This window comes from Silene latifolia, chromosome 10 (assembly GCF_048544455.1).
Source record: "Silene latifolia isolate original U9 population chromosome 10, ASM4854445v1, whole genome shotgun sequence".
In the NCBI taxonomy this organism is placed as follows: domain Eukaryota; kingdom Viridiplantae; phylum Streptophyta; class Magnoliopsida; order Caryophyllales; family Caryophyllaceae; genus Silene; species Silene latifolia.
The window spans coordinates 87,218,137-87,506,494 of record NC_133535.1 but is presented as its reverse complement, the minus strand read 5'-3'; the positions used below and the strand labels follow the sequence as shown (position 1 = coordinate 87,506,494).

The following is a 288,358-nucleotide window of genomic DNA, read 5'->3' as shown; positions in this document are numbered from 1 at the left end:
CAATTGGCTAGCAAGAGTACCACTCGAGCCCCGGGACACTTACCGACTCAAACTGAACAGAAAGAGACCCTAAATGCCATTACTTTGAGGAGCGGGTCTACCCTGGAGGGGCCTGCTATGGTCGAGAATGCCCCTGCAAAAGATGAGGCAAAACCGAATCAGAATAAAGCTGTAACGAATAATACCAAGAAAAAGGCGTCTACCAGGTATATCAGTCGATCGACTGATGTACCCGGTCGATCGACTGAAGTGCGAGTTACAGGAGCTACTGGAACTGTAGACCTCATTCGATCGACTGAGCAAGGTGGTCGATCGACCGAGGGCGTTGCTGATATCGATAAATTTCGTCCTCCAATGCCCAATAATTTGAGAGACCACTTGTTTCGGGGTACGACAACTCCGAAAGTATTGGGGCAAGACCCGAGTGCTGATGGATCCGTCGCGGTTCTGAAGTACGACCCAATGTCGCTCAATGGCTCACATTTGAGACGGTCTGAAGAGGGGTCAAGCTTCAATAAGGAGAAGGTAGTGGACTTCCAGCCTAAGTCCACGGATGCCGGCATGCGAGACTTAGAGGAGAGGGCTAAGTTACTTCTTCCAGCCCCTTATCCAGAGAGACTAGTGCCGACAAAGGAACAGGTATCTTTTAATAAATTTGAAAATGTTGTTCGTAGTCTTAACGTACAAGTACCTTTCCTTGAATTAGTGAATCAAGTGTCCGCTTATATGAAGTTCATGAAGCAATTACTGTCTAAAAAGAGGTCACTTGAAACTGTGCATACTGTTGCACTGACTGAGGAAACTTGTTCTTATCTGTCTTACACTACACCCGATAAGCTAGAGGACCCGGGTAGCTTTTCCGTTCCTTGTAATATAGGTACCTTCTCTATCGAGAAGGCATTATGTGACCTAGGAGCTAGTATTAGCGTCATGCCCTTGAGTCTTGCTAGCAAGTTAAAATTGAATAGGTTTGCAGTTATGAACATGACCGTTCAGATGGCTGACCGATCTGCGGTCCAGCCTATAGGTGTCCTAGAGGACATCCCTGTGCAAATAGGGAAGTTTTTCTTCCATGTAGACTTTGTGGTCCTAGATATTCCTGAGGATGCCCACATACCTATCATTCTAGGTAGGCCATTTCTGCACACTGCTGGTGCAGTTATTGATGTTGGTTCTGGGACCCTGACCTTCAAAGTGGGGAAGCATTCTATTGTCTTCGCCCAAACAGCTAGGAAGAAGGACCCCATGTGGCCTGTCACCTGTAATACGGTTTCTGAAAAAAAATCGTACTTTGTGCTTCCTGACATGCCTGTCTCTACTCCTATTCCTGTTGTAACACCTCCGCCCCAGACTGGGAGCAAGAAGGAGGAAGATTCTGTTGTTTTAAGCATTGCAGGAGCTGGTTTGGGGAAGGAAGAGCCACAGGTTGCTCCAACTGTGAAGGAGCAAGTCGTTTCAAGAGGCGGTCTTGGATGCCTGAGCTATGGCACTGATGAGGAGCTTGAAGATGAGCCAGCCAGAGTGAGGAAGTCCGACTTGGACTTTGATGAGCCGGAAGAGGTTATTGATTGGGGAGATGACAAAGCTGTTGATCCGTCAAGCTCTACGGATGCTGAAGTTGAGAAGAGTGCCACTGAGAAGATGATCACTATTGAGGCTACCTCTTGTAGCCAGAAGCCGACGAAGTGGACCATACCGTGGCCGTTCTTGATCATCTACTAGTTGATCACGCGCTTTATCAAAAACTTTCATTTTATCGCTTTTAAACTCTTTTTATTGCTTTTGTGTGCGCGAGACTTCGCATTTAATTATTTTGCTTAGGATTTTTAAGCACTTTAGACTTTACTTTGGGTTTTGTGCAATTTTGGACGCGTATTATTGTGCACTTGCAGGTTTTTAGATCTCATTAGCTTAAGTTATTGAGCAAATACGAAGAAATCAGAAGTTACAGCAGTATTTTCAGTCGATCGACTGGCCCTTATGGTCGATCGACTAGCTGCACACTTCCAGGAGCTTCTGTTCCTGTTCACTCTAGTCGATCGACTGGGTGATGTGGTCGATCAACCACCATGCACTACTGTACCTGTTCACGACCTCTACCCTGCTGTGTTTGGTCGATTTGCGGACTAGAGGGAGTTTTCTACTCCACTTTATCTTCCGTCAAATTATTTATTTCTTCTATTTTTTTGACCTTGTGCATATAATTACCGCTTCATTATTGTCTTCTCGATATTATGCGTGGTTCTGTTTGTCTTTTCAGGTACTTATTGGTAGCACTACTGGCTACTGAAACCTCCTAGCTCACGCTGGTTTGGGGAGGTTTCCTTTTGCTGCGCTTAAAGTCTTGTGAGTTCCCGATTTTCATTTCATGTCTTATTTACTTAATTTTCTCGCAAATTCCCGTTTTCCATTTTTCTTCATTACATGATTTTGCACAATGGGGACATTGTGCGATTTGGTTTGGGGAAGGGTTTTGCGTCGCATTTCATTTGCTTGCATTCACGTTTACATTATTGCCTTGCATTGTTTATTTCATTTCATATATATACAAAAATTCCAAAAAATTGAAAATTTTCATAAATTTTCAAAAAATTGCACGTTTATTTTAGCATATAGGTCGAGTCGGAACGGTAGTATTTCAATGATGACATTGCATTTGCATCTGTTTTTGCCTAAGCCGTGCTAATTGACATGTTATTAGTAGAATCGTATAAGTGCATATCTACGAGTTTTCGTTAATTATTTGCTGAACTTGAGACTTGACTTAGAATTTTGACAAGCTACATCATATTTTCTAAGGTTTAGAGCTTATAACTGGTGACATCTATGACCAGTTTATCTAGGATGTGAGTAGTACTCCTTATGAGACATGTTACATAAATTTGCATAAATATGAACTTGATCTGCTTAATACCTGTATGCATTCGGTTTGTGGTTTGTTGACACATGTGGTAGAGGTTTCCCTTTATTCGTTTTGCCCATAAGCTTCACACTGCCAAAACAGCCTTTTTGTCCCATTACTACATCCTACATTTAGCCTGCCCTTGTCAAGCTAGTAGTCTATGTTCTTGGGATTGTTACTTAGTTTTTGGTAGCATTTGCTCTTATTGATATTTTGTTGGGAAGATGAAAGGAAGGAAAGAAAGAAGTTGAAAAGAAAGAAAAAAAATGAAATAATTCGAAAAAGAAAAAAAAGAGTTATGTACTGTTCAAAGCGGTCGATCGACTGCCATCATTGGTCGATCGACTAAGTTCCGAAGGAAATCAATTCGCATAATTCAAAATCCTTATTTTATGGCGATTTTTGCTCCCATGTTGCATTAGTATCTTATGGGGAGTTAGTTGATTACTTTTATACTGGAGATTGTGAGTTTTGTGCTTGCTATAGCACCGTTTCGATTGTTTATGAGCAAGAAGTTGGATGTTGCCATTTGGTTCCGTTTTGGTACTAGCTTGATCACCTGTACCTCCACTTTTACATAAATGTTTTGCCCCTTCTTACCCATACCTCACATATTCACATATATACCTCGACACGTGTCATGGTCTTTTGTTGGTTGGAATGCATATGTACGGTCATAGAGATTACTTTCATATTATATTGCAGGCATGTTCTTATAGGTCGTAGTTAGGTGAGAGTCTTTACAAAATGAATTCTTTCTATCCTCTTATATATTCACCTATGCTTATGTGTGATATGAGCGACCCGTGAGAGTCCAATTCGATAAGTCTCTATAGTTGACGGTTCAGCAGTTTTTTAACGACTTCATAACTCGGTTGCATGATTTATAGTTGCTAATTGATTGTTGGTTATTGCATTAAAATGGTTAGGCTTTACATGTTGCAATTCGCTCTGAGATTGAACTCGTTCCATTAGGTCATTAGATCGAGTTTAGTTCTTGCTTGGGGACAAGCAAGGGTTTGGTTTGGGGAAGTTTGATACGTGTCATTTATATGATGTTTTATACCTCATTTTACACGCATTTCAGAGCTCATTTGTGTAGTTTAAGCTACCATTTCCCCTATTTCCGTCTACTTTCGTGTTTTTGTACATTATTGCAGGAATGTGAAGAATTCAACGGAAATTGAGCTAAATCCGTCCCCGAGTATCCTGCATTGCATTTGACGTGAAGTATTCACTTAAGGAATGAGCTTGGTGCGCATTTCAAGGCCCAAAAGACAAATCCACGAGACTATAGAAGTCAAGTACCAGCTAAAGCAGTCGATCGACCAGTAACCTTAGTCGATCGACCAACCCTGGGATCGAAGCTATCGTCCATCGCATCCCGATCGATCGACCGGTCCCAGCAGTCGATCGACCAAGACGCTACTTCAGACGAGAATTAAGAGATTGGGAAACTTGAAGCCCATGGTATTTAGGTTTTGGAAATAAAAGTTACGTGAGTTTTGCTATATAACGTAACCTAGAACATCAGAATAGACATCGAATTATTATCTAAGTTTTACATTCAGTTTTATCAGTTTTAGAATATCAATAATTAGGGTTCGGAATATTTGTTTGCATCGGATTTTCGTTCGTAGTTCTAATCATTCCGTTACAATTCCTCTGCAATTTCGGTATTCCTTCTGTTCTAGTTCAGTTCATCTTTATTGCGTTGATAGTATAGAAATTGTTAGTTAGATTCCAAAGCCAATTTTATCGTTTTATGTTATTTATTTATCTTTCCGTATTAATCATAAATTCAGTAGATTTAATAGTCAATCTTATTGTTGTTATCATTCTTAGTATGAGTAGCTAATTTATTCGTGCTAGGATGCAGGGGAATTATAGTGTAGGCGGCAATAGAATTAACATGGCCTGAAATCGCGTGTCAGTCGATCGACTGCCATACCTGGTCGATCGACTGACCATGTGAGGTTTACCTTCGTTTTAATTGATTTAAATGTTGTATTTGACGAATCGAATGCATGCGACTAGTTGAATGCTTAATATATGACTGACCCATTAGATCGAAAGATAGGGAAAGTTGTTAGATCACCAATTATAATGACCAAACTATGCTGAGATCGAAAGATAGGTAAAGTTTAGATTATGAGTCACTTTTCAGGACGAAAGTCAATATTAGTGATATTAGGGACTTGTAGCGAGATCGAAAGATGCTATTTGTTAAGAGTGGACCGAGAGGACCTCTTGTTTTCCCGCCTCATGTGTTTGATTTAGACCGACTTAGTTTGCTGCCGCCGAAACTATAGTGAACCAACCATCCTAGTACCCTTCTTTTATCTATTTTATTCACGTATTTAGTTTATTGTCTTTTGTTACTCTTAGCTATAGACCAAAACAACTCAACCCCCACTTTCGTTACCTTAGACTAGAATTAGACAATTATTAATTACATTCGCCTCCTTGTGGTTCGACCCTGTTACCACTAGCCTAGGTTAGTTTTAATAGGAATTATAAATCTTATTTTTGGTACTCACAACGACGGGTATCAAAGGACCTCAAGTGCCACCACGGCACCACCCAACGGATATGAGGACCACCCTCCTCCGCCAATCTTGCGGCCCAATAGGCCTCGGTGGAAGAAAAACTATCCGGGTACAACTTCTTCCTCATAGTGAGGTGACGGAAGGAGTAAGAAGAAGGATTAACTGAAGGCTCTACATACCTTAGCCTCTCCAATAGCCACACTTGGAGGATCCTTGACGATCCAAAAGAGGGAGCTTCTCCACAAGAGCCTTCCTTGTCCAAAGCTTGGATAATCTCTCCAAGCACCAACCATGATGGATCTCTACCATGCTCCATTTGCTCAATCACATGGATAAGGGTCATGCTACCATGACATCTTGGCCCCTCTTTCTTCTAGACATCAACAAAGAGGTACACATGGACAAGGCAAAATGCAAGAGCCCTTCTCCTAGCAACCTCCGAGACATTAGCATCTAACCGATTCGAGAAGATGTTGATAAGAGCCAACATATCCACACCATGTGGAGCAAGAAGAAAGTTGACTTGGCTTGTTGACAAGCCCAGCATGGAACGGAATTTCTCCTTGTAGCACAACCGAGTCGGAGGAAGCACCGGAGCACAACCCGGCCACCCACCAATGACTCCAACTTCTTCGGCGAGAGGACAAATTTCACCTTTCGGGAAAACGAAAACATGATGTTTCGAATCCCAAAACCGAGAACATGCTTCAAGAAACGAAGGTTGCACCTTGACTTGACGAAGCACCAACAATTGACCAACTCCCATGCAATCGAGTTGATACTTCTCGGAAGGCGACAAATCCCGACCCCATTGTCGCAATGCATTCTCAAAAGCATCCATAAAATATTTTTGTGGAAGGAGAAGAGGTTTTGTGGAGATGTTTTTGTGTTTCGGATGATGAAACAATGAAGCGCAAACATCCCTATTTATACAAAATGATCAGCGCATTTTTCAGAAAAAGAGGAGAGCTGGCTTCCATCGCCAAGACGCTCGCGCCTCTTTGAGGCTCCCCCAGGATTCCCGCTGTTGACTTGTCTCTTTCAACATGTGTATTCTCCTGACACCTCAAACCTCTCGCCAGGAACCTCGCGCCTCTTCGGGATGATTCCGGGAAATTTTGTATTTCTTCACACTCACATTTCCTTGTTTTCGCGTTTTATGAAATCCGACACGGTTTCCATGACGCAGCTCTAAACATACGGATAATTTTTTCTTTCTTTTTTTAAGGGGGGAAGGGCTAGTCGCCCCGATCCGCGATGGATTGTTTCCATGTCAGTCGAAATTGCGAAATTTTTTCGCTTTTTCGCAATTCAAAAATCAAAACCGAAAATTGATAACACGGCATCAATTTTCCTCAAAAATTCAAGCACTCACAAATTCGAGTCTTGACCTCAAAAGCCAAATATACTCGTAAAAATCCTTTTCTAAAATTCTTTCCTGACGTTTTGAGTTTTATATTTTTTCGAGTCAATTTTCAAAATTTCGATGCAATTTAATTCACGACACGAGTTAATTGCTCAAATGTTCAAATCAATTCCTTTTGAATTCCAAACGCGACGACTTGTCACGGAATTTTCAAAATTCGTTTCAAAATTTCAAATTTTAACTTCAAGTCATCTTGGTTAATTTTTGTTTTTTTCAATCAAATGCTTTTACGTGTTTACGTTTTTGCGTATGTGCTATATGTTGCCTGTTTACTACAGCTAACGATGCAGGAACAGGTGCAAAGCAAAAGGAGAATCAACAGCCGACAGCGCTCCTCCGAAACACAACACAAAAAAGCCAACAATCACAAAACAAACTACAGTCCAAAAACACATATATACACCGCCTCACGCAAAATGTAAATATGTACAGACAAGAGTCCAAGACACGGACAAACTACAACGACTACTCGGCGTCTCCCGTCGGACCAGTCCTAGTCTCACTAGGAGTCGCCGCCAACGCTGACACCACCACCAGCTCAGACTCCCTCTCCGGGGAACTCTCCAGCGTCTCACGCTCCATCTCGACGTGAAGCTCCTTCGCTGCAGCCAACTGAGCCTTCAGAGAGTCAATCTCCGCGTCTCGGCTCCGCAGCTCGTCCTCGTGACGCCTCAAGTCCTGGTCCCGACAGATGATCCCCAGCTCCTGGCCCGCGATCGTCGACCTGGCTGCCTCCAACTCAGCACGGACCCAAGCAAGCTCCGCCGGATCCGCAGTGCCCTGCAAAACACAATAACAGATCCTCAAGATCTAAAAACGTGAAACACAACACCAAATACACGAAATACAACACACAAAACGTACCTGAGAAAGCCGAGACTCCCTCGTAGCCACGTCACTAGTAAGCGCGCTCCAGCGGTTGGCCCTCCGCCACAAGTCCTGGTGACTGACAGTCGTCACCTGCAAAACAAAAATGTCCTTCAAAACAATGTAAGGCAAGGCATAAATGGAGAGAATTTTCAAGTCAGGAACTCACCCTCAGAACAGTCAACCTCCACTCCATGCCAGCGTCAGCCACCTCGGCAACCGCGGGCTCCGGTAAGCGCAACTGAAGCTCCTCGCCACCCGGCCCCTGAAAAGTGGTCTCCGTCGAGAAAGCTGGGGGCTGAGTCCTCATCAGCGGGTCGACTCCCTGCCATTTGGATCCACATCAAAAATGACAAACCCTCCTATCAAGGGAGGCAATAAAAACAAAGAAAAGAGGAAAACATACCGGAAGGTGTCGTAGTCGGCGTCCAGCAGCAACAGCTCCTCACCTCCCCGACCGTGAAGGTGCTCCTCAACCTCATCAGGAGTCGACTCCTGGAACAACACCCCAGGAGGGTCAACCGGCACGACGAAAGTCTCGGTAAAGCACTGGCGAACTAGACGCTCGCCTAAGTACCAAACCGGCTCAATCGTCGTCTCCAAGTACAAGCGCAGGGAGCTGCGAGGTCGCAAACGCTCCGTGATGGCAGCCGGCACACCCGTGTAGTGCTCCCAGGGCCGCCCAACAAACTGCATTCGAAACAAAGCTACTCAGCTAACTGGGGGCTCTTTAAGCTACCTAATCGTCCTATCTCTATCTAAGGGAAAAAGGGGAAGAGAACAAGAACTTACATCACCAACCCGAAGTTTGTTCACGCGACGCCTGCAATCCTCGTAAGTCGACTTGGTCGACTTCTTCCGAGACACCGTCCAACCCTTCACAGCAGGGTAAGCCGAGGGAACACCGTCTGTAGTCCCCGGACGCAGAGGAGTGAAGTAAGCATACAACCAAGCCTGTAATCAAACACAGCAAACACAAATTAGCCAATTTCTCAGAAATTGCCAAAGTCAAAATCAAAATCAAACTAAAAAAAAACTACCACAAAAAAGCGCTCGTACCTCGAAAATGAGGCCGGGACCAACCAGAGCAGGAGCACTACCCGCTCCCACTGTCTCCGGACGCACCACCGCGTGCAAGTACCGGGTAAAACTCGCCAAAGCCGGCGTAACCCAGTCAAACCGACCCAAAGTGTCAAGGTCGGCAAGAAGATGAAGCACCTTGGTCGACAAGCGCTCGCCCTTGTCACCAAAGTACGTGGCACCCAAGAAGTACCATAACCACAGCCGCGCCTCCCTCGCGTCGGCCTCGACCTTTGCCTTCGGGCTCGCCAAGGGCGCCGGAACAACACCTGCCACCCTCTTAGTGAAGTGGTCCTTCACGTAAGAACTCGAAATCAGGTACGGAGTGACGTCGGAAGGCTCCGGCAAAGCAGTAACGATCAAAGCAGTGACCGCAGGAGAGGACACTCTCTCCGGAGTCGCGGTAAACTCAATGGGCAGCTCACCACAGGGAAGGCCGGATACCATGGCAAAGTCCTCTAGAGTCACGCCGACCTCCCCAAACTCCATGTGGAACGACGACGTCGTGTCCCAGTACCGATCCAACAGAGCGTGGATCAAACACAGGTTCGACCTAATCGAGGACCTGTGAATGTCCCGCCAAGCGGCCACCAACGGCCCAAAAGCCGACCTCTCTATCAACGCCCTCGACCCAGCTCGGAGAACGTCGTAGAGGCCCAAGCAGGTAGAAAAGCCCGAGAAAGTCCTCATGGTGCCGATCTCCTGAAATCAAAAACAGACAACGTCAGAATGCCTATTTAGGCTCGACATTTCAAAAATGACAAAATTCAACCGGGGAATGCGACTCACCATGCCCTCATGAGAACGGTAGGAAAGGTGCCGGTCCAGTCGAAACAACAACTGGCTACCGTCAAAACCCTCGTCCCACTCAGGCGCCGCCCGTAAAAGCAACCCCCGCGGGGCCGTAACTCATCTGGCTCTCCAGGTCGCGATGTCAGCATCGTCCTCAGCCGTCTCCGCTCTCCGCCTCTTGTGACCGCGAGACTCAACGTGGTCGACAGGGCCAAACTCAACAACCTTGTTGACGTCCCGCAACGTCCGCCTAGTCGCTCGAGGACGTCGCTCCCTCAAAGAAACTCTCCTCCCGGAGGTACTTGCCTCAGCCCCAGTTTGAGCTCTACCGGCGCTAACAGCCCCAACAACGGGCTCCTCACGCTCCTCGACGGCCCATGAGGCCCCGACAGTCTGCTCAGGAGACCTCTCCTCCTCAGTCACGTCCTCCACGACCACAGCGGGCGTGCTAACCGGAGTGTTAACCGGGCCCGACCCGAACAACTCCTCAAGAGTCGCAGCCATGAACTCGGCCTGCTCCGAACACTCTCCTACAACAAAAAACGTCAGCCGAAATTTCGGCATTACAACGGCGTGAAATGGATAAACCCAAAAAAAAGAAAACAAAAACAACCTGCAATACAAAAAACAAAGGGCAATCCCGCCCCAAACCATTCACAACAAACAAACAAAAACGACTCGCCCCTCTTTTCAAGCAAAAGACGAGTCAAAACCCCAAAAACGACATTTCAAGACCCACATAAGGTCTACCAACAACCCAAAATGCATTCCCGACACAATGGGGATTTTACATTCCCGACACAATGGGGATTTTTCTACGGCTCAAAAAGGCAATTCATACGCTAATTGAGCCCAAACCGGTCAAAATTCAAAAACGGCCGCAAAAAAGGCAAACGTGATTTTATCACGCCCCAAGGGGACCTAAAATACCAATAAGGTCCATTTCAAGGCAAACTGACTCAATTCAAGCCCAAACAGGCGCTTATTTTGTCAGACGTAAGACCGTCGCAAAAGGCAAAACCCAATTTTGCCCACAAGCATCTAACGAAGGTCCTTAGATGGCAAACACGGGTTTCCCAACTACAATGCAACCTAGTGGGACCCACTACCCGAGCAAATAAACTTGGCATTGTGAAATGAGACGGTTTCTCGCCTCACTGACGTTTTTCGAGCATAGGGAGCGGGAACGGGGACCAAAATGCAAACTAAAAGCACCCCTATACTCCTAAACAGGTTTCTAACCTAATGCAAACATCAATTTCACTCGAAATTGGCTCAATCAAAAACGCCCAATTCGATTTTTAGGGCAAAATTTCGCCCTAATTTAATCAAGCTAAAATCGACAAATTTGAAAGGATTCAAGAGGGAATACTTACCTTGAGATGACATTTGTTGACAATGGCACAAGGGAAAGCAAGCTAGAAGGTCCTTTAATGACGAGTTTGCGAGATTGTTGAGGTTGAAGATGAATGATCATCCGCAACTCAACCTCGCGTCTTTTTAACAGAAAATAGGGAAGCCGACTTCTATCGCCAGATGGCTCGCGCCTAAACCAGGCCTCCCCTTTGCTTTTTCAGCGATAATTGGGCTTTGGCCCAATTCCCCACAACAAATTCGAATTTTCGTTGACGATATTGAATGTCGTCATTTCCTCGAAAAACAAACAAAACCAAATAGTGAAAATTCAAATTCGCTATTTTCAAAAACTTCAAGCAAAACGGCGATCGAAACCGCCAACTTCAAAAATAATAGCGAAAATTCAAAATCGCTATTTTCCTCCAACTTCAAAAATAACAGCGAAAATTCAAAAACCGCTATTTTTCAAGCAACGGCGGCACATAAACCGTCACTTCAATCAATAGTGAAGATTCCAAATTCACTATTTCTTTCAAATGTCAACGGCGGCACATAAACCGTCACTTCAATAGTGAAGATTCCAAATTCACTATTTCTTTCAAATGTCAACGGCGGCACATAAACCGTCACCTCAATTAATGGTGAAGATTCCAAATTCACTATTTTCACCACATGTCAACGGCGGCACATAAACCGTCACTTCAAACGCTATAGCAAACTCAAATTCGCTATTTTCCTTCAAAATCAGAACAAACGGCGATCAAAACCGCCACTACAAATTCAATCATTAGTGAAGATTCCAATTTCACTATCCCTTCAAATACTAGCAGGGGGCTTCCTCGCGGAACCCACTCATTCTAAAAAATAGTGGTAATGAGAATCCATACCCACTATTTCCCCAGCGACATCAAGAGTTCGCTATTTTCAAAGCAAGCCCATTTGACGCGGCTACTCCCATGGTCCATCAACCGACCTTATCATTTGGCTGGCGAGCCTTTGTCTGCAACCTCTCAAGGACACATCCCGAAGATGCCTCGGGTACATTTCCTTGTCTCGGCTGGCGAGCCTTACAACGCATCGCGGCTGGCGAGCCCTCCTCACATACGCACCATGGCTGGCGAGCCTTTGTCCGCAACCTCTCAAGGACACATCCCGAAGATGCCTCGGGTACATTTCCTTGTCTCGGCTGGCGAGCCTTACAACGCGCCGCGGCTGGCGAGCCCTCCTCACATACGCACCGCAGCTGGCGAGCATTTATCCGAAACCATGCAAGGACATATCCGAAGATGCCTCAGGTATGACTCCTTCTTATGGCTGGCGAGCCTTTGCACGTAGTCTAATGGACTTTAAACGACCCGCACGGACAGTCGACAGACTTTAAAATGTTCCTGACGACAGGTCCTTTGACTCGTACCCTCGAGTCGCCTTGGCGTCGCCCTTCCCGACGGCAGGTCCTTAGCCCGAATCCTTTCGAGCCGCCTCGACGTCGCTTGGGTCTTCAGGTTGTAATCTTCGATTGACCTGGGGACTCTACTTTGACTTTCGCCCTGTCCAAGCCTCAGTCAAAGTGGGTGCTCTGTAGATACCCAGTATCTGCTGAGACTCCAACAAACACCCGATGATTATCGAACTACAACATGTTTTGGGATCGCAGCGTTTGATCGACAGTTTGTGTACAACTTTACGTCGGAAAACTTAAAACGATTTCGAAAACAAAATATTTCAAAAATACCTGGAGTGTTTAATGCACGGCGACGGGGTCACGATGACACTAACTAGAGTCAAAACCGGCACCGGACCAAAAATCGACTCGAAAATTCAAATCCCGACTCCAACAACGAGTCAAACACAAAAAAAAAAATATCTCAAAGCGTTCTTTTCTAAGTTTTCCCGGATTCATGTTGGTCAAGTACCAAACATGTGACTACAAAACCTAGGATAGAACAAATCATGATTGCGTTTGTTGTGAAAGCGACAACACAGCTCGAAGACCCGCAACGTGGCTCGTGCCTCTTTGAGCAGCCCAGGTGACCACGTCGCTCAAAACTCACACAACCACTCATTCTCCTATAAATACCCCTCAAATGCCACCCATTTGAGAGTTACGCAAGTGTCCGCCCCCTCTTTTCTCCCTTAAAATTTCGACTCGACTTCTAAAGTCACAATCCGACGCGTGTTTACGACCTACCGATCGTAAACACGAGCCTTACACATTGTTTGGTACCGTCATCGTGTATTAAACCACTTGACCTACCACTCCGACTACTACACCATCACTAAACTTTTAAAACACTCTTTTTTACTTACCAAAACGGTTTTAAACCGTGTTTTTTTCGATCAAACAAGTTGTTACACTTACGTCGGTCACTCGCCATAACCAAACATGTAAGTATGAGGGTGTAAAAATCCTCTTTTATTATGTTTTTATTTGTTTCATAACTCTAACATGCTAAAACATGCATAACATGAACCAAAACATGGAATAAACGAGCCAAAACTGATTTTTGGTCTGAGGCAGAAGCCCCTTAGGTCGCCAAATGGCTCGCGCCTAAATGGGGTACTCGGACCAGAGATCAACCGTGTTTGTTCTCGTCATTTCCCTCAATCCATTTTTCATATTTTTAATCGGTTTTTTTACCATTTCAAGTATTTTCGAAACCTTTTTGTTTCATTTCACATGTTTTAACCATAAAACATTTTTCACCCTTGGTTCTTCATACCATGACGGTTAAATCCGTGTTTCGGTGATAATATTTGGTAAATGACATTTAAAAGGTATTTTAAAGCCTTTTATTTCATTTCTTTACATTTTCAAACAAACATATTAGTCACCAACACGAAATCATCCTTGGTTCTACATGCCATGCCGGATTTTAACCCGGGTACGATGATGAGTATCGACTAATTACATTCAAAATGGACTTAAAACAATTAGTCCATGATCATTTTCAAAACTATTCATGTCAAGTTTGTCAAATCGAACCCGACACCGAATATCATCAAATAATGATGATTATTCGAGTCTAGTTCTTCAAATCAACAAATGCGGTCTAAACGACCCTTTCAAAATCAAACCGGGTTCAAAAACCCATTTTTAACACGTTTTATAACATTTTCTAAACAGTCAGAACACGGCATACAACCGTTGGCTAACCCGCGTCTCAAGCAGGCCTTTTCCTTCTCATTTTCAAAACCAGAGGGAGGCTCCTTACACCGCCGGTTGGCTCGCGCCTCTTATAGCCGTCTGGTACATAGCCTGTTCCCTTCCAGCATTAGTCCAGGACGATCCCGACTCCGGTTAACCCGGATATAGGACGGATCAGATGACTATTCGATTATTCAAACCACATTTGCAAAATGCCATACTAAGACAAATGGATCATGTTATGCACCCTAAACCTAATATGGTAAATGGATGTTTAATTTCCGTTTTGCATGCAAATCAATCATTAATCCAACTCAACATCTTATACTTGATACTTGGACTAAATCAACCGACTTAGAAAGCTCTCACATGTTAGGTTTAAATCATTGGATGCGCATTCATGCCTTTAAACCGTTTTATCAACTTTTGCATTCAACCAACCAAGATCGATCAGTAGAGGCCGCTAAACGCGGGCGGGATTGGGTGTCTGATTAAAGGGCTTCCCAATACGTACCTTCACCTCTTACTCAGAAACTTTGGATAGTGGACGACCTTATCCAGGGCGTACGAGAGTCATTCTAGAGATAGGATGCTAAAGAGGGATGATTTCCTTATCTTTAGTACCTATGTCAAACGCTGCTTTGTGCTTCGATTTGACCGAGGTATAAAGTGGATTTCGAACGGGTTCTAGGCATCCCACAAATGCTTGGTGGCGACTCCGAACATCTCTACTCGTCTCGAGACCCTTACCGAGACAAAACCGACCGATCTAAAACGATCCGGTCGAAAGCATTTTTACGCCGCCGAGCGTGGCTTTCAAAAAAGACCGCTGCCATTGTCCACAGATCGGCTGGGCATACGCAGGTGGGCCATGTCCACACAACCCGACCCCAAAATCCTGTAAACAAGTTCAAATTAAGCAAATCCGGTCTTATGGCCATCCGTACAAACCAAAATAAAAGTTTCAACTAAGAACGACTACCATCATCCAACATCATCCACTATAAACAAAAGACGGGAAAAGGAGTATCACTCTTGCTGTTGTTGTTGCTGCTCATCCATCATCTCATCTCCACCACCATCTCCTCCCGAGGAGCATGCTCTCGATGACCCAATACCCGCATCAACCCCTGCCTCAGCTCCAGGACTCACATACCATGGGGTCAAGCCACCAAAAACAAAGGACTGTGGTGTCCCCCAGGCTGACTGATCCACCCCGTAAGAGTGGAAAACCCCACTATAGTCCCCAACTTCGCTCCACCACACTGGATATGGTCCCCCGGTCCCAATCCCCTGAGCATACGCCATCTCATGCATGTTCCGGAGTGTCAAAGTGGATGACACTCTCTCTGCCAAGTAGCTCGAACGCGTCTCCGGGGTGTCGAGGTAGGGGTAACAAGGAAAAGGGTGTTGCTGCGGTGGTGCTGTCGGCCGTGGTCTAGTCTCCGCTGTCCTCTCCCTCACTCGACGAGGTCCTCTCCCCAACCTGGGTTTCTCCTCCACCACTGCCACATTTTCCCCCTTCTTCGGCTTGGGCATCACCTGAAGGATCGTTTTATCAATGAGGTATGTCTGCAACTGCCGAGGTACATCGTCATCCTCCTCCTCCTCATCGGAGTCAACAGCTACCACCACCGGGTCAAACGGATCTGTCGGTGGGAGGTGCTCAGGAGCCGAGATCCTCATCCAGCTCATACCCCACACTCTCCAAGCTAGGCTACCATCAGCTAAAGTTCTCAACCACTTCAGGTCGAGGTAGTAGTCTATTTCCATGGTAGGAACCGGTGTAGATAGAGGCACGTACTCAGAAGAAGCCTCAAAGGAGACTAGCTTTTCAGCTAGCCGAGTGGCGATAGCACCACAACTCAGGTACCGGGTGGTAGAAGTGGCCATCAAGGCCAGGCTTGCGCAGACCATGGCAGGAGCATTAAAGACCACCCTCTCGGTCCGCTCCGGGTTCAGATAAGACATCAAAAGCAATAGTTCATGTACTCATATCCGACCTCTCATAAAGAGAGTTTGACAAAGAATGAAGGAAGATCCTCAAAGTAACATGTTGAACATCATTAATCAACATGTTCCTGGAGGTGGGAGCTGGCTTTCCGGAAAGACAAGGCATAAGGCGGCAAACACCGCACTCGGAAGGAATTTCACTGATGGAATCCTTGGGAGGCTTGGCCAACTCAAGGTGAGAAGCAAAGAGGTCCATGGTCAACACAAAACTCGTGTTCATAAGACGGAACTCAACAGTTTGTGCAGCTGGCTCTTAATTAAACGAGCTCATAAACTCCAAAGTCAGAAAAGGGTAGGAATGCTTTCTCAACCGATACAACCCCATAAATCCAAAAGTCTCAAAGATGTAATGGACATCCGTCTCAATTCCCAAATCATCAAGAAGTGTGGTATCCACACAACGGGTGGGTCTCATCTTGCGTTTTTGCAACGCCACAAATCTCTCCCTCTGTTTAAAGTCAACAAACACCACCGAAGGGTATTCCGGTACCGTGGGTACCGCGGGTTCACTACCTTCCCTAACTTCGGGCTGTGAAGCCCTCCCCCTCTTACTCTGACGGGTCCCTATGTTGAGTCTCGGCATCTATTTCAACATACGGTTTAAACAAACTTGCATAGGCACTTAAAACATGTAATTTACACAATTTGAACATTAAATAACCATCTAGGTACACACTTTCACCAACAAATTCCCAATTTGATATATAAATTCAGTTTATATTAATTCAGACAATCTCTATAGCTGTGAAAAGTTTAACATGATAAACATAATCTACTCGACCAATTCAGATATCATTGCATGGCTCAAATTCTACCCCATATAATTTATTGATAACATGTGAAATATTCATATATGGTCATAGAAAGGCAACTTAAAACATGTCATCATCAACCTTCAACATTAGAAGCAAACAACTCAGTTAGACTAGTCAGACGGTCTCTACAGCTGTAACGATTTTGACACATTCCTCAAGAATTAACATCACCACTACTAAATTAAGAGTTTAACTCTTGCATATACATTCATATCCAACACAAAACCTTAGTCATAGAAAACAAATTTCAATTTGGAGCACTTTTAAGACGGAGTTTTAAGGCAAGTTTTAAGGTGAAAGTTACCAAAATCCAACTTCTAACATAACATATGTAACATATAGTACCCAATTTCATCATCCAACATATAGAAAACAACCAAAAATCAATTTTGATTTTGCAAACCCTAGAAAATTCGCCCCCAATTTTGCAATTTCTACTCTATTTTTAGCACAATTAACATCAATAATCATGAAAGGGAAGCATATGAATCACATTACAACAATTACAAGCAATTTTTGTCCATATGAAACGAAATTTTCGGACTCTTCTATCATTCTAATAGATTCAAGTAGTAAAAACATGTAAATAAGGAAGAGATTCATACCTTGATTAGATAGGAAAGTAAAAGAACGAAATTAAACAAGGTAAACAACCCAAATTAATCACCACCAACTCAAGAATAAGAGAGTTTTGAGAGATTTTAGAACTTAGGGATTCGAAATAAGGAAGATAGAATAAGAAGAATGAGAAGAAATAAGGGTTTTAAGAAACCCGTAAGAGCCTCTGTACTGTAGCCTACTCGATCGAGTGCCTAGAGTACTCGATCGAGTGCCCTCTACTCGATCGAGTAGGTGCTATTTCGTCGAGTATCTGCAGAAAATTCCCACATCCCAACGTCATAGCTTCCTAACTAGATTGAGTGAGGTCTACTCGGTTTAGTAAGCACTCGCACTCGGTCAAGTAAGGTTGAGTACGTGGTCAGAAATACGAAATAAATTGAAGGTTCCTGCAAAACAATATCACGTGTCGATTCGAAACCAAGTTCGGAATTCATCACTGGTTATCGTACTCACTTCTATATCACCATTATTATTCAAACATATCATACCGTCTCATCAGACAAGATTTATATCATGTTACGCTACAACAACAGCACACAACACGGTTTACCTGCTACTGAGTCATTCATATACACATTTACGTCACCATGTCATACCTAAACTCGTTTTACCACATTGCTAGCGAACTTATGCTCACGTCGATTTAGAACATATAATTAACGATAACTATTCTTCCATATGTCATTCAAATGTATTATTATCACGTTCCAATTCAACATAAACAAGCCATTCTACACAAATTAATCACCACGTAAGCGGAAGCTTTCAGCCATTAAACATCGCACAAACGCATCACTATTAGCTATTTCTTACAGCATAACTTAACATTTCTTTAACTATTATCATTATAGCTACAGTATGACTTATAAACTCATATAGGATCATCATTACTAACAACCTTAAGCAAACACCAACATGATCACTTTTCATATTACAACATACAATTCCACACTTTTCACGCATTTCTATTAAATAAAGCCTTTTACGTTTTTCATACTCATCGCATAAGCTCACTAATTCTACCAAAACTTCACCACACACAATCCAAACGCAACTATCATGCCCATACCAACTTTAACAAAGACTCAACCATGGATAGTTCCGACGCAATCAACATACACATTAAATACATACACACGGACTCCATATTCCCATACCCAGTGACTGGCTTAAGTACAATGGGGCCAAGATTTTGAAATGAGGGCGCCTACTCACCCAAAACCTAGCATCAGATGGGGCTCCCATTATACATACACCAGGTTCATTTTATTAGACTCACTACGTTCATTATGTTCATTGGTTACAGGTTCCAAAATCGTCGCTCTGATACCACTTTGTAACACCCCCATATTCTGAGGAGCCTTAACTAGGCCTTCCTTAGCATATACGGGCGTTACCATCCCGGTTGCCCGAGGTAAGTAATCATCAAAAGTCGATAGAAGAACAACTATAGTTATATTACAAGCATTACAACCAACTTAACAAAATAAAGGTACAACTCGTCAGCTACACACTATCCCTATCAAAACTCGTGAGGACTCATCCCCGCCAGGACTCCAGCTATCAACGACATCAACACCTGCTAAGACTGACTGCTCACCATAAGGGATCACGCCAGACACATAAACAAACAAGACAACCACACAAGGTCAGTAACCGAGGCAAGACTCAACATGGACTAACAACAATTATCAACACATTACAACACAACCAGTCACACACATTCACACCCACTCCAATTAATCTCCGTCACCGACTGTCCACTGGACCAGCCCTGCCAGTGGGGCACCGCATCCGTACCCACCAAATCCCCGCTCATCATACCGAGCGATAACCATGTCCCATTAATGTGCACATCCCCTCTCGTGGCGGCTTCCACGGAGGGCGAAACTAGGGCGTGAAGCCACTCCCGCAAGTGACTCCACTCAGCCGAGGACACACCTCGAGAACCGGAGACAAACAATCATAGACAGCTGCAATACAACAACAACCAACAAACTGTATACACCAACCAACTACCGCATATACGCTGCCACACAAACACAACTACAATACAACAACCACGGCACAATAATCGACACACTAGACCATCCACAGAAACTGAGTAGGCGAACCTACCTTTAAGCAACTGCAACCATTCCATGTCCACAAACGTAACATCCAGCAACCAAGCAACACCTATATATACAACACAACAATCTATCACTACCAAGCAAACCCTAACTGCAAAGATAAGGATACGGATGATGATGACGACATACCTACGAGAGGAAACCTGGCAAAAGACCGCTACCCGACCCAAGCTATGCTCTACTAAGGCACAAGAACCTTCAAAGGCGTCTATGGAGGTTATATGGTGAAGGGAAGGGAAGAAGGCGACCTAAGGATATGAAGGAATGAGGCGGAAATGATTTGCGGATTTAACAAAACACGATTATAAACCCTCGCTGAAAACCCGTTGCTCGATCGAGTGGCCCACCTACTCGATCGAGTTGCCCCTACTCGATCGAGTATCTAAGCTACTCGATCGAGTAGCCTCTACTCTATCGAGTACCACCCCTATCTCAAGGCACAGAATAACTTTGATACCCACTTCTAAGGACTATTACCGCTCCCAAGGTCAGTCACCGCTGGTCAACGGGTCTCTAAAAGGGCGGGTATTACATCACTAGTCTTGAGTTTGTTGCTAATTTTCTCCCACTCTATCTTTTGAAAAATACATCTATTTTTCTTGAAATATAGCTTTATAAGCAACAAACAATTTGATATTTAAACTTGTGAAGGAAGAAAATATCGCATATTATAACCTTAATAGATGACCCTCTTGTAAAGACATTGTAATCTAGTGGTAAGATAGACTAGCCTTTATAAGATAAAGGATTGGATTCATATCCATGTCTTATTCAATTTTAGGGTCTTAAGCCCTCCCATAGCTCGTATGGAGTCTTATAAGTGGTTACAAGTCTTAGTTATAAGTGGTGTTTTCAATTGGTTTATAAAATTACCTACCTTAAGTTCAAGTAGCTCTATTTGACTTTACAATCGTTCTTTCTTATGTCAAATAAGATGTGATATTTAGTCATAAAAGCATAAGTGGGAATCAAATTCATGGCTTATGAACTTATTACAATGATCCAATGTTGTAATTCTTTTATGATTAATTTAAGTCAAAACAATTTATGTTTTTGATGTAAAAAGTGTATAATGACAAGTTTTTAGAATAAAGGAAATTCTATAAACCGAATGACTTGGGTTGAAAGCCAAGTCATTAAAATTCATACAACCATTGTTTGCAAAATGGAAATAAAACAAACTTCCATGTCCAACACGGAAATCAGAAGGAGTTAACTAAAACAATAAGTCAAAATACAATAATACTATGAAGACAATACAAAATAAAAGCCAAGTTTCCATAGGTCTTCTACTATGGGCGGCTACCCTAGCATCCCTTGTTGAAGATCTTCCTTAAGCTTGCTTGTCTTTGGCTTTGTGTTTGCTCACATGCCCTAAATTACATTAAAAGGGGGTGAGAATCATAACTTGTATCTAAATACCAAAGTTGAGATTTATATCAATAACACAATAAATTAGAGAATTTATTACCTATTGGAGTCACACGTCCAGCTTTGACATCTCCTAGATACTTCGGACAATTACGTTTCCAATGGCCCGTACCACAACAATAGTGGCACTTATCCTCGGAACAAGCACCCTTTTTGGACTTGGATGAGCTATTACCAATAGCTTTCCCTTTGCCCTTGTTGGGAGTGGGCTTCTTACCCTTGCTAGCGCTTTTCTTGAATTTCCCTTTGCTCTTATTATTAATATTGAGCACATCCTTGGTCGTACTTACATTTAGACCCATGTCTCTCACGGCTTGCACAAGCAAGTTGTGCAATTCATGGAGAGAGGTTTTCATGTTTTGCATATTGTAGTTTACCCTAAACTGAACATATGTTTTGATGCGGTTCAAGGAATGGAGTACTCGGTCAATAACGAGTTGCTCGGGAATTTCAACCCCTTGCAATTTGAGGGTCTCAACATGCTCAATTAACTTGAGCACATGAGGGATAACCTTTTGACCCTCTTTGATGTTGAGCTCAAATAATACGGAGGCCGCCTCATATTGGATGATCCTTGGAGCTTGAGAAAACATGGTCAAAAGCTTGGTGTAGATCTCATAGGCGCTGCTTATCTTTATAACACTCCTTTGAAGATCGGCTTCCATATAGAAGATCAAGACGTTCTTGATCGCGGCCGATTCTTTTAGGTAAGCCTCATAGGCCTCCCTAACCGCGGCGGATGACCTAGTAGTAGGTGTAGCAGGAGCGGCATCGGTAAGGTAACGAAGCTTGTCGTCACCTTCCGCGGCCAAGCGGAGTTGCGCGTCCCAATCAGCAAAGTTATTCCCATTCTTTTCAAGTTTACATCGATCCATAAAGGATCGGAGCCAAGAAGCATTGGTGAGTGGTGGAGCGGTTCCACTAGTGGAAGCGGATGAAATCGGAGTTGTCATTGCAAATTAATCAAATTGACTACAAAAAGGAAATGAAGGAAATAATTAACATTTATCATTTTACTTGTAAACATTTTTAACAAGGTTTTAAAAATTACGCATTTATATAATGACCTCGCACCTAAATTACATAAATGATTCCGAGATCCATCTTTAGACAAACATGGGCACGGGAAACCGATATATCCCATACTTGCATAAATTTGGTGAATTAACTCTTTAATTGATTCTACTATAGAATTCTCGGTCGATGTATTTCATAAATTCCATCTCTAGCCCCCAGAACATAAGACTAGTCTTATATCCCATTGAGTCCAACCAAATTTCGCGTGTAATAACGTTTTATTACCCCACTTACCCAATGAAAATTGAAAGTACCCCTGGAAACCGAATCTACCCCAAATGTCAAAGGGATTCATGAGTCCTACTATTTGGTCAGGCTAATCTCAATTTTAAAAAGTGTGAGGTCTTTTCGATTTATTATCTATCATCTTTAAGTGAACTAAGTCGATGAATACTTGATAATTATAATTGACAATAGTCGATAAGACGATAAAATATGCATGTGAACTTATGGCGATTTGGTAATGCATGCAAACATATAAAGCAAGCAAAAAAGAAAAGTAAATTTCCTAGTATGGCCTATCCTAAAATAGAAAATCTTATATTCTATTACATATTCGGAAACCAACTCCTTTGGTCCCTTGAATCTTCATGTGACACGTCTCCCAAGGATAGACACCGTCTTGATCGGAACTCCTTTTCGAATGGCACCGTCTTAGGAAACTCCGGAATTACAAATAATTAAATAATAAAATGTACATAGCACTTCCTATTATACATTTGTAAAATAAAATCTAATAAAAATAAAAGTGATACGAGATCAGATTAAATTACAACGAATCTATATTCCCTTACATTACGGGCAATATCGATTAAAACTAAGGCCATACTAAGATAAAATTACATAATTCAAAATTATATAAATAAAATATGACATTCATCAATGAAATATGCAGCATTATAATATGTATCTAATATGCCAAGTTATGTGCCAAATCGCCCTATATAAACGTATATCGTAAATATAATCCGGTTTTATAGATATTCGCGATCTTTAACTTATTAAAATCGCAAAATAATACTAAAATCTAATTTTAGTCCAATTTAACTATCCTAACCTTTTAGGACTCAAAAATAAGTCATTCCTCATTTTTTGACAAAAATTCAACTTGGTTTAACATTTATGCTCATAATTGACCTTAAAATCATAACTTTTTATGAAATAAGTCCAAATTTAATTACAATAATTTCAAAATTTGAATTTTAATTTTTTGAACATTCTGGAATATTCCATGACACTCATAATGTCAAAAATCAAGTTTAAAATTTTCGAATTTATTTCGAGAAAAATATAGTTGCGATTTATCGGTTTTATCAAATAAAACATCTAAAGCATATGAAGATTAATCTAATCAATGTTCCAACTTTAGATCTGATATGTGAGATATAAATGCAATCTAAAATAATTTTCTCATGCCATGTAATTCAATTTAGCTATTTTTGCTAAAATAGTCACTATTTATGTCATTTTTACACTAAAAACTCATAAATCATGCAAAATGAATCGGGTTCATCTCAAATTTTACACACAATGAGTAAAATGTGCAGTGACAACATATTAAAATTTCATGGCCTGTTTCGAAGTTTAACTATTTTTAACCATTTCTTTTTTTTTTGGTGACGAGGGGTTGAATCCCCCCGGGCACATGCAATAACCTGCAAACCACGTGTGCCATGTAAGACATCCTTTAGGATGACAGGTAACTGCAACACTCCCGTGTAGGGAATCGAACGCGGGACCTCTCAATTCGTTGCCATTGCAACGCTTTGAGGGACTCCCGCACTCCACTACACTCAAGCCATTTTGGTTATTTTTAACCATTTTACCTCCATTTATTTCATTTTTATCATATAAAAATCATAAATCATGCAAAATAAATCAAATTTATACAAAATTTTACATACAATAAGTAAAATATGCATGTGAGGTCATATAAAAATTTCAAGTTCAGAAACTAAGTCTAACTATTTTTAGCATTTTAAATACCATTTTAGTCATAAAAATGTAATAAAATCACTAAAAATCATTAAAACGAGCCAAAAAATACCATAAATTATCAAAATGACCTAAATATATTTTAGGACCAGAATACAAAACATGCAAAAAATTTCGTGACTTTATAATATAAATCACAAAAAATCTAGTTTTATATGTTTTACATTTAACTCGGAAAAACTATAAACCGATTATGCATGCAACATCCTAAGCCCATGATACCACTTGAAAGGATTCAAAACCCTCTAATTAAACTCATTTTAATTATTGATCTAAATTACTCATAGATTTAGATAATGATTTAGTGCATGCATAACATAATATAAAGAGAAAATTAAGAACAATGTTCGTTACATTGTAGAAAACGGATTTAGGGCACAAGTGAGGACTCCTTCCTACACTTGTTCTTGAGCTACAAGTTTATGGATGATCTTCCAAAATCCCAAAGTAGAGATTCTCCTCTTAATTGCACCAAGACTACTCCTTAATTCTAATAATATATTAACTAGACATAATTATTAGAACCCTTAAAATTAATCTAATATTATTTCTTATTACTACTTTAGTAATCTAAATAAATTAGATTTTTGAACTATTATATATTCTAAAACTTATTTTAGAGATATGAGAGAATAAGAGAGAAGTTGTTGTAAAAACAAAATGTGAGAATGAAAAAATGTGAGAATAAGAACAATTCTTATTCTTGTAGTGGGGGAGGAAAACCGGTGGGAGGGAGCGGTCTAAGGACCCAATGCATGCCCTTCAACTTTTTAGAATTGTTCTTATCAAAATGAAATAGGGTGTAGTCTAGGCTATAATGGTAATCATTGCGTTTTCAACAATTAAAAAACAAATAACCATTTCACCCTAATTAACCATAAAAACCGGTCCCCTTTTGTAAATGGAATCCATTTTACTTTTGTCAATTGTCATTTTGTCATATAATGTGTAACATGTAACATGTAACATGTTATTAATAATATTAATGCATATTTAAAAATTAAATATCATTACATATATTAATTTAATTATATATAACAATTGATTAGTAATTCATAATCACAAGTATATAAAATGGGTCATGTTTATATAATCTACAACACATTGTAATTATAAATAACGATCATTCTTAATTTAATTCTTTTATAGACAAAGTCTTAGTAATATAACATTTTAATTACTAAAACGAATCTTATTTAATCGAATTACAATAAGATTGTTGGAGTAAGTGTCCTCAACAATAGTACGATCATATAATTAAATCTCAAAAATAAGAATACGTAAGGGATGATTCACTTATATAGTCAACTGATCAACATTTATCGGTAATGATTGGCTAACTAGAGTTTGACATGACTGTCGTTTCACGGTGGTGATCAGTTCATCCCTTAAGGTCACACCTAAAGGACGATTCCCAAACTGTAAAGTTAATTAATTGTATATCGATACAGATTAATTAATTCCTTAAATTGAACAAATTTTATTTATAAGAGAGAGTTTTATATCTTATTGTAATATGATTAAATAAGATTCAATTTAGTAATTAATATGTTATATTACTAAAATTGATTAATTTTTATGAAACATTTGAGATAAGAGTAATTGGTAATCATAATTGCAAAATATTGTAGATTATATTAACTGGACTTAATGTGATCCATTTGATATACATGTAATTTTGCTTTACTTGTTAATTTGTTAATTATAATTTATTTGATATATAATGATATTTAATTAGTTAAATATGCATTTATATTACTATTGACATGTTACATGTCACATGTCACAACATATTACAAATGATAAATGACAAAGATAATATGGATGTCCATTTTAAGTGGTAAAACCGGTTTAGGGGTTTTAGGGTGGTAATGTAGTTGTTGTTTTTATTTTAAAAGCACAATGATTACACTTACACACCTAAAAAGCTAACCTGTTGTTTTGATAAGACAAAAAGAAAAAGCAAACCACTCACCCTTGCCTTGGCTAGGAAACCGGTTCCCCCCTTTCTTATGAACATGTGATGTTCTATTTTCTCATTGATTCTCATCTTATGCTTATCTCTCTTATTCTCTTTCTCTCATAAAAATGGTTTTTATGCTAAAACTTGTTCAAAAATTCTAATAATGCATTCATATTACTAGAGTAGTAATAATAAAAATATTAGAATTAATATTTAAGGTTACTGATCCTATTATGTAGTTAATAATAGTATTGGTGTTTGGGTAAGAGTCTTGGGTGCAACTATGAGGAGACATTCTACTTTTAATGTTTGAAGATTTTGGAAGATCATTCAAAATGGTAATAACTCAAGATCTAGATTAGGAAGGAGTCCTAATCTAGTGCCCAAAAGTTTCGTCCATATTGTATGTAAGAAATATCATTTTTTCCTTATTTTTGCACATTTTGTTATGCATGCAACTAGATCCACTAGTATATAAATTATGGGTAATTTATAACATGATTAGATGAATCTAATATGGGTATATGTGTTAGAAATAATTAATCTAATTATTTAACATATTCATATATGTGATAATCTATTTAGTCATAAAATAAATTGTTGATCTTATGCATGCAAACATAATTAGAAAAGAGAAGAAATCGTCATTCTTACTATGAAAGTTTCGGATTTTGGGCACAAGTAAGATCTCCTTCTTACTTGTTCTTGAGCTTTCCTTATATGGAAGAACAAAGATTCAAGCTTAGAATCTCTCCCAAAGATGTATACCTAAGATAACCTCTTAAAAGACTAATATTATTATTACTAGAACAATATTAATCTTAATAAAAATTGACCCAAAATATTGTTTTTGTCTCTTGTAATTTCGGCCAAGAGAGGATGAATATTGAGAGATTTTATTTCTCTAGCTTTTCATAAGATGTAGAGAGTTTTGTATTTCTTACACTAGAAAAATATATTGTGTAGAAGTAAAAATGATAGGAAAAACTCTATGTTTTTCTCTATGGAAAAACCGGTGAGGAGGGGTGTGGTGAGCGAATGCATGGTGCTTAATTTTCTTCCCAAGAAAGTAGGCTTGCATGGCTATAAGCTAGGTGTGTAATCATTTTGTTTCCACTTAAATAATTAACACAAATTAAACATTACACTCCCTCCATTTTTTTCGGCACTTATATAAAATGGGAAGTCCATTTTATATTTTGTCATTTGTCAATTGTCACATGTCACAAGTCATGTAAAATTGTCATGCATTTTTAACATATTAAAAATCAACGTATTAATAAAAATACGTCATGTACAAAATCAACTTAGTAATTCATAATTACTTGTACCAAAACGGTTTACCAATTATAAATCACAACATCTTATATTTATAATAAATTATTCATTCAGTTTCAATTGTTTCCGTAAACAATAATTTCATCTAAGTAATAAAACAATTTGATTACTTAGACCGTATTTTATTATAATCAAATTACAATAAGACACGTAAATATTACTTCAAAAATCATCCGTCAATTTTAAGTAATTTAATTAACTCGTATCGACATACGATCAATTAAATATTCAATTAAGAGTGTTACCCTTTACAAAATCAACTTAGTAATTCATAATTAACTCGTATCCACATGTATTCTTAAAAATGAGATTTAAACATGTGATCATCATGATCGACAGTTGTGATCGTATTATTGTCGGAGGACACATATTCCAATAATATGAACCTAACAATTGGCATCAAGAGCTTTGGTGTTGCATGCATAATCAGTTTAGTTTTTCCGAGTTAAATGTAACTTAATTAAAACTAGATATTTTAGATTTATAATGATAAATCACAAAAAATTTTGGCATGTAATATATTCTGGTTCTAAAATGATTTTACGTCATTTTGATGATTTATGGATGATTATTGCTTATTTTAATGATTTTTAGTGAAATAATTATATTTTATTGAGTAAAATGAACTTTTATTTACTAAAAATAGTTAAACTTCACTACTAACCGTGATTTTTTTTGTATGACCTCACATGCATATTTTGCATATGTTATGTAAAATTTCGGATCATTGTGAATAGTTTTGCATGTTTTAGGATTTTTATGTCATAAAAATGGTATAAATGGAGGTTGAATGACTAAAAATAGTTAAACTTCGAAATAGGCCATGAAATTTTAATATAATGTCACATGCATATTTTACAGATTGTATGTAAAATTTGAGATTAATGTGATTTATTATGCATGATTTATAATTTTAATGGTTAAAATGATATAAATAGTGACTATTTTTAGCAAAAATAGCCAAAATAAATTTTATGGCATGAAATTTTTCCTTAATATTGTATATATGATATGAACATCAGATATAAAGTTTCATGATTAATTTTGATTGATTTGGTATGTTTATTGATTTTTATGTGATAAAATCGATAAAAGGGCAACTTTATTAGTCATAAAAATTAATTCAAAATTTTTGGTTGAAATTTTGCCATTTCCAGGTTCTGAAATTTTTTTAAGAATGGTAAAAGTTATGATTTATACGATTTATTAATGAAGTAAATTATAAATATTTTGTGGGCAAATTTTATTGAGTTTTTGGAATCTTGTTAATGTTCCAGTATTTACAAAAATGTGATTTCGAATTTTTCCAAATTTTTATGACTTATTGGGAGTTATTTCATAATTGTTATGATTAAAAGAAGTTTAATAAGCAATAATACAAAACCAAGTTGAATTATTGTCAAAAATTGAGTGAAGACTAATTTTTGAGTCCTAAGAGAGTTAGGGTAATTAACTTGAGCTTAAATTTGATTTCAGTATTGATTTGTGATTTTAATAAGTTATTATCACGCATTTCCATATAAACCGGATTATATACGATATAAGGTTTAAGTAGGGCGATTTGGCACATTAATTTGGCATGTTAATCACATATAATAATGCTGCATTTTTATTGATGAATGTCATATTTTATTTATGTAATTTTGAATTATGTAATTTATCTTAGTATGGCCTTAGTTTTTAATCGGTATTACCCGTAATGTAAGGGATTACCGATTTCGTTGTAATTTTTAATGTGATCTCGTATCACTTTTATTTTTATTAGTTTTTCATATTACAAATGTATAATAGGAATAGCTATGTATTTCATTATTATTTGTAATTCCGGAGTTCCTTCAAGATGGTGCCAATCAGAAAGGCGTTCCGATCAAGACGGAGTCCTTGGAAAGCGTGCCACTTGAAGTTCAAGGGACCAATGGAGTTGGTTTCCGAATTTGTAATAGATTTTTGATTTTCTATTTTAGGAAGGCCATACTAGGAAATTTATTTATTGCTTAAGCATTTTTCATTATATGTTGCATGCATTGTCAAATCGCCATAAACAACACATGCATATCATATCGAGTAATCGACCGTGCCAATTATAATTATCGTTAGTTCGAAAATTTAGTTCACTTAAATTTGATAGATAATAAATTGACTCGACCTCACACATTTTAAAAGATTGAGACTTAGCCTTACCAAATAGTAGGAACCCATGAATCTCAATTTCATAACGGTACAATACGATTTTTCGGGGTGCTCTCTATTGACGTTGGGTAAGTGGGGTAATAAAATGTTATTACATTTCGAATTTTGGTTGATCTCAACGAAAGTATTAGAGGGACCGTTGGCCCAATAGGTTCAGGCTAAAGATGAACTTAACGTAAATTCATCGACCGAGAGTTCTAATTGTAGAATCGGTTAAAAGGGTTAACCAACCAAGTTATATTAATATGAGGTGTAGAGGGCCCGTAGGCTCAAATCCAAAGTTAATATGAATTTTGGGTCTCGGAATCATTTATATAATTGGGTGGAGGTCATTATATAAATGCTAAAACTTGCTAAAAAGTTTTCATATATTACGATGAATGTTAAATTTTTACCACTATTTCGTTGTTTAATTTGTTCTATTTCTTTGCTCCTAGACATATACGATGTCATTTCGATTTTAACTTATGTCTCCATTAAACCACTATAGCTAACGACAAATAGAATCTCTTTCTAAATCCTCAAATGAACCGTTTAAATAAGGCATGGACTAACTCCATAGGAATCATTCTATTCCATAGAACGCGATAGGAATTGTCCTATGCAAATACAAGATTAACATCTTAAATTCCTTATATACCCATGTATATGAAATCTCTTATGAAGAAGAATAAATAGAAGTAGTGATTAGTCAAAAGATGTTTTGATAATATCTTCTATGCATCCACGGTCCAAAAGTCTTATTGTTCAACCTAAACACTTGTCATCAAGAACTTAAGTTGTTGAGATGACAATGTTAAAATTGGTAAATTAATTTGTTAGAAATTTTGATTAACCAAATACCACAATAGAGTTCATCCTTGTGAAGGATTAACTAGGAATTTATATGAAGATAAGTCTTCATCAAGTAGAAATTTTTAAAGTTAGTGGGAGCGATAAGAAGTAACTACCTATCTTAATTGTTAAGGATAGAACTAGGCTCGAAAGAGAAGGTGTTAGACAATAAAATAGATACAAACCCCAAATAAGTAAAGATCAAGGAAGTTGGTCGTGTGACTCCAACATATTCCTCCTTGAATATCTATGACATTGACATTGCATTTTTGCTAATTACCACATCATGAGTATTTGATACAAATTATCATGAGATGACTAGCAAGAATTAATTCAGAAATTTATATGAATGGAACTAGGGTAGTTGCCATTTCATCCATGAACATATAAGTGTTATAGTGTACTCATTTTAGTTTTGTATTTAGAAATGTACCTCAATAATTGTTATGATGTACACTAACTCTAAATAAGAATATAATTCAAGTTTTTGTAGAAAAACGCAAAAGGGTTTCTCTATTATGCAATTAAAACAAACGTTGTGCCCTAACATACCACGATTAAATTTATGGTGAGACCATACAAATTAAGGTAATTATATTCAAACTAGAAATAAAAATGTCATACATACAAGACTCAAGTTGGTGACCCCTATCATCTCTCAATTCTCGATTGAAAATCACTTTTAGAAACTAGTTTTGACTAGTCTCCCAAACCATTTGATTGGGAATCTTTTGGTGTGTGCGAATCTTGTATTCAAAGCAAGTTAATTCATGACTTTTTCTGGAAAGAATTATGAATAGAGCAATTTATTCGCCCTATTTACACTTTGAAGTGTATAGTCGAATACAATTTCAATCAGAGAAGGTTATTAATTTTTCATCTCTTTTACCAACGAATTAGGCAGATGCTTGATATCCACTTAATAAGGTAAGAAGAGAAATTCTTTGAATAAGTTCAATGAATGTTTAAAAGTAACAAAACCTAGAGATCGTAAAAACAAAGAATTAGTACTTTGTTAAGGTAGGGAACAATAAAGTAAAGACTTTTATTTGCACCAAAAGGAGTGTGATATGGTATCACAAGTTCACCTTTATAAGCACATAATATTAGATAAGGTGTGTTAGAAAGTGACAAATAATCCTATATGATATGATTGAATCTTTACATTGTAGTTGGAGGTAGTTTATGTTATAAAATTTGTCTGGCATTTAAATTTTCCACTAAAATAAAACATGGTTAAAGCAATCATCTACTTTTCACATGATATATGGTTAGGCACGGTACCTAAATTGTAGCTTGTTTCGATAGTAAACATGTGCTCTCTCTTCCTACATGATAACGAGAACAAAGGGTTTGTGGCTCGTGATGCTGTGTATTAAAGAAAAGAAGATTATTTCTTACAGACAGAGTGGGAGAAAATCTTCAAGAGCCACAAACTAAGAATAAGACGTAGGAATATATTCTTTCTTGGTCAAAATCAGTAATTATTGATTCGAAACCTAAGTGGACAGGAATCATGTTATTTTTAGAAGTAACAAACCTGTAACTTATTAAGATGCTTTATCTAGTCTCAACTCCACAAGAGTCCAAAATGAGCATAAACATGAAGATGTTTACTTAGCTTGGTTGATTGGTTGCAAAGGGTTTTGTACGCAACAACAACGCTTTATTGAATTCGGATATGATTTGACAGTTGGATTTCAAAAATCATCTTGCATGATTTTTGAAAATCGCAACTTTCCTAAGGCCAGGTAGGATGGAAACTTAAGAAGAAATCTTAAGTAGAAGTAAAGGAGTTGAATTGTATATTTTGATCATGTGATAAACGTTTCTCGAATTGTCAAGTAGTTCCGTTTATACATGGAGTTTAGTGGGAGTAATGTGGTGTTACTAGTCTTATATGTAAGGGACATATTGATCATTGTGAATGATGGAAGACTTAGAAGACGAATAATACATATCTAAGGTATCCAGACCAATAAAGATAGTTCTAAGAGGATATTAGCATTAAATGAATATTCTTATGTTAATAAAAATATTGACAAGTTCAAAAGCATTGAACATGTAGAAATTGAATCCACAAGCTTCCGCTGCGGGATTAATTTATTACGCTAAGATGTATCACCATTCTTAAACTTCGTATACTTAGAGTATGACGAGAAGTTACAAATCGAATCCTTAAGAGAAGTCTCTATATAGCCACATAGTTTATTAGTTAGTACTCAGGAAGTACTAACTAATAAAACTAAGCATTTAGAAATGAGATGGATTTATGTGCAAGGAGTTACACAAAAACCATATTCTAAACACGTACATAAGGATGGTTAGAGAACCATCTTGGCTATATTATTTAAGGAGGATAACTGCTAGAAACGTCCTAAGTAGTTGAACAATGAGATATACACAACGGAAATTGAGTACACTTGCAATAATGAGATATGCAAGAAGGAAGGGATGATATTAGGATTCGGTTTTATGAATTGGAGGAACTATGGTAGTTCGTTCCAATAACCGAAGGTCCTATCCCTACACACTGTGAGGACAGTGGAAGTTATTCAAATGCAAGAGAACCTATGTCCAGATTGTATCTAGACACGTACTCAAATAGTTCTTATAATACAAGATTATACACAAGAATGGGAAATAGTATATAGTAAGGTTAGGGAAAGTGCAAAGTGTTGCTAAAACTTGCTAACCAAGGCCTTTTCATAGGCTAAGCATGATAAGTCATGCCATTTCAATTGAGTTGAGATGTATAGTTATATACAATATTAAGTGTGGCTTATAGATTATGTAGTAATTGATATGGTATCAATTTTACATATGTGATAATGCATTCATCGTTTGAGTTTTATTAAAAACTCTTTTATTACTTTTTTTTTTGGTGAAATGTGAAAATTATATTAATAATTAGACAATGTAAGTACAAAATCACCAATACAAAGACTTAAGCACACAGTTTGGATATAACACTAGACCTAGCTACTCTAGCCAAGGCACCCAATGCATACAATGATATTTAGACGTCCATTTCCACTACATTCCTCTACTCTTGACCATCTCAATAACAGTTTTAACCGCATAAGTAGGATGAATCAACTTGTTTTCCACCCTACAAATGTTACGGGCAGTCCAGATCTAATAAACCATTGCCATGACTGCAGCAATAACAATCTGCTTCTTCATCAACGATCTAAATCTCCACAATCTACACCAATGCAATACCTCAGTAGAAGGTAAAGGGACATCCAACCAGGCAGCTAAAAGCTTCCAGCAGCATGTACTGAATCTGCAACCATATAACATATGACTATGATCCTGAAGATGAGCCAGGCACATATCACAAGACCCATCAGTTATGATACCAAATCTGAGTAGTCTATCCTTTGTCAACAGTCGACATTGAATTGCCAACCAGCCAATGATGGAATGTTTGGGTAAATTGAGTCTATTCCAAATGATAGGGTACCAAGGCACCTTAGGAATATTACCCTGCAACCAAGCATATCCAAAAGACACAGTATAGGTTCCTGCATTAGTACTCCATCTCCCATTATAATAGCCAGGTTTAAAGAGGTCCTTGACTTGGCAAATTTTCCTCCAAGTCCAACTGGAGCTGACTGAAGGAGAGTAATCCATCCAAGGCTGGCCTTTGATATACATGTGATTAACCCACCTTATCCATAGATGATCATATTTCTCAGCTAACCACCACACATATTTGCCCAACATAGCCAGGTTCCAATTTTTAACATTCACAATACCAAGCCCCCCACATTTCTTGGCAACACAAACCTTATCCCAAGCCACATGAGAGGTCTTATGGAACTCCTCAGAACCACTCCAAAGGTAGTTCCTACAAATTTGATCAATTCTGTCCATCACAGTGGCAGGAATTATGAAAATACGTGTCCAAAAACCGTGGAGTTGTGTTAAAACTGCCTGCACAAGTACTAGTCTGCCAGCATAACTTAGCTTCCTGGCCCCCCAACCACGAATTCTCTACAGTATTTTCTCAATAAGCCTGGTACAGTCACCCACTACCATTCTTTTGTATGAAATTGGAATGCCTAGATATCTAAAAGGGAAATGACCCTCTTTAAAACCAGATTCACCCAATACATACTGACTTTCTTCACTGCTCATACCATTGAAGTATATATCAGACTTTTCACAATTGATTTCCAGTCCATAAGTTTTAGAGAATGTGGCAAAAGCTCTAAGGATAATAAAGATTGATGCCCTATCACCTCTGCAGAACATTAGAAGATCATCTGCAAAGCATAGATGATTCAAACTAATTGCTCTACACAGAGGATGAAAATTAAATTCCATAGAACTAGTGACAGTAGCCAGCACTCTACTGAGGTACTCCATACAAATAGTGAACAATAATGGGGACATAGGGTCACCTTGTCTGATCCCCCTATTGCCTTGAAAATACCCAAAGTTAGAACCATTAAGAGATAGAGTATACCATGGTGTAGAGACACACTCCATTATCCATTGAATCATTTTGCCAGGGAAGTCAAGAGCATGCAACATCTGCCTAATAAAGTCCCACTCAATTGAGTCATAAGCCTTCTTCAGGTCCACCTTCATCAAACATTTAGGAGAACATGCCTTCCTTTTATATAGTCTCACCAAATCATGACATATCAAAATATTATCTACTATGTCCCCTTGCTTTAAGGAAAGCACTTTGATTTTCACTTATAATATCAGGTAACACAATAGCAAGTCTATTGCTCATCACTTTAGAAATTGTCTTATAGACCACATTGCAACAAGCAATTGGTCTAAAATCCGCCACTGTAATTGGCCTAGTCTTTTTTGGAATCAAAGTTAAAGTGGTAGAGTTGACTTGCTTAAGCATTTTCCCAGAGCAGAAGAACTCCTGCACTGCCCCTATAATATCAGTCCCAATAATATCAAAAGAATCCTTGAAAAATTGAGAAGAAAAGCCATCAGGCCCTGGAGCTTTATTAGTAGGTATGGAAAACAAAGCCTCCCTGATTTCCTTGTCTGTCAAAGCAGAAATAAGCATTGAGCCTTGTTCAGTGGTTACCACTTTTCCCTGTTGGACAATACCTCTGTGAACACTATGCACCCTTCTATTTGTCCCCAGTAATTGCTTATAGTACTTGATGAATGACTCCTCTATTGCAGCAGAAGAAGTATGATTGTTACCCTCCATATCATGAATACCCAAAATTCTGTTATGCATCCTTCTAGCCTTAATAACACTATGAAAATATTGATTGTTATCATCTCCATCTTTAATCCATTGGACTTTGGCTTTCTGGGCTAGGAAACTCCTCAGAGCAGTCTCCCTATTTTTCTATAACTCAGCAGCCTCTTTCACTGTTTGCTGCAGATCAAGATTAGTAGGGTCAGTATGAAGCTGGCCTTGCACATGATGAAGATGAGCCAGGGCCACCTTAGTATTGGTTTCAATACTAGCATAAGCTTCATTATTAAGCTCCTTCAAAGGCTTCTTTAGTAGTTTCAACTTCTTAACCACCTGAAACATTTTATACCCATAAATAGGATAACTCAAAACGTCTTTGACAATGTTGAGAAACCCAGGATCCTTGCCCCACATATTAAAATATTTGAAAGTATTCTTTTTACTACCAACATCAGGGTGCAATGTCATGGTGCAAGGACAATAGTCAAATAATCCTTCAGGGTGAAACATAGTAATGGTATTAGGAAAGTAGTGTAGCCAATCATCAGTCACCAAGGCTCTGTCAATCCTGCTAAATTTCAGATCCCCTACCTCATGTTTATTAGTCCAAGTGAAGAAGGCACTCTGGGCAGGGATGTCAGTCAAACCACAGACATCCACACAATCCTGAAAGTCCCTTACCTCAGCATTAGAACCCTCAGAGCCAATTCTCTCATTCATAGCCAAAACATTGTTAAAATCACCCATGACAACCCAAGAACCATTAATATAATATTTCATATTCTTGAGAGATTGCCATAAAGGTATACGATCAGCAAGTCTATTAAATCCATACACCATGGACATCCACCACACATCTCGAGTAGGTAAGTAAGTAACCTTAGTGTGGATCACCTGAGCCTCACTACCTAGGACTTCAACATTATAGTTACCAGCATCCCATACAATCCATATACGACCTCCTTCATAACTCTCATTATTATGCACCATGCTCCATTGAGAACCAATGCTCTGATGCACTTTATTGATGGCTAAAGTTCTAACCCTAGTTTCTAGAAAACCATAAACACCAACATTATTTGAATGCAAAAACCATATAATATCCTTATGTTTATGTACACTATTCATACCACGCACGTTCCAAAATCCTATGCTACCCATTCTCAGTTGAAAAGCTAGAACCAGCCACATTCTCCTGAATTACTTTCCTATACTGAACTGAATGTTCCAAAACTTCCATAAAGGTTCTTCTACCACTGCCAGCACTCATACCACCTTGCCTTGAGAATTTAGTTAGAATTCTTATAGGTGAGAAAAGAGTAAAAGTGGCTGGCATAGGAGTAACTAACCCTCTGGAAAGATCAGGCTTAGCTCGAGGTTGCACAACCAAGGTCTTGACAGGAGGAGGTGTAGGTGGGTTAGGCACAACATCAGGTTGCTGCTGGACCCTTCCTTTAGGCACCCACATTTTCCTCACTTGAGCCTGCCCAGGGTGTTGTTTCTTCTTGCAGTCTCTCGCCAGATAACCCACTCCTTTACAGTCAGTGCAAATCAATGGTTTCCACTCATAATGGACAATTTGCCTATGAATGACATCTAATTCATCAGTAAATTCTATAACATCAGGCAAGTCTGCACCCATTTTAACCTCACCATTACTCTAACATGACCAATAAAGGTTTTCAAGTGAGTATTACTATCACACCTCACTGGCTTTCCTGCCAAACCAGCAATCTTCATCAAAGCATTACCCCAAAACCTCAATGGGAGACCATAGAACCTAATCCAAATTGGCACCATGTCTACAGCCTCACGTACCAATTTAGCAGTGGGTGTCCATTCCTTGAACACTACAGGTTTGTTATCAAAGAACACAGGACCTGCTTGCAATACACGTAATTAGCTTCAGTTTTGAAACGAACCAGGAATATACCATTCGAGTGAAAGGATATTTGATCATATTCAGTATATCCCCAAACCCGTTTCACAAACCTGTCAATGATTTTGAACCGAGGGTTAGCACCTAGGACATAACAGTACACCGCCGTTGACCAATATTCTAACTCAGGATCAGTATCAGCACTAGTCAGTCGCAGATGACTTACCCTATCAGATGTAGCATACCCAGAGCGCGAAACTTCTGTCCGTACACTCCCATCATCAGACTCCTCCTCCGCAATTGAATCCATGCTAGCACTTAAATTGAACGGTCTGATTTCAACATCTGCATCCAGAACGTGATCATCAAGCTGGATATCAACCTAAGGATCGTCAATTTCAGGATTAAGATGTTGAAACCTAGAACCGGAATTATTACTATTTGGAATACTACTATCTCAAATGTTTCATAAACATTAATCAATTTTAGTAATATAACATATTAATTACTAAATTAGATCTTATTTAATCATATTACAATAAGATATAAAACTCTCTCTTATAAATAAAATTTGTTCAATTTAAGGAATTAATTAATCTGTATCGATATATAATTAATTAACTTTACAGTATGGGAATCGTCCTTTAGGTGTGACCTTAAGGGATCAACTGATTACTACCGTCAAACGACAGTAATGTCAAACTCTAGTCAGCCAATCATTACCGATTAATGTTGATTAGTTGACTTATATAAATGAATCATCCCTTTATGTATTCTTATCATAAGTTTCAATAATGTGATCGCACTATTGTTGAGGACACATACTCCAACACCTACAAGCAGCCATAACACTTGGTATCAAGAAATTGAGGGTCCACGGCGATTCCTCACTAATCATTAATCAGGTGTCCGGGTCTTTAAAAATCCGAAGCGACAGCTTAGCGCCCTACCAAGCAAAAAAAAATTAAGAGGCCGAATTCTTCGACCAAGTCGACTACTTCCACTTGCCACGAGAGGAAAATCAATTTGATGATGCCCTAGCAAAACTTGTTACGCTCGTCAACATACCTGACGACATGACATCGATGCCCCTATATGTCGAGAGAAGGAGCGAGCTAGCTCACATCTGCGTCATCAATAACTGTTGGAATATGTGTCCTCAACAATAGTGCGATCACATGATTTAAATATCATAATCAAATCTCATATTAAGAATATGAAAGGGATGATAAATTAAATAGTCAACTGATCAACATTAATCGGTAACGATTGGCTTACTAGAGTTTGACGTTACTGTCGTAGGACGGTGGTGGTCAGTTGATCCCTTAAGGTCACACCTAAAGGATGATGCCCTAATCAGTAAAGTTGATTAATTGTATGACGATACAAGTTAATCAGTTCCTTAAAATTGAACAATTCATTTGTGAGAGAGAAAATTCATATCTTATTGTAATGGGATTAAATAAGATTTATTTTAGTAATTGAAATACTTTATTACTAAAATTGATTATTGTTTGTGAAACAATAGAGATAAGAATGAATGGTTAATTATAATTACAAGATGTTGTGAATTATAATTATATGACCCATTTTATTTATGTGATCAAGTATCACTAGTCAATTTGTTATATGTAATTTAATTAATGTATAAAAATGATATTTATTTGATAAATATGCATTAAATTAATTAATAACATGTAACATCCTACATGTGACATATTGTGTGACAAATGACAAAATAAAATGGAGGTCCACATAAGGTATGAAAACCGGTTTTATGGTAGTTTTTTAGGGTTTTGAAGTTTATTGTTTTTAATTGATAAAAACATCATCATAACCTAAGAACCTATAATGCTAGTCTACATTTTGGGTAAGATAAAATATAAGAAAGGCAAATGCATGCATTAGCTTGGCTTATCCTTCACCCCACCGGTTTTCCCATTCTCTTTTGAAGAGAATTGTGTTCTTATTTTGCTTATTCATTCATATTCAAAATCTCTCTAATATATTCATCTCTCTTCCTCCAAAACATGACAAGTTTTGATTAAAATTGTTCAATGATATTACTAATATTATTAATGTAATATATGAGTATTAGTAATCAATTTTAAGGTAGACTACTAAACAAATATCTAGCAAATATTATTTAGTAGAGATAAGGGCTAATCTTGGGTGCAATCAAGAGGAGAATCTCTACATTGGAATTTTGGAGGATCATCCTAATACTCAGCATAGCTCAAGAACAAGTGAAGGTAGGAGACCTTACTTGTGCCCATAAAACCGAAAATAACAATGTAAGGGACATTGTTTTTCTTATTAATGTCTTATTTTGTTATGCATGCACTAGATCTAAAGAACATAAATTAAGAAGTTAATTAGGTCACTATTAGAAGAGTCTAATAATAGGTATATGAACCTAACAACAACGACGAGGAAAGCCATGTCGAACCTTGGTACCAAGCCATCCTCAACTACAAAACCAAAAACAAATTCCCTCCCAACTCTGATACAAGAGGACAAAGAGCCATCCGTTTACTTGTATCATAATTCGTGATAAACCAAGAACAACTATGCAAAAGAACACCACATGGGATTCTTCTCCTTTGCATCGATCACCGCAAAGCCAAAAAAGTCATGGGAGAGGTCCACGGCGGAGAATGCGGCCCTCACATGAGCGTAATGATGCTAACCCGAAAAATTATGCGGTTAGGCTACTACTGGACCACCATGGAAGGCGATTGCAGAAACTATGTCAAACATTGCTATAATTGCCAAATCTTCGCCAACATACATACAACACATACCACCATCCCTTTTATACACCATGACATCACCCTGGCCTTTCTCAACGTGGGGCATCGGCATCATCGAAAATGTCAACCCGATAGGCACCAAAGGGCATTGCTTTGTCCGCGTCGCAATCGACTACTTCACCAAAAGGATGGAAGCACAGTCCTGTGCAGTCTTGACCGCCAAACAAGTGGCCAAGTTCATCCAAGACGACATCATCTTCAGATATGGGGTACCCCATGAAATCAACAACGACCAAGGCTCCCACTTCCGGGCGGAAACCCAAGCCTTGCTGGACAAGTACAAAATCAAACGACATCGATCATCCCCCTATCGTCCCAAAACCAAGGAGCGGTAGAGGTGGCAAACAAAACTCTTGTCACCATCATCAAAAAGATGCAAGATAATTACCGCGATTGGCCGAGCAAACTCCCATTCGCACTTCGGGGATACTGAACCTCCATTCGAACACCAACAGGAGCAACACCCTTCTACCTAGCATACGGTATGGTGGCAGTTCAACCAGTTGAGTTGGAGGTTCCATCTCTACGCATTCTACTGGAAAGTCAAGTTCCTGAGGCGGAAAGGACCCGTCGAAGATTCGAAACACTCAGACTCCTTGACGAGCGGCGACTCAACGCCTTGCACAACGTCCAGCTATACCAATAACCTATACAACGGACATTTAACAAATAGTTCAAACCCAGAAACATCAAGGAAGGCGACTTGGTCCTCAAGTCGGTTCGAGCACCATTACCCCTCGATCCGAGGGGGAAATTTAAACCCAATTTGGCCGGGCCATACCTGGTTAAGAAAATACTTTCGGGGGCGCAGTGAGACTGAGTGACCTAGATGGGGATAATTTCACAAACCCGACCAACCTAGACCAACTCAAGAAGTACTACCCTTGAACCCTAGTAACCACAAACCTTACCCTAGTTTCACAACTAGTGACCACAATATCCCTTTCAAGTCAATTCCACAAAGCATTCTGATTTGAAATTGCATGTTTTTATCGAGTCTAAGTTATGGCACCGTGCCATGTTTCAAACAACCTTTGATCTGTCAAAGGCAACATCCATTTGCACTCAAAACAAAACACCTGAACTACGAACATGGTTTGATTTCACCTCTTTCGGTGGATACGTAGGCAGTCCTTTCTTACACAAGAAGGATACAACCACAACACCCAAACAAAACTAACAAAACATCCGACCTACGAGCATGGTTTGATTTCACCTCTTCAGGTGGATACATAGGCAGTCCTTTCTTACAAAAGAAGGATATAACCATCGCCACACACAAACAAAAAACCAATCACCCATACCAACTTCAAAACAAAATAGAAAAGGAAACATTCCCTTTTACAAAAAAATAAAAATAAAAAAGAAGTCTTTCTCCCTTCCCAAAAAAATCTCTTTCACAAGTGCAATGTGCTGGATAATTCAAACCGAATTGCCTTTACAAGATGGAAGAAACAAGCGTTCACAACTTCTTTTAACAGAAGCAATCCTCTTATTTAATTAATAATGAGAAGGATTACAAACTTGACAACAAATAAAGCTAAGCAAGTCTACAACTTGTCAAACCTAAAATGTCGACTTAGACATCTCACATAGTAAAACTAGCACAAAAATACACAATACATAGCTATTGCTGCATAATAAAAACACACAAACACTATTACAACATAATAGTAAAACGGGTAATGGAGGTCTTCCCTCTTCCATTTTAACCTTGCCTTTTCCCTCGGGATACATATTCCCCTTTCTCTTCCTGTTGGCCCACCTAGCATGGACTTCCTCTTCGGAATGAATATTCAACGGATCTACAACGACGACGGTCTCTGGTCTCTTTCATGATCCTATACTCGGTCCTAGCCGAGCCCATACACGGCCCACCACTTCTTCGGGACCCGCGCACCTCCTCTTTGGTGGCCTTACTACATCCGGGCTAACTTCCTCGGCAAAGTCGTCAAAGAAGGCACGGTTGGCCTTGCCAACTTCCCTATACTTCAAGTCAACGACCTCATCCTTACGGAACTTGGACCTTTCTTCCATGGTTTGAGCTCTTGACCATTTGACATAAGCGGGGGTCACCTATGTCGTGGCAACGGGGTTTGGTACCTCCCAAATCGGCCGAGTGGCCCACCACCTCTCGAAACTCTCCACAAGCTTGGAGTTTCAAAACACACTCTCTTGGACGAGAGTATCTTGAGCGGGCACCTTTTGTTGGCGGCCAATTTGCCTCATAAGCCTTTCGGGATAAATGAAGGAAGCAACCTTCAAGCCCACCACCATCAAGGAGCAAGAACTAGCGGCCGAAGTGGGCAACCCCGTGAAGGACTTCAAGTTCCACCACGACACCACCCAACGGATATGAGGACCACCCTCCTCCATCAATTTCGAGGTCCAATAGGCCTCGATGGACGCAAAGCTTTCCGAATACAACTTCTTCCTCATAGTAAGGTGACGGAAGGAGTAAGAAGAAGAATCAACCGGAGGCTCTACATGCCTTAGCCTCTCCATGAGCCATACTTGGAGGATCCTTGGAGATCCGAACGAGGGAGATTCTCCACAAAAGCCCCTTCTTGTCCAAAGCTTGGATGATCTCGCCAAGCACCAACCACGATGGATCCCAACCATGCTATAATATCTCAACTATATGCACAAGGGTCATACTACCATACCACCTTGACCCCTCCTTCTTCAAGGCATCGACAAGAAGGTATGCATGCACTAGGCAAAAGGCAAGAGCCCTTCTCCTAGCCACCTCCAAGACATTAACATCCAACCGGTTTGAGAAGATGTTGATGAGAGCCAACATATCCACACCATGGGGAGCAAGGGGAAAGTTTACTTGGCTGCTCGACAAGCCCAACATTGAACGAAACTTCTCTTTTTAACATAACCGAGTCGGAGAAAGCACTGGAGTACAACCCGGCCACCCTCCAATGGCGCCCACTTCTTCGGTAAGAGGGAAAATTTCACCTTTCGGGAAAACGAAAACATGATGTTTCGAATCCTAAAACCGAGAGCATGCTTCAAGGAACGAGGATTGCAACTTAACTTGATGAAACACCAACAACTGACCAACTCCCATTACAACGAGTTTATACTTCTCGGGAGGCGACAAATCCCGACACCAATGTCGCAACCTATTTTCAAATGTTTCCATAAATTATTTTGTGGAACAAGAAGAAAGGTTTTCGTAGATATTTTTTTCGTGTTTCGGATGATGAAACAATGAAGCGCCAACATCCCTATTTATACAAAATAATCAGCGCTTTTTCTCGAAAAAAGGGGAAGCTCCTTTGCATCGTCTAGGGGCTCGCGTCTCTTTGGGCTGATTCCCAAGATCTGCACCTTGATTTGTCCCTATCAAGTTGCATGTGTTTCTTCCTGACACATAGATTTTCTCGCCTTAGGGTTCGCGCCTCTTTAGGCCTATCCGGAAATTTTTGTGTTTTCTCACACTCACATTTCCTTGTTTCCGCGTTTTACGAAATCCGACACGGTTTTCATGACGCAGCTTTAAACATACGGGTTTTTCTCTTCTTTTTTAAGGGGGAAGGGCTAGTCGCCCCGATCCGCGACGGATCGTTTCCATGTCAATCGAAAATTCAGAAAAAATTTTGATTTTTTTCGTATTTTCCACAAAAATTGATAACACGACGTCAATTTTTCTTCAAAAATTTAAACTCTTGCAAATCCAAGTTTTGATCTCGCAAAAAATCAAAATCAACACACTCGCAAAATCTCTTTTAAAATTCATCCGTGACGGTTTGAATTTAGTTTCTCGAGTTACAAATCAATTTCGGCAAAATTCGATGCAATTCAATTCAAACACGAATTAATTTCTCGAAATTTCAAAACAATTTCATTTGAAAAATCCAAACGTGACGACTTGTCGCGGAATTTTCAAAGTTTCTTTTCAATTTCAATTTTAACTTCGAGCCATTGTGGTTATTTTTGTTTTCATCAAATGTTTTTCCGTGTTTACGTATATGTATATGTGTTGCCTGTTGCCTGTTTTCTACACTAACGATACAAGAAGAAATGCTGAAGCAAATGGGGAATCAGCCGTTGACCGTGATTCTCCGAAACACAACACAAAAAAGCCACACACAAATAAACTACAAACCAAAAAACACATGTATACAAACCGCCTCACGCGAAATACATCAATACACGTTTGATAAAAATGACTGCTCATACAAACAGGATCCGGTACAAGTATTTATCATACAGACACTGGCCTAAAAAAATGAACTGGGGCCTATCCGCCACCCACCGAACTAAGCACACATTATCCTTCTAATCAGAAAAGGAAGGGAACAACACGGAAAAGAAAGGAGTAACAGCGGAAGCAGAGGTGGTTACCATGGCGGTAATCTCTCTTACCTACTCCATGACAAAAAAGGAAAAGATGGCTGGCAGACTTCGGACGACTTGACAATTAGGAATTGTGACACAGTGCATTGCCCCGACGTTAACCCCCAATCGTCGGAATTCAGCGATAGGAAGGAGCCACGACATAGGGTGCCACCCCGATGTTGACCCCCAATCATCAGAATTCAACGACGATCAAAGGCTGGACAAAGGCCACCAGGGAGAAACACAAGTCGACAAGGACAAGATCAAAGTCGTCTCTCCTCCCCCTGGATCATCCTCCTCCTCTAAGGCCTCAGCTACGGACCGAGCGGGCCCAGAAGCTCAGGAACACTCACTTGCAATCAGGACAAAACAAAAACAACGTCAGCCGAAATTTCGGCATTACGACGCCACAAAATCCAAAAACAAAAACCACCTGCAATGCAAGACAAAAACAACGGCAAACCCGCCCAAACCCATCTAGCAAAACACTTCACAAAAAATTCACGAAAGACGACTCGCCCTTCTTTTCAAGCAAAAGTCGCGTCAAAACAACGACAAAAATTACAAAAAACCACCCAACACCCCAAGGCCCACACAAGGTCCGCAAAAATAAGCAATAAAAATTCCCGACACAACAGGCCAATTTTCACAGCTCGAAAGAGGCAACTTTACGCCAATTCGGGCGTATACAAGTCAAAACTTCAAATTACAACCACAACAAAACAACTTGATTAATAACGTCTCAAAGTGACCTAAACTACCGTTAAGGTCCATTTCAAAACAAAACGGCTCAGCTTGAGCCCAAACAGACGCTTATTTCGTCAGCATAAGATCGTCTCACAAAGGCAAAAATTCAAATTTTGCTCACGACACCCGACCAACGTCCAACATGGCAAAGACGGTCTTCCCCGACTACAATACAACCTAGTGGGGCACACAACTCAAGCAAACAAGCACAACATTGTAAAATGAGACGGTCTTTTGTCTCATTCACGTTTGGTTCTCCTAGAGAGCGGGAATGGGGACCAAAATGCAAACTAAAAGCACCCCTATACTCCTAAAGAGGTTTCCAACCTAATGCAAGCATCAATTTCACTCGAAAATGGGCCAAGCAAAAGCCCAAATCAATTTTCAAGGGGTTACAGTTTCGCTCTAATTCAATCAACAAAAAGGCAAACAAATTCAATTAGATTCAAGAGGATTTACATACCTTGAGATGACATAAGGACAATGGCACGAAAAAAAAAAAGCAAAGGACGAGGTCGAAAATGGCGAATTTGTTGGGTTTTTTTTTTGCGAGTTGTGTCGAGGAAGGCGAAGAAAATGAGGTGCACAGCCCCCTCGCGCCTTTTTACAGAAAAAAGGTGAGGCCCCTTGCATCGCAGGATGGCTCGCGCCTCTTTGGGGTGTACCCTGCTTGTTCAGCGAAATTTTGATTTTTGGCCCAATTTCTACACAAACTCACTATTTCACAAATTTCAAAGTTGGTACTAAAAACCGTCATTTTCAAAAAAAAAAAAAAAACAACAAAATAGTGAAATTCAAATTCGCTATTTTCACAAATTTCAACGACGGCACTAAAAACCATCATTTTCAAATAAAAAAAATAGTGAAATTCAAATTCGCTATTTTCACAAAATTACAATGACAACACTAAAAACCGTCATTTTCAAATCACAAAAACAAAATAGTAAAATCCAAACTAGCTATTTTCACAATTCAACCGACGGAATTAAAACCGTCACTTTCAAACAAAAAACAAAATAGTGAAATTTAAACTCGCTATTTTCACAAATTTCAACGACGGAATTAAAAACCATCATCAAAATACAAAATAGTGAACTTCAAATTCGCTATTTTCACAAATTTTCGATGACGGAATTAAAAACCGTCATTCTCAAATCAAAATAAAAAATAGTCAAATTCAAATTCGCTATTTTCACAAATTTTCGACGAGGGAATTAAAAACCGTCATACTCAAATCAAAATACAAAATAGTGACAAATTCGCTATTTTCACAAATATCAAGCGACGAAATTAAAAACCGTCACTCTTAAAAAAAACACAAACAAAAATAAACAGATTAGCAAAATTCAAAATTCGCTATTTTCCCACAATTTCGAACAACGTCATTAAAAACTGTCACTCCTTCAAACAGAATAGTGAAATTCAAATTCACTACTCCTCACAAATTTCAAATCACGAGAAGACGGAATTGAAACTGTTATCTCCCTAACAAACATCAATTGGCGGAATTCACATTCATTATTTCTACAAACTCCGAACAACGGCATTAAAAACCGTTACCTCTCTTCGAAATTCGAAATCACCGCCGACCGCAGGAGCCTGGCTCAAGCCTGTCTCTTTTCAGTGCCACAACATCCAATATAAACACCGAAATTCCCCAGCAGGATACCGAGAACCTCCCCATGGAGCTCATTAACTCAATAACCTCTCGAAATAAGCCCGTCCAACACGGCTATTTCCCGCAGTCGATCATTTCACCCTCAACATGGCTGGCGAGCCTCAAAACGCACCTTCAACATGGCTGGCGAGCCTCAAAACGCACCTTCATCGCGGCTGGCAAGCTCTATCATATCCGCAACACGGCTGGCGAGCCTTTGCGCGCAAACAAGAAACGATTCAAGGACATATCCAGAACATGCCTCAGGTATGACTCCTTCCTATGGCTGGCGAGCCTTTGCACGTAGTCTAACGGACTTAAAACGACCCACATGGACAGTCGACAGACTCTAAACTGTTCCCGACGGCAGGTCCTTGAATCGTATCCCCGAGTTGCCTTGGCGTTGCCTTTTCCGACGGCAGGTCCTTGGCCCGAAAGAATTCGGGCCGCCTCGACGTCGCTTCGGTCTCCGGGTTGTAATCTTCGATTGACGTGGGCGCTATACTTTTGAATTTCGCCCTATCCAAGCCTCAGTCAAAGTGGGGGCTCTGTAGATACCCAGTATCTGTTGATTCCCTAACAAACACCCGATGATTATCGGACTACAACATGCTTAGGAATTACTACGTTAAATCGACAGTTTTGTATAACTATACGTCGGAAAAGTCAAAACGATTTCGAGAACAAACCATTTTCAAAACTTTTTAAAAGTACCTGGAGTATTTTATGCACAACGACAAGGTCGCAATGACACTAACTAGAGTCAAAATCAAAAGCGGACAAAAAACGGACTCAAAATTCAAATCCCGACTCCAACGACGAGTCAAACCGAGTCAAGCACAAAAAACAAACATCACAAAGCTTCCATGTTAAGTATACCCGGTATACTTGAATGGTCAAGTACAACAATCATGCCATCCAAAACCTAGGATAGAACAAATCATGATTTCAATTGTGTGATAGTGACAAGCAAGCTCGAAGACCCGCGAAATGGCTCGCGCCTCTTCGAGTAGCCCATGCGGCCACGTCTCTCAAAACGCACACAACCACTTAATCCTCTATAAATACCCCTCAAATGCCATAATTTGAAGGTACGCGAGTGTCCCCCCCTCATTTTTCCCTTAACATTCTAGACTCGACTTCTCAAGTCACAAACCGACACGTATTTTCGACCTACCGATCAAAAATACAAGCCATACACATTGTTTGGTACCGTCATCATGCATTAAATCACTTGACCGACCGCTTTGACCAACTACACAATCACTAAACTAAACAAACACTCTTTACCTTGCTAAAACGGTTTTCAACCGAGTTTTCCGACCTAACAAGGTTTTACACTTCCGTCGATTTCTCGTCTACAACCTAGCATGTAAGTATGAGGGTGTAATAATCCTCTTCTTTCATGTCTTTTTATCTGTTTTTATAACCTTAACATGCTAAAACATGCATAACATGGTCCAAAATACGGATCGAATGAGCCAAAACCGAGTTTTGACCGGAAACATAAGCCCCTAGTCACAACTAGGTGGCTCGCGCCTCAATGGGGTGTCCGGGTTAGAATTCAAACGTGTTTGAGTTTGTTCTTTCCATTTTCATTTCATTTTACAACCTGTTTTTACCATTTCAAATCATTTTTATGATAAATATTTTTAACCAAAAGATGTATTCACCCTTGGCTCCTTATACTATGATAGTTTAATCCGTGTTTCGGTGATAATATTTGGTTAATCACATTTTAAAAGGTATTTTAAAGCCTTTTATTCATTTCTTTACATTTTAAAACAAACATATTAGTCATACATGCATAGTCATCCTTGGTTCCACATACCATGTCGGTTTAAATCCGAGTACGATGATGAACATTGACTAATTACAAACAATGAACTTAATACAATTAGTTCATAATCAACATTTTTCAAAACTATTCATGTCAAGCTTGAAAAACCGAACCCGACACCGAATATCGTCAATACAATGATGATTATTCAACTCTCGTTCTTCATATTAACACAAAAGCGGTCGAAACAACCTTTTCAAACAAAGACGGGTTCAAATACCCTCTTACAAACCGTTTTACAAACATTTTCAACAGTCAGGAGACGTCCCTTTGGATCGTCTGCTGCCTCGCACCTAAACAGGCTTACTGATTTCCAGTTTTCAAACCAGGACAGGTCCTCTTGCATCGCCTGAAGGCTCGTGCCTCAATAGGCTGCCTGATTCAGGTCCTGCTTCCTTTCCAGCACTTGTGTAGGACGATCCCGATATTGGTTAACCCGAATACAGGACGGATCAGATGGCAAGTCTGCCCTCTTACTTTATATTTGCAAAACGCCTTTCTAAGACAAATGGATCACGTTATGCACCATAAACCTAACTCGGTAAATGGATGTTTAATTTCCGTCATGCATGTAAATAAACTTTAAATCCAACTTGACATCAACTACTTGATATTTGGAAAAACAACCGACATAGAAAGCTCACATGTTAGGTTTAAACTTGTGGATGCGCGCATTCATGCATTTATCCGTTTTATCAACTTTTGCATTTAACCAACCAAGATCGATCAGTAGATGCCGCTACCGCGGGCGGGATTGGGTGTCCGATTAAAGGGTTTCCCAATACGTACCTTCACCTCTTACTCAGAAACTTTGGATAGTGGACGACCTTATCCAGGACGAACGAGAGTCATTCTAGAGATAAGATGCTAAAAAGGGACAACTCCTTATCTTTAGTATCTATGTCAAACACCGCTTTTTTCCATGGTTGACCTAGGTATAAGTAGATTCGAACGGGTTCCAAGCATCCCACAAATGCTTGGTGGCGACTCCAAACATCTCTTGTGTCATTTCGAGACCCTTGCCGAGACTAAATTGACCGATCAAAAGCTATCCGGTCGAAAGCATTTTTACGCCACCAAGCGTGGTTTTCAGACTGCCGCGTGTCCAAAGATCAGCTGGGCGTGCAGGTGGCCCATGTCCACAGCTGGCGGTAGGGTCTACCGTGGTCAGGGGAGGTCACTGTGGTGGTGAAGGTTGTGGCGTGATGGTGGCTTTAAAGGGAAGATGTTGGGCGTGTGTTTGGGTGTGTTGTTGCGGGTGTTTCTGTTGTTGGTGTCGGGTGTTGGTGGTTATGGGGTGCTGTTCGTGGACCACCATGGCCCGTGGTCGTGGCCCACGGTGGCAGCGGGCAGTGGTGGCTACTTTGGCAGTGGTTGGTAGGTATATGTCGGGTGTTAAGGTAGTGTATTAAGACGAGATTTATGTAGCTTAAGACGAGTTTTATTTATTTAATTAATTGATTTTGTATTTAATTTAATTAGATTAGTTAGTAATTAAATATATTTAATTATTATATTTAGGTGACGGTTTTTGTGGAAAATTATTATTAGCCGGACTCTCTACGGAGTATGCTAAAAGGTAGGTTTAACCTACTCAGTTTTAATATACGTTTGAATGGTCATATGAGTCGTATTTTAGTGGTCATTGCATTATAACATGATATTGGTTAAGTTGATTGGATGAGTCGATAATTGGCCTATTGTGTGGTATCTTGCATTGATTGTATTATCTTGTATGTCGGAGGACATGGTGGCTTACTTGTTGATATGGAGACGTAAGGCGTTTGGGAGACCGTTTTACGCTTGAGTAGCCTCTTGGAGCTTTCCACTCCAAGAGGGATGTGCACATTAATGGCTTGAGTTACAGAGGGACTCGTGTGGTTGAGACACGACGTCTGGCAGGGGATCCGGTTGGCTTCCAGACCCGGTACGTCTGGACGTGTCCTGGTACCTGTTTGTGGTTGTTGGTATGTGTGGGCGTGTTCCGGTACCACTGTGGTTATCGGTATGTCTGGGTGTGTCCCGGTACCGTGGTGGTGGTTGTTTGTAGCATGTCATCTATATTATAGTCATGTTGCATATTCACACACTCGTGTCATGTCACACTTTATTTATTTATTGAAACTGACGTTCGTGTGTCTGTGTAATTGTCACCTATTTTCGGGGTGGCCTTTGTCGATCCATATGATATTTCCGATCATATGGGGAGCAGGTTGAGTGCAGGTTTTGCTTGTTGACATGATCGGGATTTGGGCCGCGCCTTGGACTCGGAGTCGAGTAGTGTAGCATGGATGACATGGTCATAGACGAGTTATATTTCATGTATTCATTAGTTTATGTTTGTAATAATAACTAAACTTGTTATTTATATAAAGAACGAAGTTTCTTAATTTTAATTCCGATTTCAGTGCCTCGGGAAACCAAGACTGTAACACTCCCATAAGTTGGGACCCTTTCCTTTAGGCATCCCCAACACATGGAGGCATCATAACACTTGGTTTCCAAAATTTTGTAGTGAGAACAATCATGTAAAGAAGTTCCCAACTCAACATAAGGAAATAGATAAGTTACGATTAAGTGGTTACAAGTTGGGGGATGCAAATACCATCCCAAATGTTATACAACCCAATCGAAAGATAGGAGTTTAAATGTAAAAAAAACTAAGATATACCCAAGTGATGACAACAAGTGAAGACCGCTCCCAAGCCCTCGAATGAATCATACTAATCTGACAACACTGCTCCCCATATGGGTGGAAATCACCATATGGTTCACCACAGATCATTAAAACCTAAGTGTTAGCTTAATGATATAAATGTTCAATGCATGCGAAACTAAACTTACCTAACATATGACAATGCAAGATGAAACCAACAAGGTACAATGAGAGATAAGAAATCACCCTCCAAGACACATCCACACAACCGGTGACCGGACACGCCCATGACGTCACTAACACACACAAGGTACACGGAACACGTCTGTGATACCGGGCCCGAGTGCGACTCGAGTCCCCTGCCAGACGTCGTGCCTCACTACACGAGTCCCTCCGTAACCCAAGTACTAAATGTTCACATTCCCCTTGGAGTGGGAAGCTCCAAGAGTGACTTGAGCGGGAGACGGTTTCCCAACCGCCTTCCGTCTCCAAAATTGGAACCAAAGATCCTTCAACATCCTCCAATGTCCAACAAACCAAGAATAAGACAAGTCCAAACAACACAACTATGCAACCACATTATCAAAACAACTATAATCATGCTCAACTCTTCACTGATTCATTTCTTACCATTTAATTGCTCTTTAACATGTTATCATGCGATGTAATCATTTTTGTGATAATTTACCATATTCATCTTAACCTAAATATCATGAAATCATCTTATGTGATAAACCCTAATTACCAAAACATGTTATAATGCAACTATCATGAGACAAATGCAATTAGTGATAATAAACGCATAATTAAACACTAATATCACCATATCTAAGTAGGGAAAACCCTACCTCAAGCTTATCTTCACCAATCCACAAGCTAATCACTAGAAATGCTCCTCAATGAAGCTCCCTACACATATTAATTGCTACAATCAATACTACAATCTATTATAATAACCATACTAATTAAACCCCTATAAATATTCCCTTTAATTCATATAACCTAATTAAGTATAGAGTAATCTACAAGTAAATAAGATTGTTAAGACAAGATTAAAGGGAAGAAGGAGTGTAGATTAACATATAACCAATTGGAAGAACAAAGGAGGCAAGAATCTTCTCAAGGGAATTAGGGTTTTGAGAGGGTTTGTTGGTGAGGAATTTAGAGAGATATTGGAGGAGTTTAGAGAGTGGTGTGAATAGTGTTGGAGAAGGGTTTTGCGTGTGAAATCTGAAATTATAAGGTTCCGAAAGCGACATCTCACCAACAATATTCTCGTATAAGCCGCACTCGACCGACACTCGGTCGAGTGGCCGGTCCACTCTTTCGAGTGGTAGCTCCACTCGGTCGAGTGGATGGTCACTCAGTCGAGTGACCAACTTTACAGGCTTCCAGAATACTGTCCAGTGCCACTCGGTCCTTCACTCGGTCGAGTGGGGCTCCACTTAGCCGAGTGAATCGTCTTCTTAGTCAAGTCTAGTCTATGTAAATGAGGGGTATTACAATCTTCCCCCCTTAAAAAGAACTTCATCCCCGAAGTTCACACCCGACACACTAAAGGTCAAAAGTTCTATATCCCATCGAATTCTCAAAGGGAAAGGCGGTGAGTCGGGTATCAAAACTACTATGCTATGACCAACCAAAATTTATACGGCTAAGTAAAAGATTAATAATTTCGTGTTACTTGTACTTGCGTAATACGTCCTACCCCTCTAGAAACTTGGTTACGACCTTGTAACCGACTCATACTTGCTCGAAAAGGTGAGGGTATTGAACTGACTCTTAACTGCGCATATTTAGTCCCCTAATTGAACCTATTTTGCATAGTAATATAGCATTTCATGGCCATTTTATCCGTCAATTCCTTCCTATTTTGCTTTCCTAGTGCATTTTATATGTCTTATAGGAAAGGAGATAATGAGGCGGAATTCCCGTCTCTCGCGCATATTCGGAAGCTTGTTGACGATCTTGGATGGACTAGTATAAAGAGGAGGCAAGAACAATGACCAAAGAAGTAAGAATAAAGAGTATACATAGATCATAGGCCTTTAAGCGAGGATGAATCGTGTGCCAGGATCCGTGCGTCCTTTACACGGGACGAGCGGATTGCAGTGTCCTGATCCGAGCGGCTCCTGCACAGGATGAGTGGATCTCCATACAGACTAGACATGCTTCAAGCCAATACGAGCGAATTGTGGTGGGAGCAGCAGCTTGATCCGCGCATTTCCCTCGGGACTTGCAATTCTCTATTCATTGTTATTTACTTATCTATCCTTACTTAACCTAATGATGTATCACTATATATACTCCATTTGTCATAATCAAGGGATTTTAAGTTCCCTTAGGAGAGAAAAAGCCCTGTTATTGGAGGCAAACCTTCCTTAGATTAGATTAGCGGTAGATTAGAATAGATTAATCTCAATCATTCCACAAAATTACACATTAATCCTTCCTTAATTATTGTTCAAGTTTATTATTGGGTAATTTGAAGATTATTGGCTTATTGTTGGAGAATTGACAACTCTTCATCAATCATCCAAGTTTTCTTCTATTATTCTTTCCTTTCCAATTATTCATCTTAAGTTTGGTATAATCTCTTTACTGTTTATTGTTTATTTCCTCAATCTCTTATCATGTTTATACTTGTTGTGATGATTGACACCATTAATAACATGTCTCCCATGATAATGAGTGAGTAGTTGTTTAACAAGGATTAATTAGGGATTAGGGAGTTAATCATGGGATAAATCTATACTTAATGAGTTCATATGAATGCTTGCTTATTGTTCCTCAACTATTGCACATATTATGTTTGATGAAATGCTTGATTGACAATCTAGCATGCTTCTCTTATCTTTTTAATGAGGCTTGTAAGATATAAACCAACTCAAGCCTTATTAGACGACGCATGTTTTTGAGTAGGGAAAACCCAAATCGACTTGTAGGTGTTGTACAGTCGCAAATGACTCGACTCCGGGATGTAAGTTTCCCTAGGATTTGGTTTATCATGCATGTGGTTTAATAAGAAGAATTAAGTCGACTTGTAGGTGTTGTACAGTCACAAATGACTCGGCTCCAGGACCCAAATCTTCTTATGAACTATATGACATGAACTAACTTAAAATCCAACAATAATAAATTGCTTGCATATATATATATATATATAACTCATTTATGCTATCTTACCATGATTCCCCTATGATCCCATGATATCCTAGTATCCTTTACTATTTGTTTACATCTTTATTTGCTTTATTGCTTATTTTACTTTATTGCTTTCATTAGTTTAGATTCACCAACTCCAACCTAAATCAATTGTGACACTAGCATAAATTGAGATAGATAGACTTATAACCCAAAGCACACTGTCCCGTGGATCGACCTCGACTTAACCACTATCTAGTTGTTTGTTGAGAAATATAAATGTGTTTGATTGGGCGTGTGACGACCACGTGACCATCAAAATAGTGCCGTTGCCGGGGACGGTGTTTCGTGATTACGTTCTTGTATGTTTGTCTATTTTAATTTTGCTTAAACCTTGAGGAACTTGTTCCTCAAGGTCATTCTTACCATTTTTCTGTAGTTTCCTTGGTTGTAGTTGTTTCCTTGTCTTAGCTATAATGGCTCAAGACTTGACATATGGAGTATGTGGTGGATATTTTGAGTATGACTACAATGGGTATGGGGAGTTTAAGGAGCAAGTCAACATAAACCTACCTTACAATTCATACAATGAAAATCCTAACTACTACCCCAAATTTTCCCACCAAAATCCCCACATCCATTATCCACAACAACTACCCTTCCAATACCCACTTTACAACCAATTCCAAATGCCACAATACAACCATTTTCACACCCACCCACAACAAGAAGATGAGCCCATTCAAAATGTGATCCTCCAAATGATGGGAGATCAACAAAACTTCTTCAAACAAGTGCTTGAAGAGAGCCAAAATAGGGACAATGTTCTTCAAAGCATTGTTACTCATGGTGAGGAGTTGGCAATTCAAATTGCCCAAATGAAGGGAGCCTAAGTAACTACTCCCCACCAATCCTTCAACATTGTCCATGAATGCGAGTTCGAAGGAGTAACCTTTGATGAAGAAGATATGAAGTGGGAAGAGCCAATCTCCTTGAGCTCTTGTGAGTATGAAAGTGTGGTATTTGATTAAGAAGATATGAGGTTGAGTTAGCCAAATACTCTTAACCTTTGTGACTATGAGGGTGTGTCTTTTGATGTGAATATTGAGATGGTGGAGGAAGAGTTATTGAAGAAGAGTGAAGCCCCCATTTATGATTCATATGAAGATAGCCATGATGACAAGATCGTGAAAGAAGCTTATGAGGAACATGTGTCTTGCAAGGACCTTTGGAATAAAGGAGAGGAATGGACTTGTGAAATCACCTCACTCGAGGAGCCGATCCTTGAGAAATTTGAGATATGCTATCATGAAGAAAATGAATGTCTCTTTCCTATTGCCTATGAAGACCATTTCACACCCATCATGGAACCTATGATTGTTGGAGATGTTATGATGGACCTTCTCCAAAAAGTTAAATGGTCATACAATAGGTACTTGGTGGAAAAGCTAAAGAACAAACTTGCAAATGAGCTTACTTGTGGAGATTTAGTACCCACAATCTCAATACCTAAGGTATCCGGTCATCAATGTTATGAGAATTCTCCTTCTACTTTGGAAGGATTGACAAATCCAAGTGCTATCATCATCACCGAAACTAGAAAAGAAGTTGGTAATGAAGGAAAAGTAGATCTATATACTTACATATTCATATATGTTTTAATTTTAATTTGTCATAAAATTAATGATTGATCTTATACATGCAAACATTAAAACAAAATAAGGAAGAAGCATTGTTCTTACATTGTGATTTTCGGTCTAATGGGCACAAGAGAGATCACCTTTCTCTCTTGTTCTTGAGCTTTCCCTTTTGGATGAACTAAGACCCAAGTGTAGGATCTCTCCCAAGGATTTATACCCAAAGCTTTCTCTTAATTAAAATTAATATTATGAATACTAGATAATATTAATTTTGTAGAAAATTGACCCAAAAATATTATGGAACACTTAATATTTTCGGTTTTGGGAGGAGGAAGAATGGGAGTTTTTTTTTTATCTCTCTAAAACTCAAAGAATTAGAATGATAAAGAATGAATTTATCACACAAAAACATTTTGTGTATATTAGATAAAATAAGAGGAAAAACCAATTGGTTTTCCCTCTCTCAAAAACCGGGTGGTAGGGGGGCATTAAGGGAGCCAATGCATGCACTTGTTTATCTTCACAAGATAAACTAGGGTTGCATGGCTACTAAAGCAAACAATCATTATGTTTACCACTAGTTTAAACAAACACAATATTTGCTTAAACCACCCCTTAATTTCGGTACATTTGATAATATGGATTCCATATTATTTTTGTCAATTTGTCAATATGTCACATGTCATATGTTGCATAAATTTGTTGTGCATTTTTAACATATTAAAAATCAACGTATTATTAAAAATACGTAACATACAAAAATCGACTTTAGTAATTCATAATTACTTGTACCAAAATATTTCTCCAATTATAAATCACAATAAATTGTATTTATAATAATTCATTCAATTTAATTGTTTCCTTAAACAATAATTTCATCTGAGTAATGATACAATTCAAATACTCAGACCGTATCTCATTTTAATCAATTTCAATGTGATACGTAAATTTTACTTCCAAAATCGTCCGTCAATTTTCAAGTAATTTAATTAACTCGTAACGTTATATGATTAATTAAATGATCAATTAAGAGTGTTGCCCTATAGGTATGACCTAGGGGATCAACTGATCACCACCGTCGCACGCACGAGTAATGTCAAACTCTAGTCACCAATCATTACCGATATATGTTGATCAGTTGACAGTAAAAAAATTACTTCCCAATTGTATTCTTTATAATGAGATTTAAACATGTGATCATCATGATCAACAGTCGTGATCGCATTATTGTCGGAGGACACATATTCCAACAATCATATATGTTGATCAGTTGACAGTAAAAAAATTACTTCCCAATTGTATTCTTTATAATGAGATTTAAACATGTGATCATCATGATCAACAGTCGTGATCGCATTATTGTCGGAGGACACATATTCCAACATGTGATCATCATGATCAACAATCATTATGTTTACCACTAGTTTAAACAAACACAATATTTGCTTAAACCACCCCTTAATTTTGGTACATTTGATAATATGGATTCCATATTATTTTTGTCAATTTGTCAATATGTCACATGTCATATGTTACATAAATTTGTTGTGCATTTTTAACATATTAAAAATCAACGTATTATTAAAAATACGTCACATACAAAAATCGACTTTAGTAATTCATAATTACTTGTACCAAAATATTTCTCCAATTATAAATTACAATAAATTGTATTTATAATAATTCATTCAATTTAATTGTTTCCTTAAACAATAATTTCATCTGAGTAATGATATAATTCAAATACTCAGACCGTATCTCATTTTAATCAATTTCAATGTGATACATAAATTTTACTTCCAAAATCGTCCGTCAATTTTCAAGTAATTTAATTAACTCGTAACGTTATATGATTAATTAAATGATCAATTAAGAGTGTTGCCCTATAGGTATGACCTAGGGGATCAACTGATCACCACCGTCGCACGACAGTAATGTCAAACTCTAGTCAGCCAATCATTACCGATATATGTTGATCAGTTGACAGTAAAAAAATTACTTCCCAATTGTATTCTTTATAATGAGATTTAAACATGTGATCATCATGATCAACAGTCGTGATCGCATTATTGTCGGAGGACACATATTCCAACAATCATATATGTTGATCAGTTGACAGTAAAAAAATTACTTCCCAATTGTATTCTTTATAATGAGATTTAAACATGTGATCATCATGATCAACAGTCGTGATCGCATTATTGTCGGAGGACACATATTCCAACATGTGATCATCATGATCAACAATCATTATGTTTACCACTAGTTTAAACAAACACAATATTTGCTTAAACCACCCCTTAATTTTGGTACATTTGATAATATGGATTCCATATTATTTTTGTCAATTTGTCAATATGTCACATGTCATATGTTACATAAATTTGTTGTGCATTTTTAACATATTAAAAATCAACGTATTATTAAAAATACGTCACATACAAAAATCGACTTTAGTAATTCATAATTACTTGTACCAAAATATTTCTCCAATTATAAATCACAATAAATTGTATTTATAATAATTCATTCAATTTAATTGTTTCCTTAAACAATAATTTCATCTGAGTAATGATACAATTCAAATACTCAGACCGTATCTCATTTTAATCAATTTCAATGTGATACATAAATTTTACTTCCAAAATCGTCCGTCAATTTTCAAGTAATTTAATTAACTCGTAACGTTATATGATTAATTAAATGATCAATTAAGAGTGTTGCCCTATAGGTATGACCTAGGGGATCAATTGATCACCACCGTCCACGACAAGTAATGTCAAACTCTAGTCACCAATCATTACCGATATATGTTGATCAGTTGACAAGTAAAAAAATTACTTCCCAATTGTATTCTTTATAATGAGATTTAAACATGTGATCATCATGATCAACAGTCGTGATCGCATTATTGTCGGAGGACACATATTCCAACAATCATATATGTTGATCAGTTGACAGTAAAAAAATTACTTCCCAATTGTATTCTTTATAATGAGATTTAAACATGTGATCATCATGATCAACAGTCGTGATCGCATTATTGTCGGAGGACACATATTCCAACATGTGATCATCATGATCAACAATCATTATGTTTACCACTAGTTTAAACAAACACAATATTTGCTTAAACCACCCCTTAATTTTGGTACATTTGATAATATGGATTCCATATTATTTTTGTCAATTTGTCAATATGTCACATGTCATATGTTACATAAATTTGTTGTGCATTTTTAACATATTAAAAATCAACGTATTATTAAAAATACGTCACATACAAAAATCGACTTTAGTAATTCATAATTACTTGTACCAAAATATTTCTCCAATTATAAATCACAATAAATTGTATTTATAATAATTCATTCAATTTAATTGTTTCCTTAAACAATAATTTCATCTGAGTAATGATACAATTCAAATACTCAGACCGTATCTCATTTTAATCAATTTCAATGTGATACGTAAATTTTACTTCCAAAATCGTCCGTCAATTTTCAAGTAATTTAATTAACTCGTAACGTTATACGATTAATTAAATGATCAATTAAGAGTGTTGCCCTATAGGTATGACCTAGGGGATCAACTGATCACCACCGTCGCACGACAGTAATGTCAAACTCTAGTCAGCCAATCATTACCGATATATGTTGATCAGTTGACAGTAAAAAAATTACTTCCCAATTGTATTCTTTATAATGAGATTTAAACATGTGATCATCATGATCAACAGTCGTGATCGCATTATTGTCGGAGGACACATATTCCAACAATCTCCCACTTGTCCTCGACAAGTGTGCGTCACCAAATCTCTTGTCCTATTACTATCTCCCACTCAATGCAAGGTGTCTTTCAGGTCGTACTTGCAAGTGATCATATCGAGAGTGGTTTCCTCGATCTGGAGAATAACTGATTGACCGGATTTATCTATCATAGATACTTTCCTAGCGTGGCCACGCATTTCCAGTTCATTACTCCTCGAGTGGCCCTGAGATATTGTTATAACCCTGACTAGGGGTGGACAATTCCTATCGCACTCATTCCCTTCGACTAGCCACAGCCATCATAACCCAAAATATGCCCATTTGACCCCATTTACGAAGGTCGTAGTAACACAAATCAAAGTTAATCTGAAACTGTGCCATCTTAGGTGAACAGTCTTTAGTCAAAAGAATCGACTCATTCGAATACTATAGTAGCTCTCGCCACGACCAGGCTATATAAATTTGCCATAACTCTATAAGCGGTCATTAGGCCCGACAAAATGTTCCTAACAGTCAGCCTATGAGATCGACTAGTCATCTCACATGACTCTATGGCACTTTAACTTGCCATCAATCGCATCACACTCTAGTCACTTCGAGACGTCACCTCATACAAGTGACTATGGGCAAATACAATGTTAATCCGTGTTCACTTTAACGGGGTTCAATTGTCTCCACAACCCGTTTGGATGTAACAATGTACAAGGTGAGTTAATAATAACTCAAACGACAAATGTCGACATCACACTCGGGTAGTCAATATCATATTACAACCTTGTGATGTATATCGTAAGTGTAAACACTTATTGATTGGAATAGAAGTTTAACATGTCATGTGTCCATGTGTTCAAACTTCTTATAATCGCAATTTCCTTTACATTCATGTTCTCTCTCATAGCATGAATCTTACCAAGTACACATCAAGGTCCCCGACCTCGGTTTTGGTTCTTTATCTTGAAAGAACTTTCTTATCGATTATCACATAACGAACGAATTTGTGGTGAATGATATAACTCGTACTAATCAAGTACTCCATCCACATACAATGCACTAGGTACATGTTTTGTAGAGTCTTGCAACAATTTGCCAAGACGATTGGCCTAGCACTTCTCACAAGTCCTAGCATAGTTAGGAAAGATTAGTTTTGAGTAACTTCTTATTCAACTAACTATCTTTCCAAAATTTCTTATTTCTCTTTCTAGGCTTGAAAGATTTAGGATTCTCATAAATCCTTACATGTGCTCGGATTTTCATTAATATGCGCAACCTTTTGACACATATAAGAGCATTCTGACAAACACCGAAATCGCTCATCGGATTCTACTCGAGAATTCATGACGTTTCTATTGTGGCTTCCCAATGAATCATCATGCTCTTATGCATATGATTCATTATTTGGACATGTGCATGATTATTCTAATGGCGGAAACATTAGTAATTTTTAATCATGACATCAACTATATTTAGGTTCAAGGAACGACCATGACTGCTAATGGCAATTCCATTTCATTTAGATGAATAACCTATGTTTCTGTTGATTCGATGTGTATCTCCCAATACTTATCCAACATCTCTTGATGTAATTGGATTCATCATAGTCCATTTTCATCCAGAATTGAAAACTCAAATGCTTCCTCTATGAAGGAAGGTGTTAGCTCGTCATTCTTTAATGAGTAATGAGTTGTAAACATTCAAAGGATGATAGCTCCCACTAAATTCCATGTCTTCACATGATAATTTCCTAACTCCCACTCAATTCCACATATTTCGAAATTGACTTCTCAATCGAAACTTTTCAAGAATTGAAATATAAATTGCATTGCCAAGTTATTAAGACAAAACCATATATGTTCCAATCATATCCCTTCAAAATACCTATTTCGAAGAGGTCTCTTTTTTAACCTTACGGAAAGAGATTTTAAATCTCTAACACACTCATGTCATAATGATGTGTAGCAATGTCATTTTTCAAATATAAATAATATCTAGAACACGTCCTTTGAAATACCCTTTCGGAAGGAGGTTTAACCATTTCATAATGAGGTTAAGCAATGACATTTGCGTGGTTAAAACTTGGCCATTGAAGATATCGGTGTATCAATCTTTGCAACTCGATCATAACTAGTAAGTTACTACGATTCAATTAGGCTCTTAAGTAAATCTCAAGGTTGAAACTATTGGTCAAAACTTATCATATAGAACTTAGTCAAAAACTTGTTAAGACTTTACATTAGTCATTTTTCTTCCAAAACTTTCTTTTGGTCTCCTCGTGTAGTTATCTTGAGAATATACTCTTATGATTACTTCACTTGGTCTCCTTAGTCATATAGAACTAACTTGAGACCATAGATCTCATCTATTCGGTATACTATGTAAATAGATATACCTTCATTCAAATCATTCTCTCTTGCGTAGATCTTCATTTACACAAGTACACAATTTTTATCTTGTCTCGTGTGTTGTGTCCTCATTTTTCTCCCACTCTATCTTTAGAATAAATACACTATAGATTCAAAGATAGCATATGAGACACAAATAATGATTTGAAGTATAAGGAGAAATATCTCATAGATTGACTAATAGTTTTAGATTTCATATGTGTACTTGGTGATTGACATTCCTTTAAGAGAGTTCATAGACTCAAAATCGCTTTATAACTGATCATACACAAGCCTTAAGCATGTGGACATATAATGAAACCCGTCATTATATTTGTCTATTAGATCACTTTAAGTTATATGTTTCTAAGAACACGCATTTAAACATGGATTTTAGAACAAAAGGATAAAATGATAAAACGGGTGACTTGGGTTGCAAACCAAGTCACCATTATCCAAATACAACCCATTATCCAAAATACCTTTCCATGTCGAACATGGAAACTTAAGGTTCTAAAATCCAAAACATAATTTAAAATAAGACAATGAAAAGCAAAGCTCCATGAAAGCTATCCCTAGCTTCTTGATGGTTTCTCATGCTTGCTTTTCCTTTCCCTTGTCTTTGCTTGGTGGAGGCCCTATTTACAATAAAAAGGGAGATACATTATCACAACTTTGCATCATAATACCATAGTTGAATTAGAAACATAAAAGAAGGATAGTCATTTACCTACTGGAGTGATCTTTCCAGCCTTAATATCACCAAGGTATTTGGAACAATTTCTTTTCCAATGTCCCATACCATTACAATAATGGCATTTATCAAGAGGACCCTTCTTGATTTTTGAAGTGCTAGCTTCACAAGTCTTAGCTTTGGTGAATGTGGGAGTTTGCTTTTTACCCTTCCTCCCATTCTTCTTGAACTTCCCCTTACTCTTAGTGCTTATGTTAAGCACATCCTTGGGTGGGTTCACATTTAAATCCATGTCCCTTTCGGCTTGCACAAGTAACTTGTGCAATTTTTCAAGAGACACATCCTTGTCTTGCATGTTAAAATTCACCCGGAATTGAACATACGCTTTCACTTTGGACAAGGAGTATAGAATCCTATCTACAATGAGTTCTTTGGGAATTTCAACCTTTTGAATTTTCAAGGTCTCGACAAGCTCTATAAGTTTGAGCACATGAGGGCTAACCTTTTGGCCCTCTTTGAAGTCGAGATCAAAGAATGCCGCGGCCGCCTCATATTGGACGATCCGCGGAGTTTGTGAAAACATTGTCACAAGTTTTGAGTAAATCTCATTAGCATTGCCCATTTTAAAGGCTCTCCTTTGGAGGTCCGCCTGCATCGCAAATATCAAGACATTTTTCATTGCGGCGGACTCCTTTTGGTAAGCCTCATATGCTTCCCTAGTGGCGGTGGTCGACCTAGTGGTAGGTTCGGGTGGAGAGGCCTCGGTAAGGTAACGAAGCTTGTCGTCACCTTGGGCGGCCAATTTGAGTTGGGCATCCCAATCGGAGAAATTTGACCCATTCTTTTCAAGTTTACATCGATCCATGAAGGATCGGAGCCATGAACTATTAGCGAAAGGTGTGGCGTTTGGTGTTGGTGTTGTCATTTGTAATGAGAAAAAGAAGTGGTCTACAAAACAAAATATAAGGAGTAAAACAAATGTCGTTTTAATAATAATACTCGTAAAAATGTATGATTTAAACAAGTTTTATGCATTTTTCTAGTGACCTCTGCCCAACTAGATAAATGATTCCAAGACCCAAATTCATATTAACTTGGGCACGGTGTGGCCGATGAAACCCTTATCAATATAACTCGGTGGATTAACGTTTAATCGATTCTACTTTTAGAACTCTTGGTCGATAATATTACATTAACATATATCTTTAGCCCAAAACACATTCAACAAGGGGACGGTGTGGCCGATAAAACCCTCATCGAAAAACTTTTGTTGAGTTCAATCCAAATTTCGAATAAATGTGTCCATGATCCAAACCCATATTTAACTTGGGCACGGTGTGGCCGATGAAACCCTTATCAACATGAATTCGGTGGATAGACATTTATCATCCACTTCCCCTACGTAACAAGGTTTATACCCCGGTGTGGCCGAGTGCACTCCCTCACGAAATAGGTTTTCATGGTTTCTACTCTTTGGTAAGGCTATGTCTCAATTGATTGTTTTAGCGAGAGGTCATGTCAATTTATTATCTATCACGTTTTAAGTGAACTAAAGCGGTGAACTACGATAATTCTAATTGACACGGTCGATAAACTCGATAAAACAAGGATGCATGTTTTAGTTATGGCGATTTAGCGATGCATGTGACATAAAATAAAATTCAAGCATAAAATAAATAAATCCTAGTATGGCCTTTCCTAAAATAGAAAAACTATTTAACTATTACAAATTCGGAAACCAACTCCATTGGTCCCTTGAACTTCGGTTGTGGCACGCATCTCGAGGTAACACCGTCTTTATGTATCGCCATTCTTGAAGAAATCCGTCTTTGGGAACTCCGGAATGAATAAAATTACATAATAAATTACATAATTTCCTATTATACATTTGTAACTAAAATAAAATAAATCTATTAAATTACAAAACGGTGATACGAGATCACAATAAAATTACAACCGAATCGATATTCCCATACATTTCGGGAAATACCAATTAAAATCTAAGGCCATACTAAGTAAAATTACATAATTCAAAATTACATAAATTAAAATTATGACAATCATAAAGAAAAATGCAGCATTATAATATGTATGAACATGCCCAATTTTATGCTAAATCGCCTTTAATTTGCCAATATCGTATATTACTCGGTTTTTATGGATTTGCGTGATTTCAACATTTTATAATCACAAAAATTACATAAATTCATATTTATGCACAAGTTAATTACCCTAACCACTTAGGACTCAAAATTTAGTCTTCACTAATAATTTGACCATAATTAACTCATATTTCTAAAATTGTTCATTAATGGACTAAAAAATTACAAAAATAAGCTATAAACTTCAAATAAATCACAAAATTTCAAATAAATTTGAAATTTGAAATTTAAACTCATGAACATTCTGGAAAAATACCATGACACTCATATTGTTCAAAACCTTAGGTCAAAAAATTTCGAAAATTTTCCGGAAAAACAATGTTGCGGTTTATCGGTTTTTAATAAAATAATCATAAAAACATGAGAAAAATTTTATTCATCAACTTTTCAATTTTAGATCTGAAAAAGATAATAAAATGCAACATTGGACGTTTTTCCTTAGTCATAGATTATGTTTTATTAATTTTTCACTAATAATGTCACTATTTATGCTATTTTTCTTCAAAAATCCATAAATCATGCAAAAAGACTTCATTATAGCCCATTATTTTACACACATCTTATAAAATTGCATGTGACAACATACTAAATTTCTATGACCAGATTCGATATTTATCTCATATTAACCTATTTTTCACCTAAATCCGAATTTAATAATGAAAAATCCATTTTTCGAGCATAACAAGTCCAAAAATTATGAAAATTTACAGGTTATCGCAAAATAATATATGTGACAACATATCCAAAAATCACTGGAAAATTCGAAGTATAGCTAATTTTAGACCGAAAATGACATTTTTACTCATAAAATCACATTTAAATGCCATTATTGTATAATATGAACAATAAAAATCCGTAAATTTAACCAAAATATCCTAAAACATTTTAGGACCAGAAATTTTAACATGCATGAATTAATTTCGAGATATATCATAATGACACAAAATTTACAAGTTTTATATGTTAATCTTTATAACTCGGAAAAACTTTTAACCGATTTGCATGCAAACAACCATGGCTCTTGATACCGATTGAAGGAAAAGTAGATCTATATACTTACATATTCATATATGTTTTAATTTTAATTTGTCATAAAATTAATGATTGATCTTATGCATGCAAACATTAAAACAAAATAAGGAAGAAACATTGTTCTTACATTGTGATTTTCGGTCTAATGGGCACAAGAGAGATCACCTTTCTCTCTTGTTCTTGAGCTTTCCCTTTTGGATGAACTAAGACCCAAGTGTAGGATCTCTCCCAAGGATTTATACCCAAAGCTTTCTGTTAATTAAAATTAATATTATGAATACTAGATAATATTAATTTTGTAGAAAATTGACCCAAAAATATTATGGAACACTTAATATTTTGGGTTTTGGGAGGAGGAAGAATGAGAGTTTTTTTTATCTCTATAAAACTCAAAGAATTAGAATGATAAAGAATGAATTTATCACACAAAAACATTTTGTGTATATTAGATAAAATAAGAGGAAAAACCCATTGGTTTTCCCTCTCTCAAAAACCGGGTGGTAGGGTGGCATTAAGGGAGCCAATGCATGCACTTGTTTATCTTCACAAGATAAACTAGGGTTGCATGGCTACTAAAGCAAACAATCATTATGTTTACCACTAATTTAAACAAACACAATATTTGCTTAAACCACCCCTTAATTTCGGTACATTTGATAATATGGATTCCATATTATTTTTGTCAATTTGTCAATATGTCACATGTCATATGTTGCATAAATTTGTTGTGCATTTTTAACATATTAAAAATCAACGTATTATTAAAAATACGTCACATACAAAAATCGACTTTAGTAATTCATAATTACTTGTACCAAAATATTTCTCCAATTATAAATCACAATAAATTGTATTTATAATAATTCATTCAATTTAATTGTTTCCTTAAACAATAATTTTATCTGAGTAATGATACAATTCAAATACTCAGACCGTATCTCATTTTAATCAATTTCAATGTGATAAGTAAATTTTACTTCCAAAATCGTCCGTCAATTTTCAAGTAATTTAATTAACTCGTAACGTTATACGATTAATTAAATGATCAATTAAGAGTGTTGCCCTAGAGGTATGACCTAGGGGATCAACTGATCACCACCGTCGCACGACAGTAATGTCAAACTCTAGTCAGCCAATCATTACCGATATATGTTGATCAGTTGACAGTAAAAAAATTACTTCCCAATTGTATTCTTTATAATGAGATTTAAACATGTGATCATCATGATCAACAGTCGTGATCGCATTATTGTCGGAGGACACATATTCCAACAGGTAAGTGGAAGTCTCCGGACGAAAATGACCCATACTTCATTCCTGGGGTTGACAAGAATCATGGGCCTATTGGTTTTAAGCATTGCAAAGACCAAAGTGCTAAGGGCAAGGTGAAAGGGAAAATGAATGGCAAGCTTCCTTGGCAAAGCTTCATATTTAATTGGAACAAACCGTATTCATGCTTGTTTGAAGCTTGTTCACAAGCTTTTGACCTCCTTCTAAGAGCCTTGAGCTCAATGGATAAAGAATTTCGACAATTCGAACTAGTTTGGTGGAGTCCTATCTCAAACCACCATTTTTAATATATGCATTCCCACAATTTTTGCATTGTACAATATTGTATATACCTTTATATTACTTTCATTTTCTTACATGAGAGTAGTGAGAGAGGGTTGCTTACCCATTCTTTGAGTATATTTTCAGAAAACGATAAGAAGGAATCGTAAAAGGGTGAAAGGGAAAGAATTCAAATAAACAAATGAGAGATTGACGAGGAACAACACAGGACGCTCGTCCTAGCCATGAGCCGCTCGTCCTGGGTCTTGTTGCATACACAAATCAACACTGTCGAAGGATCTGCTTAGATTGCCAGAGGGACGTTCGTCCCAACGACGATCCGCTCGAGCCGACCCTGGGACGCTCATCCTGGACAACACCTTGAGGAGTATTCCACACTGGATGAGACTTCGCGCAGATTCTCGAGGAACTGCTCATCCCAGCAGAAGACGCTCGTCTCCACACTAAGCCGCTCGTCCCCACCTTACTTCAAGATACGAGGACACACTGTCTGAGGATCCGCGCGTCTCCTGAGCAGGACGCTCAGGCAGCAATTACAAGACGCTTGGATCGTCCTTGGGACGCTCGGATTGGCACAGTATTTGGCTGGGTTGTTAAATTTTTCGCCTGAGCCCAGCCCAGGTCCGCTCGTCTCCCACCTCTTCCTTGGTAAAAACGCCCCTCCCCCCCCCCCCCTCTCACCATCCCTCTTTTTCCTTATCTTATCTACTAAAAATCACATCTCATCACCCACAAACAATCCCCATAACAAAAACCAACCAAAACCCTAACATTCACATCAAGAAAATGATGAACCTAAGAAGCAAGAGGAAGAAATCCGCCGAGGACGCCCCTAAACGTCGCAAGGGTGATATTTCATCCACCTCAAGGGAGGCAAGAGGTCGAGCAAATGTAGTGATACACGGTGTTACACAGCTTGAATACTTCCCCGAGGTTCTCTTCACCGAAGATGACCACCGCCAAAGATTTGAACAATTGTTAGGTAAGGACTACGAGCCTACTCAATTTATTGATATTGATGCTTTAGTAGTACTTGGCATAAGGCATCAAACCGAGATGTTTTTCAATGGTTTGGCTCTTGGGAAGATTATGCTCATGAGGACACTTACTTGAGTCTCACCCTCGAGTTCTTGTGTAGTCTCCGTGGTGTCACTAATCAACGGAGAAATGTTGGTTTGGAGTTCCGTCTTTGCAATCGAGACCATAGGTTAACCCTAGACCAATTTGCAAACATTTTTGGTCTTGAAGTGCCGAGGGAAAATACCGATAAGCCCTCCGACTTCACCGTTAACCGCATATGGAGAGCCATTTATGGGAGAGAACTCCGTTCCTTTAAACAATGCTATATTTTTGCCATCCAACATCCGGTGATTCGGATAACCGAATGGTTTATAGCCGGAACCGTTAATGGAAGGCTAGAACAAGATAGGTGCACCCTTCTTGACTTGACCTTCCTAGAACCCTACTTGAATGTACAAGGGACAAGGCCCTACAACTTTAACACGTCCCTTGAGATGCTTACAAGGCTCAATGACTATGCTCAAGGGAATTATAATATCAAGACCTTTGTGATGGGAGGCCTAATCACAATTATGGCCAACGAAATTTGCCCCGGATTCAACGCTAACGGGAACTATGAAAAGCTTAAGGGGGGCACTTTGATTGATGAGGATGCTATCTTCAACCACCACCGATGCTGCACTTACAACCAAGCTGGAAGTGTAGAGTGGTTCACAAAGGGTTGCAGTTCACTTGTTCTCTTGGGGTGGAACATACCACCTACCGAGCCTCGCTTGAGCCGGTATTCGCCTAGACCGAACTACCTCCTCCCCATTGAGATCCACAACAACCCACCACCAAGAGAAGAAGCACCTTGTCAACCTCGTGAGTTGCCGGAATGGGGAGATGCACCACCATCCTATGTACCCATTCCACCCTACCCCACACCACATGTACCACTCACTCCCCAAGATCCAAGAGCTCCAAACATGAATGATTTAATGCAACTCATGCAAAATGTCGATCTTGGAGTGCACGAAGGAAGGGTTGACAACTACTTGGTTCAATACCCCTCCTACTACAACATGGATCAACAAGGGTATAAACCCTAGAGGCTCCCATCCAACTTGGGCTCAACCACACCTTTTATTCCCTAACTATGGGAACCAAGAAGGGAAATTTGGTGACCAAAGCAGAGGATTCTTTGGCCAAGGAGGAGGCTATGACCAAGGAGGATCTAGCGGACGCGGGTACCGCAATGATGATGATGATGACGAGTGTAATGGCAAGAGGTGTTTGACCACACCACCTCTATTTGTATGATACTCTTTTTCCCTATCTCTCATGTATAGTTGCATTGCATTTTAAATTATCTTGCATTTAATTTACACCTCACTCGCATTTATATTATATTTCACATTGCATATTAGTTAGTTCATATAGTATAATTTGCATTGTATATATCTCACATGTCTCATATAGTTAGTTGTATTCATACATAGTCACTAATGACCCAACCTCATTTCTCCTACAATAGAAATAGTGCTTAAATGGGTTTGGGGAGGTTTGATCATAGGTGACTTAAGCATTTAGCATGCATCATCTAGTATAATGTAGATTGTATTCGTTTGTTATATATGTCATATAGAATTGCATTTAGTTAGAGCATGCATTCATATCATTGCATTTGTACGTCTAACATGTCTATCGCGTACCTGTCAAAAATAACCAACTGGCTCTAACTAATATAGCTAGGGAAGTCGGGTCGAATCCACAGAGAGGTAGGAAATCGTCTGCTAAAACTAGGTTCGTCAAGGTAACCAATTTGGGGGTTTATAAAATGTGATTTCTAAACTAAGAGGATAAGGGAAAGAGAAATAAAAAAAAAGGAGATAACAGATAGAGAAAAATAGCTAAGACAACCGGTTCACCGTAATCATTCGGTCAAGCAATCTAGGTCTCGGGTCAATGCAAATACAGTCTAAGGGGTAGCGAACGTCACCTTTCGGTCCTTAATTCACCCTAAAGTGTAAACAGCTTAACTTTCGTCCTCACTGTAATACTCTATTGTTCGCTACTAGTCTACCTTTTCCAACCTTTCGGTCCAGGTCAAGGGTCACTAGGAATTATAGGTCTAATTGCGTCGACTCAATTAGAAAGATACAGTTAATTGTAGCATTTAACCAACTTAAAACAGTACTAGCATTGACCTAATGAATCGATTACTCTCCCTTCATATTACGGATCCCCTATAGTCTTAGCAAGGGAAATTAGTTACTCATTGCAATAGAATTAACAAAAATAATAAATAGACAATTGGAATTGAACATTATAACAACCAAATAAGATTGAATCAACAATAAAAGAAGAATTACAGCAGTGGATAGAATTAAGAATAGAATTAGAATGATGATACCAATCGCGAGATCCAAATCCGAGTAGCGAAGGTAAAAGAAGGGAAAAATCCAAAGAACAGTGACAAGGAATAGAACCAAAAACTAATGTCTAAGTTCCAGAGATGAGTAACGTAGTTACTCTTCTTCAGTCTTATACTAGAAAATCGTCTTAAACCTAATCTATGGACTAATTACAAAAGCCCATAAAAGATTAGGCGGAAATAAGCTAAAAGCACACGAAACCCCTCGATCGAGTAGAAAGATTACTCGATCGAACGCAAATCACTCGATCGAGCTAGAACAACCTCTCGATCGAGCACTGCTTGCAGAACTTCCTCGATCGACTCCTTAAACTGGTCGATCGACCAATCTTGAGTGTGTAGAGCATTCGATCGAGCAGTAGACCACTCGATCGAGCTATATATGCATGTTAGGACTTGAACTGCTTCTCGAACTCAGCTCACGCGTCTTCCGAATGTTAAATGTCCAAGCTCCGGCTCCTTATCTCCCATGATTGGGACAATTAAGGCTCGATTTGGCTCCTCTTTGGTCAATTCCTGCAAAATACAATAAACGGACCAAAGTAGAATATTCGGGGGTATTTGTAGCCAGATGCTACATAGAAAGCACAGAAATGCGTGTAAAAATGAGGTGAAAACCTTATATAAAAGACACGCATCAAATCTCCCCAAACCAAACCTTTGCTTGTCCCCGAGCAAATATGAATGCAACTAAGGGTGAACAATGGAACGGGACCAACGCATCAGCTACAAATCATCCACTAGAACCAGTTTAATGCAACAAAATGACAAAATGGCAACTGAAAAGTGCAAACGAGTTAAATTAATGTTTCAAGCTTACTGAACCGTCGACCTTGCAAGGCTCAAAGATGTCGGACTCTCACGGGTCGCTCGTCACTCAAAAACAGGCACAGGTGAGTATAAACGTGAAAGATAGGAAAGAATCAGACACTCACCTAACTCGACCTATAAGAACATGCATGCAGTTAACATGAATAAAGTCTCTACAACCGTACATATGCATTCCAACCATACTAATGATCAAGACACGTGCCGAGGGCTTACATTTGGGTTAGTGAGGTAATGGGTAAGAAGGGGCTAAAATGAATTTGGATGTGTGGGGTTAATAGCCAGGCTAGCAACAGCGGATCCAAATATAGACTGCATCCCAACTTCGTACTCATAACAGCAAGATGAAACGGTGCAAAATTATGCACTAAACTCACAAAACACCAAAAATCGTCAACTCCCCATAAAATATAAATAAGGCATGGGAGTGTGAAACATTGTACAATTCTCATTCCTTTTTTTTTCATTTGGAATTTTTTTTCTTCATTTTCCATTTTTTTTTTCTTCGCACTTTTTGTTCTCTTTTTTTTTCTTTTTTTTTTCAATTCAACATTTTTTTTCTTTTTCTTTCTTTCCCTTCAATCTTTCCACCATCTTCTGAAATCAGATAAAATAACCATATTGCAATAAAACATTCCAAGAACTACTCGTTACTAGCTCAGCTAGGGTAGGAAGTATTATAGAAAGTAGTTGATAGGACAAAAAGGCAATTTGGCTATGTGAGGCTCATGGGTAGAATGAAATAAGGGGGACTGCCTCTCCTAACACGTGTCACCATCCACAAACCGAATGCATACAGGTATTAAGAAGACTAGACTCATGCTTATGCAAATTGATGTTACATGTCTTAGAGAGAGTACTACTCACATCCTAAATGAAACCGGTCATGAATGTCACCAGTTTTTAAGATCTAGCCTCAGAATGTAATGTAGCTTGTCGACATAGTGAATCCAGTCTATTCGTTCAGGTAAGGAAGAAACAAAAACTCGTAGATTATGCACATAATCACGCCAACTAGATGTCAAGAATATGCAGGGCTCAAATAAGGATTCAATGTAGCGTCAATGTTCAAACGTTCCGACTCAAATTAAACATGAAATTTTGAAATTTTTTTGGATTTTATGAAACAAACAACGATGCATGCGAAAATAATAAATATGGAGGCAGAAATGCAATGAAACATGCAGACACAGATATGGATGCATACCTCCCCAAACCAAACCGTACAATGTCCTCATTGTACTAAAAATAGGGAAAGAAATGCAAACTGAAAGGAAAAAGAGAGGCGGAGTCGGAAAACTTACAAAACGTCTTAAGGAGGGACCTCCCCAAACCGACCATGAACATGGGAGGTCAAAGAAAGTCAATCAGTGGCTTCATAGACGTAAAAAAAGTGGAGGTCATAACTACTCGATCGAGCGCCTGGAACAGCTCGATCGAGTGAACCGGTTTATTGGAAGAGCTCGATCGAGTGAAGAATCACTCGATCGAGTAAGCACGGGTTTGGGTCTGGTCGATCGAGGAACATATCACTCGATCGAGTAACAGCTGCATCAGAAAGTGCTCGATCGAACACAAAATCATTCGATTGAGTACTTTACCCTGCGAAAGACGCATAAGAGCAAGGAAAGTACAAAAGAAGTTCATAAAAAACGTCTAAAGTTCAACGTAAAGCTAAAGAAAAACAAATAGTTCAACAAGAGTAAAAATAAAACAGTCCGGGCTGCCTCCCGGAGAGCGCTGGTTTAAGAGGTCCCGCACGACCTTTCTGGTATCAATTAATCGGCGCGTCGAGCTCGTCAAGCGCAAGACTTCAACGCGGTTGTCCGCTTCACTCGCCTCGTGGTAATGCTTCACATATTGGCCATTTACCTTGAATCTATGACCCTCGGAATCTTCAAGCTCTACGGATCCAAATTTGTAGCAATTTGTCACCGTATATGGACCACTCCATCTGGACTTCAGCTTGCCAGGAAATAGTCTCAGTCGGGCATTAAACAGCAGCACCTTCTGCCCCACATGAAACTCCCGAGGTAGGATTCTCTTGTCATGCCATCTCTTCGTCTTTTCCTTGTAAATGAGCGAGCTGTCATAGGCATTAAGCCTAAACTCCTCTAATTCATCTAGCTGCAAAAGACGATTCTGACCACACAATTTAGGATCATAATTAAGCTCACGAATTGCCCACCAGGCCTTATATTCCAGCTCAACAGGTAAGTGACACGATTTCCCATAAACTAACCTATAAGGTGATGCACCAATTGGTGTCTTAAAGGCAGTTCTATAAGCCCATAATGTGTCATCTAGCTTAAGACTCCAGTCTTTTCGTGATTTAGAAACTACCTTAGACAAGATCTCTTTCAGCTCACGATTAGAGACCTCTACCTGACCACTAGTTTGGGGATGATACCCCAAACCACGCCGGTGTTGGACACCAACTCTAGACAGTATGGAAGTGAGTTTCTTTTCCTTAAAATGCATCCCCCCATCACTAATGACGACCCTAGGGACACCAAAACGGGGGAATATGATCTTTTTGAACATCTTTATCACGGTCTTACCATCACAATGAGGTGAAGCAATTGCCTCAACCCATTTTGACACATAGTCTCTGACTACTAAGATGTACTGTTACCTTTTTCGGACGGAACGGTCCTTGGAAATCAATACCCCGGACATCGAAAACCTCAACCTCTAGGATGCCGTTTTGTGGCATCTCATGTCTCTTCGAAATGTTCCCTGATCGTTGGCAAGCATCACAAGCTGAAACAAAAGACTTGGCGTCAGCAAACAAAGAAGGCCAGTAAAAACCAGACTGAAGTACCTTAGCCACGGTGCGCGATGGACCGTGGTGACCACCATATGAAGAGGAGTGACATGACCTTCGGGACTATTTTGGTCTCCCACTGCGGAATACACCGTCTGTAGAGACCGTCCGCACATTCCTTAAACAAGTAAGGATCGTCCCGGAATATCGCTTAGCGTTATATAGGAAACGCTTCTTTTGTTTGATGAGAAGATTCGGCGGCAGCCGCCACCGACAACGAAGTTAGCTATATCTGCATACCAAGGTTCTTGGTTAACAATAGATGATACAACAGCAAATAAAGTATCGTCAGGAAAAGAATCATCAATGGGTAGAGAATCTTCCCCTTCTTGTCGCATCAGCCGCGACAAGTGATCAGCTACAACGTTCTCAGCTCCTTTCTTATCCTTAATCTGCAAATCAAACTCCTGAAGAAGGAGTATCCATCTCAGTAGCCGTGGTTTAGCCTCCTTCTTAGCAAGGAGATGCCTCAAAGCTGCATGGTCAGTAAAAACAGTGACTTCTGACCCAACTAAATAAGTACGAAACTTCTAATAGCATTCAAGGCTTTGTCTTTCCTCTGGCCAAGCACCGCTCCTAGTGCATAGTCACTCGCGTCACACATGATCTCAAGCGGCAAGTCCCAATTGGGAGGCTGTATGATCGGCGCGGAGACTAAGGCCCGCTTTAACCTGTTAAAAGCAGAAAGACAAGCGTCAGTAAACACAAAAGGGGCATCCTTAAGCAGCAATTGTGTGAGTGGTTTAGCAATTTTGGAGAAATCCTTGATAAACCGGCGGTAAAAACCGGCGTGACCAAGGAAGCTCCTCACCCCCTTAACATTAATAGGAGGTGGTAATTGCTTAATCACTTCCACCTTTGCTTTGTCAACTTCTATTCCCCTATCAGAAACCAAGTGCCCTAAGACAACTCCCTCGTTGACCATAAAGTGGCACTTCTCCCGATTCAAAGACAAGATTAACCTCAATACAAATAACTGCAACACTTTTTCAAGGTTATTCAGACACGTCGGAAAAATCACTTCCATAAACACTAAAGTCATCCATAAAAACTTCCATGATAGACTCAATGTACTCTGAAAATATCCCCATCATACACCTTTGGAAGGTGGTGGGGCGTGCACAAACCAAAAGGCATTCTCGCGATACGCAAAAACGCCCTTAGGACGGGTAAATGTAGTCTTGGCTCGATCGTCGGGTGGATAGGGATCGAAAGAACCACGAGTACCCGTCTAAATAGCGAGAAAAATTTATGAGAAGCTAACCTTTCTACCATTTGATCAATAAAAGGAAGAGGAAAGTGATCTTTCTTGGTGGCGGCATTTAGTCGTCATCGTAGTCTATGCACATCCGCCAACCGTTACTACTCGAGTAGGTATTAATTCATTCTTCTCATTCTTAACTACGGTTGTCCCTCCTTTCTTTGGGACTACCCGACTGGGCTTACCCATCTAGAATTACCTACGAATAAATAATACCGCATCCAGCAGCCTTCATTACCTCGGCCATCACAACATCCCGCATCTTCCTCGGTTCGGTGGCACGACCCCGTCTCGCAAGGTTTGTGATCCTCCTCCGACTCTATCCTGTGCATACAAATATCGGGACTAATCCCCGTGATATCGTCCAGTGAATAGCCCATTGCTTTCCTGTTTTTCTTAAGTACTGCTAACAAAGAGGTTAGCCGATCATCACTAAGCTTGGCACTAACGATGATGAGGATATTGCTCGTATCGTCTAGAAAAGCATATTTAAGATGAGATGGGAGAGGCTTACGTTCCGGTACCTTTACCTCAATGGAGCAAAGAGTGCTGATCATTTGTTCCACCTACTCCCCGTCATGCTCATCTAAATCATCAACAAGCAAATCCAACGCAGCGTCATCGTCCCTCGGGCTATCTCGCACACTCATCAAAAAGCATGAGAGCTTCCGGTGGGTCCTTCATAAAAGAACCCGACCATAAGTCATAAATAGACTCATCAATGATATCGACCGAATAGCAAGTGTCCTCTATCATTGGGTGGGCTAAAGTACTGGGCAAACTAAATGTGATAGCGTCATCCCCATCGCAAGAGTCGACGCCTTGTCGACATCAATAACGGCCCCATTGTACAAAGGAATGGTCTTCCTAAGATAATTTGGGTCGGGTGTCTTCAGCTATATCCAAAACAATGAAATCTACTGGGATGTAAAGCTTGCCTATTTTCACAGGCACATCCTCCAAGACACCTAAGGGTCTCCTAACAGATCTATCAGCCATCTGTAGGGTAATGTTAGTCACCTTGAAATGACTCATCTTCAATTTCTTGTAGACAGGAAGGGGCATGACACTAACACTGGCACCTAAATCGCAAAGGGACTTATCAATAACCATATTGCCTATGACACAAGTAATAGAAAAGCTGCCCGGGTCTTTCATTTTTGGAGGGGCCTTATTCAACAGTAAATTACTAGACTCTTCCATAAATGAAATTGTCTCAAATTCGCTCAAATTCCTCTTACGCGTCACGATATCCTTCATAAACTTAGCGTAAGTGGGTACCTGAGTAACGAGTTCGGAAAAAGGGACAAGTTACACGGAGGTTCTTCACGATGTCCACGAACTTACCGCACTGTTGCTCGATCTTTGCGTCCTTCAGACGACTTGGGAAGGGTACTCTGGTAGCGATGAGCGGTCCTGCAACCTTTTCTTTACCCTTATCAATGCGTGACGTCTCCATAGCAGGGGAAGATGACACGGTGGCGGTATTAGATAGTAAATTAGAATTTCCGCCACTTGAAGTACTCGATCGAGTACTTTTATCAGTCGATCGACCTCGTTCTTCACTCGATCGAGTGATTTCTTCAGCATAGTTGCTCGATCGAGTAATAGTGTCACTCGATCGACCGTCTTGGAATTCTGCACCTTTCGATCGAGCACCATTTTCACTCGATCGAGTTACTGGACGATTAGAACCGCTCGATCGAGTAGAAGAGTCACTCGATCGAGTGGTTACAGCACACGCAGCAAGTATTTCCTGCAAAAACTCGTCTAGATCATCATCTGAGTCATCATCAGCTGTCAAAACCTCGTCTTCTTCATGAATAAGGTCATTTTGAAAATTCATCGCACTGGCTGGATCGCGAATTGGAAGAAACTTGGCTTGATCCGTCGCGTGTGTCAACTGCGCGACTTGTTCTTTCAATTCCGATATAACCGTTTCAGATTTCTGTGACATACTCATCATAATGGATTTCAACTCGGCAATTTCTTCTCTTGCAGAGGGAGAGACCGGTTGTGGTACTGGCGTAGAAGGGGTAGTATCATTCTTGATTTCTTCATACAACTGGGAGAAGGGAACTCCCTGCTTGTATTTCTTATATGCAAGGGCGCGCTCTACACTTGCCGTGCATTCATAAAGATCGTGCCCTTCCTCGCCACATCTACCACATGGCTCTGTATGCTCTGTAATCGTAGGCATCTTGCAAATAAACTTCCGAAGCAAAAGTTAACCTGCAGCTGATCAAACTTTGCAAAAAAAATGAGATCGGTCTCAAGGAATAAATTCCCTGAGACGAGAGACAAACTTAATTAAAGCAACAAATATGCGCCACCTCCCCGGCAACGGCGCCAAAATTTGACACGTCTATCGCGTACCTGTCAAAAATAACCAACTGGCTCTAACTAATATAGCTAGGGAAGTCGGGTCGAATCCACAGAGAGGTAGGAAATCGTCTGCTAAAACTAGGTTCGTCAAGGTAACCAATTTGGGGGTTTATAAAATGTGATTTCTAAACTAAGAGGATAAGGGAAAGAGAAATAAAAAAAAGGAGATAACAGATAGAGAAAAATAGCTAAGACAACCGGTTCACCGTAATCATTCGGTCAAGCAATTTAGGTCTCGGGTCAATGCAAATACGGTCTAAGGTGTAGCGAACGTCACCTTTCGGTCCTTAATTCACCCTAAAGTGTAAACAGCTTAACTTTCGTCCTCACTGCAATACTCTATTGTTCGCTACTAGTCTACCTTTTCCAACCTTTCGGTCCAGGTCAAGGGTCACTAGGAATTATAGGTCTAATTGCGTCGACTCAATTAGAAAGATACAGTTAATTGTAGCATTTAACCAACTTAAAACAGTACTAGCATTGACCTAATGAATCGATTACTCTCCCTTCATATTACGGATCCCCTATAGTCTTAGCAAGGGAAATTAGTTACTCATTGCAATAGAATTAACAAAAATAATAAATAGACAATTGGAATTGAACATTATAACAACCAAATAAGATTGAATCAACAATAAAAGAAGAATTAGAATGATGATACCAATCGCGAGATCCAAATCCGAGTAGCGAAGGTAAAAAAAGGGAAAAATCCAAAGAATAGTGACAAGGAATAGAACCAAAAACTAATGTCTAAGTTCCAGAGATGAGTAACGTAGTTACTCTTCTTCAGTCTTATACTAGAAAATCGTCTTAAACCTAATCTATGGACTAATTACAAAAGCCCATAAAAGATTATGCGGAAATAAGCTAAAAGCACACGAAACCCCTCGATCGAGTAGAAAGATTACTCGATCGAACGCAAATCACTCGATCGAGCTAGAACAACCTCTCGATCGAGCACTGCTTGCAGAACTTCCTCGATCGACTCCTTAAACTGGTCGATCGACCAATCTTGAGTGTGTAGAGCATTCGATCGAGCAGTAGACCACTCGATCGAGCTATATAGGCATGTTAGGACTTGAACTGCTTCCCGAACTCAGCTCACGCGTCTTCCGAATGTTAAATGTCCAAGCTCCGGCTCCTTATCTCCCATGATTGGGACAATTAAGGCTCGATTTGGCTCCTCTTTGGTCAATTCCTGCAAAATACAATAAAGGGACCAAAGTAGAATATTCGGGGGTATTTGTAGCCAGATGCTACATAGAAAGCACAGAAATGCGTGTAAAAATGAGGTGAAAACCTTATATAAAAGACACGCATCAACGTCAATTTCCAAAAAACTTCAAAAATCCAAAAAACATGTATTTCTTTTTCATTCCTACTCCTACATGTACATTTAGGACAATGTCCAAAACAAAGTGGGGGATGTGAATTTATATTCCAAAAATCCATAAAAAAATTGAAAAAATTCGAAAAATCCCAAAAATATGTTCTTTAATTTACAAAAAAAACAAAATCCATAAAAATTTGAAAGTTTCAAAATCAAAAACATGTTCTTTAATTTAGTAGTGTAGAATTGGATATACTTGTGTTCCTCGTCTCGTCTCACATAGATACAACACTACATTTGAGGCATTGTCAAGGGAACGTGAAGACCGCTTGGTATGATCGCTCTAATCTCTATTTCCCTTCCATTTACTTTCATTATTGATATGAAGAGGATGGGCTTACATATCAAGGAGAATGTGGTGTATTTAATTGTTGCGGTTTTTGTATCTATATGTTGTTAAGAGTTTGCATTTAGTTTATGTGACATAATAGTTGATAGAAGCATATGTATTAGAGTTGTATATATGTTAGTTGTATCATGGCATGTAGTTGCATTTTCGAAAAATTTTGTGAAAATGCCTATTTGGGAAGTTTGACAAGTGAATATAAGGCCCTTGTAGATAATTTTTCTCCTTGAGACTTTGTTTGCTAGAATATGTGGGAAATATCGGTATATTTCATCAAGAAAATTTCGGATTATAACGAATTATGATATATGAAATTGCTGGTCATAAACGAATTGCATAAACAAAAGAATGGAGATTTAGAATTAACCTTTGGTCCTAGCAATTTGGCCTAAGAACAATATCGAAATCGATATTCTCCTAATTGTTGCACCCAAAATGCTATGAGAAATGCCTCTCTTTTGCTAGAAAAGATGAACCCTAATTTCTAATTTTTAGGTTTTTTGTGTGATGTCAGAATTAGGTCAAGATAAGTATATAAAAATGATTCCCCTCACACCCTTAAACCGTGTAAAGGGAGTAAAATAAGGGGAGATATTTTCTTCTTTTTTCTTCCTTAAATCGGTTGAAGCAACAACAAAAAATAAGGATAAAATCTTCTTATTTTCAGTTATTGTCAAATTATATATAATGTGTATATTTATCAATTGTCAATTATGTCGACACGTATTTAATAAGTCCACATACAACAGTTTGTAGTCGATTTATTAATACCGGTCTGTCAATCATTTATTATGACAATGTCGTATAATATGTACTTTAACTATAAATATCGCATATTTATAATTTGCTAATTAAATATAACTGGTTACGTTTAATTACGAATTAACATCTTAATTCGTTTAAGCTAACATTATATACATTAATTAAATATAACAGTTTATATTCAATTTACGAATTAACAGTTAATTCGTCTCATCTAATATTATTTAATTGTATTAAATAATCGTCTCATCATCACATTGACTAACTGTTTAGTCAAATACATGGACTAACCTTTTAGTCATATAAGGCATCAATGTGATTATATTTTCATACAATCACATATCTCAAACACATCCTTTAGGTGTGACTTTTAGGGACCAGTTGATCACCGCCATCAGTATGATAATAACGTCAAACTATTCGAAATCTATATCTCATTATACAACATATTCATATATGTTTCAAATTAATTTAGTCATAAAATTAATTACTAATCTTATGCATGCAAACAACAAGAGTTAAGAGAAGAAATCGGTTCCTTACATTGCATGTTTCGGATATTTGGGCACTAGTAAGGTCACCTACCATACTTAGTTCTTGAGCTTTCCTTATGGATCAACAAGATTCAAGTATAGAATCCCTCCCAAAAGCATATACCCAAGGAACACTCATAATAACCAATATTATTTAGATCTAGTAATAATATTAGTTTTGCTTAATATATGACACAAAATATTAATTTTGCTCTTGAAATTTCGGTTCAAGGGGTAGTGTATTTGTGAGTTTATTTCTCTAGAATTATCATAAATTATAGAGAGTTTTTAGCATTTTCTTACACTAGAAAATATTTTGGCGAAGAAGAATGAATAATGGAGAAAAAACCATATTAGGTGTTGCATGGGAAAACCGGTTGGGAGGGGGGCTTTATGGGGAGCCTATGCATGCAATAGTTGCTCTTCTCAAAAGCTATAGGGTTGCATGGCTAGTAGTTAGCTTTCATGATTGTGTTTTCCACTAAAATGAAAACACAATATTAACCCAATAACCCCTCCATTTTTAAGACTTCATTATAAAATGGATGGTCCATTTTATTTTGTCATTTGTCAATTTTGTCACATGTAACATGTTACATGACATGTCATAATGTAATGTATTTTTAATATATTAAAAATCAACATACTCATAAAATATGTCATTTACAAAATCGACTAGTAATTCGTAATTACTTGTGCCAAAAGTGTTTCCGTATTATAAACTACAACATTCTGTATTTATAATAATTTATTCATTCTGTTTCAATTGTTTCTGTAAACAATAATTTCATCTAAGTAATAAAACAATTCGATTACTTAGACCGTGTCTCATTTAATCATATTACAATAAGATACGTTCATTATACTCACAAAATCATCCATCAATTTTAAGCAATTTAATTAACTCGTATCGGTATACGATTAATTAAATAATCAATTAAGAGTATTTCCCTATAGGTATGACCTAAGGGGATCAACTGATCATCACCGTCGCACGACAGTAATGTCAAACTCTAGTCAGCCAATCATTACCGATATGTGTGGACAAGTTGACTGTAAAATATTGCATCCCACATGTATTCTTAAAATGAGATTTAAACATGTGATCATTATGATCAACAGTTGTGATCGCATTATTGTCGGAGGACACATATTCCAACACAAACTTCTAGCAAGCCAACCGTTATTAAGTAAACGTTAATCAACTGATAAAATACTAAGTATACCCTTGTGAACCTATAAGAGATTTATATATGTTATCACACTAACTGTGGAGGACACTAGCTCCAACAATCTCCCACTTGTCCTCACAAGTGTATGTGCGATAACCGATTCTCATATCCTAAAATTTCTCCCACTCAATGTAAAACAATTTGTAAAATCCGTATTCACAAAGGTCGTATTTTACAAGTGATCAATATCAAGAGTGGTTTTCCCGACTAGAGAGTAACTTAACTGATAAACGAATCATCATTCGAGCATGGCCATGCATTTCAGTTACAACTCCTCGAGTGGCCCTGAGAAATAACTAAACCTGATAAAGGTTGGATATTTTCTTCAACTCGAATCCTGCAAATATAAGCACAGTATGAAATGACCCAGTAAAAATCTGCTTAGCCTCCCTGTTACGGTCGACCATGAGAAAGGAACCAAAGTCACCCAAAAACTGCCTTAATCTCAAGAGACAGTCGATAGTCAAAAGAATCGACTCTAGGAACACAATGGACGTCCAATTCACAACCTGGCACCGAACGTTTTTAAACATTTAGGACTCCATTACGTTGTCACAATTGTCCTACGAGGTATCGTTATAACTCGCATCTGTGATCGATCAGCCAACCGTTTGACTTATGGCTCGTTGAACCCACCATCAATCAACTTCACAAAATAATAGCCAGAGTTATAAGCTCATGTAGTCAATGCTTGATTACTACTTCATATTCTATAATCTAATTTGATCTTTTATGTAGTTATTCATCTTAATTTAATTGAAATGACATGACTCATCATGTTAACCCTATGAGAAGGCTTTGGTTAGTAGGTTTTATCAACTTCTTGTACCTTACTCAACCTTACTACATACTCGTTTTCCTTTGTAATGTATACATTTGTATTACAAACTTTCTGAGTACGTGTCGAGATCCAATCAAGACATAGGCCCTCTAGCCTTAGAATATCTCCCACTGTTTTCACAGTGTGCGGGACTCATCCTTCTTGCACATCCCATGATTGCAAGTGTACTCAATTTCCGTTATAAATATCTCTCATTGTTCTTTATTGCCTAGAACGATTCTAGAAAATCTACTTCTTAATTAACATAGCCACAATGGTATCTTAACCATCCTAATGTGTTTTGATTATGGTTTTGTCGAAAACCATGCGCAATCTCAATTGTCAATTGTCACTTGTGTAACACCCTTACACAAAATTGCATCATAAACACTTTGCTTTACTTCCTTTAATGCTTCTACAAGTACTTAAGGGTAATCTTTATGGCTTACTAGGTAAAGATTACATAAATTCGATTTTGAAAACAATTCATCATACTCAAAGCATATGAAGTGTTATACATCATTTCCCTTTTAATTGATTCGGCAGCGGAAGCAAATGGAATCAATCAAATATGTTCAATTTAATTGAACTAGTCATGAATCTTATCAACATAAGACTTCTTATTGACGCTAATATCATGTGGATTTATCTACATAAATCTAGATATTAAAGATGTATTATATTACTCCAAAAGTCTTAAATCATTCGCAATGATCAATATGTCATCCACATATAAGACTACTAAAATTTCCGTAACTCCCACTAAACTCCATGTATAAACACAACTTCTCGACTTATCGAGAAAAGTTTTATATCATGATCAAAACATTGATTCCAACTCATTGATGTCCTACTTAAGATTCTCTCTTAAGTTTCACATTATCTTAGGATTGCAAGAATCTACTAAACTCAAGACATGTATTGAATACATTCCTTCTAATTGAAGAAGTGGGTTTTAGATTCACTCGCTATGTATTTCATAATAATGAAACACAATCCCTAAGAAGATCCAAATAGACTTAAGCATTTCAACTGGTGCAAAACCTTTTGCAACCAATCAAACCTTGAAATCTGTCTTTATTAGTGCAAAACCCTTTGTCACTAATCAAGCCTTTTATTTCGGATTTTTATGGCTCTAAGCCTTGTATTGAGTTGTGACTTAAACACTCTTATGTAAGTCATTTGTTTATTACTTTCCAGAAGTAATCAACTTGAATCAAACAATTTCTTTTGTAAGTTATAAGCTCTTTACTTTCTTAAAAGTAGCATGAATTCATCATTTTCAACAAGTGATGAATTTAACCTCCTAGGTTTTAAAGAAACAATGTCTTACACAAAACGTCTCATGTAGCCAAGAAAGACCAGTTTCTTGCGACATAACATTCTTTGTTGTTCTTGAATAATTTCTCCCACTCTGTCTTCTAGAAATAAACTTGTATTTTAGAAAGACAGCTTCACGAGCCACAAACCCGTCGTACTCGTGATAATTGAAAGGGAAAAATGAGCATTTTTTTCTTATGAAAACTTACAAACATGGTACCCTACCATTTCATATCTCATATGAATCGTTTTAGATTTAGTGGAAAAATAATTTAGACAAAATGATAAAATCCCCAAAAGGATCAAGTAACTCAAAGTAACTTGATTGAAGTCCAAACCATATCGAATAGCGTTTGAATTCTTATCCAACCACACATTATTCCATAATGCGTGCTAAGAGAGATTAACTTGTTATTCTAAATCACATTTCCTTTGGCTTATATCAAAGTCTTCACTTTGATAATCCCATCACGACTAAATCGTGATTCTTTGAACACTTTGAACTTCTTCAAAGATTTCTCTATTTACCTTATTAAGTGAACATATTAGCGTCAACATAAATCGTTGGTTAAAAGAAAATGATCAACCTATTTTGGATCAATGATTTACAACCTTGATCTCCTTTTCGACCAAAAGGCACGAGACATCTTGCTTTGAATACAAGATACGCATATACCATTAACAATCTAATGGTTTCAAGAGTACTCGATAACTCTTTGCGTTAATCATTCCAGAATTTAAGGTTTAATCTTGGGTTACCAATTTGAGTCTTGCATCATCTTCATGATATATCATTTTAGTTTGGTTTAGAATATAATCACCTTGATAATGGGCTAGCCATACATCAAATCGTGGTGTATAGGGTCACAAAAGTGGAACCTCTTTTGTATCTTAACAAGTTTGTATTCTTATTTAGAGTTTATGTACTTAATAGTAACAATTAAGTACAACTCCAAACCCGAAAATTAGATTTAGTACACAATGACTCTATCTCTTGACTTCATTGTTGTTAGTCGTCATATTCTAATCATCCTATATATCAAACATAATGATGAAAAACCACCACCGGTTTCTAATATTGACGAAGTAGTACTAGCAAAATTTATGTTTAATCAAATAAACATTTAAAGAAGAAGGTCCCATTAGATGTCCCACAACTAATTTGTTGATTCTTCAATAATTTGGGGTAGTTTCCTTTCTAGTGTCCAACATTTAAGACAATGGAAACTTTATCGGTTGGGATTGATAGGTTTAGTATCGTCATTCTCAACAACTTTACCATTAACATAACCTTCTATCAATTCCATTCTAATCTTTACTTCTTGAACCTCATCCTTTTCTTAACGGTTTAAGAGAATGCTCCCACTCATTTCAATGAATCTTTACTTAGAGAAGCAAAGTTGAATCTTATGAAGACTGCTCTTCAATTCGATCGTTTTAGTCTTAAAACTTTCATTGAAGTGGTTGCGTTATTTTGGTCAATTACGAATTCTTGACAAATCTTACGAATTCTTGACAAATCTAAAACTTAATTCAATTAAGTATATGAAACATAATCCATTGTAAGTAGATGTGTTAGTCAAGAATCAAAAACCTGTTTGATAATGAATAACTTTAATCTATACTCTTTACAAGAGATCCTTACAATGGATAATTCGAGGTTTTAGAAGCAAATTCATATTTGTCTTTAGTTACGATGTTTTAATGGAGATTTGAATCAAAAATCGAAATGATATCGTATATGAATTGTGGTAAAGAAATAGAACAATATGATAACGGAATAGTGGAAAACTTAACATTTATCGTTTTATTAATACTTGTAAATAACAAGTAAAGCATTTACATAGTGACCTCTACCCAACTATGATAAATGATTCCAAGATCCAAATTCATATTAACTTGGGCACGGTAGGGCCGATTCATCCTGTGGACCATGGAAAAACGTTCCACTCAAATGCTTTTTCAAAACATTTTTAATTTTAAAAGAGTCGCCACTAAATTTTTAAATGGAATTTAGAAACCAATTTTAGAGATTTGAATTCGTGTGACTTTACGTGTTAGGAAGTTAATTTAATTTCATTAAAACAACACCCAACCCCGCCCGTTGCAATAACGGTCTCTACTAGGTGAAAGATGGCTATTTCGGAAAGATATCGCATGCGTATGCAACCATTGAATTTAAATTCTATCATGCGAATTTCATTCTAAGTCGTTTAAAATGCATTTAACTTCGTCGAAGTGGTTTAGCATGTGAGGTTCATTGATTAAACTAGAAAAACACATCCAAAGAGAGAGATAGGAAGGCTTACGCTTAGCATAAGATGTATTAACAAACATTAGTGGTTAGCTCATACATACAATATAAATTATAAATAATGTAAATTAAAATCTAAAACATAAACTAATTAAACTAAGGATTAATCAAACAAAGTCAAACAAGAAAATAAATTAAAACACAAAACCTGGACAAACCCGTGTACTGCACGGATCTGAAATTTTCGAAATATGTCAGAATTGACCCGTGCACTGCGCGGGTTTTGAATTAATACATTGCTAATTATGAAATAAATACTAAATCAATGCAATAAATTACGAAAATCTACCTAAATTAAAATTACAAATTATTGGTCTGGAAAATCATAAAAAATCAATTTTTATATGGTTAAAAATAAATACACGTAAATTAAATAAACTCGATTTATTAAATTGCCCTATTCCAACACGAGGATATGTAAATGAGACGGGGTGTACGACCGACCGATATGGCGGATTTCTTTCCCATCTCAAGTCAACGCGGGTGCCGGAATGGTACTTTAACTCATACTCAAACTATTCTAGTTTCGATATTAGTTAGACGATGTTAGACAATGGTTAGTAAATAAACAATAAAAAACGAAATAAAAATGAGAGAAGGGAGTTTTAATGCACCCTCAACCTACATGTATCGTTGACACCGTCTTGGGTCGTAATCGATCGTAGATTTTATCTCGAGGGGCCGTCGTCGACGAAGACAATTGAAATTGAAATCACGAAACAAACACGTTCAAAAGGCAGACTTGAGCAGCGATTTTCAATCGCTCACCACGACTTCGTTTCTCAACGATTTTTCAAACCGAAAGATGTTTTGGAAACTAGAAAGACTGAATTTTGTGAATATGGAAACAAACCAGAAGTTTTAATATGATTTGTGCACGAGAATCAAGGCCAAAGACCACGACAGAAACTCAAAAACACGATTTGTGTCCCTGTTTTCGAGCGGCTGTCACGGCTTTAGTTTAGGGTTTTTTTGGACGCTTGATGGTTGTTATTTGCAGTATGTTGTGGGGAGAACTTAGAGGAATGAATGTATGGTAAAGGGGGGGTATTTATAAGGAGTTTCGAAGGGTAGAAGTAGGGCAACAAGCAGTCGGGCCTGTTTCGCATAGCTGCTGTCCATCAGCTAATTCGTGGGGTTTTTAGGGTTTGTATGGGGGTTTTATTGGTGGTTAAGCTAAGGTAATATGGGTAGGATATTAGGGTATGGTGTAAGGTTAATGGGCACGGGCTTGGTAGCTGTTTGGAGCGGGTTTTGGGCTCGGGATTGAGCACGCAAAACAGGGAGGGGGGGGCTGCTTGTGTTGCGGGCTGTTTGTGGAGTATTTGGGACGGGAATTGGATGGGTTTTGTGGTGTTCTAGGTGCTGGGTTGTTGTGGGTAATGTGGAGCACGGGTTGGTGGTGATGGGTTGCGGGTTTGGACCAAGTTTGAGTCGGTTTAGAAGGGCTTTCGATGGGCTATACAAACACGGGTAAAGGAAGGAATTGGGCTGTGTTTGGGAGTGTTTAGGACGAGATTTGGGTGTGGATATGGGGGTTCGAACTGGGGTTGAATGGGTAGAGGTCTAGGTTGGTTAGTGTACTCAAGATTCGTGCCAAATCGTAAAGAAAACGGGCTCAAAAACCGAGCTATAATCGAGCTCCAAAACGCGTGGTTGAAACGAGTTTTAAATTTTCAAATTCGATTTTTCAAATAAAATAGCACATTTAAAATGAATGATTTTTCAAATCAAAAAAATATATTTTATTTTCAATAAAATAAATTTAAGGAAATAAATTCAAATTAAAATAATAAAATGAATTCACTTAAAAAAGCTTTAATTTAAATATCATTTAAATTAATAAAATACTCCGTCGACAACGCTCATTCCACATCGTAAAACGAGCCCAAATAATGACAATGACAACTAAAGAATACATGTGTCCTATCATCATCGGGTGTTTGTCGGGTTTTCTATAAATTCCAATATCGACGGATATGGGTATCTACAGAGCCCCCACTTTGACTGAGGCTTGGACAAGGCGAAAGTCAAAGTATACCCCAGGTCCCTCTCTACCTGAGGATTCTGCGGGTCGTTTATAGTCCATTAGACTTGCGTATGTAAGCTCGCCAGCCATAAGAAGAGATCATACCTGAAACTTCGTCGGGGATCAACTCTTGCTTCTGTTGCGTCGAATTATCATCATTAGTCATCGACCCATAAATTGCATATATGGTGGGTTGAGCCTTATCCTCAGGCGCCTATATATCCGTTTCTGACGTAATCAAACCCGCGTCGTAGTTCGGCTCGATGGCCTGTAGCTTTCTGCTGCTTCGGCTCGGATGCCAATATCCCATTGTTCATGTGAGTAAAGACAAAACTTGCGCTTTGCTTATCAATTTCGTTGTTCTGCTAGGGAGAACGATTCACTGAAACTGACGTTTTTGTTGGGGAAATGTCATTTCCGTAGCATTCTGCTGTCGATCTTTGTTAGGAGGATGCCATCCTGTCTGTTTTGTGGTGGTCTTTGGAGCCGACGGCGACAGAGCCCCCAGTTGGAGCATATTCTGCAAATTTAATCATAATATATAGCACGCGATTCACGTAGCGACATTTCGATACTTGAAATGGTCATCGACCGAATTTTGATGGGTCTCTGGAGCCGACGGCGACAGAGCCCCCAGTTGAAAGAAAAGGAAAATGGGTTATCGACCCGCAGACATGAACATTGCTTAGAAAAGGTGGGTCGTTGACCCGAACTTTGAATATCTCGAAAATGATTGGCCTCTTCGAGGCGAGAATTTATTTCAGTTTTCTGGGGATCCAAATGATTTTTCGAATCAACACATAATAAAATTAATTGCGAAAAATCATTTCAAATTTGGAGTTAAATGATTTTTCAAATCAAAACACAATTTTATTTTCAAAAAAATAATCGCAGAAGTTTATTTCAAATTTCTGGAGTGAAAGCGACGGGTAGACACGACCTTTTGACGAAAAGACTCGGACTTTCTGACCCGTAACCAATGTGGGCGTAACCCAATAAAATCTGTAAGTGTGTACGGGATGTTAATTCAACATGGGACGTGCAGGGGATGAAATTGTAAATTAGTCACTTCGGTGCACGAACTATGACAAATTCCGCAAGAGAAATGAGCGAACAAAACCCGGGACGGATGGGGCCTACTTGGCGCGCCACACGGGCCCTACACGGCCGAAACAGAGGAGGTATGGGACTTGTCTTCTTATTTCAAAAAGCTACCAAACTTCCTAAAGCTAGTAGGCTTCCAAGTTTCCAAATTTCCTAGAAGATTTAGGTTTCCAAAACCTAAAGGAATTATACTTCCAAAATTCCTCATCTCTTTTCATATATAAGGAAGGGCTAAGGGTTGAGATTTCCCACAATTTCTCAAACAGAAATCTCTCTGCTTAAAAGAATATGTTTCTTAGAAAAAAACCTAGTCATGAATTCCTTGTTTGGGACCATGAAGGGATGAGCGACAGAATTCAGGGGTTTAGAAATCCAAAATCTGAATGCGGTGGGAATTCAACAAATTATTTTCCTGAGGCAAGTCATGATTCAGCCCGCATTTCTTAAAGAGTGTCTGAGAGTGTGGGATCCTGAGCATCATGTCTTTGCTTTTCCGGAGGGAGAAATCTGTCCCCTTCCTGAAGAATTTACCGTCTTAGGAGGATGGAGGACCACGCAAGAGCCTGTGGTTCCCGACTTTGTGTCCAACTGGACCCGAAAATACCGCGAATATCTAAACTTGTCGCGTGATGAAGCCCGTACCATCGTCGATGGTGGAAAGGTGGACCTGCTTGCGCTAGTGCATAAATTCCGGCGTGCGAATGACCCAGATATACCGATCATTTATCGACGCCGCGCCTTTGGCCTCATTCTATTGCATCTTTATTGTTTCGAGGGGGCGATAGAAATTCCATCTTATCGCGGCCAAGCTAGACTGATCCGAGTCGTGGAGCAAATGGAGAATGGTGCTAATCCTGCATGGATTATACTAGCTGAGACTATTAAAAGCTTGGATGCACAAAAAGCCAATCCGGATGCTGTATTCATGGGATCAGCCCGTCTACTGCAAGTTTGTCTTTCTTCTCTTTTTTCCTTTTTTCTCTTTTCTTCGTCTCTTTTTCTTTTTTTTTCGTCTCTTTTTTTTTCTTTTTTTTTCGTCTTTTTTCTTTTTTTTTTTCGTCTTTTTTTCGTCTTTTTTTCGTCTCTTTTTTTTTATTTTTTTTTTCGTCCTTTTTCTTTTTTTTTTTTTTTTTTTTGACTGCCTTTTTTCGATGTCTACGGTATGGCTCGCCGAGCGTCTTGGTTTGATTGATCCGCCGTTGAAACCGAGAAGATTATCATGTCGAAGTCTCACTAATCGGCGACGGCGCGCTACGATTCGAGCAAGGATCCGACATCGGCGAAATATGCTTGATTAGCGGAACAGGGTCTCACATTATTTGGTCCTTACCATGGCTTCATTTGAGCTCACTTACCGAGCTCGCAGATCATCGATCATACACGGTATGTCACTTTTTGGGCTTGAATCACCCTGTCTATTTTTACCCGGACCGAGTGCTTCGCCAATTCGGTCGTCAACAAATTGTCCCTGCGACGGAGGCTTCGCGAGGTCCTGCTTTTGTTATTTCTCAGGGTAGATGTCATACTTGGCTCCACGCGTGGCGCCGAAGGACTGTGTGGCGCATTCCCGAGCCACGCGAGTCTACTTGGGTTTCCCCTTCATATCTCAAATGGACTACGTAACCGGGCCTTAAAGCAAGGAAGAAACTACGAAAGATGATGCCATTGATCGGGAGAAGCATGACAGGGGGTTAAAAAATCGATAATTCTTTATCGGGCCGATTCCGGGCCCGACCGAGACCGAGACTAGGCTCGACGAGAACCCTGTGGCTAAAACCGGTGCTCCTAGCGTGTGGGACCGACCGGGTACTACAAGTGGTGACGTTCCGACACTTGCAGAGAGACTTGGCCCTCGACCAAGCGTAAAAGAGAGATTGGGCCCGCGAGAAGACAGCGTGGTCCCCCGAAGAAACGGGCAAGAATGATGATGGGTGAGACATCGTCTCGTAGTGACGGAACACGCGACCCAACTAAAGATAGGCGGTAGTTACGGCTCTATTATTTAGTATTACTATTATGCTTTTATTTGCTTTCCTGTTAGTTTGATTTGTAATGGGCGTCGCCCGGATTTATCAAAATAAAAGACACGTATTATTTATTAGAAATCCTCAGTTTCTGCATTGAATATTTCATTTTTATTGTGGTTGTACCCTTTTCAAGGGTTGCCTACGTATCGCTTTTCAACGAGAATCAAACCGAGGTCGTAGTTCTCTCATAAAACATTTGTGGCGGTGGCAACAAATGCCAAACTTAAAACTTATTCAAATACATCACAATTCAAGTGTTATTTCATAACTTTGAGAGTGAGGTCTTAAGGATAGTACTTCTTCAACTGATCCAGATTCGTTGGATTCGAGAAATCATTTCCATCCAAATCTGTCAAACGTACCGCGCCTCCTGTGAGTATCTTCTTCACGAGATAAGGACCGGCCCAATTAGGCTTAAACTTCCCTCTTGGATCGACTTGTAATAGAGCCCTTACTGATTTGAGAACTAAATCGCCTTCATTAATTCCCCTGGGCTTCACCTTCTTGTTAAAAGCCCGCTCTATCCTTTTTCGATAGAGTGAACATGATACAACGCATTCAAACGACGCTCATCAAGTAACACCAACGAATCATATCTGGCTTGGACCCAATCCGCTTCCGGGACCTGGCTTTCGAGCAAGATGCGCAGGAGGGCACTTCGATTCGATGGTTATCTTTGCTTCCATCCAGTAAACTAGATAGTACGGGGTTGCCCCTGTGGTCGTTTCGATGGATGTTCTATATCCCCACAACGCGAAGGGTATCTTCTCCGACCACTCCTTGTAATTGTCAGACATCTTTCTCAATATAGTAGCCACCGTTTTGTTAGCGGCCTCCACCGCTCCATTTGTCCGAGGTCGATATGGAGATGACTTATGATGCTTGATTCTATACTTTTCAAGTATAACTACTGTCTCGGCTTGAAAGTGAGTTCCATGATCGATGAACTCGTGCGGCACTCCGTCCGACGAGATAATGTCATTCTGAATAAACTTGGCTAATTGCTTCGCATTTAGCACTTTGTAAGAGTTGGCCTCTACCCACTTGGTAAAGTAATCAATAGCGACTAGGATATAACAATGCCCTCCTGTTCCAGAAGGGTTTACTTTTCCGATGATGTCGATTCCCCAGGTTGAGAAAGGCCAAGGTGACGTCATGGTGTATAGCATAGAAGGTGGTACATGTTGAATATTCGCAAATATTTGGCAATTGTGACAATGCCGGACATATCTGCGACAATCTATTTCCATTTTGTCCAATAGTACCCTAACCTCATGATCTTCCGAACTAGCATGTGGGAGTTCATATGCGGCCCACATTCCCCGTCGTGGACTTCTTCCATGACCTTTTCTGACGTTGTCTTGTCGACGCATCGCAACAGGACACCCTGTGCTGTCTTCTTATACAATTGTCCATCGTTAGTTTTAACGAATTGGGCGGATAACATTCGCAATGCACGCTTTCCACGTGTATCGAGGTCTGCAGGGTATTCTCCTGCTTCTTTGAATCTCACAATGGATGCATACCAAGGTTCGCCTTCGCTTTCCTCTCCATCATCGACAGCATTTATATAAGCTGGTGAAGACCTTCGTTCGACACACAATGGCATGCTATCCATATGATCAGGGATGTTTATTAACGCGCGCCGATTCGACGGTGCGTCGAACCGATTTTCTCCCTTGGGAGGTACACGTATCGCACCTCTTCGAAGAGTTTTTCTAGCTCTTCTATCTTAGCCTGGTAGGGTGCCAGTCGCTACTTTTGATCTTCCATGACCCCGTCACTTGATTGATGACCAAGGAGGAATCCCCGTGCATCGTCAACTTCATGACTCCTAACTTGTTAGCGCTCGCAAACCAAGTAGGCATGCTTCGTATTCCGCGGCGTTATTTGTGACGGCGAAGTCCAATTTGATCGAAACTGGTACGTGCTCTCCTCTCGGAGAAATGATAAGGACACCTATTCCGCATCCCATGTTATTCAAAGCCCCATCGAAATATAGATCCCATACATCATCTTCGACATGGACAATATCCTCATCTGGGAACGACCAAGTGTCAACAATGTCAGTTTCTTCGACTGGATTATCGGCCAGGAAATCGGCAACGACCTTTCCTTTTATCGCTTTCGGCGGCACGTATTTGAGATCGAATTCCGATAGCATGAGGGTCCATCTTGACATTCGCCGTTTAGCAGGCTTTTCAAACAAGTACTTGATGGGGTCCATTTCGGAATATATACTCACACCGTAGTTTGAGCATATAGTGACGTAGCTTCTTCGTTGCCCAGACTAAAGCTAGGCATGTCTTTTCTAATGCTGTATACTTTGATTCATACTCCAAGAACTTTTTACTAAGGTAGTAAATTGCTCTTTCTTCTTTGTCAACGGTTTGTGCCAGCATTGCTCCCATCGCGGTATCTGTAACTGTTAAATACAGTGATAGAGGCAAGCCGCTACAAAGCGGATCGAGAATCAAGCGGAGAAGATAACACTTCGTTTATCTTATCAAACGCGGCTTGGCATGGGTCATCCCACATAATATGCTCCCCAACTTTCAATTTCTTAAAAATTGGTTCACAGATCATAGTTAATTTTGAGACGAAACGGCTTATGTATTGCACTCGGCCCAAGAAACCTCGAATTTCTTTCTCGGTTTTAGGATGGGGCATTTCCATAATGGCTTTAATCTTTGATGGGTCGATTTCGATGCCACGGTGGCTAACGATATGACCCAAAAGCTTGCCAGAGGTGACCCCGAACGCGCACTTCTGTGGGTTTAATCTCATATTATACTTTCTTAACCTCTCGAAGAATTTTCGTAATGCCATCAAATGGTTATTACGTTCCTTCGATTTTACGATCATGTCATCGACGTAGACCTCTACTTCCTTATGAATCATATCATGCAACAATGTCGTTCTTTGTTCTCGTAAGTCGCGCTGCATTTATTAATCCAAACGGCATCACTTTGTGTAGCAATAAGTGCCCCATGGTGTTGTGTAAGCGATCTTGTGCATATCTTCCTCGGCCATTTTTATCTGGTTGTAACCGGCGTACCCATCCATAAAGGATAATAATGCATGGTTAGCGGTATTGTCAACCAAGATGTCAATGTGAGGTAACGGAAAGTCGTCCTTTGGACTAGCCTTATTTAGATCACGAAAATCAACACAGACCCGAACCTTTCCGTCTTTCTTTGGCACTGGCACCACATTAGCTATCCAATCTGAGTATTTCGATACTTTGATGAACCCGCCTTGAATCGTTTATCAATCTCTTCTTTGACTTTCAAAGACCACTCGGTACGCATTCTCTACGTGGCTTCTGCTTTACTGGTTTGAACCCTGGCTTGATCGGAATCTTGTGCTCTGCAATTTCCCTATCAATACCCGGCATATCTTTGTAGGACCAAGCAAATACATCTTTGAATTCATTCAACAATTCAACAAACCCCTTCCTTTCTGCGGGATCTAAGGTTGTTCCTATCTTAAGCTCCTGAGGCTCTAAGGTAGTCCCCACATTAACAACTTCGGTATCTTCGACACGAGCTTCTTTGGTCGTATTCTTCCAACCCTTTTACTAATCGGGAGGCGGTTCCACCTCCTCCTCTTCTTCTTCCACCTGTCTATCCTCGACCTCATTCTCAACGTTATTAAAACAATCAATTGAATCGCAATATAAATGAGACAAGTCGTAAGCAAACTGATTCATCTTATTATTGATTTGAAACTGCGCAAATTGCGTTAACATTTGGGCCAACTGATCAGAGGTCAGTGGCGAGATAGGAGCAGTATTCGGGACAGCCCCGGAATACCAAAGACTAGGGAAGGTACGGGAAAAGGAAAATCGGGAAGGGGTATCTTCGACACCTAAAACCCTAGACTTAGCCTTAGGACTTATGTCAGACTCAGACTCGGACTCAGACTCAGACTCAGAATCGTCATCAGGCTTGAACATTTGCCCTTCTCCAATGGTTATCTTGAAAAGCGAACCCTTGTTGTCGGTCCATTTCATGGTTTTCCGCCATCCAGATGTATTCCTCTGAGGATCTACATCAGTAATGAGGGTAGATGGATCGAAACGATCACTCTTTACGATCATGTTTACCAAGACTTCGTTTGGTATTTCCGGCTTCTTTTCCTCTCCAAAGAGGAGACCCATAGCTTTCTCATCTTCGATCGAAACAGACTCCTTCTTTATTGTGGCTACTGCCATAATGTCTTCGGGAATATAGAAACAATCACGGAATACTTCGATTCCGGGGACCAGCTTGTTGGCCTTTGAGTTGAACAGTGGTTCGGGGAAGTCTAAACTCGGCATTTCCTCCACGGCTTTCACAAAGTGGCCGTTTAGAGTTAGCGAGTACGGCCCCATCTTGATGTCTGTCTTCGGTCGAGACTCTCTTTCTCAGGGAGTCTTCTTCAGTTGGCTCATACCCAAGCCCGTATCTTGTCCCCTTAGGTACTGGCGACTTCAATTGAAATGCGTTTTCCCTTCGGGGGTACATGGAGTACCCGAAGTACTTTCCGGTCTTGAAGATTGTTTTACAAACACGGCTTCCCGTATATAAGTCCATATTCGGTGCCTCGAAAGTGGACTCAATTGCGTTTACTACCTCGAAACCACAAGACTCCAAGGCGGTATTATCAGTTTGCACTTCGGAAGTAACATCTCCTCCCGTCACAATTATAGGAGTAGCATCGATGGTCACTACTTCTCCCTTGAGAGGGATTTTAATCTTGCGATGGAGGGTAGAAGACACGGCTCCAGCTGTGTGAATCCATGGTCTCCCGAGCAAAATGTTGAAAGATGAGGCAACATCTATCACTTGGAAATTGACCTTGCGCTCCACCTTTCCCACATTCACGCTTAAAGTGACGAGTCCGGACACTCGACGCACTGTGCCATCGAAAGCCCGAACCGTTTGCGTAGTGGGTGCGAAGTCGCTTTTCTCGAGTCCCAAAATGAAAGCGGTCCATAGTGGGAGAACATTAACTGCAGACCCGTCGTCGACAAGGGTCATTGGGAGTCGCTTATGACGGCATTCTACCGTGATGTACATAGCGAGACAATGTTGTGGCCCAAATGAGGGAAGGTCTTCATCAGAAAAAGTTACGGCATTAGTGAGCTGAGGTTGGTTTTGAGCAACAAATGAGACCACGTCATCTGGAGTAGTGTGCGTTGACACGGTCATATTCATTAAGGCTTGAAGCAGAGCTTGTCGGTGTTCGAAGGAGCTCAACATTAACTCCCAGATGGAGACATCTGCCTTAGTCTTTTGAATCGCTTGATGAGGGAGGCCTCTGAGGTCGACCCTTCACCAAGAGCCCGGACTGAGGTTGCCTCCTTGGTGGGTGTCTTACTTGGACTGTCTCCAAAGATAGAGACATGGTTTGCCTTCTCGACACGATAGGGACGTCCCGATCGAGTCAAATGATTAGATTCGAGGACATCTTTCCTCAATTTAGAAATTTCTTCCTGAGTTCGGGGAATAATCGCACCTTCGGTGAGATAGATATCGTCTTCATCGTCAGCCCAGACCCCATTAATTTCATTCTCGCTTCGGAGAATGTATGGTGTGCAATCGATAGCAAAATCCCCAATTCGAACTTCGTTCTTAGCTTGAGGGATATACTCAGAGCAGCTTACATATACCTTCCCCACGAAAAACCCAGTGAGACGGCAGATGGGTTGGATTAATTGAGATACATCGGTATTGTCTTCGACGAATACTGCATTGGCATGGTCACCAAAAGGATTGTTCAGGTTGTTAGGTCGGACGGTGGGGATGGGGAGCGACCCATTCTCGATCATGTCTTGGATTTCATGTTTAAGACGGTAACAATTTTTGGTATCATGACCTTTTCCTTGATGATAAGCACAGTAGGCGTTGGGCTTATACCATTTACCCTGTCGATCCGCAGGCGGGTCCGGAGTTGGACCAATTGGGTTCGGTTTCCCTCGGGCCGAGAGCCTTTGGAGGGCGTATGCATAGGTACACCCGATGTCAGTGAACGCTCTTGGCCCATGGCGTTGCGATCCCTTAGGAGCTCCTCCCAAAAGACCGATGGCTTGGATATGATTGGCGTAATCGGATGCCTTAGCTTTGGAAGAGGAGGCACCCCGATACCCTTTTGGCTTTTCGGCCTCGGCGGAGAACGAACGTCGTCCTCAATTTTTCTTCCGACTTGAATAAGGTCCTTGAATGAGCCGAAATGTTGATATTTGATAGCGTCACGGTAGACAGGTCGAAGATTTTTGATGAACTTATCTACCATTTCAGTCTCCTCTGGCCTTTTGGCCAACTTCACGCTTTCAGCGCGCCAAATGTTGAGGAATTGGTAAATCCCTCCTTATCCTTCGTGTCATCACCTCGAGTGTGCGCACGTAGTCCGAATCTCAAGCATTATCGCAAAGTGTTTGCAGAACTCCACCGCTATATCTTCGAAAGTGGGGAAATTCTTAAGCTCAAGGCTATAGAACCACGCCTTCGGGTGTTCTCCTAGGGATTGAGCAAAAATGTGGGGCAACATCTCAGCAGGTACCCCTTTCAGCGCAAGGTACTCCTTGTAGGAACGGATATGTTGCAATGGATCTTCCGTCCCTTTGAACTTTGGGATATCAGTTAGGACAAAATTTGTTGGTAGCTTGTCCTGGACCGGCATGTACCCTCTGGCATTCTCATAATGCACATTTTTCCCTCGGGATAGCTTCAAGTGTTCCTCTATTAGTCGGAACCTCTTTTCGAATTCAGTTTCCGGGGGCGGTGGTATGGGAGCATCCACCGCGATCTTGGCTTCCATAGCCGTCAAGCGTTCCATCATTGCGACCAAAGTGTCGTTAATCTGCTTCAGTGCCTCTACGGTAGTCATACTTCTTGTTTGTAGCGGCCTTTCTACAATAAAATCCCGAGCGAGTATCAGTTATCGAATCAAAATCCCCTGCATAAACAGGACTCGACTCATAACAACATGACGGACTCCATGCGACTCGATATTGGGCTTAGACCCGGAGAGCGAGCAATTGGGCCCCCTCGGTTTGGGTCATACACGACTAGGGACGGTTTTTCAAACCTAAAAACTGGCTATAACTTGACATGGATCCTACGAACGAACTATTCTGGCTCGTTGGAACGGGTCCTAACCGTGATACACACGTGGCTTGGGTTTTAGACTCAACGTGATCATAAACCCGACATGACAAACCCGTGTTCAAACCAGACATGGCTCTTGGGCTTTGTGACAAACGCCCTAGGTGGCCTAGTGGGGACGTTTTGGTGGGTCGACTTGGACCAAATGGTCGACTTTCATGACTCGGACCCAAAGATCGGTTTAGGTGACTCACTTGACAAGTGTTCTAACCAAACAAAGGCTCACTCGAGCCTAAGGGTGGACTAGCTCGCCTATATCGAGCAAGCAAAAGCCCAACTCGACTAACCCGACCCCACCGACTCAAACTCTATTCTAGGTTTGGGTTGGACTGGGATACTGATTCATCGAAATTTGAAATCGAGAAGGATTGAATTGATTTTTAAAATGGGCAGCACTTCGGCTTGAAAGAAGGTTCAAAATTTCGAAATAGAGGGCCGAAATTTTCGAAAAGAAATGGACTTGAAAAAGAATCAAATTTTCGAAAGAAAAAGAAGATGGATTTGAAAATGCTATTTTGAAAACATGACCCGGGATTCACATAGCATGTAATCATTCGCATTTTAGGGATGCAATGCATGAACTAGACTCTTCTAAGTCTGTCGAGTCCTCTAAAATGGGTCTATGCCGGTGAAACCGCTTTGTCGGGAGTCCACATACCGTCATATGCCCATAGCAATATGCCTCGTATGTGCATTTTGCCTACCTCCACGGAATCAACTTGATACTTAAATCGGACATAGTGGACATCAATATCCTCCCTTGGAATTAACCCAAGAGATTCTTTGGCCCGCCTAAAGTCTCGGGGGTTATGCATGATTAACATAAAAAAAAAAGAATGTGACAACAATCCTAATAGCCATCTTAAACTTTTCAAGTTTCACTATCCCCAGCGGAGTCGCCAAATTGTGGACCATGGAAAAACGCTCCACTCAAATGCTTTTTCAAAACATTTTTAATTTTAAAAGAGTCGCCACTAAATTTTTAAATGGAATTTAGAAACCAATTTTAGAGATTTGAATTCGTGTGACTTTACGTGTTAGGAAGTTAATTTAATTTCATTAAAACAACACCCAACCCCGCCCGTTGCAATAACGGTCTCTACTAGGTGAAAGATGGCTATTTCGGAAAGATATCGCATGCGTATGCAACCATTGAATTTAAATCCTATCATGCGAATTTCATTCTAAGTCGTTTAAAATGCATTTAACTTCGTCGAAGTGGTTTAGCATGTGAGGTTCATTGATTAAACTAGAAAAACACATCCAAAGAGAGAGATAGGAAGGCTTACGCTTAGCATAAGATGTATTAACAAACATTAGTGGTTAGCTCATACATACAATATAAATTATAAATAATGTAAATTAAAATCTAAAACATAAACTAATTAAACTAAGGATTAATCAAACAAAGTCAAACAAGGAAACAAATTAAAACACAAAACCTGGACAAACCCGTGTACTGCACGGATCTGAAATTTTCGAAATATGTCAGAATTGACCCGTGCACTGCGCGGGTTTTGAATTAATACATTGCTAATTACGAAATAAATACTAAATCAATGCAATAAATTACGAAAATCTACCTAAATTAAAATTACAAATTATTGGTCTGGAAAATCATAAAAAATCAATTTTTATATGGTTAAAAATAAATACACGTAAATTAAATAAACTCGATTTATTAAATTGCCCTATTCCAACACGAGGATATGTAAATGAGACGGGGTGTACGACCGACCGATATGGCGGATTTCTTTCCCATCTCAAGTCAACGCGGGTGCCGGAATGGTACTTTAACTCATACTCAAACTATTCTAGTTTCGATATTAGTTAGACGATGTTAGACAATGGTTAGTAAATAAACAATAAAAAACGAAATAAAAAGGAGAGAAGGGAGTTTTAATGCACCCTCAACCTACATGTATCGTTGACACCGTTTTGGGTCGTAATCGATCGTAGATTTTATCTCGAGGGGCCGTCGTCGACGAAACAATTGAAATTGAATTTTGAAATCACGAAACAAACACGTTCAAAAGGCAGACTTGAGCAGCGATTTTCAATCGCTCACCACGACTTCGTTTCTCAACGATTTTTCAAATCGAAAGATGTTTTGGAAACTAGAAAGACTGAATTTTGTGAATATGGAAACAAACCAGAAGTTTTAATAAGATTTTTGCACGAGAATCAAGGCCAAAGACCACGACAGAAACTCAAAAACACGATTTGTGTCCCTGTTTTCGAGTGGCTGTCACGGCTTTAGTTTAGGGTTTTTTTGGACGCTTGATGGTTGTTATTTACAGTATGTTGTGGGGAGAACTTAGAGGAATGAATGTATGGTAAAGGGGGGGTATTTATAAGGAGTTTCGAAGGGTAGAAGTAGGGCAACAAGCAGTCGGGCCTGTTTCGCATAGCTGCTGTCCATCAGCTAATTCGTGGGGTTTTTAGGGTTTGTATGGGGGTTTTCTTGGTGGTTAAGCTAAGGTAATATGGGTAGGATATTAGGGTATGGTGTAAGGTTAATGGGCACGGGTTTGATAGCTGTTTGGAGCGGGTTTTGGGCTCGGGATTGAGCACGCAAAACAGGGGGGGATGCTTGTGTTGCGGGCTGTTTGTGGAGTATTTGGGACGGGAATTGGATGGGTTTTGTGGTGTTCTAGGTGCTGGGTTGTTGTGGGTAATGTGGAGCACGGGTTGGTGGTGATGGGTTGCGGGTTTGGACCAAGTTTGAGTCGGTTTAGAAGGGCTTTCGATGGGCTATACAAACACGGGTAAAGGAAGGAATTGGGCTGTGTTGGGGAGTGTTTAGGACGAGATTTGGGTGTGGATATGGGGGTCCGAACTGGGGTTGAATGGGTAGAGGTCTAGGTTGGTTAGTGTACTCGAGATTCGTGCCAACTCGTAAAGAAAACGGGCTCAAAAACCGAGCTATAATCGAGCTCCAAAACGCGTGGTTGAAACGCGTTTTAAATTTTCAAATTCGATTTTTCAAATCAAATAGCACATTTAAAATGAATGATTTTTCAAATCAAAAAAATATATTTTATTTTTAATAAAATAAATTTAAGGAAATAAATTCAAATTAAAATAATAAAATGAATTCACTTAAAAAAGCTTTAATTTAAATATCATTTAAATTAATAAAATACTCCGTCGACAACGCTCATTCCACATCGTAAAACGAGCCCAAATAATGACAATGACAACTAAAGAATACATGTGTCCTATCATCATCGGGTGTTTGTCGGGTTTTCTATAAATTCCAATATCGACGGATATGGGTATCTACACATCCCTTATCAATATAACTCGGTGGATTAACTCTTTAATCGATTCTACTATTAGAACTCTTGGTCGATAAAATTACATTAACATTTATCTTTAGCCCGGAACACATGCAACTACGGTCACGAATACTTCCGTTGAGCTCAATCCAAATTTCGAATAAATGTGTCCATGATCCAAATCCACATCAACTTGGGCACGGTAGGGCCGATTCATCCCTCATCAACATGAATTCGGTGGATAGACATTTATCACCCACTTCACCAACGTAACAAGGTTTGTCTTACGGTAAAGCCGACTCAACTCCCTTGCGAAACTGGTGCTTCATGGTTTCTAATTTTTGGTAAGGCTAAGTCTCAATTGATTATTTTTAGCGAGAGGTCATGTCAATTTATTATCTATCACGTTTTAAGTGAACTAAAGCGGTGAACTACGATAACTATAATTGACACGGTCGATAAACTCGATTAAAAAGACAATGCATGTTTTAGTTATGGCGATTTAGCGATGCATGCGACATATAGATAAAGTGCAAAGCATAAATTAAATCCTTGTATGGCCTTTCTAAAATAGTAAATCTAGTTAACTATTACATATTCGGAAACCAACTCCATTGGTCCCTTGAACTTCGGTTGAGGCACGCATCTCGAGGTAACACCGTCTTTATGTATCGTCTTCCTTGAGTGACACCGTCTTCAAGGAACTCCGAAATAATTAAATTACATAACAAATTACATAATTTCCTATTATACATTTGTAATTAAAATAAAATAAATCTATTAAATTACAAAACGGTGATACGAGAACACAATAAATTACAACCGAATCGATATTCCCATACATTTCGGGTAATACCAATTAAAACTAAGGAGCCAATATCGTATAAAATAAAATTATGACAATCATAAATAAAATGCAGCATTATAATATGTATGAACATGCTAAATTTTTATGCTAAATCGCCTTTAAGGAACCAATATCATATATTAAACGGTTTTTACAGATTTGCGTGATTCAACCTTTTTTAAAATCACAATAAATTACATAAAATCATATTTATGCACAAGTTAATTACCCTAACCAACTTAGGACTCATAATAAGTCTCCACTAACATATTTGACTATAATTAACTCATATTTAAAATTGTTCATTAATGGACTCAAAATTACAATAAAATGCTATAAACTTCAAATAAATCACAAAATTTTCAAATAAATTTGAAATTTGAAATTTAAGCTCATGAAAATTCTGGGAAAAAATACCATGACACTCATAATGTTCAAAAACTTAGGTTAAAAATTTCGAAAATTTATCGGGAAAAACATTGTTGCGGTTTATCGGATTTATCAATAAAAATCATAAAAATATGAGAAAAATATATTCATCAACTTTTCAATTTTAGATCTGAAAAAGATAATAAAATGCAACATGTGACGTTTTTCCTTAGTCATGAAGTATGTTTTAGCAATTTTTCACTAATTAAGTCACTATTTATGCTATTTTTCATCAAAAATACATAAATCATGCATGAAGACTTCATGATAGCCTCTTATTTTACACACATCTTATAAAATTGCATGTGACAACATACTAAATTTCTATGACCAGATTCGAAATATTTCTCATATTAACCTATTTTTCATTTAAATTCGATTTTTATCATGAAAAATCCATTTTACGAGCATAAGAACTCCAAAACTTATGAAAATTTCCAGATCAACTAAAAATAATATATGTGAAAACAAATCCAAAAACCACTGAAAAATTCAAAGTTTAGCTAATTTTCGTCCAAAAATGACATTTTTATCATAAAAATCACATTTTAATGCCAATATTATATAAAATGAACAATAAAAATCCATAAATTAACCAAAATATCCTAAATACATTTTAGGATCAGAAACTTTAACATGCATAAATTATTTTCGTGATATATCATAATAACACAAATTTATGAGTTTTATATGTTAATCGTATAACTCGGAAAAACAATAACCGATTTGCATGCAAACAACCAAAGGCTCTTGATACCGCTTGTTCGAAATCTATATCTCATTATACAACATATTCATATATGTTTCAAATTAATTTAGTCATAAAATTAATTACTAATCTTATGCATGCAAACAACAAGAGTTAAGAGAAGAAATCGGTTCCTTACATTGCATGTTTCGGATATTTGGGCACTAGTAAGGTCACCTACCATACTTAGTTCTTGAGCTTTCCTTATGGATGAACAAGATTCAAGTATAGAATCCCTCCCAAAAGCATATACCCAAGGAACACTCATAATAACCAATATTATTTAGATCTAGTAATAATATTAGTTTTGCTTCAAATATGACACAAAATATTAATTTTGCTCTTGAAATTTCGGTTCAAGGGGTAGTGTATTTGTGAGTTTATTTCTCTAGAATTATCATAAATTATAGAGAGTTTTTAGCATTTTCTTACACTAGAAAATATTTTGGTGAAGAAGAATGAATAATGGAGAAAAAACCATATTAGGTGTTGCATGGGAAAACCGGTTGGGAGGGGGGCTTTATGGGGAGCCTATGCATGCAATAATTGCTCTTCTCAAAAGCTATAAGGTTGCATGGCTAGTAGTTAGCTTTCATGATTGTGTTTTCCACTAAAATGAAAACACAATATTAACCCAATAACCCCTCCATTTTCGGCACTTTCATTATAAAATGGATGGTCCATTTTATTTTGTCATTTGTCAATTTTGTCACATGTAACATGTTACATGACATGTCACAATGTAATGTATTTTTAATATATTAAAAATCAACATACTCATAAAATATGTCATTTACAAAATCGACTAGTAATTCGTAATTACTTGTGCCAAAAGTGTTTCCGTATTATAAACTACAACATTCTGTATTTATAATAATTTATTCATTCTGTTTCAATTGTTTCTGTAAACAATAATTTCATCTAAGTAATAATACAATTCGATTACTTAGACCGTGTCTCATTTAATCATATTACAATAAGATACGTTAATTATACTCACAAAATCATCCGTCAATTTTAAGCAATTTAATTAACTCGTATCGGTATACGATTAATTAAATAATCAATTAAGAGTATTTCCCTATAGGTATGACCTAAGGGGATCAACTGATCACCACCGTCGCACGACAGTAATGTCAAACTCTAGTCAGCCAATCATTACCGATATGTGTGAACCAGTTGACTGTAAAATATTACATCCCACATGTATTCTTAAAATGAGATTTAAACATGTGATCATTATGACCAACAGTTGTGATCGCATTATTGTCGGAGGACACATATTCCAACACAAACTTCTAGCAAGCCAACCGTTATTAAGTAAACGTTAATCAACTGATAAAATACTAAGTATACCCTTGTGAACCTATAAGAGATTTATATATGTTATCACACTAACTGTGGAGGACACTAGCTCCAACAATCTCCCACTTGTCCTCACAAGTGTATGTGCGATAACCGATTTTCATATCCTAAAATTTATCCCGCTCAATGTAAAACAATTTGCAAAATCCGTATTCACAAAGGTCGTATTTTACAAGTGATCAATATCAAGAGTGGTTTTCCCGACTAGAGAGTAACTTAACTGATAAACGAATCATCATTCGAGCATGGCCATGCATTTCAGTTACAACTCCTCGAGTGGCCCTGAGAAATAACTAAACCTGATAAAGGTTGGATATTTTCTTCAACTCGAATCCTGCAAATATAAGCACATTATGAAATGACCCAGTAAAAATCTGCTTAGCCTCCTGTTACGGTCGACCATGAGAAAGGAACCAAAGTCACCCAAAAACTGCCTTAATCTCAAGAGACAGTCGATAGTCAAAAGAATCGACTCTAGGAACACAATGGACGTCCAATCCACGACCTGGCACCGAATGTTTTTAAACATTTAGGACTCCATTACGTTGTCACAATTGTCCTACGAGGTATCGTTATAACTCGCATCTGTGATCGATCAGCCAACCGTTTGACTTATGGCTCGTTGAACCCACCATCAATCAACTTCACAAAATAATAGCCAGAGTTATAAGCTCATGTAGGCGAATACGGACCAAAACAAATATAATGTAATTCAGTTCACTTTGTGGCGTTCAATGTTGTCGTACAATCCACATGAAAAACAAAATATGAAATAATACGATGAAGTTATAAATAGCATATGAAAAAGATAATGTATCGAATTCATTAGCAACTAGTACAACTCAGGAACACGTTTAATTCCCATGGAAATAACGTGCCCTTCATGCTTATCATATTTCAATGGTTTAGTGAGAGGGTCCGCGATGTTATCATCCGAAGCTATCTTGTCAATCACTATCTCCTCTTGCTCCACGTAATCACGGATCAGGTGAGCTTTCCAATGTACATGTCTAGACTTGTTGCTAGACTTAGGCTCCTTGGCCTGGAAGATGGCACCTCTATTGTCACAATAGATGGTGATTGGGTCATTCGAACTAGGAACTATGGTTAGTCCTTGTAAGAATTGACGCATCCATATAGCTTCATTTGCTGCTTCTGATACTGTCGTTTCGTACCAAAAATAAAATACCTAAGTACTACTAACAGAAGTCAGCGGTAAGTAGGGTCGATCTCCACAGGGAGGCGGTGTACTATCTATTTGTCCGTTTATCTGTCTAAGTGTCACAATTGGGGGTTTTGAATTGATTTAACTACTAGAGACTAAAGCGAGGGAAAAAGATGAGAGAGATTAACAATAAGAGAAAGGAAGTATGCTAGGAGTCGGTCCACCGTGGTAGCTATCAGATCTTATATTATCGAGAATACTAAGGCGATTAGACTATTGATAAGAAGAGCTATGGTCGTCACCTTTCGGTCCTTAAACCGCCCTAGAGCGTAAATGACTTAACTTTCGCCCTCATCGCTATACCCTATTGTAATTAAGCAAGCCTTCCCTTCCAATCTTTCGATCTAGGTCGGTGTTAACTAGATTTATGGTCTCCTGCATGCATTCATTCGACCGGATAACAGTTAAATTGCCTAATACAATTCCTATCGCAGGGCTAATCTATTTAATACAATTAAAGCATCGCTACCACGGCTTCCCTAATCCTAACATACCAGGGGGATTTAGCTAGACATGGAATAAATAAGTACAATAAATAAATAGGGAGAGGGAATAATAAACATTAAATAAAAAGAGAGAAAAGAGAGAAGAATTTACTGAAATTAAGGATCCGGAAATAAGAACAAGAGTAACAAAGAATCAAAGCAATGTAGCAAAAGTGTGAGAGATAGAAGAAGAGAAGAGAAAGAGAGTATATAGTGTGTGTGTTTACATCGACATACGACTCCTATTTATAAGAAAATAGGGCTTATTAAACCTAGTGACGGAATTAAACCTAAAAAGCCCAGCCCGAAGCAAAAATCCACTCGATCGACTAACTAAAGCACTCGATCGAGTGATAATCCTTGGCATTCCTCTCGATCGAGAACAATTCCTCTCGATCGAGGACTTCTTTCCCTTTAATCACTCGATCCAGAATAGGTGGCTCTCGATGGAGCAAATTGGCTCTCGATCGAATAGAAGTAGTTCTCGATCGAGCACTTCTCAGCGCGTAATTCCTGCTTCGCGCACTGAACTTCAAACGGCTGCCATTTCTTCGTTACTTGGACAAATAAGGCGTGGTTGGTGGCGTTGGAAATTTAAGAGGATAAGCTTTCACCTCCAACTGGAATCACCTTAATAACTGTTGTAGAACTCGAGATATGTCTCTTACAAGCAGGAACTAGCAAATTGAAGTACTCTCTTGGCTCGCCTAACTTCCTTACTCCAATGCGCATCTCAAAATAGCACTTTCCAAGCTCCGACTCAGCTCACCTCCTAAATGCATGCGTAGGGACATGTTTTAGGCTTGAATCTACTACTTTATGGTCCATTCCTGCAATTAAGACAAAATACACCAAAGTAGCATATTCGGGGCATTTCGTAGCATAAAACCACGATAAAAGCATAAAGATACGCGCATAAATTAGGCTAAAAAGACTATATAAAATGCACGTATCAAATCTCCCCAAACCAAACCTTTACTCGTCCCCGAGTAAACTAAAATGCAACTAAAGGAACGGAAAAAGATAACTCAGAGCTAGCTACAAATGTCCACTTAAGCCAATTTAATGCAAGCAAACTAACACTTATAGCAAGACAGCCAAATGCAAACGAGTTATAAGATGTTTGTAAATAAAAGTGAACCGTCGACCTTGCAAGACCTTTAACAATGGACTCTCACGGGTCACTCTCTCTCATGAAGCAAAGGGTGAACATATATATGTAAGAGAAAGAAAGAAATATAGTCGCTCACCTAGACTACGACCCACATAAACATGCATGCAGCTAATATGATAAACAATTAAGCTACCGTTCATACATTCCAACCAAACAAGGTCCGTCACAGCCGAGGGCTTACAAAGATATGGTAAAGTGAGGCAATGGGTAAGAAAAGGCAAAACATTTATGGGAATGTGGAGGTATAGGTGATCAAGCTAGTACCTAAACAGAACCATATGACAACATCCAATTCTCAACTCAATTATGGAATAAGCACATGCCCTTCACTTGGCATAAAACTCACCAAACCGAACCAAACATACTCCTCATATGAAATAAGGTAGAACATAGGAGTAGAAACCGTCAATCAAACAACCTCTTTTTTTTTTCTTTTCTTTTCTTTCTATTTCTTTCGGTTTCTTCTTTTTCATTCCTTTTTTTTTTCATTTTTCTTTTTCTTTTTTTTTTCGATTCCTTTTCTTCATAAATACCAACTCCAAAACAATAGATACAAGCCAAACTTGATACAATGAAATATATACCGCAAAATAACAATCTAGACTAGCTTGACAAGGCAGGCTAAATTTGGAATGTAGTTAAAGGGTCAATCGGCAAATTTGGCTAATGTGGAGTTAAATGGGTAAAAATGAAAGAAAGGGAATGTAAGCACCTCCCTGCATGTGACACCAACCACTAACCCGAATGTATGATGGCAAAAAGCAACTGAATTTCATATATGTGCACATTGATGATACATGTTATGCAAGGAGTAACTACTCACAATCCTACGTGAAACTGGTCATAAATGACACCAGTTTATACGGCTCTAAATCTTAGAAATTATAAGTAGGTTGCCACAATTTCAGGTCAAGTCTATTCGTTCAGCTAAATTAAACATTAACTCGTAGATTATGCAAAAGACAAAGCTAAAAGGTAACAGTTCAATGCAAGGCTTAAGCAAAAAGACAAAAGTAGTGCAATTTCATCATTGAAATCTACCATTCCGACTCAACCTATATGCAAAAATAAACGTGAAATTTTTTGAATTTTTATGAATTTTTTTTTTCAATTTTTATGTGATTTTGAATTTTCTTGAAATAAAAACAATGCAAACAGAAAATTAAACGTGATAACTGAAATGCAAATAAAAACAATTCCTCGTGATAACTCAATTTTTGCTACATCCTTGGCATTCCTCTCGATCGAGAACAATTCCTCTCGATCGAGGACTTCTTTCCCTTTAATCACTCGATCCAGAATAGGTGGCTCTCGATGGAGCAAATTGGCTCTCGATCGAATAGAAGTAGTTCTCGATCGAGCACTTCTCAGCGCGTAATTCCTGCTTCGCGCACTGAACTTCAAACGGCTGCCATTTCTTCGTTACTTGGACAAATAAGGCGTGGTTGGTGGCGTTGGAAAGCTAAGAGGATAAGCTTTCACCTCCAACTGGAATCACCTTAATAACTGTTGTAGAACTCGAGATATGTCTCTTACAAGCAGGAACTAGCAAATTGAAGTACTCTCTTGGCTCGCCTAACTTCCTTACTCCAATGCGCATCTCAAAATAGCACTTTCCAAGCTCCGACTCAGCTCACCTCCTAAATGCATGCGTAGGGACATGTTTTAGGCTTGAATCTACTACTTTATGGTCCATTCCTGCAATTAAGACAAAATACACCAAAGTAGCATATTCGGGGCATTTCGTAGCATAAAACCACGATAAAAGCATAAAGATACGCGCATAAATTAGGCTAAAAAGACTATATAAAATGCACGTATCAAATCTCCCCAAACCAAACCTTTACTCGTCCCCGAGTAAACTAAAATGCAACTAAAGGAACGGAAAAAGATAACTCAGAGCTAGCTACAAATGCCCACTTAAGCCAATTTAATGCAAGCAAACTAACACTTATAGCAAGATGACCAAATGCAAACGAGTTATAAGATGTTTGTAAATAAAGCTGAACCGTCGACCTTGCAAGACCTTTAACAATGGACTCTCACGGGTCACTCTCTCTCATGAAGCAAAGGGTGAACATATATATGTAAGAGAAAGAAAGAAATATAGTCGCTCACCTAGACTACGACCCACATAAACATGCATGCAACTAATATGATAAACAATTCTAGCTACCGTTCATACATTCCAACCAAACAAGGTCCGTCACAGCCGAGGGCTTACAAAGATATGGTAAAGTGAGGCAATGGGTAAGAAAAGGCAAAACATTTATGGGAATGTGGAGGTATAGGTGATCAAGCTAGTACCTAAACAGAACCATATGACAACATCCAATTCTCAACTCAATTATGGAATAAGCACATGCCCTTCACTTGGCATAAAACTCACCAAACCGAACCAAACATACTCCTCATATGAAATAAGGTAGAACATAGGAGTAGAAACCGTCAATCAAACAACCTCTTTTTTTTTTCTTTTCTTTTCTTTCTATTTCTTTCGGTTTCTTCTTTTTCATTCCTTTTTTTTTCATTTTTCTTTTTCTTTTTTTTTTTCGATTCCTTTTCTTCATAAATACCAACTCCAAAACAATAGATACAAGCCAAACTTGATACAATGAAATATATACCGCAAAACAACAATCTAGACTAGCTTGACAAGGCAGGCTAAATTTGGAATGTAGTTAAAGGGTCAACTGGCAAATTTGGCTAATGTGGAGTTAAATGGGTAAAAATGAAAGAAAGGGAATGTAAGCACCTCCCTGCATGTGACACCAACCACTAACCCGAATGTATGATGGCAAAAAGCAACTGAATTTCATATATGTGCACATTGATGATACATGTTATGCAAGGAGTAACTACTCACAATCCTACGTGAAACTGGTCATAAATGACACCAGTTTATACGGCTCTAAATCTTAGAAATTATAAGTAGGTTGCCACAATTTCAGGTCAAGTCTATTCGTTCAGCTAAATTAAACATTAACTCGTAGATTATGCAAAAGACAAAGCTAAAAGGTAACAGTTCAATGCAAGGCTTAAGCAAAAAGACAAAAGTAGTGCAATTTCATCATTGAAATCTACCATTCCGACTCAACCTATATGCAAAAATAAACGTGAAATTTTTTGAATTTTTATGAATTTTTTTTTTCAATTTTTATGTGATTTTGAATTTTCTTGAAATAAAAACAATGCAAACAGAAAATTAAACGTGATAACTGAAATGCAAATAAAAACAATTCCTCGTGATAACTCAATTTTTGCTACATCCTTGGCATTCCTCTCGATCGAGAACAATTCCTCTCGATCGAGGACTTCTTTCCCTTTAATCACTCGATCCAGAATAGGTGGCTCTCGATGGAGCAAATTGGCTCTCGATCGAATAGAAGTAGTTCTCGATCGAGCACTTCTCAGCGCGTAATTCCTGCTTCGCGCACTGAACTTCAAACGGCTGCCATTTCTTCGTTACTTGGACAAATAAGGCGTGGTTGGTGGCGTTGGAAAGCTAAGAGGATAAGCTTTCACCTCCAACTGGAATCACCTTAATAACTGTTGTAGAACTCGAGATATGTCTCTTACAAGCAGGAACTAGCAAATTGAAGTACTCTCTTGGCTCGCCTAACTTCCTTACTCCAATGCGCATCTCAAAATAGCACTTTCCAAGCTCCGACTCAGCTCACCTCCTAAATGCATGCGTAGGGACATGTTTTAGGCTTGAATCTACTACTTTATGGTCCATTCCTGCAATTAAGACAAAATACACCAAAGTAGCATATTCGGGGCATTTCGTAGCATAAAACCACGATAAAAGCATAAAGATACGCGCATAAATTAGGCTAAAAAGACTATATAAAATGCACGTATCAAATCTCCCCAAACCAAACCTTTACTCGTCCCCGAGTAAACTAAAATGCAACTAAAGGAACGGAAAAAGATAACTCAGAGCTAGCTACAAATGCCCACTTAAGCCAATTTAATGCAAGCAAACTAACACTTATAGCAAGACAGCCAAATGCAAACGAGTTATAAGATGTTTGTAAATAAAGCTGAACCGTCGACCTTGCAAGACCTTTAACAATGGACTCTCACGGGTCACTCTCTCTCATGAAGCAAAGGGTGAACATATATATGTAAGAGAAAGAAAGAAATATAGTCGCTCACCTAGACTACGACCCACATAAACATGCATGCAACTAATATGATAAACAATTCTAGCTACCGTTCATACATTCCAACCAAACAAGGTCCGTCACAGCCGAGGGCTTACAAAGATATGGTAAAGTGAGGCAATGGGTAAGAAAAGGCAAAACATTTATGGGAATGTGGAGGTATAGGTGATCAAGCTAGTACCTAAACAGAACCATATGACAACATCCAATTCTCAACTCAATTATGGAATAAGCACATGCCCTTCACTTGGCATAAAACTCACCAAACCGAACCAAACATACTCCTCATATGAAATAAGGTAGAACATAGGAGTAGAAACCGTCAATCAAACAACCTCTTTTTTTTTTCTTTTCTTTTCTTTCTATTTCTTTCGGTTTCTTCTTTTTCATTCCTTTTTTTTTCATTTTTCTTTTTCTTTTTTTTTTTCGATTCCTTTTCTTCATAAATACCAACTCCAAAACAATAGATACAAGCCAAACTTGATACAATGAAATATATACCGCAAAACAACAATCTAGACTAGCTTGACAAGGCAAGGCTAAATTTGGAATGTAGTTAAAGGGTCAATGGCAAATTTGGCTAATGTGGAGTTAAATGGGTAAAAATGAAAGAAAGGGAATGTAAGCACCTCCCTGCATGTGACACCAACCACTAACCCGAATGTATGATGGCAAAAAGCAACTGAATTTCATATATGTGCACATTGATGATACATGTTATGCAAGGAGTAACTACTCACAATCCTACGTGAAACTGGTCATAAATGACACCAGTTTATACGGCTCTAAATCTTAGAAATTATAAGTAGGTTGCCACAATTTCAGGTCAAGTCTATTCGTTCAGCTAAATTAAACATTAACTCGTAGATTATGCAAAAGACAAAGCTAAAAGGTAACAGTTCAATGCAAGGCTTAAGCAAAAAGACAAAAGTAGTGCAATTTCATCATTGAAATCTACCATTCCGACTCAACCTATATGCAAAAATAAACGTGAAATTTTTTGAATTTTTATGAATTTTTTTTTTCAATTTTTATGTGATTTTGAATTTTCTTGAAATAAAAACAATGCAAACAGAAAATTAAACGTGATAACTGAAATGCAAATAAAAACAATATGCAGACACAGATATGGATGCATAACCTCCCCAAACCAAACCGTACAATGCCCCCATTGTACCAAAACATGGAAAGGAAATGCAAACTGAAGGAGAAAAAGAGTAAATGCGGAAAACTCACAAGATTGCGCGAATAAGGGGACCTCCCCAAACCGACCATGAAATGGGAGGTTGCTAAAGGCCCGGAAAACCGTCTCAGGAAGCTAATCCAAGTCAATACGTGAATGGGCATGCAAAAACTGCTCGATCGACAGGAATATGGGTCGATCGAGTGGTTTCTCATTCTGCAGGGGGTCGATCGAGTGATTAATCACTCGATCGAGTGAATCCTTCAGCTACAGTGCTCGATCGAGTAGAAAAAACCACTCGATCGAGTGATGCTCGATGAATTCCTGCAAAATGCAAATGAAAACAGCCCGCAAACTAACAAGACAAGCACACTGAGATAGTCTATGGTATAAAACCATTTATTACAACTGAAATTGAATAAAAAGCAAAATAAAATCGTCGGGTTGCCTCCCGGGTAGCGCTAGCTTCAGTCAGGTCCCAGCTCGACCTTCTTTTTCTTCAAGCCTCTATAATCAAATACAATCAAAACAGCTCAAAGCGCGCAACAACCTGTCAAATAGCTGCGCATGTGCTACACAACAGCATAAGTAGCACCCAAGTGGAATACAGAAATAGGAAATGAAATTAAACAACCGTTTGAGTCTAACAAATTTCCTATGTGAGCTCCTAAATTTATCCACATAATAAAGGAGCGCGGGAGCAACTGTCAATATATAGGGGTCCCGATTCGGATTAGCAATTTTGAGATGACATGTACGGTGAGAATTTGCTAAATTATGCGTCCACATATGAGGGGGTATAGCTTTGAAAAAGGAAGCATGAATAAGACGAGGCAATTTACAAATAATAATGAAATTACCGTTTACTACCTCAGGTTGATCACTCTTAATGACGGAATCATAGATAAAAGAATTCATTACCTCTTCCGTGCTAGGAGTAATTACCGTCTCAGCTGCTTCTTCATCAACCTCCTCAGTGGAATCCATCCCGTAGATCGCAGCTTCAAGTGTATCCGACTCGGCTGTGAATATGGGAGGTTTACCGTAACCTTCATCATCGTCAGACTCGTCATCCAAATCAAACCAAAATGACGAACCAAAGCTCCCAATGGCCATTTCAGTCGATCGAGCAGAATAATCACTCGATCGACCAACTTCCTCCCGCATCTCACTCGATCGAGTAACAACATCACTCGATCGAGAACTATCCTCCTGCATGTCACTCGATCGAGAAGGGATATTACTCGATCGAGGACTGTCTTCTGGAAATTCACTCGATCGACCATTATAAGTCACTCGATCGAGTGATTCTTCCTGCATAGAGCTGAAATCTTCACGTGGGGCAGTGAAATATGAAAGGAACTCGTCGTCCGAGTCATAGAAGTCATCCTCATCATTGGGCAACACGGTTTCCTCAGGAGAAAAACCGCTCTCAGCAAGGTAAACCTCTTCTTCTTGCATCTGTTTGCTAACCGAGCTATTTGTGACTCGAGTTCGGGATTCGAGCATCCATATACCTATCACTCTCTTGCATTTGTGATACAAGCATTCTCATTAAATATGTCAGCTCCGCGACCTCTTCTCTCTCCATCTCAATTGCTAATTGAGCAAGCTGAGACTCGAGCTCATCAAATCGCGAGACATATTCTTGCACTTGGAATGCCAGTGCCTCCATCAAGGATTTCAGCTCCGCAATGTCTTCTTCTTGTATATCAGGGGAATCTTGTTGCGGTGGCCATTGATAGGGCGGATGTGGCGGCACAACTACAGCTGCATTGTGCTCAGCAGAACCACATCTCCCGTAGCAGATCACCGGCTGTTCCATATAATGGGACATCGGTGATGGGTCAAAGGTACTCAAGCCTTCCCTTTGATGGTCTTTCACCTAGAACTGTCTAGGTAGTACCTGTAAGGCCTATCAAAACAGCACTAAACAAAAGATTAAAACGGCCTCAAGGGAAAAATCCCCTGAGGCTAAAAACAGATAAAATTAAACAAATAAATAAATAGATTGCCTCCCCGGCAACGGCGCCAAAATTTGATACTGTCGTTTCGTACCAAAAATAAAATACCTAAGTACTACTAACAGAAGTCAGCGGTAAGTAGGGTCGATCTCCACAGGGAGGCGGTGTACTATCTATTTGTCCGTTTATCTGTCTAAGTGTCACAATTGGGGGTTTTGAATTGATTTAACTACTAGAGACTAAAGCGAGGGAAAAAGATGAGAGAGATTAACAATAAGAGAAAGGAAGTATGCTAGGAGTCGGTCCACCGTGGTAGCTATCAGATCTTATATTATCGAGAATACTAAGGCGATTAGACTATTGATAAGAAGAGCTATGGTCGTCACCTTTCGGTCCTTAAACCGCCCTAGAGCGTAAACAGCTTAACTTTCGCCCTCACTGCTATACCCTATTGTAATTAAGCAAGCCTTCCCTTCCAATCTTTCGATCTAGGTCGGGGTTAACTAGATTTATGGTCTCCTGCATGCATTCATTCGACCGGATAACAGTTAAATTGCCTAATACAATTCCTATCGCAGGGCTAATCTATTTAATACAATTAAAGCATCGCTACCACGGCTTCCCTAATCCTAACATACCAGGGGGATTTAGCTAGACATGGAATAAATAAGTACAATAAATAAATAGGGAGAGGGAATAATAAACATTAAATAAAAAGAGACAAAAGAGAGAAGAATTTACTGAAATTAAGGATCCGGAAATAAGAACAGAGTAACAGTAATCAGCAATGTAGCAAAAGTGTGAGAGATAGAAGAAGAGAAGAGAAAGAGAGTATATAGTGTGTGTGTTTACATCGACATACTGACTCCCTATTTATAAGAAAATAGGGCTTATTAAACCTAGTGACGGAATTAAACCTAAAAAGCCCAGCCCGAAGCAAAAATCCACTCGATCGACTAACTAAAGCACTCGATCGAGTGATATTCCTTGGCATTCCTCTCGATCGAGAACAATTCCTCTCGATCGAGGACTTCTTTCCCTTTAATCACTCGATCCAGAATAGGTGGCTCTCGATGGAGCAAATTGGCTCTCGATCGAATAGAAGTAGTTCTCGATCGAGCACTTCTCAGCGCGTAATTCCTGCTTCGCGCACTGAACTTCAAACGGCTGCCATTTCTTCGTTACTTGGACAAATAAGGCGTGGTTGGTGGCGTTGGAAAGCTAAGAGGATAAGCTTTCACCTCCAACTGGAATCACCTTAATAACTGTTGTAGAACTCGAGATATGTCTCTTACAAGCAGGAACTAGCAAATTGAAGTACTCTCTTGGCTCGCCTAACTTCCTTACTCCAATGCGCATCTCAAAATAGCACTTTCCAAGCTCCGACTCAGCTCACCTCCTAAATGCATGCGTAGGGACATGTTTTAGGCTTGAATCTACTACTTTATGGTCCATTCCTGCAATTAAGACAAAATACACCAAAGTAGCATATTCGGGGCATTTCGTAGCATAAAACCACGATAAAAGCATAAAGATACGCGCATAAATTAGGCTAAAAAGACTATATAAAATGCACGTATCAGCTTCTAAAGCGGCATAGTACTCAGATTCAGTAGTAGAATCTGCTACAACTTCCTGTTTGGAACTTTTCCAGCTGACCACAACACTATTAAGAGTAAAAACGAATCCAGACTGAGATTTTGAATCATCTCGATCCGTTTGGAAGCTAGCATCTGCGTAACCGATTGCACATAGCTTAGTATCTCTTCTATAAGTCAGTACCCAATCCTTAGTCCTCCGTAGGTACTTAAGGATGTTTTTAACAGTTATCCAGTGTGTTTCACCTGGATTGCCTTGGTACCGACTGGTCATACTCAATGCATATGCCACGTCTGGACGTGTGCATATCATGGCATACATGATTGATCCTATGGCTGATGGATAAGGAACACGACTCATGCGTTCAACCCCTTCAAGTGTCTTGGGTGACTGAGACTTGCTCAAATGCATCCCAGACGTCATTGGAAGGTTCCCCTTCTTGGAGTTGGTCATGCTGAACCTTTCAAGAATCTTATCTAAATAAGACTCCTGACTCAGTTATAACATCCGTCGTGATCTATCTTGATAGATAAGGATTCCCAATATGCGTTGTGCCTCACCCATATCTTTCATCTGGAAATGGTTCTTCAACCATCCTTTTACCGAAGATAAGAGAGGAATGTCATTCCCAATAAAGAGTATGTCATCGACATACAATATCAAGAATACAATCTTGCTCCCACTCGACTTGATATATAAGCATGGTTCCTCGACCGATCGAGTGAAACCATACTCTTTTATCACCTGGTCGAAACGATGATTCCAACTCCGAGAAGCTTGCTTAAGTCCATAAATGGAACGCTTAAGCTTGCACACTTTCTTAGGATTTTCAGGATCTATGAAACCTTCGAGTTGTACCATGTACAATTCCTCCTCCAAATAACCGTTTAAGAAGGCGGTTTTCACATCCATCTGCCAAATTTCATAGTCATGAAAAGCGGCAATCGCTAAGATTATCCGAAAGGAACGCAACATAACTACAGGTGCAAAAATTTCATCATAATGCAATCCGTCCACTTGAGTGAAACCTTTTGCCACTAGTCGTGCTTTATAGGTATCTGGTTGCCCGTCTACAGAATGCTTTATTTTGTAAAGCCATTTACACTGAAGAGGTCGTACCTTGTTAGGTAAATCAACAAGATCCCATACGTTATTCTCATACATAGATTCCATCTCAGATTGCATGGCTTCAAGCCATAGCTTAGAGTCGGAACAGGTCATGGCACCTTTATAGGTAGCGGGTTCATTACTCTCTAGGAGCAAAACGTCATTTTTCTCGACCATACCAATGTATCTGTCTGGAGGATTAGGTTCCTGAGGAATATTAACCGTATCATCAGTTGAAGGAACAACTTCCTCCATCTGTTCCTCGGTTGTTGGTTCTTGAATCTCCGATAGCTCAAAGGTTCTATTACTTGACTTGTTCTCGAGAAATTCTTTCTCTAAGAACTTTGCACTAGCCGCAACAAAAACTCGATGTTCGGTAGGCGAATAGAAGTAATGACCAAACATTCCTTTTGGATAACCAATAAAGTATGTCTTGACCGATCGCGGGCCGAGCTTATCCTCGTGTCTTCACTTGACATAAGCCTCGCAGCCCTAAACCCGAATAAAGGACAAGTTAGCGACCGTTCCCTTCCACATTTCATATGGAGTCTTGTCGACAGCTTTAGACGAACTTCAGTTAAGTATAAGAGCAGCTGACAAAAGAGCAAAACCCCATAATGAATCAGGTATTGCCGTGTGACTCATCATGGATCGAACCATATCAAGTAGTGTTCGATTTCTCTGTTCAGACACACCATTTAATTGAGGTGTTCCAGGTGGAGTTAACTGTAAAACTATTCCACTGTCTTTAAGGTGTTGATCAAACTCATTTGAAAGATATTCGCCACCCCAATCTGAACGGAGTGCTTTAAGCTTTCTACCCAGTTGGTTCTCAACCTTATTCTGGTATTCCTTAAATTTTTCAAAAGACTCACTTTTATGCTTCATTAAGTAGACATATCCGTATCTACTCAAATCGTCCGTGAAAGTGATAAAATATATATAGCCATCTCTAGCGGTGATTGACATAGGTCCACATACATCAGTATATATGAGTCCTAATAGGTCACTAGCGCGCATTCCAACACCTTTGAAGGAAAGTCGAGTCATTTTGCCGATAAGACATGATTCACACGTGCCAAATGTAGAGAAATCAAATGTGGGAATAGTCCCATTTTCAATGAGTTTCTTTACACGTTTTTCATTTATGTGTCCCATTCGACAATGCCATAGATAAGTTTGATCTTTGTCACCAACCTTTAATTTCTTATTATTCACATGTAATATATCTGTGGTTTGATCTAAGATATAAATTCCATTCATGGAAACTGCTTTGCCATAAACCATTTCATTAAAAGAGAAAATACAGCTATTGTCCGTTATTAAAAATGAAAAACCGTCTTTATCAAGTACGGAAACAGAAATAATATTATTAGATAAACTGGGTACATAGTAACAGTTATATAAATATAACTCAAAATCACTAGGGAGCTGGATTATGTATGTTCCCATTGAGACTGCAGCAACTCGTGCTCCATTCCCGACTCGCAGGTCCACATCACCCTTTGCAAGGGGTTTGATGTTTTTTAGGCCCTGCAAATGATTACACAGATGAGAACCACAACCAGTATCAAGTACCCAAGTTCCGAAACTTGCATGGTTAATCTCAATCATATGAATATAAGATGACATACCAACAGGATTGACGCGGCCTGCTTTTATGTCCTCACGGTACATGGGACAATTCCTCCTCCAATGTCCAGTCTTGTGACAATGGTGGCATTCAACATTACCGTCCTTGCTCTTTGCCTTACCTTGTGAGCCACTAGTCTCACCAAGCCCACTCTTACCGTTTCCTGACTTTTTAAACTTTGGCTTTCCTACAGTTAGGTCGCCGTGAGCTTTGCCCTTACCCTTATTCTTGTTGGAAATCATGAGAACATCTTGCTTCATGCTCCCACTCAATTTCATATCCTTCTCGGTCTGTACGAGAAGTCAGTGTAGCTCATGAGGACTTTTCTTCATGTCATTCATGTAGTAATTTGCCCTGAAGAGGGCAAAACCATCATGAAGTGAATGAAGCATACGGTCAATGACTATGCTCTCACTGATTTTGCAATCAAGTGACTCCAGTTTCTCGACATTCTCAATCATGTTAAGAATGTGTGGGCTAACTGGTTGGCCCTTCTGGAGTTTCGCATCAAAGAAGCGACATGTATGCTCATAAGTAACGATTCTCGGTGCTTTTAAGAACTCATTAGTGAGCATGGTGAAAATCTTGTTTGCACCGTGGGCTATGAAGCGTCTTTGCAAATTGGTTTCCATTGCAAAAATGAGTACGTTCTTTATCGCACCCGCTTCCATGACAAAGTCACTATAAGCAAGTGACTCGTTAGCTCTTGCATTGGGGGCTGGGTTTGGCGGTATTGGCTCAGTTAAGTACTTGAGCTTACCATCAGCAATGACAGCATTCCGTAATGATGCCTCCCAGTCCGCAAAGTTGGACCCGTCATTCTTCAGTCGTGTGAACTGATTCAAGTGGTCCATGAAAGCTTTGAGCCAGGACTCGCGTCCAAGTGTGGCACTTGGCATAGGGATATCATTAATTTCAGCCATTTGTTGTAAGTAGTATACTCATCGTTATGATTTAAGTCTAATGCAATACAGTTATAACGCGAAGACTCAAGCATTTATACAATTGACCTTCCTCAAGAATTATATAAATGATCCCAAGACTCAATTATCTGTAAATTGATAAGCCAACATTTTGGCTAATTCTACTTTTAGAATTCTTGGTTGATAAATTTCTGTAAATTCTATCTATAGTCCATCATAATCTCGAGAAACTCTTCGGATTATAATGTTGAGGTAAACTAAGTCAACACAAACTACTTACCCAACGTAGAAGGGGTCATATGGAGAGTAAGGTCCTATATGCCTACCGACGAAGAAGGGATTCATAGTTGTTTGCCCTTATAAAGACTAGTCTCAATTTTATTTTAGAGGAAGATCCCATCAACTTTATTTTAATTCATTTTAAGTGAACTAATATCTAGCATGCGAGAATGAATAAACTAAGATGATGGCTTAAAATTGTGTGACATCTGTATGTCAATGAAAAGTAACATCCAAACTATATGAGTCAATTTTCATGCATTTAAGTAGGTGGTTTGGTTTAGGCGGAATATGATGCACCAACTATGAAGCGAAGAAAAGCAATAAGAATGGAAAAACGTAAAACAAAATAAAGTCCTAGTGTGGCCTATCTACCAAAATGAACATAAATACAACTTTGGAATTCTAGCTTGTCTTGATGTTCCATATTGGTCCATGTAGCGGGAGTGAGCAATCTAATCTCCATCTTTAGTCTTCTCAAAATTACAATTAATAAATTACAAAATAAACCTATTTACATTCTAATTTCAAAACCATAATACTAAAGAAAAGCAAAGGAGATACGAGATCTCAGAATTACATTAAAATTATGTTTCCATCATTACGAAAACATAATTAACTAAGGCCACACTAGGTAATACAAATTACAACCGATTGCAAAAAACCGTAAATAAACCATTCAATCGATTCATACAACTAAATAAAAATGCATCAACTATAAATTAACCATTCAAGACATAATTCCTTAATTATGTAGAGTAATTTATCCAAACCACCTATTTTATAATTATCAAAATTATGTGACAATCCCTCAATTTCTCACAATAATTCCAATCTTAATTCACATTAGCTATTGATATGAATTAATCCAACATTATTTTAAACCTCTTTAAAATAATTGGGTATCTTTAATTTGTGAACTTTTTCACAACAAACAATCATACATTATAAATAATGTATAAAGATTATTGGCCAAAAAAAAAATTTATTAATAGCTCTCGGTAATCATCCCAAAAAAAACAAAAAACCGTTTTATTTTTTTTCTCTTTCGGGATTTAGCCCTAAAAATCGTAAAAAAAAAAACAGTTTTTTTTTTCTGCTAAAGCTCTCGGCTGAATTAAAAAACGAAAACAGCCCCTTTTTTTTAAGCTCTCGGCTGACAGCCCAATAATTCGAAAAAAAAACAGTTTTTTTTTTCTATCGATAAAAAAATAACATTTAGATGAACAAATTTGTTTAAAGTTACTATTAGAACAAGATTTGCATAATCATCAACATTCAAATTAATGAATCATGATCCTTAAACAACAATTTAACATCATGTGTGCCAAAAACTAAATAGCAAAAACAAATAATCATCATTAATCAAAACAATTCCATTTACATTTCAATTTAACTTTTTATTAAATCAAAACATCTACAAATTTATCATATTATCATCTTAACAAATTAAAACAACAATATGAATAAATCAAATGGAACAAAAACATCAAAAACAAAAACAAAAATCATCTCGGCAAAAAAATTTTGCTCTCGGCAAAAAAAAAAAAAACTCACGGCCGAATTTTTTTTTTCTTTTCAAAAATCTTTTTGTGTAAATCCATTTATGAAAATCATATAAAATAATTTCGTGGCCTATGCTCTGATACCACTTGTGAGAAATATCGGTATATTTCATCAAGAAAATTTCGGGTTATAACGAATTATGATATATGAAATTGCTGGTCATAAACGAATTGCATAAACAAAAGAATAGAGATTTAGAATTAACCTTTGGTCCTAGCAATTTGGCCTAAGAACAATATCGAAATCGATATTCTCCTAATTGTTGCACCCAAAATGCTATGAGAAATGCCTCTCTTTTGCTAGAAAAGATGAACCCTAATTTCTAAATTTTAGGTTTTTTGTGTGATGTCAGAATTAGGTCAAAAGAAGTATATAAAAATGATTCCCCTCACACCCTTTAAACCGTGTAAAGGGAGTAAAATAAGGGGAGATATTTTCTTCTTTTTTCTTCCTTAAATCGGTTGAAGCAACAACCAAAAATAAGGATAAAATATTCTTATTTTCGGTTATTGTCAAATTATATATATATAATGTGTATATTTATCAATTGTCAATTATGTCGACACGTATTTAATAAGTCCACACACAACAGTTTGTAGTCGATTTATTAATACCGGTCTGTCAATCATTTATTATGACAATGTTGTATAATATATACTTTAACTATAAATATCGCATATTTATAATTTGCTAATTAAATATAACTGGTTACGTTTAATTACGAATGAACATCTTAATTCGTTTAAGCTAACATTATATACATTAATTAAATATAACAGTTTATATTCAATTTACGAATTAACAGTTAATTCGTCTCATCTAATATTATTTAATTGTATTAAATAATCGTCTCATCATCACATTGACTAACTGTTTAGTCAAATACATGGACTAACCTTTTAGTCATATAAGGCATCAATGTGATTATATTTTCATACAATAACATCTCTCAAACACATCCTTTAGGTGTGACTTTTAGGGACCAGTTGATCACCGCCATCAGTATGATAATAACGTCAAACTTCTAGCAAGCCAACCGTTATTAAGTAAACGTTAATCAACTGATAAAATACTAAGTATACCCTTGTGAACCTATAAGAGATTTATATATATTATCACACTAATTGTGGAGGACACTAGCTCCAACAGAATACCCTCAAGACACCCTAGGATGTGTCATACTAGTATCTTTTGACCCATGGACTAAGGCCTAGTCAAGAGTACCTTGTGGTGTGATAACTCCTTGGCTACCGTTTATTTCAAGGTGACCTTTGAAGCCATGCAACCGTTCTTACACTTCTATCATCATATTTTGTCAACAAAAAAAGGGATGGGCATAAAAATTCTCAAAATGATTTCAAGTACCAAAATGAAAATCAAAAAGTTTGCACAAAATTGCATCAATGAAAAGAGGAGCAAAAATAGACTCCTATGCTTCAATAAAAGTGTCCTTGCTACCAAATAGGGTTACTTTGAAAATGTTCAAAAAGAATGCAAAAGAAATTGCCAAGTATCAAAATGTCAATCATCAAAAATGGCAAGAAAATTACTCTGAAAATGTCAAATACCACAAGAAATTGGGGGAAAAACAAATCAAAAAAAGCAAACTATAAATGTAACACTCATACACTTTGAATCCCTTTTATCCATTGATCTTATTTTGTTGCATGGTGGAAAGGGGACGACCCTTATTCTTGTCTAGGCAAGAGGGGGAATTCCGTGATCCTACAGTGTTTCTAACACCAAAAGGAGAACAACTCTTGACAAAAGCATTTAGCAATTGTAGACAAAGGTAACCTAGTTTAACACAACTTGGAGGTGACTTGTCTGTATCCTTTTAGACTTAGTAGCTTGGAGAAACAATATCTATGATGGAGTGTGTACCCTTAGATTGCTTCACCTTTAGATGATTACCGCCACTTATATGAGGAAAGTGGCTATTCTTTTGTATATGTATCCATTACTCATTTTGTGTGCTTAAATGCTTGGATGTATCGCCATTTTGGCAAGCCCCACCTTGCCTTGCAAGAAGGCATCTTACCTCATGGATGTCTTGTTGTGAGTTGAAGGGGCGGAGTGAGACCCGCTAATTGTCTCGCATCGGTTATATTATTAGAATAGTTTAAATAAAGGTATAGTTCTAGTCACCTCTTCACTCGAGACGAGTAAAGGTTCGGTTTGGGGATGTTTGAAGTGACTCTTAATTGCGCACATTTAGTCCCCTAATTGAACCTATTTTTCATACTAATATAGCATTTCATGGCCATTTTATCCGTCAATTCCTTCCTATTTTGCTTTCCTAGTGCATTTTCTATGTCTTAAAGGAAATGAGATATTGAGGCGAAATTCTCGTCTCTCGTGCATATTCGGAAGCTTGTTGACGATCTTGGAGGGACTAGTATGAAGAGGAGGCAAGAACGATGACCAAAGAAGTAAGAATAAAGAGTATACATAGATCATAGGCCTTTAAGCGAGGATGAATCCTGTGCCAGGATCTATGCATCCTTTGCACGGGATGAGCGGATTGCAGTGTCCTGATCTGAGCGGCTCCTGCACGGGACGAGCGGATTATTAGAAATCTATATCTCATTAACTATACATATTCATATATGTTACAATTAATTTAGTCATAAAATTAATTACAAATCTTATGCATGCAAACATAAATAGAAGTAAAGAAGAAATCATGTTCCTTACTATGTGATTTCGGCTTTATGGGCACCAACAAGATCTCCTTCTTGTTAGTTCTTGAGCATTCCAAATAATGGATGAACAAAGATTCAAGTATAGAATCTCTCCCAAAAGTGAATACCCAAGGAATACTCTTAAAGACTAAAATAATATGATCTAGTATTAGGATTAGTCTTACTTAAAATATAACACAAAAAAAATTAATTTTGTTCGCTTGAAAAATCAGTTCAAGAGGAAAGATTTTGTGAGGTTTTATTTTTCTCTAAGATTCTTCACAAGATGGAGAGTTAATTTTCTTACACTAGAAAAAAAATATGTGTAGTGATGAATGAATAATCAAATGATAGATGAAAAACTCTATCATTTCACTATGGCAAAACCGGTTGGAGGAGGGAAGGTGGCCAATGCATGAGGCCAATTTTCTTCCCAACAACAACTAGGCATGCAAGGCTAGGAGACTAGGATATAATTGTATTTTCCACTAAAAATATAAAAACACAATATAACCCTAATACACCCTCCTATTTTCGGCATACTTAATAAAATGGGTAGTCCATTTTATTTTGTCAATTGTGACAAATGTGACATGTTACTTGACATGTGAAATTGTAATGTATTTTTAACATATTAAAAAATCAACATACTCATAAAATATGTCATATACAAAATCGACTCGTAATTCGTAATTACTTGTACCAAAACGGTTTATCAAATTATAAATTACAACGTCTTGTATTCATAATAAATTATTCATTCAATTACAATTGTTTCGTAAACAATAATTTTATCTAAGTAATAAACAATTCGATTATTTAAACCGTGTCTCATTTAATCAGATTACAATAAGACACGTTAACTTTACTCACAAAATCATCCGTCAATTTTAAGCAGTTTAATTGACTCGTATCGGCATACGATTACTTAAATAATCAATTAAGAGTATTTCCCTATAGCTATGACCTAAGGGGATCAACTGATCACCACCGTCGCACGACAGTAATGTCAAACTCTAGTCAGCCAATCATTACCGATATGTGTGGACCAGTTGACTGTATAGGTAATGTATCATCCCCTTCGTATTCTTGATATGAGATTTAAATATGTGATCAATATGATCGACAATTGTGATCGCATTATTGTCGGGGACACTTACTCCAACAATCTCCCACTTGTCCTCCACAAGTGTGCGTCACCAATTCTCTTGTCCTATTACTATCTCCCACTCAATGCAAGGTGTCTTTCAGGTCGTACTTGCAAGTGATCATTTCGAGAGTGGTTTCCTCGATCTGGAGAATAACTGATTTGACCGGAGTTATCTACCATAGATACCATCCGAGCGTGGCCACGCATTTCCAGTTCATTACTCCTCGAGTGGCCCTAAGATATTGTTTTAACCCTGACAAGGGGGTGGACAATTCCTATCACACTTATTCCCTTCGACTAGCCACAACCATCATAACCCAAAATATGCCCATTTGACCCCATTTACGAAGGTCGTAGTAACACAAATCAAAGTTAATCTGAAACTGTGCCACCTTAGGCGAACAGTCTTTAGTCAAAAGAATCGACTAATTAGAATACTATAGTAGCTCTCGCCACGACCAGGCTATATAAATTTGCCAGAACTCTATAAGCGGTCATAAGGCCCGACAAAGTGTTCCTAACAGTCTGCCTATGTGATCGGCTAGTCATCTCACATGACTGTATGACACTTGAACTTGCCATCAATCGCATCACACTCTAGTCACTTCGAGACGTCACCTCATACAAGTGACTATGGGCGAATACTATATTAATCCGAGTTCACTTTAACGGGATTCAATTGTCTCTACAACCCGTTTGGATGTAACAAAGTATGAAAGGAGTTTTTAGATTTAAAAACTCGAACGACAAATGTGATTATCACATATGAAGAGTCAATACCTGATTACTACTTCATATTTTTATAATCCATTTTTATCTTATATGTAGTTGTTCATCTCAATGCAATTGAAATGACATATGACATGACTTATCATGTTAAGCCTATGAGAAGGCTTTGGTTAGTATGTTTTATCAACTTCTTATACCTAACTCAACCTTACTCCATACTCGTTTTCCTTTGTAACGTATACATTTGCATTACAAAACTTTCTGAGTACGTGTCTAGAACCAATCTAGACATAGGCTATCTAGCCTTAGAACAGCTCCCACTTTTTTCACAGTGTGCGGGACTCATCCTTCTTGCACATCTAATGATTTCAAGTGTACTCAATTTCCGTTGTAAATATCTCTCATTGTTCTTTATTGTCTAGAACGATTCTAGAAAATCTATTTCTTAAATAACACAGCCACAATGGTATCTTAACCATCCTGATGTGTTTTGATTATGGTTTTGTCGGAAACCATGCGCAATCTCAATTGTCATTTGTGTAACACCCTTACACAAAATTGCATCAAAAACACTTTGCATTACATCCTTAACGCTTCTGCAAGCACTTAAGGGTAATCTTTATGGCTTACTTGGTAACTATTACTTAAATTCGATTTGAAACAATTCATCATACTCAAAGTATATGAAGTGTTATATATCATTTCCTATTTAATTGATTCGGCAGCGGAAGCAAATAGAATCAATCAAATATGTTCAATTTGATTGAACTAGTCATGAACCTTATCAACATAAGACTCCTTATTTGACATTAATATCATGTAGATTTATCTCCATAAATCCGGATATTAAAGATGTACTATAATAGTCCAAAAGTCTTAAATCATTCCCAATGATCAATATGTCATCCACATAGTAGACTAATTAAAATTTCCGTAACTCCCACTAAGCTTCATGTATAAACACAACTTCTCGACTTATCGAGAAAAGTTTTATAACATGATCAAAACATTGATTCCAACTCATTGATGTCCTACTTAAGACTCTCTCTTAAGTTTCACATTATCTTAGGATGGCAAGAATCTACAAAACTCAAGACATGTATTGAATACATTCCCTCTAATTGAAGAAGTGGGTTTTAGATTCACTCGCTATATGCATATCATCATAATGAAACACAATCCCTAAGAAGATCCAAATAGACTTAAGCATTTCAACAAGTGCAAAACCCTTTGCAACCAATTAAGCTTTGATATCTAACAATTCACTTGGAATTTATTTCGGATTTTCATGGCTCTAAGCCTTGTATTGAGTTGTGACTTAAACACTCTCATGTAAGTCATATGTTCATTACTTTCTAGAAGTAATCAACTTGAATCAAACGATTTCTTTGTAAGTTATAAGCTCTTTACTTTCTTAAAAGTAGCATGAATTCATCATCTTCAACAAGTGACGAATTTAACCTCCTAGGTTTTGAAGAAACAACGTCTTACACAAAACGTCTCATGTAGCCAAGAAAGACCAGTTTCTTGCGACATAATATTCTTTGTGGCTCTTGAATAATTTCTCTCACTTTGTCTTCTAGAAATAAACTTGTATTTTAGAAAGACAGCATCACGAGCCACAAACTCGTTGTACTCGTGATTATAATAAGGAAAAATGAGCATTTGTTTCTTTTGAAAACTTACAACCATGGTACCCTACCATTTCATATCTCATATGATTCGTTTTAGATTTAGTGGAAAAATAATTTAGACAAAATGATAAAATCCCCAAAAGGATCAAGTAACTCAAAGTAACTTGATTAAGATCCAAACCATATCGAATAGTGTTTGATTTCTTTTCCAACCACACATTATCCCATAATACGTGCTAAGAGAGATTAATTTGTGATACTATATCACATTTCCTTTGGCTTATATCAAAGTCTTTACTTTGATAATCCCATCACGACTAAATCGTGATTTCTCTATTTACCTTATTAAATGAACACATTAGTGTCAACCTAAATCGTTGGTAAAAGAAAATGATCAACCTATTTTGGATCAATGATTTACAACCTCAATCTCTTTTTCAACCAAAAGACACGAGACATCTTGCTTTGAATACAAGATACGCATATACCATAAGATCTAATGGTTTCAAGAGTACTCAATAACTCTTTGCGTTCATCATTCCAGAATCTAAGGTTTAATCTTGGGTTACCAATTTGAGTCTTGCATCATCTTCATGATATATCATTCTAGTTGGGTTTAGAATATAATCACCTTGATAATGGGCTAGCCATACATCAAATCATGGTGTATAGGGTCACAAAAGTGGAACCTCTTTTGTATCTTAACAAGTTTATATTCTTATTTAGAGTTTATGCACTTAATAGTCAAAATTAAGTACAACTCTAAACCCAAAAACTAGATTGAGTACACAATGACTCTATCTCTCAACATCATTGTTGCTAGTCGTCATATTCTAATCATCCTATGTATCAAATACAATGATGAAAACCACCACCGGTTTCTAATATTGACGAAGTAGTACTAGCAAAATTTTATGTCAATCAAATAAACATTTAAAGAAGAAGGTCCCATTAGATGTCCCACAACTAACTAGTTGATTCTTCAATAATTTGGGGTAGTTTCCTTTTTAGTGTCCAACAATTAAGACAATGGAAACTTTATCGGTCGGGATTGATAGGTTTAGTATTGTTATTCTCAATAATGTTACTTTTAACATAACCTTGTATCAATTCCATTCTAATTTTACTTCTTTAAAACCTTATCCTTTTCTTAACGGTTTAAGAGAATGCTCCCACTCAATTCAATGAATCTTTACTTTAGAGAAGCAAAGTTGAATCTTATGAAGACTACTCTTCAATTCAATCGTTTTAGTCTTAAAACTTTCATTGAAGTGGTTGCGGTATTTTGGTCAATTTTGTTTTCCAACAAATCTAGTTACCAAAATGATTTAACGTTTCAAAGTACTTAACTCAATTAAGCATATGAGAAACAATTCATTGTAAGTAGATATGTTAGTCAAGAATCAAAAACCCTTTCGATCACGAATAACTTCCATCTATACTCTTCACAAGAGATCCTTACAATAGATAAATCGAGGTTTTAGAAGAAAATTCATATTTGTCTTTAGTTACGATGTTTTAATGGAGATTTGAATCAAAAATCGAAATGATATCGTATATGAATTGTGGTAAAGAAATAGAACAATATGATAACGGAATAGTGGAAAACTTAACATTTATCGTTTTATTAATACTTGTAAATAACAAGTAAAGAATTTACATAGTGACCTCTACCCAACTATGATAAATGATTCCAAGATCCAAATTCATATTAACTTGGGGCACGGTGTGCCGAAATACCCCTCATCAATATAACTCGGTGGATTAACTCTTTAATCGATTCTACTTTTAGAACTCTTGGTCGATAAAATTACATTAAAATTTATCTTTAGCCCGAAACACATCCGGAAATCGTCGTGAATACTTTCGTTGAGTTCAACCCAAATTTCGAATAAATGTGTCCATGATCCAAACTCATATCAACTTAGGGCACGGTGTGCCGAAATACCCTTCATTAACATAAATTTGGTGAATAGACATTTATCACCCACTTCCCCTACGTAACAAGGTTTGTACCCCGGTGTGGCCGAGTGCACTCCCTCATGAAATAGGTTTTCATGGTTTCTACTTTTTGGTAAGGCTAAGTCTCAATTGTTTATTTTAGCGAGAGGTCATGTCAATTTATTATGTATCACGTTTTAAGTGAATTAAAGCGGTGAACTACGATAATTGTAATTGACACGGTCGATAAACTCGATAAAATGATGATGCATGTTTTAGTTATGGCGATTTAGCGATGCATGCAACATATAAATAAAATGCAAAGCATAATAAAAATCCTAGTATGGCCTTCCTAAAATAGTAAATCTAATTTAACTATTACAAATTCGGAAACCAACTCCTTTGGTCCCTTGAACTTCGGTCTTGGCACGCATATCAAAGCAACACCGTCTTTAATGGATCGCCTTCTCGAGTGGCACCGTCTTCAAGGAACTCCGAAATAAATAAATTACATAACAAATTACATAATTTGCTATTATACATTTGTAATTAAAATAAAAATAAATCTATTAACTTACAAAATGGTGATACGAGATCACAATAAATTACAACCGAATCGATATTCCCATACATTTCGGGTAATATCAATTAAAACTAAGGCCATACTAAGTAAAATTACATAATTCAAAAATTACATAAAATTAAAATATGAAAATAATAAATAAAATGCAGCATTATAATATGTATGAACATGCCTAATTTTATGCTAAATCGCCTTTAAGGAGCCAATATCGTATATTAATTGGTTTTTACGGATTTGCGTGATTTAACCTTTTAAAAATCACAATAATTACATAAAATCATATTTATGTACTAGTTAATTACCCTAACCATCTTAGGACTCAAAATTAGTCTTCACTAACATTTGACAATAATTAACTTATATTTCTTAATATTGTTCATAAATGGACTTAAAATTACAATATAATGCCATAAACTTCAAATAAATCATAAAAATTTCAAATAAATTTGAAATTTGAAATTTTAAACTCATGAACATTCTGGAAAAATACCATGACACTCATAATGTTCAAACCTTAGGTTAAAAATTTCAAAATTTATCGAGAAAAACAATGTTGCGGTTTATCGGATTTATCAATTATAACCATAAAAATATGAGAAAAATTATTTTTATCAACTTTTCAATTTTAGATCTGAAATATGTGATAAAATGCAACATGTGATGTTTTTCCTTAGTCATGATGTATGTTTTAGCAATTTTTACTAATTAAAGTCACTATTCATAAATCATATGCATAAAGACTTCATTATAGCCAATTATTTTACACATATCTTGTACAATTGCATGTGACAACATACTAAATTTCTCTGGCCATATTCAAAATATAACTCATATTAACCTATTTTTCCATTTAAATTCGATTTTATCTTGAAAAATCCATATTTCGAGCATAAGAACTCATAAAATTATGAAACTTTACAGGTCATCAATAGATAATATATGTGAAAACATATCCAAAAACCACTAGAAAAATCGAAGTTTAGCTATTTTTAGTCCAAAAATGACATTTTTATCATAAAATCACATTTTAATGCCATTATTATATAAAATGAACAATAAAAATCCATAAATTAAACAAAATATCCTAAATACATTTTAGGACCAGAAACTTTAACATGCATAATTAATTTCGTGATATATCATAATAAACACAAATATATAAGTTTTGTTTGTTAATCGTATAACTCGGAAAAACAATAACCGATTTGCATGCAAACAACCTAAGGCTCTTGATACCGCTTGTTAGAAATCTATATCTCATTAAATTTACATATTCATATATGTTACAATTAATTTAGTCATAAAATTAATTACAAATCTTATGCATGCAAATATAAATAGAAGTAAAGAAGAAATCATGTTCCTTACTATGTGATTTCGGCTTTATGGGCACCAACAAGATCTCCTTCTTGTTAGTTCTTGAGCATTCCAAATAATGGATGAACAAAGATTCAAGTATAGAATCTCTCCCAAAAGTGTATACCCAAGGAATACTCTTAAAGACTAAAATAATATGATCTAGTATTAGGATTAGTCTTACTTAAAAATATGACACAAAAAAAATTAATTTTATTAACTTGAAAAATCGGTTCAAGAGGAAAGATTTTATGAGGTTTTATTTTTTCTCTAAGATTCTTCACAAGATGGAGAGTTAATTTTCTTACACTAGAAAAAAAAATATGTGTAGTGATGAATGAATAATTAAATGATAGATGAAAAACTCTATCATTTCACTATGGCAAAACCGGTTGGAGGAGGGAAGGTGGCCAATGCATGAGGCCAATTTTATTCCCAAGAACAACTAGGCATGCAAGGCTAGGAGACTAGGATATAATTGTGTTTTCCACTAAATATATAAAAACACAATATAAACCTAATACACCCTCCTATTTTCGGCATACTTAATAAAATGAGTAGTCCATTTTATTTTGTTATTTGTCAATTGTGACAAATGTGACATGTTACTTGACATGTGAAATTGTAATGTATTTTTAACATATGAAAAAATTAACATACTCATAAAATATTTCATATACAAAATCGACTTGTAATTCGTAATTACTTGTGCCAAAACGGTTTATCAAATTATAAATTACAACAACTTGTATTTATAATAAATTATTCATTCAATTGCAATTGTTTCGTAAACAATAATTTTATCTAAGTAATAAACAATTCGATTACTTAGACCGTGTCTCATTTAATCAGATTACAATAAGACACGTTAACTTTACTCACAAAATCATCCGTCAATTTTAAGCAGTTTAATTAACTCGTATCGGCATACGATTAATTAAATAATCAATTAAGAGTATTTCCCTATGGTTATGACCTAAGGGGATCAACTGATCACCACCGTCGCACGACAGTATTGTCAAACTCTAGTCAGCCAATCATTACCGATATGTATGGACCAGTTGACTGTATATGTAATGTATCATCCCCTTCGTATTCTTGATATGGATTTAAATATGTTATCAATATGATCGACAATTGTGATCGCATTATTGTCGGGGACACTTACTCCAACACGGATCTCCATACAGACTAGTCGTGCTTCAAGCCAATACGAGCGGATCGTGGTGGGAGTAGCAGCTTGATCCGCGCATTTCCCTCGGGACTTGCAATTCTCTATTCAACACTTAGCATTGTTATTTACTTATCTATCCTTGCTTAACCTAATGATGTACCACTATATATACTCCATTTGTAATAATCAAGGGATTTTAAGTTCCCTTAGGAGAGAAAAAGCCATCTTAGTGGAGGCAAACCTTCATTATATTAGATTAGGAGTAGATTAGAATAGATTAATCTCAATCATTCCACAAAATTACACATTAATCTTTCCTTAATTATTGTACAAGTTTATTATTGGGTAATTTGAAGATTATTGGGTTATTATTGGAGAATTGACAACTCTTCATCAATTAATCAAGTTTTCATCTATTATTCTTTCCTTTCCAATTATTCATCTTAAGTTTGGTATAATCTCTTTACTCTTTACTCTTTATTGTTTATTTCCTCAATCTCTTATCATGTTTACACTTTTTATGATGATTGACACCATTAATGACATGTCTCCCATGATAATGAGTGAGTATTTGTTTAAATAAGATTAATGGGGGATTAGGGGAGTCAATCATGGGATAAATCTATACTTAATGAGTTCATATGAATGATTGCTTATTGTTCCTCAACTATTGCACATATCATGTTTGATGAAATACTTGATTGACAACCTAGCATGTTTCTCTTGTCTTTTCAATAAGGCTTGTAAGATATAAACCAACTCAAGCCTTATTAGACCACGCATGTTCTTGAGTAGGGAAAACCCAAGTTGACTTGTAAGTGTTGTACAGTCGCAAATGACTCGGCTCTGGGATGTAAGTTTCCCTAGGATTTGGTTTATCATGCATGTGGTTTAATAGGAAGAATTAAGTCGACTTGTATGTGTTGTACAGTCACAAATGACTCGGCTCCGGGACCCAAATCTTCTTATGAACTATATGACATGAACTAACTTGAAATCCAACAATAATAAATTGCTTGCATATATATATATATATATAACTCATTTATGCTATCTTACCATGATTCCCATATGATCTCATGACATCCTAGTATCCTTTACTATTTGTTTACATCCTTATTTGCTTTATTGCTTGTTTTACTTTATTGCTTTCATTAGTTTAGATTCACCAACTCCAACCCAAATCAATTGTGACACTAGCATAAATTGAGATAGATAGACTTAGAACCTAAAGCACACCGTCCCGTGGATCGACCTCGACTTAACCACTATCTAGTTGTTTGTTGAGAAATATAAATGTGTTTGATTGGGCGTGTGACAACCACGTGACCATCAGGTATCGTTCTTTTATGTTCTCCTTGGCCTCCCAAGTGGCTTCGTTAACAAGGTGATTGGACCACAACACTTTCACCAAGATTGTCTCACCATGTCTTGTCTTCCTAACCTTTCGGTCTAGGATTTTTTTGGGTGTTTCCACATATGTTAGGGCATCATCGAGTTAGATCATCTCTGCTTCGAGCACATCAGAGGGGTCACTTATGTACTTACGCAATTGAGACACGTGGAAGACATTGTGAACTCGGTCCAAGGCCGGTGAAAGTGCTAAGCGATAGCCACTTCCCCGACTCTATCCGAGAATTTATAGGGGCCAATGAACTTTTGGCTCAACTTGCCCCTTTTCCCAAATATCGTGACTCCTCTCATGGGCTAGGTTGCACGAAAACGGACACGGACACAGACACGACACAGACACGCAACACGGCAGTTGAAAATTTTTAGGACACGACAAAAAAAAACCAATATTCATATTAAAATAAAGGGAATTTGAAGAACATTATAACCAACATCTAAACTTTGGTCATTTAAAGGCCACAAAATCGTAAAATGACAATCAATATTAATGTCTTATACGTTAAAATCAACATGTCTTAATTAAAAACTACAAATTTTCAAATTACAAATCCAAATTTAAATAAGCATTCAAGTCTTACAAAATAAAATAAAAAGTATCAAAGGTTCCAAATTAAAAACCCAAAATCGAGTCTTACATACTATTCGCCATAGTTATCAAACCGAATATTTTCCGCAAAATATATTAACATTAAAAGGCACCATAAATAAGTTGGACAAACAATGCTCACCAAAAGCTGAAAAAAAGGAGTTCACGGATCATTCTTTGCACCATTGTAATTATTCATTAAACTTCTTTCGGTAAGTCGAAATAACAACTCAGTTATTTGCTTCCTAAAATTGCCCCTAAATGAAACAAACCCTAACTTCCGAAAAATCTACAATAATCTCCAAATTTAAAACCCCCAAATTTAATAACAACAACAATAATAATCATTATAACGATTGATTTTGATTAATTTGATTATTTAGAAACTTATTATTATGTATAATATATATAGAGATTAATATAGAAATAAAACATAAATTGAGAAATTAGGGGAAAATGAAAAAGCAAGATACAAGGCGAGAGAGGTTGCCAGCGGCGAAGGGGAGGCTGACGGTGGCCGGACTCAGGCGAGGGGCTCGCCTGGAAGGCGTCGCAATGCAAGAGAAACAAGGGGATAAATGAGATGTATGGGGAAAATGGAAAAGTGAGATGTCGTGATAACTGATAAAGTGAGATTTTGATTTCAAAACTGCTTATTTGGTGTGTCCGTCGGACACGGGCCGTGTCCAACCATGTTGGACCGTGTCCGACACGTTTTATTTTAACATAAAAACCGGGGACACGGTTCAAGGCGTGTCCAGAACGTTTTCAGGCGTGTCCTAGGAGTGTCGGTGTCCGACACGGTGTCCGACGCAGGAACGCTCAAAACTAGGCGTGTCTGTGCAACCTAGCTCATGGGTGAAACCTTGAGTAATACCTTGTCTCCTACCGCAAATTCAATGTCACTTCTCCTCAAGTCAGCGTAACTCTTTTTCGTATTTTGTGCCGCTCTCATCTTCTCACGGATTACATGGACTTGGTCAATCATGTCTTGGATCATTTGGAGTGTAAACCCCCATTTAATCAGGAGCCTTTAGCTAGACATTCCCAACTAAATAGGACTGTTGCCATCTCGGTTTCCCGAGGTAGTGAATAATAAACAACAACAATACCAAAGTACTATAATTAAAACTTAGAGATTACATAATATTACAACTTATTCAATTTAGACATAATATAAAACATGATATAACTCGCAGCGGAATAAATAAAGTGATTACTAATCTAAGTGATCTAGACAGCAAATATGGTCCAAGTCAAGCTCACGTCCCAATGCTCCCAAGTCAGCTAATCTTTAGTACCTGTCAAATATGCTCCCCATTATGGTTCATCACAGGTGTTCATGAATACACAGTTAACCACGAGATTGAGTAGGAATAACTAACAACAGAAGATGACAATATGAATATGCTTGATATGACTTAATAGAACCATTCAGCCGAGATCGTCACTCGCAACACTATTCATCCCGCCAATTCCTGGCCGGGCAGCCTCAACCCGAAGGTGAGAAAACATACTACATTATTATAAAGTAATGTCTGCCTCAACACACAGTTGATAAATATCCACCAGACGGTCTGCAGAACCAGCCTGGGGCCTGCCTCGAGAATTCACGATTATAATCGTCTGCCAGAATAAATCTGATAACCACTATACATTACTATAAGTAATGTCTGCCAGAATATATCTGATAAACTAATGCAAATGCCATTCTTATATGAATGCAACGAACAATACTAATAATCAGCCGGATATAATCCACAATACTCAAATCACAATGATATAACAACTATACTTCCAACCACAAATACTCATGCGAAATACAATAATAACATCCAGTTGCGTAGTTATCCTACCTGATAAGCAAATACTCCAAATAGTGCAATCCAAGCTAAATAATAATAATCCTTCACAAGATCGTCACCTAACAGAAATATTATAATTTTCCATCAATTACTAATTATTACTTTCCCTTATTATTTATAAATTTATAAATTATATTCATTAATCAAATTAATTATTAATTATTATTATTATTATTAAAGGTTTACGATATTAAAAACCCGACTCAATTACAAACCCGAGTCACCCAAAGCAAAACCCGTCTTAACATAAAAAAGTCAACCCACACCCAAACCCAAAAGCACGTGAAACCAATATTCATACACGGTTTTCACCCGTGTACACCACCCTTCCTTCAACCTCTTTAACACGACACCACCGACCACCAACGGCTCCACCACCGCCTGCCATCTCAAGCTCACAACATGAAACATCCCGACAACCACCAACCACCCCTTGAACCGTCCTAACCAGGCCACAAAACCACGCCATAAACAGCCCTTCAACAACCCGACACAAACACCTCAACACACCCACTTATCACCTTGCACCACCCCACGACCACTAGTGGCCACCACCGTGGTCTCCCTTGACCCACGGTGGTCCCACCACTAGCCACAACCCTTCATGGCAACCCACAACCACCAAAACCGACACCAACAACCACTATATCCCCATTCCCCTATTTTCGCGTTTTCCGACTGCCACCACCTGCAACCGCCAAAACACCCCCCAACATGGTTGACTCAACCACCCGGTTCTATCCCCACCATACCCAGGTCAAGGCAACGAGTATAAAACGAGTTCCAACTTGTTTAAACCGAAATTCTGTCCTAAGTCGAATTTCCGGCAAGCACCGCGCAAAACACTAGTAACAACCACCCATGACACCTCCCCCATGGTCGACCCTCACCCCTGATCTCAACCCATGCCTCGGTCAGGTCTGGGTCACACGAAACAAGGGTGAAATCTGAGTCCCATGTATTATTTACCCTAACAAACACCACCACAAAACGCCGGTCAAACACCCCCTCCCTGCCGGTCAACGGCGGTCCAACGTGGGTCCGGTCACCCCCTAGTGTACCACGGTCAAGGTCATGGTCCTAGCTAGTCTAGAGGCGGTCTAAATTATGAGTTATATAAGTTATGAAATCAATACATTAAATTATAAGACGGTCTTACCTTTTAACGCTTAATAGCTTATTTCGTCTCATAAATCTCCTTCCTTTTTCTTTGTGAATTACTTTTCAGATTTATTATGTATTTATAGTCTAGGTTTAGGGAGTATATGATGTCAATTAGGAAACTATTGCCTTATTCCGATTATTATTAGGAATTACCATATTATTATTATACTTATTATTTTATTATTAAATGTAACACCCCCATTTATTCAGGAGTCTTTAGCTAGACATCCCAAATAAATAAGAGCGTTACCATCTCGGTTTCCCGAGGTAGTAAATAACAAAGTCGAACTCACCAAAGTACTTTAAATTAAAACTTAGCGATTACATGTTTATTACATATTAACCAACTAAACTTAATATAAAATAAGATACAACTCGCAGCGGAAATAAATAAAGTGATCTCATAATCTATGTGGTCTAAACTTCTAGGTAGATTGGCCAAGCCCTCACGCATTCCCACAAGCTCCCAAGTCAGCTAATCTTTAGTACCTGTTGAATATGCTCCCCATTATGGTTCATCACAGGTGTTCACGAATAAAGAGTCAACCACGAGGTTGAGTAGGAATAAACACTAACAACAAGAACATACGATAGGCAATCCAACTTCCATTCACATAGCACAACTCCTTGACAACGTGCTCCTTTCCATGACTTAGCACATCTCCCTTATCAACGTGCTCACATTATTTTGGTACCCCTCCCTTAACAACGTACCGCCATTATGTAATAGTACCCCTCCCTCACAACGTACATATTACCATCACCCAGAGTACAAACTCCCTCAACAATGTACATCTGACTGTCGCACAGTTTTTTCAAAATCTCCACATTCACAATAAACGATAACAATTTAAATCACCTCATCAATATTATTAATATTAACCAACACAAATCAATATAATTCACCTTTCCGGCAATTACGATATTATCAATCAACATATGCAATAAAATTCTCCCTTCCAACAATTACGATAATATCAACCAACACAATTCACATATGATCAATTCCACATTGACATAAACCATTCATTATACCAAACATCATCGAATAAGAGTTGAGTAGGATTTATCCCTATCTGGCAAGTGATTCCAATTAAGCAGGTCAAGCAATCCAAATAATTAAAGCAATCCGAACCCGATTATAATTCCTTCACAAATCTTCACCTAATCATAATATTATAATTTTCCATCAGTTATTAATTATTACTTTCCATTATTATTTACTAATTATAAATTCTATTCATTATTCAAATTACTTAATTATTATTATTATTAAGGTCCACGATATTAGAAACCCGATTACAAAACAAACCCGATTAAATTGTAAACCCGAATAACCCAAACCAACCCATCACAAACACAAAACACCACCCATCCATACACGGTTTTAAAACCGTGCCCAACCACCTCCCACAAACACCCTCCATCCCGTCACCACAAGCCACCACGGCTATCACCCAACCTGCCTACCTCCACCCTACACCACGACGCCCCCAAACACCCACTGACCACCCGTCAAAGCACCACCGGCAGCCCAGAAAGACGCGCCCTAACTCCCTTCTCTACCCGACATCAACAGCCAAACACCACCCTCCACCGTGTAGAAAACCCACCAGCACGACTACCACAATCACCATTACCACCTCTGGCCACCACCGTTGACTCCACTGTCCCATGGTGATTCCAGGGGTGGTCCCTCGTCCCTAGTTCAGTCAAAAACACGACCATAGTCACCGTCCTAAAACAGCCATGACACTACCCCTGTTTTCCCTTGTTCTGCCTCCAACACCGTCACCAACCACCACCTGCCACCACTCCGACGCCACCAATGTGGTCGACTACCTCGCCCCATCACAACCCCATCTTACCCAGGTCAAGTTGAGGCCGAATAAGGGTTCAATTAAGGTTCAAATCCCTAAATCCCCAAACCCGCATAGCCCTAAACCCGCCACCTTTAACCGCCCTAAAACCACCCAGAACGGTCAACGATGGTCGATGAAGGTCAGGTCAGAGTCACGGTGGTCTAGGGTTGCTCTAGGTCCAAATCACGAGTCCTTTGGTGGTTGCTAGGGTGATGTACGGTGGATATAATAAACACGGTTACAAGGTTCAAAACGAATTCAATTAAGTTTAAGACGGTTTTACCTTTTATTGTTTAATTGCTCTTCCGTCTCCAAAAGCTCCTTCTTCTATTTTATAAATTATTTTCATAATTAACATGGTATTTATAGTCTAAATTTAAGGAGTATATGACGCCAATTAGGAAACTATTACAATTACCTTATTCTAATTATTATAAGAATTACCTATTATTATTATTACCATTACAAATTATATATTATTATTATATAATATATTAGTCTTACCATAAGTAGGATTTCTTCATACTATCTTTGCTAATATTATTATTGCCATAACACTATTATTATTAGGATAATTATTGATATAATTATTATTACCTTTACTTATTATTATTTCCATATTATTATTATTAAATCCCGAAACAAATCCCGATCACACTCATACTAGATCAATAAATTTCGGTCCACATAACTATGGCACACGGCCAAAAGCTCAATTATTAGCTAAGCCCAATTCCCGACTTGGATATTTAATTTATTATTTAATTAACGTCTTACTTGAAATTTTTATTAGAAATGCCTTTAATCAATTATTTAAATTACATAAATTATTCTCATAAATTATTATCAAAATACGAGGTATTACAGTCTTCCCCCCTTAAAATGAACTTTGTCCCGAAATTCGCCCATAACTACTACCTCAACACTTATAAACATCCTCGTAACTAAACACCATCCCACAAAATTATCCATTTACAATTATCAATCATTCCAATCTTATCACAAGGTATACAAATAATAACTCAAAACATTCGAAGTATTACATTCCTTCCACCTAAAAATAAACTTCGTCCTCGAAGTTCGGAATAACAAACAATAGGAATAACCAAACCATTGCTGTAACACCACCAAACATGAAACACACATTGTAACATAAGACAACTATTATTTCCCACACAACACCAATTAATGGTTAAATGAATAACAAAATCTTTGATTTACTTTCAGATAGCAAAACCACAACATATAGTATATTCGAACTAATCTTTATTTAACTTCAACTTCCTTACTTAACTATTGGCGAATACATTGCCAAAATAAATAATAATCTATAACAAAAGATACGCATAACTGTTTAATTAATCACTTCTTAATTTATATAACCCTCCGAAGTCTATCTTAAACATGGATGCAATTATTGCGAACATATATATAGGCTTAGGGCAACACATTCCGCATATCACTAGACATGTCATCCTACTTCACATAATCAAAATATCAATGTGCAAATGATAAGAAGCAAAACTTACATTTTTCAAGGCTAAGAAAACATGTTACAACTTCCAAAAATCATTAATAAATAATAACATAATTACTTCTTGAGCACTTATACTTTTTAGAAAATACAGAGAGTTAACTATTCATGAGATAAAGAATCAAGTCAATAACTCATAAAGTCAATTTATAATACATTTTACAAATTATTTGGTCGAAACAGAAATTTTACAGCAACTTGTCAAAAACTTAGGTCAACTTGTAAAAATCACTATAAAATACCAAAATATTTTCTTACAACGTGGCTTATCATTTTAGAAACATATATGAATCTTTTAAATAGTGGAGTTGGAATCATACCTTATCAAGAAATAACTTTTAAAAGGAAATTTTTACAAAAACATGGCACGAAAACATCACTGTACAGGAATATTCTGACCACTGTCCACTAAAATATTTATTTCTCCTAAACCGTATACTATTTAAGCATGAGACCAGCGGCATATGAAAGCTAACTCAGAAGGCTATTACACATAAAAATTTCGTACAGGGATTTTAAACAGGCAATAAATGGCAGCCAAAAAAATCAAGGATAAAATTTCGAGAAATCAACAAAAATTACATTCTTCACAATTCCAGGCAATTCCCCTAATACTTCCCATGTTAATCATAATTACACCTCCCAGATATATGCCCACATACTTTTCTCATATCCACATGTTATAACAATGTTTAAAAGAAATCATATCACATCCCTTCTCCGTAAAAACAAGGTTACTCCCCCGTAACCGCAATCATCAATGAAAACAATATTCAAACAAGGCAACAAACTTCCAAGACAAAATAAGCAATATTCATTTTAAATTACCCCACAATATAATATCTCTCAAGGTAACCGGTTCAAAACTTGAAGGGCCAAGGTACGAATTAGGCGCGCTTTCCTACCGGTACTAAGAGGGGCTCCTAACAGTTTCTACCCGGGGTTCATTTTATTTAAACACATCCTAAGTTCATTATTGTTCATTGGTTAGGCCTGAGGATCGTTTTGCTTTGATACCACTTTGTAACACACCCATATATTCAGGAGTCTTTAGCTAGACATCCCAAGTAAATAAGAGCGTTACCATCTCGGTTTCCCGAGGTAGTGAATAACAAAGTCCAACTCACCAAAGTACTTTAAATTAAAACTTAGTGATTACATGTTTATTACAAATTAACCAACTAAACTTAATATAAAATAAGATACAACTCACAGCGGAAATAAATAAAGTGATCTCATAATCTATGTGGTCTAGACTTCTAGGTAGATTGGCCAAGTCCTCACGCATTCCCACAAGCTCCCAAGTCAGCTAATCTCTAGTACCTGTCAAATATGCTCCCCATTATGGTTCATCACAGGTGTTCACAAATACATAGTCAACCATGAGGTTTAGTAGGAATAAACACTAACAACAAGAACATACGATAGGCAATCCAACTTCCATTCACATAGCACAACTCCCTGACAATGTGCTCCTTTCCATGACTTAGCACACCTCCCTTAACAACGTGCTTACATTACTTTGGTACCTCTCCCTTAACAACGTACTGCCATTATGTAATAGTACCCTCCCTCACAACGTACATATTACCATCACCCCAGAGTACAAACTCCCTCAACAATGTACATCTGACTGTCGCACAACCTTTTCACAATTTCCACATTCACAATAAACGATAACAATTCAAATCACCTCATCAATATTATTAATATTAACCAACACAAATCAATATAATTCACCTTTCCGGCAATTACGATATTATCAATCAACATATGCAATACAATTCTCCCTTCCAACAATTACGATAATATCAACCAACACAATTCACATATGATCAATTCCACATTGACATAAACCATCCATTATACCAAACATCATCGAATAAGAGTTGAGTAGGATTTATCCCTACCTGGCAAACGATTCCAATTAAGCAGCTCAAGAAATCCAAATAATTAAAGCAATCCGAACCCGATTATAATTCCTTCAACAATCTTCACCTAATCATAATATTATAATTTTCCATCAATTATTAATTATTACCTTCCATTCTTATTTACTAATTATAAATTCTATTCATTATTCAATTTACTTAATTATTATTATTAAGGTCCACGATATTAGAAACCCGATTACAAAACAATCGATTAAATTGTAAACCTGAATAACCCAAACCAACCTGTCACAAACACAAAACACCACCCATCCATACACGGTTTCAAAACCGTGCCCAACCACCTCCCACAAACACCCTTCATCCCGCCATCACAAGCCACCACGACTATCACCCAACCTGCCTACCTTCTCCATACACCACGACGCCCACAAACACTTACTAACCACCCGTCAAACCACCACCGGCAGCCCAGAAAGACGCGCCCTAACTCCCTTCTCTACCCGACATCAACAGCCAAACACCACCCTCCACCATGTATAAAACCCATCACCACGACTACCACAACCACCATTACCACCTCTGGCCTCCACCATTGACTCCACTGTCCCATGGTGATTCCAGAGGTGGTCCCTCGTCCCTGGTTCAATCACAAACACGGCCATAGTAACTGTCCTAAAATAGCCACGATACTACCCCTGTTTTCCCCTGTTATGCCGCCAACACCATCACCAACCGCCACCTGCCACTACTCTGACGCCACCAATGTGGTCGACTACCTCCCCCCATCTTACCCAGGTTAATTCGAGGTCGAACAAGGGTTCAATTAAGGTTCAAATCCCTAAATCCCCAAACCCGCATAGCCCTAAACCTGCCACCTTTATTCGCCCCAAAACCACCCCAGAACGGTCAACGGTGGTCAATGACGGTCAGGTCAGAGTCACGGTGGTCTAGGGTTGCTCTAGGTCCAAATCACGAGTTCTATGGTGGTTGCTAGGGTGATGTACGGTGGATGTAATAAACACTATTACAAGGTTCAAAACGAATTCAATTAAGTTTAAGACGGTTTTACCTTTTATCGTTTAATTGCTCTTCCGTCTCCCAAAGCTCATTCTTCTTTTTTATGAATTATTTTCAGAATTAACATGGTATTTATAGTCTAAACTTAAGGAGTATATGAAGCCAATTAGGAAACTATTATCATTACCTTATTCTAATTATTATAGGAATTACGTAATATTATTATTATTATTATTATTATTATTATTATTTTTATTTTTTTATGGGATGCGCGCAGCTTTCATTAAAATAAGAATAAAAGTTTACATGAAATTGGTGGGGAGCCGAGAGACAATCTGGGCTCCCACACCCTTAGCAATAGCAAAGCTAAGTCTAGTAAAAATGTAAGCGGCCACCCGAGCCCCCGCATCCTGAGATACCGAGAATTTCTGGATCCGCTTGAGCAAGGCAACAACATCCGAACCCAGCTCCCCAAGTGAAGAGAAGGAGAAAGGTAGGAAACCATAACCCGCTATCGCGCACAAATCCCCATACTTAGCGCACTTTCGCTGAGCAACATCAGCGACAACCCGGCCCGGCACAAAATCTACCAACCCAGTCTGAGTCAAAGGTGAAGAACATGTCAGGTCGACGCACACATCACGCCCCCTGTCCCAAGAATATAGCAATAAATCCGCAGGACGAAGAGAGCCACCATGCCCATCAACCAAACCGATATCAACCTCCTTCCCCGCAGTAATACCAGATCTATAGCAGATGTCGAAAGGAGTGTCCCGGACAAGGTTATGCCGATGTTTAACGCCCACACAAAGACAAGACAAGAAACAGCGTGGTCCCCAAAAACATCCCCAAAGCAAAAACCCGAGAGCAAGCGGGACAGGGCCTAGATACCGTGAATAATAGAACACCCAGACGATACCCCATCACACTACGGTAAGTCCTCCCGTTCATAGTCTGCCCCAACCCTGAGATAGGAACCGCACGTAACCAATCAGAGGAGTGAGAACCCCGCCGAGATCGCCATAAAGCAAGTGGCGAGGTGTCAAAGAGAAAACAGACTACGAGGCAAAGAAAGAACCGTCGTGAAATAAATGTCCGCCAAATTCTTCATAAGTTTGGGGGCGCAATTTCACCTGGGGTGACCTAATATACCGAACCCGTAGTCGCAGTAAACACTGCGCGGCATCATCAAAAGCAGGGCCGGCGGCTACAATACCGGAAGGGCCGAGGAGCTTAGCTCGCAAACCAAAGAGACTCGCAAGCGGGACGCAATAAAAGCATAAAATAAAACATCTCCCGCCGCATAGACACCAAGACCACCAAGATGAAAAGGGAAGGTAGCAAGGCGCGCCACCGCAATCCCCAAAACCCGGCCCGACGCGGTGACAATACGTTCAAGTCGGAACGAAGAGCGCATCAAAAGGAAGATGGACGGACCCAAAAACACTAGGGGAGCAAGTACGAAGGGAGAAATATAGCTTAGAAATACCAAGACAAGCTCAAGAAGAAGCAACTCACATTGCGGGTCCTCAATCCTCGCAACCAAGTCCATTAGCTCAATGGTCTTAGTTACTCTCGTCGCCACAATCTCACTGCTAATATTATTATTATTATTATTATTATTATTATTATTATTATTATTATTATTATTATTATTATTATTATTATTATTATTATTATTATTATTATTATTATTATTATTATTATTATTATTATTATTATTATTATTATTATTATTATTATTATTATGATTATGATTACCATTACAAATTATATATTATTATTATATAATATATTAGTCTTACCATAAGTAGGATTTCATCATACTATCTTTACTAATTTAATTATTGCCATAACACTATTATTATTAGGATAATTACTGATATAATTATTATTACCTTTACTTATTATTTCCATATTATTATTATTAAATCCCGAAACAAATCCCGATCACACTCATACAAGATTAATAAATTTCGGTCCACATAACTATGGCACACGGCCCAAAGCTCAATTATTAGCTAAGCCCAACTCCCGACTTAGATATTTAATTTATTATTTAATTAACATCTTACTTTTAATTATTATTAGAAATCCCTTTAATCAATTATTTAAATTACATAAATTATTCTCATAAATTATTATCAAAATACGAGGTATTACATTAAATCTCGCTTCAAATCCTGACTACTACTCATACTAGGCCTAATATAATCAGCCCAAATCTATTTCACACGGCCCAAGGCTTAATTGGCTTTAAGTTAAATTGCCGACTCGCTTTCTTACTTTATTATTTAATTAACGTTTTATTTTTATTTATTATTAGAAATGCCATTAATTAATTATTTAAATTACATAAATTATTCTCATAAATTATTATTAAATTACGGGGTATTACAGTCTTCCCCCCTTAAAATGAAGTTCGTCCCGAAGTTCGCCAATAACTACTATAACGTCTATAAACATCTACACAACTGATCACCATTCCAACTTATGATAACACAATTATCCATTTACTATTATCAACTACACCAACTTATCAAAAAGTGCCACAATAAAACGTCAAAATATTTGAAGTATCACATGGGGTCCCAATAGCACGGCTTCGGTGCTACCATCCCAACATATCGGGCTTTGGCATTTCCTTCCATATAGAGCTTAAAATGGCACAATGCCAATGCTAGCATGGTAGCTATTGTTGTAAGAGAACTCAATCAAATGTAGCCTTTCTTCCCAAGAGCCTCCAAATTCCAAGATACAAGCTCTCAACATATCCTCCAATGTTTGGATGGTCCTCTCCGTTTGTCTATCCGTTGCCAGGTGAAAGGCCGTACTCATCTTTAATTGGGTGCCTAAGGAGCTTTGAAATTCTTGCCAAAATCTTGAAATGAACCGCAAATGTTAGTCTGATACTATGTCGTTTGGGAACCCATGAAGCTTGACCACATGTTTACAATAAGCGTTAGCCAACTATACCTTACTCCAAGTATCCTTCATTGCTATGAGATGAGCCGACTTGGTCAATCTATCCACAATTACCCAAATCATGTTGTTCCCCTTTTGGGTTCTTGGTAGTCCAACTATGAAGTCCATAGATATCGACTCCCACTTCCATTCCGGCACATCTAAGGGTTGTACTTTCCCTTGAGGTCTCTTGTGTTAACCTTTTACTCTTTGGCAAGTCAAGCACCTTGCCACAAACTCCGCCACCTCCCTTTTCATATTCGGCCACCAAAACGTTTTCTTGAGGTCTTTGTACAACTTGTCACCACCCGGGTGCACCGAATAGGGTGTGTTGTGGGCTTCATTCATAATCTTCTTCTTAAGTTCATCCTCATTCGGTACACACCACCTCTCTTTGTACCTAAGACTTCCATCCTTGTGTAACTCGAATCTTGAGGGCTATCCCTTTTCTAGTGTTCCCTTCCATTCTTGAATCTTCGCATCACTAGCTTGCCTTCCCCGAATTTCATCATATAACTCGGGCTCTAAGGTCAAATCACTCATTGTTTCCCCTTTTCGTATCACATGGATACCCATCTTGCTCACTTCTTCCTGTTGGAATATGTGTCCTCCGACAATAATGCGATCACGACTGTTGATCATGATGATCACATGTTTAAGTCTTATTAAATGAATACAATTGGAAAGTAATATTGTTACTGTCAACTGGTCAACATATATCGGTAATGATTGGCTGACTAGAGTTTGACATTACTGTCGTGTGACGGTGGTGATCAGTTGACCCCCTAGGTCATACCTAAAGGGCAATTCTCTTAATTGATTATTTAATTAATCGTATAATGTTACGAGTTAATTAAATTACTTGAAAATTGACGGACAATTTTGGAAGTAAAATTTACGTATCATATTAAAATATGATTAAAAATGATACGGTCTGAGTGATTGAATTGTATCATTACTCGGATGAAATAATTGTTTAATGTAACAATTAAAATTGAATGAATTGTTATAAATACAATCAGTTGTAATTTATAAATGGAAAAATATTTTGGCACAAGTAATTATGAAATTACTAAGTCGATTTTTGTATGTGACGTATTTTTATTAATACGTTGATTTTTAATATGTTAAAAATACATAACAATTATATGTGACATATGACATGTAACATATAGACAATTGACAAAAATAATATGGATTCCATATTACCAAAAGTGCCGAAAAATTGGGGAGCATTAAGCTAGTTAATTGTTTTATTTAGTTGATAAAACATAATGATGAAAAAGCAAGTCTAGGCATGCAAGCCTATTGTTCCTTGTGAAGAACAAATTTACCATGCATTGGCTCCCCAATAGCCCTCCTCTTACACGGTTTTGGGGAAGAAAAACTATCATTGTTTTTCTTTTTATTTTTGCCTAATAATATACTAAAGGTAGTGTATCATATTCATTCTATTGATTCATCCAAAATAGTAGTTCTAGTAAGAAGAAAAATCCTCTCTTTCTCTCTTACAAAAACCGAAATAATTCAAGTGTTCAATATTATTTTTGGTTCAATTTTCTACTAAGAATTAATATTATAACTAGTATTTGTAATATTAATTTAATTAAGAGAAGCCTTGGGTATAATACATAGGGAGAGATCTTATACTTAGATCTTTGTTCTTCCATAAGGATAAGCTCAAGAACAAGAAGAGAAAGGTGATCTCTCTTGTGCCCTAATAGCCGAAATCTACAATGTAAGGACATGATTTCTCTTCTCTTTTATTAATGTTTGCATGCATAAGATCCGTTTTAATTTATGACAAATTGTTTAGACATATAAGAGTATGTTAACATGTATATGAATCTACATTTCCTTCAATCGGTATCATGAGCCACGGTTGTTTGCATGCAAATTGGTTAAAAGTTTTTCCGAGTTATATGAATAACAAATAAAACTTGTAAAATTTGTGTTATTATGATATATCACGAAATAAATCCATGCATGTTAATATTTCTGGTCCTAAAATGTTTTAGGATTTTTTGGTTAATTTTACGGATTTTTATTGTTCATATTTCATTATAATGACATTTAAATGTGATTTTATGAATAAAAATGTCATTTTTGGTCGAAAATTAGCTATACTTCGAATTTTAAGTTGATCTTTGGATATGTTATCACACATATTATTTTGAGATAACCTGTAATTTTTCATAATTTTTGCACTTGTTATGCTCGAAAAATGAATTTTTCATTATTAAATATGGATTTAAGAGAAAAATAGGTTAATATGAGTTAAATTTCGAATCTGGTCATAGAAAATTTATATGTTGTCACATGCAATTTTACAAGATGTGTGTAAAATAATTGGCTATAAAGAAGTCTTTTAGCATGATTTATGAATTTTTGAAGAAAAATGGCATAAATAGTGACATTATTAATGAAAATTAATAAAATATAATCTATGACTTAGGAAAAACGTCTAATGTTGCATTTTAGTCATTTTTCCAGATCTAAAATTGAAAAGTTAGTGAAAATAATTTTTTCCATGTTTTTATGATTATTTTATTAAATATCGATAAACCGCAACATTGTTTTTCCGGAAAATTTTCGAAATTTTTAACCTAATATTTTGAACATTATGAGTGTCATGGAATTTTTCCAGAATGTTCATGAATTTAAATTTTGAATTTTGAATTTATTTGGAATTTTTTGGATTTATTTGAAGTTTAATAGCTTAATTTTGTATTTTTGACCCTTTTATGAACAATTTTGTAAATAAAAGTTAATTATGGTCAAATTATTAGTGAAGACTATATTTTGAGTCCTAAGAGGTTAGGGTAATTAACTCATGCATAAATATGAGTTTATGTATTTTTGTGATTATAAAATGTTGAAATCACGCAAATCCGTAAAAACCGAGTAATATACGATATTGGCTAATTAAAGGCGATTTAGCATAAAAATTGAGCATGATCATACATATTATAATGCTGCATTTTTCTTTATGATTGTCATAATTTTAATTTATGTAATTTTGAATTATGTAATTTTACTTAGTATGGCCTTAGATTTTAATTGGTATTTCCCGAAATGTATGGGAATATCGATTCGGTTGTAATTTTTATTGTGATCTCGTATCACCGTTTTGTAATTTAATAGATTTATTTTATTTTAGTTACAAATGTATAATAGGAAATTATGTAATTTATTATGTAATTTTATTCATTAGGAGTTCCAAAAGACGGATTTCTTCAAGAATGGCGATACATAAAGACGGTGTTACCTTGAGTTGTGTGCCACAACCGAAGTTCAAGGGACCAATGGAGTTGGTTTCCGAATATGTAATAGATTAATAGTTTTTCTATTTTAGGAAAGGCCATACTAGGATTTATTTATTCTTTTATGCTTGCATTTTATTTTATGTCACATGCATCGCTAAATCGCCATAACTAAACATGCATTGTCTTGTCTTATCGAGTTCATCGACCGTGTCAATTAGAATTATCGTAGTTCACCGCTTTAGTTCACTTAAAACGTGATAGATAATAAATTGACATGACCTCTCGCTAAAACAATTAATTGAGATATAGCCTTACCAAATAGTAGAAACCATGAAAACCTATTTCGCGAGGGAGTGCACTCGGCCCTACCGGGGTACAAACCTTGTTACGTAGGGGAAGTGGGTGATGAATGTTAATCCACCGAATTCATGTTGATAAGGGATGTATCGGCCCTACCGTGCCCAAGTTGATATGGATTTGGATCATGGACACATTTATTCGAAATTTGGATTGACCTCAACAAAAGTTTTTGATAAGGGATGTATCGGCCCTACCGTGCCCTTGTCAAATGTGTTTTGGGCTAAAGATATATGTTAATGTAATATTATCGACCAAGAGTTCTAAGAGTAGAATCGATTAAACGTTAATCCACCGAGTTATATTGATAAAGGATGAATCGGCCCTACCGTGCCTAAGTCGATATGAATTTGGGTCTTGGAATCATTTATTATAGTTGGGTAGAGGTCACTATATAAATGTTCATATCTTGTTAAATTTACAAGTATGATTTAAAAAGACAAATGTTAATATTTCCTTTTCCTCCATATTTGTAGTTCTTTGCAATGAATCCAACAAATGCTACCGCACCTATCACTATTGATTCTTATCACAATGTTCTTGATGACATTTGCTCCAACAACAATTTCGATACAACTAGAGAACTTCATTTCGGGATAGGTTCGGATGGAAACCTTAATTTCATCACTTCTTCTAAACCACCCACTACTACTAGACCTCGTGTGAGTCCGTCTCAGGAAGACTACCTCATACGATCTATAGGGTCTTTGTCTCTGGAAGATAAAGATGCCAAAGCTAGTGGGAGCTCTAGCAATCAAGTTCTTGCTTCAAAGGGCAAGAGGTTCAAGAAGAAAGCAAAGAAAGTCAAAAACTTCAAGCAAGTTAATGATGAGTGCCATTATTGCTATGGCATGGGACATTGGCTTAGGAATTGCCCTATGTATTTGCGAAATATAAGGGAAGGACTCATTACTCCAAAAGGTACAATTCCTAAAGAAATTTATGTTATTGATATAAATTATACTTCCACTACGACATGGGTACTAGATACCGGTTGTGGTTCTCACCTTTGTAATCATTTACGGGGTTTAAGAGATGTGGAGAGGCTTAGCAAGGGAGATGTGGATCTTCGACTGGAAATGGAGCTCGGGTAGCGGCCGAATCCAAAGGAACTTATGTTCTAGCTTTGCCAAACGGTTTTGAGTTGTATTTGCATAATTGTTTTTATGTTCCTACGCTCTCTAAAAACATTATTTCAATCGCCATGCTAGACATGGACGGTTTTTGTTTTGTCATTAAGAACAATCGTTGCTCTATTTCTAGGAATGATTTGGTTATTGGCCAAGCTTCTTCCATTAATGGCATTTACATTCTAGAGACCTCAAAACCGACTAATGATATTTATAACATTCAATCAAAGAAACTCAAAACAAGTGACCCAAGTGAAGCATTCATTTGGCATTGTCGATTAGGTCACATAAACGAGAATCGCATCAAAAGATTAATTTCTACTAATGTGATTACACCATTTGATTATCAATCATTTGGTACATGCGAATATTGCCTACTTGGCAAAATGACTCGTAATCCTTTTAGTGGTAAAGGGACACGAGCTAGTGAGCTATTGGGACTCATACACACCGATGTATGTGGACCAATGAGTATCACCGCTCGTGGTAATTATGACTACTTTATAACCTTCACCGATGACTTAAGTAGACATGGGCATGTCTATTTAATGAGACATAAGAGTGAAGCGTTTGAGAAATTCAAGGAATTTCAAAACGAAGTAGAGAACCAATTGAACAAAAGGATTAAGGCACTTCGATCCGATCGTGGTGGTGAATACCTTAGTCTTGAATTTGATTCACACTTGAAAGGTTGTGGCATTATATCACAACTTTCTCCGCCCGGAACACCACAACTTAATGGTGTTGCCGAAAGGAGAAATCGAACCTTACTAGATATGGTTCGATCCATGATGAGTCAAACCGAGTTACCGAACTCGTTTTGGGGATTTGCGATACAAACCGCAATTCGATCTTTGAATAATAGTCCCACAAAGTCCACCGATAAGACTCCATGTGAGATGTGGACGGGTAAGATCCCAAATATATCCTATATGAAGATTTGGGGATGTGATGCTTACGTCAAAACTAAGAACGACAACAAGCTAGCCCCAAGATCCGAAAAATGCATCTTTGTAGGTTATCCCTCGACCTCTCGAGGGTATTACTTCTACAAACCTCAAGATCATAAAGTGTTTGTGTCTTGTGAGGCTGTCTTCTTAGAAAGAGAATTTATTTCTAAAAGACAGAGTGGGAGAAATTTTGAACTTGATGAAGTTCAAGAGCCACAAACCGAGATAGAGACGCAAGAAGATGTTCCTTCGTCGTCTAACGCGTTTGTACCTCCTCCACTAAGAAGGACGGGCCGAGTAATTCGCCATCCCGATCGATATGTGGGACTTATCGAAGAAGATGGAACACTCGATGTGTTACTTATGGAAAGTGACGAGCCCGCCACCTACAAGGCCGCAATCTCTAGTCCTAATTCCACCTTATGGCTTGAAGCCATGAAGTCCGAAATGGATTCTATGCTTGAAAACCAAGTTTGGGACTTGGTAGATTTGCCTAAAGGGGCAAGACCCCTCCAATGCAAATGGATATTCAAGGTCAAAAATGGCATAGAAGGACATGACGATGTCTACAAAGCTAGGCTAGTGGCAAAAGGATTTACCCAAGTCCAAGGTCTCCATTATGATGAGACCTTCGCCCCGTAGCCATGCTAAGATCCATACGGATTTTGTTAGCGATCGCCGCATTTCATGATTATGAAATATGGCAAATGGATGTCAAAACCGCTTTTCTAAATGGGCATTTAGAAGAGGAGGTGTACATGATACAACCCGAAGGTTTTGTTGATTCTAAAAATCCTAACAAAGTGTGCAAGCTTAAGAGATCCATTTATGGTCTTAAGCAAGCATCTAGAAGTTGGAATCATCGATTCAATCATGTTATAAAAGAAAATGGTTTCACTCGAAATGTTGAGGAACCATGTTTATACATGAAATTCAGTGGGAGCAATGTTGTGTTCCTAATCCTGTATGTCGATGACATACTACTCATTGGAAACGATATTCCAATGTTGTCTTCTGTTAAGAAGTGGTTAGGTAACCACTTCCAAATGAAGGATTTAGGAGAGGCACAACGCATATTAGGTATCCGGATCTATAGAGATAGACCCAAGAGGATATTGGCACTAAGTCAAGAGTCTTATGTTGATAAGATTCTTCGACGATTCAACATGGACAAATCCAAAAGGGGTTTGGTACCTATGGTAACCGGAACAATATTGAGCGGACTCAATGTCCCTCCGAACCCCATGATGTTGAACGCATGAAGTTGATCCCTTACGCTTCATTTGTTGGATCAATCATGTATGCCATGATATGCACACGTCCCGATGTCTCGTATGCCTTGAGCATGACGAGTAGATATCAAGCAAATCCAGGTGAGAGTCACTGGATTCTTTGTCAAGAACATCCTTAAGTACTTGAGAAGAACTAAGGACTCTATCCTCGTGTTTGGAGGAGACAATGAGTTGCGTGTTACAGGATAAACGGACTCAAGTTTTCAAACGGATAGAGATGACATGAAATCACAAGCTGGTTTTGTTTTCATGCTCAATGGTGGTGCCGTAAGCTGGAGAAGCTTCAAGGAAGTCAGAATCGCGGATTCAACAACGGAGGTGAGTACATAGCAAAGCATCGAGGTCGCCAAGGAAGCTATGTGGATCAAGCAATTCACGGAAGGTCTAAAAGTAGTACCTACCGCCGATGATCCCATCACTCTCTATTGTGATAATAGTGGGACGATCTTCCAAGCTAAGGAGCCAAAGTCTAGTAATAGATCTAGACATGTACTTAGAAAGTATCATGTAATAAGAGATTTCATTGAAAGAAAGGAAATTGCGATTTGTAAGGTTGGGACGGATGACAACATAGCCGATCCGCTCACCAAGCCTTTATCGCAGGCTAAACATGATGGGCATGTTGCGTCCATGGGACTTAAACGTGTACCAAATTTTTGTTAGATTTTGAAATGAAATAAAAGTGTTGTTTTTGTTCATGTTCATAATCGCATTTGTCTTTTATCCTTAATTTATACTTTGTTACATCCAAACGGGTTGTAGAGACAATTGAACCCCGTTAAAGTGAACATGGATTAACATTGTTTTGCCCATAGTTACTTATATGAGGTGACGTCTCGAAGTGACTAGAGTGTGAGGCGATTGATGGCAAGTTCAAGTGCCATACCGTCATGTGAGATGACTAGTCGATCACATAGGCAGATTGTTAGGAACATTTTGTCGGGCCTAATGACCGCTTATAGAGTTCTGCAAATTTATATAGCCTGGTCGTGGCGAGAGCTACTATAGTATTCTAATGAGTCGATTCTTTTGACTAAAGACTATTCACCTAAGATGGCACAGATTTGATTAACTTTGATTTGTGTTACTACGACCTTCGTAAATGGGGTCAAATGGGCATATTTTGGGTTATGATGGTGTGGCTAGTCGAAGGGAATGAGTGCGATAGGAATTGTCCACCCCTAGTCGGGTCATAACAATATCTCGGGGCCACTCGAGGAGTAATGAATCGGAAATGCGTGGCCACGCTCGGATGACATCCAGTGGATAAATCCGGTCAATCGTTATACTCGGATCGAGGAAACCACTCTCGATATGATCACTTGCAAGTACGACCGAAAGACACCTTGCATTGAGTGGGAGATAGTAATAGGACAAGAGAATTGGTGACGCACACTTGTCGAGGACAAGTGGGAGATTGTTGGAATATGTGTCCTCCGACAATAATGCGATCACGATCATTGATCATGATGATCACATGTTTAAGTCTCATTAAATGAATACAATTGGGAAGTAATATTATTCATGTCAATCTGGTCAACATATATCGGTAATGATTGGTGACTAGAGTTTGACATTACTGTCGTGTGACGGTGGTGATCGTTGACCCCCTAGGTCATACCTAAAGGGCAATTCTCTTAATTGATTATTTAATTAATCGTATAATGTTACGAGTTAATTAAATTACTTGAAAATTGACGGACAATTTTGGAAGTAAAATTTACGTATCATATTAAAATATGATTAAAAATGATACGGTCTGAGTGATTGAATTGTATCATTACTCGGATGAAATAATTGTTTAATGTAACAATTAAAATTGAATGAATTGTTATAAATACAATCAGTTGTAATTTATAAATGGAAAAATATTTTGGCACAAGTAATTATGAAATTACTAAGTCGATTTTTGTATGTGACGTATTTTTATTAATACGTTGATTTTTAATATGTTAAAAATACATAACAATTATATGTGACATATAACATGTAACATATAGACAATTGACAAAAATAATATGGATTCCATATTACCAAAAGTGCCGAAAAATTGGGGAGCATTAAGCTAGTTAATTGTTTTATTTAGTTGATAAAACATAATGATGAAAAAGCAAGTCTAGGCATGCAAGCCTATTGTTCCTTGTGAAGAACAAATTTACCATGCATTGGCTCCCCAATAGCCCTCCTCTTACACGGTTTTGGGGAAGAAAAACTATCATTGTTTTTCTTTTTATTTTTGCCTAATAATATACTAAAGGTAGTGTATCATATTCATTCTATTGATTCATCCAAAATAGTAGTTCTAGTAAGAAGAAAAATCCTCTCTTTCTCTCTTACAAAAACCGAAATAATTCAAGTGTTCAATATTATTTTTGGTTCAATTTTCTACTAAGAATTAATATTATAACTAGTATTTGTAATATTAATTTAATTAAGAGAAGCCTTGGGTATAATACATAGGGAGAGATCTTATACTTAGATCTTTGTTCTTCCATAAGGATAAGCTCAAGAACAAGAAGAGAAAGGTGATCTCTCTTGTGCCCTAATAGCCGAAATCTACAATGTAAGGACATGATTTCTCTTCTCTTTTATTAATGTTTGCATGCATAAGATCCGTTTTAATTTATGACAAATTGTTTAGACATATAAGAGTATGTTAACATGTATATGAATCTACATTTCCTTCACTTCCTTCAACCTTAGCATGGACAAGGCGGTACACAAGGAGTGCACCGACTTCCTACTCAAGACATCAGCCACCACATTAGCTTTCCTTTCATGATAGACCATCTCCATGTCATAGTCCCCAATAAGCTCGATCAACCTCCTTTGTCTCATGTTCAACTCCTATTGGGTGTATATATATTTCAAGCTTTTGTGGTCGGAAAACACCTTAAAGGTTGTTCCATACAAGTAGTGTTTCCAAATCTTCAAGGCAAAGATAACGACTCCCAATTTTAGGTCGTGGGTTGGGTAGTTCTCTTCATGGGTCTTCAATTGTCGCGAGGCATAAGCAATGACTCTACCGTTTTGCATAAGCACACATCTTAGACCATTATTTGAAGCATCGGTGTATACCTCAAAGTTTTCACTCCCTTCCGACAAGGCTAATACCGGGGTCGTGGTTAGGCGCTCCTATAGGGTCAAGAAGGCCGTCTCACAACTCCCATCCCATTTGAAACGGCTCTCTTTCCTCATCAATGATGTCAAGGTGGTACGAGTCTAACTTTGTCGTCTATGTCAACCAACCAAAATAATAATTGTAACTAGACAAACTACTCTTAGTAGAGTGGTAAGTAAAGGTCGGATCCCAAAGGACGGTGTAGATACCCAGTATCTGCTGAGACTCCAACAAACACCCGGTAATTATCGGACTATAACATGCTTTGAAATCGCGGCGTTTGATCGACAGTTTGTGTACAACTTTACGTCGGAAAACTTAAAACGATTTCGAAAATTTAACATTTCAAAACATTTCAAAAATACCTGGAGTGTTTAATGCACGACGACGGGGTCGCAATGACACTAACTAGAGTCAAAACTGACACCGGACCAAGAACGTAACCGACCCAAAAATTCAAATTCCGACTCCAACAACGAGTCAAACCGAGTCAACCACCAAAAACAAAACTTTCAAAACCTTCTATGCTAAGATTTCCCAGATTTATATATGGTCAAGTACCAAACATATGACTAAAAATCTTGGGATAGAACAAATCATGATTGCTCTTGTGTGAAAGCGACAAGACAACTCGAAGACCCGCGACGTGGCTCGCGCCTCTTTGAGCAACCCAGGTGGCCACGTCGCTCAAAACTCACACAACCACTCATTTTCCTATAAATACTCCTCAAATTCCCCCATTTGAGAAAGGACGCGAGTGTCCGCCCCCTCTTCTCTCCCTTAAAATTCTCGACTCGACTTCTAAAGTCACAATCCGACGCGTGTTTATGACCTACCGATCGTAAACACGAGCCTTACACATTGTTTGGTACCGTCATCGTGCATTAAATCAGTTGTCCGACCACTTTGACCACTACACCATCACTAAACTTTTAAAACACTCTTTTTACTTACCAAAACGGTTTTAAACCGAGTTTTTTCCGATCAAACGAGTTATTACACTTACGTCGGTCACTCGCCATAACCAAACATGTAAGTATGAGGGTGTTAAAATCCTCTTTCATTATGTTTTCATTTGTTTCATGACTTTAACATGCTAAAACATGCATAACATGAACCAAAACATGGAATAAACGAGCCAAAACTGATTTTCGGTCTGAGGCAGAAGCCCCTTAGGTCGTCAACAGGCTCGCGCCTAAATGGGGTACTCAGACCAGAGATAAACCGTGTTTGTTCTCGTCATTTCCCTCAATCCATTTTTCATATTTGTAATCGGTTTTTACCATTTCAAGTATTTTCGAAACCTTTTTGTTTCATTTCACATGTTTTAACCATAAAGCATTTTTCACCCTTGGTTCCTCATACCATGACGGTTAAATCCGTGTTTCGGTGATAATATTTGGTTAATGACATTTAAGAGGTATTTTAAAGCCTTTTATTTCATTTCTTTACATTTTTCAAACAAACATATTAGTCACCAACACAAAGTCATCCTTGGTTATACATACCATGCCGAATTTTAACCCGGGTACGATGATGAGTACCGACTAATTACATTCAAAATGGACTTAAAACAATTAGTCCATAATCATTTTCAAAACTATTCATGTCAAGCTTGTCAAACCGAACCCGACACCGTATATTATCAAATAATGATGATTATTCGAGTCTAGTTCTTCAAATCAACAAATGCGGTCTAAACGACCCTTTCAAAATCAAACCGGGTTGAAATACCCATTTTTAACACGTTTTATAACGTTTTCTAAATATTCAGAACACGACATACAACCGTTGGCTAACCCGCGCCTCAAGCAGGCCTTTTCTTTTTCATTTTCAAAGCCAGAGGGAGGCCCCTTACACCGCCGGCTGGCTCGCGCCTCTTATAGCCGTCTGGTACAGGGCCTGTTCCCTTCCAGCATTAGTCCAGGACGATCCCGACTCCGGTTAACCCGGATATAGGACGGATCAGATGACTATTCAAACCATATTTGCAAAATGCCTTACTAAGACAAATGGATCATGTTATGCACCCTAAACCTAATACGGTAAATGGATGTTTAATTTCCGTCTTGCATGCAAATCAATCATTAATCCAACTCGACATCTTATACTTGATACTTGGATTAAATCAACCGACTTAGAAAGCTCTCACATGTTAGGTTTAAATCATTGGATGCGCATTCATGCATTTAAACCGTTTTATCAACTTCTGCATTCAACCGACCAAGATCGATCAGTAGAGGCCGCTAAACGCGGGCGGGATTGGGTGTCTGATTAAAGGGATTCCCAATACGTACCTTCACCTCTTACTCAGAAACTTTGGATAGTGGACGACCTTATCCAGAGCGTACGCGAGTCATTCTAGAGATAGGATGCTAAAGAGGGACGATTTCCTTATCTTTAGTCCCTATGTCAAAACGCTGCTTTGTGCTTCTATTTGACCGAGGTATAAAGTGGAATTCGAACGGGTTCCAGGCATCCCACAAATGCTTGGTGGCGACTCCGAACATCTCTAATCGTTTCGAGACCCTTACCAAGACGAAACCGACCGATCTAAAACGATCCGGTCGAAGGCATCTTTACGCCGCCGAGCGTGGCTTTCAAAAGACCGCTGCATGCCCACAGATCGACTGGACTTGCAGGTGGCCCGCGACTACGGACCGGTAGGCGGCCCGAATCCGCAGACCGAGACGTGGCCCATGACCACAGATTGGCGACTCCGCTAGGGAAAACTAGGACACTTGCGTCTTTGTGATCCCTAGATGGTGAGACTCGAACGAGGTCTTGGTTGGAATGCATTAATTGATATTACGGTCACGGTCGGGTTCCTTGTCCGGGCCCACAACCTAACCCTTTTCGACCAATTGGCTCGTCCCGTCGGCGTGAGTTTTCTCATCCCCGCGTTTCGAAACCCGATTGAGTCAAGCATACCATTGACGTTACACATTTCTGTTTCGTCAAAGAGCTTTCATCACTTTCGAGCACGAGGCTAGGGCACCCTCCTTACACATTTTGTTTGGATTGGTATCCCTCTCGCAAATCGGGGTTTGATTGCTTGGTGTGTAACCCACCCTTTTAAGCCAAAACCCGTGTCAGCATGATGCATAATATAATGAAACTGTGAGTGCTTATGTGCTACTTGATCATAAGTCCTTCCGTGTCATTTCAAACTTTCAAAACACCTTTTTTGCGCCGTTATAATGGCCATTTCAAACCTCGGTCTTTCGTCTACCGATGCACGCCTTTCTAGGCCGTCGTAATGACGATTTTCAAACTCGGTTTTGTATAACCATTTCGACACGCCTTTCTAGGCCGTCGTAATGACGATTTTCAAACCCGGTTTTGTACGACCATTTAAAAATCACCTTTTTACGCCGTTATAATCGCCGCGTCTAGACACGGATTTTAACCCATTTCGCGCTGACAATGGCTCTTTCAAAACCCGAGAAAAGCACACACCCTTTTCTCGAGACACTTTCGGGATCCCGAGGATCATGCACCGTCCCCGAGACCTCTTCAAACATTTCAAACTCGATTTTCAAAACATATAATTTTGAATTTCAAAACCGTCTTGGGAAACAATACACTGCTTTCCCAGCCGACTCAAACTCAAACCGTCTTTTGCAAATAAACTTAAGACAACCCTTTTCAACTGATCGACTTGCGAAGCTTTCTATCTTCGGAAGCCGCCCACTAAAGCGACAAATGAATCTTTTTGAAAATTTTTATTTTCGAAAACTTCAGTCCACCATTCCAATTTCGCCTTGTGTCTATCGAGTCAAAGCAAACATACTTATGGGTCTTTACTTATGAGTCATCTCACCACGAGACCCGTCCAATGGCGTCACGCCGTCATGATTGGACTCTTGTCAAAGGTTCGGTCAAACACCGTCACGTCATAAATCGAGTCAGCACCGAGGTACCATACACGGTCACCCCGTCTTGTTGAGTCGATCTTGGTCTCGTCCTCTGTGTTGTCTACGTTCAGTCTTGGAACCGTGTCGGATTGAGTTGTAATGTGAGCCGTTTTTCTGCCTCAGAGCCATGGCCCCCGTCTTCAGCTTCGTCCAACAACAACAATGATAACAACAGAGATGTCACAACTGATCAGCTAGCCAGCCTGCTTACCGCTCTCAAGGTCACCCTGGATCGCGTCGAGACCCGTATCGACGCCCTGGAGAACAAGGAAATTGGGGAACATAATACCCCACCTCTGACTAAGACTGAAAAGTGGTTGAAACTCCTGGAAGAACAACTCCTAGCCCGGGGTAACAACATCCACCTTGAAAATAACCGAAGGTTCGAACTCGTTGGGACCGGTTACTCGACAACTTCACCCCGATCGATGTGCCTAAGTTCAAGGGAGTGGAGGACCCACTCAACCACATCCGTGCTTTCAAAGACTACATGGCCATTAAGGGGGTCAAACAGGAACTTTTTACCAGGATCTTCCCATCCTCTTTGGAGCCGATTCCTCGCCAATGGTACTACTCCTTGGACCCGAAAAACCTTACCACCTGGGATGAGATCGCAGTTGAGTTTGCCAAACAGTATGCCGACAATGTCGAGATCCAGGCCAACACCCGTACTCTCGAGGTGTTAACCCAAAACGACAAGGAAGGATTCACTAAGTTCCTAACCCGTTGGAGGAGGGTGAGTACTCAATTGGTCAGTAAGCCGAGTGAATCAACTCCGGTGGAAAAATTTGTCAACAACCTCCGCCCGGTTTATGCCAACCTACTGAGGTATCAGAATATCAAAACTTTTCAAGATCTGCAGATTCTGGGGACACGTATTGAGGACAACCTCTGAAAGGGTGTCTTAGCAAAGACCACCGGCAGGGGTTATCAAGGATCCACCTCAACCGGATCTCGCCCTTACGGTCAGACAAACAAGATTGATGAGGTTAACCTCGTCGAACCATCTGCCAAGAAAATTAAACGCCCCCAGAGAATGTTCACCAACATAGGGTCAACTTACGCAAGTGCCCTGAAAAGGCTCATGGACCAAGGGAAGCTACGACTAATCGGGCCCACCCCGGACCCGGCCGACGCCAAGAAATCCCGATTTTGGAACCCCAACGCCTACTGCCAGTATCATCGAGGGAAAGGGCATGATACCGGAAATTGCTTCAAGCTCAAGCACCTCATTCAAGACATGATTGAGAAGGGTGATTTGCCTATACCCCCACCAACTAAGCCAAACAACAAGACGAATCCTCTGGGAATTCACACCATCTCTGACGATGAGCCAACCCTAGACTGCTCTCATCTCATCTTGCCGATTGACGACGAGGTGAATGTTTTGGAAAAGGATTCTTCAGACGAAGTATTTGTGTTCAGTGTTGCCACTATGCTCATTATGTTTCAGCAAGTTGAGGAGGCCATTGCCAGCCTTTCTGAGAGAATCACCCGACTCGACGACGCCTACCGTCGACTCATCTTCAATCCCCCGGCACCGCGTCCGAGGGAGAATTCCCCAAGCATTCTTACCCACCCCAGGATGGATTGCTCCCGCGACCATTCTGGCATAGGCCTCACGAAAATAACTACCCTCAAAATAACTACCCTCACAAAAATCGCCCTCACAAAAATATCCCCCACAAGAACTACTCACCGAGGAATACCCCTCCAAGGTATCCTCGAGACCCTGAAATTAACAGCATATGGCGGGATGATGTTGAGGATGTCTATGTCATCCCGGGGAAGGAAAAGCGGATGAAGGAAATCGGACATCTCACCCGGTCCGGACGCCCCTATCAAAATCCGAGCAACCCAACGGTCGTTCCAACAACGAATGACCATATCGTCCCAGAGGTGGACACTCAACCAAAGGCTCCCGAGAGCTCAATCCTGTAACACCTCCAGAAAGCAAAAGCCAAGATCTCAATTTGGCAGTTGATCGCAACGTCTTTTGAGCACCGACAGGCCTTGCTGCAGGCCTTGGGGAAATTAACCGTGCCCTCCACCTTTTCCCCAGATGAAAAAGTGGCACACATGACGAGAGACGCCCCTGATCTGAGTAACCCGGTCATCTTCTCCGACGAGGATATCCCCCTGTTCGGAGCCAATCATAACCCGGCCCTGTATATCACCGTACAATGCCTCCAGAAAAATATACCGATGGTCCTCGTGGATGACGGCTCCGCCGTGAATGTCATTCCTCTCAAAACTGCCCATAGGCTGGGCATTAAGGAATCTGATTTAATCCCAACAAATCAAGGAGTACGCGCCTACGACGGCACTCGTCGCAAGGTCGCTGGGCTAGTCACTTTGACCGTCGCAACCGGGCCATTAGAAAGACAAACCAGTTTTCAAGTGGTCGACATCGACGCGTCCTTCAACATGCTCCTGGGACGTCCCTGTATTCACGCCGTCAAAGCGGTCACCTCAACGCTCCACCAAAAGATCAGGGTCCCCTTCAACGGGAAAACGATCACGATCCCCGCTTCCCCAATCAAAGCAGTTATGAGAAGAGGGGTAGCCTCCCAAGCCATTGAGGAGGACGACAATGAAATGTGGGGTTTCCAGGCTGTAAATGCCGTAACTGATAAATCGGCAACCTCTGATGGTGACCCGTTCACCAACCTCACGATCAACCATATCATGATGCGTCAGGGTTATTTCCCGGGTTTGCCGCTCAATCCACTAAAGGACCCTTTGCCTCCCTTGAAACAGACTAAGGTCCCCAACATTCCCTTTGGGCTGGGGTACGAACCTACTTACGAAGACATCCAGGAGATGAACCTCCTAGTCCGAAAACGCAAGAAGCACGGAGTCATCCTCCGTCCATACCACCTAACCCTCAACGGATACTACGTCCCTGAGGGAGAGTCTGAACTCTACCACGGCTTTCCGGAGCCAATCTATGACTCTGTGGCCAGAGCTAGATACCCAGGAGTGGAAGTCTTCCAGGACTGCTACTTTATCCCCGAAAACATCGAAGCTGCATCAACTGAGTCCAAACCGTCACCATGCCTCGACGGACAAGCTGTAACACAACTCTTTGGGGAAGATAACGTCAAACGCCTCGACTATGAGGACATCATCAACATCGCCCTGAAAGACAATCAGTTTGATCCAACCGCCTTGATCTCCAATACTGAATCGGAGAAAGCCACCCAGGGCTGGAGGAAGACCATCAAGTGGACCGATCGCCAAGGCCGCATTCTCAAGGTCACAACTGGAGAAGGCCCTATATTCAAGGAGGAAAGTGAAGAAGGATCTGAGTCTGAGTCGGAATCGGAGTCAGAGTCTGTTATAGCTCCTAACACTCCGGAAGTCCCGTCAAGGTCCCTTCCCACTATTTTATCACAAAGTCGTGGGTGATTCGCAGGCCGAGTCTACTAAGGTCACCCCCACTCCCATGAAAGGTGACAACCTGGAGCCTGTTCCAGGGGCCACTTCTTCTGTCGTGTCGCCTCTGACTGACCACGAGATGTCTGTCCTCTCCGAGCTTTTCGCTTGTGTCAACTTAATGAACGCTAAGTTTGCTTATGACTCGTCCCAATTTAACTGCAATGCGATTCTGAATGATTATGAGGAATTTGACTTGAGTGACTACCCACCTCACTTGGCCAAAGAACTTGACAAATGGGAAACCAGAACCCCCATCATTGAGGAAACCGAGCCTATTAACGTAGGAACCGACAATACACCTCAAGAACTTAGGATAGGGACAACCCTGGACCCCTCGGAAAGACAACAGTTCATTGACCTCCTCCACGAATACAAGGACGTGTTCGCCTGGTCTTACAGAGACATGCCTGGGATTGACAGAGAAATTGCAAAGCACCGGATACCCATTAAACCCGGAGCTAAACCTGTGAAACAGAAGCTACGCCGGATGCGTCCTGAGTGGGCCTTAAAAATCAAAGAAGAAGTGGACAAACAGTTCAAGGCTTGGTTCATCAAAGTATCTGAATACTCGGATTGGGTGGCCAACATTGTGCCTGTGCCAAAGAAAGACGGAAGAATTCGGGTTTGCGTCGACTTCAGGGATCTGAACAAGGCGAGTCCAAAAGACGACTTCCCTTTGCCACATGTTGACATTCTGGTAGACAACACTGCCGAACATGCTCTCCTATCATTCATGGACGGGTATGCCGGGTACAACCAGATTAAAATGGCTGAGGAAGACATGTACAAGACTGCGTTCACTACGCAGTGGGGTACATATTACTACACGGTCATGCCTTTCGGCCTCATCAATGCCGGAGCAACCTATCAGAGAACCGATACCACTCTCCTACATGATATGATGCACAAGGAGGTAGAGGTATATGTCGATGACATGATTGTCAAATAAAAAGAACAGGACGGCCACATCTATGCCCTCCGGAAATTCTTCGCTCGTTTGCGGAAATATAACATGAGACTAAATCCTCAGAAGTGTGCATTCGGGGTCACCTCCGGAAAACTCTTGGGACATGTCGTCAGCAAAAGAGGCATTGAGATTGATCCAACCAAAATAAAAGCCCTTCAACAAATGCCTCGGCCTAAGAACGAGAAGGAGATTTGGGGATTTCTCGGTCAGGTCCAGTACATCAGCCGGTTCATTGCCAAGCTCACTATGATTTGTGAACCAATATTCAAGAAGCTTCGTGCCTCCGATCACACCAATTGGGACGACGACTGTCAAAAGGCATTCGACAGGATAAAGGAGATCCTATCCAAACCTCCTGTCCTCATGCCACCTCAACCAGGGATTCCTCTATCCCTGTACCTGACTGTTACTGACACAGCCATGGGAGCAATGCTAGCACAAACAGTTGGCAACGAGGAGCGAGCCATCTACTACATCATCAAAAAGTTCATTGAGTACGAGACGAGGTATACCCAACTGGAAAAGACATGCCTTGCCCTAGTATGGTCAACAAAGAAGCTGCGGCATTACATGCTCAGCTACACGGTCCACATCTACTCCAAGATGGACCCGGTCAAATACATCTTCGAAAAACCCGTACTAAACGGAAGGTTGTCTAGATGGACACTCATACTGTCCGAATTTGACCTCAAGTTCGTACCCCTCAAGGTTATCAAGGGAAGAGCAGTTGCCGATTTCCTAGCGTAAAATCCCGTCAGCGAGGATCCAACGACCGACACATGGTCACTTCTTGACGAAGACATCCTTTGTGCCGACTCCGACGCATTGGACCTATACTTTGATGGTGCATCTAATCTGAGAGGCTTCGGGGTAGGAATCGTTCTAATATCACCAGAGGGAGAACATGTTCTGATCTCGGTCAAGCTAGACTTCGCCGTCACCAACAATGCCGCTGAATATGAAGCATGCCTCATCGGCCTACAAGCAGCCATCACACTTGGCATCAAGAGATTGAGGGTCCATAGCGATTCCTCACTCATCATCAATCAGGTATCCGGATCATGGAAAATCCGATCTGACAGCTTAGCTCCCTACCGAGCAAAGATCAATCAAGAGGCCGAGTTCTTCGACCAAGTCGACTACTTCCACTTGCGGCAAGAGGAAAATCAATTTGCCGATGCCCTGGCAAAACTTGTCGCGCTCGTCAACATACCAGACGACATGACATCGATGCCCCTATGTGTCGAGAGAAGGAGCGAGCCAGCTCACATTTGTGCCATTATCGATGACGAGGAAAGCCATGATGAACCTTGGCACCAAGCCATCCTCAATTACAAAACCAAAAACGAATTTCCTCCCAACTCTGATCAAAGAGGACAAAGAGCCATCTGTTTACTTGCATCACAATTCATGATAAACCAAAATCAACTCTACAAAAGAACACCCCAAGGAATTCTCCTCCTTTGCTATGACCATCACAAAGCCAAAAAAGTCATGAGAGAGGTTCACGACGGAGAATGTGGCCCACACATGAGTGCAATGATGCTTACACGGAAAATCATGCGGCTAGGTTACTACTGGACAACCATGGAAGCCGATTGCTGTAACTACGTCAAACATTGCCACAATTGCCAAATCTTTGCCAATATACAACATATACCACCATCCCTTTTATACACCATGACGTCACCCTGGCCATTCTCAACCTGGGGCATCGACATCATCGGGAAGGTCAACCCGGTAGGCACCAAGGGGCATTGCTTCGTCCTCGTCGCCATCGACTACTTCACCAAATGGGTGGAAGCGCGGTCATATGTAGTCTTGACCGCCAAACAAGTGGCCAAGTTCATTCAAAACAACATCATCTGCCGATATGGGGTACCCCATGAAATCATCAGCGATCAAGGCTCTCACTTCCGAAAGGAAACTCAGGCTTTGCTGGACAAATACAAGATCAAACGACATCGATCATCCCCCTACCGTCCCCAAACCAACGGAGCGGTGGAGGCAGCGAACAAAACTCTTGTTACCATTATCAAGAAAATGCAAGACAACTACCGCGATTGGCCGAGCAAACTCTCATTTGCACTCTGGGGATACCGAACCTCCATTCGAACACCGACAGGCGCCACACCCTTCTACCTAGCATACGGTATGGAGGCGGTTCAACCGATGGAGTTAGAGGTCCCATCTCTACGCATCCTACTGGAGAGTCAAGTCCCTGAGGCGGAATGGACCCGTCGAAGGTACGAACAGCTCACTCTTCTAGACAAACGGCGACTCAACGCCTTGCTCAACGTCCAACTATACCAACGACGTATACAACGGGCATTCAACAAAAAGGTTAAACCCAGAAACATCCAGGAGGGCGACTTGGTCCTCAAGTCAGTTCGAGCACCATTACCCGTCGATCCGAGGGGAAAATTCAAACCCAACTGGGCCGGGCCATATCTGGTCAAGAAAATACTTTCGGGGGGCGCAGTGAGACTGAATGACCTAGATGGGGAGGACTTCACAAACCCGACCAACCTAGACCAACTCAAGAAATACTACCCTTGAGCCTTATCAACCAACAGCCTAGCCTAGTTTTGCAACTAGCCACCAACCTCAACCATTTTCAAGTCAAGTTCCTCAATATGTTCTAATTTGAAAGTGCATGTTTTATCGAGTCTAAGCTGCGGCACCTTGCCCGTTTCGAATGTCCTTTGATCCGTCAAAGGCAACATCCATTTGCACTACAAAAATAAACCCCCTGAACTACGAGCATGGTTTGATTTCACCTCTTCAGGTGAATACGTAGGCAGTCCCTCTTATGCTTGAGGGATACAACCACAAAACCCAATTCAAATTCACAAAACACCTCGAACTACGATCATGGTTTGATTTCGCCTCTTCAGGTGAATACGTAGGCAGTCCTTCCTTACACAAGGAGGATACAACCATCCCCACAATAAAAAAACGACCATCCCCATACGACAAAAACCCCCACATACAAAAAAAAAACAACCCCATCAAAAAAGAGAAAGGGAACAACATTCCCTTTTCTCAACAAAATACAAAAATAAGCCTTTCTCCCTTCCTGCAAAAATCCCACTTTCCCAAGTGCAAACGTTTAGGACGATTCAAGTCGAATTGCCCTTACAAAATGGATGGAAAAACAAGCAGTCACAATTTTCGACACGAGCAATCCCCTTATTTAGTTAATAATGGGAGGGATTACAATTTCAACAACAAATAAAGCTCGACGAGTCTACAACTTGTCAAAGCTAAGGTGTCAACTAAAACACCTCACATAATAAAACTAGCACAAAACACACAATAACTAGCTAATAAAACATAATAAAAACTCACGACAATAATACAACATAATAATAAAATGGGTAATGGAGGTCTTCACTCTTCCATTTTACCCTTGCCTTTTCCCTCGGGGTACATCTTCCCCTTGTTCTTCTTGCTGGCCCGTCTAGCATGGATTTCCTCCTCGGAACGGATCCTCAACGGATCTACAACGGCAACGGCCTCCGGTCTAGCACAAGACCCATGTTCGACCCAAAACGAGCCAATGCACGGCCCACCATGTTCTTGGGACCCGAGCTTCTCCTCTTCGGTGGTCTTATCACATCGGGGGTAGCTCCATCAAGATACTCCTCAAAGAAGGCACGGTTGGCCTTGCCAACCTCTCGATACTTCAAGTCGACCTCGTCCTTACGGAATTTGGACCTCTCTTCCAAGGACGGAGCACGTGACCACCTGACATAAGCGGGGGTCACCCATGTCGTGGCAACGGGGTTTGGTACCTCCCAAAAGCGGCCGAGTGGCCCACCATCTTTCGAAGAACTCCACAAGCTCGGAGTTCCGGAAGACATTCTCTTGGACAAGAGTATCTTGAGCGGGCACTTTTTGTTGACGCCCCATTTGCCTCATGAGCCTTTCGGGATAAATGAAGGAAACAACCTTCAAACCCACCACCATCAAGGAACAAGGACTAGCACCCAAAGCGGGCAACCCTGTAAAGGACCTCAAGTGCCACCATGGCACCACCCAACGGATGTGAGGACCACCCTCCGCCAATCTTGCGGCCCAATAAACCTCGGTAGAAGCAAAACTATCCGGGTACAACTTCTTCCTCATGGTAAGGTGACGGAAGGAATAAGAAGAATAATCAACCGAAGGCTCTACATACCTTTGCCTCTCCAATAGCCACACTTGAAGGATCCTTGGGGATCCAAATGAGGGAACTTCTCCACAAGAGCCTTGTCCAAAGCTTGGATGATTTCTCCAAGCAACAACCACGATGGATCTCTACCATGCTCCATTTGCTCAACCACGTGGATAAGGGTCATGCTACCATAGCATTTTAGCCCCTCCTTTTTCAAGACATCAACAAAGAGGTACACATGGACAAGGCAAAAGGCAAGAGCCCTTTTCCTAGCCACCTCCGAGACATTGACATCTAATCGGTTTGAAAAGATGTTGATAAAAGCCAACATATCCACACCATGTGGAGCAAGAAGAAAGTTGACTTGACTTGTCGACAAACCCAACATGGAACGGAATTTCTCCTTGTAGCACAACCGAGTCGGAGGAAGCACCGGAACACAACCCGGCCACCCACCAATTCAATGGCTCCAACTTCTTCGGCAAGAGGATAAATTTCACCTTTCGGGAAAACGAAAACATGGTGTTTCAAATCCCAAAACCGAGAACATGCTTCAATAAAGGAAGGTTGCACCTTGACTTGACGGAGCACCAACAATTGACCAACTCCCATGCCAATGAGTTGATACTTCTCGGGAGGCGACAAATCCCGGCACCATTGTCGCAATGCGTTCTCAAAAGCAACCATGAAATATTTTTGTGGAAGAAGAAGAGGTTTTGTAGAGATGTTTTTGTGTTTCAGATGATGAAACGATGAAGCGCAAACGTCCTTATTTATACAAAACGATCAACGCATTTTTCAGAAAAAGAGGAGAGCCGGCTTCCATCGCCGAGCAGCTCGCGCCTCTTCGAGGCTTCTCCGGGATTCCCGCTGTTGAATTGTCTCTTTCAACATGTGTTTTCTCCTGACACCTCAAACCTCCCGCCAGGAACCTCGCGCCTCTTCGGGATGAAATTTTGTGTTTCTTCACACTCACATTTCCTTGTTTTCGCGTTTTACGAAATCCGACACGGTTTCCATGACGCAGCTTTACACATACGGATTTTTCTTTCTTTTTTTAAGGGGGGAAGGGCTAGTCGCCCCGATCCGCGATGGATCGTTTCCATGTCAGTCGAAATTCCGAAAATATTTCGCTTTTTCGCAATTTTCCATCAAAAATCAAAATCGAGAATTGATAACACGACATCAATTTTCCTCTAAAACTCAAGCGCTCACAAATTCGAGTCTTGACCTCAAGAGCCAAATATACTCGCAAAAATACTTTTTTAAAATTCTTTCCTGACGGTCTGAGTTTGAATTTTTCGAGTCAAATTTCAAAATTTCAATGCAATTTAATTCACGACACGAGTTAATTGCTCAAAATTTCAAAATCAATTCCTCTTGAATTCCAAACGCGACGATTTGTCACGGAATTTTCAAAATTCATTTCAAAATTTCACTTTTAACTTCAAGTCATCTTGGTTAATTTTGATTTTCAAACAAATGCTTTACGTGATTTTCAATCAAATGCTTTTACGTGTTTACGTTTATGCGTATATGCTATATGTTGCCTGTTTTCTACAATAACGATGCAGGAACTGGTGTAAACATCAAAAGGAGAATCAACAGCCGACAAGCGCTCCTCCGAAACACAACACAAAAAGCCAAAATCACAAAACAAACCACAATCCAAAAACACATATATACAAACCGCCTCACGCAAAATACATCGACACACGTTTGATACGGACAACCGACCGTACAAATAGGATCCAGTACAGACATCTATCATACAGACACTGGCCTAAAACAACTATCTATCATACAGACACTGCCCTAAGACAATGAACTGGAGGCTATCCGCCACCTACCGAACTAAGCACTCTCTATCCTCTCAAACAGAAAAGAAAGGGAGCAACACAAGAAACAGGGGAGCAGCAACGGAAGCAGAGGTGATTACCATTATGGTAATACCTCGTTCCTGCTCCACGACAAAAATGAAGACAGTGTCTGGCAGACTTCGGATGATAAGGAGGCCAAGAACCATGATGCGATGCACCACCCCGGTGCTGACCCCCAATCATAAGCCATCCTACCTATGAGCCACAATGAAAAGGACAAGCCAGCCACATCAGCTGCCTCTCCTCCTCTATAGAAGCATCCTCCACCACCGCCTCGAATCCGGCAGCCTCCTCGGTCACTGCAGCTCCTCCGGGATCATCCTCCTCCTCCAATGCCTCCACGACGGACTATGTAGGTCCCAAATGGTACCTTGCGATCAAAAGAATAAACAAAAGAACGTCAGCCGAAATTTCGGCATCATGACGGCATAAAATGGACAAATCCAAAAAAACAACAAAAAAACAACAACAACCTGCAAAGCAAAACAAGGGCAACCTCGCCCAAACCCAACCAAACAAAACAAAAATAATTCACAAAAAACGCACAAAAAAAACGACTTGCCCTTCTTTTAAAGCAAAAGACGAGTCAAAACAACAAACCGAAATGGCATCTCAAGACCCACACAAGGTTTGCCAACAACCAAAAGTACATTCCCAATGGAGTGAGGAATTTTTCTACGGCTTCGAAAGGCAATTTATACGCCAATTTGAGCACAAACCAGTCAAAAATTGAAAGACGACCGCAAAAAAGGCAAACGTGATTTTATCACACCTCAAGGTGACCTAAACTAATAATAGCGTCCATTTCAAGGCAAACTGACTCAATTTAAGCCAAAACAGGCGCTTATTTTGTCAGACATAAGACCGTCACGAAAGACAAAAATTCCAATTTTGCCCACAATACCCAACAAAGGTCTACAATGGCAAATATGATCTTTCCCGACTACAATACAACCTAGTGGGGCCCACTACCCAAGCAAATAAACTTGGCATTGCGAGATGAGACGGTTTCTCACCTCACTCATGTTTTTCGAGCAAAGGGAGCGGGAACGGGGACCAAAATGCAAACTAAAAGCACCTCTATACTCCTAAACATGTTTTTTACCTAATGCAATCATCAATTTCACTCGAAATGGGCTCAATCAAAAACGCCCAAATCGATTTTCTGGGGTAAAATTTCGCCCTAATTCAATTAAGCTAAAGACCAACAAATTCAAATAGATTCAAGAGGAAATACATACATTGAGATAACATTATGGTTGATAGCACGAATGGAAGTGAGCAAAGGTCCAACAATGGCGATTTTTGTGGGATTTTCGTGTCAAAGGTTGAAGATGAATGAGGAATGGAATGCAGCCAAGCCTCGCGTCTTTTACACAAAAATAGGGAAGCCCCTTTGGTTCGCAAGGTGGCTCGCGCCTCAATCAGGCTTCCCCTTGCTTTTTCACCGAAATTTGGGCTTTAGCACAATTTTCCATATTAAACTTCGAGTTTTCGTTGATCACATTAAGGACCGTCATTTTTCAAATACAAAAACAAATAGTGAAATTCCAAAATTCACTATTTCTTCAAATTTTCAAAAATAATAGTGAAAATTCAAAATCCACTATTTCGTCAAGTCTCAAAAATAATAGCAAGAATTCAAATCCGCTATTTCTTTAAATTCCAAAGATGGTAATTAAAACCGTCAAATTTCAAAATAATAGTGAAATCAAAATTCATTATCTCCTCAAATTTCAACGACAGTAATTAAAACCGTCAATTTCAAAAAATAATAGTGAAATCAAAATTCACTATTTTCCTTCAAAAAAATTTCAAACTTAATAGTGGAGATTCCAAATTCACTATTTTCATCAAATGTCAACGGCGGCACATAAACCGTCACTCCAATTAATAGTGGAGATTCCAAAATTCACTATTTCCTTCAAATATCAATGGCGGCACATAAACCGTCACTCCAATTAATAGTGGAGATTCCAAATTCACTATTTCCTTCAAATATCAACGGCGGCACATATACCGCCACTCCAATTAATAGTGGAGATTCCAAATTCACTATTTCCATCAAATGTCAACAGCCTCACATAAACTGTCACTTCAATTAATAGTGAAGATTCCAAATTCGCTATTTCCTACACATGTCAACGGCGGCACAAAAACCGTCACTTCAATTAATAGTGGAGATACCAAATTCACTATTTCCTTCAAACGCCAACGGCGGCACATAAACCGTCACTCAAAAACATGTGAGCAAAATTTAAAATTTGCTATATCCTTCAAAACAGACGACGATCAAAACCGCCCCTTCAAATTCAAAAGAGAACAACGAATGGTGAAGATTCCAAATCAACTATTCCTTCAAATACCAACAGGAGGCTTCCTCGCGGAACCCGCTCATTTCAAAAAAACAGTGATAGTGAAGATTCGAGTTCACTATTTCCACGACGGCATCATGAGTTCGCTACTTTCAAAACAAGCCCATCTGACGCGGCTATTCTCACGGTCCATTAACCGACCGCCCCATGGCTGGCGAGCTTTACTATGCACCATGGCTGACGAGCCTTACTATGCACCATGGTTGGCGAGCCTTACAACGCATCGCGGCTGGAGAGCCCTCCTCAGATACGCCCCATGGCTGGCGAGCCTTACAACGCATCGCGGCTGGCGAGCTCTCCTCAGGTACGCACCATGGCTGGCGAGCCTTACTATGCACCATGGCTGGCGAGCCTTACTACGCGCCATGGCTGGCGAGCCTTACTACGCATCATGGCTGGCGAGCCTTTCAACGCATCGCGGCTGGCGAGCCCTCCTCAGGTACGCACCATGGCTGGCGAGCCTTACTACGCGCCATGGCTGGCGAGCCTTACTACGCATCGTGGCTGGCGAGCCTTACTACGCACCATAGCTGGCGAGCCTTATAACGCACCACAGCTGGCGAGCCTTTATCCGCAAACATGCAAGGATGTATCCGAAGATGCCTCAGGTATGACTCCTTCTTGTGGCTGGCGAGCCTTTGTACGTAGTCTAACGGACTTTAAACGACCCGCACGGATAGTCGACAGACTCTAAACTGTTCCCGACGATAGGTCCTTGGCTCGTACCCTCGAGTCGCCTCGGCGTCGCCCTTCCCGGCGACAGGTCATTGGCCCGAATCCTCTCGAGCCGCCTCGACGTCGCTTGGGTCTCCAGGTTGTAATCTTCGATTGACCTGAGGGCTCTACTTTGACTTTCGCCCTATCCAAGCCTCAGTCAAAGTGGGGCTCAGAGATACCCAAGATCTGCCGAGACTCCAACAAACACCCGGTGATTATCGGACTATAACATGCTTTGGAATCGCGGCGTTTGATCGACAGTTTGTGTACAACTTTACGTCGGAAAACTTAAAACGATTTCGAAAATAAAACATTTCAAAACATTTTAAAAATACCTGGAGTGTTTAATGCACGACGACGGGGTCGCAATGACACTAACTAGAGTCAAAACTGACACCGAACCAAAAACCGACTCAAAAATTCAAATCCCGACTCCAACAACGAGTCAAACCGAGTCAACAACCAAAAACAAAACTTTCAAAACCTTCTATGCTAAGATTTCCCAGATTTATGTATGGTCAAGTACCAAACATATGACTACAAATCTTGGGATAGAACAAATCATGATTGCTCTTGTGTGAAAGCGACAAGACAACTCGAAGACCCGCGACGTGGCTCGCGCCTCTTTGAGCAGCCCAGGTGGCCACGTCGCTCAAAACTCACACAACCACTCATTTTCCTATAAATACCCCTCAAATTCCCCCATTTGAGAAAGGACGCGAGTGTCCGCCCTCTCTTCTCTCCCTTAAAATTCTCGACTCGACTTCTAAAGTCATAATCCGACGCGTGTTTACGACCTACCGATCGTAAACACGAGCCTTACACATTTTTTGGTACCGTCATCGTGCATTAAATCACTTGTCCGACCACTTTGACCACTACACCATCACTAAACTTTTAAAACACTCTTTTTACTTACCAAAACGGTTTTAAACCGAGTTTTTTCCGATCAAACGAGTTATTACACTTACGTCGGTCACTCGCCATAACCAAATATGTAAGTATCAGGGTGTTAAAATCCTCTTTCATTATGTTTTCATTTGTTTCATGACTTTAACATGCTAAAACATGCATAACATGAACCAAAACATGGAATAAACGAGCCAAAACTGATTTTTTGTCTGAGGCAGAAGCCCCTTAGGTCGCCAACAGGCTCGCGCCTAAATGGGGTACTCAGACCAGAGATCAACCATGTTTGTTCTCGTCATTTCCCTCAATCCATTTTTCATATTTGCAATCGGTTTTTACCATTTCAAGTATTTTCGAAACCTTTTTGTTTCATTTCACATGTTTTAACCATAAAGCATTTTTTACCCTTGGTTCTTCATACCATGACGGTTAAATCCGTGTTTCGGTGATAATATTTGGTTAATGACATTTAAGAGGTATTTTAAAGCCTTTTATTTCATTTCTTTACATTTTTCAAGCAAACATATTAGTCACCAACACAAAGTCATCCTTGGTTATACATACCATGCCGGATTTTAACCCGGGTATGATGATGAGTATCGACTAATTACATTCAAAATGGACTTAAAACAATTAGTCCATAATCATTTTCAAAACTATTCATGTCAAGCTTGTCAAACCGAACCCGACACCGAATATTATCAAATAATGATGATTATTCGAGTCTATTTCTTCAAATCAACAAATTCGGTCAAAACGACTCTTTCAAAATCAAACCGGGTTCAAAAACCCATTTTTAACACGTTTTATAACGTTTTCTAAATAGTCAGAACACGGCATACAACCGTTGGCTAACCCGCGCCTCAAGCAGACCTTTTCTTTTTCATTTTCAAAACAAGAGGGAGGCCGCTTACACCGCCGGCTGGCTCGCGCCTCTTATAGCCGTCTGGTACAGGGCCTGTTCCCTTCCAGCATTAGTCCAGGACGATCCCGACTCCGGTTAACCCGGATATAGGACGGATCAGATGACTATTCAAACCATATTTGCAAAATGCCATACTAAGACAAATGGATCATGTTATGCACCCTAAACCTAATACGGTAAATGGATGTTTAATTTCCGTCTTGCATGCAAATCAATCATTAATCCAACTCGACATCTTATACTTGATACTTGGATTAAATCAACCGACTTAGAAAGCTCTCACATGTTAGGTTTAAATCATTGGATGCGCATTCATGCATTTAAACCGTTTTATCAACTTCTGCATTCAACCGACCAAGATCGATCAGTAGAGGCCGCTAAACGCGGGCGGGATTGGGTGTCTGATTAAAGGGCTTCCCAATACGTACCTTTACCTCTTACTCAGAAACTTTGGATAGTGGACGACCTTATCCAGGGCGTACGAGAGTCATTCTAGAGATAGGATGCTAAAGAGGGACGATTTCCTTATCTTTAGTACCTATGTCAAAACACTGCTTTGTGCTTCGATTTGACTGAGGTATAAAGTGGAATTCGAACGGGTCCCAGGCATCCCACAAATGCTTGGTGGCGACTCCGAACATCTCTAATCGTTTCGAGACCCTTACCGAGACAAAACCGACCGATCTAAAACGATCTGGTCGAAGGCATCTTTACGCCGCCGAGCGTGGCTTTAAAAAGACCGCTGCATGCCCACAGATCGACTGGACTTGCAGGTGGCCCGCGACTACGGACCGGTAGGCGGCCCGAATCCGCAGACCGAGATGTGGCCCATGACCAAAGATGGGTATTGAATTAAGTTATCGGTTGTAGAAAGTTATGTCTTAGGGTGTCACAAATTGGGTTGAGATTGAGGTATCAAATTAAACTACTTAACAATGCAATGTAGAGAAATGAAGCATGTAAACAAATGGGGGTTGTAAACAATTGATTAAGATGCTAGATTATCATGAGTTAATAGGGGATTCATGGTGGTGATCATACAAACATGTTTAAATAGTTGCAAGAAATTATTGTTATAGTGGAATCGAGTTAGTTTATATCTTACAATTCCTAGGAAGATTTGGGTCCCGGAGCCGAGTCGGTCAAGACTGTACAACACCTACAAGTCGACTTAGTTTCTTCCTAGTCACTTCTATGCATGGTATGACAAGACTCGAGTTAGTTTATATCTTACAAGTCTTGTTGAATAGATAAAAGATGTATGCATGCAAGGTTTTCAATCAAGCAATTTATCAAGCATAACATGTGCATAGGTTTACATTACAAAAAGCAAGCAATCTTATGGAAACATATTAGATTAAGTATGAATCTACCCCCATGTTATAGTTCCACTAATCCCCCATTAACCCTAGCTAGGAGTCTACTCACTCGTGACTATGGTAAACATGCTAATGAAGGCGTCAATCATATTAGCAAAGTTAAACATGGCAAATGAGTAAAGCAATAATTAAGCAAGGGTAAAAAGGATTATACCAACTTAAGGATGATCCAAATAATAAGCAAAGAATAATAGAAGAATACTTGATGAATGATGAAGAGTTGTCAAGTCTTCAATAAACCCAAATAGTCTTCAAATTAACCAACTAAAACTAAGAACACTTGAAGGATTAAAGAGTAATTAAGATTTGATTAATATTGAATTGAGTGAATACAACTTGATTAGTAATCTCTAAACTTGATTAATACTAAATTATAACTTGGTGATTAATCCCCTTACACAATGGGGTATTTATACTAAGTACAAGTATTAGGGTAACTAAGGGCTTAAATGACGATTAAGTCCCTAATAAGATGATTAGTGCTTTGCAAGTCCTAGAGAGAGCCGTCCGGATTGACATTGAAGCAAACTCGTGATGCCCAGGGATCCGCTCGACCTGAAGGTGAGACGCCCGGATTGAGGCTTGAGACACCCGACCTGGGCTCGAGACGCCCGGATTGATGCTTAAGACGCCCGGATCTTTGATCAGCTCTTCTTATTCTTCTTTAACTGCCTAAGGATCCATGGGGATCGTTGAGAGGTCATGGGGGTCTTCATCATTGTCCATTCTAATTCATTTATTCACTTAGGCCTTTAGTAATGGTCTCCTCTTTGATGCTTGGTCATTAGATGCACTCCATTTAGCTTTACTTTGCTCCATAAATGCAAGGCTAGCAATCATCTCCTACCAAGGACACAAAACCTCAAAGAATATGCAAAGTAGGGAACTAAAGATAAAAAAACGAACCTAATAAGCACTAGAAAGCATGGGAACGAGGCTAGTTCGAGGTCTAAATGTACACAAATATGAGTCACATCAAATATCCCCAAACCAAACCTTTGCTCGTCCCGAGTAAAGAGGTGACTAAAACTATGACCTTTATTAATACTACTAGCCGATGTGAGACAATAAGCGGGTCTCACTCCGCCCCTTCAACTCACAACAAGACATCCATGAGGTAAGATGCCTTCTTGCAAGGCAAGGTGGGGCTTGCCAAAATGGCGATACATCCAAGCATTAAGCACACAAGATAAGTAATGGATGCATCTACAAAAGAATAGCCACTTTCCTCATCTAAGTGGCGGAAATCATCTAAAGAGGAAGCAATCTAAGGGTACACATTCCATTGTAGATATCATTTCTCCAAGCTACTAAGTCTAAAAGGATACCAACAAATCACCTCCAAGTTGTGTCAAACTAGGGTACTTTCGTCCACAATCGCTAAATGCTTTTGTCAAGAGTAGGTTTCCTATGGTGTTAGAAACACTGTATAGGATCGCAGAATTCTCCCTCTTGCCTAGACAAGAATAAGGGTCGTCCCCTTTCCACCATGCAACATAGAAGAGGATCATCAATGGATAAAAGGGATCAATGTGATTTGAGTTTCACAATGGTAGTTTGCTTTTGTTTTGTTTTCCCCCCAATTTCTTGTGGCATTTGTCTTTTCAGAACATTTCTTTGCCTTTTTTGATGTTTTGGCAATTTTAATACTTGGAAATTTCTTTGCATTATTTTTGAACATTTTTAAAGTAACCCCATTTTGTAGCAAGGATACTTTTATTGAATCATAGGAGTCTATTTTTTCTCCTCTTTTCATTGGTGCAATTTTTGCAAAGTTTTTGATTTTCACTTTGGTACTTGAACTCAAATTGAAGATTTTTGTGCCCATTCCCTTTGTATTTGACAAAACATGATGATAGAGATGAAAGAACGGTTGCATGGCATCGAGGGTCACCTTGGAATAAACGGTAGCCAAGAAGTCATCACACCACAAGGTACTCTTGACTCGGCCTTAGTTCAAGGGTCAAAAGATACTAGTATGACACATCCTAGGGTGTCTTGAGGGTATTCTAGCAAACAAAGTCTCAAGGAGAAAAATTATTTACAAGGGCCTATATACACTTGACAACCTTCCCAACTAGACATTTTCACAAAACATTTCCTAAAATGGAACTATATGCCATGATGCAACTAGCATATAAATAACCTAATGCAAATGCTACTATCACTAGTATGCCATATAGTCTAAATGCAACTCCTAGAATCACATTGGTTTGTACCGCATCAAACAAAAAGAAGCCACATTGTCATTAACATATAAGAGGAAAAAGGAGATTTGGAAAGATCATACCATGCGGTCTTCATATTCCTCATGCCTCGAATGTGGCGTAGTCAGTCCAATGTAATAGGAGTGAACAAAAACAAACAAATATATACAATATATACATTTCTATACTACAAAAGGGAAGAACATGTTTTTGGATTTTTGAGATTTTTCAAATTTTTATCACTTTTGAGTTAGAGAGTGTTAGGATTCCCCATCCCCACACTTAGAATGGACATTGTCCCCAATGGACAAAATAATAGGGAATTGTGCAAATGAAATGAAATGAATGATGCATGATTCTACACTAGATGCAAACTATATGCGAAATATTTACATGTCACTACGCCAAATAAGACATCCAATAACAGTGTAATAATGCAATTACCGTTATTAAATAGAAACAAGGAACCGTTATTGCAACGACTATTGTTAAATATATACCACGGTTGTATACAAACACGCGACCGTTATATAAAATCAATAACGGATCTATAACACCGTTATCACAACTCAAAAATTGTTATAAAACTGTTGTTAAATATGTTTATGGCAACGGGTATACTTTTAAGAAACCGTTATTAAATATTAATAACAGTTTCAAACCTGTTGTCATAGTTTACTCTTGACAACGGTTTAGTGGTTCCAAAACCGTTGTTAAATATTATATATGATAACGGTTCATTTCGTTATCTTATTTAATTAAATGTTGAAATTTAACAACGGTTTTATTGCGTGCTAAACCGTTGTTATATTTATCAGTTGATGAAACTTTGAGAACGGTTCTTCTTAGATAAACCGTTTTTAACATTTTGAACTCGACAACGGTTATCGTTCGTTATCTTATATTTTTGGCGGTTTGAATGGGAGGGAAAAGATGTCAACGGTTATTTATCTAAATAAAACCGTTGTCAAATAATTGTTTGCAACGGGTTGTTTATAACCGTTATCATTTTTAAATTTTTATTTAAAAAAAAATGATTTTAGCTTGTTCTAGCAGCTGCTGAAATGCTATTTTTTCAGCAGCGTTTGTAGCAGCTGCTGGAATGCTATTTTCAGCTGCTGCTGAAAATAGCATTCCAGCAGCTGTGCACTACAAAAATTCAATCCTGCATCAAAATATTACACCTCGTGATCAATTAAACCTAGTTTCAAAACAGTACAAACAGGATGATCAAAAAACATAAAACACAACTTCCTCAAAAAAACAAAAGAAGCCAATACACAATGACTCTATATATATACACACACACACACGTACATAAAGCATGAGCAAACTATTGAGACTTCGCTAATGAAACAACATAACTGGCCCACATATTTCTCATCTGATTGATGTCCTCTGGCGAATATTCTGGGGCTTTGTTGAGTATTAGTGGAAAATACAATTCAAAATATATATAATCAAAATACATATAATACATGGAAGTATACAAAATTGAACTCAATTTACGTCCGAAATAGTTTTTAAATCACACTAACCCGTATCGGAATGGTAGAAAGTTTTTCGTCGATAACCTTCCACATGGACTGACAAACGTAAAAGGTGCATTGTTTGTTGTCTGGTGCTTTAGGAGACTATTATATAAATCACACACAAATCAGCTGAATTAGATAATCAACCGCTCGCATAAACATTAATTAAATGATACGAGTAATTATTAAGAATACTCTTACTATTGGCGTGATAAAATTGGGATCAGTGTTGCTTTCATATTTCCCAAGTGGACATAATCTTTTTTTTTTCTTTTTTTTTTTTGCTTCAAAAACACTAATTCATAAATATACACACATGCCATTGTTATTTGCATATATATGGTCAAGTCATATAATAACAAATGACATTATTGAAGGTTGTAAACTTACTCAGTTATCATCCTTAAACAACTGTCAGAGGGTTTGCCTTCGCGAGAGTCAATCCAGTACACTGTTTTTGTTTCTACTTGGATTGTCAGTGGCACCCAATGCTTCCTATTCATTTTGGGACATAGAACTGTTAGTCCATTTACACGCATTTAAGCATGTTAATAATAAATTTATAGAACCGTGATTCATTACAATAATCACGTACTATACATACATATTCTCATTGTAGGGGGCAAGCCATAGTTTTTTGGACGACATCAACCGACGAGCGATACTATTGATTTGTTCTTCGTATGAAATTTTGTGCACAGAGAACGCCTTAGGACTCAAGTGTAACACCCCCATTTATTTAAGAGCCTTTACCAGGCAATCCTAGATAAATGAACGTGTTACCATCTCAGTTACCTGAGGTAGTGAATATAAAGGTAAACGAAACCACAGTAGTTTAAATAAATATAATGTTTAAATGGCCTTATTACATAATCCAAATTAAATAACTAAATTAATAAATATAACTGCAGCGGTAAAACTAAATAATACGAATAATAAATATTGTTTGTTCTTCTAAGGTGATCTGGACAGCTAAGTAAAAGCCATATCCTCTCGCCCTTCAGCTCCCCTTCTAAGCCAACTCAAATACCTGAAATCAATCTGCTCCCCAATTATTGGTTCATCACAGGTGTTTAACGAATACACGGTCAACCCAACGGTTGAGTAGGAATATCTAAACAACAAGAATAATACAACGATAAGACAAATTAATTAAATCAATTACTCATTTCCTGTTTACAAAGCCAACTGATCGGAGCCATTTGGTGTTCACAATTAAGCATATGTGGTCGTTGGTCAATGGTCGATACAAAACACAATTTATACTTCACAAACAACTCTACAATTAGTAAAGAGGCAAGTAAAGGTCGGATCCCAAGGGACGGGTATTGAAATGAAGATTCTATTGTAACTAGTGGTGTCTAGGGGTGTCACGAATTGGGTTGATGTAGAAGGTTACTAAACTAAAATAGCAATGAAAATAAACTAACAAGGTAAATGAAATAAGGGTGTAAACAATTGATTAAAAGCACTAGGGTGTCATGGGTTCATAGGGGAATCATGGGATATGATCATACAAACATGTTCTCAAATTATAAGCAAGCAATTATTGTTGTGATGGATTGAGTTGGGTTATATCTTACAATCCTAGGAAAGTTTGGGTCCCGGAGCCGAATCTCTTGGATTGTACAACACCTACAAGTCGACTTAATCTTCCCTACTTAACACATGCATGGTCTAACAAGACTCGAGTTGGGTTATGTCTTACAAGTCAAGTTGAAAGGATAGAAGATGATAGTAAATGCAAGGATTCATAGGCTTAGCATTTCATCAAATATAACATGTGCATGCATTAAGATCAAAACAAGCAAGCAAATAAGATATGAAAGCATATTAATTTAAGCATGAATCATTCCCCATGTTGGTTTCCCCTAATCACCCATTAAACCCTAGCTAAGAGACTACTCACTCATTATCATATTGATCATGCTAGAAAGGTTGTCAATCATACTAACATAATGAAACATGATGAATAAATGAAAGTAATTAGCAATAATTAAAAAGGGATTAAGAGATTATACCTACTAATGATTCCAATAATAAAGCAAGAATAATAGAAGTACTTGAATCCTAGATTGAGAGGTTGTCAATCTCCCAATAATAACCCAAATAATCTTCAATTACCCAAAATAAAGTAAGAACAAGAGAGAGATTAAGGAACTAAAACTTGGATTAAAACTTGATTAATATTTGATTACAATATTGAAGAGAGATTTGATTGATATTAACTACACTAATTATTGATAAGAAGAACATGCTCCTCTAATTAGACTAATGGGGTATTTATAGTGAAAATTAGGGAGGATGCATTAGGGTTAACTAAGGGCTAAACTAGTAATTACACTTTTTAAGTTGAGCAAGGAGCCTCCGGGATTGTCCGAGAGAAGGGCTTCTTCATTTCGTAGCTTGAAGAACGAAAGCGTGTCTTTGTCTTTGTGATCCGTGCGGCCGGGAGTCGGGACGGCCGGATTTGGGATGGACGATCCGAGCGGATCAAGGAACAAGACGCACGGACTGGGCATGGGCAATCCGAGCGGATTCCTGGTGAGGACGCTCGGATCGGGCGAGGACGGACGGATTCTCTACAATCCGTTCGGATTGTAGCTCAACAGCTTTCCTTCTTCTTTTTCTTCCCTTTTCTTCATGAATTCCTTGGGGATTTCCTTGGGGACTCAAGGATCCTTTTCTCAACAATGCTCTTCTACTATGCTATGTACAAAGGCCTTCTAGTCTTGTCTCTCCTTGATGCTTGGTCATTGAATATGATCAATTTAGCCTTGTTTTGCCATGAAAATGCAAGATTCTTACTCCTTTCCTACCAAGGGATCAAAATCTCAAAGAATATGCAAAACAAAGAACTAAAGATAAGAAATGACCCAAATAGGCACTAAAAAGCATAGAAACAATGGTAATTCGGGGGCTAAATATGCGCCAATTATGGTCGCATCACCAACCATCCTCATCCTCCGAGACACCCATAAGACAATGGCACTTCGAGACACCCTTGTATAAACCGTCAGCCCTTGTCCGGTTTATACAGCCATAACTAACTCCGAGACACCCTTTTATATACCCCCACCCCTGGTCCGATTCTTCAAATATAACCCGCCACCCCTGGTCCGGGTACTCAAACAACAATACCAATATGCAATACGGATAATAATATTTCAATAGATGAACAATAATCATAAATCATCCAACATTCAGCGTCCAACATCTAATTCTCAATTATTATTCAACAGATAAATTACAAATACACATTCAAGTTGAATAGATAACCTACCTCAGCGGCAAATCCAATAAAGGAGTCCAATAAAATAATCAGAAATACTCCACTTCAAAACCGTCACCTAAACGAAATATTATAATTTAATTACTAATTATTCAATTCATTATATAAGTTTAATTTAATTAATTACAATTTAATTTAATTAATTATTTTCCCGTGTAAAAGATTATGTAAAAATCTGACTTAATAAACAAATGGAACAAAGCAACCCAAACCCCATTCAATCTCGTACACCTCGTGAAAACAAAACACAAACACCACCAAACGACACACCAAAATACCGAGTCCTAAACCCCTCACCAAGACCAGCCTATTGCGACATTCCTAGCCACCGACACCACAACCCAATCCTACCGCGCCCTAACCTGCACCACGGTCAACCCCGACAGCCCTTAACCACCACCCCGAAAACCCGACACGAAAACAACAAAACCCGACCAATTCACCACCCTACTGCCACCATGACCACCCGTGGCCACCATCGTGGTCTCCCTTGACCCATGGTGGTTCCACCACTTGCTACAACCATACATGACCCACCAGACGACTCACAACCCATCTAAACCGCATAAACCCGCGAGAACCACCACAATCCGACAGCTCACCGCACCAACCACCACCTTAAGCCACCCCGACACCACCATTATGACCTACCCCAGCCGACTTAGCCAACCACCCAGGTCCCATGTTTATTCGTCAAACACACAAGTCACAAGCCTCGTCTTAAATTCGCGGCAACCACAGCTTTAGACGCCAAATTCACCACCCACGGTGGACGACAACAGCCACAACAGGTCCCACTTACATCCCCACGGTCAAGGCCAACTAATGTGGGTAAAGGCACGGTTCACGGTGGTCCATACGGAGTTTAAACGATAATTTAATTAAATACGACTATATAAATATAAATTGAAACGGTCTTACCTTGAGACAACAATAATTGGATGAATTCTCTTATTTTTCTCCCATAGATCTTTCTCTCCCTTGCCTTAGATCAATTATTGTGTTTTTATGTTTTTGTATGCTTATGGGTAGGTATAATAGCCTATTTATATAGATGTGGAAGGAGAGAGGGAGGAAGTTTCCTTAAAGTAATTATCTTTATTTTCCCTTTTGTTTTTAATTACTCCCATATTAGTATTAGTAATCACAAACAATTACAAACCCGACTACATACCTAATATACACGGCCCGCATTATTTTCGTTTCAAGTATTATTTAATTATTTTATTACCGTCTTATAATTCATTATTTAATTGATTAAATTATTAAATATCAATTTACATATTTTAATATAATTCTACCGTCTAAAATATGGGGTATTACTGTCTTCCCTCCTTAAAAAGAACTTCGTCCCGAAGTTCACCAAAATACCCAAACAACAGAAATAATATCTCAAATAAATTCCCACTAATTTCCTTATTAAATCCCTCACAAGGTACTTTTATTATTAAATTTATCATAATAATGTTATAAAATACGAGATGTTACATCCTATCCCCCTAAAAAAGGGTTACGTCCCCGTAACCAACTAACTCGAACAAAAAGACTAGGATACTTTTCTCGCATAGCAGCTTCAGCCTCCCATGTAGCTTCTTCCACCTTATGATTAGACAATAAAACCTTCACTAATGCAGTCTCACCACCACGAGTCTTCCTCACTCTTCTATCCAAAATCTCCTTAGGCCCCTCAACATAGGTCAACTGCTCATCAATCTCAACATGCTCAGGCTCCAGCACATGAGTAGGATCACTCACATGCTTCCTCAATTGTGAAACATGAAAAACATTATGCACTCTATCCAAAGCTGGAGGTAATGCTAAACGGTAAGCTACCTCTCCAACTCTGTCTAAGATCTCATATGGCCCAATATACTTCTGACTCAACTTTCCTTTCTTCCCAAATCTCATCACATCTCTCATATGAGACACTTTAAGAAACACCTTATCTCTCACAGCAAACTCTATATCACTCCTTTTCAAATCTGCATAGCTTTTCTGTCTATCCTGCGCTGCACGCATCTTTTGACGAATAATGTGCACTTGATCCACCATTTCCTGTATCATCTCAGGTCCTAACACAACTGTATCTGCCCTGTCATCCCAACACACAGGACTCCTGCACTTCCTTCCATACAACGCCTCAAAAGATGCCATGCCTATACTAGGATGATAATTGTTATTATATGAAAATTCAATCAAATCCAACCTTTCCTACCATGATCCACCAAACTCCATCACACAAGCTCTCAGCATATCCTCCAAGGTCTGAATAGTCCTCTCAGTTTGACCATCTGTGGCTAGATGAAATACTGTGCTCATGTTCAGCTGAGTCCCCATCAAAGATTGCAATTCTTGCCAGAACTTAGATATAAACCTTGAATCACGATCAGAAACAATATCCTTTGGCACACCATGAAGCTTCACCACATTTTTGACATAAGCTTTAGCCAACTCATCTTTACTCTAAGTATCTTTCATAGGAATGAAGTGAGCTGACTTAGTTAATCGATCCACAATAACCCATATCATGTTATTCCTCCTCTGAGTCTTAGGCAACCCCACAATGAAAGCCATCGAAATGCTTTCCCACTTCCACTCAGGCACATCCAAGGACTGATCTTTACCTTGTGGTCTCTTATGCTCTCCCTTCACTCTTTGACAAACCAAACATCTAGCAACGAACTCAGCAACCTCTTTCTTCATCTTAGGCCACCAAAAGTCTTCTTCAAATCTTTATATAATTTATCTCCTTCAGGATGAACAGAATATGGAGTAGAATGAGCTTCAGTTAAAATCTTTCTTTTTAATTCTTCATCATCAGGTACACACCATCTCCCATCAAACCTCAAACCACCATCACTACCCATGTGAAACCGCTTCTTCCCGCCTTCCACCATGGCCTCACCTACGGCCTCTCTCCACCGCGCCACTCTCGCATCTCCTTCTTACTTCCTCCTTATCTCTTCATACAACTCTGGCTCAATGGTCAAATCTTCAATTGTATCTCCTTTCTTGATCATAGAAATACCCATCTTTTCCACTTCTTCACGCAATTTCATCCTAGACATGGCAGTACACAAAGCATGGATAGATTTCCTACTAAGCGCATCCGCCACCACATTAGCCTTGCCTTCAAGATAAATTATCTCCATGTCATAATCTCCAATTAACTCAATCCATCTCCTCTGTCTCATATTTAGCTCCTTCTGAGTATAAATGTACTTTAAGCTCTTATGATCAGAAAATACCTTAAAATTAGCTCCATAAAGATAATGACGCCACAATTTCAAGGCAAAAACCACCGCTCCTAATTCCAAATCATGAGTTTGATAATTCGCTTCATACTGTTTCAGTTGTCTCAGGGCATAAGCTATTACTTTCACATTCTGCATAAGCACACATCCCAAACCATTCTTCGAAGCATCTGTATAAACTTCAAAATTCTCACTCCCTTCAGGTAAGGCTAAAATAGGAGCTGTAGTCAGGCACTCATTCAGGGTTAGGAATGTCGTCTCACAACTCTCATCCCACTTAAACTTATTCTCCTTCCTCATCAAGGTAGTCAAAGGCTTAGCTATTTTTGAGAAGTCTTTTACAAACCTCCTATAATAGCCATCCAACCCTAGAAAGCTTCTAATATCCCCCACATTCTTTGGTCTCTCCCACTTCAACACTGCCTCAATCTTGCTTGGATCCACTGACACTCCCTCTTTAGACACCACATGCTCCAGAAAGGCAACTTTCTCTAACCAGAACTCACACCTGCTCAACTTAGCATAAAGATTATTTTCCCTCAGGGTCTGCAACACAATCCTCAAATGCTTCTCATGCTCTTCTTTATTCTTAGAATACACCAGGATATCATCGATATAGACGACCACGAACTGATCCAAATAGGGACTAAACACACGGTTCATCAAGTCCATGAAGACTGCCGGTGCATTAGTTAATCCAAATGGCATAATAAGAAATTTGTAGTGTCCGTACCTTGTGCTGAATGCATTCTTTGGAATATCTTCATTCTTAATTCTCAACTGATGGTACCCTGACCTCAAATCAATCTTAGAAAATATTCTAGCCCCACTCAGCTGGTCAAATAGATTATCAATCCGCGGCAAAGGGTAACGATTCTTGATTGTCATATTATTCAGATCTCTATAGTCAATACACAACCTCATGCTCCCGTCTTTCTTCTTAACAAATAACACAGGTGCTCCCAAAGGTGACACACTCGGCCTCACATAGCCCTTATCCAACAACTCCTCCAACTGCTTTTTAAGCTCCTCCAACTCTTTAGGTCCCATCCTTTAAGGTGCTTTAAAAATTGATCCCGCCCCAGGTTTTAAGTCAATGCCAAAATCAATATCCCTCTGAGGTGGTAACCCTGGAATCTCATCTGGAAACACATCCTAAAAGTGTTGCACAACAGGTATAGATGCCGCCCCAGGCACCTCCTCTCGTGTGTCCCTCACATGACACAAGATCAACTCACCTCTCTTCCTTAAACAAGATTTTAAGGTAACTGTTGAGATAAGTTTTATTTTTGGTTTCACTACAAATCCCTTGTAACACACTTTTATTCCCTTAGGTCCACTTAAGGTTGAAGAGTCTATCGATCCGAAATACTCAAGAGGGGGGGGGGTGAAATGAGGATTTAAAACTTTTGAAAGCTTTTTCGATTGTGTGAAGATAATTGATTACTTAAAGTTTAATGATTAAACTTTAACCAATCAACTAATGAAAAAAAAACAAACGAATGAAAGAGAGGAGACACACGGTTTTTGAAGTGGTTCAGTTTCACAAATCGAAACCTACGTCCACTATTCTCGATTAATAAATTTAGTACCTTTCTACGGATTACAAATTTACTAACCCAACTCTTACAACTAACTCTAGCTGTAACTCAATGAGTACCGTTAAATACTCTAGTGACTAACTTACGCTAATAAGAAAGCACTAATGATTCTTGCAAAGGTTCACGTTAATGAACAAGTAAGAAATCTATTGAGCACTATTATCTTATAATGATAACTTAACAAATGAATATACGAGTTTTAAAATACACGACCTTTTGAAAATAGCAAATCGGTTTTCTGCTTGAAATACACGGTTTTTGCTCTTTGAAAAATAAAATCAATTTTATGTTTAAGGTCTCTAATTTAAATGTTGCAAAAGCAAAGTATTTATAGGAAAGAAAAGAGCAAGGCTAGTCGGTTTTCACGAAACCCTAATAGCCGAAATAAGAGATATGTAAACAAATTATATCTTCTATTATTTCTTTCCTTAAAGCCTTAAAGATAATAAAGAATATTCCAAAAGATAGAATATAAATTATTCTATTATTATCTTTTCCCTAAATTCTAAGATATGATAAGATTTTCTATAACAAGAATATCTTTATCATAAACAACCATATCAAGTAAGATATAAAAGATATGTAAAGATATTCCTTAGAGAACAAAATCTTTACAAAATATATCTTAGGTCACACGAGATATCACGGCTCATATGCCTCGTGACCCGTGTAAACCCTAGCCTAATATTAGGTTAGAATTTAGGTTTTAGGAGTAGCTATATTAAAACCCTAATTAGTAACATGGTCCAACTCATAAGTTGACCCAAAACAATTACTAACCAACGTTTAATATAAAACCGAACTCCGCACTAAACCGGGCTTTACTTAATAAATACTTTTACTAAAACATTTAAAATAAACAAAACCGTATTCCAAAAACAATTTCAAAACAATTCAAGTCGTGTAATAAAAACTCAGCATCTCAATGTTATAATAGAAGAGCTATAACATTGAGCTCTTTTACTAGTAATATTATAGCTGTAAAGCTATAACTTCACCAATGCAAGAAATTCTCTCCTTAGTTATCGTTACGAGATAATCACCTATACTATTCTAATCTTCATAGGAGATCTTCGAGCATAGGCTACTTCATCATCCAAGCTTGATTAATCTTTAGATGGACTTCGTCTTATCATAATAATTGAATGAATCTCAGATAATTTTGATCTTCAAGTGAGGCTTGATCACGATATACTTCCATCAGAATTCTTCTTTATTGCTTGTAATAAATAGGTCTAATCTAAAAGACTTAAACAAACAATTACGCGCAACGAGTATATAAATTATAAAGCACCTTGACATCATCAAAACATAAACATATATACTATATGGTTCAACAAAGGTTACTTTCTTTTGATGACAATCGATAAAGGCTTTATATTTACTCAATCAATCCATCCCTAAAATGACCTCAAACCACCCAAAGGAAAATCAATTAAATTGGTCAAAACGATAGCTTCCCCAATTTTAACTGACACATCTCTATACACACGACTACAAGGTATGGACTCCCCCGAAGGTATATCAACTAGGTATTTTATCTCATCATATTCTTTCAAATTTAAAGTCCTAGCATGCTCACTTGAAATAAAAAAGTGGGTGGCTCCCGAATCGAATAAAACAAAGGTAGTCTCAGAATTAACAAGAAATGTACCCGTGATAACATGAGCATCCTCCTCAGCAGCTTCCTTTCCCATCATAAATAATTTCCCACTGCTCTTAGCTCCACTCTGGCTAGCTGATGGTGACCCATTCTGCTGATTTGCACTGTTCATTATCTTCTGAAAATTATTGCTTTGATTGTTGTTGAAGATATTTTGGTTGGAATAATTGCTGTTGTTGCTCCTCTGATAACTGCCACCTCCAGATCTTTGATTATAATTTCCATGGTTCTGCATAGGGGTGCGATAGCCTCCACTCTGGTTCACATTCACAAAACTCCTTCCTAGACTTCCCACATTAGCTCTACAATCAGCAATCTTATGACCCACTCTCCCACATCTGAAACACGTGATACCACCACTGCCCATTGGCCCAATACGGCTGAAGCCTCCACGGCCCACACTCCCGCTCTGCCCATTGTTGGAGAAAAAGGATCGGTATGGATTAACATTCTGCTTCTTATTCCCAGCACCCTCACTTGCAGCCTCAGTCTTTCTCTTCTCACTCTTTTCTTTCTTTTCCTCCTTAAGCATATCAGCAATTCTCTCAGCGTGCCCTGCTCTTTGATACACATTATCCATGTTACTTGGTTGCCCAGCTGCCAGCCTCTTCTTGATAGTTGTGGTCAACCCCTTCTCGAATCTAAGTGCCAACATCTCATCAGTGATGTTTAAGTCTGCCACATACTCATATAGCTCCATAAATCTATTGTGGTAAGTCTCTACTGTCATCTCATCTGTCATTTTGAAGGAATCGAATTCTGCTCTCATTCTGCTCTTGATGTGCTCTGGAACGAATACATCTATCATAACCTTCTTGAATCAAGACCACGTCACATAATCACTCCCATTATTTGCAGCAGCCTCTCTCACAACCTCCTTGCTTCTAGTCCACCACATACCAGCTTTCCCTCTTAGATAATAAGCAGCCTGGTCCACTTGCATTTCCGCAGGACACTTCAATAGCTCAAAAAGATTATCAAATTCTTTGTGCCAATCTCCCAATAAAGAAGGTGCTCCCAAACCATCATACTTCGTCGGATTGTGCCTCGCAATAGAAGCACTCACTTTAGCTGAATCTTGCACTGACCCCTTGGCTTTCAACGCAGTTGTCAAGGCCTCATTCATAGCAATCAGACGATCAATCTCCTCTTGAGACATAGAAGTAGGTTTAGGTGCAGATGTAGCTTTCTTTGGAGGCATGGTTCTGATGTTAAAGGAAAGAAAATACACACATAAGCTTTTGCCCAGGAATTTAGGCATAAGGTTTTTAATTAATACACCTACAAACAAAACAATATGTGGTTGCCTGGACTGGCCTAAAGCCAGCCAACCACGTGACCCACGATCGTCCAAAACCGCCACACCCCCACGATTGTTAACCGTTCAACTAATCATCACCCACAAAACTTATTGCTTAATCATTAAATTACTACACTAATCATGGCTTAGGGATCACATAACCGCATATCACTAGACATAGTTTTTCTAATTCACATAACATCCATTCATGTAAATTAATAATTCACCCTAAAAATTAATTCAAACCAATTTATATAATTTCAACCAATTAATTCAATTTACTATTTGATGCATATTATCACCCAAATTTCACAACACAAATCCCAATAGTTACTCCAATTCTCACGACCTTAGGCCAAAATGCTATCATATATTACTTACCTCAATCCGCGTCCTGCAACAAGGTTAGAAATTTCTATCTTAAGAAAGATAATTGACCCTTAAGACAGAAGATATTCTCTAATTACCCCGCTCGTTCAATTCTCTCAAAGGTGTCCGGTTCAAAACTGAAAGGGCCAGAAGTTTGGTGTGAGGGGGCCCCTAACTCATCCCAAACCTTAAGGGGGCTCCTAAGAGTTTCTACCCGGGTTCATTTTATTAGACTCATCCTAAATTCATTGGGTTCATTTGTTTTAGGCCTGAGGAACGTACGCTCTGATACCACTTTGTAACACCCCCATTTATTTAATAGCCTCTACTAGGCAATCCTAGATAAAGGAATGTGTTACCATCTCAGTTATCTGAGGTAGTGAATACAAAGGTAAACGAAACCACAGTACTTTAAATAAATATAATGTTTAAATGGCCTTATTACATAATCCAAATTAAATAACTAAATTAATAAATACAACTGCAGCGGAAAAACTAAATAATACGAATAATAAATATTGTTTGTTCTTCTAAGGTGATCTAGACAGCTAAGTAAAAGCCATATCCTCTCGCCCTTCAGCTCCCCTTCTAAGCCAGCTCAAATACCTAAAATCAATCTGCTCCCCAATTATTGGTTCATCACAGGTGTTTAACGAATACACGGTCAACCCAACGGTTGAGAAGGAATATCTAAACAACAAGAATAATACAACGATAAGAAAATTAATTAAATCAATTACTCATTTCCTATTCACAAAGCCAACCATATTCATCCTCCAAGACACCCATAAGACAATGGCACTTCGAGACACCCTTGTATAAACCGCCACCCCTGGTCCAGTTTATAGAGCCATAATAACACCGAGACACCCTTTTATATACCGCCACCCCTGGTCCGGGTACTCAAACAACAACAATACCAATATGCAATACGGATAATAATATTTCAACAGATGAACAATAATCATTAATCATCCAACATCCAACATCCAATTCACAATTATTATTCAATAGATAAATTACAAATACACATTCAAGTTGAATAGATAACCTACCTCAGCGGCAAATCCAATAAATCAGTCCAATAAAATAATCAGAAATACTCCACTTCAAAACCGTCACCTAAACGAAATATTATAATTTAATTATTAATTATTCAATTCATTATATTAGTTTAATTTAATTAATTACAATTTAATTTAATTAATTATTTTCCCGTGTAAAAGATTGTGTAAAAATCCGACTTAATAAACAAATGGAACAAAGCAACCCAAACCCCATTCAATCTCGTACACCTCCTGAAAACAAAACACAAACACCACCAAACGACACACCAAAATACCGAGTCCTAAACCCCTCACCAAGACCAGCCTATTGCGACACTCCTTGCCACCGACACCACTACCTAATCCTACCATGCCCTAGCCTGCACCACAGCCAACCCCGATAGCCCTTAACCCCCACCTGAAACCTCCTATACAGGCCGTGAAATCATGCCCTAAAAGACCCCGAAAATCCGACACGAAAGCAACAAAACCCGACCAATTCACCACCCTACAGCCACCATGACCACCTGTGGCCACCACCGTGGTCTCCCTTGACCTAGGGTGGTTCCACCACTTGCTACAACCATACACGACCCACCAGACGACTCATAACCCATCTAAACCGCATAAACCCGCGAGAACCACCACAACCCGATAGCTCACCGCACCAACCACCACCTTAAGCCACCCCGACACCACCATTAGGACCTACCCCAGCCGACTTGGCCAACCACCTAGGTCCCATGTTTATTCGTCAAACACACAAGTCACAAGCCTCGTCTTAAATTTGCGGTAACCACAGCTTTAGACGCTAAATTCACCACCCACGGTGGACGACAACAGCCACGACAGGTCCCACTGACATCCCTACGATCAAGGCCAACTAATGAGGGTAACGGCATGGTTCACGGTGGTCTATACAGAGTTTAAACGATAATTTAATTAAATACAACTATATAAATATAAATTGAGACGGTCTTACCGTGAGAAAACAATAATTGGATGAATTCTCTTATTTTTCTCCCTTAGATATTTCTCTCCCTTGCCTTTTATTGTGTTTTTATGTTTTTGTATGCTTATGGGTAGGTATAATAGCCTATTTATATAGATGTGGAAGGAAAGAGGGAGGAAGTTTCCTTAAAGTAATTATCTTTATTTTCCCTTTTCTTTTTAATTACTCCCATATTAGTATTAGTAATCACAAACAATTACAAACCCGACTACATACCTAATATACACGGCCCGCATTATTTCTGTTTTAAGTAATATTTAATTATTTTATTACCGTCTTACAATTCATTATTTAATTGATTAAATTATTAATATCAATTTACATATTTTAATATAATTCTACCATCTAAAATATGGGGTATTACATCAAGAATCCGTAGGTGTGAATTGGGACCTTCCACTCAGCGAACTGATTATTGAGGTACCTATTACGCCACATGGAACGAAGATTGTTATTGTAATTGATAATTTAAACAAACATCTTTATTCATAAATTGAAATGACTAAATAGTTTTATTAATAAAACTTACTGCATCCAAATCAAAATGTGAACAGCATCTAAATTGTCAAGGTCGACAAATTGCATCAGTTGCTTCGGGTCTAGTATGGCTATATCAGCTGCGTCCATAACTTCCTTTTCAATGTTAATCATGACTACATCCCCTGTAGGTGCCCTCTTTACAGCCAGGTTGTGCAAAGCCTTCAGCGAAGCAGTTTTCATCTTTTTCTTATATTCACACGATTCATAATAAGAATCATAAGCAGGCTTGACTGCAACAACCTTCGTTAACGTAGTAGTAATTGCTTTAGCTGCCATCATGGCTTTGCTTAAGTTCTGCAAATGTAAAGATTAAAGTACTTACGATATGTTAATATTCATACCCTAATCTATTTAAAGAACAAGTAATAATTAACATCTTCATATAGGTACCTCGGGGATGACAACATTGATGAGGTACCTACCCAAATTCTTAGTGATACCAACATGCGTACCTACCCCTCTACCACGACCTGGATGCTCTGCTTTGCCGATTGCCCTAGCAAGAATGTCATCACGTCCTTCAGGCTTCCATTTTCCTTCCTGTACTTCCTTCTCACAGATCCTCTTCATACACATAAAACCATTAAGCAACTCACAATTATATAACTCCGACTACCAGTGGTAGGAGTGACATATTTATTCAAACTTACAATTTTCTCTTCGATGTCCTTATCATATTCAATTTCCGTCTTTCCATTCTTAGGAGTGTGACCTTCCACCCAAGCGTCGTGACGACTTAATTTTCTAAACTTTGCCTACAATTCATTCATCACATTGATATCCTCTCAAAATATGTATGATTACTATGAACATATATAACATTCATCACCTAATAGTCTAATACTATAAGAATTATGTACTTACAAGTTTCTTCTTAATCAATCTATAACCACCTCGGGAGTCGTAAAAGACGGTCTTTTCCTTTGAAATATTCGCCTTGTTCCTCTCACTCATAGCCTTCATCAAATAAATTGTATCAAGAAACGTAAGCATGACCAAACACTAAACTAAGTATACTTCTTTACTTATTATTATTATTATTAAGTTACCTTAAACTTGTCAGACTGCCTATAAGCGATATAGTTATCCCAATGGTCCTGACTGACATACGGATACTTCTTTTTTGGTGGGTTCTTGTTCATCTCCCCAGTTTCCTTGTTGAACAAGTGGTTCTCAGCAATCATTAACTTCCAAGATCTGAGGGCTTCCCCTGTTTTTTTTTAGGTACTTATCATACATTTCGGGGACAACGTAAGCTAACTGCATATATGATGAACGTAGTTGGTACAAGTGTTTCGGCTAATACACATATCAAGTAATAACTTAATTTCAGCAAAAACATTTATTATTGTATATACATACCTTTATTCTGTTTATTAGCATGGTGTTCCGAATTTTACTCAGTTGGTTTATACGCGGCGTATCGAGAGGCACATACCGTCTTACACAACAACCAATCCAACTCACAAAATACCCGGCATACTCACCATATGGCAGCCCCGTATCTTTATCCCATTATAAAGGAGTAGGTATCTTTGAATTTATTGCTTCTAGGGAAACCTTGTGGCGCATTCGACCCGCAGTGTGTTGCAAATTATTCTCATCACCTGAGTCATCGCCTGACGCATTTCCATTGTTTCTTTTCCGCTTTTAGACCATATCTAAAGCAGAAATTAATAAACAAATAATAACAATGCATACTTATAATAACAAAAAAATCTCTAGAGAGGAGGGTTTATTACTTCTTTAAAGAGGAGAATCCGGATTGATCTGGCGGCGACAATGGCGACGATGACGATGACTGCGATGGCGATGGGGTAGTCTGGTGGTTGAGGGAAGCTCAATATTTGAGGATATTATGTGGAGGAGGGGAGCTCAGAGTATATATGTGTGAATAATAACACTTGCAAGACCTTGTTTATTGGAAAGTAATAAACACGTTAGAACAAAAACCGTTGTATTTTGTTCCCAAACAGACAACAGTTTTGTTTTAAACCGTAATTGTTTAGTACTATCTACAACGGGTTTGAAATAACCGTTGTTTGTAATATTTTCATGTTGTTTGATTTTCCCGCTAAGAAATAAAGCATCATTTTTATATACATAACAACGGTTTGAACCGTTATAACTGTACATGTCCTGAACAACGGTTTGGGTATAACCGTTTTACTTTATATTTTATTGTGTTTGATTTTACCGCCAAGAAACAAAGCATCATTTTCATATAGATAACAACGGCCTGAACCGTTATAACTGTACACGTCCTGAACAACGGTTTAGGTATAACCGTTTTATTTAATAATTCATTTTGTTTGATACGATTTTTCCGTAACCCTCCCGCTCCAACAGCAGAAAAAGTTTACAACAGCAGTTTGATATATAAAGGCAAGACAATAATTACACATGACGTAAGATATCTTGATTGGATTGCTGATATTTTCACGGCTGCCGGGAACGTTTTTTGGATTTGCTAGTCTCTTCATTAACCCAAATACCTTCATCATGATCATCCCGTGTATATATGTTTGGAATGTTAACATTTTCAACATCCTTCCACTATTATGCCAAGTCAACATTCTTGCATCTTCTTCATTCAAATAAATCCTTATGAATCTTGGTATTATTGGAAAATACCACAACACCTTAGCTGGGATCCCTTCCTTAGTCTTATAACGCCATACAGAGTAGCGCGGACAATATGATAATTTCTCATAATCTTTACGGTACAATATGCAGTCATTGGGACAAGCATGTATTTTTTCATATTCCATGCCCAATTCTCTAATCATTTTTTTAGCCTCATATGAACGACTCGGAAGAACATTACCGTCAGGAAGCATGTCACATAGCAAAGCTAGAAGATCCGTAAAACTCTTATCACTTCACCCATTTGCCCCTTCAAGTTATATAACTTTACCACCGCGGACAATTTGGTATACATTTTTAATCAGTAAATAAAGGCATTTCAGATTGACTCAACTTCTCAATTAAATCATCAGCATTTATTTCCCCTTCACCGGTAGGTTCAAAATCATCGAATCCATCATCTTCAGCAAACTTCTCACCTAAAACAACTTCAGGTGTAGATGAACGATTGTTTACACACACATCATATGCCTCATCCCCTATATCTAAACCAGCAGCTGTAGGTGTATGATTATTTACCTCTATATCAGATTCCCAATCCTCATCCTCTAATTCTCCATGAAAAATCCAACGCCTATAATCTCTACTGAAACTATTCTTTTCTAAGTGTATTTTGACATTTGGGATAGGCAAGGCCCTAATATTACCACATCTATTACAAGGGCAGGGAATTGATGAGTGGAGATGAAAATTTTCACTAACGAAATTGTAAAATTCAGCAATTCCATCATTATAAATGGGATCACCAATTTCACCATCAATCATCCAAGTACGACCCATATATAAGCCAGTAGCTATGAAAATGTGATTACCTTTTTAAAGCTATAAAGATTAATGACGGCGACGACGACAAAGATGACTTGTTCACCATCAGTCATTCTAATATTAATACCTTTGAAATTTCATTTATTTTTAGAGTTGCATAATCTATGACGGTTCTTATAAGTACCGTTGTAATTGTGCAAGCATGCATGAGGTGAATAATGGTCAAACAACCAATAATAATAGGGCATGTCATTGGTAAACTAAAATCACAAACTTTTCAGTTTTCACAGTGGATTTGTTTTTACAACGGTTATAAGAAACACCGTTGTTAATTGTTGTAATATGACAACGGTTTTAAAATAATCGTTGTTGATATATGTAATATGATAACGGCTTAACAAAGAACCGGTATCATTTTGTCTTATTATTATTATAACGGTTCCAATTCTTATTATCTTATTATGCCGTTTCCATTCTTTTTTATTATTATAAGTAGAAAGTTAGTCATTATAATATTTTATTTGGTGGATTGCATTTGAGTGTAAGGACTTAATTAAAACCTAGTAACAAATAACATAAATAATTAAACTTTAATTCAAATAACCACCATAATCAAAATACAACTCATAATGTCAGATAATAATTAAAGTCGTAGATCGACTGTTCATCATCAGCGAGCAGCGCAGCTGGTGGAATGGCCTCTTTCTCCCATAACATAGGCACGTTGACAGGAATGTGATGCCTCCTGTAATGTGTCAGCAGACGATAATCAACATGGGTCGCAACCCATAGATAAGGGCCCTTTTGTTTAGCATCCGAATAAAAGTCCTCTTTCCCCGCATCTTTCTCTGCAAATCTAGCCCCTAATATTCTTGCCTGATGAAAACTATCATGGCAGTTGGCTTCTCAAACTCGATAAAAGCAAAGCCTATAAAACCTTGCTTGTTTGTAGACACAGGGTACACCTTTTTAACCGCAGGGAAACCGGAGTCATGAAGCATTTGCCTCAACCACCAAAAATTAGGGTTTAAACCCTTTCCATTCCCATCATAACGAACCGGGAGATTTTGGAGAATGCAAGTAAAAGGCTGTGCATAACGATTACGTGATTGTAGCTCCGATACACCAGCCATATTTTTTTGAGAGAGAAATTTAGAGAGAAATTAAAGAGTAAATGTTTGATAATTTAGATTTTGACCTAAAAGACATATTTATAGAATTATTTTGGTCAAATTGAATATTATTGGTTAAACTGAATATTTATTAAAGTTCTGATAAAGTTTTGCATGCAGTGGTCAAACTGAGAAATCTAATCAAATAGTGACAACGCTTGAATTGAAAAAACCGTTCTTTCATAATTAAAAATGATAATGGTTACAAGAAACCCGTATCTATAACATAACAACGGGCACCACAAACCGTTGCTGGTGCTAATTTAGTAACGGTTTTCAAAATGTCGTTTTCTTAAACTATAACGGTTGTCTAACAACCGTTGATAAGAGCGATTTTATAACGAGCTTTTTGAAACCGTAAAACGTTTTTGATAACGGTTTGTTAAGTAGCCGTTGTCACATTATAATAACAACGGTTTTCTTGGGAAACCGTTATTCGCATTATCGCGGTCTAGGTTTCCGCCAAAATTTGGAAAACGGTAATCTAAGTGTCGTTATTAAATGCATTAAACCGTTGTGATACGCTCCTTATTGATTGCCAGATTTGGCGTAGTGTGTGATAAATATATACAAGTGATGCAAACTAAGCTAAACTATATGATGCATGCTTTCTATTGTTCAGAGAGCTAATTTGAATTAACTCGGGTTGCTTATGAATGAACTTCCCCAAACCAAACCAAACATTATTTCTAATGGAAAAGAGGGAAAGTTTATTCACAAGCATACAAATGTAATGCATGAAAAGTAAGTTGTCATTTTGGATTTTACATGGTGGGAGCAAAAGATAATCACCTCAATGGGACCGAGGTGGGAGTCCCTTGAGTGGTGCTAGGACTCCAACTCAAAGCTATCAAGAGTCCAAAGTGACTCTCAAAGTGATGCAAGTTAAATATTATACAAGTCATGGAAACATGAGACAAAAACAAAGCAAAAAGAGGGGTAGGAGACTCTCAATAGAATAGGTCAACACTAGCATAAGTGATCAACCTTGACTGTGGTGCCCTCTTTCAAGCTTTGTCAACCATCAATTTTCGCTCATCGCGACATCCTCATCATCATCTACCTCCATGGAACCGGAGGTTTTACCATCTTCTTCTTCACTTGAACTTTGCTCTTCTTCCTCATCATCTTGGCAAGACCCACTACCTTCCTCACTCTCATCATCAACTTCCTCCTCTCCCCTTGTATCCCTTTCTTCATCTTGAGAAGCATTAGGAAAGAACACTTTCCTATCCACCCAGTTTGGCAAATAACTTGAAGGATCAAGGAGTCCTTGCCTAGCAAGATGGTATAGAGGTGGATATTGGGCGTAGTAGGCATTCACCCGATCATTGTAAGCTTCTTTATGCACATGTTGCATTAGTTGGGTCAAGTAGTCATTGTCCGCCATAGCATCACTAGCTTTGAACTCATGGTAGGCAAAGGGATATGGTGGTGTAACAATGGAGGAGGAGGGCTCTTCTCTTGGATTTCGTTGTTGTTTGATGATGGTCTCAGGTTGCTCGAAAACGGGAATAAGGTAGTTGGTCCGGTGGGTAGAGATGCAAAAAATCTTGCTTGGTAAGACAATGGAATTAGCATCCTTGATGAGCCACTCATAGGTATGGTCCAAGTTATCATGCTTGACCCATTGAAACTTGTGAATCAAATTGCTCATATCAAGAAGTTGGTTCCCTTTAACCGATTTATAAGTGTTATTCTTGTTGAAATCCGGGTTAAAATGCCTTGTCAACCTCGTCACCAAGCCTCCATTAACAATTAAAGCCGCACGATCTTTCCCATTCTCAATATCTAACCATCTTTTGATCAATAGTTGATGAACATTGTATTCACTTTTGGGCTTCCCACCAACATTTAAGAAATACTCAAGGTAAACAAAGTCTAATTCCGTCAAGTGATTTGCTTCCTTTCTAGCAATCAAAGTGTTTACCACGAACTTGTGCCAATACCTTATACCCGGATGATGAATGTACAAGGCATGACACTCTTTGAAAGTAGTGAACTCACGGCCGGAGATAGCTTGGCAAAGTGGTTTGGCATCAAACTCCAAGGGTTTCTTGTTGAATCGGTCATGGTTCTTGAGCCCAAACACTTTAACAAATTCACTTTTGTGCATTGTTCTAGTCTTGTTTTCGAGACGGAATTATACATAATCTCGAGCCTCAATCTTATACTCCCTCAAGGAACTAATGAATTCAAATGTCAAGGAGGGGTATGTTAATTCATTCATTTCAAAGAGGGTTGATAACCCCATGGACTCGAAAAATGCCTTTGTTTGCTCAAGGACACCCAATTTACTCAAAGCATCTTGACATATGAATTTTGTAGCTAGGATCGTTTTCTTAGCTAGGGATTCGGAGGCAAACCTATGCTTATCGGATAAGAAAGTTACCTCCGGATAATGCTTCAATTGTTCCACTTCCGGGGTAGAAGTAGTAGCTTCCTCAATAGCATTGACGTTTGATGGAGCTTGCTCCCTTTGTTTTTTTTTTTTTTTTTTTTTTTGGTAAAATGTGAGAGTATATTATATATAAAAATATGGAGTTAATTACATACTAGCAAGGCTAAGCACTTCAAAACTAAGTAAATTTTAAATTGCCTAACCAATCTAGGTCATGTGTAGTCATCCGACTCTTGTCTCTTTCCCTTATTCTCTTCCTCATGTCTTCATTGATCCATTGAGCCAAGCACAGAGGCCTCATCAGAACCTACTCCACTCTACACTTGTTCCTTTGCTGCCATACTTGATACAAAGTGCTCATAACCAAAGCAACCTTCACCCCTCGCTGAATTTTCAAGCCAGAATTATGAACACACCAATGCAAAATGTCATCCTCAGGGAGCTTTAAACCAGTACAGTCCATCACAGCCTGTAGGACTCTCCTAATGTAGGCACACGCGAAAAATAAATGCTGCTGCGTCTCTTCTGCTAACCCACAAAGGACACATTATCCATCAACATCCATCCCAAATCTCATAAGTCTGCTATTTGTATGCAATGAATTGTGAGGAATAAGCCATCCCAGGAACCTATGCTTAGGTAAGCTCCAGTTATCCCAAATAGCTTTAGACCACTCCACTGTGGGTTGTGTCCCTCTGAGCCACTCATAATGACCAGTAGGAGTGTACCCAGAGGGTTGCACCTGCCATATCCCTTGCAAATACCCAGCTGCTAGCCTCTGCTTCACTCTGCATATCCTCCTCCACACCCAACTGGAGTTGCTTGTTGGAGTGTATTCCTGCCATTCCCTCCCCTTCAGATAGTTAGCATTCACCCAATTCACCCATAAGAACTCCTTGTTTGTAGCTACCCAATCCACAAGTCTTCCAACCATAGCTATATTCCATAGTTCCTGATTTTTAAGCCCCAATCCCCCTTCTTGCTTTGGTCTGCAAATTGTATCCCAAGCAACTAAAGGAGAGCGCCTATAACTGCACCGCCATCCCATAAAAGTTCCGCAAATGGCTTCTATTCTCGGTATGACTCCCTTAGGGAGAACAAAAACAGAAGCCCAATATGAATGCAACGTGTTCAATACATGTTTAACCAGGGTTAGCCTTCCAGCATACGAGAACTTCCTTGCACCATAACTGTGTATTCTATTGCAAATCTTGTCCACCAAGCATTCACAATCCTTCTTCTTAAGCCTAGTAGTCTGAATGGGCATCCCTAGGTACTTGAAAGGCAGCTTGCCCTCCTTAAAGCCAGACACACTCAGGAATTCATTCTTGAGATCTTCATGCACTCCATTAAAGTAGACATTGGACTTACTTGGACTCACTTTAAGCCCTGAACCTTTTGAGAAAGAGGAGAATGATTTCAGCATAAGCATCATTGAATCAGCATCCCCATGACTGAACATCAAAATATCATCTGCAAACATTAAATTTGTGACTCTCAGCTGCTTGCATAATGGATGGAACTTGAACTGGTATTTGGCTGCAGCATACATAAGCATTCTGGTCAAGTAGTCCATGCACAATGTGAATATTAGAGGAGATAATGGGTCTCCTTGCCTCAACCCTCTCTTAGCAGGGAAATACCCAAAATTTTCTCCATTAATATCCAAAGAAATAGAGGGTGTTGTAATACACAGCAGCTTGCTCCCTTTGTTGAACCAAGACCATTGCTTTGGATGCTAGAGCTTGTTGTCTTTTGGACAATGTTGGTGTTTTTGTTGCCTTGATTCCTCCCTTGACCCTTGCCATTGCTATTCTCCTTTCAAAGTAGTATCAACACACCAAATAAATGCATAAATGCTCCTTTCTTCTTGAAGTTTCAATTGAATGCCCAATCAATTTGGGGTTTTTCGAATTTTCACCCAACCCTGGAGAAATTGATTGATTTTGTGAAGAAATTGTTGTTTGAATGGTCTTATGTTGATGAAGGAGTGATTTGTTTTTTATTTGAGCAAGTTTGGACTTGATTGTGGTGAATTTGGATGTGAGATTGTTGTTTTTGGATGTGGGTTTGAAGGTTGAAGTGAAGGAAAAGTATTGTGTTTGTGTTTGAATGAAATGAAATGAGATGGAGAAGAGGGTTTTGTCCCGTGTTTTTGTTGATATAGCAGGTCAGGAGGACGGGCGACTTAAGGTGGAGTCGGGCGGAGTCGGGCGGATTTTCATCCAATGGAAAATCAACTATCTGCAGTGCTTTGGAGACGGGCGTCTTAGAGGCAAGTCTGGCGGATTTTAATCTGGCTCGCTCGACTTGAGCTGGAGATGGGAAGATTGTCTTCCAGTGCAAAATTTATAATTGAGAGCTCCTCCAAGTCCCACGACCTAAGCCGAAGTCGAGCGACTTGAGTATTGAGACGCTCGGGCTGAGGTCGGCTCGGGCAGATTTCTTTCCAGAGTAGATTTCCACTTTGTACCCCTTTCCCAGTCCCCACGAGCTTAGGCCTACCCGTGAGGATCTTCTCCCCGTGTCAAATCTTCTTATTTTTCTTCTTTATTTCTTCTTGGGTAGCATAACAAAGGCTTGATTAGCCTAGGTATGTGCTTCCCCACACTTGATCATCAAACACTACACATTTAAAGCACATTAAAATCCCTCCCTCACTTGCTCTCATGTTACACAAATTCGTCAAACAAGGCATGTAAAATGTAATGCAAAAGTTTTACAAGTTAAATGAAATGTAATTAAGAGGTTAGAATATTTATAAATGGTGGTTTAGGGAGGACTCCACCAAACTCTCCTTCTTTTGAGAGGTGTCAAGGGGGCAAAGCCAAGGTGTTGTTGATGTTGCTCAACACCTTATAGAAGTAGTCAAAGGCTTGTTCATTTTCATGGTTAAGGTCTTGCATAGACCCTTGCACATTGGTGTCTTCATTGTTGTAAACCAAGCAAAGGGTTGAAAAGGATCCATCAAGCCTGGTCTAGAGTCATAACATTCCCAATATAGGGATTAACCAATCCTTCAAATTCATCATCCCATAGACCATACACTTCATTCCCTTTCTCCTCTATGTAGGGTGGATCATGAGTTGACAAGAGCAACTCTCCCTCCTTGTTATCATGGCCAATGAGGCCTCCATCTATACTTGTCATGGGTGAGCTTTGCAAGCTCTCATTCTTGTTGTGAAAAATTTCATGCTCTCCGAATAGAGCCATTTCAACATCATCAATATTTTTCTTCCAATTGGGTGGTGTATCATTGCCCTTCTCTTTGTGATTTCTATCTTTCCCTTGTTCTTTGAATGGAGGTTCCTTCTTTTTTTTTGTCACTCTCCCGAGTATAGTGATAAACCATGAAGCATGGCTCAAAGAAGTTAGGAGCTCTCATAGTCTTATCAAGATTGAAGGTGATTGTTTCATCACCTAGTTCAAGGGTGAGCTCTCCATGTTTCACATCGATCACCGCTCCGGCGGTGTGTAGGAAAGGTCTTCCTAGAATAATTGGAATGTTAGAATCCTCCTCCATATCAACAATGACAAAGTACACCGGTATGAAGAACTTTCCAACTTTTACGGGTACATCTTCCCATACCCCTAGTGGTTTCTTTGTTGAACGATCCGCCATTTGTAAGGTCATGTTGGTGCACTTGAGCTCTCCCACTCCTAGTCTTTCACACACCGAATATAGCATGATACTCACACTTGCACCTAGATCACATAGTGCCTTGTTGATTGTGGTATCACCGATGGTACATGGAATAGAGAAGCTCCCCGGATATTTAAGCTTTGGAGGGGAATTCCCTTGTAGAATTGCACTACTTACCTTGGTAAAGGCAATGGTTTTCAATTTTCGGATGGACTTCTTCTTTGTAAGGATGTCTTTCATGTACTTTGCATAGGCCGGAACATGGTGGATTAGCTCCATGAATGGTATAGAAACCTCTAAGTTCTTCACAATCTCCATGAACTTTCCGAGTTGCTCATCAAACTTAGGCTTAGCTTGGCGACATGGGAATGGGAGTCTAATCACAATAGGCTCTTTCTCAACTTCTTTAGCCTTCTCGTCACTTTTTGTCTTTGATGAGTTATTGGTAGTTGTCTCCACCACCTTAGGATTTTTCCTTAGTGGTTCATTCACATCACTTTTCTTGTCATTCTCTTCAACAATCTTCAACAATTACATCTTCAATTGGCATATTTGGTCCCTTATATCTAGTGCCACTCCTTAAATGGATAGCATTGATGGTCTCATATCTTGTGGGAGGATTATCTTGAGGAGGTAATTGTCCCTTTTGTCTTTGGGAGCTAGAAGAGGCCAATTGAGACAATTGAGTCTCCAACATTTTGGTGTGAGCAAGGATATTGTTGATGTAGTTTATTTGGCTCGACTATCCCTTTGCATTTGAGCAAAGAAATCTTGTTGGCTCTTTTGCATTTGAAGGACCAGTTTTTGAACATCAAAAGCTTGGTCATTGGGTTGATTGTAGTATGGTCTTTGAGTAGGATTTCTCATTGGAGGAGGTGTATATGTGGATTGAGGGTTTTGGATATTTTGACTCTTGTATGAAAGATTAAGATGGAATTTGGTATTCTCATTGTAGCAGTTGGAATAAGGTGTACCATTTTTGTATGCTTGGAAAGCATTCACTTGTTCATTTGTTCCTCTACATTCATTTTGATCATGTCCCAAGGTTCCACAACTTTCACACACTCCATTTGGGATTGAGGATGATGCCATCATAGCATTGACATGTTGTTTGGGTGATTGGGAAGCATCATCATCAAGCTTGGCCATGGCTTTCTCAAACTTCAAGTTTATAGTGTCGATGTGAGCACTTAGTTGAGCACTTATTTGTGTGATGGAATCCACCTTATGTATTCCTCCTCTAGTGGCCTTTTGTGGCCTACTATATTGGGAATTATAAGCCGCCATCTCTTCGATTTTAGCCCATGTTTGGTTGTCATCAACCTCGGTGAACCTCCTATTGGAGCCCATATTAAGCACATTTCGTGAGTCTTCATGTAAGCCATTCCAAAACTGTTGAACAAGGAACCATTCGCTAAGTCCATGGTGAGGACAAGAGCGACAAGTATCCTTAAATCTCTCCCATGCTTCATATAATGATTCCTCATCCCTATCCTTGAATCCGGTGATTTGGGCTCTCAACATGTTAGTCTTCTCCGGAGGATAGAACTTCTTGTAGAAGGCAAGTGCTAAATTCTTCCATGAATCAATACAAAGGGTAGCCTTATCTAGGCTCTTTAACCATTGTTTTGCGGTTCCGATCAAGGAAAAAGGAAACAACACCCACCGAATTTGATCTTGGGTCACTCCGATTTTAGAGATTGCATCACAATAGTCACAAAAAGTCTCCATATGTAGATGAGGATCTTCACTAGGCATCCCTCCAAATTGACTTCTCTTAACTAATTGTATGAATGCGGATTTGGCAATGAAATTACCGGTTAAGTGAGGTGGTGTTGGAGTACCATTTCGTAGGTTCTCCTCGGTTGGTACGGAATGAGATGAAAATTTAGGCATTGTAGGTTGATTTTGTAGTTGGTTTTGAATTGGGTTCTCCTCTCCTTGTATTGCAAAAGGGTTGGTAAACTCAACACAATCCGATTGGACAATACCAATGTCCACAAGTTCTCCAATACCTACACTTGTCGAAGTTCCTCTAACAACTCTTCTAATGTTGGTCAAGGTCCTTTCAATCTCGGCATCAATAGGTAAAATTCTACCTTGTGATCTCCTAGACATTCAAAAATCAAACAACTAGAAAACAATTAAAACTACCTTGAGGAGTTTGACTTCCCCAGGGTTAAGAAAGACACAACTAAAAACAACAAATGATAACAATTCAATTGAACACCGTTCCCGGCAACGGCGCCATTTTTGGTACGAGTCTAACTTTGTCGTCTAAGTCAACCAACCAAAACAATATTTATTACTAAACAAACTACTCTTAGTAGAGTGGTAAGTAAAGGTCGGATCCCAAAGGACGGGTATTGAATTAAGTTATCGGTTGTATAAAGCTATGTCTTAGGGTGTCACAAATTGGGTTGAGATTGAGGTATCAAATTAAACTACTTAACAATGCAATGTAGAGAAATGAAGCAAGTAAACAAATAGGGGTTGTAAACAATTGATTAAGATGCTAGAGTATGATGGGTTCATAGGGGATTCATGGTGGTGATCATACAAACATGTTTACATAGTTGCAAGCAATTATTGTTGTAGTGGAATCGAGTTAGTTTATATCTTACAATTCCTAGGAATATTTGGGTCCCGGAGCCGAGTCGGTCAAGACTGTACAACACCTACAAGTCGACTTAGTTTATTCCTAGTCACTTCTATGCATGGTCTAACAAGACTCGAGTTAGTTTATATCTTACAAGTCTTGTTGAATAGATAAGAGATGTATGCATGCAAGGTTTTCAATCAAGCAATTTATCAAGCATAACATGTGCATAGGTTGACACTACCACAAGCAAGCAATCTTATGGAAACATATTAGATTAAGTACGAATCTACCCCCATGTTATAGTTCCACTAATCCCCCGTTAACCCTAGCTAGAAGACTACTTACTCACGACTATGGTAAACATGATAATGAAGGTGTCAATCATATTAGCAAAGTTAAACATGGTAAATGAGTAAAGCAATAATTAAGCAAGCGTAAAAAGGATTAACCAACTTAAAGATGATCCAAATAATAAGCAAAGAATAATAGAAGAACACTTGATGAATGATGAAGAGTTGTCAAGTCTTCAATAAACCCAAATAGTCTCCAAATTACCCAACTAAAACTAAGAACACTTGAAGGATTAAAGAGGAATTAATATTTGATTAATATTGAATTGAGTGAATACAACTTGATTAGTAATCTCTAAACTTGATTAAAACTAAATTATAACTTGGTGATTAATCCCCTAACACAATGGGGTATTTATACTAAGTACAAGTATTAGGGTAACTAAGGTCTTAAATGACGTTAAGTCCCTAAGAAGATGATTAGTGCTTTGCAAGTCCTAGAGAGAGCCGTCCGGATTGACATTGAAGCAAACTTGTGCTGCCCAGGAATCCGCTCGACCTGAAGGTGAGACACCTGGATTGAGGCTTGAGATGCCCGACCTGGGCTCGGGACTAGAGGTGATCAAATGGCCCAAGCCCACTGGCCCGACCCGGCCCAGCCCGCTTTTTTGAAGGGCTTGGGCCTTTTATTTTGGCCCAAAAGAGCCCATGGGCCGGTCCAAAAAAGCACAATGCACTTTTGGGCCGGTTTTGGGCTAAGCGTTTGGCCCAAATTTTGGCCCGGCCCGGCCCATATTTATTATTAAGGAATGTTTTTGTTATAAAATATGTGTAAGTAGCGTAAATTTTATATATAATTCCTTATATACTCATGTATATATTTATTGAGATTTAAAAGTGATGTTTACGTATCATAAATCATATCTACTAGATATGATTAAGCATTATAATGTGTCGATGATTGTCTTTTATTCCATTTTTGAAGATTAATTCATATGTACTTCATCATACTTTGTACGATTTTTTATACTAAGTGCACTTTTAAAATACTAGTTGAAGGTATTATACTACTTATCTCGTTCGGTAAGTCGTAAATTTTAGGGCCTGAAAAGCCCATTTAGGCCCAAAAGCCCGATTTAGCCCATAAGGGCTGGGCTTGGGCTCGCTAAATAGGCCCTCTCATTTGACCCGGTCCGGCCCAACCCGCACATGTGGGCCATTTTTTTCATCCCGGCCCGGCCCAAACCCGCATAGGCCCAGCCCATAATCAGCTCTACTCGGGACGCCCGGATTGATGCTTAAGACGCCTGGATCTTTGATCAGCTCTTCTTCGTCTTCTTTGACTACCTACGGATCCGTGGGGATCGTTGGGGGTTCGTGGGGGTCTTCATCATTACCCATTCTACTTCATCTATTCACTTAGGCCTTTAGTAATGGTCTCCTCTTTGATGCTTGGTCATTAGATGCACTCCATTTAGCTTTACTTTGCTCCATAAATTCAAGGCTAGCAATCCTCTCCTACCAAGGACACAAAACCTCAAAGAATATGCAAAGTAGGGAACTAAAGATAAAAAAAGACCCTAATAAGCACTAGAAAGCATGGGAACGAGGCTAGTTCGGGGACTAGATGTGCACAAATATGAGTCACATCACAAGGGTCTAGCAATTTTGTAGAAGTCTTTCACAAATCGGCGATAATACCCGGCTAGGCCTAGGAAGCTTCGAATTTCCGCCACATTCTTGGGTGCCACCCACCTAGACACGAACTCAATCTTGGTAGGATCCACGTCAACTCCTTCCTTTGATATTATATTTCCTAGGAAAGCCACATTTTCCAACCAAAACTCACACTTACTAAGCTTTGCATAAAGTTGGTGCTCCCTCAAGGTTTGTAAAATAATTCTTAGGTGCTCCTCATGCTCCTCCTTGGTCTTGGAGTAGACCAAAATATCGTCTATGAATACCACCATGAACTTGTCCAAGTATGGACTAAACACTCTATTCATGAGGTCCATGAAAGCGGCCGGTGCATTTGTTAATCCGAATGGCATTACCACAAACTCGTAATGTCCGTACCTTGATCTAAAAGCGGTCTTTGGTATGTCCTAATCCTTGATCTTCAATTGGTGATACCCGATCTTAGGTCGATCTTTGAAAATATTCCGGCTCCACTAAGTTCGTCAAACAAATCATCGATTCTTGGTATATACTTGTTCTTGACGGTGACGTTGTTCAATTCCCGATAATCTATGCATAACCTTAACGTCCCGTCCTTCTTCTTTACAAAGAGGACCGGTGCTCCCCATGGTGAAACATTTGGCATTATGTAGCCTTTATCCGCCAACACCAAAAGTTGTTTCTTCAACTCTTCTAATTCCTTTGGACTCATCTGGTACGGGGCCTTATAGATTGCTCTCGTACCCGGCTTCAAGTCCACCCGAAATTCCACTTCTCTAGGCGGAGGTTTATCTTAATAAATCCAAATTAAGTAGTTTTGTATGTTAATCTTATAACTCGGAAAAACTATAAACCAATTTGCATGCAAACAACCTAATGCTCTGATACCACTTGTTAGGATTCAATAATCTCATAAGTTTACATATTCATATATGAATCAATATATTTGGTCATAAAATAAAGACAAGATATTATGCATGCAAACTTAATAAAAAAAGATGAAAAATCTATTTCTCACCATCTTATTTTCGGCCATTTGGGCACCAACAAGATCTCCTTCTTGTTAGTTCTTGAGCTTTCCTTATAATGGATGAAAAAGGTTCAAATTAGAACCTCTCCCAAAAGCATATACCCAAGGTGTTACTCTTAATAATTAATAATATTATGAACTAGTAATATTATTAATTTAGCTTAAATATTTGACCCAAAATATTAATTTTGTTCTCCTCTATTTCGGTTTAGAGGAGAGGATATTTGTGTGTTTTTCTTTCTCTAAAAAGTTTCACAAATTGTAGAGAGTGATAGAATGAATAGTATACTACAAGAATATCAATACATGTAGTGTAAAAATAAGAGAAAAACTCTTGAATTTTCTCTATGAAAAACCGGGTGGAAGGGGGATTTTAGGCCAATGGATGAAGCTCATTTTCTTCCCAAGAAAATAGGTTTGCATGGCTACTATTAGGTAGATAATCATTTTGATTTTACACATTTAAAATATAAAAACACAACCCCACTATTTCCCTTCAAAAACCGGTCATCCATAAAATGGTAGTTCATTTTATTTTTGTCATTTGTCAATTGTGACATATGTGACATGTTACATTATAATGCATTTTTAACATATTAAAAATCATCATATTAATTAAATATGTCACATACAAAAATAATTGGTAATTCACAATTACTTGTACCAAAATGGGTCATACAGTTATAAACTACAACAACTTGTATTTATAATAAATTATTCATTCTATTTCAATTGTTTCGTAAACAATATTTTAATCTAAGTAATGAAAAAATTCAATTACTTAGACCGTATCTAATTTAATTGAATTACAATAAGACACGTTAACTTTACTCACAAAATCATCCGTCAATTTTTAAGCAATTTAATTAACTCGTATCGGCATGCGATTGATTAAATAATCAATTAAGAGCGTCACCCTATAGGTATGACCTAAGGGGATCAACTGATCACCACCGTCGCACGACAGTAATGTCAAACTCTAGTCAGCCAATCATTACCGATATGTATGGACCAATTGACTGTAAAATATTACATCCCACATGTATTCTTAAAAAGAGATTTAAACATGTGATCATTATGATCGACAGTTGTGATCGCATTATTGTCGGAGGACACTTATTCCAAACACTATGATCGACACTTCTTTATATATTTTTTAACATAATATTGACTCTCCTGAAGGTAAAGATACATCATCATTGGCGAGTTCTCCCTCTCCCAATCCTAGGCTTGACGCATGACTCTTGGACACGAAAGAATGGGCAGTCCCCGAGTCAAATATAACAAAACAAGGATGAGAATTAATAAGGATGTACCGGAGACAACAAGGGAATCCTCCTCGGCACTCTTCTTACCAATGACAAAGAGCTTGCCACTAGACTTGGGTCCGCCTTACACCGTGCTTGCCGATTGGGTTGGCCTACTTCCCGAAGCATTGCCTCCCGCGAAGCTAGTCGCCCTAGATGGAGCTCCCCGGTTGAAATTTCCCTAGTTGTTGCCGCCCTTGAAGTTGGAGTTAGCATTCCTCGGGTTGCTTCATGCCCCCGAACTCCGGTTGTTGGTCCCACTTTTAGAAGGAGTGTAGTAGGAGTTTCCTTGCCCGAACCTCCGGTTGGGTCCTCTTGGGGTGCTCATGCACTCCACCTTCTTGTGGCCAAAGCCACCACAATTATAGCATCGAGGTCCTCCTCCTTCACTCACGGCCCTTCCGCCGTAGCTGCCCGAATTCCCATAGCCACTTGTAAGTTCTCCTCCTGAGTAGGATCTACCTTGGTTGAAATTATTCTTCTTGGGTTGGTACCCTCCATTCTCACTTTCGACCTTCCTTTTTTCTCCCGACCTTTCCTTAGCCTCCTTGGCCATGCCGAGTAGCCTCTCCGTATTTTCGGCCCTCGCATAGACCTCTTTCATACATGACATATCTCCGGGTTGAAGCTTCTCTAGGATCTTGACGGTTAGTACTCCCTCAAACTTGAGAGCCAAGTGGGATTGGCTAAGATGAAGGTCTTCCACAAATGTAGCCAGATCGTTGAAATGGATGTAGTAATCTTGAAAGGTCATAGAATCGGTCATAACAAAGCGATCGAACTCCGCTCGGAGCTTGCATCTTACATGCTCGGGGATGAACTCATTCCTCATCTCCACCTTGAAATCGGTCCATGGTATTGCGACCTCACCTCTTTTTTCATAAAACTCTCTCATAGCATCCCTCTCCTTATACCACCACCCTTCCGCGAGACCTCCTAAGTAGAAGGCGGCTTGCTCCACCTTGAGCTCTTCAAGGCACCTTACTACCTCGAACACATTCTCCATTTCCCGCACCCAGACACTAAAGAGACATGGCTCCCCAACCCCAAGGTACTTGGTGGGGCGGTGGCGCGAGATGGTGGTGCTCACTGAGGAGGCATCCATTGCCGCATCTCTCTCTCTCTCTAGTGACATTCCTAAGGGCCTCGGCGAGGGCTTCATTTTGAGCTATGAGTCGCTCCATTTCTTCCTCGGACACACGGAATGGGGGAGAGGGAGTCCTTTCATGGGTTCTCGGTATTATGTCTCTTCAATATGCGTAACAAACGTCAATACATGCTCCAAATTAGGAGGCGAAAGGCATTGACCACAACACAGATCCACTCGATCGAGTGTGGATTATCACTCGGTTGAGTGGTGAGCCCACTCGGTCGAGTGACTCGACTTACAGAATGTTTCCATAAATTCTCCCAAGTCTACTCGGTCGAGTGGTCCCCCCACTCGGTCGAGTGCCAAAACTTACAGGAGGTCCTAAGGGTCTGTAAATCTGCCCACTCGGTCGAGTGCCTTCTAGTCGGCCGAGTCCCTTTTCCCACTTGACCAAGTATACACCTTAAGGGCTATTTACCCATCCCAACTCCTACAAGTCCACATACAACCTTATTTGCATGTTCTTAAATGCATGTACGGGAAAGGTAGAGGCATTTATACGGCATACAACTCACATATGACGACAATTAGTATATGTTCATATTAATACATCTAACACACCTTTCCTAATCGTATCATCATCAACATGTTGTCACATAGGATATTACCAAGCATGTAACAAATCCACAACACTAAGCAAGAAATATGCAACAACCATATGCATCATACATGTCCCATTGCCCCCGCATAGTGACCGACTTAAGTTAAGAGGAAATGGCACAACTTTGGGACGTCTTCCAAACTTGCTACAAGTTATCTATGACTCAAACCGGGTTCATTTTAGATTGACTCGCCTTGGTTCATTGGTTCATTGACTTAGGCTTTAAAACCGATGCTCTGATACCACTTTGTAACACCCCCATAAGTCGGGACCCTTTCCTTTAGGCATCCCCAACACATGGAGGCATCACAAGACTTGGTTTCCCAAGTTTTGTAGTGCGAACAATCATGTAAAGAAGTTCCCAACTCAACATAAAGAAATAGATAAGTTAAGATTAAGTGGTTACAAGTTGGGGGATACAAATACCATCCCACATGGTATACAACCCAATCGAAAAGTAGGAGTTTAAATGTAAAAAAAACTAAGATAGACCCAAGTGATGATGACAAGTGAAGACCGCTCCCAAGCCCTCGATGAATCATACTAACTTGACAAAACTGCCCTCCATATGGGCGGAAATCACCATATGGTTCACCACAGATCAATAAGACCCAAGTGTTAGCTTAATGATATAAATGTTTAATGCATGCGAAACTAAACTTACCTAACATATGACAATGCAAGATGAAACCAATAAGGTATAATGAGAGATAAGAAATCACCCTCCAACACAAATCCACACAACCGGTGACCTGGACACGCCCACGACGTCACTAACACACACACACACACACACACACACACACAAGGTACTCGGAGCACGTCCGTGGTACCGGGCCCGAGTGCAACTCGAGTCCCCTGCCAGACGTCGTGCCTCACCACACGAGTCCCTCCATAACCCAAGTACTAAATGTGCACATCCCCCTTGGAGTGGGAAGCTCCAAGGGTGACTTGAGTGGAAGACGGTTTTCCAACCACCTTTCGTCTCCAAAATTGGAACCAAAGATCCTCCAACATCCTCCAATGTCCAACAAACCAAGAATAAGCCAACAAGTCCAAACAACACAGCTATGCAACCACATTATCAAACAAGTACAATCATGCTCAACTCTTCACTAATTCATTTCTCACCATTTAATTGCTCTTTAACATGTTATCATGCAATGTAATCATTTTTGTGATAATTTAACATCTTCATCTTAACCTAAATATCATGAAATCATCTTTATGTGATAAACCCTAATTACCAAAACATGTTATAATGCAACTATCATGAGACAAATGCAATTAGTGATAATAAATGCACAATAAAACACTAATATCACCATAGCTAAGTAGGGAAAACCCTACCTCAAGCTTATCTTCACCAATCCACAAGCTGCTCACTGGAAATGCTCCTCAATGAAGCTCCCTACACATATTAATTGCTACAATCAATACTACAACCTATTATAATAATCATACTAATTAAACCCCCATAAATATCCCCTTTAATTCATACAACGTAATTAAGTATAGAATAATCTACAACTAAATAAAATTGTTAAGACAAGATTAAAGGGAAGAAGGAGTGTAGATCAACTTACAACCAATTGGAAGAACAAAGGAGGCAAGAATCTTCTCAAGAGGATTAGGGTTTTGAGAAGGTTTGTTGGTGAGGAATTTAGAAATATATTGGAGGAGTTTAGAGAGCGGTGTGAATAGTGTTGGAGAAGGGTTGTGTGGGAAATCTGAAATGATAAGGTTCCGAAAGCGACATCTCACCAACAATCTTCTCGTATAAGCCCCACTCGACCGGCACTCGGTCGAGTGGCCGGTCCACTCGATCGAGTGGTAGCTCCACTCGGTCGAGTGGATGGCCACTCGGTCGAGTGACCAACTTTACAGCCTTCCAGAATACTGTACAGTGGCGCGCGGCACTCGGTCCTTCACTCGGTGGAGTGGGGCTCCACTCGGCCGAGTGAATCGTGTACTTGGTCGAGTCTAGTCTATATAAATGCGGCGTATTACAGAGACGGTAACATCTCCCAATTACCTTGACCGAGTAAGAAGGGAGTGTTACACCAATTTCCTTAATAATTCTAGTTTATATTAAGGTAGAGAACGAAAGAAACCCAGCGAACGTATAATCTCTTGGTCATTCCTCTCGTACCTCGGATAGTGAATAAGATATTAGAAATAAGCGGTTATATTACTTTTATTGTTAATTTCATCTTATGATTGTTGTAACACCCGTTTTTTCCGTCATATATTAGTTAATAGCGAGTTTTAATTTCACTTAAATATTTTATAATATTTCATAAGCCACGGTATTTATTCAATACGATAGTAATTATTTTTATAAACTATTCGTATTTTCGAAACCTTAGATTTTTGTTATAAAGTAAAAAACTAATTATTTTCAACTCTATTTAATATCGGGATACGTATTTGTTTAAGTAGACCGCATTGTTTTATTGTTGTATGATGAGTCATAATTGTGACACCCCCATACTCCAAGTGCCTTACCAGGACCACTTAAGGTATAAGAACGTCACCATCTCGGTTACCCGAGGCAATGATAATCAAATGACAATGAAGACACATAATTTAAATAAAAATATAGTTTAAAGTGATTACATGATCAAAACCAAAACTGTTAAACTGAAACACAAGGTTCTCAGACGGTCTACTGATAAAACTGACAAAACTATAAAACATCGTCTGACACAGCGGAAGACTTCTAACTGCCACGTGATGACTCATCCCAGCTATCCCATACGCGTCATATCATACCTGCTCAATAACTTCTCACCACCCCCGAATGGATCACCACAGTTTTTAAAACATTTAAACGGGGTCAGTACTAATTACACAATCAAAGCCACACTGAAACAATCATACAAACAGCTCACACACAACCCCAGTCTCTATCCCCAATCACTTCATAACTGACTACACACTAAAGTGTGTAGCCCTGTCAGAGTACCCATCGCAACAGATACTCCTCGCCGCCAGTGGGGGACCGTAGCCGTTACCACCTAAGCCCCGCTCATCTCTATCGAGCGATAAACCCATGTTCATTAATGTGCACATCCTTTCTGTGGCGGTTTCCACAGAAGGCGAATCAAGGGTGTGAAGCCACTCCCGCAGGTGACTCCACTCAGCCAGGGACGCACCCTGAAGAACAAAGACAGATAAACAGTAATCACAATACAACCTCAACAACCGTCTGAAACAATCAACAATATGACAACCGTCTGAATCAATCAACAACATGAAATCACAACCGTCTGAATCAATCAACAACCACTAACTATAGCACAATCACCACGCACATCACGTAACTAATACTGAGTAGGGAAACCCTACCTGGAACAGCAATCACAAAATCAGACGATCTAGCAGCTGTCACAAAACCTCTCTTCTATGAACCCTCCTCCTACACATACATTCATACAAATACTACCTTAATCATACAATCATAAAAACCCCCAAATCCCCAAATTAGGGTTTAACCAAAATCAATGAAACAATATAAAAACGGTACAAGGATCTTACCCATAATACGACGGTCTCAACGGTGTAAAGAACTTAACGATCCGACGACTCTAGCCATTAGGATTTGCCAACAACGCGACGAGAGAGAAGTACGTAACTTCTTTTTCTTTTGAAAGGTTTAGAAAGGTGAAAAGTGATTAAAGAAAATGACGGAAGCCTTTTATATTAATCTTGCGTTATTAGCAAAACAAGTCAAAACAGACCCGTAAAACACACTTACTCGATCGAGTAAGGCACTTACTCGATCGAGTGCCCCATACTCGATCGAGTACCGAACTTACTCGATCGAGTACCCTACAGGCAGACTACTGTTTTACGTCAAAAAATACTTACTCGGCAGAGTAAGCCTCACTCGATAGAGTACCCACAGACTCATAAAACCGTAGTATTACAGTCTTCCCTCCTTAAAAAGAACTTCGTCTCCGAAGTTCAACCCCTACATAAAAAAAATCAAACCTACCAACTCGATTAAGACACAACAACGCAACTAAGAACTCAAAACAAAACCTCACCCTATAAAACATAAACTCTTAACACCAACTCCACCAACTACGCCTACCTCCACAACATGTCTCACGATATCGTATCAACTACATTATATCTCTCTCGACACTAACTCCATACACTACCAACACAAACGCTGCTAGCTCCGTAACATATCATCCACTAGAAAATCCAATATCAAGATACTCATAACATCAAACGGAATGTTACATTCTACCACCCTTAAAAGGAACTTCGTCCTCGAAGTTTACTCACACTCATAAACATCATCATCCAACTGCCAAAACTATCGAACTCATAATCATCATCATCCAACTGTCAACACTATCGAAATATTCTCGCACTCCTAGACATCACACTACTACAAGCACGGTCATGACCTTTAATAAAATCAATCAAAACAAATATCTGTCCTTTATGCTACACCAACACTCTACTTCCAAGTATACTACCATATGCACAACCATCAAAATCTCTTTTATCGTATCCTACTCCTCTTAAGATAAATGTTACGTCCTCGTAACTCACTAATACTAAATCCTAGCTATATATTCTCATTATCCCCATCGCCACCGCATGTCAAAGATAACCACCTACAATCTAAACACTCACCATGCATATATGATACCCGTCGTGAGGTGTCAAAAATAATATTTATAAACTCCAACTACAACTATAGCTAGCGGCAGTCGGGTCGAACCACAGAGAGGCAGACGTAATTTCTAGTTGTTTAAATTCGGTCTAAGGTAACAAAAGGTGGGGGTCTAATTGGGTTTGGTCTATAGCTAATAACAACAAAAGAAAAGTAAACTAATGAAATATATAAAATCAAGTATAAAAGAGGTACTAGGATGGTCAGTTCGTTATAGTTTCAAGCGGCAAAGATATTAAACAGTCTAAATCAAACACATGAGGCGGGAAATAAAGAGGTCCTCTCGGTCCACTCTTAACAAATAGCATCTTTCGATCTCGCTATAGGTCCCTAATATCACTAATACTAACTTTCGTCCTGAAAAGTGATTTACGGTCTAAACTTTACCTATCTTTCGATCTCAGCATAGTTTAGTCATTTTAATTGGTGATCTAGCAACTGTCCCTATCTCTCGATCTAATGGGCCAGTCATATCCTAAGCATTCAACTAGTCGTGTGCACTCGATTCGTCGAATAAATAATTAAAACAATTAAAACGAAAATAAAACCTCACGTGGTCAGTCGATCGACCGGGTAGGGTGGTCGATCGACCAACACGCGAATCAGGCCGTGTTCATTATATTGCCGCCTACACTACAATTCCCCTACATCCTAGCACAATTGATTTAGCTACTCATGCTGAGGGTGATAACAACAATAAAACTAGGGCATAAAAGTAATGAATTCATAATTAAAGCGGTAAGATAAATAATTAACATGCAACGATAAAACGGTTTCGGGAACCTAACTAGCAATTCTATACTAACAACAAAATAAAAGTGAATCGAAATAAGGCAGAAGAATACCGAGATTGAAGAGGAATGATTAAGAATAAGAACGAAATTCCAATGCTAAAACAATATTCCGAACCCTAATAGAAACTGAATGTTACTGTGTAAAACTTAGATAAAAATCGGATCAAAACTCGATGCCTCTATCTGATGTTCTAGGTTACGTTATATAGCAAACATACGTAACACTTATTATCAAAACCTAAACATAATGGGTTTCAAATTCCTCGATCTTTTAATTTTAAATGCTGGGATAGCGACTTAGTCGATCGACTAAGCATGGCGATCGATCGACCGCTCTTGTGTAGAGCGACTTCACGGAACCGCAGGTTGGTCGATCGACTGATGGTAGTGGTCGATCGACTGCTTTAGCTGCTACTTGACTTCTATAATCTCGTGGATTTGTCTTTTGGGCCTTGAATTGCGCACCAAGCTCGTTCCTTAAGCGAATACTTCACGTCAAATGCAATACAGGATACTCGGGGACGGATTTAGCTCGATTTCCGCTGGATTCTTCACATTTCTGCAATAATGTACAAAAATACGGAAGTAGACCGAAATAGGGAGAAATGTAGCATAAACTACATGAATGAGCTCTGAAATGCGTGTAAAATGGGATGTAAAACATCATATAAAAGACACGCATCAAACTTCCCCAAACCAAACCCTTGCTTGTCCCCAAGCAAGAACTAGACTCGATTTAATGACCTAATGGAACGAGTTCAATCTCAGAGCGAATTACAACATGTAAAGCCTAAACCATTTTAATGCAATAACCATTAATCAATTAGCAATGCGAATAATGCACACGAGTTATGGAGTCGTTAAAAACATGTTGAACCGTCAACTGTAGAGACTTATCAAATCGGACTCTCACGGGTCGCTCATATCACTCAAATAAGCACAGGTGAAAAATGTAAAGATAGAAAGAATTCATTTGTAGTGACACTCACCTAACTACGACCTATAAGAACATGCCTGCAATATAATATGAAAACAATCTCTACAACCGTACATACGCATTCCAACCAACAAGCGACCATGACACATGCCGAGGTATATATGTGGATATGTGAGGTATGGGTAAGAAGAGGCAAAACATTTATGGAAAAGTGGAGGTATAGGTGATCAAGCTAGTACCGAAACGGAACCATATGACAACATCCAACTTCTTTCTCAAAAACAAATGAAACGGTGCTATAGCAAGCACAAATCTCACAATCTCCAGGTATAAAGGTAATCAACTAACTCCCCATAAGATATGGATAATACATGGGAGCAAAAATCGCCAAAAGATAAGGATTTGAATTATGCGAATTTGATTTCTTTTTCTTTCTCTCAACTAAATCTCAATAAGAACATTTACAACCAAAAACTAAGTAACAATCCCAAGAACACGGACTACTAGCTTGACAAAGGACAAGCTAAATGTAGGATGTAGTAAATGGGACAAAAAGGATATTTTTGGCAGTGTGGAGCTTATGGGTAAAACGAATAAAGGGAAACCTCTACCACATGTGTCAACAAACCACAAACCGAATGCATACAGGTATTAAGCAGATTAAGTTCATATTTATGCACATTTATGTAACATGTCTCATAAGGAGTACTACTCACATCCTAGATAAACTGGTCATAGATGTCACCAGTTATAGGCTCTAAATCTCAGAAATATGATGTAGTTTGCCAATTTTCTAAGTCAAGTCTCAAGTTCAGCAAATAATTAACGAAAACTCGTAGATATGCATATACGATTCTACTAATAATCATGTCAATCAAGCAAGGCTTAGGCATAAACAAATACAAATGCAATATCATCCTTGAAATACTACCGTTCCGACTCGACCTATATGCTAAAATAAACGTGCATTTTTTTGAATTTTTTTGAAATTTTTTCAATTTTTTTGGATTTTTTGGTATACATATATAAAATGAACTAAACAATGCAAAATAGAATGTAAACGTGAATGCAAGCAAATGATATGCGACGCAAAACCCTTCCCCAAAACAAATCGCACAATGTCCCCATTGTGCAAAATCATGTAAGGAAATAAACAAGGAAAACGGGAATTTGCGAGAAATTTAAACAAATAAAACATGACATGAAGTGGAAATCGGGAACTCACAAGACTTTAAGCGCAGCAAAGGAAACCTCCCCAAACCAGCGTAAGCTAGGAGGTTTCAGTAGCCAGCAGTGCTACTAATAAGTACCTGAAAAGACAAACAAAGAACCACGCATAAATCGAGAAAGCAAAAATGAAGCGGTATTATGTGCATGATAGAGAAAAATAGAAGAAATAAATAAAATGACGGAAGATAAAGTGGAGTAGAAAACTCCCTTAATTCCGAAAATCGACCAAACATCGCAGGGGAGAGGTCGTGAACAGGTACAGCAGTGCAGGTCAGTCGATCGACCACATAGCCCAGTCGATCGACCAGGGTGAAAGGAACATTAGCTCCTGGAACTGCGACGCAGTCGATCGACCAATGTTGCCAGTCGATCGACCAAAGATACTGCTGTAACTTCTTATTTCTTCGTATTTGCTCAATTACTTGAGCTAAAGAGGTCTAAAAACCTGCAAGTGCACAATAATATGCGCCCAAAATTGCGCAAAACCCAAAATAAAGTCTCAAGCGTATAAAGTCCTAAGCAAGCAAAATAAAATGCGAAGTTTCGCGCACACAAAAGCAATAAAAAGTGTTTAACAAAAGCAAATAAAAAGTTTGGAAAACATGTGATCAACTAGTAGTTGATCAAGAACGGCCACGGAATGGCCCACTTCGTCGGCCGGCTACTAGAGGTAGCCTCAACGGTGCTTATCTTATCAGCTGCACCCTTCTTAGCTTCCACGTCCGTATGGCTCAACGGATCAACACTTTCATCATCTCCCCAGTCGATGACCTCTTCTTGCTCATCAAAGTCCAAGTCGGACTCCGTTACTTGGACTGGCTCGTCATCAACTTCCTCATCAGTGGCATAGCTAAGGCAACCAAGACCTCCTCGTGAAATGATTGGCTTCTTCGCAGCTAGAGTGACTTGTAGCTCTTCCTTCCCCAAACCAGCTCCTGTAATATCAGAAATAGACAAATCTTCCTCCAATTTGCTCCCAATCTGGGGCGGAGGGGTTACAACAGGAATAGAGATAGGTAAATCAGGAAGCACAAAGTACGATTTCTTGTCAGAAACCGTGTTACAAGTCACAGGCCACATGGGATCCTTTTTCTTAGCCGGCTAGGCAAAGACAATAGAATGCTTCCCCACTTTGAAGGTCAGGGTCCCAGAACCAACATCAATAACTGCACCAGCAGTGTGCAGAAATGGCCTACCTAGAATGATAGGTATGTGGGCATCCTCAGGCATATCTAGGACGACAAAGTCAACAGGGAAGAAAAACTTCCCTATTTGCACGGGGATGTCTTCTAGGACTCCTATTGGCTGGACCGCAGATCGGTCACCATCCATCTCTTGTCATATCACATCGCTGCGAACCTAGTCAATTTGAGCTTCCTAGCAAGGCTCGGGGGCATGACACTTATACTAGCTCCTAGGTCACATAATGCCTTCTCAATAGAGAAGGTACCTATATTACAAGGAACAGAGAAAAGCTACGGGTCGGCTTGTTTATGGGCGCTTGATGTGAGAGACAGATAAGAACAAGTTTCCTCGGTCGGTGCGACAAGATGCACTTTGTTTCAAGTGACTTTTTCTTAGACAGGAGTTGTTTCATGAATTTAGTGTAGGCAGGCACTTGATTGACCAACTCAAGGAAAGAAACTTGTACATTCAAACTACGAATAACCTTTTCAAATTTATTGAAAGATACCTGTTCCTTCGTCGGCACTAGTCTCTCTGGATATGGGGCTGAGAGAAGTACCTTAGCCCTCTCCTCTAAGTCTCGCATGCCGGTATCCGTGGACTTAGGCTGAAAGTCCACCACCTTCTCCTTATTGAAGCTTGAACCCTCCTCAGACCGTCTCAAATGTGAGCCATTGACCGACATTGGGTCGAACTTCGGAATCGGGACGGACCCATCAGCACTCGGGTCTTGCCTCAATACTTTCGGAGTTGTCGAATCCCGGAACAAATGGTCTCTCAAATTATCGGGCATTGAAGGACGAAATTTCTCAATATCGCCAGGGCCTCGGTCGATCGACCACCTTGCTCGGTCGATCGGCGAGGTGTACGATTCTAAGCTCTCAGAACCCGCATATCGGTCGATCGACGGTATATCGATCGATCGATCGATGTACCCGGTAGACGCCTTGTTCTTGTTATTTTTCGTTAAAGCTTTCTTTTGACTCGGTTCCGCCTCATTCTTTTCAGGGGCATCCTCGACCATAGCAGGCCCCTCCAGGGTAGACCCACTCCTCAAAGTAATGGCATTCAGGGTCTCTTTCTGGTCAGTTTGAGTCGGTAAGTGTCCGAGAGCTCGAGTGGTACTATTACTAGCCAATTAAGCAATTTGGTTCTCTAGTAGCTTCATCCCGGCCTCTCTAGCTTGGGACTCCTTCAGCAGCAAGTTCTTAAACTCAGCAAAATCGAGTGCTGGGATTGTTCTTTGCTTTGCGGCACATAGGGAGGTTTTTGGTATTGTTGTTGCTTATGATGAGGGGGCACATAAGCTTGTCTGCTGCTCACTTTGTTGTGGAGGTTGAGTCGGATTCGGGACATTCGGCTACTCCACCTCAAGTTGGGGTGGACATTCAGCTCATAGTACGTGTTTGTCTGCCTATAATGTTGAAAGGCAAAGACAAGACTCAAAGGGAACAGAACAATTCTCGAGACATGCCCCTCGGCTCCACATCTTCTACCGACGAAAGGACCGTCTGAAACAACGTTAACATGGTACATCCCACCTTTAGAAGCTCCTCCCAATTCATATTTGTCAAACCTTGCCGTGAGAGCTTCTAGTGCGAAAGAACAGAGGAAGATTCAGCAGCTCTCTCCTCTGGTTTCCTCTCGAATTCCCATATTGACCTTATGAGTGGCCAAATCATCGATGATCTTCCACCCCTTAGTCTCTCCCATGTTCTCAACAAATCGGCCATTGGTCGCAAAGCATCCAAAATAGCCCTCGATCGTCATACTGACCCATTATAGAACTGGTTGCAAAGACTCCATTTTTCGAACCCATGGTGCGGTATGGTTCGCACAGATTTCTTTAAACGGACCCATGCTTCATGAAAGTTCTCATCAGGCCCTTGTTTAAAGCTCGTGATCTGAGCTCTAATGGCATTCGTCTTCGAGGCAGAGAAGTACTTTTTGTAGAATGCCAGGGCTAAGGAATTCCAAAGAGGTGATCCCATGGGCGGCTCGGTCCGGATCTCTATACCACTCTCTTGCAGCGTCACGAAGAGAGAAAATGAACATGGTCTCCTTGATCTGATCTTGGGTCACACCGGTCGGCGGGGGTATAGAGCAACAATAATCAATAAAAATCTCCATGTGCTTGGCTGCATCTTCATTTGCGGCTCCCCGAATGGTTCCTCTCAACCAGGTAAATATAGGAAGGCTTTGGCTCGAATTTTTCGCCTCCCGGGTAGTTCGAATCCTTTGTAGAAATTCGCATTTGTGAGGCTCGAGTGACTAGCAATGGTTGCTTCTTCAGCCATGACGGGATTTGGAGAAGTAAGAATGTCCGAGTGAAGAAGTAGAGGCAGGGGAGATGTAGGTGGATCTCCTTGAACAGGCGTTCTCGTAGTAGCTTGACATGAGTACTCGGCTCTTCCTCTGTCGGTAATACCCTTTGTGATCGTCTCAACTCGCGCAAGGATTTCTCGATCTCAGGATTTAATGGTACTAGTTCACCACCCTGTGACCTGCGCATAAGAAGAAACTACAAAAAGAATATAAGAAAAGTTTAAGGAACGGAAGTCCCTTAAACTAAAGAAAGACTAAATAAAAACAACTAAAAATTAGAATAATTGCCTCCCCGGCAACGGCGCCAAAATTTGATACCCGTCGTGAGGTGTCAAAAATAATATTTATAAACTCCAACTACAACTATACCTAGCGGCAGTCGGGTCGAACCACAGAGAGGCAGACGTAATTTCTAATTGTTTAAATTCGGTCTAAGGTAACAAAAGGTGGGGGTCTGATTGGGTTTGGTCTATAGCTAATAACAACAAAAGAAAAGTAAACTAATGAAATATATAAAATCAAGTATAAAAGAGGTACTAGGATGGTCGGTCCGTTATAGTTTCGGCGGCAGCATATTAAACAGGTCTAAATCAAACACATGAGGCGGGAAATAAAGAGGTCCTCTCGGTCCACTCTTAACCAATAGCATCTTTCGATCTCGCTATAGGTCCCTAATATCACTAATACTAACTTTCGTCCTGAAAAGTGATTTACGGTCTAAACTTTACCTATCTTTCGATCTCAGCATAGTTTAGTCATTTCAATTGGTGATCTAGCAACTGTCCCTATATCTCGATCTAATGGGTCAGTCATATCCTAAGCATTCAACTAGTCGTGTGCACTCGATTCGTCGAATAAAGAATTAAAACAATTAAAACGAAAATAAAACCTCACGTGGTCAGTCGATCGACCGGGTAGGGTGGTCGATTGACCAACACGCGAATCAGGCCGTGTTCATTATATTGCCGCCTACACTACAATTCCCCTACATCCTAGCACAATTGATTTAGCTACTCATGCTGAGGGTGATAACAACAATAAAACTAGGGCATAAAAGTAATGAATTCATAATTAAAGCGGTAAGATAAAGAATTAACATGCAACGATAAAACGGTTTCGAGAACCTAACTAGCAATTCTATACTAACAACGAAATAAAAGTGAATCGAAATTGCAGAGGAATGATTAAGAATAAGAACGAAATTCCAATGCTAAAACAATATTCCGAACCCTAATAGAAACTGAATGTTACTGTGTAAAACTTAGATAAAAATCGGATCAAAACTCGATGCCTCTATCTGATGTTCTAGGTTACGTTATATAGCAAACATACGTAACACTTATTATCAAAACCTAAACATAATGGGCTTCAAATTCCTCGATATTTTAATTTTCGTCTGGGATAGCAGCTTGGTCGATCGACTAAGCATGGCAGTCGATCGACCGCTCTTCAGTGTACAGTAGCTTCTGGAACCCGCAGGTTGGTCGATCGACCGATGCTAGTGGTCGATCGACTGCTTTAGCTGCTACTTGACTTCTATAATCTCGTGGATTTGCCTTTTGGGCCTTGAATTGCGCACCAAGCTCGTTCCTTAAGCGAATACTTCACGTCAAATGCAATGCAGGATACTCGGGGATGGATTTAGCTCGATTTCCGCTGGATTCTTCACATTTCTGCAATAATGTACAAAAATACGGAAGTAGACGGAAATAGGGAGAAATGTAGCATAAACTACATGAATGAGCTCTGAAATGCGTGTAAAATGGGATGTAAAACATCATATAAAAGACACGCATTAATATACCTAAGGCTCTCTTACTTAAACAATTCTCATACTTCAATTCACTCGTCACACCACCTTACCTATACCTCAAAATCTTTAGCTTAACCAAAACTTCAATTGTACCCTATTACTACCAAAACGACATAATCCTTTATACCTGCAACTATCTCCATACTCATAACTTACGATCCACAATTATTACATACACTGACACTAGATCCTTAAGTTCTTTTATTTCATTACCGCAAAACTCATACACAACTTAACATGACACTAATTCCCAACACCCTACACTCACTGTCTCAACGAAAGATTATGAACCACCTGCAGCTTTCAGATCATTACCACACATGTTCTAAGAATCACTTGCCATGACTATGTGCACTGATGCCTCATCTACAACAAGATCAAATGTACTGTAACAACTTCTGACAATTGTGTCCCAACAACAGAATATCACTATACCATGACAACAACGAAAACATATACAACTGTCTTTCATATCATACACTACCCTCATTCCCAAACTTAACTGGTAAGAAACATTAATAAACAAAACAACTATCTATCGGTAAAAACTGAAACTCACATGAAGCAACATCAAACAAAACAACAATTTATTTATAACTGGTATGTACTTTCGAAACTCGAATCATAATCATCCCGCCTACTCCCCCACAACCGGTGACGGCGTCGCAATACTGCCACCAACAGCCACACCGCAGTGCGAAAATACCCGCATCACAACACTAAGTACCGTGCCCGGATCACCACCCGAGGCACCACAACCACACTGATAGACATCGCAACATACACAATCCCATAAACACTGACTCAGAAATAACTTCTCGGACAAGAAAACTTACTCAAATCCACTTTACTAAATCACAACGCAACATATTATATGAATAAACGGATATGCACCTCATGACCATCATCCCTACCATTTCACGGAATACACATGTATTATAAATACACATACAATTATAACTAACCATGCCAGATCAATCAAATTATTACCATTTTTTTTAATATCATTCAATTAGGTTACCGTACTCAACTTATAGAAAATTCAGATAACAACTTTATAATTATCACACAATACCACTTCTTGTGAGGTCAAAACCTCACACAACATTCATACACATCATAGACCCGTAATCACATCCAACTAGTCAATCCTGATCACGTAAGTTACCACCTGACAAAGGTTACCTCTTACCCGAGCTTAACTCGTATGCCCATCATAACACATTCTCCCATTCGCATAACCAGCACCTTCTGCTATACATAACCATACATCTAACACTCATTACCAGAAACCGCCTCTTAAGACTACGTCTTATACTTCCTCACAACCATACATATCAATTCGGTCTCTACAAATTCAACCTCTTTAGAACTGCCATCTTTCCTATTTATTATCACCCTTAACCACTAGTGACAACACCTCCACACTACCACCGTTCGTACATCAAGCTTCTTACACTCATCTCTAAACATCACAGTTTCTTTCCTATCTTTGGTTATCATCCCAAATAACGAACATCAAATACATCAACAAAAATCATCTCAACACTATTTCCAATTCCATCCTTAATTGTATTGTCACCTGACTCACCACCAAGATCTCATATCGTGCAAATTCTTTACCCAACTTTTACTTTACTTAATTCCTCGAAACTCATGATTATCATGTCGTCCTGGAACTCCTATATAACTGTTAAATCAAATCCTCATGATAGTATCATACATCTCGACGATTCTTTACTTTTATATCACATAACTCCGGTGAACATTTTCCTAGTTTTACTCCCCTCATTCTTTTCTTTTTACACTCGACAAAAGTAATTAACCATTCAACTCCTTATTACTTCTACCTAACTCTTTAGTACTCCGGTTACCTTCTCATTACTCCAAAACTCACATCTGATTATTTCTTATCGATATCATCTCACTCTTTCTTACCATAGATATTCTCTTATTATGCTATCACTCACCCTTGCAACTAATCCATCCATAGAATCAACGTTTACTTGTTCAAACAATTGCATCTCCCTTTTTACATCTCTAGATATCAAAATTAATTTTATACCGTTAATTGCCCAAGGAAATCACACATTTGTTTCACCTCTTGATAACACAAATTCCCAAACTCACTCACTATCTGCAAATCCACGTCGCGACATGTCTCCATTAAGTTCACTATATACCACTCTTCTCAATCCCTCTAAAACGACCTTTCATTATATATATTCTTAACCAACACAATTCCTAACCATCTCCCTCCATAATTCTTTACACATTTCAAGTTGCTACTATCCACATTCTCCCTTTCAATCTATTCATTCTCACGTTCCTTAGACTCACATCATTCATTGCCCATATTTACTTACTTTTACATTACTCAACACAAAATCATATCACTCATCTCTTCTCACAAAACATGATACATGCCTTAATAAGCCTTACCAATCCTTCTTTTCTTTTTCCACTATCCATCACAACCACATATAACTCATGTCCTCCCACCGAATTCATACCCACCATAAGGTGCCACTCACTACACCATAATATTGGGTAACTTACGCATCAAGACCAACATACATGTAAAACAATGCATAAAGAAGCAAAATAACACCATTGAATTAAACATAATATGCAACGAAGTCAAAAGATAAGCATATGACCCAAAACAGGGGTGACTAGATCGAGTACAGGCCACTCGATCGAGTAAGTGACTTACTCGATCGAGTAGGTGAAGATCAGAAGCACGTAAAACAAATTACCAAGGCTACTCGATCGAGTAAGGGTTACTCGATCGACTAACAAGAGGTGCAGTCGATCGAGTGAGGGCCACTCGATCGAGTACCCTACGCATTTCTCAGCACTGTCCAATTTTCGTAAAACGGTCATACCTTACTCGTTTCTTGGTCGTTTTGGGCGTGTGACCTATTGTTAGAATCGTAAAAGAACAAGCTATCACCTCCAATTGGAATCGCATTAAAATAATTTATTCATCTCAATTTATAACAGTTTAAAGACAACTTTGTTGTAATCAGACGACATAACTATTTGATTTTTTTCTTTTAAACAACTTAAACATCAACAAGGTGAACAAAAGCGACTCGATACTTGTAAAACCACTATTCCCAACCACGTGTTACTACCTACCAAAAGCCAGACATTGACATCTATCATGCTCATATAACATTCAACTTATCAATCATGTACTACCACATACTTTAACTTTATAACGTTTCGTAAAATAAAACATACTCATACATTACAAATCCTATTTCCATGTTACTACATATTACAAATCCACTTTGTCACCTAAACGTATATTCATAATCACGAAATTTATATTCTCATGCAATTGCTACTTCATCTTTTCCAATCAATTCACCTAGTTCAATCACATTCTCCATCTAACAAGTGCATATGATACCACAGTAGACAATTATATGAACTTATTATATAACTTTACGCAAACAAAATTAGGTAAAATCATATCAAATCCCCTAATCACATGTTACTAGTATAGACACATTATAAATCATTCATCCTGCAACATCATTATTCATCACATATTATCACATATGAACTACTCCTTTTTTCCACCACCTCATTCATCATTCTCACATACTTTTCCAACTACTCCAACCAACATTGTAAACCAACTATCATTCAACATGCTTTAAACCAACAACATACAAAATCACACCGATTCATGCCACACATCACTATATTGGTACACAGTTCACAAAATAAACACATAGCGATCCCGACTCATATCCCATGGTGACCGGTTCAAAATTGTAGGGCGAGTTCGTTACTTTAGGACATCTCCCAAGCCTTTGCATTAGCTCCTACAATTTCTACCCAGGTTAAATTTATTTTAACTCTCTAGATTCATTGGGTTCATTAGTTACAGGTTTCAGGATCGTCGCTCTGATACCACTTTGTGACACCTCCATACTCCAAGTGCCTTACCAGGACCACTTAAGGTATAAGAACGTCACCATCTCGGTTACCCAAGGCAATGATAATCAAATGACAATGAAGAAACATAATTTAAATAACAATATAGTTTAAAGTGATTAGATGATCAAAACCAAAACTGTTAAACTGAAACACAAGGTTCTCAGACGGTATACTGATAAAACTGTCAAAACTATAAAACATCGTCTGAGACAACAGAAGACTTCTAACTGCCACGTGATGACTCATCCCAGCTATCCCATACGCGTCATATCATACCTGCTCAATAACTGCTCACCACCCCCGAATGGATCACCACAGTTTTTAAAACATTTAAACGGGGTCAGTACTAATTACACAATCAAAGCCACACTGAAACAATCATACAAACAGCTCACACACAACCCTAGTCTCCATCTCCAATCACTTCATAACTGACTACACACTAAAGTGTGTAGCCCTGCCAGAGTACCCATCGCAACAGATTCTCCTCGCCGCCAGTGGGGGACCGTAGTCATTCCCACCTAAGCCCCGCTCATCTCCATCGAGCGATAAACCCATGTTGATTAATGTGCACATCCCTTCTGTGGCGGGTTCCACAGAAGGCGAATCAAGGGCGTGAAGCCACTCCCGCAAGTGACTCAACTCAGCCAGGGACGCACCCCGAAGAACACAGACAAATAAACAGTAATCACAATACAACCTCAACAACCGTATGAAACAATCAGCAATATGAAATCACAACCGTCTGAATCAATCAACAACATGAAATCACAACCGTCTGAATCAATCAACAACCACTAACTACAGCACAATCACCACGCACATCATGTAACTAATGCGAGTAGGAAACCCTACCGGAAAAAGAATCACAAAATCAGACGATCTAGCAGCTGTCACAAAACCTCTCTTCTACGAACCCTCCTCCTACACATATATTCATACAAATACTACGTTAATCATACAATCATAAAAACCCCAAAATCCCCAAATTAGGGTTTAACCAAAATCAATGAAACAATATAAAAACGGTACAAGGATCTTACCCATAATACGACGGTCTCAACGGCGTAAAGAACTTAACGATCCGACGACTCTAACCATTAGGATTTGCCAACAACGCGACGAGAGAGAACTACGTAACTTCTTTTTCTTTTGAATGGTTTAGAAAGGTGAAAAGTGATTAAAGAAAATGACGGAAGCCTTTTATATTAATCTCGCGTTATTAGCAAAACCCGTCAAAACAGACCCATAAAACACACTTACTCGATCGAGTAAGGCACTTACTCGATCGAGTGCTCCCTACTCGATCGAGTACCAAACTTACTCGATCGAGTACCCTACAGGCAGACTACTGTTTTGCGTCAAAAACTACTTACTCGACAGAGTAAGCCCCACTCGATAGAGTACCCACAGACTCATAAAACCGTAGTATTATAGTCTTCCCTCCTTAAAAAGAACTTTGTCCCCAAAGTTCAACCCCTACATAAAAAAAAAAAACAAACCTACCAACTCGATTAAGACACAACAACGCAACTAAGAACTCAAAACAAAACCTCGCCCCATAAAACATGAACTCTTAACACCAACTCCACCAACTACGCCTACCTCTACAACATGTCTCACGATATCGTATCAACTACATTATATCTCTCTCGACACTAACTCCATACACTACCAACACAAACGTTGCTAGCTCCGTAACATATCATCCACTAGATAATCCAATATAAAGATACTCATAACATCAAACGGAATGTTACAATTATTATATACATATTTATGCCTCCCCTTAATTACTTTTGATATGGTTTTCGTGCTAGTTTATATAAATCACATGCCTTTTATGTTAGAATGTTGTTACTTCCGCTATTTGATGTTTAATGCAGGAATGATGCATTTGAGGAGCAGAGGAATGAAATGGGCATCGCGGAGTGGGCATGAAGGAATACACGAAGCATGGCACGGGAATCCATAAGAATGAAAGAAGAGAAGTTAAGAAGACAACACGAGGAAAAGAGGTGAAGATGGATGGTTCCTCGATCAACTGAGCATAGGCTCGATCGAGGATGTTCTGTACTCGATTGAGTGGCCATGGGCTCGATCAAGGATCCTGTTATTTCCAGAATTTTCCGCAATTTCCTTAAGTCGGTTATGTTTTACTATAATACCTAAATCATACCCCAAGTTTATTTACGCTTTATTTTCGGTAGCTACGGAAGAGTTACCCTAGAAAACTCTCAAATACCTTTAGTTTAGTTTGGTTTTGTTCTTACTTTCAGATCTAAACTTGTTCTTCGTTATTATTACGGTGTTGTTCCTAATCTTTCTTCAATAATTATTATTCAATCGTTATTCATCTTTTATTGTTTTCCATCATGTTTCTTTTTATTGCTATTGTTGTCCTTCGCTTTAATATGAGTAGCTAATTCTCTTGTCTACGATGAATGGGGATGTAGGTTGTTATAAAGGGGAATTATATTGATGAATTGATAGTTAAATTGCTCTTTGTTGTTGTTCAGCTTGTTGGTTTGAATCTAGTTGATTAGCTTCTGCAGGGTTGAATAATTAGTATTGCATAAACTAGGATTTTCACTGATCGGGTTAAGACTAATAAAGGCTACGACAGCTGAATAGAACTAATTTAATGATAGTGATTGCATGTTAAATTAGAACAAAAGGACATATTAGAATCGACCGGTCTTATGACCTTAAACAATATAAATTGCTCTATCAATAAGTTAAATCTCACCCCCGAATAACTACCTAGTGAACCTAATCCCTAGACCTTTTAATATTGTAGAATTCGTCTTATTTATTTATATTGTTATTAGTTGTTAGAAATCAAACAATCAAAACCCCCAAAAATTGTTACTTTAGGGTGTGTTTGGATAGCAAAAGTGGAGGGAAAGGGAAGGGAGGGGGGAGGAGGGAAGGGAAAGAGGGAGAAGGGAAGGGGAGGGGGAATGAAGTGTGGGTGTTTGGATACATTTTCTTTCCAAATCTTGCCTATTATGGAGAGATTTTGATTAGACTTGGAGAAGGGAAATTGGTTCCCTCCAAATCTCTTCCCCTCCATTTCCCTCCACACCCATTTGCTATCCAAACAAGGAATTTCAAATTCTCTACTATATCTCTCTTTCTATTCCCTCCAAATCTCTCAATCCAAACACACCCTTAAATTCGAACTTAGACATTAACAAACTGATTATTACCGCCTCCCTGTGGATACGATACCTTACTTACCGCTAGCTATTTGTTACTAATATTATTAGATTTATTTTGATTAAGGTGATACGACTGTATCCTTCTCATTGTATAAGACCATTTTGATGCTAAGCTTAATCTCCAAGCTTTTACGTAAACCCGTAACTGAGCTAATTTAGTCAACTCTTAAATTTGGGTTGTTGAAAATCATATCACATCTCAAGATTATAGTAGCTAATCTATCGTTTCAGTTAGCAATAGTTTTTTTCTTATAAGAGTCAGCCGCTAGTCTTCTTCTGGCATAAAATATCAACTCCTCGTCTACCTTTTTCTCCAGTTCAAACACTATTTTTCGGCAGTTCCGTTCTCTCTCGTTTCTTAACGATTTTCAGTAATTTTTGCGCCATTCTCATCATCTCGTGGTAAGCTTCCCAGTCGTACCATTTTCGTTCCACTTTACTTCTTTTTACACGTTTTCCAATAGCTTTAAAACGTGTATGTTTAACGCCTTTCCGTTCCGATTTCGACATAGGTTCAAACTCGGATGACCCAAATGCCGACTCTTACATTGTTGACGATTCCATTGAAGATTAAGCGCTAAAAGGTAACGTCGATGACTGTCCTCGGTAATACGTCGCGGTTTTGCGAACTTGTATGCTAGATTAGTCGATAATCGTTCAAATGATCTATATGTTTGTTGGGAAGTGTTGTTTGCGTGAAATATTGTTTGGCTCGATATGTACCCTATCTCTATGTTCTAATATGCACACAAAAATTCTTTGTATTTGTATCATCACTTAAGTCTTAGAAAATAGGTAATAATGATGAATGGTACGTAATTGCTTATATTGTTGTAATGGTGGTTATACGATTAATATGGTGAATGTGGTTAACAATGGGTTTTGTATGGCTCTCATGTTTGTTAAAAAGATATCAAGCACCTACCTTGACAATTAATATTCACACTGTCTTTGACTTATAGGTGCCGCCACTTTTTATTACTACTGTTATCATGTCCTGCTACTGTTAATTCATGCTACTGTTGTTTTTTAGTCATGGTCCAGCGCGAACCGCGCCCGCGGATTGGCAACGAACCTTTGTCGCCTGAATGGTTAATGCTTGGGGTTTGGGTTTGTGCTAGAATACCTTAGTATGGTGTACATTATGGATGTTTCTCCTGAAAAGGCTCGTCTTGGCTTGTGGCTATGAGCTTGCTAGATAGTGTTGTGGTCTTAGTTGTCTTGTGTTGCTCGTGCAGTAAGTTTGTAAACATGTTAAGAATTTTGTGTGCATTATTTGATTTATGTAAAATTTGGAAGTATTATATGAGTATTTGTTTACATGGGTGTTATGTTATTGTATCTTCGCATGTATGATAAGGCAGTACACGTACTGACTAATAATATTTGAGTTGTAGTGCATGTGGGCATTTACGTCTAACTTATTTTTGGTTCATATTAATTGGTTGACCGACTCGAGTAATTATGAATCGTCTTATTTTATCCGCTTCACTTGTATCCTAGTAGCTGTGTGTATGGGCAGTCTAGGCAAGTCGAAGTCATCCTATTAGCCCGGTTGTTTATAGACTAATATGGAGTCTATGGGGTCATCAGCCCGGATAATTATAGGCTTAGTGATCGTTGAATCGGGGTTGTTTGTCCCGAGAGTGTGGCCATACTTAGACTAAGACCGTATATTTATCGTAGTCCTACCGTAGGGATAGGGTAACAGTGATGGGTTTCCTTGAAGTTTCACCTTACCGAGTGGTAACTGATTTAATATGTTTGGTTTAATAAGTTTACGTTTGTTAAATGAGTCATTTGATTTATTTAGTTTAAAGTTTTAATAATTTTATAATGAGCTAATGTTTTAATTGTGTGACAAGTCAAATGGTAAGTCATTTGTATATTATTGATCTGCCTTAATTACTTGGTTGCTTTATCGTGATGTAATATGGCTGAGAGGACGTCCGAGTTATTCCCCACTGACTGTGGCTGTCATTCTTATGACTGATAGATGGATGATGGTTGCTTATATTGTCTGGGGTTGCATCGAGTGAGCTAGCGAGCGCCTTTGTTTAGCGCACTATATTAGTTTTATTTGACTCTTGTTTTAGACTTTTATTTCATTTCGGTTATAGGGGTATTTATTCCCCGTAGACCTTGTATTTCCATTTGAGTACTCGGTTTTTATTCAGTAGCTGCCACGGTGTCAGGGTGTTTCCGCCACCTTGAACTTAATTTATATTCTTGTTTTACCGTGGTTGTTACAGTTGGTATCAGAGCATGGTTTCTCCCGACGCTTACACTCGGTAACGCCAAATAAAATATTAAAATTTAAGCTTAACCTTAATGACTAAAGTGAGAGATGGGTAGACAATTAAGGACCTAAAGTTGTAGTCTGCATGTGTATGTTTGTTTGGGTGATTTGCACCATTGTTAGGTTCTAAACTTATCTTATTTTGAGAAAAGATGGCAGGCAGACCTGGTAATGTGAACAATGCGATTCTCCAAGATCTTACTCAATTGCTCCAGAATTAGGACAACAACAACAACAACAACAACAACAACAACAACAACAACAACAACAACAACAACAACAACAACAACAACAACAACAACAACAACAACAACAACAACAACAACAACAACAACAACAACAACAACAACAACAACAACAACAACAACAACAACAACAACAACAACAACAACAACAACAACAACAACAACAACAACAACAACAACAACAACCAGTATACCAATATTTCAAGTCGGATTGCTAGGAGTAACGCAAAGATTTATGATGGAATAGTTGATCTTGTGCTGATGTTTGAGTGGACCAGAGACATTGAGAAGCATTTCATTCTCTACCGTGTTGCAGAAGGCTATGGGTAGCAAATTGATGATGAGTACAGCTTTTCATGCCGCTACAGATGGACAGACGGAGAGAACTATTCAAACCCTTGAAGACATGCTCTGTGCTTGTGCCTTGGATTTTCAAGCGAGTTGGGAGAAGAATTTACCTTTGGTCGAGTTTTCCTACAACAATAATTATCATGCAACTATCAAGATGGCTCCTTATGAGGCTTTGTACAGGAGGAAATGTCGTAGTCCGTTATGTTGGGATCAAGCTAGCGAAGTCCGTGAATTAGGACCTGAGAAGCTACAAGAGACCATTAACGGCGTCAAGCTGATTCGAGAAAGGATGAAGGCAGCCCAAGATAGGTAGAAATCTTACGCAGATATAAGATGGCGACCTTTGGAGTTCGAGGTAGGTGACAACGTGTTCCTCAAACTTTCACCGATGAAGGGTGTTAAAAGGTTTGGATCAAAGGGAAGTTGAGTCCTAAATATGTTGGTCCTTATGAGATGATCAAGAGAATTGGTCCGGTGGCATACAAGTTGGAGTTGCCAGCTAATCTTGGAAACCTTCATCACGTGTTCCATGTTTCTCAGTTAAGGAAGTACATTAGCGACCCTAGTCACGTCCTACAGACTGAAGTCTTGGAGATTAAGCCTAACCTGACCTATGGGAGCGACCTATTCGCATCTTGGATAAGAAGGAAAAACGCCTTAGAAATAAGGTTGTGCCTTAGAAATATTGTTCAAATGAGATATAATTTTGTTGGGAAGTGTTGTTTGCATGAAATATTGTTTGGCTCGATATGTACCCTATCTCTATGTTCTAATATGGACACAAAAATTCTTTGTATTTGCTCATCGCTTAAGCCTTAATAAATAGGTAACAATGATGAATGGTACGTAATTGTTTTATATTGTTGTAATGGTGGTTATACGATTAATATGGTGAAAGTGGTTAGTAATGGGTTTTGTATGGCTCTCTTGTTTGTTAAAAAGCTATCAAACACCTACCTTGACAATTAATATTCACACTGTCATTGACATATAGGTGCCGCCACTTCTTATTACTACTGTTATTATGTCCTGATGCTGTTAATTCATGCTACTGTTGTTTTTTTAGTCATGGTCCGGCGCGAGCAGCGCCCGCGGGTTGGCAACGAACCTTTGTCACCTGAATGGTTAATGGTTGGGATTTGGGTTTGTGCTAGAATGCCTTAGTATGGTGTACGTTGTGGATGTTTCTCCTGAAAAGGCTCGTCTTGGCTTGTGCCTATGAGCTTGCTAGATAGTGTTCTGGTCTTAGTTGTCTTGTGTTGCTCGTGCAGTAAGTTTGTAAACATGTTAAGAATTGTGTGTGCATTATTTGATTTATGTAAGATTTGGAAGTATTATATTAGTATTTGTTTACATGAGTGTTATGTTATTGTATCTTCGCATGTATGATAAGGCAGTACACGTACTGACTAATAATATTTGAGTTGTAGTGCATGTGGGCATTTACTTCTAACTTATTTTTGGTTCATATTAATTGGTTGACCGACTCGAGTAATTATGAATCATTTTATTTTATCCGCTTCACTTATATCTTTGTAGCTGTGCGTATGGGCAATCTAGGCTGATCGGAGTCGTCCTGTTAGCTCGGTTGTTTATAGGCTAATATGTAGTGTATGGGGTCATCAGCCTGGATGTTTATAGGCTTGGTGATCGTCGAATCAGGGTTGTTTGTCCCGAGAGTGTGGCCATACTTAGACTATGACCGTATATTTATCATAGTCCTACCGTAAGGATAGGGTAACAGTGATAGGTCGCCTTGAAGTTTCACCTTACCGAGTGGTAACTTTTTTAATATGTCTGGTTTAATAAGTTTACGTTTGTTAAATGAGTCATTTGATTTATTTAGTTTAAAATTTTAATAATTTTATAATGATCTAATGTTTTAATTGTGTGATAAGTCAATTGGTAAGTCATTTGTATATTATTGATCTGTCTTAATTACTTGGTTTCTTTATCGTGATGTAATATGGCTGGGAGGACGTCCGAGTTACTCCCCCATTGACTGTGGCTGTCATTCTTATGACTGACAGTTGGATGATGGTTGCTTATATTGTCTGGGGTTGCATCGAGTGAGCTAGCGAGCGCCTTTGTTTAGCGCACTCTATTAGTTTTATTTGACTCTTGTTTTAGACTTTTATTTCATTTCGGTTATAGGGTATTTATTCCCCATAGACCTTGTATTTCCATTTGAGTACTCGGTTTTTATTTAGTAGCTACCACGGTGCCAGGGTCTTTCCGCCACCTTGAACTTAATATATATTCTTGTTTTACCGTGGTTGTTACAGTCTTGTAACACCCAGGCCCAAACCGGGTCGGGAGCGGTTACTTATGATAGCTCACCAGGCGGTGTACATGGCCCACATATCAACACGGGTCCTTTATAGCGCATTTTGTCCTCACTCATGCGCATCCCGGGAACCTTCCCAAGAGGTCACCCATCCTAAGACTACTCCCAGCCAAGCACGCTTAACTGTTGAGTTCTTTTGCATGGATGACCATAAAAGAAAGTGCACTTTGTTGATATGAGTAGTACTTTCAATCTCTTTAAGCACTAGTCATTTTAAGCCTATCACTGGACCTCTTCAATTAACATGGGGTATTACAATGGTTATACTGCTCACATGGTATATTAGTTACCGTCTTATGAATGTATGCTGAGATAATGGTGTTGTTGTTATAATGTATAATTAGCCAATTGTAGCATTCAGGATACGATTATTGGTTGAGATGACATTATTTGGAAAAGCGAAACTGTGTACACAGTAGGGGCGTTCGCTCCATATGAACTAAAGGGGCAGCGTTGGCAGCCGAGACGTTGGCTCCATATAAACTATAGGTGGGCGGTTGCTCCATGTTAATTAAAGGAGCGTTGGCCCATGTGAAATACGTAATGTCTATCTCTTCAGTAATGGTATACCGGTATTTAGGTGATGTGAATATATACATGGTTATTATGGGAATGATAAGGTGTTAAAATATTTGGATACCATATTCGTCTCTGGTAAGCTAGGTACTCTGACATTATTATATTTTGTTATATGATGAGAACTATTATTTAATAATAATGACATAAGGCCCGTGGAGGCATTGGAGTCATACTCAGCCAGTGGTTGGCTGATTCCGTTACGTTCACTCTTTTTCAGATACAGTCGGGGAAGGCCAAGTGTGACGAAATTCATATAAAAGATAAGAAGAATAAGATGTATAATTAGTAAATAGAGTTATTAGTTTTTAACTTTAATAGTTTATTTATTTGTTTTATTTTATAAGCCTTGTATTTTCCGGTGGGGAAATATGGCGGTGACGCCCTTGTAATTCTGTTGTTGTCTATTGTTTAAAAAGAGCTATTTTAAGCAACCTGCTTGTTTTCGGGGCGTTACACCTTCAACTCAAAACAAGACATTCATGAGGTAGAATGCCTTCTTGCAAGGCAAGGCGGGGCTTGCCAAAATGGCGATGCATCCTACATTAAGCACATGAACAAATCAAAGGATGTATCTACAAAAAAATAGCCATTTTCCTTATCTAAGTGGCGTAAATTAACTAAAAGGGAAACCATTCAAGGGTACTGATAAGCTTATTATATTACTATCGATTTCGCTTATTATGCATATAAGGGGCATTGGAAGCGATTTTTACATGACTTACTTCTATAAATACCAACTTCTAAATGTCGGGTTAGTAATGGAGCTTGGTCAATGATTGGAGGCAAGGACTTGCCTTGAAGTCTACTATGGTGTAAAACATATACAAGCCAGAAAGAAGGAAGACTAACCAAGTCATAGGGAAGAGAAAGGATCGAAGAAAAGAGGGAAAACAGCCCAAAAGGCTCACCGTGAGCTCTTCGGCTCTGTAAAAAGCTCACCGTGAGCCTATTCCTCTTACTCTTCCATTTTGTTATGGACCATGCACACAATCTAATGCTCATTACTCCCATTTAGTTATAGGCTATAAAAGGATGAAGACATTAGGTTCTCAAGACATCTCATTTAGTGGAGGCTTAACAAGAATCAAAGTTGTAATCATGGGAATTATTATGGTGGTTTTAGATCTAGAATGGAGAACTAATCCATTTTCTTAATCCAATCCTAAAGGTGTAATCATTTGGTTGTAAGACACTCTAATCTTTCTCTAATTGTTATTAGGGTTTTTTGATAACTTATACCTTGAATAACTCACTTTTTCAAATCTTACACCTAAGATATATTTCTTTCAAATCTTATACCTAAAATAATATTTCTTCTAAACTTGGTACCAAATCTTTAAAAAAAGCAATAAATTGATGATTTTGCCATTACTAATTTGATGATTTTTAGTATTTGTAATCGTGGATGTGTGGGTTAATAGGCGGGGGGAAAGGGTGATGTTTAAATAGTAAGGGCAAGATCGTTAATTCAAGGCTTTTTTCGAGATTTGGTATCAAGTTTGGAAGAAAATGTTATTTTAGGTATAAGATTTTAAGGAAAGTTATCTTAGGTATAAGATTTGAAAAAGGGAGATATTCAAGGTATAAGTTATCAAAAAAAGCCCTTGTTATTATTATTGTTAATCCCTTGTGTTTAATGTTGGATCTTGGAATTATTGTTTGATTAAAGTAATTAAGTGTGATTTCCTTGTTGCTTTATCTTATCAATTTCTTTTATTCGTTGTTGTTAGAATTATTAAGTGTGATTTCCTTGCAATTCTATTAAAGCATCTTGTGCTTTAATTAGTGAGTGTGATTTCCTCCTAACTTGATCTACAAGAAAGGGGTTAACTTGCATTTAGACATTAATTGTGTTCATTGTGTCTAGTTACCCTTATTGAATCTCTCAAACTTTTATCTTCTTGTTAATTAAACCAATGTATGTGATTTCTACTCTGATTATGTTAATGAGTTGGGTTGATGATTGATTAAGTGTCATTCCTTGTCATTAACCACTATTAAGGAGGTTTAAGAGAGTAATTTCCACAATAAGGTAATAATAATTAATTGGGGAATTATTTGTGTCAAGGATCAACCAGTAGAGGTTCATCAATGTGATTGAGTTAAGTGCTTCTTAAAATTGATATGTTTCCATCTTACAATTGACTGATTGCTTGTTTGTTACTTGTCCCTTACTCTTGTTTAAGATGTGACTTTAAAAATCAAACCCCCCCCCCCCCCCCCTCTTTTACATACTTGCCTTTTATTTAATTGCAATTGTTCTATTTATGCATTTGGAAAGCGATAACAAATCCCTCTTCACTTGGGTTCAACCCTTGCTTTCGGCTTTACTTTTTGAGTCTTTAGTAAGCATTTAGTGAGGTTATAAATTGGAATTTGACCGCTTTTAATTGCGATGTTTTAGACGAGTCAAATTTTGACGTCATTGCCGAGGAAGGTATCAGTTTTGTTAGTGTTTTTATTTGTGTTTTTAGAGTATTTGTGTTTATCTATTTACCTAGAACACCTCATATAATAAGAACCTCCTCTCACTTAACATACCATAACAAAAAAACAAAGCTTCGAAGAAAAAGTAAAGTCTAGCATTATAATTTGTACAGTACTTTATCTAATAGACTCGGTAGTCATGTCTAGGATGCGACGTCTATTTGTGAAATTGAGCATATGGGACATAAACATGAGATAACTATCCATTATTCAATATTAAATCATTTAATAAATTGATAATTAATTACAAACATTCAAAATTAGTGCTCAATAAAACACTTAACTTTGTAATCGATAATCAATTACAAACATTAAAATTTGTTTCTTTACTCTTGTTTATAAAATAGGTCTTATTTAAAATGGAGTATTCGTCTAATCTGTAAAACGGATTCAAATACTAACACTTGATGATAATAGGAATAAAACTTTTTGACATTTTCTAGACATCTTTGTCCTGCCATTTTGGTATCTATTTGACTCGTCTTAAGGTTTAAGACGGATTTTTTCGTCTTAAACAAGAATTTGTGTTGTTAATATTCTTTTATTCATCTTACTCTATGGACTTATTACTCTAACTCGGCTCTAAGGTCGGACATAGTACAAATTGTCGAAGTGACGAATAAAGTAATTTTCCCGTTTAATCTAAAATTAAGTGTTGGAGTGTTTGTCATGTGGGACACACGACATGTGACCAAATTGAAGTGTCAAGTAACATAGGTATGAACTAGTATCCCACGTGTATTACACTTCGTATCAAAAATTTACAACTTTTGCTTTTCATTTTCTTTTTTAATAAAAATAACTTGGAATATTTTCTAGGCCCGTTCACGGGGTTATTTGTTCAGCCTACACTCACCATTAGTCGTAAGCGGGATCGATTTTGACCATAACAAACCCGCTAAAAAAGGGGTTAACGGAGAAATTCCTAACGGTTTTTCGCATCCACGAAAAGCTACAAAAGGGTCCCTGTAAAAAAACAATTTCTGGATTGTGGACATGGGCCACCTGCGCCGCGTGCACCCGCGCGTTGGTCTCGAGGCAGCGGCACTTCTCCCACGGAACCTTGGTTTGCCAAAGCACGTCATGGGCCGCTACCGATTTGTGAGGCATTGAAACCGGTGAAAGGTTGAATAAGCCTGCATTTGTGGAGTCGCCACCAATTTATTGTGGAAAAATTGAAAACCGTTCGAATACCTCGTGTCATGTCAAGACAGAAAGTAGTGACATAGACACTAATAACTCATTACCCTTAGCATTATATGTCTAGAATGACTCTCGAAGATGTCAATGTACACGGATGTCCAGAGATAACTGGAGTAAGGGGTGAGGGTACGTATTAGGAAGCTCTTTAATCGAACACCTAATCCCGCCCGCCTCGATAGCGGCCTCTACTAATGATTAGGGAAATTGTTCATATTCGATATGTCGTCGATGTAATGCATGCAATGCAACAAACATAGATTAATCCTAGCATGTGAAATTAGACTATGTCGGTTAACATATATTTTAGCAAACAATTGGGTCGAAGTTGATGTTAGATTAATTACATGTGAAAGCCAAGGAAATAAATCATACAAGATAAGAATAAATGAATTAAAATAATTAAAATTATAATAATTATAAAGTTTATTTGATCTACGTCAAAAGCAGACTCAAAACGAGATTTTGAAGAAGAAAATAAAATTAGGAATTAAAGTATGAAAATATGTCAGATTAGAGGTGGTAATACGGATAATAGTCGATTTAAACTGTAATTAAGAGCTACGTCAAAGCGAGAAAGAGTTTAGGGACAGAAGCCAACCCAGAACAGGCGCAGCATCTGCTGCGTTCTCTGGAAGAGGCGCAACACTTCCTGTGTCTGTTCTTGAGTTGGATTCTGGTTGTGAAGTCAGAATCGCAAATTGTTCATGTTCATTGGTAAATTTAAGGTCGATTATTGATTTAAGACTCGAGTTGAAGTGATTTAGCATGTTTATGTACATACTAATATCATCACAACTCAAATTAAAGAACGAGTTAAACAAAGTAATACAGTGATTTACATTATTAATGATTATACGATGTCGGGTTTTATAAAGGTCGAAAATTTGAACTTGAAAACGGAATTAATTTTGATAAATTGAAAATAAATAAGGAAAACTATGTACCAATGACGATTTCCAGAGAATCGGTATGAGGAAATCGACCCTTTAAAATCCGGGTTTGAAAAGATGACGAAAACCCGCAAATATTGAATTATAAAGGATTTATGTCGAACTATGCATTATAATTTGAAAAGGAATTATTAAAATCATGTTTATGTACTGAAACAAACAAAAGAAACGAAAGAATAAGAGAAAAACAGAAAATTGCAGAAGGTCGAGGAAGAAGAAGAAGAGCAGGAGCAGCGGCAGCCTCAAGAAGAGGCGCAGCAGGTGCTGCGACTCTTCGAAGAGGCGCAGCTGCTCCTGAGTTTCTTCTCGACGTCAGACCTCCGCTATTTTGTAAATACGGTTTTAAAAGATGGATTTTAGGACGGTTTTGAACGTGCTTTTGATATAGACCTTACATTAGACGATACAAAATAAAAGTACAATAAATAAATAGGTTTTTACACCCTCAGACTTATATGTTCGACGAAACGAGATTGACTAAAGTTAATGTTTAGTGATTGCTCGACTCGAATATGCGCGGAAAGTGCCCTTGTTAAAGGATTTAAAAGATTGATTGATTAGATTGATTAAGTGGAGTTGGTCAAATTGGTCGGTTTATGCAACGTGACTGGGACTCAGAATGATCTGAGCTTACGTGGTCGATTGATCAAGCACGTAGGCGTCGAAAGCAATAGCGTAGTCTAGAATGCAAAGAGAGAGAAATAAGGGGCGGAACACTCGCGTGCCAAATATGGAGACCGAAGGTCTCTATTTATACTAAACCTATGGAGGAGTTTAGGAATGACACGGACGATACGGAAAAAAATCACGGAAATATTCTGGAAAGCATTGAAAAAGGGCTGGGGAAAAGGCACAACGGCCACTGCGACCCTTGGAAGAGGCGCATCACCTACTGCGTCATTTCCCCAGAGGTTTCCTCCTCAGCAAGAAAGATTTTCGCGTTTTTTATGGAATTTCGGTAGATATACACTTCCTTATTCCGTGAAACAGAATATGCGGAAGATATTTCCTTAAAAATATTTAAATTTAATTAGGAATAAATATCTAGAGAATTCTAGAACACTCCGGAATATTCCGACTCGGCATTTAAACGGTTTTTAGAAAATGAAGCGGTTTTTGACCCGAACTCCAAATGAACTCTAATTACTGTCAAAATGACCGTATCGGCGCGTAGATGACGACTGTGAGGTTGACTCGAGTGTTTGAGCTATTACTTGTTGATGAACTTACGAAGTGTCATAAATTCGTTCCGCGTATCAAACATGCGGCTCAATCATCACTGGGTGGTTGGCGGGAGGTGTAGAAATGAGGTATCTACAGAGCCCCCACTTTGACTAAGGCTTGGACAAGGCAAAAGTTAAAGTATATCAATCAGGTCAATCGAAGATTAAAACCTGACGACTATGGCGACGCGAGGCGGCTCTAGGGGTCTGAACCAAGAACCTATCGTCGGGAGCATTTTAGAGTCTGTTGACTATCGGGGAGGGTCGTTTAAAGTCCATTAGACTACGTAAGGAAGCTCACCAGCCATAAGAATAAACCATACCTGAGTTGGCTATGGTACTCTCTTGGTACCGTGGGGAAGAATCATAAAGGTCAACAACGATGCGTCCTTAGCATCGCTGAGGAAAAGAAGATAAAGGTTCAACACGCCCTTTGCATTGCTGAGAAAAATAAAGGTTCGACACGCCCTTTGCCTTGCTGAGGAGAATATAAAGGTTCGACACGCCCTTTACATCGTTGAGAGGAATAAAGGTTCGACACGCCCTTTTGCCTTGCTGAGGAGAAAATAAAGGTTCGACACACCCTTTGCATCATTGATGAGAAAATAAAGGTTCGACACGCCCTTTGCATCGTTGAGGAAAGAATAAAGGTTCGACACGCCCTTTGACTCGTTGAGGAAAGAAAATCCGCTCGGGAAGTCACAAACGAAATTCCAATAAAGAGGATAAGCTCGTGAACTATATTTGGTGACCATGAACTCTCGCTGGGAAATAAAATATCGTGGTTATCTGTAGTCTATTGAGGAGAAAATACCGATTCGGACGAAGAGAACATCCAAAAAGGAGTCATATGTTGGGGAAGAGGCACATGAAGCCTGGGCCCACAAATAACGAACTTATAACGAATTTCAACGAATTTTGAGGAAACTAGTTGAGGAAGAGGCGCAGCAAAAGCTGCGACCTTTGGAAGAGGCACATCAAGTGTTGCGTCCTTTCCCAAGCTCATCCCTGTCTGGGTAAAAACCCGACTTAAGTCGTGTTTTATTTTCATTTCAAAACACAAATATTTCGTTTCTTCATAAAAACTCAACCACATTCCGTCAAGAACTTGATCAAATCTCGGCATAAACCATGACTAATCAAGGTATGTGTCTTGTCCTTGCTTTAATTTGCATTTGAGCTTGTTTTTGGGGTCGGAAATTAGGGTTTTTATACCCATTCATGTCGAAAAATTGGGGCTTTTGTCCCAAATGAATTTGCCTTATGAAATTGACATTAGAAATGAGTAATTGGACATGTTAGGAACACAACCATATATCCCTTTCGAATTTTCGTCGAGTATTAAGGATTTGAGGGCGAAATGTGACGATCTCTCTACTAAACTTTAAAACCCTTCAAAAATGGCCCTATACTAGCCCATTTTTTTATGAAACTTGGTGTTATGGAACCCTTGAGTAGTCGGTAAACTTGCGATCATGCCGGATTTTTGATTTGTGACAGCTTCTGCGGGACACCTTTATATGGCATAATTGACATTATAGCGAAATGCTGCTGAATTTTCGACTCAAACCCGCTATTAAGCTCGAACTTAGACTCATATTGACTCATGCTACCACGTGTGTGGTTGGAATTTGGAAAGCGTGGCCAAAGATGGCCAGAAATGCCGTCTTTAAATGCTCAAAATGCTCAAAATTGCTTGAAAACACGCTTAGCATTGCTTTGTTTACTTTGATTTATAAAGGATATTCCTTCAACGTCGGGGAGAGACTTCATGGTGACCGACGTTAAGCCTTCTACCGTTCAGGAGATGGAGGAGGAGGCCTCGCGGAGGGCCAATGTGGGATGAGGCGGCCATCAGCTCGCAGGAGCACCTGAGTGGGCCGAGAAATGGGATGGTAGACATCTCATTTGGGCGGTGGAGAGCCACTTGTCGTACAGGACGGCGAGGAGTATGGTAAGCCTTCAACTTGTCATTTCTTAATTCATTTATTTATTTCTTAAATATATCCTTGTTTGTTTATTTGCACTTTGTATGCTTAAGAAAGCTTTCTTTTGTATTGGCGCAGGAGGCTGGGAGCATGAGATCCTTCTCCTGTTACACGATAATGATGGACGCCTTTGGGAAGCTTTCGGAGAAGGAGAAGGCTATCATCGAGCAGGGAGCTTTCGGCGCCTTGGTGCGAGGTTGGAGGGAGATCAAGGAAAGGAAGATTCGGGCTAACCTTTGCCTGATTCGAGCCTTTCTTGATCGGTTCAGCGACACGACCTCGACTTTCCATATGCTTTTTGGAGAGATCGGGGTCACTTTGGAGGATTACGGCATACTCTCGGGCCTACCGTGTGGATATGAGCCGTTGGTGTGGCCGTCGATGGCCATGAGAGTAGACTTGACCGAGGCGAGGAGTCTGATCGGCTGGAACCTGGCTGCTAACCCAGCGCAGGTTCCTGGTTTCGTGCCGAGTACCTACGTCAGGGACTACTTTGGCGATAGGGTTTCGGCGAGGGTGAGGATGGATGGACGCATGGTGCCTCCACCACCTTGTACTACTGAGCAGCGGGCTCGCTTGTGGCTGTGGTGGTTCTTGTCTTCGATTTACCTCGGAGACAAGGGGGAGAGACTATCGACGAAGCTTCTTCCGTTTCTTGCTGACTTGAGGAGCCTAGGTCGTTGCGAGTAGGTTACCCCTAGCTTTGCGGTCCCCACACGCTACATGAGGGCCATGGTGCGTCCGAAGTTGATGGAGAAGGGGACTTCTCCTGCCACTGTCGGTCCTGGACTTCTGTTGGAGGTATGAACCTTCCTTGCAAATATGAAAGATCATATGTGTAGATACCTCATTTCTGCACCTCCCGCAAGCCACCCGGTGATGATTGGGCCGCATGTTTGGTACACGGAACGATTTATGACAATTCGTAAGTTTATCGTCAAGTGATAGCTCAAATACTTGTGTCTACCTCATAATCATCATCTAGGTGTCATTACGGTCGTTTTGGCAGTAATTAGAGTACATTTAGAGTCCGGGTCAAAAACCTTCTTCATTTCTTAAAACCGTCAAATCCCGAGTCAAAGCAATGTCCTTGTCTACCTAAGGTTAGGATGTCATAAAATGTTGTGGGTATATCTCATTTTGAGTCCCATGTCACTTCTTTGGGCTAAACTTAAAGTTTACATTACAAAATGTGCATTTCATTTAGTTAAAATGACAACCCGACCTTTAGGCCCATTTTACGAGGTGATAACGACTTTTTTGGGTCAGGCCTATTTCACAGAAAGTTCTATATCTTTCTCTCCTAAGTCGGTTTTTTTGTCCAAGTTTCCCCAGGCTTTCTTTTTGTCCAAGTTTCCGTGTTTAACCTAAGTCGGTTGTTTCCGGATCTTTCTCTCCTTTCCTAAACCCTAATTCCGTGATTAGTATAAACAGGGAGCTTCGTTTCTCATATTTCTCACACGAGTGTCCGCCCTTCTCTTCTCCCTTTGCATTCTAGACCACGTTCTTACTTTTTGGCGCCTACGTGCTTGAACTTTCGACCACGTAAGCTCGGATCTTTCTGAGTACCAGCCTCGTTTTGCATGACCGACCAATTTGACCAACTCCACATCAATCAACATTAATCAATCTTATTCGTTTTCCTCCTAGAGGGCACTTTCGTCGTACATTCGAGTCGAGCATCACTAAACGTTAACTTAGTTCATCTCGTTTCGTCAAACATGTAAGTCTGAGGGTGTAAATCCTTCTTTTGTTTATTGTTCTTTATTATCGTAATTAATATTGTAAGATTTATGTCGAAAGTATTCTTAAAACCGATTTGTAAAACCTTGTTTAAAAACCCTTTTTACGGATTATCAGAAGACAACCGTCGAGAAAGGACGCAGTACCTGCTGCGCCTCTTCGTGAGGCTGCCGCAGTTCCTGCTTCCTTTCTTCTTCCTTCGTCCTTTTGTTTTTCGTTTTGTTATCAATTGTTCTTTGTTTCATTAACATAACAATTTGAATATGATAATTTTGACCTGTAATTCATTAATCATCATTAATTAATTCGTCTTTCAAAATCCCGACTTAAATCCCTTATAATCCATATTTTGCGGGTTTTCGTCATTAAGTCAATTCGAGTTTTAGAGATTCGATTTACCTATATTGAATCTCTGGAATTCATCTTTGATATACTTGTATCTGTTATTTACCGTCACCATCGTTAATTCATCATTAATGACTTGTTTAACCTAATTAATTTGTTTAGTTTGTTTAATTTGTATTCGTTAATTAACCTTATTAATCTTGTATATATTCGTTCTAATTAGTTCTTATCCATGTTTTATCGTTTTTATGACATCAATCACATGTAAATAATATGTTAAGCACTTCCATCCGAGTCAAATAATATAATCAAGCATTAAAATCACCAGTGAATATTAACGATTTGCAATTCCGGCTTCACAGCCAGAACTCAACCCAGGAACAGACGCAACAACTGTTGCGCCTCTTCCGAGGGACGCAGCTCTGCTGCGCCTGTTCCCGGTTGATTTCTGTCTCTGAATTCCCGTTTCTGCTTTGACCTAGTTTATTAGTTTACGTATTTAATTAACTATTAATCGTATTATCACCTAATTTCTGTTTGTTAATTTATTTATTCTTTCTTTTCTAAAATTATCCGTTTTGAATGTATTTTCGACATAAATCAATTAATCCAATGTAATTATTGTAATTTTGTTTATTGTATTTTTTTTATCATATTGCTTGTATGCTCTCACATGTAATCAATTTAAATCCCTACTTCGACATTAATGCATGTTAAATTACGTGGTCACCGACTTAGTTAATTCTCACATGTTAGGATTAATCTAATGGATGTTGCATTGCATGTATAATCGACAACATATCAAGTACATACAACTTCCCTAATCATTAGTAGAGCCCGCTATCGAGGCGGGCGGGATTAGGTGTTCGATCAAAAGAGCTTCCTAATACGTACCCTCACCCCTTACTCCAGATCTCTGTGAACACCTGTGTTCATTGGCATCCACGAGAGTCATTCTAGACATAGAATGCTAAGGGTAACGAGTTCTTGGTGTTCATGTCACTACTTTGTGTCTTGACATGGCACGAAATATTCGAGCGGTTTCCAATTTTCCACAATAAATTGGTGGCGACTCCACAAATACAACAAAAGAAAAGCTTGCTTCGCTTTTCGCCCCCGTGGGCCCGTGTCCACAGTTTGGCGACTCCGCTGGGGATAATACACTTACGTGTAGCCAAGGGTGAAACTTGAACAAGGTTAGGGATTAGTTTGTACAAGACCGTTGTCGGTTTTCATAACTCGGTCTTCCTAGATCGTTTTATTCGGCCTTCTTAGGCCCAACCCAACCCATTCGACCAATCGTCCCGTCTAGACGGTCCAAATTCTTATTTGGGTCTAAGGATGGATTGTAATACTCCGTATTTATAAGTCTTGGGGTACTCTATCGAGTAGCCCTTACTCTATCGAGTAAGGGCAAGTTGCGAAATAAAATAGTTTCTGACCTGTTGGGTACTCGATCGAGTAGCTGGGGTACTCGATCGAGTAAGGGGGTACTCGATCGAGTACCTTGGGTACTCGATCGAGTGTCCGGTTTTACGGGGAGTTTTTCTCGGGTTTTGTTAATTATGCAATTAAGGTATTTAAACATATTCGTCATTGTTTTAATTCACTTTTACAAAACCTAAAACCTTGTTTAAGAGAGAAAGCAGCCACTTCATCTTCCTAATCGCATTCTTAGCAATTCCCGGAGTTCAGACGGTCGGTTCTTGTCGTTTTTCGTGTCGTTGGATTCCTTGCGTCGAGGGTAAGCTTTTAATATAGTTTTTATAATGTTTTGTTAAGATTGGTTAAACCCTAATTTAGGAATTGGGGGTTTTGGTGTGTAGTTTGTGATGTGTAGTCTTTATGTGCTGTATGATAGGAGGAGAATTCGTAGAGGAGCCGTTTTGATACTGTTTGTAGATACCGTCTGCGTGTTGTGCTTTCCAGGTAGGATTTCCTACTCAGTATTAGTCCCATAATGGGATATTGGTGATGTGCTGTAGTTAGTTGTTTGATATGATGATTGTGATTGTGATTGTGATTGTGATTGGTTGTCTATGACTCTCGAGATGCGTTCTCGGCTGAGTGGGGTCACTTGCGGGAGTGACTTCATGCCCTAGTTTCGCCCTTCGTGGAACCCGCCACGGAAGGGGATGTGCACATTAATGGGACAGGGTTATCGCTCGTACGATGAGCGGGGCTTAGGTGGGAACAGTTGCGGTCCCCCATCGGCAGTGGTGGTCCAGGGGACAAGATTGAGATGATGGGAGTTGGTGGTGTTGTGTGTGTGTGTGTGATTCAATTGTCTGTTTGCCTTATTATTGTTATCTATATTGATTGTGTGATTAGTATCGACCCGGTGTTGTTTTGTAAACTGCGGTGATCCATTCGGGGATGGTGAGCAGATATTGAACAGGTATAGAGATGAGTACTGGGATAGCTGGGATGGCCACGACATGATGATAGAGTCTTCCGCTGTAGCCTTAGTTTATTTTACATTTCAGTTGATAACAGATAGTTTGGAATAATGTATCGTACTTTGGTTTGGTTTTGAGGATTGTATTTATTCATTAAACTATTTATAATAAATGTTGTTTCTGTTTTGTCTATTTGATTATCATACCTCGGGCGACCGAGATGGTGATGTCTTCATACCTGAGTGGTCCTGGTAAGGCACTTGGAGTATGGGGGTGTTACATGGATAGCGATTGACGTCAACCATACCATGGTACTTACTCTTGTTTGTATCAAGGACTTTCACTACTCGAGGGAATGGACTAGAAATCGGCCTTACTCCTGTTTGGTACGGGCCTCTCCACAGATCCCGGGTTTGATCGTTCGGTATGGCAACCCACCTTTTTAAGCAAAAACCCTTTTAAATGCACTCAACATCCCGTTATAATGCCTGTATAAATGCGTGTATGTGATCACCATTTTCTAAACGAAACCATGACGAATTTTGTGAAAATCAAAACCTCTTTCAAAATGTAAAATTTTCGAAATAGGCCAATATTAGCGCAAAACCAGTCAAAGCTCTGTCCAGATGTCAAGTCAAACTTCGGGCCTAAAACCTATTTCAAAACTAAATACAAAACAGCAACAACAAAAAAAAAAAAAAAAAAAAAAAAAAAAAAAAAAAAAAGGTCCGAAAAAAAAAAGGAAAAAGAAAAAGAAAAAAAACCAAAATATTTTTCAAACCGTGTAAATGTGAATATGTAAATTCAATTGGGCTAAGTTAGAGTCAAAATTCAAACCGACTATGTCCTAGTCGGAACTCTGTCGAGTCATAAACTCGTCTTCCTTTACATTTTGGGTCTTTTCAAAATTCAAGTCAAGTCCTAAGGCGTCACGCCGTCATTTTGGACCCCCTACCCCAATTCAATTAGGAGCTAAACATTTCCACACCTCGACTCATACACTCAAGGCTAACACATCGAGTCATTCTCATATCCATTTCTTGAATTCTCCTAGTACACGTTTGGGACACACATACCCGAACCTCGAGTCAAGTCTGTCTTAAACACACGAATTAGAACTAACACGTGTCACCAATCCCGTCAATCAAGTCAACCACATAAATGTCACTCTATCAAAGTCAACACTCGAGTCTAAAGGTCAAGGTCAAACACGGTGAATCCAAACACGAGAAGTCACTCACGACATTTCCTGGATTCACAAGTCAAGAGTCTAGTCATCTCGTCTCGTCATGTATCCTTTGTTTGTTGCTCTAGTATGCGTGATCCCATGTCAAATCAAGTCGTAATGCGTATCATTTTCTTCTCGGTAGGAATTCTGCAATTTCCAATGAAAGTGTTCAAGAACGTTTATCTGTCGATGTCGAGGGACTAAGTGATGCAGTCATTAAGCTTCAGGCCAACGTCGAAGACTTGAGAACTCGTGTCACCAATATGGAAGACAAGATAGACAAGATGAAACCTTTACCATCTTCTCATACCCCAAGGCCAGGGCATAGCTTCAACACAACTCACCCATCTAAGAAGGCCAATGAAGACAAGGGAGTTAACCTCTTGCAAACCCCACCCAGAAGGCCGGGACGAGCTCATAGGGAATTCCTTGACCTCGGAACCATATATGAAGTAGCTCTACAAAGACTGGTTTCCCAGGGAAAACTTCACCTAATTGGTCCAACCCCGGATCCTGAAAAGATATTCCCTAGATGGAAGGGCAATTCATATTGTCAGTACCATCGAGGTAGGGGACACGATACGGAGGAATGCTTTTGTCTAAAGCATATTATTCAGGATATGATCGAGGATGGCAAGCTTCCAATGCCACCATTTGTGGAGCAATTCGATGGGACCGACCCTCTTGGGTCTAACAGCACTAAACACGATGAAGAATCATTCCTAGACTTTTCTCATCTCCTCGATCCTCGTGATGACAAAGAAATCAAAGCGCCGAAGGAGGACGATGTCCAAAGTGGAATGCTCATGCTTTCCAATATAGAGGGAGCCATTGATACTCTAAACTCTCGGCTTTCCCACATGGGGAATCAATTTGCTGAAATGGATAAGAAGCTTGAGACCCAATCTTTCAAGATGAAGAATGTCCAGACAAACCCTCAACCTCATGGTCTCATGGAGAAAGCAAAAAGTGAGCGATCTATTCCTAGTTCTTCTCATCCAGGAGTCAAAATCAAAGGCAACCTCATGGAGCCTTCGTCAGAGAAATTAAACAACTCTCCCAGGTCATTCACAAATCTAGGAATACCTTATGCCCTAGCCTTGAACAAATTATCCTCTCTAGATCTTTTTCAACCAATAGGACCTACACCAGATCCAGAAAAGAAATCTAAATCGTGGGATGGCAATTCATATTGTCAATACCATAGGGGTAGGGGGCATGGTACCGAAGATTGTTATAAGCTCAAGCATGTCATACAAGATGGGATTGAGGATGGTAGGATTTCTGTTTCGCTCCTAACTTATTCGGGTACAGAAACTAAGCGATCGTATAGGGAGTTCAATATCACAGATGATCAAAAAGATGAAAGATCCACCAATTATTTGGTGAAAAGAAGAAAAATAGATTCACAAATACCCGATCAGTCGAAGGAGGCGACATTGGTTGAGGGCGTTATTGACTGTCTACACCCGGTTTACACCTCTCATTTGAAAGGTGGCATCAAAACCATCGAAAACTTATCGGCAGAGATTGTTCGTATCAATGAAGTCATCCAAGGAGGTTCACCGCCCAACAATCAAGCAATCTACATTACCGACGTAAAGGTTATAGAACCTTCACCAGAAAGAGGAACTCGGCATTCAAAGTCATACTCCAATTTAGGCATGCCTTATACGGTAGCCTTTAAAAGACTCTTTGCCAAAAGACTGATCCAACCAATCGGTCCAACCCCAGACCCTAAGTACGAGAGGAGAGGTCGCTTCTGGGACGGTTCTCAATATTGCTTATTCCATAGGGGTAATGGACACGTCACTGAAGAATGCTCCAAACGAAAATATACCATCCACTGTATGTTCGATCACAGCAAGATATCTTTATCGACCCTCAATCCGTTAAGAGAACAGAATAACCCTCATGGGTGTCTTACTCTTCAAAGACAAGAAGGTCTCTTGGGCCTTTACCCTTCTAATATTCCCAATGATGAGGACGGGGTGCTCAAATAGGTGAATACTCAAAGCCAGATGTCGAAGCCAGTTGCTGGAAGAGAAAATGTTCAAGCATGGGCCGATGATTATGAGTCTGGATCTAAGATCACGTCAAAGTCCGAGTCCGAGTCCGAGTCTTAGGCTTTCTATCTCATATTTGTTCTAGTGTCTTTCTTCTTGTCCATTTCCATTTCTAGTGACAATCCGGGGGCTTTCCCACGAGTCACGTGTCTTCTCGAGTCTATGTTAAATACATTCATTATCCATTTCAATAAAAGTACACTTTTCAATCCACATATTCTATCATATCTCTTCCTTTACCCTTTTCTTGTGACAACAAGAATTGCTTTGAGGCGTTTTTTAAAACGAACAACAACCACACGCTCCAAGTCGATGTGAGTGCACTTAAACAATGTTCCATTCCAAGTTATAGAGGACCTGAAACTCCGTTTTCTTTTCTTACCTATTCCATGTCTGGCAATAGAAACCTCACTATACCCCAATTTAGGACGAGCATATCTCAAGAGATTCTAGGACGAATCCAGACCATCGCCCTTGTTAGCGATCCATGACGGAAGGCAAGCCCATTCCCCACAATAAACAACCCTGTTACTAAATACCAACCCGTTTCACACCAAAGGTGCTAGTCTGACCCAAATCCAAGTTATGCAAGCAAATCCAAGACAATACGAGCCATGATCAAAGACAAAAGGCGCAATCAAGAGAAACTGAGGTCAATATCCAAGGCCACAATTATGCCCATAATCTAACACAAAAGAGTCAAAAGAAGAGGTTCAATCAAGCAAGTCAATATCCAAAGTTAAAGTCATCCTCAAAAACCGAATCAAGTATCTGAGCAAAATCCGAAATATATTCCAGACTAAGAATCTGAGTCTGAATCAAGAACAATATTGAGCGGAATACTGCTGAAGTCTATATAGAATCAGGACATCAATAAAGATGGTTAGCTAGCAACCCACTTAGCCTTTCACACATCACACGCCCTAAGTCCTTCTCGAGACCGTTACCAGGGAGATAGTTAGGAATTTTGAGAATCCTCTAAAGCTTGTCAAATATACCCATCCTTTAGGGCCAAGACATGGAAACTTGATCCCACGTCATTTTAACTTACCTTTATGTGCTCGGGCTACATCAAACCAAGAGACTCCATTTCCAAGCCACATTACAAGCCATAGCCCCATAAAGCCTTAACTCCACAAAATCAAGCTCCAGAGATTTGTTCATCAAAGCCTCTTATGTCCAAGCTCCACATTCCAAATATCCAATCCAGTTTCACCTTGACCCATACACGGAGTCTTCAAATACTTTGCTACTCAGAATGGGGCAAACCCATTGTTGGAATATGTGTCCTCCGACAATAATGCGATCACGACTGTTGATCATGATGATCACATGTTTAAATCTCATTATATAGAATACAATTGGGAAGTAATTTTGTTACTGTCAACTGGTCAACATATATCGGTAATGATTGGCTGACTAGAGTTTGACATTACTTGTCTGTGATTTGCGGTGGTGATCAGTTGACCCCCTAGGTCATACCTATAGGGCAACACTCTTAATTGATTATTTAATTAATCGTATAATGTTACGAGTTAATTAAATTACTTGAAAATTGACGGACGATTTTGGAAGTAAAATTTACGTATCATATTGAAATGTGATTAAATAAGATACGGTCTGAGTAATTGAATTGTATGATTACTCGGATGAAATAATTGTTTAATGTAACAATTAAATTTGAATGAATTGTTATAAATACAATCGGTTGTAATTTATAATTGGTAAAATTTTTTGGCACAAGTAATTATGAAATTACTAAGTCGATTTTTGTATGTGACGTATTTTTATTAATACGTTGATTTTTAATATGATAAAAATACATAACAAGTTTATGTGACATGTGACATGTAACATATTGACAATTGACAAAATTAATATGGAATCCATATTAACTAAAAGTGCCGAAAATTGGAGGAGTTTTTAAGCTAATTAATTGTTTAATTAGTAGCTAAACATAATGATTGTTTTGCTTTAGTAGCCATGCAAGCCTATGGTGCATTGTGAAGACAAATGAGTCCATGCATTGGCTCATCTCCACCTCCTCTTGGCCGGTTTTTTAGAGAGGAAAAAACCACTTGGTTTTTCCTCTTATTTTTGACATATACACTATAATGTTATGGTTGTATTATTCATTCTACACACAATCTAAAATAAGAGTTTTTAGAGAGATAAAAACTCCCATCTTCTTCCTCCCAAAAACCGAAATATATAAGTGTTTTATAAATATTTTGGTTCAATTTTCTACTTGATTAATATTATACTAGTATTTGTAATATTAATTAAATTAAGAGAAAGCCTTGGGTATAAAGCTTAGGGAGAGATCCTACACTTGGATCTTGTTCTTCCATAAGGAAAAGCTCAAGAACAAGAGAGAAAGGTGATCTCTCTTGTGCCCATTTAACCGAAATCATCAATGTAAGGACATGATTTCTCCTCTATTTTATTATTGTTTGCATGCATAAAATCCGTTTTAATTTTATGACAAATTAATTTAGACATATTTGAGTATGTTAGTATGTATATGATTCTACATTTCCTTCAATCGGTATCAGAGCCACGGTTGTTTGCATGCAAATTGGTTAAAAGTTTTTCCGAGTTATAAGAATAACAAATAAAATTTGTAAAATTTGTGTTATTATGAGATATCACGAATTCCATGCATGCATGTTAATATTTCTGGTCCTAAAATGTTTTAGGATATTTTGGTTAATTTTACGGATTTTTATTGTTCATATTTCACTATAATGACATTTAAATGTGATTTTATGAGTAAAAATGTCATTTTTGGTCTAAAATTAGCTATACTTCGAATTTTCAGTTGGTTTTTGGATATGTTGTTACATATATTATTTTGAGATAACCTGTAATTTTTCATAATTTTTGGACTTGTTATGCTCGAAAAATGAATTTTTCATTATTAAATTCGGATTTAGGTGAAAAATAGGTTAATATGAGTTAAATTTCGAATCTGGTCATAGAAAATTAATATGTTGTCACATGCAATTTTACAAGATGTGTGTAAAATAATTGGCTATAAAGAAGTCTTTTTGCATGATTTATGGATTTTTGAAGAAAAATAGCATAAATAGTGACATTATTAGTGAAAATTAATAAAACATAATCTATGACTTAGGAAAAACGTCTAATGTTGCATTTTATTATCTTTTTCAGATCTAAAATTGAAAAGTTAGTGAAAATAATTTTTCCATATTTTTATGATTATTTTATTAAAAATCGATAAACCGCAACATTGTTTTTCCGGTAAATTTTTCGAAATTTTTAACCTGAGATTTTGAACATTATGAGTGTCATGGAATTTTTCCAGAATGTTCATGAGTTTAAATTTCAAATTTTGAATTTATTTGAAATTTTGTGATTTATTTGAAGTTTAATAGCTTATTTTGTAATTTTGGTCCATTTATGAACAATTTTGTAAATAAAGGTTAATTATGGTCAAATTATTAGTGAAGACTAAGTTTTGAGTCCTAAGAGGTTAGGGTAATTAACTTATGCATAAATATGAGTTTATGTATTTTTGTGATTATAAAATGTTGAAATCACGCGTCCGTAAAACCGAGTAATATACGATATTGGCTATTTAAAGGCGATTTAGCATAAAATTGAGCATGTTCATACATATTATAATGCTGCATTTTCTTTATGATTGTCATAATTTTAATTTATGTAATTTTGAATTATGTAATTTTACTTAGTATGGCCTTAGATTTTAATTGGTATTTCCCGAAATGTATGGGAATATCGATTCGGTTGTAATTTTTATTGTGATCTCGTATCACCGTTTTGTAATTTAATAGATTTATTTTATTTTAGTCACAAATAAATAATAGGAAATTATGTAATTTGTCATGTAATTTTATTCATTCCGGAGTACCCAAAGACGGATTTCTTCAAGAATGGCGATACATAAAGACGGTGTTACCTCGAGATGCGTGAAACAACCGAAGTTCAAGGGACCAATGGAGTTGGTTTCCGAATATGTAATAGATAAATAGTTTTCTATTTTAGGAAAGGCCATACTAGGATTTATTTATCTTTATGCTTGCTTTTTTATTTTATGTCACATGCATCGCTAAATCGCCATAACTAAAACATGCATCCTTATTTTATCGAGTTTATCGACCGTGTCAATTCAAATTATCGTAGTTCACCGCTTTAGTTCACTTAAAACGTGATAGATAATAAATTGACATGACCTCTCGCTAAAACAATTAATTGAGACATAGCCTTACCAAATAGTAGAAACCATGAAAACCTATTTCGCGAGGGAGTGCACTCGGCTACCCCGGGGTACAAACCTTGTTACGTAGGGGAAGTGGGTGATAAATGTCTAATCCACCGAATTCATGTTGATGAGGGTTTCATCGGCTACCCCGTGCCTAAGTTAATGTGGGTTTGGATAATGGACACATTTATTCGAAATTTGGATTGAACTCAACAAAAGTAATTGATAAGGGTTTCATCGGCTACCCCGTGCCCTTGTTGATGTGTTTTGGGCTATAGATAAATATTAGAGTAATTTTATCGACCAAGAGTTCTAAAAGTAGAATCGATTAAAAAGTTAATCCACCGAGTTATATTGATAAAGGTTTCATCGGCTACCCCGTGCCTAAGTCGATATGAATTTGGGTCTTGGAATCATTTATCTAGTTGGGTAGAGGTCACTAGAAAAATGCATAAAACTTGTTTAAATCATACATTTTTACGAGTATTATTAAAACGACATTTGTTTTACTCCTTATATTTTGTTTTGTAGACCACTTCTTTTTCATAACAAATGGCAACACCAACACCAACTCCTAATGCTACACCACTCGCTAGTTCGTCTTGGCTCCGATCCTTTATGGATCGATGTAAACTTGAAAAGAATGGGTCAAATTTCTCCGAATGGGATGCCCAACTCAAATTAGCCGCCGAAGGTGACGACAAGCTTCGTTACCTTACCGAGGCCTCTCCACCCGAACCCTCCACTAGGTCCACCGCGGCCACTAGGGAAGCCTATGAGACTTACCAAAAGGAGTCCACCGCAATGAAAAATGTCTTGATATTTGCGATGGAGGCGGACCTCCAAAGGAGAGCCTTCAAAATGGGCAATGCTAATGAGATTTACTCCAAACTTGTGACCATGTTTTCACAAACTCCGCGGATCGTCCAATATGAGGCGGCGCGGCATTCTTTGATCTCGACTTCAAAGAGGGCCAAAAGGTTAGCCCTCATGTGCTCAAACTCATGGAGCTTGTCGAGACCTTGAAAATTCAAAAGGTTGAAATCCCCAAAGAACTCATCGTAGATAGGATTCTACACTCCTTGTCCAAAGTCAAGGCATATGTGCAATTCCGGGTGAATTTCAACATGCAAGACAAGGATGTGTCTCTTGAGGAGTTGCACAAGTTACTTGTGCAAGCCGAGAGGGACATGGGGTTAAATGTGAACCCTCCCAAGGATGTGCTTAACATAAGCACAAAGAGTAAGGGGTAGTTCAAGAAGAGTGGAAGAAAGGGTAAAAAGCAAGCTCCCACATTCACCAAAGCTAAGTCTTGTGAAGCTAGCACCTCCAAAGTCAAGAAGGGTCCTCTTGATAAATGCCATTATTATAATGGCATGGGACATTGGAAAAGAAATTGTTCCAAATACCTTGGTGATATCAAAGCTGGAAAGATCACTCCAGTAGGTAAATGACTAACCTTCTTTTATGTTTCTAATTCAACTATGGTATTATGATGCAAAGTTGTGATAATGTATCTCCCCTTTTTATTGTAAATAGGGCCTCCACCAAGCAAAGACAAGGGAAAAGAAAAGCAAGCATGAGAAACCATGGAGAAGCTAAGGATAGCTTTTGTGGAGCTTTGTTTTTCATTGTCTTATTTTAAGTTATGTTTTGAATTTTTAGAACTTTAAGTTTCCATGTTCGACATGGAAAAGTATTTTGGATAATGGGTTGTATTTTGGATGATGGTGACTTGGTTTGCAACCCAAGTCACCCGTTTTTATCATTTATCCTTTATGTTCTAAAATTTCATCTTTAAATGCTTGCGTTTTGAAACATAAGATTATTCACTTAAAGGTGATCTAATAGACAATTATAATGACGGGTTTCATTATATGTCCACATGCTTAAGGCTTGTGTATGATCATTTATAAAGTGATTCTGAGTCTATGAACTCTCCTAAAGGTATGTCAATCACCAAGTACACATATGAAAACAATAACTATTAGTCTATCTATGAGATAGTTCTCCTTATAATTCAACATCATTAATTTGTGTCTCATATGCTATCTTTGAATGTTTAGTGTATTTATTCTAAAGATAGAGTGGGAGAAAAATGAGGACACAACACACAAGACAAAGATCAAATTGTGTTTTTGTGTATATGAAGATCTACGCAAGAGAAAATGATTTGAATGAAGGTGTATCTATTTACATAGTATGCCGAATAGATGAGATCTATGGTTTCAAGTTAGTTCTATAGGACTAAAGAGACCAAGTGTAGTAATCATAAAAGAATATTCTCAAAATAACTACACGAGGAGACCAAAAGAAAGTTTTGGAAGAAAAATGACTAATGTAAAGTCTTAACAAGTTTTTGACTAAGTTTATGAAACATTTGACCAATAGTTTCAACCTTGAGATTTACTTAAGAGCCTAAATGAATCATAGTAACATACTAGTTATGATCGAGTTGCAAGGATTGATATACCGATATCTTCAATGGCCAAAGTTTTAACCACGCAGATGTCATGCTTAACCTCACTATGAAATGGTTAAACCTCCTTCCAAAAGGGTATTTGCGAAGGATGTATTCTAAATATTGTTTATATTTGAAAATGACATTACTACACATCATTATGACATGAGTGTGTTGGAGATTTAAAATCTCTTTCCGTAAGGTTAAGATAAGACCACTTCAAAATAGGCATTTTGAAAGGATATGATGGGAACATATATGGTTTTATCCTAATAACTTGGCAATGCAATTTATATTTCAATTCTTGATAAATTTCGATTGAGAAGTCAATTTCGAAATGTGTAGAATTGAGTGGGAGTTAGGAAATTCTCATGTGAAGACATGGAATTTAGTGGGAGCTATCATCCTTTGAATGTTTACAACTCATCACTCATTAAAGAATGACGAGCTAATACCTTCTTTCATAAAGAAGCCTTTGAGTTTTCAATTCTGGATGAAAATGGACTATGATGAATCCAATTACATCAGGGATGTTGGATTAGTATTAAGAGATACACATCACATCAACATACACATAGGTTATTCATATGAATGAAAATGGAATTACCATTAGCGATCATGGTCGTCCATAGAACCCATTTAACGGTTGATCTCATAATTATTAGTAACTAATGTTTCCGCCATTAGAATAATCATGTACATGTCCAATTATGAATCATATGCATAAGAGCATGATGATTGATTGGTGAGCCATAATAGAAACGTCATGAATTCTCAAGAAGAATCCGATGAGCGATTTCGGTGTTTAACGGAATACTCCATTATGTGATAAGAGGTTGCACATATTGTAGAAAATCCGAGCACATATGAGGATTTATGAGAATCCCAAATCTTTCAAGCCTAGAAAGAGAAATAAGAAGTTTTTGGAAAGATGCTTGGTTGAATAAGAAGTTATTCAAAGATAATCTTTCCTAATTAAGCTAGGACTTGTGAGAAGTGCTAAGCTAATAATCTTGTCAATTGTTACAAGATTCTACAAAACATATACCTAGTGCATTGTATGTGAATGGGGTACTTGATCAGTACAAGTTGTATTATTCATCGCAAATTCGTTCGTTATGAGATGATCGATAAGAAAGTTCTTTCAAGTTAAAGAACCAAAACCAAGGTCGAGAACCTTGATGTGTACTTGGTAAGATTCATGCTATGAGAGAGAACATGAATGTGAAGGAGATTGCAAGTGTAAGAAGTTTGAACACATGGACACATGGGATGTTAAACTTCTATTGCAGTCAATGAGTGTTTACACTTATGATATACATCACAAGGTTGTAATATGATATTGACTACCCGAGTGTGATGTCGACATTTGTCGTTTGAGTTATTATTAACTCACCTTGTACCTTGTTATATCCAAACGGGTTGTAGAGACAATTGAACCCCGTTAAAGTGAACATGGATTAACATTGTTTTTGCCCATAGTTACTTGTATGAGGTGACGTCTCGAAGTGACTAGAGTGTGATGCGATTGATGGCAAGTTCAAGTGTCATAGAGTCATGTGAGATGACTAATCGATCACATAGGCAGACTGTTAGGAACATTTTGTCGGGCCTAATGACCGCTTATAGAGTTCTGGCAAATTTATTTAGCCTGGTCGTGGCGAGAGCTACTATAGTATTCGAATGAGTCGATTCTTTTGACTAAAGACTATTCGCCCAAGATGGCACGATTTGATTAACTTTGATTTGTGTTACTACGACCTTCGTAAATGGGGTCAAATGGGCATATTTTGGGTTATGATGGCTGTGGCTAGTCGAAGGGAATGAGTGCGATAGGAATTGTCCACCCCTAGTCAGGGTTATAAAAATATCTCAGGGCCACTCGAGGAGTAATGAACTGGAAATGCGTGGCCACGCTCGGAAAGTATCTATGATAGAGAAGTCCGGTCAAACAGTTATTCTCCAGATCGAGGAAACCACTCTCGATATGATCACTTGCAAGTACGACCTGAAAGACACCTTGCATTGAGTGGGAGATAGTAATAGGACAAGAGAATTGGTGACGCACACTTGTCGAGGACAAGTGGGAGATTGTTGGAATATGTGTCCTCCGACAATAATGCGATCACGACTGTTGATCATGATGATCACATGTTTAAATCTCATTATATAGAATACAATTGGGAAGTAATTTTTGTTATCAAATGGTCAACATATATCGGTAATGATTGGTCGACTAGAGTTTGACATTACATCGTGTGTGACGGTGGTGATCGAGTTGACCCCCTAGGTCATACCTATAGGGCAACACTCTTAATTGATTATTTAATTAATCGTATAATGTTACGAGTTAATTAAATTACTTGAAAATTGACGGACGATTTTGGAAGTAAAATTTACGTATCATATTGAAATGTGATTAAATAAGATACGGTCTGAGTAATTGAATTGTATGATTACTCGGATGAAATAATTGTTTAATGTAACAATTAAATTTGAATGAATTGTTATAAATACAATCGGTTGTAATTTATAATTGGTAAAATTTTTTGGCACAAGTAATTATGAAATTACTAAGTCGATTTTTGTATGTGACGTATTTTTATTAATACGTTGATTTTTAATATGATAAAAATACATAACAAGTTTATGTGACATGTGACATGTAACATATTGACAATTGACAAAATTAATATGGAATCCATATTAACTAAAAGTGCCGAAAATTGGAGGAGTTTTTAAGCTAATTAATTGTTTAATTAGTAGCTAAACATAATGATTGTTTTGCTTTAGTAGCCATGCAAGCCTATGGTGCATTGTGAAGACAAATGAGTCCATGCATTGGCTCATCTCCACCTCCTCTTGGCCGGTTTTTTAGAGAGGAAAAAACCACTTGGTTTTTCCTCTTATTTTTGACATATACACTATAATGTTATGGTTGTATTATTCATTCTACACACAATCTAAAATAAGAGTTTTTAGAGAGATAAAAACTCCCATCTTCTTCCTCCCAAAAACCGAAATATATAAGTGTTTTATAAATATTTTGGTTCAATTTTCTACTTGATTAATATTATACTAGTATTTGTAATATTAATTAAATTAAGAGAAAGCCTTGGGTATAAAGCTTAGGGAGAGATCCTACACTTGGATCTTGTTCTTCCATAAGGAAAAGCTCAAGAACAAGAGAGAAAGGTGATCTCTCTTGTGCCCATTTAACCGAAATCATCAATGTAAGGACATGATTTCTCCTCTATTTTATTATTGTTTGCATGCATAAAATCCGTTTTAATTTTATGACAAATTAATTTAGACATATTTGAGTATGTTAGTATGTATATGATTCTACATTTCCTTCACCCATATCATCCTTAAGGTCCACTAAGTGTGCTCATATGACAAGGAAGTTTTTACAAAATTAGTTATACCTCTTTGGTCTATGATCAGAGGGAGTTATCTCAAATCAGTCCTTCGAGTCACCAAAGGAATATTACCCTTGTGACCCATGCACTTTAAGGTCCTGACAACATAAGCTAAGGCACACACTTAAACTACGAGCATGGTTTGATTTCACCTATTCAGATGGATACGTAGGCAGTCCTTTCTTACACAAGAAGGAAACAACCACAACACCCAAATAAAATCAACCAAACCTCAGAACTACGATCTGGTTTGATTTCACTTCACGTGAATACGTAGGCAGTCCTCAAGGACACAACCATCCCCACTTTCAACTTTTAACCTCAATTAACAACTTTCAACCACCTCAATTATCAACCATCGTAATTTTCAACCTTCCAACCTCAATTAACATCCCTTCTAAAATCTCCATTTACACCTCTATACTGGGGGCTCCTTATTGTCGCCCAGTCTCTGTTTTACCAAATTCCAGAGTCATCTTCTCATCCAGGGGGCTTCTCTTCCGAGATGCCACCCTTCCTTTAGTCCTTTCTCATGTGAGTCAAGCTAGTGCTCGGTCCGGACAATAACAGAGATCTTAGATCGATTCTCGAATTTATCGCGCCTCAGGGGAACCTCTTTTACAGCAAACGATGAAGACATCCAAGTAAACAGTCGATCCATGGCTCATGCCTTGCATTTATATGCACCCTTTGCAATTCTTCTAACTTTGGAACTGATACACATTGTCACCCAAACTTGGCTAGGGGTTGCGCATACTTAAACAAAGTCTGTCAAAGTTATCCCTGTGTCGCGTCAAACCTAAATTAGTGTCGCGTCAGTCCAAGTTAAGTCTATATTTCACGTCCTAATAGGTCTGTGTCATGTCAAGTCCTATGTCTAAAGCCCATTTGAATATGCATAACGCATTACAAACAACGAACTTCTTTAAGCAAGTTTTAAATAACTTCTATAAAAGAAATAACTTTTGCAAAACCTATGTGTTTCCTCATTTGAGGTCCACGTGATAATTGCTTACATGCGTATGTGTTACGTGTTTTTTTCCTATTAGATTGCATTCTTGTGTGGCTACTAACCATGCAGGTAAGTATCGGAAGCAGTACTTTATCAAGACTTTTCTTGCAACAACGAGCAAATACTCTCTGACAGGTGTTTCGACACACCTCAATTATGTTCCCCAGCGAGAGTTCCGGACAACCAATTGTTCCTCTCAAGACGTGGATATCGACCTCGATTATGTTCCCCCAGCGAGAGTTCCGGATAGCCAATCGTCCCTCTCAACACGTGGAGTTCATCATCAATCTCAAGTTTTGCCGAAGTTTGTTTGAAGACCGACCCAAGCAGATTTTCCCTCAGCAGTTTCTACCGACGTCCTGCTACCCTCGATATTATTATTTCCTCTCGGAGTTCGGCAAAGGTCGCTCTCCATAAGTTCCCAAACCATAAAATCCAAAGTTAGGATTCTTACCCCTAGATTCTTAGATCCCAAAATAGCTTCCTTTAGGTTCATAAACCTTTAAGCTCTCACACCAACATCCTTAGGTTCATAAACCCATAAATCCTTTTGGAGTTCTCATACCTCAAAAATCCTTGACGCACGCGTTTAAAATAAGAATTAGTAACCCAGTTGTTCCTAAACTTAACCCTAGAACCCCAAATCCTCTTAGGTTCACAAGCCTTTAAGTTCTCATACCAGTCGTCCTTTTAGGTTCGTATACCCAGGATCATACACCTAGCTTCTTTTAGGTTCCCAAACTCCCTAGAGTTCATACACTTTTCCCCTTAGGATCATATTCCTTTAGGCACCTTTTCCCTTTAGGATCATAATCCTTTAGGATCACTTTTTTTTAGAGTTCCTATACCCAAACCTTGGTTACCCCTTAGGTTGAACTTATATTTGACCTCCTTCCCGTTGATGCATTCCTTTAGGGTCCCACACCCTAGCACAATCCTTATATATCTTTTAGGTCTTAACCTTAGCTCATACGCTTAACCTTAGCTCTTATGCACCTCCAGAAGTATCTCGAGAAAGAAGTCTCAGGTATGATCTCTTCTTATGGCTGGCGAGCTTCCTTACGTAGTCTAATGGACTTTAAACGACCCTCCCCGATAGTCGACAAACTCTAAAATGTTCCCGACAACAGGTCCTTGGCTTAGACCCCTTGAACCGCCTTGCGTCGCCATAGTCGTCAGGTTGTAATCTTCGATTGACCTGATGGCTATACTTTGACTTTTGCCTTGTCCAAGCCTCAGTCAAAATGGGGGCTCTGTAGATACCTCATTTCTGCACCTCCCGCAAGCCACCCGGTGATGATTGGGCCGCATGTTTGGTACACGGAACGATTTATGACAATTCATAAGTTTATCGTCAAGTGATAGCTCAAATACTTGTGTCTACCTCATAGTCGTCATCTAGGTGTCATTACGGTCATTTTGGCAGTAATTAGAGTACATTTGGAGTCCGGGTCAAAAACCGTCTTCATTTCTTAAAACCGTCAAATCCCGAGTCAAAGCAATGTCCTTGTCTACCTAAGGTTAGGATGTCATAAAATATTGTGGGTATATCTCATTTTGAGTCCCATGTCACTTCTTTGGGCTAAACTTAAAGTTTACATTACAAAATGTGCATTTCATTTAGTTAAAATGACAACCCGGCCTTTAGGCCCGTTTTACGAGGTGATAACGACTTTTTTGGGTCAGGCCTATTTCACAGAAAGTTCTATATCTTTCTCTCCTAAGTCGGTTTTTTTTTGTCCAAGTTTCCCTAGGCTTTCTTTTTGTCCAAGTTTCCGTGTTTAACCTAAGTCGGTTGTTTCCGGATCTTTCTCTACTTTCCTAAACCCTAATTCCGTGATTAGTATAAATAGGGAGCTTCATTCCTCATATTTCTCACGCGAGTGTCCGCCCTTCTCTTCTCCCTTTGCATTCTAGACCACGTTCTTACTTTTTGGCGCCTACGTGCTTGAACTTTCGACCACGTAAGCTCGGATCTTTCTGAGTACCAGCCTCGTTTTGCATGACCGACCAATTTGACCAACTCCACATCAATCAACATTAATCAATCTTATTCGTTTTCCTCCTAGAGGGCACTTTCGTCGTACATTCGAGTCGAGCATCACTAAACGTTAACTTAGTTCATCTCGTTTCGTCAAACATGTAAGTCTGAGGGTGTAAATCCTTCTTTTGTTTATTGTTCTTTATTATCGTAATTAATATTGTAAGATTTATGTCGAAATTATTCTTAAAACCGATTTGTAAAACCTTGTTTAAAAACCCTTTTAACGGATTATCAGAAGACAACCGTCGAGAAAGGACGCAAGAATCGCCGCGCCTCTTGAAGGGACGCAGCACTGCTTTGCGCCTCTTCGTGAGGGCCGCGCAGATTCTCGCTTCCTTTCTTCTTCCTTAAATCTTTTGTTCGTCCTTTCGTTTTTCGTTTTGTTATCAATTGTTCATTGTTTCATTAACATAACAATTTGAATATGATAATTTTGACCTGTAATTCATTAATCATCATTAATTAATTCGTCTTTCAAAATCCCGACTTAAATCCCTTATAATCCATATTTTGCGGGTTTTCGTCATTAAGTCAATTCGGGTTTTAGAGATTCGATTTACCCATATTGAATCTCTGGAATTCATCTTTGATATACTTGTATCTGTTATTTACCGTCACCATCGTTAATTCATCATTAATGACTTGTTTAACCTAATTAATTTGCTTAGTTTGTTTAATTTGTATTCGTTAATTAACCTTATTAATCTTGTATATATTCGTTCTAATTAGTTCTTATCCATGTTTTATCGTTTTTATGACCTTAATCACATGTAAATAATATGTTAAGCACTTCCATCCGAGTCAAATAATATAATCAAGCATTAAAATCACCAATGAATATTAACGATTTGCAATTCCGGCTTCACAGCCAGAACTCAACCCAGGAACAGACGCAGCAACTGTTGCGCCTCTTCCGAGGGACGCAGCTCTGCTGCGCCTGTTCCCGGTTGATTTCTCTCTCTGAATTCCCGTTTCTGCTTTGACCTAGTTTATTAGTTTACGTATTTAATTAACTATTAATCGTATTATCACCTAATTTCTGTTTGTTAATTTATTTATTCTTTCTTTTCTAAAATTATCCGTTTTGAATGTATTTTCGATATAAATCAATTAATCCAATGTAATTATTGTAATTTTCTTTATTGTATTATTATTGTATTTCTTTTATCATATTGCTTGTATGCTCTCACATGTAATCAATTTAAATCCCTACTTCGACATTAATGCATGTTAAATTACGTGTTCACCGACTTAGTTAATTCTCACATGTTAGGATTAATCTAATGGATGTTGCATTGCATGCATATAATCGACAACATATCAAGTACATACAACTTCCCTAATCATTAGTAGAGCCCGCTATCGAGGCGGGCGGGATTAGGTGTTCGATCAAAAGAGCTTCCTAATACGTACCCTCACCCCTTACTCCAGATCTCTGTGAACATCCGTGTTCATTGGCATCCACGAGAGTCATTCTAGACATAGAATGCTAAGGGTAACGAGTTCTTGGTGTTCATGTCACTACTTTGTGTCTTGACATGGCACGAAGTATTCGAACGGTTTCCAATTTTCGACAATAAATTGGTGGCGACTCCATAAATGCAACAAAGAAATGCTTGCTTCGCTTTTCGCCCCCGTAGGCCCGCGTCCACAATATGTTTTTCTATTTTCCTTTCTTTTTGAAAATATGAAAGATCATTTTTATAGAGAATAAGTCATAATCATTATCATTTCTGGCCTGCAGGCATGGGTGTACTCTTACTTTCCTGGCTTCGCGCCCACAAGGGCGGCGGATGTATCGAGGACGTACCCCGTCGTGAGGGACTGGATCGCGTGTCGTCGGAAGAGCTAGCGGTCTTCTTACGACGTCTGCCGAAGGGGCGTGAATGCCCTGAGCTTAGACAGCGTAAGTATCTTTGATCTTCATTTTATTTTTTCTTTGCTTAGAGACGATTATAGGAATTACCCCTTATTTCCCTGCCTTAGTGGCTACCCTGGCCTTGGGAGAGCTACACTGGAGCTCCAGCTTTTGTGGCTGAGGTTCTCCATTCTCGGAGTTCGAGTCGGTTGTTGTTAACGACGCCCATGGGGCTTGTGTGGTACCTGGGTGAGCGTTTGGCTCGGCAGTGCTCCCGCGACGCTTTTACAGTTCCCATCGATCCTCCACGGACGATGTTTAGTGAGCCTACAGAGGCTGAGAGGGCGACTGACCTGGCCAGTGTGAGTGGTGACGCTCTCCTTCTTCCTTGCGAGGAGTACGCCGAGTTTGTTCACCGGAGGCTAGCGTACTGGCCGATCGTGGTAAGCATATTTACTTGTTATTTTTGATAAAACCGATAAATGATGTATGACCACCGAAGTAATGAATCACTTGAGCTTTGCAGGAGATCGAGGTGGCGGGCGTCGAGCCCTCAGCTTTTTCAGAGACACTGGAGTACACTGACTCGACGGGCATGACGACGATCTCGTCCGGGACTTCAGCGAGGCAGTGATCGACATTGGCTTGGACAAGTGGCAGCACATCGTGAGGAGGGTAAGCCCCCAGCTTTGGCTGTCTTTTGTATTTTGTGCTTTATTACATATCAATGTATTTGCTTGAACTTTCTCTGTATTTGAATGAAGGTGGCACCGTCCAGGCACGTGGAGCTGTGGAGGATGGCCAATCGGCTGCAAGCTACAACCATTGAGGCCCTTGCAGGTGGCTCGGGACGCAAGGTATGAACCTTTCATACCCGCTCTCTATTTCTTATTATCTTCTAATTTTGTGAAGGGAAGTAAAGTAAAGTATTGCTCCATTTCTTCTGTGTAGAGGGAGCGTGGCTTGGAGCGTGAGCTAGCGCAGTCCCAGAAGGAGACGTCCCGCTTGATGAGAGAGCTCGAGGCTAGAGATGCTGAGATCGTAGCTCTTGAGGCGACAGTGGCTGAGCTAAGGGGTCGTCAGGACTAGTTTGCTGGCTGTCTGTTGTACATTTGTACATTTTTTTTATTACTTTGGGCAGGAGCCCGTACTTGGTTGTACATTTTGCTTTTTTGGTTTTATATATGATGGCATGTGTGTCTTTCCTGCTGGGTGTTTGTTGTATCTGCACGTTAGCTTAAAAACAGGTTTGGCATGCGACGGTTTGCGCCGTCATGTTGCCAAAATTCACGTAGAAAAACACATAGAAAAGCATATAATAAAAGGAATTAAAATAAATAAATGGCCTAAATAAGCGCGAAAATGAAAAAAAAAAGTGCCCGAAAATGGACAAAAATGACGAAAATATGCCTGAAAATGGACAAAAATGACGCGACCGGACGGTAGGGAGGGCTACCCCCAAAAAAAGAATTTAAAAGAAATGTCTAAGTGTATTAGAAACATTTTGAAAAGAGAGAGTGAAATGATTCCCCGAAAAGAAAAAGAAAATAAAAATGAGTAAGTGTGCGTATTTGGCAAAAATGTTAATTTGGCCTCGAAAAGCGAACCCATAGCGATTAGGAAACATAAATTTGGTAATTAATCGGAATTACCGAATTAAATCCCTATAGGAATAGGAAATTTTTACTAAAACGGATTTAGGAAAGATCCACGGCCGTCAAACGAGGAAAAGGAGTTGGGGAAGAGGCGCAGCAGGAGCTGCGATTCTTCGAAGAGGCGCAGCAACTGCTGCGTCTTTTCTCTAGCTTGTCCGTCCTCAGCTGAAATTAGGAAACAGCGAATAGTATAAATAGAGACCTCGGTTGAGCTTCTATCCTCACAATTCTCTCTTTCTCGACCTCGTCTATTACATAAAACCTCCTATATATTTTCTCAAAATTTCCAACAATATGGATGCCTTTGAAAATCACATTAAGGAGTGGACGAATGAATTTACAAATGTGGAGAAACATGACATGGGTGCTTTCAATTTGGGATCGATCATAAGTTTGGAGCTAGTGAAGGTAGTTAGGCCCTTTTTGGATGCTTGTCTTGAATATTGGGACCCGGATTTCCATGTATTTGCCTTTCTGGGAGGCGAAATTTGTCCTTTTCCTGAAGAAATTGCTGCGGTTGGAGGGTGGGATGCAGAAAGTGTTCCGGCTATACCCCCTAGCTCTCAAGGATATAAAAACAAATTCAGGGATTTGCTTGGGTTGACCAAGGCTAAGGTAGACCGTCTTGTGACCTCAAAGATGTCCGCATGTTTGACTTTGTTGATCGATTTATAAATAGGGAGGACCCTACTGTCTCTCATGTGGCGAGGCGTCGAGCTTATGGATTTTGCCTTCTTCACTGCTATGTCCTTCGAGGGCATGTCGACCAAGAGTTGAGGGGAGACCCTCGATTTCTAAGCATAGTGGAGCAAATGGAGCTGCGCGGGAGCCCAGCATGCTTGATTCTAGGGGAGACCATTCTAGGATTGGATAATAGGAAGGCGGGCCGTGAGCACCCTTATCTTGGGAGTCCTATCATTTTACAGGTAAGAACCCGTTTTCTTATCTTATTCGGCCATTTTTTTTTTTGGGCCGGTTTCTGGTACTATTCCCGTCTACTCTTCTGCAGATCTGGCTGATGGAAAGGCTGCGGTTGATCGAGCCCCCAGTTGATGTGACAGGATATCGCTCCCGATCGATTGCAATGAGAACGAGGCTATACATGGTGGACTTCACTCGAGTATGCGACTATTGGGAAAATAAAATGAAGAGTGGAGGTGGGCCCTTGATCAGGTAGATAGTGCCATGGTGGCATCTTAGATCAGTTACTGGAGTATCATCCTTGGATCCGACAGGGTCCATTCGCGTTCCCAGCTTGGAATTCATGGTCCATACTTTTTCAGAGAGCTTGATAAGGCAAGTGGAATTAAAAAAAAAATTCCCGAAGCTAGACACTGTCCCTCAAACTACCTTGGCGCATACTATGGAGTCTTGTCGAGAGTGGGCTATTCGTTGGGCCCAAAGGAATATGTGGTTCATACCTATCCCGGTTGGCACGTTTTGGGTATCCGACTCATATCTGCATTGGAGGAAAGCTAGCACTCCCGAGGAGCGTGAAAAGTTGAGGAAGCACGAGCCCGTAGACTACAAGATCCACAAAGTGGCGAAGGAGAACCAAAGGTACTTGACTGAGGAGGAAGAAGAGGCCGGATATCGGGTTGTTCGTCCGTCGAAGAAACCAAATAATGCTCCTACCGAGAAGATGGTGGTGGATCTAAATGAAAATGCTAGACCGCGAGAATGACCGTTTATGATTATGTCAGAGATAACGTAAGAGCGCCCCGTTCGTGATCGAGACAAGAAATATGACAAAGGTGACAAAGGCAAGGGGGAAATGGAAGAGTTGCCTTAGTCCTTTATAATAGTATTATTTATTATTATTTGAGTTGTAATAAATGGCGGGGTTTTTATAATCCTAGCCTAGCATTTAAATTTTCAGCATTTAAATTTATATCTATTCGGCGTATTACTATTATTTATGGAACAATGAATAAAAGATTTATTAGTTAAGAAACTTTCATAAAAAATTTCTTTATTTATTCTTGTCGAATTTCAAATGCGAATGCAAATGTCCTTCTATTTACATCTTGAAATGACGGGTTGTATCCTGTGAGGGATTGCCTACGTATTCATTAGAAAAATAAAATCAAACCCTGTACGTAGTTCGAAGAAATGTAAAAGAATAAATGTTTGAAGCAAGAGCTTGTAATGAACTTAGAAAATAAGCATGTGCTTTACTTACTCCTAATACAATTCGATTTATTTGATGACATGAGGATGTCAAAATGTCAAAACGCAAAAGCGAAATGTCATAAGCTTTTAGCGGGCCAGGGGCCGGTTTTATTTCGTGTCGCACGAGCGGCACGTGGGTCATGCGTGGCGCGTTTTGTCCTATTTCTAAGGGTAGTACCGTTTCAATTGGTCTAGGTTAGTCGGGTTAGAAAACTCATTCCCGTCTAGGTCTGTGATCTTAACCGCACCCCCTGAAAGTATGGACTTGACCAGAAATGGTCCTGCCCAATTAGGTTTAAATTTTCCTCGTGGATCAACAGGTAAGAGAGCTCTGATTGACTTGAGTACTAAATCTCCTTCCTTGATATTTCTGGGTTTGACCCGTTTGTTGAAGGCTCGTTTGATGCATGCCTGATATGTCTGCACACTATGTAATGCGCGTAGCCTCCGTTCGTCCAAGAGGACGAGTTCATGATACCTATCTTTTTTCCAATCAGCTTCTGGAATTTGACTTTCAAGTAGAATGCGTAGAGATGGGATCTCTAGCTCTACTGGTTGTACATCTTCCATGCCGTAAGTCAAATAGGAAGGGTATTTTTCTAGGCCAATCGCGATAATTGTCGAACATTTTCTTGAGGATTGTGATGACATTCTTGTTAGCTGCCTACACCGCGCCATTAGTTTGAGGTCTGTATGGCGAGGAATGGTGATGCTTGATCTTATATTTGGCTAACAATTGTGCAACCTCGGCCTGGAAATGTGATCCATTGTCACTGATGATTTCATGTAGGCAACCATATCGACAGATGAGATTGGTTTGTATGAGCTTTGCAACATGTTTAGCTGTAAGGCTAGTGTAAGATGCTGCCTCGACCCATTTAGTAAAATAATCGACGACTACTAAAATAAAACAGTGACCTCCTGTTCCAGGTGGAGTGATCTTCCTGATGATGTCTATTCCCCAAGCAGAAAATGACCAAGGAGATGTCATGGTATATAGCATTGAGAGAGGATCATGTTGCACATTCCCGAGAATCTGGCAATTGTGACAATGCCAGACGTATTTGATGCAATATGACTCCATCGTTGTCCAATAACACTCTAGACGCGTAATCTTCTTTGCCATCATAGGTCCACTCATGTGAGGACCGCATTCTTCATCGTGAACTTCTTCCATTACTTTATGTGCCTGTGAATGATCAAGGCAATACAAGACGACACCAAGTGGTGTTCTTTTGTACAACTCTCCCTGCATAAGGAGGTATTGAGAGACAAGTAGACGTATGGCGCGTTGTCCCCTGTTATCCATATCTGGTGGATATGTACCATTTAGCTTGAAATTGAGAATGGCTTGGAACCAAGGTTCCCCTGGATTTTCCTCTTCATTTGTAAGGAAGTGTACGTAGGCTGGCTTTGATCGTCGTTCGATGCATAAAGGCATTTCGACCATGTTGTCTGGCATGTTAATCCGGGATGCGAGTTTTGCAAGAGCGTCCGCAAACTGATTTTCTTCGCGAGGCAGGTGTAAATAGGTAACCTGATCGAAGAATTGAGCAACCTGATCTATCCTAGCCTAATAGGGTGCTAGACTTTCACTTCGAATTTTCCAGGATCCAGTTATTTGGTTGATGATTAAAGATGAGTCGCCGTGAACTCGAAGATACTTGATGTCTAAACTTACTGCTGCTTGTAGACCAATGAGGCAAGCTTCATATTCTGCTGTATTATTTGTCACCTCAAAGTCAAGTTTGACAGAAAGTGGTGTATGCTCGCCTTCAGGAGAAATGAGCAACACTCATATTCCAAATCCTCTCAAATTGGATGCCCCATCAAAGTAAAGATCCCAAGAATCCATACTGGTTTGCAAAATATCCTCATCTGAAAACGACCACGTGTCTATTGCCTTTGTATCGTTGATGGGATTATCTACGAAGAATTCAGCCACGACACGTCCCTTTATAACTTTTAAAGGTACTGTTGGGCCTGGAAATCCGCAGATATCCCTGATCAGTATCTTATCTTGGCCTGACTGCCAGGGTGTCAGGATGTCAAGCTACCAGGACACATGAAGATAGGCGCCAGGCCATGGAGAGGACAACGGTCAAAATATCAGGACGATATTCGACCAGGAAGTCATATTATAAGAAGAATATATGCGCAGTAATTAACAGCATTAATTGGAAAGATTCTGCAATTAAAGGCAGGAATTAAGGACGCAATAATGGACATTATTACGGGCAATTAAGACGGAATATTTGGCATTAATGATGAGATAATCCAACCGTTCAGCACTACTATATAAGGAGCACTTGGAAATCATTCGAAAAGAGGAATAGGATATAGACAAGCATACAATATTCTCTTACGATACTTAAGTTAATTACGATCATTTGTGCTAAATATTTCATATAATAGTGAAATCCTCTCCTGGCTTGGTGCCCGTGGTTTTTTCCCATTTAAGGGTTTTCCACGTACAAAATTCCTTGTCTTATTGTTATTCTTTTATTGTACTTTAATTTTCTTACATTATACCCTGACAACCTGATTCACAGACTGATCAGAGCTATAGTTAACCCCACCTAGACTTACCCTGACCTGATTTCGCCTTGCGCAAAATCCATACAAAACAATTGGCTCCCACCGTGGGGCATCTAGCTCTTTAAATCTTTTTTTCTCATCTTATAAAAATCCAAATAACCTACAAAAATGTCCCAGCCTACCATTGAAGAACAATTGAACGCAGCCCTCCAACAAATAGCTGAGTTGGAAAGCTTGAAAGAAAAAGTAGGCCAAACCGAGGCTGAAATCCTTAAGTTAAGAGAATCTAAGTCAGCTCTGAAACAAAAATTGGAGAAAACCCAGGGAGCAGGCTCCAGATTCCAGCCAGGAACACCATTTGCATCGATTATCAAAAACATTGATTTTTCCAGTTTTAGGAGCCCAAGTGGTTCTAAGTTCGTCAATGCTGATGACGATGGTCAGCCAAGAAATGACAATGAAAAACCTGATGAATCTGCAATAGCCATCATGATGGTAGTGGTCCAGGAAATTAAGAAGCTAAATGACAAATTTGAGAAGATACCTGGAGTACCTGCCAGTTTAGAAGAGGCTGCCCCTGACAACTATGCTGATTCGCCTTTCATAGACGAAATAGCAAAAGTGGACTTTCCAAAAAAGTTCGTGGTTCCATCTATGAAAATCTATGATATAAAAATACGGATCCACAAAATCATGTGGCTCTCTACAAACATAAAATGTTAGCTGCATCCATTCCCAGTGAGTTCAGGCAAGTTTGCATATGTAAGGTATTTGGAACAACCCTGACCGGACCTGCTTTACAATGGTACATCAACCTTCCAACTGGGAGCATCCATTCCTTTACCAACCTGATCAACAACTTCAACCAGCAGTTTGCGAGTAGCAGAGAGTTGGAGAAGCGATTCAGTGATCTTTACAGGATTACACAGAACCCTGATGAAACTCTCAGGACATTCCTCGCCAGATTCAACAAAGAAAAAGTGTATATTCCCAGGTGTGACGTTGAAACAGCAGTGGAGGCATTCAGGCAGGGGTTACTACCTCATAGTGACTTATACAATGAGCTTACTAAGTATCCCTGCCATACCTTCGAAGATGTCCAGGCCAAAACTCTTACTTTTATCAGGGTGGAAGAAGACAAGAGCTACAAAGTCGGATCATCCAGTGGACCAGAGGACTACGAAAAGAGCAATAGGAAAAGCAACAAAGGAAACAATTACAGACCTACTCCATATTCCAGGCCGGACCATTCAGAAGTCAACCTGACACATGAATATCAAGGTAAGGCTAAAGTTTTCCCATCTATTTCTGAGCATAACTTCAGTGTTGATATTGCAGGGTTAATCCAGAGGCTTGACAACATGGGACCAGTAGTCAGATGGCCCATAAAGGTAGAAAATTCTAACCCTAGGAGAGATAACTCCAAATGGTGTGAATTCCACATGGACGTTGGACAGACGACGGATGATTGCTTTACCCTGAGTAAAGAAGTGGCTTACCTGCTGAAATCTGGGTACCTAAAAGCCTTGATCAAGACGAAAGGCAGGAATGCAGACCAGAGCAAAGAGAACCAGGAGCATAAGCAGGATCGCAGCCTTCCTCCACCACCTCCAATCTATGAAGTAAAATTCATATCTGGTGGATCAAAAATTTGCGGCCTGACCAGTTCCGCAGCAAAAAAGATAGCCAGGACGCCAAGGATTGCATCACCCTGTAAACCGGATCACCTCCCAACAATCACTTTCAGTGATTGTGACCTGGTAGGCATCCCTGATGTTCATCACGATGGCCTAGTAATTTCTATGCAGATTGGAACCGCCACAGCAAGAAGGATCCTAGTAGATGGAGGCAGCTCGGTGAACTTGATCATGCTTGACATGCTGAAAGCTATGAAAATCAATGAGCATCAAATCACCAAGAAATCCAGCATTAGTAGGATTCAGTGGAGAAACCAGAAGCACATTGGGAGAAATCCATCTCCCAACCTACATTGAAGGAGTCTCATCCTATGAGAAATTTGGAGTTCTAGATTGCTTGTCATCCTACAATGCAATTCTGGGCAGACCCTGGATTCATAATGTCAAAGCTGTGCCATCGACCTATCACCAGTGTATTAAGATACCACCGAATTAGGGCATAGCCACAATCAAAGGGGATCACAAGACAGCCCAAGAATGCTATACAACAGCCTTGAAACCCTCCAAGGCAGGTAAGTCCCTCGCATAGCAATTACCGTACCCTGTCAGGAGTACCTATGTGGCACCTCCTAGAATGGAAACAGATCAGTTAATCCTAGACCCGGAGTACCCTGATAGGTATGTCATAGTAGAATCTGATGCTCCAGATTATATCAGGCCAGAACTGGTAAAATTCCTTAAAAATAAATCATCTTGGTTTGCTTGGTCTCATTTTGATATGACCGGAATTAGTGCTGATATAACTACACACAAACTTAATATTGATCCATCTTTTAAGCATGTACAACAGAAAAGACGAAAATTTGCAGCTGAAAGAAATGCAATAATCAACGAGGAAATGGAAAAACTCCTGGATATGAAAATGATCAAGGAAGTAATGTACCCTGAGTGGCTGGCTAACGTGGTTATTGTGCAGAAGAAGAATGAAAAATGGAGAGTCTATGTAGATTACACTGACCTGAACAAAGCTTGCCCTAAAGACCCTTTCCCCCTGCCTCATATTGATGCCATGGTAGATGCAACAGCAGGACATGAGTAGGGTTAGATCCGTATAAAACCCTTTCTTTATAGGATTATAACGCAAAATTTATATGTAGTTTATAGTCATAAAACGAAAATCATAAAGAAACGATTAAGCAATAGAAATCAACCTCGGGTCCTTTGTAGTGCGGCGTAAAGAACAGAAATCAACAGAGATTTCCTCCTAATTGAAACACCCAAGACCGTCTGAGATTATGCCCTTGTTCTAGAAGAGAATTCTCTAATTGCCTTGCAATATTGAGAGAATTGTATTGTGAGTTTTTCTTAGATGAGAGATCCGAATCTTTGAGAGGCAAGCTATTCTCAAAAACCCTAAAATTTTAGTAAAAATGAATTAGGTTAAAAAGTGAAGGAGAAAGCTCTCCTTATCACTTCTCTAAATCGGCCAAGACCGAGTGGACAAGGGGAATATGGGCTTTCATCTTCTCCTTGTTTTTGACTCGTGGTCCGGTCCATAATGCGCTAAGTGTATACGACGCGGTTTCATTATAAATCGTCATCGGTTCGGAAATTAAGGCATCAACTAATAATACGGGTTAGTTGAATTATTAATACATGTCCGACAAAAAAATATTGTATAATTATATTCAATATACATTTAATTAAATATAAAACGCTTATATTTAATTTTACGAATTAACTGGTTAATTCGCCTTTAGCCCATGATATTTAATCCGTATTAAATATAAGATCTCAACATCACATTTTGACTAATTATTAGTCAAATAACTCAGACTAACTGGTTAGTCAAATTTGGCATCTACATGACTGTATTTTCATACCGTCACATCTCTCAAACGTATCCTATAGGTGTGACTTTTAGGGACCAGTTGATCACCGCCATCTGTATGACAATAACGTCAAACTTATCTAGCAAGCCAACCGTTATTGATAAACGTGGATCAACTGATAATAATACCAAAAGTATGCCCTTTGATCCTTTTAGAGATTTATAAGTCCTTGCACTAACTGTTAAGGACACCAGCCCCAACAAGCTCCCACTTGTCCGTACAAGTGTATGTGCAATGACGTTATTCGCACTAACTGGAGGACACAAGCTCCAACAAACTCCCACTTGTCCGTACAAGTGTATGTGCGATAACCGATTCTCATATTCATTTAAAATTTCTCCCACTCAATGTAAAACAATTTGCAGATCTGGATCCACAAAGGTCGTATTTTACAATCGATCTGTATCTAGAGTGGTTTCCCCGACTAGAGAGTAACTCAACTGATAAAACGAATCCGTATCCGAGCATGGCCATGCATTTTCGATTCTGACTCCTCGAGTGGCCCCGAGAAATATCGAGTACCGATAAAGGCTGAATATTTCCTTCAACTCGACTCCTTCCGATCTAAGCACGCATGAAATGACCAGAAAAAATCTACTTGGCCCCCTGTTACGGAAGACCGTGAGAAAGAAACCAAAGTCACCCAAAATCTGCCTTAGTCTCAAGAGACAGTCGATAGTCAAAAGAATCGACTCTTAGGATCACCATGGAAGTCCTATCCACGACCGGGCACCGAATGTTATAAAACATTTAGGACTCCACGTCGATGTCACAATTTCGTCCTACGAAATATCCGTATAAATCGCCTCGTGATTGGTCAGTCAACTTTGTTGACTTATGGCTCGTTGAACCCACCATCAACCAACGTCACAAAATAATTGCCAGAGTTATCAGCTCATGTGGGCAATTAAGGACTGAAAAATATAATGTTCGTTCAGTTCACTTTGTGGTGTTCAAAATTTGTCGTACAAATCCACATGAAAAACAAAATATATATAAAATATCAAAACGATGATGTTGTATAGAGTACAAGAGAGAATGAATCTGATCCATAAAAGAGTACTACAACTTAGGAACACGTTTAATTCCCATGGAATTGACGTGCCCTTCATGCTTATCTTGTCGTAATGGTTTAGTGAGAGGATCTGCTATATTAACATGTGTAGCAATCTTTTCTATCACTACTTCCTTTTGCTCCACGTAATCTCGGATTAGATGAGCTTTCCGTTGTACATGTCTAGACGCGACATAGTACTCGGACTCAGTCGTAGAATCTGCTGCAACACTTTGTTTGGAACTCTTCCAGCTGACTGAAGCGCCATTAAGAGTAAAAACGAATCCAGACTGAGATTTCGAGTCATCTCGATTCATAAGTCAATGCCCAATCTTTAGTCCTCCGTAGGTACTTAAGAATGTTCTTGTGACCATCCAATGTGAGTTACCTAGATGCTTTGTTGGAATCGACTTGTCATACTCAATGCATATGCCACGTCCGAACGTGTGCATATCATGGCATACATGATTGATCCTATTGCCGAAGCATAAGGAATCTGGGTCATGTGCTCTTTCTCTTCCGTGTGTCTCGGTGCCGAGACTTGCTCAAATGCACCCCCGGAGCCATAGGAAGAAACCCCCTCTTGGAGTTAGTCATGCTGAATCTCTCTAGGACTTTGTCTATGTAAGACTCGACCGAGAGATAACATCCGACGTGATCTATCTCGATAGATACGGATGCCCAAAATTCTTTGTGCCTCTCCCAGATCTTTCATCCGGAAATGGTTTTTCAACCATACTTTCACCGAAGTTAAGAGAGGTATGTCATTCCCAATCGGGAGTATGTCGTCAACATACAATATTAGGAAGACAATCTTGCTCCCACTCGACTTGATATATAGACATGGTTCCTCGACCGATCGAGTAAATCCATTTTCTTTTATCACTTGGTCGAAGCGATGATTCCAACTCCTTGATGCTTGCTTAAGTCCATAAATGGAACGCTTAAGCTTGCACACTTTCTTAGGATGTCTTTGGATCGATAAAACCTTCGGGTTGTACCATGTACAACTCTTCCTCCAAAAACCGTTTAAGAAGGCGGTTTTCACGTCCATTTGCCAAATTTCATAGTCATGAAAAGCGGCAATCGCTAAGATAATCCGAATGGAACGCAGCATGACTACGGGTGCAAAAATCTCATCGTAGTGCAAACCCGGCACTTGGGTGAAACCTTTAGCAACTAGTCGTGCTTTGTAGATATCTTGTTGACCTTCCACAGAATGCTTTATCTTGTAAAGCCATTTGCATTGAAGGGGACGAACCTTAGCAGGTAAGTCAACAAGATCCCACACGTTGTTCTCATACATGGAGTCCATCTCGGATTGCATGGCCTCAAGCCATAGCTTTGAGTCGAATCTGGTCATGGCACCTTTATAGGTTGCGGGTTCACTACTCGTTAAGAGTAGAATGTCATCTATGTCATGTTCCTCGACTAGACCAATGTATCTGTCCGGAGGAATAGAGACTCTTCCCGACCTCCTAGGTTCCTCAGGAATGTTAACCGCAGCCGGGATTGAAGGAATAGGTTCCTCCAATGGTTGCTCGGTATTTGGTTCTGGAATCTCCGACAGGTCGAAGGTTCTATCACTCTTTGCATTCTCGAGAAATTCCTTCTCTAAGAATGTCGCACTAGCCGCAACAAAAACACGTTGTTCGGTTGGCGAATAGAAGTAATGACCACGTGTTCCTTTAGGATAACCTATAAAGTATGTCTTGACCGATCGCGGGCCGAGCTTATCTTCAGGTCTCCACTTGACATAAGCCTCGCAGCCCCAAACCCGTATAAAGGACAAGTTAGGGACCGTTCCCTTCCATAGTTCATATGGAGTCTTGTCACAATGACTTTAGACGGACTTGGTTAAGTATTAGAGCAAAGCGGTGACAAAAGAGCATAACCCCACAACGAGTCGGGTAACACGGTGTGACTCATCATGGATCGAACCATATCAAGTAGTGTTCGATTTCTCCGTTCGGACACACCATTGGTGAGGTGTTCCGGTGGAGTTAAGCGTAGGGCGATCCACGGTCTTTAAGGTGTTGATCAAACTCGTGAGAAAGATACTCGCCACCACGATCCGAACGTAGTGTTTTTATCTTTCTACCAAGTAGGTTCCGTACCCTATTTTGGTATTCTTTGAATTTCTCAAAGGATTCACTTTTGTGCTTCATTAAGTAGACATAGCCATATCTACTTAAATCATCCGTGAAAGTGATGAAATACCTATAGCCTTCTCGTGCGGTGATTGACATAGGACCACATACATCCGTGAGTATGAGCCCTAATAGGTCAGCAGCGCGCATTCCAACACCTTTGAAGGAAATACGAGTCATCTTACCGATGAGACATGATTCACACGTGCCAAATGATTGAAAATCAAAGGCCGAGATAGCTCCATTTTTAATGAGCTGTTTTACGCGTTTCTCATTAATGTGTCCCATACGGCAGTGCCATAGATACGTTTGATCTTTGTCACCAACCTTTAACTTTTTATTCATTACGTGTAATACTTCGGTCGTCTGATCTAAAACATAAATTCCGTTCATGGAGACTGCCTTGCCATAAATCATATCGTGTAAAGAGAAAATGCAAGCATTATTTTCTATTACAAATGAAAAACCAAGTTTGTCAAGTGCGTAAACCGAAATAATGTTTTTCGAAAGACTAGGAACATAATAGCGAGTCATATAATGACAACTCAAATCCGCTAGGAAGTCTGGATCACATATGTCCCCTTTGAGATGGCAGCCACTCTTGCTCCATTCCCAACACGCAGTCAACCTCACCCTTTACGAGAGGCTCGAGATTTCGGAGGCCCTGCACATGATTACACAGATGAGAACCACAACCAGTATCAAGTACCCAAGTTCCGTAACTTGCGTGGTTAATCTCAATCATATGAATAAAAGTAGAAGGAGAAGACATACCAACAGGTTTAACGCGACCTGCTTTTATGTCCTCATGATAAATGGACATGTGCGTCTCCAATGCCCGATCTTGTGGCGGTGATGGCATTCCATGTTTTCATTCTTGCTCTTTGTCGTGCTTGATGAGGTGCTCGACTCACCAGGCCCACTCTTACCCGAACCCGACTTCTTGAACTTCGCCTTACCTCTTTCGCTAGGTTTGCCGAGCTTTGCCCTTACCCTTTCCCTTGTTTGTTACAACGAGAACATCCTGTTTCATGCTCCCACTGAACTTCATGTCCTTCTCGGTCTGGACGAGGAGGGAGTGCAGTTCATGGGGAGTTTTCTTCAAATCATTCATATAGTAATTCGCTCTAAATTGCGAATAACCATCGTGGAGTGAGTGAAGAATGCGGTCGATCACAATGTTCTCGCTGATCTTACAATCAAAGGTCTCCAGCTTCTCGACATTCTCAATCATGCTGAGAATGTGTGGGCTAACCGGTTGGCCCTTCTGGAGTCTCGCATGAAAGAAGCGAGTGGTATGCTCATAGGTCACGATTCTCGGTGCTTTCGAGAATTCCTTAGTGAGCGTGGTGAAAATCTTGTTTGCACCAT

At 39.0% G+C, this 288,358-nt stretch overlaps 2 non-coding genes across 2 annotated transcripts; both read left to right on the top strand.

Moving 5' to 3' along the window:
• Window positions 1–209,992: 209,992 nt before the first annotated feature.
• Window positions 209,993–210,099, top strand: LOC141609629 (small nucleolar RNA R71). The gene has a single exon (XR_012527553.1). It is a non-coding gene; the product is annotated as a small nucleolar RNA R71 (small nucleolar RNA).
• Window positions 210,100–227,886: 17,787 nt separating this feature from the next.
• LOC141609798 (small nucleolar RNA R71) lies at window positions 227,887–227,993 on the top strand. The gene has a single exon (XR_012527708.1). It is a non-coding gene; the product is annotated as a small nucleolar RNA R71 (small nucleolar RNA).
• The last annotated feature ends 60,365 nt before the right edge of the window (window positions 227,994–288,358 follow it).